Source organism: Ovis aries, chromosome 2 (genome assembly GCF_016772045.2).
Source record: "Ovis aries strain OAR_USU_Benz2616 breed Rambouillet chromosome 2, ARS-UI_Ramb_v3.0, whole genome shotgun sequence".
Classification (NCBI taxonomy): Eukaryota; Metazoa; Chordata; class Mammalia; order Artiodactyla; family Bovidae; genus Ovis; species Ovis aries.
The window spans coordinates 187,974,785-188,263,142 of NC_056055.1; positions in this window are offsets into that span (position 1 = coordinate 187,974,785).

The following is a 288,358-nucleotide window of genomic DNA, read 5'->3' on the forward strand; positions in this document are numbered from 1 at the left end:
GAAGTATTTTGGAAGGGATTATAAGAGACTTTACTATGCTGCTAAGTCACTTCAGTCGTGTCCGACTCTGTGCGACCCCATAGACAGCAGCCTACCAGGCTCCCCCTGTCCCTGGGATTCTCCAGGCAAGAATACTGGAGTGGGTTGCCATTTCCTCCTCCAATGCATGAAAGTGAAAAGTGAAAGTGAAGTTGCTCAGTCGTGTCTGACTCTTTTCGACCCCATGGACTGCAGCCTACCAGGCTCCTCTGCCCATGGGATTTTCCAGGCAAGAGCTGGAGTGGGGTGCCATTGCCTTCTCCAATGAGACTCTACTATGAGCAGGTGATAATTGTAAAAATGGCTGGAATGAAGAGGGAAGAGCATGTCAGTTTCTGTGGGAAGAGCCTGCCAACAGATGTTTTAAAGGCATGTTTCAAAGGCCTTGAGGCATTCTGATTTATGTTTGATTGGTTTTAAGAACAGAAAACAAGCAAGTTTGGACAGAGTGCCGAGAACTGGTAGGAAGGTTGCAAGATGAGGCAGATGAGGACGTTGAAGCTAGATTATGAAAAAGTTTAGAGGTCATAGTGAAGGACTTGAATCTGACTTGAAGTGAACTAAAACAATGATATATGATTTCCCTCAAATATTTTCCAGACTTCATTGTTTGCATGGGGAGTTGAAAGTAGAGGGCAGAGCAGAAGTAGAACATTCAGGGCACTTATTACAGTGGAGTAGATCAATGGTGATGGGTTACCAGAGCCAGGATGGTAGTGGTGGCATTGATAAGAAGTAGTTCGGGTTTAGATGTATTTGGAAGAAACATGCCATGCCAATGTATCAGACATAGTAAGGAAAGAGGAAAAAAAGAAAGAATGCCTGTAAAAATTTTCAAGCACTTGAGTAGGTGGTGGTACCATTTACAAAACTGAGAGAGACCTGAGGAGCAGCAGGTTTGAGAGGTAAACCAGGAATTTAAATTTTGGATGTGTGACATTTGAGAAGCACATTATGTCTCCAACCAGAGATTCATACAAGTAGTTAAGTAGATGACTTTAGAGTGCAAGGGTGAGATGAGAACTGAAATAAACATTTAGGAGTCATCAGTTTATATGAATGGTGCTCAATGGTGAATTTATATAGGGAGTGGTTGTAAGTTAAAGGTGTTTGAAGACTGAGCCCTGTGGAACTCCAACATTTAGGGGTTGAAAGGAAGAGAATTTAACAAATGAATCTTCTAGGAATGTAGAAGTAAAAGCAGGAATGATTGTATTTCAGAAACCAAGTACAGGAATTGTTTCCAAAAAAAGGGAGAAGTCTACAGTGTCAAATGCTGTGGAGGGTTAATTCAGTAAGATCAAGACTGGGGATTGACAACTGAATTAGCTCCCTGGACAAAAGTAGTTTAAGGGAATGATGGGAATAAAAACATAATTGAATAAGTTCAAGAGAGTTGCAGAATAATAAAGTGAAAACCATTAGTATAATCAACAACATTTGCTGTCAATTTTGACAAAAAGAGGAAGCAAAAAGTATGGTAACTGGAGAATATGATGCAAAAGCAAGGTAAAACATTATTTTTGACTTGGCGTGTATTAAGCATGATTTCAAGTTGAGAAAAACTATCTAATAGAGAAGGAATAATTGATTACCTAAAAGGAAACAGGGACAATTGTAGGCACAAAATAATTTAGAGAGAAGAATAAATGGTATTCAGATGTTACCAAGTCCAAGCTTACTCTGCTCACTGTAAAATAGGCCAATAAATCTTGGAGACAGGGTGTTGAGGCAAGCAATATAACTTTATTCAGAAATCTGGCTGACCAAAAAGATGGCAGACTAATGTCTCAAAATAACCATCTTGTTGGGGCCTGGGTGCCAGGTTCTTTCATGGGTCAGAGATGAGGGAGGTGAGGAAAAAAAGTAAAAAGACCATTTAATTCTTGCAAATATCTCCTAGAATGGCAAAACTCAGCCAGGGATATGTGTTAATTTCTTTCTTCCTGTAGTCTACAGGTGTACAGGGTTATGAACAAAGCTACTTTAGCTGAACAGTCAGGCAGAGGGGGTCTGTGTTCCCTAAGGTAGGCCTTTATATATGCTTATAAAAAGCAGCAAAAAAAGGGTTAAAGCAAGAGGAATGGATTCAGCATGGAGTCAAAACTGACTTTTTCTGGTTACAGGATGTAAGGAGAGGGATCTACTTATATAGGGTCTGAGTAGCTAATTCACTCTATGAGAAAATGGTTGGATATAAGAGTGCAGATGAAGTTAATTAACTTGGTATAATGAGACTGAAAACAGTCTTTTTCATCTAGTTTCTCAGAAAAGAGAAGTAAAGCCACCACCTGAAACTGAGAAAGAGGAAGGCATTTGGTATTTTAAAGAGTGCAGTTAAGGTGAGAAATAGTAATTTTGGAGAGTGGGAGAGACAATTGGCTGGTTTGGTCAGGAAGAAACAGTTAGAACTGGACATGAAACAACAGACTGGTTCCAAATAGAAAAAGGAGCACATCAAGGCTGTATATTGTCACCCTGCTTATTTAACTTCTATGCAGAGTACATCATGAGAAATGATGGGCTGGAGGAAGCACAAGCTGGAATCAAGATTGCTGGGAGAAATATCAATAACCTCAGATATGCAGATGACACCACCCTTATGGCAGAAAGTGAAGAGGAACTAAAAGCCTCTTGATGAAAGTGAAAGAGGAGAGTGAAAGAGTTGGCTTAAAGCTGAACATTCAGAAAACGAAGATCATGGCATCCGGTCCCATCACTTCATGGGAAATAGATGGGGAAACAGTGGAAAGAGTGTCAGACTATTTTGGGGGGCTCCAAAGTGACTGCAGATAGTGATTGTAGCCATGAAATTAAAAGACGCGTACTCCTTGGAAGAAAGGTTATGACCAACCTAGAGAGCATATTCAAAAGCAGAGACATTACTTTGCCAACAGAGGTCCATCTAGTCAATGCTATGGTTTTTCCAGTAGTCATGTATGGATGTGAGAGTTGGACTGTGAAGAAAGCTGAGTGCCGAAGAATTGATGCTTTTGATCTGTGGTGCTGGAGAAGACTCTGGTGAGTCCCTTGGACTGCAAGGAGATCCAACCAGTCCATTCTAAAGGAGATCAGTCCTGGGTGTTCATTGGAAGGACAGATGCTGAGGCTGAAACTCCAGTACTTTGGCCACTTCATGCGAAGAGTTGACTCATTGGAAAAGACTCTGATGCTGGGAGGGATTGGGGGCAGGGGGAGAAAAGGACGACACAGGATCAGATGGCTGGATGGCATCACTGATTCGATGGACGTGAGTTTGAGTGAACTCCTGGAGTTGGTGATGGACAGGGAGGACAGGGAGGCCTGGCGTGCTGCAATTCATGAGGACACAAAGAGTTGGACACAACTGAGTGACTGAACTGAACTGAACTGAAAGAGCTTTAATTCCAGAAGAAGTATTTTGAGGAGTCTGGTAGGAATTAGAGCTTGAATGCAATTAGGGAACTTACAGGCTAGTAGATGGAAGAACATTTCTTAAACTTTCTTCAGAAAGAGAGACTGCAGTGAAGTACACTAATGTTCTTTGAGGTAGGGGCAAATATCAGTTCAATGATCGTTTCCTTCTTGGAGAAGGTCACTTGGATCATTTGCAGTGGTATAGTAGGCAGTGTTGAAAGGAGGAAGGGTGACTCTGTGTGCTTCCCATAAGCCAGCTGTGAACATTGTTGACACCAGGAAATGAGACTGGAACAGCAAACTGAAGTCATGGAAAGAGGTTTAGACTTGGTGTTTGAAATTAGGGTGCTGCAGTGGGTTGAGTGGTGACTCATCCTCCCCAAATTATATGTTCATGCCCTAATCACAGATCCTGGGAACACGACCCCGTTTAGGGAAAAAAACAGATTCTTTACAGGTGTCATTAAGTTGAGGAACTTAAGTTGAGATCATGCTATATGTGTAGGCCTTACTCCAGTACTCTTGCCTGGAAAATCCCATGGACAGTGGAGCCTGGTAGGCTGCAGTCCATGGGGTCGCTAAGAGTCAGACACGACTGAGCGACTTCACTTTCACTTTCCACTTTCATGCATTGGAGAAGGAAATGGCAACCCACTTCAGTGTTCTTGCCTGGAGAATCCCAGGGACGGGGGAGACTGGTGGCCTGCTGTCTATGGGGTCGTACAGAGTCGAACACAACTGAAGTGACTTAGCAGTAGTAAGTCCAATAAGTCTGTATAGGAGAAGGGAAAATAGACACACACAGAAGGTTTTGTGAAGACAAGCAGAGAGTGGAGTGATTAATCTTCAGGCCAAGGCATAGCAAGGACTGCCAGCAGTCACCAAAAGTTAGGAAGTCATGAAATGGATTCTCTGGCAAAGTCTCTAGGGAGAACTAACCATCATTATTTGATATTCAACCTCCAGATGGTAAAATAATAAACTTCTGTTGCTTTAAGACACCAAATTTCTGGTAATTTGTTATGAAAGTCCTAGGAAACAAATACAAGTACCTAAGTAAAGGACAATGGGGTGACATACATGAACATACTTGGCTTTTTAGACTTTTAAATTAACTAATTTTCAAAGAGATTTGTCAGTAGCTTGGGATCTCTTCAGCCTAGAAGTGTTTTAGCTGAAATAAAAAGACCTTAATGTAATACTGAGTGCCATTAAAGTACGGTGTTAGAAATTATTTCATCTTAATGAATGAGGAAAGAGACTAGAATAGATGGAGTTAAACAAGGGGGTGGATAACAGTGTGTGAAATAGAACATGCCAACTGTTTCATTAGAAGATCTAACTCAAGGACAGGTCTTTAGCGGTGTAGGACTCTTCCCACATGAGATCAGCAAGAACTAACTAACTGAATGAGATGTCTTGAGGTGTTGAGGGACAAGGCATTTTGGTCTGACCTGACTTTGTGCCTTGATCTAGAACAGCTCCCCTCAAATATCACAGAGGACAAAATAATGGAAGTCTGTAGAAATCCTCCTGGATACTTTTTTGTTCTTTTAATAATCATTCTGGTAGTTTCCAGTGTTTTCCTCTAGGACACAAGAAGCTTCCTTAATTTTGATCCTCTAAGGCAGATGTCATTGCTCTCTGGATCTATGTGTTTCTGCTCCATCTGGTGTAGCACAAGTGTCAGCCTGGTCTTGCCCACCTGGCAGATACTTCCTCTGGCTTCTCCATGCTGGGTGATGGAGAGCTGTATTACTCATGCGTGTAGTCTTTTGACAAATATTGCACCTCTTACTCTAGATATAGAAAATGCTTCAGAAAAGGTATAGTCAGTGGATGAGAAAGACTGACAGGACATTTTCATGTCAACATTTGAAGAGCATGTGAATACATGAATGTAATTTTAGAAAATAAAGTTACTTAGGGAAAGAGACAAAAGGTTGAATGCTATTTCAATAGGGTAGTCAGGGACAAATTCTGAATGGGTGACATTAGAGCATAGACATACATTACAATGCATGTGGTGGAGAATATTCTAGACAGAAATAAGAGCAGGTGAAAATCCCTTAGACAGAATGAACTTGGCATGTCTGTGTGACAACAGGAAGATTAAGGAAGATGTTGTTTACTGAACCAGGAACAGAGACAATATTAGTGAGACAGGATTTTATTAAGTGGTATGGTTTTACATGGGGGTAGAACAGTGAGTAAGGCCACATAAACTGACTTCTGTTTTCAAAGTTTCACAATGGTTTTAGGGTAGAGAAGAGACAATAGGAAGACATGAGTGATTTCTGGGAAACAACTTGAGAGGGTTTCTCAGTATTTGAGATAAGAAATGAGGAAGAGAGTCTCGGATGATAATGAAGGAAGTGCTAGAAAACAAATTGATTCAAGATATATTTGAGGGTAGAGTCAACAGGATGTGTTGGTGAATTAAAAGTGGGATGCCAAAAAAAAAAAAGAAGAAGAAATGAAGGTAATCTCCAAGGCTTTTGATTGAATAATTGGGTGTACATTGATGACATTTGGACTGTGAATTAGGCTGAGCGCCAAAGAATTGATGCTTTTGAAGTGTGGTGTTGGAGAAGACTCTTGAGAGTCCCTTGGACTGCAAGGAGATCCAACCAGTCCATTCTGAAGGAGATCAGCCCTGGGATTTCTTTGGAAGAAATGATGCTGAAGCTGAAGCTCCAGTACTTTGGCCACCTCACGCGAAGAGTTGACTCATTGGAAAAGACTCTGATGCTGGGAGGGATTGGGGGCAGGAGGAGAAGGGGACAACAGGGGATGAGATAGCTGGATGGCATCACAGACTCGATGGACATGAGTCTGAGTGAACTCCTGGAGTTGGTGATGGACAGGGAGGCCTGGCGTGCTGCGATTCATGGGGTCGCAAAGAGTCGGACACGGCTGAGCAACTGAACTGAACTGAACTGATTGAGACAAGGAAGACTAGAAAATAATCATATTGAGAAAGAAGGTGGGAAACAAAGAGTTCTGTTTTAGATATTTAAATTTGCAATCTATCTCAGATGCTTAGGTGACACATTGCATAGGCAGAGAGAAATATGAATCTGATGCTTAGAATAGAGATTGAAGCTGGAATTTTGTGTTTATAAGCATAAATTAGAATGAGCTAAACTAGGCAGTGATTGAAAGATGAAATATCCATGCTGACATGCAGGGATGACAAAGGGGCCTGAAAAGTCTTCAAATCTATAAAATGAAAAAAGTGCTGCTGCAACACAAAGTATCCTTCCTTGCAAAAGGGATGGACACCTGTAAGATCGTATCAAAAGCCAATAAAAACTTTATCAATATTAGATTGAAACTGTCTTTTGGTTCCCTTCCAGTCACATTTGGACACTGGGTCGACTTACTACTCTCTAGTGACTTGTGTGGGTGTGTGTGTGTGTCTATGTACAGGAACTATCTGGATATGGATGACAGTTTTGATTAAAAATTGCATTTAAAATAGGTATTTTTTCTCATTGTAAAGTATTCTTCCTGAAGTTCTCTGCTAAGAAACATTGTGGCCACAAGTCTTTCAAAGAGATCTTGAGGCTATTGTGCCCTGGCATCAGGTCAGTATCTTAGAACAATTTAAGTTGGTATGACAGAAGAGCACCTTAATGGGAAAATTTTTCAAACTTTGAGATGAGTCAAAGTTTAAGAATAAAATCAGGAAATGTGAATTCATGTGTCTTACATATATAGTGAGCTTTAAAACCATGAGTGGTCATGTTTTCCAAGAGAGAAACATGTCCACAGCAGAGAGAGTCAGACACAAAGTTGGATTCTCTATAAAGTAAATTCCTTCTTATGTAACTGTTAAAAGGATAGATATAGAGAAATGTTTCAGTAGAATTAATGTCTGTCACGTGGCAGGTCTCCATAAATCTTTAACTAGGTAATGAAAGAATGGAATAAATGAAGATGTAGTTGAGAGGAAGAGAAACACACCTGAACAGAAATCCGAAAGAAACAGCTATTGGGGTAGAACCAAGACAGAGCAGCATCAAGGAAGCCAAAGAATAGAGAATTCTAAGAATTTGGAAATTGTTTACTACATCAAATGAGGAAGAGGACTTCAGTTCACAAGGAATCAACATCCCTGGTTCATTGCTGACCCTGATGAGAACAATTTTAGTATCAATAGCATATATAAGAATGCTAGGGAATACAGGGAGCAGGCTTCCTGGAAGAAGTGGTATTAGGCTTGAATCTTAAACAACCAGTAAGGGTTTTCCTGAAAAGTAAGAGAGGATTCAACATATTAGTTAATATTTTTTAAGCACTTTGTATCTTGTTCCTCAACTAATCCTTGACAATTCTATGGCCTGTGAACCTCATAAATAATACCTTACTTTAGTCACCTGCTGATAATGAAAAGACAACTTTTTGAACACATAAATGTGTCAGACCCTTTGTAAAGTACTACAGTTCACACAAAGGTGCTGGAAATACAGTCCAGTCTTCAGGATCCTTATGATGTATTTGCACATGGAAAATAAATCAAGTTGACTTAGAAATTATGTGTCTGGCCCTATATTCTGCTTTTAAGGGCCCAGAGATAAAACCCACAAAGCATGTCTGGGGAATTCATAGTTTCATGGTGCTTAACATACAGGTTATTAGACAATTACAGTTTCATATGATAAATGGTATGAGTACAAAGGGCTCGGGGTACAAGGAGGAAAGATACCTAACCTAGATCAGGAAGAGGTCATGGAAAGCACAGAAGCACTAGTCAACTTTGAGCTCAGTCTTATAGAAGACACTACCCATAAACTCATCTGAGTAAAGTATAATGTCCTACACGAGTTAATGCACACATTTGAAGGAGGAAGTTGCATTTGAGTATTTAGAATAAATGCCTGAAAAGTAAGATATGAGGGTGAAAGCAATGAGAAAAAAAGCCTAGAAAGGGTATATTTTGGCTGGAAATTGATGGCATTATATTATTCAGAAGACTGTGACTTTCTAACCTTTCAATGATGCCATATTTCTTAGTGAGCCTTCAGATAACATCATCTTTATTAACAGCTTCTACAAACCTACTAGTACGTTGTAGTTCTGCTTCAGCACTTCTGGATCCCAAATGGTCATCATCAGTCATTTCAAAGCCTTAGCTTATTTTATTTATGACTTGCTCCAATAAACGCAATATTCCTACATGGAATTTAATGTGAACTTCTGTCAGTGATTGCTATTCAACATGTGGCCTTTAATCTCCTCTGCACCCCATGGTACTTAATGAGCACTCATTCAACCAGAATTTATTGAGCACTTGCACATGAGCATTGGGCACATGAATGGAACTGGGCCAGGTGCTTTCGAGCAGTGTTTCTGAACGTATAGTTTCTTTGACTGAATATTAATATCATCCTTCCTTTAATATCAATTGAAATTTCAAAATTTTCTTAAAAACAATAGCATTTAATGGAATAAATATATTCATAGAACAAATTAATTTTGATCTAGAAAGGCATGAGGGCCTATCTTGGCTTATATAATGACTACAGAAAGACAAGAATGAATCCGCTTGCTTGTGAAAATTTTACCCTAAAATTAGGTATTCATTCAATGTATATTTATCCAACCTCAAGTGCATGCTGAGCACTGACCATATTTGGGATGTATCATTTAGAGCAACATGTTAAAAAAGAAAAACAAATCTGATGTAGAGTTTTTGTTCCAGGAGGTTCCAACAGATAGCAGACATATGTATCATAACCAAATGCATAATATATTTTAAGGTGAAAAGTACTATGGTAAAGAGTTAAGAGCTATGGGAGGGTTGGGTGGGCGTTGCTGTTTTAAAGGGGGAGTTAAAGACCAGATTTACTGAGGAGGTTACATTTGAGCAAAGAGTTGGGAGGATTCAAGGAGATACCTATGGAGGTATCAAGGGAGGAGCACTCCTAGTACAGAACACGGCCAACATGACAGCCTTACAGCAGGAGCGGGCCAGGTGAGTAGAGGAACAGCAAGATGGCCGGACACCCTGGAGATGGGGTGAGTGTCAGCCAGAGTGGAAGGAGTGACGGTCAGAGAAGATGCTGGGGGTGGGGAGAGATTCTATATGTGTGTGTGTGTGTGAGAGGAGACAGGAATCTTTAGTAAGTTACCTAAACAAAGATTACTTTTCTAATGAAGTCTGTGGTACACTTATTAGTGCAAATAATGGCCTCAAAAACACGTTTGGAAGGATGCAGGACAATGGAATCAAATCTTTCACAATGCTTCCCTTGAGTTCTTTTGCCACAGACCATGCAGTGGTTAATTCTAGAGATGCATATAGAGGGCCCTGGAGGGAGGCTACCTTTGCTCAAGCCCTGGCTCCATCATTTCTAGGCTAAGTTCTTTCCAGCCAGTTCCTTAACCTTTCTGTGTCTCATTTCCTCATGGAAAAAGAAACACTAGTCTTTCCATCATACTGATGCTGTGAGAATTAAGTGAGATAATATAGATAAGACACTTGGAGGTTTTGAAGCTCGAGGTGGTTGATGGCAAAAACCCCTGTCAGACACATACTAAATTTTCAGTCAATATCGCCTCTTATTATAGATGAGAAGAGGGTTTCCTTTATGTGTTTGGCAAAAACTTTTCACTCTGATGTCAGGAAAATATCTTCTGTGGACACAATAGATGAGATTTGGTACTTTCTTTCAAATCATTTTAAAGATCTGTGTCCTTGAGAGTCTCATCAGTCTGAGAAGATGAAGAGATTTTTTAGTACCAATTCTCAATGTTCATAGATATATTTTGGCTATAAATGGTTGAAGTATATAATAATGAACAAAAGTGTCAGTGTTTGTCCCCAAGGTTTTTATGTTCAGTGTATTCAAAGCTTCAAAAATATGCTTTTATTTGCTGAACATAGCTACAAAATATAACTCCAAGTAGTTAGAGCAAATGATTAAGTTTGCCTGAAATAGTTCAGTTCCCATTGACCACTAATTGCCATATAATAGAGAAACTTTGGAATCGGTTTTCAAATTTGCACAGAGGAGGGCAAACATTTTTATCTTTATTTGTTTTCAGTGTCACTGAATGACAGCTGTCACAGCAAGGCTGAAGGCCTCTTGTCAATTAGCAGGCAGAGTTTTGGTTGGCACCATGGGGTACAGAATAATGGGGGGACTTTTAAAAATTGAAGTACACCTGTAACTACACATTAATGTGTGTGTGTGTGTGTGTGTGTGTGTGTTTCTTTTTATCTTTCTTTTCCTTTTCTTTTGGAAATTCTCACCATCCTAGTAGGCAAGACTGGCTCATGGTCAGAACATGAACTATTCATTAATTTCAAACTCAACTTGTTCACTCCAGGACATTTGACACAACATTAAAGAAAAAAAAACAGCTTTTATAAAAGTAGTATCTTAGGTTACAGGAAGCATCAATTATTCTGCATACTGTTGAGCACAATTCCTGTTATCAGTGGAGGTATTAAATCTAAAACACATAAGAGAGTGATAGTCATATGTTTGAAAAATGTTGTTGATCTCTTTAGCTATATTACAAATTTGGCACTTAACTAAAATACCTTTTAAAATCTGTAATCTGAGCATTATTTTCCAAAGCAGTTAGTCTGTGAATTTTATAAGTTCACCAGTGTTAACGATTTAAATTTTTTAAATAGTCTTTTTTATAAAAACTATCTTAGCTCTGAAAGTGAAAGTCACTCAGTAGTGTCCAACTCTTTGCAAACCCATGGACTATAGTCCACAGAATTCTCCAGGCCAGAATATTGGAGTGGGTAGCCTTTCCCTTCTCTCCAGGGGATCTTCCCAAATCAGAGATGGAACCCAGGTCTCCCACACTGCAGGCAGATTCTTTACCAGCTGAGCCACAAGGGAAGCCCAAGAATAATGGAGTGGGTAGCCTATCACTTCTCCAGCAGATCTTCCCGACCCAGAAATTGAACCAGGGTCTCCTGTATTGCAGGTGGATTTTTTACCAACTGAGCTATCAGAGAAGCCCAAACTTGAAACTGAACTGCCTTAAGCAAGTGGGCTTGGATACCTGATATTATTTAGTTCAGTATTGCCTTCCTTCATGTGCAAGAAAAATGCTTTGTAAAAAAATGAATCAACCTACTAAATAAAAAAAAATATTTAAAATATATAATGTATACACATTTTTATTCAAATAATTTTAAGTTAAGAGCACTTTGGTCAGGTTTAAGATATACAATACAGAAGAATTTCTACATTATCTCTTGTAATGTATATAATACAAACTAAGAATCTACTGAAGCTTGGCATTGATCTTGATATTTTACCAAAATCAGGTATTTCAATTCTATTTTTGTCTTCAAAAGGCTGACCATCTACTTCAATGTAATTTTGATTATATAGTCAGATACGTTACCATCGATCTAAACACAATAAAGTCTTTAGTGCCATAAACAACATATACCATTTGGATGTGTTAATACCTAAATATTCTTTTTCAGATATAAGAAGGCTTCTACAGATAAGTTGAAGTGAACAATTTTCTGCCTACTTTACACATAAAAAATTTTTCACCTAGTTGAAGTATAAATGTATATTATCATTACAAGTTGATAAATTTAAATTTATTTTAAAAACCAATTAAACCTGTTAAATTTATGTTAAAAACCAATAAGGAATGCATTAGTGAGAACATTTTGTCCTGGGCACTTTTGGATTACAGATTCAATCTCCTTATGCATTACTGGTTTCTGTTCAGATATTATATTTATTCTTGATTCATTCTTGATAGGTTGTTTGTTTCCAAGAATTTATACATTTCTCTTTATTATCCAATAAACCAGTATATAATTGCTCACAGTTGTCTCTTGCAATAATATTTTTATGGTATCATTTATAGTCTTTCATTTCTAGTTTTGAATCTTCTTTCTTTTTGTCTTAGTTAATTTACCTTAATTTTGTCAATTTTGTTTATCTTTTCAAAAAAGCAACTTAATTTTGTTTACTTTTTTTCATATTGTTTTTCTATTCTATGCTCTATTTCCTTCCTTCTGCTAACTTCAGGTTTAGTTTTTTTTCCCCCTCTTCCTTTTCTTGAGGTATAAAATTTGTTATTTATTTAAAATCTTTCTTTTTTTATAACACTGGCATTTATAGCTGTAAACCTCCCTCTTGGTACTGCTTTTGCTGGATCGTACAAGTTTTAATGGGGCTTCCCTGGTGGCTCAGTGATAAAGAATCTGTCTGCCAATGTGGGAGATGTGGGTTTGATCCCCAAGTTTGGGAGATCCCCTGGAGAAGGAAATGGCAACCCACTCCAGTATTATCACCTGGGAAATCTCATGGACAGAGGGCTCTGGTGGGCTATTCTCCATGGAGTCTCAGGAGTTGGACATGACTTAGCAACTAAATAACAACACATAAATTTTGATATGTTGTGTTTTGATTTTCATTTGTCTCAAAGTATTTTCTAATTTCCCTATGATTTCTTTTTTGACTTGTTTATTCTTCAGAAGCCAGTTATTTAATTTTGACACATTTGTGAATTTTCCAGTTTCCCTCCTATTATTGATTTCTAGATTAATATTAATATAATTGTGATTGGAAAAAATACTTGGTATTATTTCTTATTACTTGGTATTAATTTAAAAAAATTTTTTTTTTAATTTTAAAATCTTTAATTCTTACATGCATTCCCAACCATGACCCCCCCCTCCCACCTCCCTCCCCACAACATCTCTCTGGGTCATCCCCATGCTCCAGCCCCAAGCATGCTGCACCCTACGTCAGACATGGACTGGCGATTCAATTCTTACATGATAGTATACATGTTAGAATTCCCATTCTCCCAAATCATCCCACCCTCTTCCTCTCCCTCTGAGTCCAAAAGTCCGTTATACACATCTGTGTCTTTTTTCCTGTCTTGCATACAGGGTCGTCATTGCCATCTTCCTAAATTCCATATATATGTGTTAGTATACTGTATTGGTGTTTTTCTTTCTGGCTTACTTCACTCTGTATAATTGGCTTCAGTTTCATCCATCTCATCAGAACTGATTCAAATGAATTCTTTTTAACGGCTGAGTAATACTCCATTGTGTATATGTACCACAGCTTTCTTATCCATTCATCTGCTGATGGACATCTAGGTTGTTTCCATGTCCTGGCTATTATAAACAGTGCTGCGATGAACATTGGGGTACATGTGTCTCTTTCAATTCTGATTTCCTCAGTGTGTATCCCCAGCAGTGGGATTGCTGGGTCATAAGGTTTTAAATTTTTTATGAATTACTTTGTGAACTAAAATGTCATCTACCCTAGAAAATGTACCACAGGCTCTTGAGAAAAATCTGTTTTCTGTTGTTGTTGGGTAGATAAAATACTCTGTATATCTGTAAATCCATTTGTTCTATATGTTATTCAAGAAGAATTGACACTAAACCTTTCCAAAAATTTGAGAAAGAGGGAACATTTTCAAGTTCATTTTGTGAGATGTGCTACTATCCTGATGCCAAAGCCAGACTAAGATCATACAAGAAAAGAAAACTACAGGCTAATCTCCTTGATGAACACAAATGCAAAAATCTTCAATAAGATATGATTCAGTAAACTGAATTCAACATCAGTTTTAATAGGTCATACATAATTACCATGTAGAATTTATCCCTGGGATGCAAAGATAATTCAAGATATACAAATCAATTAATGTGATACATCTCAATAGAATGAAAGATGAAAGTCAGATGACCATCTTAATTAATGTAGAAAAAGCATTTGACAAAAGTTAACATTCTCTAAGCATAAAAATACTCAGTAAATTATGTATATGAGAAATTTACCTCAACATAATGAAAACCTTTTATGAAAATCCCATAGCTATCATCATAAAGTTTGTTAAAAACTTTTCCTCTAGGATCAAGGATGACTACTCTTACCTCTCCAATTAAACATAGTACTAGAAATTTTACCCAGAGCAATCAGGCAAGAAAGAAATAAAAGGTGTCCAAATCAGAAAAGAAGATGTAACTTTATCTTTGTTTGGAGATGAAATGATCTTATTGCAGAAAATTCTAATTGCTGCACAAAAATGTGAGACAAATACATTCAGTAAAATAGCTGAACACGAAACTAACATATGAAAATCAGTTGCGTTTGTATACATTAAGGTCACACTAGCCAAAAAGAAAATCAAGACAATCTTATTTACAGTTAAAGCGAAAGTCACTCAGTCATGCCTGACTCTTTGTGACCCCATGGACTGTATAGTCTATGGAATTCTCCAGGCCAGAATACTGGAGTGGGTGGCCTTCCCCTTCTCCAGTGGATCTTCCCAACATAGGGATCGAACTCAGGTCTCCCACATTGTGCGCAGATTCTTTACCAGTTGAGCCATAGGGGAAGCTCAACAATACAGGTGCGGGTAGCCTATCCCTTCTTCAGCAGATCTTCCCAACCTAGAAATCGAACCAGGGTCTCCTGTATTGCAGAAGTATTCTTTACCAACTGAGCTATCAGGGCAGCCCTTATTTACAGTAACATAAAAATAAAATACTTAAGAATAAACTCAACTAAAGTGATAAAAATTTGTACACTGAAAACTACTGTCAACTGGTGAACAAAGCTAAAGACACAAATATTAGGTTAGTGCAAACATAATTGTGATTTTGAACCATGAATTCTAAATGATTATATTAATAATTAGGCTCAAATACATCTTTATTAATCAAAATAGGAACCATTACAAGCAACATAATTTTGCATTGAGAAAACAGTTCATTTATTCCTATAGCATTTAAATCTGCGCTTTGGGATTCAAAGAACTCTTGGAAAGCATTTTCTGCCTCCTGCTGGTTGTGGAAGCATTTTCCCTGCAAAAAGTAGTTGAGATGCTTGAAGAAGTGGTAGTTGGTTGGTAAGAGGCCAGGTGAATATGGTGGATGAGGCAAAACTTCCATCGTCCACTTCCTTCAGGTTTTGAAGTATTGGTTGTGCAACCCGTGGTTGGACAATAGTGTTGTGGAGAATAGTTAGACCCTTTCTATTGACCAATGCCAGCTGTAGGCTTTGAGGTTTTCAGTGCTTCTTATCTATTTGCTGCATCTTGGCCTGGAGATGGAGCCTGTTTACAAAGGAGCCTGGTTGGACATGAATGCATGACCAGCACTTTCACTTTCATCGAGTTGCTGAGCATACTTCTCAGGTATAATGGTTTCACCCAGGATTCAGAGAGCTGTAGTGGTCCAGAGGAGACCACCAAACAGTGACCATGATCTTTTTTGGGGTGAAAATTTGGCTTTGGGAAGTGCTTTGGAGCTTCTTCACAGTCCAACCACCAAGCTTGTTGTCCCCAGTTGTTGCATGATATATACTTTTTGTCACAAATCACAATCCAGTCATGAAGTGGTTCACTGTTGTTGCACAGGATAAGAGAAGACTGATGATTTCTTTTTGATTATTATTTTTTTTTAATCTTTGGTCAGCTCATGAGGCACCCACTGATTAAGATTTTTCACCTTTCCAATTTGCTTCAAATGCTGATTGGCCGTAAAATGGTCGACATTGAGTTCTTCAGCAATTTCTTGTATAGTTATAAGAGAGCAGCTTCAGTTACTTCTCTCAATTAGCTGACCACTACACTGTTCATCTTCAAGGCTCTCATCTCTTTTGCAAAACTTCTTGAAGCACCACTGCACTGTATGTTTGTTAGCAGTTCCTGGGCAAAATGTGTTGTTGTCTCCTCTGCTTTATGATCCATTTTGAACTCAAATAGGAAAACCGTTCAAATTTGTTTTTTGCCTAACATCATAGTATAAAAGAAATACAGTATAAAATATAAAATAAATATAAAATACACAGCAAGTAATAAGTCAGTAGCAAAATACCATAAGGCCAGAAATCTGCATTAAAGTGCATTAAAATGATGTATAACATAACCACATTTATTTAAGGATGTATTTCAATATCAAATAGCAAGTTCAACAATGCAAAATCACAATTACAATTACATTTGTACCAACCTTATACTAGGAAAGACACCCCCTGTTAATGGATTGGAAGACTTAATAATTAAAATGTGCACACCACCCAGATTGAAAGCAATTCCTTCAAAATCTGAATGACATCTTTTAATAGAAATAGAAAAATCCATCCTAAAGGTCACATGAAATCACAAAAGTCCCTGATAACCAAAGCAATCTTAAAAATGAACAAAGATGGAAGCATTGCACTTTCTAATTTCAAAGTATATATAAGCCCGCAGTAATTAAAACAGTATGATGCAGAGATAAAACTGAACAAATAGAGTAATAGTATAGAAAGGCCAGAAATAAGCCCATACACATATGGTCAACTAATTTTAACAAGGATGCTTAGAATACAAAAGAAAGTAATTTCTTCAGCAATGGTGTTCAGAACTGGTTATCCACATGAAAAAAAAAAAAAAAACTGGACCCTTATCTTACACCATAAAAAAACTAAATTAAAATAGACTAGAGATTTAAACATAAGACCTAAAACTGTAAAACTTTTAGAAGAAAACATAGAGGAAAAATCTTCATGATACCAGTCTAGAAATGGCTAATTGAATATGACACCAAAAACCCAAGCAACAAAAGTTAAATTAGGTAAGTGGGCTTATAGTAAGCTAAAAACCATGGGCACAGAAAAGGAAATAATCATCAGAGTAAAAAGGCAACTTATGGGTGAAAATATTTGCAAACCATGTATCTGATAAATGGTTGAAATCCATAATATATAAGGCACTTCTACAACTCCACAACAATAAAATAATCCAATTAAAAAATGAGCAAAGAAATTTACAGGTCATTAAAGAAAAAAGAATGGCTAACAAGTTCATGAAAAGATATTCTACATCATTAATCCTCAGAGAAAAGCAAGTCAAATCAAAATAAGATATCACCTCACACCTATTAGAATGACAATTGTGATTTTTTAAAATAAGAAGTACTGGTGATAATATGGAGAAATTGGAACTCTTAGGTACTGTTGGTGGTTATGGGAGATGGTGCAACCACTATGGAAAACAGCATGACGTATACCCTATGGAATATTATTCAACAATGACAAGGGAGGAAATCTTGCCATTCTTGACAACATAGACATACCTTGCGGGCATTGTGCTAAGTGAAGTAAGTCAGTCTGAGAAGGAGAAATGCTCTCTGGGAAGGAGAACTGCTCTATTATTCAACTTATATGATGTATCTAAAAGAGTCAAATTTGAGATTTCAGAGATTGAAACATTATTAAAATGTGCTATACAATATGTTAATAATATTTTTTAAAAGTTCCAGATAGATTATTCTCTTTCAGAAAATAATATACTGAGGTGAAATTCATACAACATAAAATTGACCCTTTTAAAGTGAAACTGACTCATTAGAAAAGACCCTGATGCTGGGAAAGATTGAAGGCAGGAGGAGAGGGGATGACAGAGAATAAGATGGTTTTATGGCGTCACCGACTTGATGGACATGAGTTTGAGCAAGCTCCTGGGGGTTGGTGATGGACAGGGAAGCCTGGTGTGCTGCAGTCCATGGGGTCTCAAAGTGAGAGTAAGTAGAATGGTGGTTACCAGGGACTTGTGCGAGGGGGAATGGGAAGTTTCAGTTCAGACATAAAGTTTCAGTTATACAAGATGATTAAGTTCTACAGATCTGCTATACAATATTGTGCCTATAGCTAACAATACTGTATTTGCACTTATACATTTGCTAAGATGGTGCAATTCATGTTAATGGTTCTTCTTCTTTTTTTAATAGAGAATGTTTAGCATTTCTGTGCTGAACAGAACACATTTCAAGCAGAGCAGAACACAGGTTGGGAGTACATATGGGAGGGGATGGAGGGCCCCCTGCCTCTTGAGAGAGGTGTTTTGTGAAGGGATGATTCCTGGTAAATAGTCCAGTGAATCTTCTCAGCAACGAAGTCTGGCCTGGGATGTCATAAGCATCGAGTACACTCAGTCCTTGCCCTTAAATTGGGGATGCCCTAGGGGATCTGTAACCCACTCCAGTGTTCTTGACTGGAGAATCCCAGGGACAGGGGAGCCTGGTGGGCTGCCATCTATGGGGTCGCACAGAGTCGGACACGACTGAAGCGACTTAGCAGCAGCAGCAGTAGGGGATCTGTGGAGGGGGCCCAGTGATGGGGGCCTTGGTCATTTTAACTGTTCTTAACACACTTAACAATAAAGAATAAATAAAAAATTAGAGAGTAATGAAGAATTCTCAGGTAATTAAATAGCAACATGAACTAATTGTACCATAAATATTAAGGAAGAGTATGTGAAGTAGTGAATTTAGATACAATGTAATGTTCTTTTGAATTAAAATTTAGAAAAGACTGAAACATTATTAAAATGTGCTATACAATATGTTATCAATACTTTTAAAAAGTTCCAGATGGATTATTCTTTTTCAGATTTTCCAGACAAGAGTACTGGAGTGGGTTGCCCATTGCCTTCTCCAAGAAAATAATATACTAAGGTGAAATTCATACAACATAAAATTGACCTTTTTAAAGTGAAAAATGGCCACCTGATGTGAAGAACTGACACATTAGAAAAGACCCTGATGCTGGGAAAGATTGAAGGCAGGAGAAGGGGATGACAGAGAATAAGATGGTTTTATGGCATCACCGACTTGATGGACATGAGTTTGAGCAAGCTCCTGGGGGTTGGTGATGGACAGGGAAGCCTGGTGTGCTGCAGTCCATGGGGTCGCAAAAGACATGACTGAGCAACTGAACTGAACTGAAAGTGAAAAATTCAGTGATACTGATACATTTACAAAATGTTTTACAGCCTCCACCTTTATGAAGTTCCAAAACATTTCCATTATGCTTATGCCAAAATAGAACTCACTAACATAGTTTTTCCCTATTCCTTCCTCCTCTCTGACCCTGGAAACCACCAACCTGCTTTTCTGTCTCTACAGATTTAACTATCCTTGGTATTTCATATACATGGAATTCTATGATATGTGAGGTCTTCCCAGGTGGCACTAGTGGTAATGAACCAACTTGCCAATGCAGGAGACATAAGAGATATGGGTTCTATTCCCAGGTTGGGAAGATCCCCTGGAGGAGGGCATGGCAACCCACCCCAGTATCCTAGCTTAGAGCAGCTCATGGACAAAGGAGCCTAACAGGCTATATAGTCCATAGGGTTGCAAAGAATCAGACATGACTGAAGTGACAGCACAGATACATGATATGTAACCTTTTGTATCTGGCTTCTTTCCCTTAGCATATGTTTTTGAAGTTTATTCACTTTGTAGCATGTATCAGTACTTCCTTTACTTTGATGACTGAATAATAGTCCATTGAACAATTTGCTGATGCATTCATTTTTGATGGACATTTGGTCAGTTTCCATCTTTTAGCTATTGTGAATATAACTGCCATAAACATACAAGTAGGTGTACTTGTTTGGGTACCTGTGGATATATAATAGTGTAATTATGGGTTCATGTGGTCTTTGGATGTTTAACTTCTTGAGGAACTGCCAAAATGTTTTCCACAATGTTGAACAATTTTACAGGGCTGCCTTCACTACATGAAGATTCTATGCTCCCACATCCCTGCCAAACTTACTATTTTCTGGTCTTCTGGTTTTTAGTCATCCTAGTGTGACTGAAGCAGTGTTTCCTTGTGATTTTTATATGCATTTTTGTAATAGTGAATAGCTTTTACTATTTTCTTTTCCTTGAGAACACTGCCCTTCCTCTGGCTCCAGTGACTTCATACTTATAGCACTGCTGCTGCTGCTGCTGCTGCTAAGTCGCTTCAGTCATGTCCGACTCTGTGCGACTCCATAGACAACAGCGCATCAGGCTCCCCCGTCCCTGGGATTCTCTAGGCAAGAATACTGGAGTGCACTAGGATCTCCCAATTCACTCCATCATGGAAGTGCTCCTGTGCATCCCCTTAGGATGGTGTCCTCTGACCTGGAATCCATGGAAGCCACAGGGCCTGCCTTTGTCTGTTTGTCCAGGTTTGTCTTGGGTGCCTGATGTCCCCCCACTGCCCTCAAATGGTATCATGTGACTCCAGACTTCACTCACAGGCCCCTCTGCTATCAGTTGGATGGTGAAGTTCTCATTTGCCTCTTTCTGATTACCTACAAATTGAACTTTCCAGAAGTTTCTATCCTTATAAACCTGGCTGGTATATGTGACTTTCTCCCTGATTTGCAGTGTCCACACCCAGAAGCACCTGGTGCCCCCAAGCAGGCTCCAAGCCACCTCAGCCTACCAGCCTGAGGAAGGTCACCACTGCTGCCATCTTGCAGGCTGACCTTTGACCTTGCATACTGACGCTTGGAGCACTCCAAGCTCCTATTCATGCTCACTGTGTTTTTTCATTGTGCTTTTCAGGCATTCCCATATTGCCTTTGGACAAATATATGCTCAAGTCTCTTTCTTCTTCTTAAATTGAGTAGTTTGTGTTTTTGTTGTTGACTAGTAAGATTTCTTTGTATGTTCTAGATACTGAAACCTTATCAGAAATGTAATTTGTATATAATTTCCTCCAGTTCTCTGTTTTCTTGCATCTTCTTGATAATGTTTTTTAACATATTAAAGTTTTTAATGTTTTATCTCTGTATTCTTTTGTTGCTTGGGCCTTCTTTGTCATTTCTAAAAAATCCATTACCAAGTCTGATGTCTTGAAGATTTGCATCTATATTTTCTCCTGTGTTTTATGGTTTTAGCTTGTTGTATCTAGCCCATTTATCCATTCTGAGATTATTTTTGTGCATGGTAAAATGTTGGATCTAATTTTATTCTTTTTAATGTTGATATCCAGTTTTCCCAACACCACTGGTAAAAGAGACTCTTCTTTCCCATATAGTCATCTTGGACCACGTCAGAAATCAACAGAGGGAATGGCAACCCACTCCAGTGTTCTTGCCTGGAAAATCCCATGCACAGAGGAACCTGGTGGGCTACCATCCATGTGGTCTCAAAGAGTCAGACACACCTGAGCAGCCATCGCTTCCACTTTCATAGATGTACAGGTTTACTTATGCACTCTCAATTCCAGTCCATTGACCTGTATGTTTATGTGCGTCATTGCCGCACTATTTTGGTTACTATAGCTTTGTAGAAAGTTTTGAGGTTGGGAAATTCGAAACCTCTGACTTTGTTCTCCGTTTTCAAGATTGTTGGCTACTTAGAGCCCTGTTAAATTTCATATAACTTTAAGCACTGGATTTTCCAATTTTTCAAAAAAGGCCGTTAGTGTTTGGACAAGGATTTCAATGAATCTGGAGATCATTTTGACGTCTTAACAATAGTAAGTCTTCCAATCTATGAAAAGGGGGTGCCATACTACTTATTTAAATCTTCTTTAATTTGTTTCAGCAGCATTTCAAAATGTTTAATATGGATATCTTGTATCTCCTTGGTTAAAGTATTTCCTAGGTATTTTATTCTTTCTTAAATTATGACAAAATATATGTAACACTTTAACCATATTTAGCATATAATTTAGTGGCATTAAATATAGACAATAACCACCACTGTCCATCTTCTGAATTTTTCATAACCTCAATCATATACTCTATACCATTAAACAATGTTTCTCCATTAGGCCATCCTCTCCTCACTGAATGGTCTTGGCACTTGAAGCGCTTTGCTAGGATTGCCATCCATTGTGAGGTCACTTTCCTTGACATTTTGATAACCTTTTTTTCCCCTGTGTCTTCACATGGTTTTCCCTCTGAACCTGTGTCCAAATTATCTTTTCTCATAAAAAACACCACTCATAGAAGGTTAGGGCCCACTTTAATGACCTAATATTAATTTAATTACCCTTCCATTATGTTTGCTATCTAACACACTGGGAGTTAGGAGTTCAGCTTTTGAATTCTGGGAAGATATAATTGGACCCATAAGTTGCAACCTAGTCAAAAATCATTTGATGACAAATGCAGATGTTTATTTGTTATTGTTTTTCAGTTGCTGCTGCTGCTGCTGCTGCTGCTGCTGAGTTGCTTCAGTCGTGTCTGACTCTGTGAGACCCCATAGATGGCAGCCCACCAGGTTCCAGTCATGTCAACTCTGTGACCCAAGGACTGCAGCATGTCAGGCTCACCTGTCCTTCACTATCACCTGGAGTTTGCTCAAACTCATGTCCATTGAGTCAGTAATGTTATCTAACCATCTCTTCTTCTGCTGCCTCCTTCTTGGCCTTCAATCTTTTCTTACATCAGGACAGGGTCTTTTCCAATGAATCAGTTCTTCACATCAGGTGGCCAAAGTATTGGAGCTTCAGTATCAGTCCTTTCAATGAATATTCAGGTTTGATTTCCTTTAGGATTGACTGATTTGATCTCCCTGCCGTTCAAGGGACTTTCACGAGTCTTCTCCAGCACCATAATTCAAAAGTGTCAGTTCTTTAGTCCTCAGTCTTCTCTATGGACCAACTCTCACACCTGTACATGACAACTGGAAGACCCATAGCTTTGACTACACATAATTTTGTCAACAAAGTGATGTCTCTGCTTTTTAATAAAATGTCTAAGTTTGTCTCTATTTTCTACCATTGTTCTACTTATCTGTTTTCATGTCAGAACCATATGGTTTTATTTACTGTATTTGTGTTAGAAGTTTTGAAATCAGGAAATGTGGGTTTTCCAAATTCTTCTCTGATTCTGGCTATTCAGGGTCCCCTGATATTCTGTATGAACTTTAGAATGAATTTTTCTACTTCTGGGAAAAAAAAAACACTTTACTTTCTTAGGATTTTGATAGATATTGTATTGAATCTGTAGATCACTTTGAGCAATATTGCCATCTTAAAATATTAAATTTTGCAGTCTATGAATATCTTTATTTTTGTCTCCATTTTTTTTCTTCAATGCTTTTAGATTTCAGTGTACAAGTCTTTCACTTCTTTGGTTGGATTTATTCCAAGGTATTTTATTCTTTGGATGCTGTTTTAAATGAAATAATTTTAATAATTTAGATTTTAATAATTTCTTTTTTAGATTGCTTGTTGTTAGTTGCTTTTTAAATAATTGATTTTGGCATGTGGATTGTGAATGCTGCAACTTTGCTGAATTAGTTATTAGCTCTAACAGTTGTTTTTTTTTTAAATTGTTGCTGAATCTTTTGAGTTTTCTACATATAAGACTATTACTTTTTTTGCAGAGATAATTTTACTTCTTTCTTTACAATTTGGATGACATTTTTTGTGCTTCCCTGGTAGCTCAGTTGGTAAAGAATCCACCTGCAATGCAGGAGACCCTGGTTAGATTCCTGGGTCAGGGAGATCTGCTGGAGAAGGGATAGGCCACCCATTCCATTATTCTTGGAGTTCCCTTGTGGCTCAGCTGGTAAAGAATCCACCTGCAATGTGGGAGACCTGGGTTCAATTCCTGGGTTGGGAAGATCCCCTGGAGAAGGGAAAGGCTAGCCACTTCAGTATGCTGGCCTGGAGAATTCCAAGGAGGTCCCAAAGAGTTGGACAGGGCTGAGTGAATTTCACTTTCACTTTATTACCTTTTGTAGCATAATTACTCTGGGTAGGGCTTCCAGTACTGTGCTGAATAGAAGTGGCAAAAGCAGGCATCCTTGCTTGTTCCTGATCTTAGGGAAAAACAGCTCTCTGTTTTTCACCTTTAAGTATGATATTAGCTTGTCTTATTCATTTATTTATTTTTTACCATATAGTCTTTATTAAGTTAAGGAAATTTCCATCTATCTCAGATATGTAGAATGTATTTATTATGAATGGATATTAGGTTTTATCAACTGTTTTTCCTACATCGGTTGAGGTCATCAGATTATTTCCCCCTTCATTTCACTGCTTTATTTCATTAAGTGTATAATAAATGTACATTACATCGGTTGATTTTCATGTATTGAACCTTCCTTACATTCCAAGAATAAATCTCGCCTGGATATACTATATAGTACTTGCAATATCCCATTTGCTTGTATTTTGTTGAGTTGTTTTTCATCTATATTTATGAGATATTGTTCTGTAATTACTTTTCTTGTGCTGTCTTTGGTTTTGATGTAAGGGTAATGCTGGCCTCATGGAATGATTTAGGAAGTGTTTTTGCCTTTCCTATTTTTGAAAGAGTTTGAGAAGTAATAGTGTGTGTGTGTGTTTTTATTGGAATATAACTGCTTTACAATGTTGTGTTGGTTTCTGTTCTATGACAGTGTGACTCAGTCATAAGTATACATATATCCCCTCCCTTTTGAGCCTCTCTTCCACCCCTGCCTTTCCACCCCTCCAAGTTATCAAAGAGTACCAGGCTGAGCTTCTTGTGTTATACAGCAAGAGAAGTATTAGTTTTAATTACTTTTTAAATTATGTTAAATGTCATCAATGCTGCCATTGGGTCAGGGTATCTTTGGAGGTTTTTGATTATGGACTTAATCTCTTTGTCAAAAGTTTATTTAGATTTTCTATTTGTTCTTAAGTCAGTTTTGGTGTTTTATATATTTCTACAAACTTTTCCATTTAATATATGTTTTTTAACTTGTTGGTATATAATTATTCATAGTATTCTCTAGTAATCCTTTTAATTTCTGTAAAGTTGGTAGTAATGTCCCAGTTTTCACATCTGACTTTAGGTACTTGTATCTTCTAATTTTTCTTAGTCTGTTTAGGTAATGGTTGGCTAGTATTATTGATCTTCCCAGAGGACCAACTTTTGATTTCAGTGACTATTGTTTTTATATTCTTCAGTTTGAACATAACTTTCTAAATGTAGCAATATACACAGATAATTTTGCATACCCTATTTTCCCAAATAAACTCCTAGACTTTCCTCCCAGAGTATTGGTTATCACCAGACTTAATTAGGACAGACAAACTCAGTAACTTTAAAATAAAGTCTATTCAAGTCCATCTGGAATCAAGAAACCGAGATCCCATATTGGAGATTTGAAGATAGCATCTTTAAGACCACTATCAAGCTGAGGAAGGTGGCCAGGGGCAAGTGAAAACACCACACAACTTTCCTATTATTTTTATTTTTTTTTCTTGATTCAGCATTCACTTGATTGCTATAAACTTTTATTTTCCAGAGTTCTGACCAAGTAGATTCTTATTATTTCTTATTTTTAAACTTTTTGTGAAGTAACAAGAGTTTGGATCTTCCTACTCCATCGGTTTGCTGAGCTCATACTTCCAGATTTATCTTTAATCTTGGAAGCTAATTCTATGAGAGTAATAATCAGTTTTGGCTTCAATGTTCAGCTAGTTTAAAAAACTAGGTTTTTTTTTTTTCAACATTTGGCAAAAATATGTATTCACTTTACCTTAATATGAACATTGTAAGCTGTTCATTCTTGCCATAGACTTTATTTATCCCTATTTTTCTGAAACATAAATATGAGGAGTATTAATAAGGTTATGTAGCTTACCTTTTGGAGAAATTAATGTTATTGTTCTTGACTATCTGCAATGTTTACTTATTTCTGAACCCTGAGAAGCAAACTTCCTTAAAAGTTTTATAACCAGGATCTGCCATTTAGCACACAGATCAATTTAATGATGTCCAAAGTCAGATTAAAATGCCCTTAATTTGACAATGTACTCATTTCCAGCATAGAGATTTTAAGAAGAATGTTTTAAAATGGAAAATGTTATAAAAATAATCTCCTTGAGTTCAAACCCAATATAGCTACTAAGACCTACAAGCAAGAAACAGTCTGTCTTTTAACTTAGTTATACTTACAGACAAAAAACCCCACCTTATTTGAATTTATAATATATAGCAGCATTCTAAAATTTTTTTGGGAATGCATGTAAGAATTAAAGATTTTAAAATTTTAAAAAATAAAAAACTAAAAAAAACAATAAATAAATAAAAATAAAAAATAAAAATAATTTTATTTATTAAAAAAAAAATAAATAAAATTAAACTGTAGCAGTACACCCATTCTTCAGAGTTAACAGACAGGTCCTGCCTCTTATTAAGTTGATTTGGACTTGAATAATTCCTTACTCATCTCTTCTACTTCTTCACTATCTTGCATGCATTTATATCAAGCAATAAGTATTTTTTTTATACAAGTATATATTTCAGTTCAGGTCAGTTCAGTTCAGTTTCTCAGTCATGTCCGACTCTTTGCGACCCCATGAATCGCAGCACGTCAGGCCTTCCTGTTTATCACCAACTCCTGGAGTTCACTCAGACTCACATCCATCAAGTCAGTGATGCCATCCAGCCATCTAGAGTATACTTGTTTCAACTGAAAATACCTTCTCCATCAAATAAACCGGATAGGTTTCTAGGCCATTGTACTGGTCCTCTGACTCTTTCCCATCTGCCACCATAGAAAAGCCTTGACTCTATAAGATGGGAACATAACATTATTACATCTCTTTCTACTTCAAAGACAACTTATATGCTTTTAAGATCCTGCAACTATAAAATATTAGTGCCCCTAATCCCTTAGGAAATGAATGATCATTTGCAACACCTTAACTTAAAGACTAAGAAACTGAGGACCTGTGAGGTGTGTTGACTTTTCCAGGGTCACATAATGAGTCAGCATAATGAGAACATGAGGATTAAGTGCTGAAATGAATACTGTAGATAACAGTTACACAAAAGGCAGAAATGGAAAGGATTTGAATTATTTGAAGGCTAGTGAATATTACATAGCACTTAAACTTTCACAGCACAGAAAAATATAGGAAAGCATTTAAAATAGGGACACCACAATCCATAAAAAGGTATGGGTAGCTTGTTTCCAACCAAGACCTACTTGGCCTAGAAAGTATGTTTTGGGAAAGGTAAGGAATTAACACCCATTAATATATAAATCTCTGTTTTGTACAACATCTGTTTTCTCATTGTTAAAATCAATCCAAGAATCTAGTGCCATTAAGTCTGTCTAACTCTGATTTCCATGTGACTTCCACCATTGCACACTGCTTTCCAAGAGGCCGAGAAACAGAGTTATTAAATCAGTCTATATTTGGGGAGGGGGGATTCAAAGACAGTGTTCAGCAGGTATTTTTAATGCTGAGGCCAGAGATAAGCTGTTCAGGACAACCATGCCACGGTTAACTTCTATGACATTTAAAAAATTTTGCTTTCATTATAAATAATTTCAGTCATATAAAAAAGGACAATGAAAATGTTAGTGAAAGTGAAAGTGTTAGTCGCTCAGTTGTGTCTGACACTTTGCAACCCCATGGACTGTAGCCCACCAGGCTCCTCTGACCATGGGATTTTCCAGGCAAGAATACTAGAGTGGATGGCTATTTCCTTCTCCAGAGGATCTTCCCAACCCAGGGATTGAACTCACATTTCTTGCATTGCAGACAGATTGTTTTACCATCTTCGTAGCGTAAATACTCTGAGTAGGACTTCCAGTACTATGTTGAATAGAAGTGGCAAAAGCAGGCATCCTTGCTTGTTCCCAATCTTAGGGAAAAGAAACTTTCTGTTTTTCACCTTTAAGTATAATATTAGCTTTTTTTTTTCTTAAACCTTATGATCTTTATTAAGTTTAGGAAGTTTCCATCTACCTCAGGCACGCCCATCCATAATAAATACATTCATATTCATAGTAAGCACACTCACATTCATAATTAAAAAAAGGACAGAGATTAATATAAAAATAACTCAAGTTCACCACTCTGACTTAGAAATGTTAATGTTTACTTGTATTTGTTTCATGTTATTTTTGTTTGTAGGAATAGAAGTTTCAGGTGCGGTTGAAGCTGTTCTTCCTCCATTTCTCCAGAAGTAACCATTTTACTGAGGTTGGTGTGTGCCCTTCTGTAGCTGTTTTATTCTTTGCAACATATATTTATGTCTATAAAAATGTCTATCCTCCTACAATGTGGGACACCTGGGTTCGATCTCTGGGTTGAGAAGATCCCTTGGAGAAGGGAAGGGCTACCCACTCCAGTATTCTGGCCCAGAGAATGGGCTACAGTCCATGGGGTTGCAGAGCTGGACATGACTGAGAGACTTTCGCTTTTATTTTTTTTTTAATCTGGTTCATTTTATGTGCTTCTTAAATGTTCTTGACTGACATTGTACAATATGCCCTTTTGCAGCTTTTCAAAGTGTTCTGTTTGTGACATATCAATGTTGATATAGTTATATATAATTTATTTATCTGTGGTTCATTTAACTTGTTATTTTAAACTGATGGGTTGAGAGAATAGCAACAACTTAATTATTTTTCCTCCACTGGTAGACATTTTAATTTCCTATAATTATTTCCTATTATCAAGAGTTCGAAAAAGAATGCTGTGTTACATGTCTCCTTGTGCAAATGTTTGAGAATCTAAGGTAGCTAACAGTGACATTATTGGATTATAAGCTGCTGCTGCTAAGTCGCATCAGTCATGTCCTACTCTGTGCGACCCCATAGACAGCAGCCCAACAGACTCCTCTGTCCCTGGGATTCTCCAGGCAAGAATACTGGAGTGGGTTGCCATTTCCTTCTCCAATGCGTGAAAGTGAAAAGTGAAAGTGAAGTTGCTCAGTCGCGTCCGACTCTTAGCTACCCCATGGGCTGTAGCCTACCAGGCTCCTCCGTCCCTTGGCTTCTCCAGGCAAGAGCACTGGAGTGGGTTGCCATTGCCTTCTCTGTGGATTATAAGGTATGTAATTAAAATTCATGAGATGTTGCTTCAAGTTTCTTCAAAATGGCTGTGCCTTTTGAGTGCCATGCTAAACAAATATTCATATGTACTTGTCAAATTTGTCAGCTACTTGCATTCCAGATCATCATTCAGAGCCTGGCAGAAGACAAGTCACATTTTCCAGCTGGAAAGGATACTATGTCCTCTGCCATCCTTTTTTTTTTTCCTGTCTGAACAGTGCAACTACTTAAGTCAGAGCACTCTTTTGTTGTCGCTGTTCAATAACATAGTCATGTCCGACTCTTCATGATCCCATGGACTACAGCATGTCAGGCTTGCCTGTCCCTCCCCATCTCCCAGAATTTGCCCAAGTTCATGTCCATTGCATCAGTGATGTCATCCAACCATCTCATCCTCTGCTGCTCTCTTCTCCTTCTGCCTTCAGTCTTTCCCAGCATCAGAGTCTTTTCCAATGAGTCAGCTGTTTCCATCAGGTAGGCAAAGTATTGGAGCTTCAACTTCAGCATCAGTCCTTCCAATGAGCATTCAGGGTTGATTTCCTCCAAAATTGACTGGTTTGATATCCTTGCTTTCTAAGGGACTCTCAAGAGTCTTCTCCAGCACCACCGTTTGAAAACATCAATTCTTTGTTGCTCTACCTTCTTCATGGTCCAGCTATCACAACCCTATGTGACTACTGGAAAGACCGACCACAGCCTCGACTATACTGACCTTTCTCAGTGATGTCTTTGATTTTTAACAAACTGTCTATGTTTGTCATGGCTTTCCTGCCAAGAAGCAATTGTTTTCTAATTTCAAGGCTACAGTCACCATTTGCAGTGATTTTAGAACCCAAGAAGAAGAAATTTGTCACTGCTTCCACCTTTCCCCCTTCTTTTTGCCATGAAGTGATGGGGCTGGATGCTACGATCTTAGTTTTTAAATATTTAGTTCTAAGCCAGCTTTTTACTCTCCTCCTTCACCCTCATCAAGAGGTTTCTTAGTTCTTCTTCACTTTCTGCCTTTAGAGTGGCATCATCCACACATCTAAGACTGCTGATATTTCTCTTGGCAATCTTGATTCCAGCTTGATTTGACCCAGCATTTCTTATAATGTGCTCTGTGTATATGTCAAATGAACAGGGTGACAATAAACAGCCTGTCTATTGTTCCTATTTGAATCTCTTTGCTTTTCCTGTTCCCAAAATAAGAGAACATGGCTGTGTTCCTTGAATAATTGCTACATATAGGTCCCATGAACACCTGTGATAATCTGCAATCAAATATTTAAATGTCTTTGAAAGACTGATAAAGAGTATTGGGCTATAGCCCTACTGTTTGAATTGACCAACAGGCAAAATGCAGGGGCTATTTGAGTGGACTGCTACTGCTGCTGCTGCTAAGTCGCTTCAGTTGTGTCTGACTCTGTGCGACCCCACAGATAGCAGCCCAGGGTCCTCTGTCCCTGGGATTCTCCAGGCAAGAACACTGGAGTGGGTTGCCATTTCCTTCTCCAATTGAGTGGACTAATTGGTATCAATTCGCATACTAAAGAGACTAAAATATGTGAATTGCACAAATATGCCAGGAGTCCTTTAGGCATTGGAGGTTCACTAACCAGAGGGCAAAATCCATTCTAACATCAAGTATCAGTGTCTCATTTCCCCAACTTTATCCTAGACAGAAGATGCAAAATGGGTCCTACTGATGGCTATTAGAGGCAAACTCTGTCACAACTAGTTAATTCTGATTGCATTCCTGCTCAATATATCATATCTTTACTCTTTCAACCAATTAAGCTCTTGCCTATTAAAGGAAAATGAATTGTGTTTGAGCCACATAATCTGGAAGAAGTAAACCTTCTTTTCCATTCCTGATCCATCAGCTCTTACTAGGTAGTATGAGAATTGAAGACATATAGTTGTGGTCACTCTCAGGAGAGCTAGAATCAGGCTCTGCCACACACAGTCACTTGTGTTAGTAAGAAGAATGAGTCTCCCCCAGGGAGGCTGCAACAGTGTTCAGGGTGAATGATTTAGTGAAAAGAAGCTGGTCTGAGTTTGGGCCCTTTTGTTCCCTTATCAGGACAGCCCACTGCAATGAACTCCCTGTCTGTCCATCAGCTGCCACTCTGATAACAGGTGGTTCCCTTTGATTACTGTTTTATTCCAGGGATGGCTTTGGGAAAGAATGGGGAGATAAGAACTCAAATTTCCAATTTAGAACACTCTCCAGTATGTCTGTATCTTTCCTATAGGTACTTTAAATCTACAGCAGATTAACATGCAAATAAAGTAACTGTATGTCCTATTTAATTTGGTTGTTTTGTATCACTTCCATCTTTCTTTTGCTGCACTGGATCTTTGTTTTGGTATATGGACTTTCTCTTGGCTCTGGAACACTTGCTCTGTAGTGTGGCTCATGGGCTTAGTTGCCTCAGAGGATGTTGGATCTTAGTTCCCCGACCAGGGATTGAACCAGAGTCTGCTGCATTGGAAGGTGAACTCTTAACCACTGTATCACCAGGGAAGTCCTCCTCAGTTCCATTTTTTTAAAAAGTAATTATAGTTTAATAAGTGCAAATTTTGCTGCCTATCTCATTGAATAATAGATATTCATCATAAGGCCTACAAATACTCTGCTTGTAAGACACTTGTTTCCAATGATTTTGTCTTGGCACATAGTTCAGTTCAGTTCAGTCGCTCAGTCATGTCCAACTCTTTGTGTGACCCCATGAATCGCAGCACGCCAGGCCTCCCTGTCCATCACCAACTCCCAGAGTTCACTCGGACTCGCGTCCATCGAGTCAGTGATACCATCCAGCCATCTCATCCTCTGTCATCCCCTTCTCCTCCTGCCCTCAATCCCTCCCAGCATCACAGTCTTTTCCAGTGAGTCAACTCTTTGCATGAGGTGGCCAAAGTACTGGAGCTTCAGCTTTAGTATCATTCCTTCCAAAGAAATCCCAGGGCTGATTTCCTTCAGAATGGGCTGGTTGGAGCTCCTTGCTGTCCAAGGGACTCTCAAGAGTCTTCTCCAACACCACACTTCAAAAGCATCAATTCTTCGGTGCCCAGCCTTCTTCACAGTCCAACTCTCACATCCATACATGACCACAGGAAAAGCCATAGCCTTGACTAGACAGACCTTAGTCGGCAAAGTAATGTCTCTGCTTTTCAATATGCTATCTAGATTGGTCATAACTTTTCTTCCAAGGAGTAAGCGTCTTTTAATTTCATGGCTGCAGTCACCATCTGCAGTGATTTTGGAGACCCCCAAAATAAAGTCTGATACTGTTTCTACTGTTTCCCCGTCTATTTCCCATGAAGTGATGGGACCGGATGCCATGATCTTTGTTTTCTGAGTGTTCAGCTTTAAGTAAACTTTTTCACTCTCCTCGTTCATGTTCATCAAGAGGCTTTTTAGTTCCTCTTCACTTTCTGCCATAAGGGTGGTGTCATCTGCATATCTGAGGTTATTGATATTTCTCCCGGCATCTTGATTCCAGCTTGTGTTTCTTCCAGTCCAGTGTTTCTCATGATGTACTCTGCATATAAGTTAAATAAGCAGGGTGACAATATACAGCCTTGACATACTCCTTTTCCTATTTAGAACCAGTCTGCTGTTCCATGTCCAGTTCTAACTATTGCTTCCTGACCTGCATACAGATTTCTCAAGAGGCAGGTTAGGTGGTCTGCTATTTCCATCTCTTTCAGAATTTTCCACAGTTTATTGTGATCCACACAGTCAAAGGCTTTGGCATAGTCAATAAAGCAGAAATAGATGTTTTTGTGGAATTCTCTTGCCTTTTCCATGATCCAGCGGATGTTGGCAATTTGATCTCTGGTCCCTCTGCCGTTTGGAAAACCAGCTTGAACATCACGGAGTTCGTGGTTCACGTATTGCTGAAGCCTGGCTTGGAGAATTTTGAGCATTATTTTAGTAGCATGTGAGATGAGTGCAATTGTGGGGTAGTTTGAGCATTCTTTGGCATTGCCTTTCTTTGGGATTGGAATGAAAACTGACCTTTTTCAGTCCTGTGGCCACTGCTGAGTTTCCAGATTTGCTGACATATTGAGTGCAGCACTTTCACAGCATCATCTTTCAGGATTTGAAACAGCTCCACTGGAATTCCATCACCCCCACTAGCTTTGTGTGTAGTGCTGCTTTCTAAGGCCCACTTTATTTCACATTCCAGGATGTCTGGCTCTAGATTAGTGATCACATCATCATGATTATCTTGGTCGTGAAGATCTTTTTCGTACAGTTCTTCTGTGTATTCTTGCCACCTCTTCTTAATATCTTCTGCTTCTGTTAGGTCCAGACCATTTCTGTCCTTTATCGAGCCCATCTTTGCATGAAATGTTTCCTTGGTATCTCTAATTTTCTTGAAGAGATCTCTAGTCTTTCCCATTCTGTTCTTTTCCTCTATTTCTTTTCATTCATCACTGAAGAAGGCATTTTTATCTCTTCTTGCCATTCTTTGGAACTCTGCATTCAGATGTTTATATCTTCCCTTTTCTCCTTTGCTTTTTGCCTCTCTTCTTTTCACAGCTATTTGTAAGGCCTCCCAGACAGCCATTTTGCTTTTTTACATTTGTTTCACATGGGGATGGTCTTGATCCCTGTCTCCTGTACAATATCACGAACCTCATTCCATAGTTCATTAGGTACTCTATCAGATCTAGGCCCTTAAATCTATTTCTCACTTCCACTGTATGATCATAAGGGATTTGATTTAGGTCATACCTGAATGGTCTAGCGGTTTTCCCTACTTTCTTCAATTTAAGTCTGAATTTTGTAATAAGGAGCTCATGATCTGAGCCACAGTCAGCTCCCGGTCTTGTTTTTATAGAGCTTGTTTTTATAGGTTTGGACTGTATAGAGCTTCTCCATCTTTGGCTGCAAAGAATATACTCAATCTGATTTCGGTGTTGACCATCTGGTGATGTCCACGTGTAGAGTCTTCTCTTGCGTTGTTGGAAGAGGGTGTTTGCTATGACCAGTGCATTTTCTTGGCAAAACTCTATTAGTCTTTTCCCTGCTTCATTCCGCATTCCAAGGCCAAATTTGCCTGTTACTCCAGGTGTTTCTTGACTTCCTACTTTTGCATTCCAGTCCCCTATAATGAAAAGGACATCTTTTTGGGTGTTACTTCTAAAAGATCTTGTAGATGTTCATAAAACCGTTCATCTCCAGTTTCTTCAGCATTACTGGTTGGGGCATAGACTGGGATAACTGTGATACTGAATGGTTTCATGCTCCAGTAAATATTTCATGCATAAATCTTGGTTTCTTTTCAGATTGCTTCTTCATTCATTATGTGTATATTGTATCTATTATGTGCCAGACTGTTCTTCAGTTCACTTCCGTTGCTCAGTCATGTCTGACTCCTTGCGACCCCATGAATCACAGCACGCCAGGCCTCCCTGTCCATCACCAACTCCCGGAGTTCACTCAGACTCACGTCCATCGAGTCCGTGATGCCATCCAGCCATCTCATCTTCTGTTGTCCCCTTCTTCTCCTGTCCACAATCCCTCCCAGCATCAAAGTCTTTGCCAGTGAGTCAACTCTTCACATGAGGTGGCCAAAGTACTGGAGTTTCAGCTTTAGCATCATTCCTTCCAAAGAAATCTCAGGGTTGATCTCCTTCAAAATGGACTGGTTGGATCTCCTTGCTGTCCAAGGCACTCTCAAGAGTCTTGTCCAACACCACAGTTTAAAAGCATCAATTGTTCAGCACTCAGCCTTCTTCACAGTCAATTCTCACATCCATACATGACTACAGGAAAAACCATAGCCTTGACTAGATGGACAAAGTAATGTCCCTGCTTTGGAATATAATATTTAGGTTGCTCATAACTTTTCTTCCAAGGAGTAAGTGTCTTTTAATTTCATGGCTGCAGTCACCATCTGCAGTGATTTTGGAGCCCCCAAAAATAAAGTCTGATACTGTTTCCACTGTTTACCCATCTATTTCCCATGAAGTGATGGGACCAGATGCCATGATCTTCGTTTTCTGAATGTTCAGCTTTAAGCCAACTTTTTCACTCTCCACTTTTACTTTCATCAAGAGGCTTTTAGTTCCTCTTCACTTTCTGCCATAAGGGTGGTGTCATCTGCATATCTCAGGTTATTGATATTTCTCCCGGCAATCTTGATTCCAGCTTGTGTTTCTTCCAGTCCAGTGTTTCTCATGATGTACTGTGCATATAAGTTAAATAAGCAGGGTGACAATATACAGCCTTGACGTACTCCCTTTCCTATTTAGAACCAGTCTGTTGTTCCATGTCCAGTTCTAACTGGTGCTTCCTGGCCCGCATACAGAGTTCTCAAGAGGTAGGTCAGATGGTCTGGTATTCCCATTTCTTTCAGAATTTTCCACAGTTGATTGTGATCCACACAGTCAAAGGCTTTGGCATAGTCAATAAAGCAGAAAGAGATGTTTTTTCTGGAACTCTCTTGCTTTTTCCATGATCCACCGGATGTTGCAATGTGATCTCTGGTTCCTCTGCCTTTTCTAAATTCAGCTTGAACATCTGGAAGTTCACGGTTCTTGTACTGTTGAAGCCTGGCTTGGAGAATTTTGAGCATTATTTTAGTAGCATGTGAGATGAGTGCAATTGTGCGGTAGTTTGAGCATTCTTTGGCATTGCCTTTCTTTGGGATTGGAATGAAAACTGACCTTTTCCAGTCCTGTGGCCACTGCTGAGTTTTCCAAATTTGTTGGCATATTGAGTGCAGCACTTTCACAGCATCATCTTTCAGGATTTAGTGCTTTCAATGTATTGGTAAGAAGTATTGAAAGGGGACGCTAGGATTTCAGAAATCCTAAATGTTTCAGTATTCTTCACAAATATTGGCAAATGTGTACCTATAGTTTAAAGTTACAGATGATCTTCAAGCACCAAACATTTTGAGGGTTGGTCTTTGATCTGTGGGAAACTGAGATATCAAACCTCATCATTTCTTTGCTCCAGAGTTCAAAATATTAGAAGATACTTAAAAAAAAAAAAACCTGATGGCCAAATAAAGCTTTATTGAGATAAAATGACTGCAGAGTATAACTGTAACCTGAGGTTCACACTGCCTATTTCTAGTCCCAACCCATTGAAAGAACATGCCCAAGAAGAGGCTTCTGAAGCGAGATGAGAAAGCAAGGATCCCTCCCGAGCCTAAGGATAGGCCAGAAGCTAAGAAGGACCATGGCAGTTCCACTTACCCATGAAACAGGTAACAGAAGATGGGGTGCAACTTGTGCCCAGAAATCCTGTGTATTCTTAAGTAGGGTCCTGGGCATGTCAGGCTCTCCCTGCCAGATTTCCTATACTACTTTCCAACTTTCTCCCCTCAGAGAAAGAGAATAAATGGGCTTATGTTCTAAAAGACATGTGATAGTGAGAATTTAATGGTACTTCTTTGCTGAATATTTTATGAGAGCTATGGAGAGTAGTATGTTTTCTCAGGAAGAGCAGGATATAGAAAGCTTTGATTCCTGGTCTCTTACTGACTATGTAACATTAGACATTAGACAAACTACTTAAATTATCTAAACCTCAAAGAGTAAGGACATACCATCTCATAGTATTATTGTATAAATTAAAGGAAGTATTATTGCTGAGTAACTTTTCCTCCCTATGGAGTTGTTAATTCACTGACAGGGAAAAAGTGTCAAACAGTTGTTTAATATAATATACTACTCACTGACTATTACAGCTATAGAGGTCATAGTGGTGAAATTAGAAGAAATTCTGTATAGACATTCTCATTATTAAGCCAGAATTTATTGAACATATGACTCTTCCAATCCCAATTTACATAAATCAGCCATACATAACTGTGCACATATGCTCTGTAGTCTTACACTAATATGAACTTGCTTATTTTAATTATAAGTAAGATTAACAGATTTCTTATTTGGTAGGATTTGGAGGTGAGTTTTAGCTGTTGATTTCAGTAGTTGTATCTGTTCTGGTATGCACGATCTTATATAGCCATCAGCAAGAAACAGAAGTTCTCATCCTTGACAATACTTGTTTTCCTTTGTTCTGACTCTGGCCACACTTTGTCATGGTTTTGATTTGTACTTACTTAAAAACTAAAAATTTTGAGACATTAGCACAACTTTTTTGGGAAAATGTCTGTCTCAGTCTTTTGCCAATATTAAAATTTGATTATCATTTTTTGTTGTTGTTGAGTGCTAGGAGTTCTTTATATATTCTGGATACTAGTCTCTTTATGAAGTATATAACTTGCGAACACATTCTCCCACAGTTTTGGTTGTCTTTTCAGTCTCCTATTAGTTTTTTCTGATGCACAAAAATTTTGAGTTTTTATAAGGCATACTTTTTTTTTCTATTGTTTATACTTTTGATGTTATATCTAAGAAATCACTGTCAAATTGAAGGTTATAAAGCTTTATAGATTCAGCTTTTATGTTTAGCTCTCTACTCAAATTTTTGCATATGATGTGAAGTAAGGGCCCAACTTTATTCTTTTTCAAGTGGATATCCAGTTATCCAAACATCATTTGTTGAAGAGGCTGTTCTTTACTGATTGTATCACTTTGGCACCCTCATTAAAAATATATATGTATATATATAATACAGTTGAGCCTTGAACAACTTAGTGAGTGGACACTGATCCTCTGCATAGCAGAAAATTTGCTTATAACTTTACAGTTGGCCCCATGTATCTGTGGTTTCACACCTGGGAATTCAAACAATCTCAGATTATGACAAACTATAGAAAGTAGTTATTGACAAAAATCCATGTGTAAGTGGATTAACACAGTTCAAACCCATATTATCAACTGTATGCTGCTGCGAAGTCGTGTCAGTAATGTCCGATTCTGTGTGACCCCATAGACAGCAGCCCAACAGGCTCCCCCATCCCTGGGATTCTCCAGGCAAGAATACTGGAGTGGGTTGCCATTTCCTTCTCCAATGCATGAAAGTGAAAAGTGAAAGTGAAGTCACTCAGTCGTGTCCGACTCTTAGCGACCCCATGGACTGCAGCCTGCCAGGCTCTTCCGTCCATGGGGTTTTCCTGGAAAGAGTGCTAGAGTGGGGTGCCATTGCCTTCTCCGTATCAACTCTATATAGAAGGGTAAGTTGGAAACTTCATTCCATTTCATTGGTCTATTCTTATGCCACTACTACACTTTTTGACTATTGTACATTAGTAGTAAGTTTAGAAATTAGGTAATGTGAGTCCCCTGATGTAGTTCTTATTTTCTGATAATGTTTTGACTGTTCAGATCAGAACCCCTTGGAATTTCATATAAATCCTACGACTGGGTTTCAGAGTTTTACAAAAGGCGTCATTGGAATTTTGATAGGAATTACATTGAATCTATAGATTGCTTTGGGAAACACTGAATCATAACAACCTTTTGTCTTCCAGTTCATAAACATGGGATGTATTTGTATTTGTTTTTATTTATTTCTTTTAGCAATGTTTGTAGTTTTCAGTGTACAAATCTTGAACCTTCTTGTTTGAATTTATTCCTGGCGTTTATTCTTTATGAAGCTATCACAAATGAAATTGCTTTATCAATTTCCTTATTGGAGTATTTATTTCTAGCATATAGTGACACAGCTCATTTTTAAGTGTTGATCCTATACTCTGCAATTTTCTGAATTCATTTACTAACCCTAACTTTTTGTGTGTATGTGAGAATTTTGGGCAATTTTATTTATAAAAGACCATGTTATCTACAAATAGAATTTTTTCTTATTCCTTTCCAATGTGGATAGCTTTTATTTCTTTTACTTGTTTAATTGTTGTATCTAGAATTTTCAGTAGAACATTGAATAGAATGGCAAAACAGACATTATTTTATTTTCCCTGATTTTAGGAAAAAAGTTTTCACTTTTCCACCATTGAGCATGACAGAAGCTCTGCATATTTGTGAATGTCCTTTATCATGTTGAGGAAGTTAACTTCTATTTTTCTTCATTTTTTAAATCATAAAAGGTAATGGACTTTGTCCAATGCATTGTATGCATTAATAAAAATTATCATGTGTTTTTCTTCATTCATTTCAACAGTTTGGTATGTAACATTGATTCATTTTCATATGTTGAAACCTTCTTTTATTCTTAGGATTAATCTCACATGCTCATGATATAATCCTTTTAATATGCTGCTAGACTCTGTTTTAATGACACCCCACTCCAGTATTCTTGCCTAGAAAATCCCATGGGCGGAGGAACCTGGTAGGCTGCAGTCCATGTGGTCGCTAAGAGTTGGATATGACTGGGCGACTTGACTTTCACTTTTCACTTTCATGCATTGGAGAAGGAAATGGCAACCCACTCCAGTGTTCTCGCCTGGATAATCCCAGGGACGGGGGAGCCTGGTGGGCTGTGGTCTATGGGATTGCACAGAGTTGGACACGACAGCAGCAGCAGCAGCAGCAGACTTTGTTTGCTAGTATATTTAAAGTATTTTATTGTCTATTTGCCAAAGGGACACTGGACTGAAATTTTGTTTTGTTATGATGCATTTGACTAGCTTTAGTATCAGAATTTTGTTGATATCATAGAATGAGTTAGAAATGGTAACCCTTATTCTATTTATGGAAGAGTTTTAAGGGATTGGTCTTAATTCTTCTTTAAATATTTGATAGACTGGTCCTGAACATTTTTAGAGGAGGTATTGAGTCAATCTTACTCTTCAGTCACATTGAATTGAAGAGGTTGTTGTGAGGTAAGGATGGTGTGATAGGGATCCAATTTCATTCTTTTGCAGGTAGATATCCAGTTATCCCTGAACCAATTCTTTAAGAGACTATTCTACCTTTTATGTAACATTTTATCCCATAAGAATGCCCAGCATTCAAGGCATCTTATCTGTACAACTGTGATTCCCAAACCAAGTGAGGAAAAGTCCCCCATCAGATAATTTTTTTCTGTCAAAGCCTTTTCCAACCTTTTCCTGAAGAGAGACTTCAGGCACATCTTTGGCCCTTCCTGCTGCTACAGGTGTCTTCAGAGAACTTGAGATGAGCAATGACCTTTGCCATGCTATTCTCCCCCAAACTGCAGAGAAGGCTAAGGTGTTTTCAAGCCACATACTGCCTCTACTTTTGTCACCTCTCAGACACACACAATGTTTCTTGTACCTTTGGTTTTGTTTTATCTTAAAATGATACTCACTCATTCATGACTGACTCTTTGTGACCCCCATGAATTGTAGCCTTCCAGGCTTCTCTGTCCACGGAATTCTCCAGGCAAGAAATCTGGAGTGGGTTGCCATTCCATTCTCCAGGGAATCTTCCTGACCCAAGGGTTGAACCTGGCTCTCCTGTATCACAGGCAGATTCTTTACCATCTGAGCCACCAGAGAAGCCTGATTTATCCTAACTATTCTACTAACATCATAAAAATTCTCTTTCCATCTTAAAATTTCATACTACAGTAGAATTTTCACTTGAGGCCCCTTAACACTGGCTGAGAGAATATAATATGGGGGGTAACCATGTTGCAGTGAAAAGGAAAAAAAGAAAAGAGGAATGAGTTTTTTTCTTTCCCTTTCCTGAGAACAAAGAAGATAAAGAGAACAGTGAGCAGGCCTGAGCAGTCCTGGTTTTTCTTTAACTACTCCTAGCTCTGCATGTCTGTAACTAAGTTTGCTTTTCTGCCCCCTAATTGTACAGGAGCTACACTTCACACCTATTTTTCTTTGACTTTGTGCTAAATACATCCTGTATCTAGTGTTTACCCTTACAACACCCACCCTTCCCTTGTAGTTGCATATCAGAATGTAGGCTACAGAGCCATGGAACGGCCAGTGTCAACTGCTGGGTTACTTACCCCAGCCTGATTGTCTTTGAAACAAAGCAAGAGGAAGAAATCAAGATCCTAACCCCTCTGTTCCTCATCACCAGCTCTTGACCAAGAGCTTTCATCTTGTATATGCCCCTAGATTCCTCCCAGAGTGGGGACAAGGTTCTTGAGACATGAGCCTACTGCATTCCCTTCTCTTCCAGCTGAGAATTAAAGCCACCTTACTATTTCCTCCAAATTCTGTCTCTGTATTTTTTATTCAGCCTCTGTGGGCAGAGAAGGCCACAATTTTGGCTAGCAACAGCCACATGTTTACTCCAAAGCTTCATCCTTTTGATTTGACGCCCTACTTTGGCTTCTGCACATGAGGCTCTAAGATATAAATAATTGTCTTGACCATCCAAAGTCTCCAAGAGCATCTTTCCTGTCTCCCCAGCAAATGCCTCTTCAAGCCAAGGCCAGAACATAGCTTGCTTTGTTTAGGATCATAAATAAGTCTTTCTCTCACCCATAGGTCAGTTCTCTTTGTTACTGACAGTACTAGTTAGAGCCACACTTGATAATTCAAACCATCAGTGAAAGATCAGACCAAATGGTCCTGGAACCTGGTGCCTGGGCTCCCTGATTCTTTTCAACTTGAGATTGAATACAGCTTTTCTAGAATTGTCATCTCTCTTTCTTTCTCTTCCTGGTCCCTTTGGCTTGGTAATAAGTGTATTCAGTATCTTTCTTGGCCTTGACTGGCTCTCTCCACAGACACAAAGGCAAAAGGGCAAGCTCTGCTTAGGGCTTAAATATAGGTTAACTCAATCTTAGCATTTTATCAGAGTTCTTCATAAAATTGTACAGATATCAATATTTTAGTAAAATTTTTCTATTTCTTTTGATAACTTCAAAATTGTAGAAGAATGTATGGGTAGTTTTTGAATGCATGAGCCACAAGTGCTTCCCTTGTGGCTCAGCTGGTAAAGAATCTGCCTGCAATGCAGGATACCGGGGTTCAATCCCTGGTTGGGAAGATCCCCTGGAGAAGGGAAAGGCTACCCACTCCAGTATTGTGGCCTAGAGAATTCCATGAACTACAGTCCACAGGGTTGCAAAGAGTCAGACACGACTGAGTGACTTTCACTTTCATGGGTAGTTTTAGGTTAAATCTGGGGAAATTATTGGTTATCTGGCTATAACATCATTGTAATATTCCTCAAATTAAGGGTTTTTAGATTTTCAGTGGAAATATTTTACAAGCCATTATTGGTGCTTTGGGGCTAGAGAAAATTGAAAAACAAAAATAAAGACAAAATAAAAACAGGCTTGACCAAGCATGATAATTATAATGCAAAAATATAAAAATGTGTATATATAAATATGGGTGTGTATCTGCGGATTTTAAATTTAATTCTGTTAAAGAAACCAATTCTCTAAAGATAGTCTTAATATTTATGAGATGTGATAGGAATTTAGCAAAAAGCAATCACCATTGAGGACATTTTTATCAGATGCCCTATATGACCTTGAAGCTTACCTAAAATATACTCAAAGAAATCTGATGAATAAGGAGTATAAAGACGTTCCTTTGGGAAATAAGAAATGAAGATTACATATGACTGAAGAAGGCAGAGTCAGCTACTATGGAAGCACCAAAGAAAGGGACACTGATCTAAAGAGAAGGCAATTTGAAGACAGTGGGGTTCTCATCACCTCCTGTGGAGATAAACCCCAGTTAGGAGCAATGATCTGGGAGGAGCAAAATAAACCTGAGTCAACAAATATGTAAGAACAAATATTGTAGCTTGGTAAAACAAATTGCATTTTTTAAGTTGAAATATAACTGTTTTACACTGTTACGTTACAACGTTTCTGCTGTGCCTGCATGTGCATGCTAAGGCCCTTCAGTCGTGTCTGACTCTTGTGATCCTGTGGACTGTAGCCTGCTAGGCTCCTCTGTCCATGGGATTTCCCAGGCAAGAATACTGGAGGGGGTTGTCATGCCCTCCTCCAGAGGATCTTCCAGACCCAGGGATCAAATCTGGGTCTCCTGCATTGACAGGCAGATTCTTGACCACTATAGCCACCTAAGAAGCCATTTCTGCTGTACAAAGAAGTGAATCAGCCATCTGCATATATATATATCCCTTCTCTCTTGAGCCACCCTCCTACCCACCATCCCAACCCCTCTAGGTCATCACAGAGAATTGAATGAGCTTCCTGTGCTTTATAGCAGCTCTTCCATTAGCTATCTGTCTTATACACAGTAGTGTATATATGTCAATCCCAATCTCCCAATTTGTACCCCCCTCATCTTCCCTCTATGTTCACATACTCATTCTCTAGGTTTGTGGCTCTATTCCTTCCTTGGAAATAGCTCATCTGCACCATTTTTCTAGATTTCAAATATATGCATCAATACATGACTTTTCTTTTTCTGATTTACTTCACTCTGCATGACAGCCTCCAGGTCCGTCTATGTCTTTGCAAATGGCACAGTTCTGTTCCTTTTTATGGCTGAGTAATTCTTCATGGTATATATGTACCACATCTTCTTTATCCATTTATCTTTTGGACATTTAGTTTGTTTCTGTGTCCTGGCTATTGTAAATAGTGCTGTAGTGAACATTAAGGGTAAGGAAACCATAAACAAGATGAAAAGACAATGCTCAGAATAGGAGAAAATATTTACAAATGAAGCAACTGACAAGGAATTAATTCAAAAAGTATACAAACAGTCCATGGAGCTCAAGAACAACAACAACAACAAAAGAAAATAATGAACAAATGGGCAGAAGATCTTAAGAGACATCTCTCCACAGAAGACATATAGATGGCCAAGAGGCACATGAAAAGATGATCAACATCACTATTTGTTAGGAAAATGAAAATCAAAACTACAATGAAGTATCACCCCACACCAGTCAGAAGGGCCATCATCAAAAAAGTCTACAAACAATATATGCTGGAGAGGGTATGAGGAAAAGGGAACCCTCTTGCCCTGTTAGTAGGGATGTAAATTGACAAAACCACTGTGGAGAACAGTGTAGAGATACCTTAAAAAACTAACTGTAAAACTACTGACCCAGAAGTCCTGCCCCAGGCCATATACCCAGAGAAAACCATAATTCAAAATGACAAGTTGCATTTTTAAAGTACATCATATTTGTGAAAACAAATGTTGCAATGTTAATAACATTTATGCCTTTTTTTCCTCTTGTGTTGTTCAATATGTTTTTGTTTCAAAGAAGGACAGTTTTTGATAATATGGTAGGGTTGAAAGTCAGAGAGAATGTACCCAGATCTAGAGGACCAGAGTTGAGATCTCTGGCTTCATTGAGGGGCCAGACTCCAGGGTAGATGATCAGTAGTTCTGTAAAGAGTATTATTCAAAGGTTGATAGTTGTTTTTCTTGTGATGTATGACCTTTTCATATATAAGGGGCTTCAAATCTATAGCAGACTCAGCATAAGAATAGTATGCACCTGGGCTTCCCAAGTGGCACTAGTGGTAAAGAATCTGCCTGCCAATTCAGGAAACACAGAGATGTAGGTTCAATCCCTAGTTCGGGGGTAAGATCCCCAGGAGTAGGAAATGGCAACCCACTTCAACCATTATTCTTGCCTGGAAAATCCCTTGGACAGAGGAACCTGGCAGGTTGCAGTCCATAGGGGTGCAAATAATCAGACATTACTGAAGTGACTGAGCATGCACTTTCACCATAGAACCATAATTCGTGTAAGTCAGGAGTGGGGCATCTCTGGTGGTAAGTACATCCCAGAATGTACTGAAACAAGTTCCAGGCATTTGAAAGGATACCTTGTTAGAATATGGCTTCCCTGGTGGTTCAGAGGGTAAAGCGTCTGCCTACAATGCGGGAGACCTGGGTTTGATCCCTGGGTCAGGAAGATCCCCTGGAGAAGGAAATGGCAAACCACTCCAGTACTCTTGCCTGGAAAATCTCATGGACGGAGGAGCTTGGTAGGCTACAGCCCATGGGGTCGCAAAGAGTCAGACATGACTGAGCGACTTCACTGTCAGTTTGTTCGAGTTAGAAACAGTGATGGGATTGGCCAACTATCTATTCCAGCAAGAATCTAAAGCCAGTAGGAGTGGATAAGTAGAAATCTGAAGTTTAAACCAAGGTTTACAGATTTGGTCCTATGGCAGAGTGTAATAAAAAGATCTATGATTCATGGGCATATGTGTGTCCAGAGCTCCCTCTAACCACAAGAGATAGTCTGTTCCACAGCCATTTTGAATGAAAAATGTTGCTTGCCAAATCAGTAAACGAAGGATATTGCAGCCATCAAGCCATCACATTACAGCCTCCACATATATGAGCCCTGAGAGAATTCAGGCTAGAACCAGGATACCTGCCATCAAGCCATCAGCCACTGAAGCCCCACTCCAAAGAAGCACCCTGAAGAGACTCAGGATGAGAAAGTACAAGACACTGGCCCCAGAGAGCTGAGGTGCATAGCAATTTCAGAGAGCCCAGACTCTTGCATCTTTCCATATATAGAAAATTTCTAAATTCATTAACTTGAGATATCTGTTAGCAGTAATTGTTTGATGTTACAACTATCTGGTCTTTGTTTCATAAACTCCTATATATCCTGGCTCCTCCCTTGTCTCTTCAGAGCCATTCCTTATAGCTATCTGAGAGGCTGTGTCCTGAGCTTAAGTCCTTGGTTTTGTTGCCGAATAAAACATAATTCTCAACTTTTAGGTTGGGCATTTTTGCAGTCAACACACAGTATCTACTCAGTTTTTTTCAGAGGCACCCAGCAAATTCCTGAAGTGACCAAAAAACAGGACAGATTTGAACTTTGCAGCTAATTTAGTACATCTTTAAGGCCAGGTTTTCTAAACTGATTTCCTAAGTTAGTTCTTATGGTCAAGCAAGCTTAAAAATGATATATGCAAAATTTCCATCTGATGGATTTGTTAAATATCTATAAGTTAAACAAACAAACATGCTTTGTTTATCCCAGCATTTAAAAAACTTTAAGAAAGAACTCCTTGTTATGGACTATGAAAAATCCTGCTTTCATCATCACAAGAGACCAGAAGTCTAACCCAGAGGGTTTCCAGCCCCTCACACTACTTGCTGAAAGTATTCACCACACTCTTTGCCTCCCTATTCAGCTCTGCACTTGGCCCCAAGAGCCTGTACACCAAGACTGTGGAAGTATTTTCTTTTTTTTTTTTTTCAAGTAATTTTTTTTTATTATTTTTTAAATTTTAAAATCTTTAATTCTTACATGCATTCCCAAACATGAACCCCCTCCCACCTCCCTCCCATAACATCTTTCTGGGTCATCCCATGCACCAGCCCCAAGCATGCTGCATCCTTCCCAGGGGAGTAGATGTCTACGTTCATTTATTTCTTGTTGACCATTGCTATATCATTCTCTCAGTCATCACTTACTACCAGATTAACTCATACTCTTTGTCTCTCTTTTTTTTAAAGACATCATTCCCTCTCAGGAAACTTCACATCTCCTTGCCACCCATTCACTACTAAATCTGCATACAATGTCCCTAATAGGTGCTCCCTAGTTCTCTTTTGTTAAGTAGGTATTTACTGAATATCTATTTTGGGCTGGGTTCTTGGGTTACATCAGTGATCAAAGCAAAGCATCTACCTTAGCATCTATCTCCCTAGATACCAAGCCATACACTTGAATCATTAGATTGTAAATTATCTACTTTCTTTATATATCTCTCATTCTTACTCTAGCTGTGTAGGAACAAGATTCGTCCAATTTCTTCAGTTTTGTTCCCAAACCCAGCATGACTTTTATGATGTTGTAGTCATTCGGGTGTTTGTCAATGGCTATGAAAAATAATCATATCATTTCTTATTCATTTTTCCTTTTGTTTGCTATAGTTTCAAATTTCAAAATCTTATCTGCAAAGATATCTCTAGGAAGTCAAAATAATTTATAGTGCAAATTTCTGTGTCAGATCTCAGCAATAATGGAGCAAAACTTCTAGATTTTGCCAAGTTCCCCTTGGCCACCCCTCTGGTTTTTGGCAGTAAAACCCCTCACCATTTCATACTCACATTTCCAAGAGTCAGGAGGTTGCAGTTTTATTAGCTTTTCTAACAACTTCCTTCATAATGTATAATTTTAGTGATTTAAATGAATGAATTTCTGTTGAGGTTTGTGTTGAACATGTTCAAATAGCTACTGTCAGCTTAAGCTGTCAGTCACCTTCGGCTGGCACACAATAAAGCAAGAACAGAGTCCAGATTTAGACCAATTTGAATTAAACCCTCCAATTGTCCACTGGTACTGTGACTTTGGGAAGCTCACTTAATATTCTTGAGCCTTGCTATCCCTATTTGCAAAACAGGAATAACTAAGCCCCTTGCTGACCTCATAGAATTATGTGAATGTTCAAAGAGCTAGGAAGGTAACAGACCTCACATAGTACTATTTGACAAATAGTAGAAATTCTGTAAATGTTGATTTCTTTTTCTTCCCAAGAGAGTGACTTTCCTTTTATGAATGGGATAGGGGAAAGAGATATGAGAATGCCAAATTTTGGTGAGAATGTTAAATGGAGGCATCTTCTTGTGAGGATATTAGGTCTCCCTTAGTTCAGCTTTAATTATTCAAAGGACTGAGCTGAAGGAACTGGAGGTAAATGCATCATTTTAAAAAATTACCTGCTTAATCTACAGAGGCTCTTTCACTTGCTCCAGGCCTGTAATTAAGACTTGTCTGAATAAGCACCAGTATTTTAATCGAGGTATAAGAGGAAGAAGATGAAATGAAGGGAAAATGGAGCTTCCAGCTTTCTTCTGAGTGAAAGATTGCTCACTTTGGAGAACAGAGTGAGCCGTCAAAAAGTGCTTACCAGGGGAAAATTTTAACATTTCCTTTTAACTACACAAGTGACATCAATGTGCTAATTATTCTAAAATGAGCTCAGAATTTGCTGTATGGTTCCGCTTTATGAAATACTCGAGCTCCATTACACCAAGAAATAAAATGCTACAAATTCATTTCTGTTAATTCATGCATAATTGAAGCAGGGGTTGGTGTGAAGCCTCCAGAATATGCACATTTTGGTTCCTTTGTTCTTACTGCATTTATAGTTAAAGGTTTACAACAATGAAAAGGGGTAAGTACATTGGACTCATAAGTTTTATGAACTGTTTAAGTGCATAATGAAGATGATTCATAAACATCTCTAATTGTATAAGCACATCACTAAATATGGATTGCAAAATATGTTGTTTACTTTTTATATAAACCCACCATAGATAAAAGAATATTGCAAGCATAGCATGCATTTTGTGTAGGATGGAGATTGCATCCAATTTTCAGAGAAGAGTGGCACTATGTCACTGGGACCTTTTTTTCCTTCCATTGTTTTTCTCATCAAAATTGGAAAAATCATTCTGTTAACATCTTGGTAGATATAAGTGAAGGCTTTAGTTAGCCGAATTTCTCAATGAAAGCTTTAGGCTGCTACTGCTGCTGCTAAGTTGCTTCAGTCGTGTCTGACTCTGTGCGACCCCATAGACAGCAGCCCACTGGGCTCGCCCTGGGATTCTCCAGGCAAGAATGCTGGAGTGGGTTGCCATTTCCTTCTGCAATGCATGAAAGTGAAAAGTTAAAGTGAAGTCGCTCAGTCGTGTCCGACTGCTAGCGACCCTGTGGACTGTAGCCTACCAAACTCCTCTGTCCATGGGATTTTCCAGGCAGGAGTACTGGAGTGGGGTGCTGTTGCCTTCTCTGCACCATGTTAAAAATAATTCCTCTCTTAAAATCTTGCTAAAATATTTAAATCAAGCCTCCATAACTCCACTGCCCTGCCTTATGGAGAAATGAAACAAAGCCCTTGTGATTACTAGATCTTTATTTGTCTCGCTAAGAATTATCTTTGATATGAAGGAAGTCATAGTAGCCATTATCTAATGATCAGTTGCTATATGCCAAATATATTTGCAGTTGCTTGTCCACCCCTTCTACCTCCCTTCGCTCAACCACCAGTAATCCAGTAATGAACTTCTGGAGGCATATGCCAGGCACCTAGGAGACACTCAGAATTAACTGAATGATTTTGTGAAGTCATTTGTCAATGAATGTTACCAAACTCAGGTTCAGCAGCTCACTCTCAAAAGCCAGTAATTCTGGAGGCAAGTGTCAATGGAAAGGAAAGATGGTTTAATCAGAAAAGCTGGAAATGTGGGGAGAAGGTGGACTCATGTCCTGAGACCAATTCCAAAGATTCTGCTCAGCCATGCCAGTTTTTCCTGAGAAAAAAGGGAGGGGGGAAATCTCAGTAAAACTTCCAGACAGGAGATTGGGTTATGTCTGCCTCATTCTTCATTGTGTGCAGATTAGCTGACTCTCCCTTCAGATGTTATCTTGTCCTTGTGATCTACCTACAGGATTGCTAAGGGGGCTGGTGGAGATAGAGAGCTAGTTATTCTCTAACTACTTCATTCGTCATTCCTATTTCTTTTTATCTAGGAAAAGAATCAACAGATTAGACAATGCATGGTATGGTCGGGAGAGCATAAGTTAGGAGATATGTTATAATGCCTTGAGATCTCCTTCCTATAATTAGGCTCTTTCAAGGCGAGAGGGGAACAGAAATGGGCAAATGGGAAAAGAGACAAACGAGCTGCTTTCCATATATTGTGTGAGGATTTTACAGTAAACATTTCCAACCCTCTGGCCACTGTTGGTGGCAGCATTAATGATCACTATATTTTACAGGTGAACAATTGAGACCCAAAGAACCTAAGTCATTTAGACCTTGTAATACTGAGACAAAATAAGGAAATATGGTGCCAAGACATGTTTAAAAAAATTTCAACCTGGGTTTGTTTCCAGTGCTCAAACCAGGATTTAGCTCCATCTGCCAGAACAGTCTCACTGGCCCAGATTGCAGGAAATTCAAGAACTAGAGGGGATTTCATGGGTTTGGGTCAATCTCTAAAAGGTGTGGCTGTTTCCACATTAGAATAACCTTTGTCTGCTTCTAAATTGCTTTTTAGCAAATACTTTAGGTTATAATTAGTTGTGTTCTCATTCAGTGGCATCGACTTAAAAAATAGTCACAACCTAAAGTGGAAAGTTATGTTTTATTCAGTGGGAATTTTTAGGGTTTCACGCCTGAGAGATAACATCTCAAGTAACACTGAGAGAACTGCTCCGAGGAGGTGGAGGTGGGGAGGAGAAGTCAGGTTATACAGAAGTTTGCAACAAAGGGCAAGTAGTTTGAACACTAAATGATTATTGTTAGTTAAGGAAAATCAGATATCTCAGGTTAAGGAATTTAGAGCTTTTCTGTGTATGGGAAGATGTGAGAGTCTGGGTGAACTGCTGCTGCTGCTAAGTCGCTTCAGTCGTGTCCGACTCTGTGCACCAGGCTCCGCCATCCCTGGGATTCTCCTGGCAAGAAGACTGGAGTGGGTTGCCATTTCTTTCTCCAATGCATGAAAGTGAAAATTGAAAGTGAAGTCGCTCAGTCGTGTCCGACTCTTCGCGATCCCATGGACTGCAGCCTACCAGGCTCCTCCATCCATGGGGTTTTCCAGGCAAGAGTACTGGAGTGGGATGCCATTGCCTTCTCCGAAATCATTCCTTTCATATGCCGTCTCAGCTGTCTGGGGCCAGTATCCTGTGTTTTTCACATCCCCTCATCTCCTTAGTGCACATAGTAGGGAGTGACTGTAGCCTGATAGCTACCAGATAGCAGGTATTATTCATCCCAGGTGTCCTCCTGGCTCAGAAATTCACATTTGGAGGGCCAGAATCTCTGATGGCTGTGACATCCTTGTTTACTATGTGGCAAGAAATACTCCATTTCCCATTGATGTTTTCCCAACAACAGCACCTGAGAGTTCAGATTCTATGGGTCAGGTTTGGAAACTCTAGGGCTTATATAGCTACATTGAAAGCAGCTCTTTTGCCTCTTTCCTGTTTGCCTATTTCTATTCTCTCTAACCTTAAAAGAACCTAATAATAGGAATGAATTCTCTAGGCAATTTAACTTAACTCCTGACTTATGGTCTCCTGAATGCATACCATGCCTTGTCTACCTTGATGATCCTTTTCTTAGATTAAAAGAAGTTAAGAATTAAGAATGAAGTACTTAAAGAATGACCAGCTCTTTACCCCAATGGCCCCCTGAGCAATCCTGTAGACAGCTCCTGTCAGCAAGATCAGCACAGGAAGAGAGTTAGTCAGTCTGCACATAATGGAGAAGGATGCAGACCCTAACCTCCTGCCTCAGTGATTCACTGAGATTCTTCCCCCTTTTTTTTCTCTTGAAAAACTGTTATGGCTGAGCAGAATCTTGGGAGTTGGGCTCTGGACATGAGTTCACTTTCTCCCCAGACTGCTGACCTTTCTGGTTAAAATAACTTTCCTTTCTACTGACGCTTGCCTCTTGACTTATTGGCTTTTGAGCAGTGAGTAGGTGAACCTAAGTTTGGTAGCAAAACCAGTGTAAAGAACACCCCAGCCTAAGTCAACTGGGACAGGTGCTACCTAATTAGTAACCACACAGATCCCTGAAATTAAAATAGGGGATTCTAAAAGAAATGCCTGGTGAGTGAAAAGGCAAATTTACTTACTTTCTTCACTAAATCCTAATGCTTTGGAAAGCAACACCTTCCAGGGGAACTATACGGGTTTTGGAGTCAGACAAACTTTGATTCTAATCCTGATTCTTATGAACTGTGTGACTTTGAGTGATTTGATCTTTCTCAGCCTCAACTTCCTCTATAATTGAGAACTTCTCTTGTCGGGATAAGGAATGAAAATAATACGTATGAAGTACCTAGATATAGGACTTTGTCTCTAAACTCTGCCTTTTTGTCCATATCATCTGATTCTTGGTTGAAGTGAAGAATTATCATCATTTGATAGTATAGTCATTAGAACTTTACATTAACTAAATGCGATTTATTTATCTAAAGATTTGTAGTCTGCTTTAATAGGGGCAGTTGCCAAGACTGTGAGAGATGAAGTGATGTATTAAGATATATTTCCATGTGAATGCTGAATGGGATTGATTTTCTCCCACCTCTGGAGTTATGGCTGAGCCTAAGTCACAGCTGCAGAAATAGGAAAACTGGGAACAGGGGCCAGCATTCTGGTGTGCTATTCCCAGGTTCTCTTCTCTGGAAGATGGGAGGTGGTGACACATTGCTTTAGACCACACTTGCATTGAAAAGAGGATATATAATGTTTCAATGCCAGAAGTACCTTATTATTCAATTTTTTTATGTTAATAATTTTATTTTTCCATACTATTTTCAAATACACAAGTGATTCTTTCTTATAGCACTGTGCTATAACTATTTTATTTTATTTTATTTTTTTTACACATTTTTTAAAATTATTTTTTATTATTTTTTTATTTTTTAAATTTTAATATCTTTAATTCTTACATGCGTTCCCAAACATGAACCCCCTCCCACCTCCCTCCCCATAACATCTCTCTGGGTCATCCCCATGCACCAGCCCCAAGCATGCTGCATCCTGCGTCAGACATAGACTGGCGATTCAATTCTTACATGATAGTATACATGTTAGAATGTCATTCTCCCAAATCATCCCACCCTCTCCCTTTCCCTCTGAGTCCAAAAGTCCGTTATACACATCTGTGTCTCTTTCCCTGTCTTGCATACAGGGTCGTCATTGCCATCTTCCTAAATTTTTTAAATAAAATATCCCTATTTTAGACCAAAGAATGAATTGGTTTACCATTTGGAAATATTAAAGACACACATATATAATAAGAAATCTCCAGAAACATTTCCTCCATGTTTTCATAGGTTTTAAGCATATCAGGAGATTTGTAAATGAGCCCTCATTGCCTCTCTCTACTTCAAAACTGCACTGAAGTAATGCTTACAATTCATAACTATAAAATATTATATGTATCTTTCTAGAAATGTATGTGAAGAAATATATACACACATATATACAGTGAGATGTCATTTTAGAAATATTGTTGTCACTTGAGTTTTGCTTAATAAAACATGGGGACAAACTAATACATAAAGACCTGTTTGTTCTTTTTATTGGTTGCGTAGGATTCTTCACATGGAAACGTCATGACACGTATGATAAGTCACTTCAGTCGTGTTCGTTGCCACCCCATGGACTGTAGCCCACCAGGCTCCTCTGTCCATGGGATTTTCCAGGCAAGAATCCTGGAGTGGCTTGCCATGCCCTCCTCCAGGGGATCTTCCCGACCCAGGGATTGAACCTGCATCTCTTATGTCTCCTGCATTGGCAGATGGGTTCTTTACCACTTGTGACACCTGGGAAGCCTGTGGGTGCATTATGAATTATTAAAACATTATTATATTATGTATATATAGATTTATTTGTGTTTTGGGGCTATGTCCAATTACCCTGCAATAGATATTTTTTGTAGATAGATTTTTATGCATTTCACATGAGAAGTTTTGCAGGAACAATTCTTTGGAGCAGTTACTGGTTGGAGTGTGCACAAATTGCCTTCCGGACTGCATTCTCAACAATAGCATGTGAAAGTGCAGTCTCCTTTCATCCTTGTCAGCTCTGGGTGTTTTTGTTTGTTTAGCTTTTGTTTTGTCATTTAATTTTCAGTCTTACAAGTAAAAATGGCATCTCATTTGGTTAAGATTTATATTTTCTTAATCACTAATGAGACTGAATATATTTTTAATACTTTTCTGGCTAGGACATGAACATATTACAGAGTGAACGTTTCTCTAAACATCCCTACACTTCTGATTTCAGCTGGACATGTGAAAATAGCCAGTATCTCTAATCACAGGGAACCAAGGGGTCATGTGCAAAGTCAGGTTTGTGTGTGTGTGTGCGTGTGTGTGTGCATGTGTGTGTGTGTGTGTGTGTTGTAACACCTGCTGTGGACCAGCAAGGCATGTGGCATCTTCTTGGTGTTTGCTTTGGTATTCATTTCTGCAAAAGCACACATTTGCCTAAATTAAGTTAATCCTAGGTATTATTTTCTTTTACTATTTAAGCAACTTTTATTTGAGAATTTCTAAAAATATCTCAATTTAGAGACACTCTCAAGAATATCAGAAAAGGGTTATGATAAAGTAAGAGCTTCGAGTCTCTGTTTTAGAGAATTTTTTCATAAGAAATCATATATAGTTCTGAATTCCTAAAATAGTCCAAGATCAATTGGTATTCAGTGCAGAGTCACTAAACAGTTTTGACATGCCATAACTAGGCTGGTATTGGGATATAGAAATGAAAGTTTCATTCCCTACTTTCCAGTAGCTTCTAGTCCACAGGACGAGGAGGAGGTGAAAAACAAAGATATAAACATCATACAGTGAGGTAAATATTTTAGAACCAGTAAATACTGAGTGCAGTGGGGATCCAGGGTATTAGGATGTTTGGAGTCTCTCTTCATAAGAGCTATGAAAACTCCCTGGAAAGAAATTTACTGTGTGTATGTATGTGTGTATGTGATTGTGTGCTCCTATGCACACTTGCAGGGATGCATACTCTATGTATGCCTTTATTGAATTCACTAGTCTACAAAATACAGGGACAACTCCTGCCCAATGATTTTAATACAATTGCATGCAATTACATGCTGAAAGCCAGAGAATGAAGAGACAGATTTCAGGCCAGGCTGTAATTCAATTACAGAACAACAGAAAAAGGGGAGAACTAATAAAGGCTGAAGCTGCATGTTTACAAATGAGTCGATGCAACTGATAAAAATATTCAGGCTCTTTCAGATGCCAGTGCCCACAGAGGTGAAGGTGCAGGAAACAGCCTGGAGGGGTTAGAACCAAAGCAAAAAAGCAGACCGAAGGACAGAATGAATCATCAAAACTGATAACACTTGAAGCCCTTGCTTCAATTCCAATGATTCCTGGCTTGGTTGAAAATAGTTGACATATTATTCCCCTATTATATTTGTGTTTTCATGCACCTTTGCTCTTTCAGTCACAGGGAGTACAGGATACAAACAGAAAAAGGAAAAGTGCCTTTTTGCAGCATTTTGCAAAAGCTATGATGTGAAAAGGGCAAATTTTGCAAAATTTTGTCCTTGATCAGTTTTGCGAACCCAAGGGTTACATATGATTTGCATAAACAAAGAGCACAATTTTTGCTAGATTTTCTAGTTCCTCTATTACCCTTTCTGGTCACATCCTGGCCCTTGCATTCCTGCAAATCTTCCCTGAAAACTACTGCTTATAGTTCTTACTGAGCTAATCTACTGGTTTATAAACTTCTTAAAGCAGCTTTGTACCCTTTAAAGGACTACCCAGTGCATCTCAGGGGAAGCATGTGGACTAAATTGACTCCTGAAGATGGTTTCTGCAGAAAAACAATGTTTGGAGAAGTAGATTGGGGTCTAGTATGAGGGCCTTGGATATTTGGCTATGAAGTTTGAAGATCATAAAATAGGCCCTGGGGCTCCATTTGAAAAACATGAAGCTTTGTATGGATTAATGACAGCAATCCAGGGGATGGATGGTGGAGAAGGGCAGGAAGAGATACTAAAAGCAGAAAGAGCATTACAGAAATATAACTGTGAGGTGTAAACTCATATGTGAACGAAGAGTGTTGACATGAAAGATTAGGTACATATATAGATTTATTCTTCATTCAATCACCATGTTTTTGTTGGACACTCTGTTGGATGTTTTATGAAGAGCCAAAGATGTATCAGGCATATTTTATGCCCTCACAGCTTCAACAACTAACTACTTCTATTGTTTTTAAGGATCATTTCAAGCTTGACCTGTTCAAGGATGTCTCCTTTGATCCCATCTGTCTTTCAGATCATTGCCCATGACCATGGTTTCCAAGATTAAGTGCTCTTCACACTGTTGAGATTATCTTTTTACATGCACATCATCCACTTTAAACTGTGAGACCCTTGAAGTTGGTAACCATGTCTCATTCAGCTTGGTGATGCCCAGAAAGCAGTGCAGTGCCGGCCACAGAGGAAGTATCAGCATGGGCCGATCATTGTTGCCAAACTCAGGTTTGTCTGTTTGCCGGTCAAAAGCCATCAATTCTAGAGCTGAGTGTTAGTAGAAAGGAAAGGTATTTTAATCAGAAAAGCCAACAGTCTTGTGAGAAGGTGTTCTCATGTCCAGAGACCAACTCTGAAGATGCTACTCAGCCATAAAAGTTATTAAAAAGAAAAATGGAGGAAGGAAGAATCTCAGTGAATCATCAAAGCAGGTGGTTGGGTTCTGCTTTCTCCTCCATTATGTGCAGCCTGGCTGACTGTCTTCAGATGTAATCTTGCCCATGATTAGCCTGTAGGATTGCTAAGGGGGCTGGTGGGAAGAGAGAGCTAATCATTCTTTAACTATTTCATCCTTCATTCCTACTTCTTTTTATCTAGGAAAGGAATCAACGTGTTAGACAGTGTGTTCCCTCCTGTGTGTTCAGGAGAGCATAAGTCAGGAGTTATGTTGAATTGCCTAGTGATCTCCTTCCTACAATTAGACTCTTTTAAGGTTCCAGGGGAACGGACATGGGCCAAGAGGAAAGGGTCAAAAGAAATGCTTTTAACATTTTGTGTGTGAGGCATATTTAGTGTCTAGAAGAGATATAAAGAATGTAGAGGCACAGTGCAATTGAGGAGAGAAAGCAATACTCAGATTTTAAAAAGGCAGCGAAGCTTTATATCTGAATAGAGAAGATAGGCCACAAATGAGGGATTGAAAGAGTAATATTCAAAATCAAAGAACTTGAAAATATGTAGGAAGTTAAATATAAATTGAGCTATACCGTTCATTCTGAAGAGGAAAGACAATCTGAGAGTTCTGGAGGCCAATTTGCATGTGGTGTTGGCACTATAGTGTGGGAAAACCAGGGCATGGGGCATCAAATAGAGCAGTGTGGAAAGAAGCTTGAGATGTCCACTTGCTCTTCAGTAAGTGGTCCTGGATGGATTTACAGATGCTTTCTGTTTACTCATTCATTGATGCAACACTGCTGAATGTTCAATAAGTAACTATCAAAGTGTGAGAAGGTGAGTTGGTCCTCAGTAAATGTTTGCTGAACCAATGCTAGATGTGTTGAGGACTGCTAAACTAATTGTTGTGTACTACAACAATTCTAATATTAAATTAAATTAGGAGCACTTAGAGAGACAGAGAGGACTAGGTAGAACCCCATTGGAACAACAGGCATCTGTTGATTTTTGCCTGGAAAGCTGATAATGCAGACAGAGAAGTGGAAATGTTGGGGAGGAATCTAGATGTCAGGAAAAGAGAAATAGACATTTATATCAGAAATCAGTAGATACGGCTAGGAAAATATTAGCAGCCCCATTTGGTAGAAGAGTAGGGATTGTGTGTAGCTACTGTTAAAATGAAGAATCTGTTGGTGAGATGCTTATACCGCATATAGAGAAAAAGGTAGATGTCATCCAAAACTGCACATCTGTATATAATTATGAAGCCTCAGTTCCTATTAATGAGACCATGCAGGAAGCTTTTTTTCTGAAAATATTCCCAGAGAATTCTCTCTTTACCATAGCTCATCAGCTCCTCTTCATGCTACTGCTGCTCACATATTTTTTCTTTTTTTTTTTCACAAAGATCATGGTAATAAACCACCAGAAAATAAAGCTGGAAAATAAAGCCAACCAGGAGCCAGTCCTCTTTACCATAGCTCATCATCTCTTCTTCATGCTGCTCACCTATTTTTTTTTTCTTCACAAAGATCATGGTAATAAACCACCAGGAAATAAAGCTGGAAAATAAAGCCAACCAGGAGCCAGTCAGGCTTTATGGGCTGCTTAACAATCTGACTTTGGGTGACTTGCTTCCCTTTTGAGTTTAAGTTTCTCTGTATGTCCTAAACAATGTTGAGCTCAATGGTATTTCAAATTCTTTCTGACTTTGAGAGCTTTAGGGTCATTTCTTTCTCATGTTTACACTAAGTCAAAACACAGTGAGAGAGAGAGAGCACATGATCTGGCCAGGGCAATAGCACCTGATGATTTAAATGACTACATAGTGGATGTTTTAAAAACTGAAATAAATCATCCACATTGTTGTACACTGAACAATGAACCAGTAACAAGCTCCCTAACACAGAACTGTGGTAGAAGCTCCTCTCCCTGGAAAAATTAAATCAACTCAAGTCATCAGACCTTCCATTTCTATTTTAAACTGAGAAAATACACAAGCAATCATCTAAAACTATAATTGCAAGGAGAAATGAATAAAGCAGTGTGTGTATGTGTGTGTGTCTCAAATGATCGTTTTCAAAATAAGTATTTCTGCAGAATGTGTTTTTCTACCATTGCAGAACTTTTCTCAAATATATTCAAATTTAGGTGAAAATAGTGAATAAAAACACATTTCTCAGTGCAAAGTAATTGACAGAAGGAAAGATAGATTTGAGCCATAATGTCCCTTGGATGCACATGCTAGTCAGAGAATGGAGATGCCTTTAGTTGTACTGTTATTGGTCATTATTTTAACTGAAAGCATAGACTACCTATTTTTTTAACCATGGATTTGAAAGTGCAGCCATGCCTTCTGTTACTATTCAAAAATTGCATAAAGTTCTCATTAATGATGTTGACCAGTGGGGAAGCAAGTTGGTAGGTGCCTTTCTACTGTTGGGAAAGAGGCAAGGCTCACCTAATATCTCTGCTTGGATATGTGGGCAAACATGTAGCAGGTGATGGCTGCTGTGGGCACTGTTGTATCCTTCTGTGAAAAAACAGGCTGCATAGCCATAACTCAGCTTCTTTTGAGGATGCCTTCTTGCATAGTGTGTGCAAAACAAAAGCAATGAATTCGCTGCAGCATCCTGTGTGCTCCTGCACTTCCCCACCATGTGGATTAGGAAAAAAGAAAGAGAAAGACAATGTTAAGGTGGTCCAGTGGCTAAGATTTTGAACTTCCACTGCAGGGGGCATAGGTTCTACCCCTTGTTGGGAAAGCTCCACATACCATGTGGTGCAACCAAAAAATAATAAATAATGTTTTTTAAAAGAGGGCCTGACAAATTATTTAAGAGAAATCTGTTCCTTTCTCTCTTGAACATTGACAGTCAAAGCTACAACATTGTATGTCAAAAATGTGGGGAACTTCTATAAGATTTGCCTTGAGGTCTCTGTTAGACCCACAGAGGGAAGAAGATTAAGGGGGGAGAGCTGGAGAGATTACCAGGTGGAGGATGTTGGTATTTCCCTCAGGCATTTTGAGCTACCAGTGTGATTCTGCAAGACAGCCTTAGCAATGTCAAATTCTTACATGTTTCTGGGATGTTTTAATGCAGACAGCCAGGAAACTATTTAAAATATATAGATTACACAGTTTATGAGAAATTTCTCTTTGGGTATAAATACACCAGTTCCAGAAATGTTTAACACAAATTATATGCATCCCAATATTCAAATAACAAATATTCATTCCTTCACTCCTTCATTCTATAAATATTTATTGAACACATGGTACAATAAAGATATCAACTCATAACATCCTGCTTTCATGAAGTTTATATTCTAATGTATCCTAATCATTTTAGCATTTTATAATTTTAATATTTATAAGGAGTTATTTGCCTATAGATACTGCAGAGTTCCAAAGAATAGTGAGGGATATAAGAAAGCCTTCCTCAGTGATCAGTGCAAAGAAATAGAGGAAAACAGTAGAATAAGAAAGACTACAGATCTCCTCAAGAAAATTAGAGATACCATGGGAAAATTTCATGCAAAGACAGGCACTATAAAGGATAGAAATCATATGGTCTAACAGAAGCAGAAGATATTACTAAAAGGTGATAAGAATACACAGAAGAACTATACAAAAAGATCTTCATGACCAAAATATCCATGATTGTGTGATCATTCACCTAGAGCTAGACATTCTGGAATGTGAGGTCAAGTGGGCCTTAGGAAGCATCACTATGAACAAAGCTAGTGGAGGAGATGGAATTCCAGTTGAGCTATTTCAAATCCTAAAAGATGATGCTGTTAAAATATTGTACTCAATATGCCAGCAAATTTGGAAAACTCAGCAGTGGCCACAAGACTAGAAAAGATCAGGTTTTTTTTTTTTAATTTTTATTTTTACTTTATTTTACTTTACAATACTGTATTGGTTTTGCCATACATTGACATGAATCCACCATGGGTGTACATGCGATCCCAAACATGAACCCCTCTCCCACCTCCCTCCCCACAACATCCCTCTGGGTCATCCCCGTGCACCAGCCCCAAGCATGCTGTATCCTGCATCGGACATAGACTGGTGATTCGATTCTTACATGATAGTATACATGTTTCAATGCCATTCTCCCAAATCATCCCACCCTCTCCCTCTCCCTCTGAGTCCAAAAGTCCGTTATACACATCTGTGTCTTTTTTCCTGTCTTGCATACAGGGTCGTCATTGCCATCTTTCTAAATTCCATATATGTGTGTTAGTATACTGTATTGGTGTTTTTCTTTCTGGCTTACTTCACTCCATATAATTGGCTCCAGTTTCATCCATCTCATCAGAACTGATTCAAACGTATTCTTTTTAATGGCTGAGTAATACTCCATTGTGTATATGTACCACAGCTTTCTTATCCATTCATCTGCAGATGGACATCTAGGTTGTTTCCATGTCCTGGCTATTATAAACAGTGCTGCGATGAACATTGGTGTACATATGTCTCTTTCAGTTCTGGTTTCCTTGGTGTGTATGCCCAGCAGTGGGATTGCTGGGTCATAAGGCAGTTCTATTTGCAATTTTTTAAGGAATCTCCACACTGCTTTCCATAGTGGTTGTACTAGTTTGCATTCCCACCAACAGTGTAGGAGGGTTCCCTTTTCTCCACAGCCTCTCCAGCATTTATTGCTTGTAGATTTTTGGATCTCAGACATTCTGACTGGTGTGAAGTGGTACCTCATTGTGGTTTTGATTTGCATTTCTCTAATAATGAGTGATGTTGAGCATCTTTTCATGTGTTTGTTAGCCATCCGTATGTCTTCTTTGGAGAAATGTCTATTTAGTTCTTTGGCCCATTTTTTGATTGGGTCGTTTATTTTTCTGGAATTGAGCTGCGTAAGTTGCTTGTATATTTTTGAGATTAGTTGTTTGTCAGTTGTTTCATTTGCTATTATTTTCTCCCACTCAGAAGGCTGTCTTTTCACCTTGCTTATAGTTTCCTTTGTTGTGCAGAAGCTTTTAATTTTAATTAGATCCCATTTGTTTATTTTTGCTTTTATTTCCAGAATTCTGGGAGGTGGATCATAGAAGATCCTGCTGTGATTTATGTCGGAGAGTGTTTTGCCTATGTTCTCCATGAAAAGATCAGTTTTTATTCCAATCCCAAAGACAGGTAATGCCAAAGAATGTTCAAACTACCGTACAACTTGACTCATCACAAACAATAGCAAAGTACTGCTCAAAAATTTCCAAGCGAGTCTTCAACAGTATATGAATGGGCAACATCCAGATGTTTAAGCTGGATTTAGAAAAGGCAGAGGAACCAGAGATCAAATTGCCAACATCCATTGGATCATAGAAAAAGCAAGAGAATTCTAGAAAAATATCTACTTCTGCTTTATTAACTATGCAAAGCCTTTGACTATGTGGATCACAACAAAGTGTACAAAATTCTTAAAGGGATGAGAATATCAGACCACCTTAATGTGCCTCCTAAGAAAACTGTATGCAGGTCAAGAAGCAACAGTTAGAAATTGACAAGGAACAATGGATTGGTTCCAAATTGGGACAGGAATATATCAAGGCTCTATATTGTCACCTTGCTTACTTAACTAATTATAGTGTAGATCATGTGAAATGCTGGACTGGATGACACACAAGCCAAAATCAAGATTGCCTTGAGAAATACCAATAACCTCAGATACGCAGGTGATGCCACCCCTTATGGCAGAAAAAGAAGAGGAACTAAAGAGCTTCTTGATGAAAGTGAAAGAGAAGAGTGAAAAAGCTGGCTTAAAACTCAGCATTCAAAAAATGAAAATCATGGCATCCAGTCCCATTACTTCATGGCATCCAGTCCTATTACTTCATGGCAAATAGATGGGGAAAGAATGGAAACAGTGAGAGACTTTATTTTCTTGTGTTCCAAAATCACTGTAGATGGTGACTGCAGCCATGAATTAAAATATGCTTTCTCCTTGGAAGAGAAGCTATGACCAGCCTCAGTTCAGTTTAGTTCAGTCGCTCAGTTGTGTCCAACTGTTTGCAACTCCATGAACCGCAGCAAGCCAGGCCTCCCTGTCCATCACCAACTCCCGGAGTCCACTCAAACCCATGTCCATTGAGTCAGTGATGCTGACTCATCCATCTCATCCTCTGTTGTCCCCTTCTCCTCCTGCCCTCAATCTTTCCCAGCATCAGGGTCTTTTCCAATGAGTAAGCTCTTTGCATCAGGTGGCCAAAGTATTGGAGTCTCAGCTTCAACATCAGTCCTCCAATGAACACCCTCCTTTAGGATGGACTGGTTGAATCTCCTTGAAGTCCAAGGGACTCTCAAGAGTCTTCTCCAACACCACAATTCAAAAGCATCAGTTCTTCTGTTCTCAGCTTTCTTCACAGTCCAACTCTCACATCCATACATGACCACTGGAAAAACCATAGCCTTGACTAGGCAGACCTTAGTTGGCAAAGTAATGTCTCTGCTTTTGAATATGCTATCTAGGTTGGTCATAATTTCACTTCCAAGGAGTCAGCATCTTTTAATTTCATGACTAGCCTAGAAAGCATATTAAAAAGCAGAAGCATTACTTTGCCAGCAGTGGTCTGTATAGTCAAAGCTATGGTTTTTCCAGTAATCATGTATGGATGTGAGAGTTGGACCATAAAGAAAGCTGAGCACCAAAGACCTGATCCTTTTTAATTTTGGTTTGGAGAAGACTCTTGATAGTCCCTTGGATAGCAAGGAAGTCAAAGCAGTCAATCCTAAAGGAAATCAGTCCTAAATATTCATTGTAATCACTGATGCTGAAGCTCCAATACTTTGGCCACCTGATGGGAAGAAGTGACTCATTGAGAAAGACCCTGATGCTGGGAAAAACTAAAGGCAGGAGGAGAGGAGGATGACAGAGGACAAGTTTGTTGGATGACATCACCAACTCAATGGACATGAGCTTGAGCAAGCTTGGAGTGTTGGTGATGGACAACGAATCCTGGCATGCTGCAGTCCATGGGGAAGCGGACATGACTGAGTGACTGAAATGAACCTATAGATGCACACATATTCACAGTATTTTCATCATATAGAATACTTCATAGAAAGAAACAAAAGAAAAGCAAACAATAGCAGAAACTGTCTACAGTTTGTTTAATCTGCAAATAAGTTGTTGAAACTATAGAAAATGTTAACTAGCCAGACTTAGAGGCTGTTTAGTTGCTAAATCATGTCTGACTCTTGTGACCCTATGGAGTGTAGCCCACGAAGCTCCTCTGTCCATGAGATTTCCCAGGCAAGAATAATGGAGTGAATTGCCATTTCCTTCTCCAGGAGATCTTAGACACAAGGCAGGAAAAGAGAATCAGGTCAACAGACACCACAGAAGGAGCATGGCAGGGATATGGCATAGCACCAAGGACTCAATGGAGATGGATTTTAGCAAACTCCAAGAGATGGTGGAGGACAGAGGAACCTGGCATGCTACAGTTCATGGGATGGCAAAGAAGCTGACATAACTTAGAGACTGAAAAACAGCAACAAATAGTGAGCAAACCTGTCAGAGCTTTCAGACCTGGAGACTGCAGTAAACCATGTATGGAGTGATAGCAGCTTGGTCCACGGCGGTGAAAAGTGAGCAGATTCTGGATATGTTTTGAAGGTAAAGATGAATGGATTTGAAAATAGATCAGATGTAAGATGTGGCTTCCCTGGAAGCTCTGTTGGTAAAGAATCCCCCTGCAATGCAAGAGACCAGGGTTTGATTCCTGGATCAGAAAGATCGCTTGGAGAAGGAATAGGCTAGCCCTTCAAGTATTCTTGGGCTTCCTTGGTGGTTCAGACAGTAAAGAATCTGCCTGTAACGCGGGCAACCTGGGTTTTATCCCTGGGTTGGGAAGATCCTCTGGAGGAGGGCATGGTAACCCACTCCAGTATTCTTGCCTGGACAGAGGAGCTTGATAGGCTACAGTCCATGGTGCCAGAAAGAGTCAAACGGCTGAGCAACTAAGCATGTGTGAGTGCGCGCGCACACACACACACACACACACAGATGTAGGATATGAGGGGAAAAAGAGTCTAGGGTGATTCTGAAGTTTTGGGCATGAGACAGGAAAGGTTTGCTGCCAACAATTGAAGTGGTAAATATCATCAGCCACGATATTTAGGAAATCTGGTTCTTGTTGCTGGTGATAGTGACTTCTTATCCCTCGATCTTCCATGCTGAGAAACCTTTATGAAAACAGTGCAATTACTAGAATAAAATGATCATTTAGGTTTTTATATGTTCTACTTAAACCAAACCACTGTATCATATCAGCTAGAATGATGTCCACATTGACTTTTATTGTACTTTGAGTTTTAAAGTCATGGAAGAATGATCCTAGAAATAAATAATTCATGGCAACTGAATTATGAAGTTAATTCTAACCAATAGTGTGCCATTAAAATATGAATGTGCAAATAGTTCAATTTTATTTTTTAATTAACTTTTCAGAAGTAATAGCTGACAATTGTCCTTGATCAGATCTAATGCTGTACTTAAATGCTTGACAGTTTTTAAGTCGTTAATGGAAATCAATGGAAACAACTTTCTGAAAAGTGTTATTTACTTTTATCTTCCTACTCGATTTTTAATAAGGACCAGGATTGAAATGTAACTTCCAAAAATCTCTCTAACTAGAGTTGTATATTCTTTCCCAAATAAATTCACAGCAGGTACTTACCCCTCTGGTATTAATATCTTCTACAAAATATCCAATCTCTGTTCATCAATACCCTTGCTATCTATGCACCACCCTATCTTTCAAGGGTCAACATAAATTCTACTTCTACTTACCCTGCCTAGAGCCCACACTGACCTATGACTTCACATACTTCAATGTGATATTTTATATTTTTCACATAGTAGGAAAATATGCTTTAAAAGTTATCATTTGGAAGCAAACATTCTAAGAAAATAATGATTTAGTTTTGGCATATTGTTTTTCCTCATTTGTCCCTTCTTTCCAGGGATTCTTTAAGTTAGCACCCTAGAGTGGAAACATGAAAAGTTCATGATTCTAGTGGGCCCTAGTTAGTCACTTGCTGGAATATTTAGAACCACTAGATCATCCAAATGCCTGATCCTGAAGTGCAGAGAAAAGGTGGAGTTGGAAAGCAAGCTGTTAGAGTTGGGTGCACAACCGGTATAGTCCTTGTGTGCTTAGGAAGGAAGAGGGTTTGAGGCCAGAGCTATCTTGCTGGTGTCTATGGGATCATTTTCTGCATGAAACTAACAAGAAGAAGTTGAGGTATGTGTGGGGAGATGTTAGATCTTTGCTAATGGACTGTCACAGAGAGGACAATAAAGACAAATGTATGAACCCCATGAGACAGTCAGCACTGTTGTAGAAAGGGAGAGGAGTTTGCCAACACCATGGGCAAGGAATAAGGATCTTTCTGCTCTTTCTGCTTGCCTCTGCTCTGTACCAGGATGCTGGGGGATGAGGAAAAGGAGGAGAGGTGAGGAAAACGGATCCTGCCTCCCTCCATATCAAGTTGCTAGAGCTACAGGTATGTAATATCTGAGGATTTTGAATGGGAAATGAGATGGAAGTTTGTAAGTGAGGTGGGAGGGGGGTTCATGTTTGGGAACTAATGTACACTCATGGCGGATTCATGTCAATGTATGGCAAAACCAATACAGTATTGTAAAGTAAAATAAAGTAAAAATAAAAATTAAAAAAAAAAGAAGCAACAATTTTGCTGATAATTGAAAAAACGCCCTAACTTTGTGAACTCTGAATGAAGCTTTCTAGGGAACACTGCTACCTATGATGATGACAGAAGAGTGGGAAAAAGCAGTAAATAGTATTTACTGGGGAAGATAAAAACATTTCATGCTTAAAGCCCAGTAAAGTTTACTCATTAAACTGGTGTCCCTTTCCTTCTTCAGAAATGGAAATAAGATTACCAACTTTCAGTGCTGCCCAAAATTACTAAGAGCCAGGGGCTATTGATAGTGATCAGAAAAAGCTGAATCCCCATACCTGGCAGCTTTAAGAACAAATGTGAGCAATGGTAAAAGTAGGGTTTTCTCTCTCTCTCAACGTTTATAATGTACAAATGTTTAATAAGTGAATATTATTTCATGGTTTGTCTTTTCCCATAGGTGGTGCTAGTGGTAAAGAATCTACCTGCCAATGCAGGAGACATAAAAGACATAAAAGATGTGGTTCCATACCTGGGTCTGAAAGATCCCCTAAAGGAGGGCATGGCCAACCACTCCAGTATTCTTGCCTAGAGAATTCTATGGACAGAGGAGCCTGACAGGTTACAGTCACAAAGAGTCCCAAAGAGGGTCAAGACATGAATGAAATGATTTAGCGATTGCACACACACACACACACACACACATTCCTATAAACTACCCCTATCCCACGAGGGTCCTACACCTGGTCTGATGTTAAAGGAAAATTGTACTTTGTTCTTTTCATTTATATTCTTTGTTTTGAATTGTAAACACATCATATCTCTGACTTGTATGACCTGTGCTCCCAACTTCCTAAATCATTATTGTTTCTCAAATTTCAGTCCTTGATCTTTTCCATCCTTCCATACTGATTTCCAGCATAAGGCTATGGCTTTTCAAAGGATGAAATGATGTCATTTGCAGCAACATGGATGAATTTAGAGAAGATCATACTAAGTGAAGTAAGTCAGAGACAAATATCATATGACACTGCCTATATGTGGAATCTTATGAAAGAATACAAACTAACTTATGGAGTTAGACAGAAATGGAGTTACAGATGTTAAAAATAAACTTGTGGTTATCAAGGAATAAGGGGAGGGGGGATAAATTGGGAGATTGGGTTTGACATATATCTACTACTATGTATAAAATATGTAATTAATAAGGAGCCACTTATAACACAGGGAACTATACTCAATACTTTATAATGGTCTATATGGGGAAACAATCTGGAAAAGAGGGGCTATATGTGTATGGGTAACTGATTCACTTTGCTGTACACTTGAAACTAACACAACATTGCAAATCAGTTATACTCTAATATCCCAGTCCTAGACATGTAACCAGAGAAAACAATAATTCAGAAAGATACATGCATCCTAGTGTTCATTGCAACACTATTCACAAAGTCCAGGATATGGAAGGAACCTAAATGTCCATCAATAGAATGGATAAAGAAGATGTGATATACAATGGAATATTCGTTAGACATCAGAAGGGCGAAGGGAATGGCGAACCACTTAAGTTTTCTTGCCTTGAGAACCCCATGTATGGTATGAAAAGGCAAAAAGATAGGACACTGAAAAATGAACTCCCCAGGTCAGTAGGTGCCCAATAGGCTACTGGAGAAGAGTGGAGAAACAGCTCCAGAAAGAATGGAGAGGCTGAGCCAAAGCAAAAACAACACCCAGTTGTGGATGGGACTGGTGATAGAAGTAAGTCTGATGCTTTAAAAAACAATATTGCATAGGAACCTGGACTGTTAGGTCCATGAATCAAGATAAACTGGAAGTGGTCAAACAGGAGATGGCAAGATTGAACATCGGCATTTTAGGAATCAGTGAACTAAAATGGACCAGAATGGATGAATTTAACTCAGATGACCATTATATCTACTACTGTGGGCAAGAATCCTTAGAAGAAATGGAGCAGCCATCACAGTCAATGAAAGAGTCCAAAATACAGTACTTGAGTGCAATCTCAGAAATGACAGAATGACCTCTGTTCATTTCCAAGACAAACCATTCAAAATCATGCTAATCCAAGTCTATGCCCAATCAGTAATGCCAAAGAAGCTGAAGTTGAATGATTCTATGAAAACCTATGAGACCTTCTAGAATTAACATCAAAAAAAGATGTCCTTTTTTTCACAGGGGACTGGAATGCAAAGGTAGGAAGTCAAGAGATAGCTGGAGTAACAGGCAAGTCTGGCCATGGAGTACAAAATGAAGCAAGGAAAATGCTAGTAGAGTTTTGCCAACAGAATGCACTGGTCATAACCAACACCCTCTTCCAACAATACAAGAGACAGCTCTACACAAGGTCATCACCAGATGGTCAATACCGAAATCAGATTGATTATATTCCTTGAAGCCAAAGATGGAGAAGCTCTATACAGTAAGCAAAAGTAAGACCAGGAGCTGACTGTGGCTCAGATCATGAACTGCTTATTGCAAAATTCAGAGTTAAATTGAATAAAGTAGGGAAAACCACTAGATCATTCAGGTATGACCTAAAACAAATCTTTTATGATTATACCATGGAAATGACAAATAGATTGAAGGGATTAAATCTGATAGACAGAGTGCCTGAAGAACTATGGATGGAGGTTCATAACACCATACAGGAGGCAGTAATCAAAACCATCATCAAGAAGAAGAAATGCAAAAAGGGAAAATGGTTGTGTGAGGAGGCCTTAAAAATAGCTGAGGAAAGAAGAGAAGTGGAAGGCAAAGGAGAAAAGGAAAGATATATCCACCTGAATGCAGAATTCCAAAGAACAGTGCAGAGAGATAAGAAAGCCTTCCTCAGTGATCAATGCAAAGAACTAGAGAAAAACAATAGAATGGGAAAGACTAGATATCTCTTTAAGAAAATTAGAGATACCAAGAAACATCATGCAAAGATGGATGCAAAAAAGGACAGAAATTGTATGGATCTAACAGAAGCAGAAGATATTAAGAAGATGAGGCAAGGACCCGCAGAAGAACCATACAAAAGGGATCTTTGTGACCCAGTTAACCATGTTGGTGTGATCACTTACCTAAAGCCAGACATCCTGGAATGTGAAGTCAAGTGGGCCTTAGGAAATATCACTATGAACAAAGCTAGTGAAGGTGATGGAATTTCAGTTGAGCTATTTCAAATCCTAAAAGATGATGCTATGATAGTGCTGTACTCAATATGCCAACAAATTTGGAAAATTCAGCAGTGGCCACAGGACCGGGAAAAGTCAGTTTTCATTCCAATCCCAAAGAAAGGCAATGCCAAAGAATGTTCAAACTACCACACAATTGTACTTATTTCACACACTAGCCAAGTAGTGCTCAAATTTCTCCAAGTTGACTTCAATAGTACATAAACCAAAACTTCCAGATGTTCAAGCTAGATTTAGAACAGACAGAGGAATCAGAGATCAAATTGCCAACTTCACTTCAATCGTAGAAAAAGCGAGAGAATTCCAGAAAAATACCTACTTCTGCTTCATTGACTACGCTAAAGCCTTTGACTCTGTAGATCACAACAAACTGTGGAAAATTCTTCAAAAGAAGGGAATGCCAGACCACCTTAACTGCCTCTGGAGAAATCTGTATGCAGGTCAAGAAGCAACAGTTAGAACTGGACATGGAAAAATGGACTGGTTCCAAATTGGGAAAGGTGTACATCAAGTCTATATATTGTTATCTTGCTTATTTAAATTATATGCAGAATGAGTGAAAGTCTCTCAGTAGTGTCCTACTCTTTGAAATCCCAGGGACTATACAATCCATGGAATGCTCCAGGCCAGAATACTGGAGTGGATTGCTGTTCCCTTCTCCAGGGTATCTTCCCAACTCAGGGATCGAACCCAGATTTCCAGCATTGTGGGCAAATTCTTTACCAGCTGAGGCACCAGGGAAGCTGTATGCAGAGTACATCATGTGAAATGCCAGAATGGATGAAGCACAAGATGGTATCAAGATTTCAGGGAGGCAACGTTCATCACAACACTGCTAACAATAGCTAGGACATGGAGGCAACCTAAATGTCCATCAGTAGATGAATGGGTAAGAAAGTTGTGTACATATACACAATGGAATATTACTCAGCTATTAAAATAAACACATATGACTCAGTTCTGATGTGGTAGATGTAACTGGTAACTGGAGCTTATTATACAGAGTGAAGTAAGTCAGAAAGAAAAATACCAATACAGTATATTAATGCATATATATGGGATTTTGAAAGATGGTGATGATGATCCTATATGCAAGATAGCCAAAGAGACACAGATATAAAGAAAAAACTTTTGGACTCTGTGGGAGAAGGTGGGATGATTTGAGAGAATAGCACTGAAACATGTATATTACCATATGTGAAATAGATGACTAGTCCAAATTCAATGCATGAAACAGGGCACTCAAAGCGGTGCAATGGGACAACCCAGAGGGATGGGATGGGGAAGAAGGTGGTGGGGTGGGGTTTGGGTGGGGGGACACATGAACACCTGTGGCTGATTCATGTCAATGTATGACAAAAACCTCCACAATACTGTAAAGTAATTAGCCTTCAATGAAAATAAATAAATAAAATTAAAAAAAAAAAGACTTCAGGGAGAAATACCAGAATCCTCAGATATGCAGATGACACCACCATTATGGCAGAAAGCAAAGAGGAACTAGAGATTCTCTTAGTGAAAGTGAAAGAGGAGAGTGAAAAAGCTGGGTTAAGACTTAACATTATGGAATTTAGAAAGATGGCAATGATGACCCTGTATGCAAGACAGCAAAAGAGACACAGATGTGTAGAGTGGACTTTTGGACTCAGAGGGAGAGGGAGATTGTGGGATGATTTGGGAGAATGGCATTGAAACGTGTATACTATCATGTAAGAAACGAATCGCCAGTCTATGTCTGATGCAGGATACAGGATGCTTGGGGCTGGTCCATGGGGATGAACCAGAGAGATGTTATGGGGAGGGAAGTGGGAGGGGGTTCATGTTTGGGAATGCATGTACACCCGTGGTGGATTCATGTCAATGTATGGCAAAACAGATACAGTATTGTAAAGTAAAATAAAGTAAAAATAAAAATAAAAAAAAACACCTAACATCATAACATCTGGTCCCATCACGTCATGCAAATAGGTGGGGAAACAATGGAAGAAGTGACAGATTTTATTTTCTTGGATTCCAAAATCACTGCAGATGGTGACTGAAGTCATGAAATTAAAAGACACTTGCTCTTTGGAAGAAAAGCTGTGACCAAGCTAGGCAGCATATGATAAAGCAGAGACATTACTTTACCAACAAAGATCTGTCTAGTCAAAACTATGGTGCTTCCCGTAGTCATACATGGATGTGAGAGTTGGACTTTAAAGAAAGCTGAGTGCTGAAGAATTGATGTTTTAGAACTGTGATGTTGGAGAAGACTCTTGAGAGTCCCTTGGATTGCAAGGATATCAAAGCAGTCAATCCTAAAGCAAATCAGTTCTGAATATTCATTGGAAGGACTGATGCTGAAGGTGAAGCTCCAATACTATGGCCACCTGATGCGAAAAAATAACTCTTTAGAAAAACCTTGATGCTGGAAAAGATTGAAGGCAGGAGCAGAAGGGGATGACAGAGGATGAGATGGTTGGATGGCATCACTGACTCAATGGACGTGAGTTTGAGCAAGCTCTTGGAGTTGGTGATAGACAGGGAATCCTGTTGTGCTGCAGTCCATGAGGTCCCAAAGAGTCAGACACGATTGCATGACTGAATTGAGACTGTTTACTTAGTCATAGAAAAGAACAAAATTGTGCAATTTTCAGAGACATGGATAAACCTAGAGTGCCATACATACTCTGTCATCCAGATTGAAGTAAGTCAGACAGAGAAAAACAAATATCGTATAGTATTGCTTGTATGTTAAAACTAGAAAAATAATAGATATGAACTTATTTGTAAAGCTGAAACAGAGACACAGGTGTGAGAAGAAACCTATGGATATCAAGGTGGAAAGAAAGGTGGGACGAATTGGGATATTGGAATTGACATATATATTGTTGTTGTTCAGTCGCTCAGTTATGTCCAACTCTGCGACCCCATGGACATCAGCATGCCAGGCTTCTGTGTCCTTCACCATCTCCCAGCACTTGTTGATACTCCTATCCATCAAGTGGGTGATATCATCCAACTATCTTTCCTCTGTTGTTCCCTTCTCCTCCTGCCTTCAATCTTTCCTGGCATGAGGGTCTTCTCTAATGAGTCAGCTCGTCCCATCAGGTGGCCAAAGTATTGGAGTTTCAGCTTCAGCATCAGTCCGTCCAATGAATATTCAGGACTGATTTCTTTTAGGATTGACTGGTTTGATCTCCTTTCAGTCCAAGGAACTCTCAAGAGTCTTCTCCAACACCATAGTTAAAAAGTATCAGTTCTTTGGCCCTCAGTTTTCTATATGGTCCAACTCTCACATTCATACATGACTACTGGAAGACCATAGCTTTGACTAGATGGAACTTTGTTGGCAAAATAATGTCTCTGCTTTTTAATATGTTTCTAGGTTTATCATAGCTCTTCTTCCAGGGGGAAACATGTTTCATTTTCATGACTGTAGTCACCATCTACAGTGATTTTGGAGCCAAAGAAAATAAAATCTCTTTTATATAGTTCTTCTGTGTATTCTTGCCACCTCTTCTTACTGTCTTCTACTTCTGGTAGGTAGATACTATTTCTGTCCTTTTTTGTGCTCAATATTGCATGAAATGTTCCCTTGGTATCTCTAATTTTCATTTTTTTTCTTTTGAAGTATTTATTTTTATTTTATTTTATTTTTGTTTCAAAGCTTTAATTTTTTAATTTAAATTTATTTGTTTTAATTGGAGGCTAATTACTTTACAATATTGTATTGGTTCTGCCAATATATATACAATATTATATTGGTTCTGCAAATATATATACTATAGGGCTTCCCTGGTGGCTCAGAGGTTAAAGCGTCTGCCTCCAATGCGGGAGACCTGGGTTTGATCCCTGGGTCTGGAAGATCCCCTGCAGAAGGAAATGGCAACCCACTCCAGTATTCTTGCCTGGAGAATCCCATGGACTGAGGAGCCTGGTGGGCTGCAGTCCACGGGGTCACAAAGAGTTGGACATGACTGAGTGACTTTACTTACCTAATATATATATACTATATATTTATATATATATAGTATAAAATAGGTAGCTAATTAAGAACCTAATGTATAATAGGGATCTCTGTGCTCTGTGTTTACCTAAATGAGAAGGAAATCTGAAAAAGGGAAGATACATGTAGACATGTAACTGATTCACTTTGCTGTAGCAGAAATTAACACAACATTTTAAAATATCTATACCCCAGTAAACTTTTTTTTTTTTAAAAAAAGGGGAAAAAACCACTTTGGCTTTTCTTCAATCAGTCTATAGGCTTTCTGAGTCTCAGTTCATCTTGTGTTCAGCCTTGTTCGGTTCTAATCAGGAAGGCACTTCTTTATGCCTACTCACGCTTGACAGAATTTTAATGGTCACAAATGAATTTTCTATAGGTTTATCAGTGCCAAATTCTCTCTTAACCATTGTTGAGAAAAGACTATATTCTCAACACCAAAGGTAAATATTGCTCACACTTCTTATCCACTTTTGATTATGTTCAGAAACTTTCATATAGATTTTAAACATGTTAACATAAGGAGTAACACCAATTTTCTAACACTATTAATAGAATAAAAAAGTAGGACATTCATTCTTGTCATAAGAAATTTAAAAAAATAAGAAAAGTATTGTTCTTCATAATTTTTAGAATTAGCAATGACCACTGATTATTTTAATCTAAGTGGATTTTATATCTTTCTCTTGTTTTAAGTGGTTATTTTTTAGGTATGAACATCAGGATTCATTAAGCAATTTATCATCTAATCATTCATTGATGGCTGAAACCATAAACCAAAATTATTAAATGTGGGTACTCTGAATATATACTTTGACTATTGCTTTTTCAATTTCGCCTTCTAAAAAAAAAAACAAAAAAACTTTTATACCTGCATTTATTTTGTTCCACAATTTTAGTTAAAAATCTTATAAATAAAAAAGTATTTAATGGAGGTAAAATGTAGTTCATTTGGCACAGGGACATTTCTCATATAAATCAATAGAAATAAATCTAATCAGAATTTACAAACAACATTGTTTTGGTTGATTCTCTGAGATTATTTCACCCACAAGGCTAGCAAATAAATTTCGTTTTGTCTTCTACCTGATATTAGATTAATACTTGTCTCGGTGTGGAATGAGGTAGATAAGACATGCTTAAGATGTTTTCAGAGGCAGCATGGCTGGCCAAAAATTGCAGTCTTTGGTGTTGGCAAAATCCGCATTTAATTTCATATTTTATCAGTTCACAGTTGAATGTTTTTCTGGCACATATTACTGGACCTCTCTGAGTCTGTTTCCTGTTGTTCAAATGGAGCTAATAATGACTACTCTTCAATAGACATTGTCTGCTAAGTGAATAGCCTAGGGTATTTACATGGTATGGAATCCTTTAGGACAAATTTTCAAGTATATTATTGAGTAAACATATTGGTTATATCATATTTTGTATTTACTATTTTGTAGGAGCTGATTTGACAGGAGATGTTTCAGTGCAACTGAAATAAACCAGCCATTAATCATTAACCCTGATGGACGAGGCAACTAAAACTTAGAGAGATAACTGACTTGGTCAAGGTCAATACTAGCAGGACAAATGTGAAGCCTGAATTTTGGTCTCCTAGGCTAATATTTTGTTTATCTTGATCTAAATGACCTTTAGTATAAGCTATGCTAAACATAATACAGAATTTAGGGGGTAGTAAGTCTTGGTTACAGTGAATGTTTGACTATGTGGATCAGCTCTTTGCATGTGTTCATGTATGGATGTGAGAGCTGGACTGTGAAGAAGGCTGAGCACCGAAGAATTGATGCTTTTGAACTGTGGTGTTGGAGAAGACTCTTGAGAGTCCCTTGGACTGCAAGGAGATCCAACTAGTCCATTCTGAAGGAGATCAGCCCTGGAATTTCTTTGGAAGGAATGATGCTAAAGCTGAAACTCCAGTACTTTGGCCACCTCATGCGAAGAGTTGACTCATTGGAAAAGACTCTGATGCTGGGAAGGATCGGGGCAGGAGGAGAAGGGGACGACCGAGGATGAGATGGCTGGATGGCATCACTGACTGGATGGACGTGAGTCTGAGTGAACTGTGGGAGTTGGTGATGGACAGGGAGGCCTGGCATGCTGTGATTCATGGGGTCGCAAAGAGTCAGACATGACTGAGTGACTGAACTGAACTGAACTGAACTGAACTGAATGACTATCTTTCCAAAGTAAAACATTGAAAAACAAACTCAGGAAACCAAGTTGTGTGAGTAGACTGGAGTTTATGATTATACTCACAACCTATGTAGTATATTTTATACTTCATTTAATCTTTAAGTAATACACATAAAGTGAAAGAAGTAATTAAATTGATTTTGGATCTCCTGATAGAGAACCTGCCTGCCAATGCAGAAGATGCAAGAGACATGTGTTCCATCCCTGGATCAGGAAGATCCCTGGAGTATGAAATGGCAACTGACTCCAGTATCCTTGCCTGGAAACTTCCATGGACAGAGGATCCTGATGGGCTATAGTCCAAGGGGCTGTAAAGAGTCAAAAAAGACTGAGTACGCATAAATATATACATCTATAAACACATAGCTATTTCTTTAGCAGGTCATTTTTCCTAAATGTAAAAGAAAAGTTTGGCTATTTTATCTTTAAGTTTGCTTTTAAGTTTGTCCCTCATGATCAAAATATGTTAGGGAGGGGGAACCTATCTATCATTGACTGCCCAATTATGTCCTTCTTTAAGCATTTTTTTACCTCACATATTCTTGGAGGCTTTCTATATCTGTATCATATAAACTCAGTCCATTAGTCATGATTTCTTGCCTGAGGATAGAAGCCTTAACAGAAAGTGAAAATATCCCATAGCAGGCCCTGAGTCTTTTAAACAATCTTATTTAGGAAGTTCAGTTGGATCTATTTGTTGGATGGCAACATCATATAGAAACAAAGATACAGTTGACACGAATTAAGGGTGCCAATATAGGCAGGCTCAGGAGGGTGGCTCTGAGACTTGGGAAGCGTCCTTCTGAGGAATTGAGATTGAGCAGATGCGACAAGTAATGTGCAAGTCAGGAGGAAACTTGTACCTCTAGGGAGGAAAGAGTGACGTGGAAGGGGAAGAGAGACAGGAAGCTTCCAATTCTTACTAGACACAACTGAAATTTCTGCCCCATATTATCTTGATATTTCAGTAAATCTTTTCAATAAATCCTCAGTTTAGTTCAGTTCAGTTCAGTTCATTCGCTCAGTTGTGTCCGACTCTTTGCGACCCCATGAATTGGAGCACGCCACGCCTCCCTGTCCATCACCAACTCCCACAGTTCACTCAAACTCACGGCCATCCAGTCAGTGATGCCATCCAGCCATCTCATCCTCGGTCGTCCCCTTCTCCTCCTGCCCCCTATCCCTCCCAGCATCAGAGTCTTTTCCAATGAGTCAACTCTTCGCATGAGGTGGCCAAAGTACTGGAGTTTCAGCTTTAGCATCATTCCTTCCAAATAAACCCCAGGGCTGATCTCCTTCAGAATGGACTGGTTGGATCTCCTTGCAGTCCAAGGGACTCACAAGAGTCTTCTCCAACACCACAATTCAAAAGCATAAATTCTTCTGTGCTCAGCCTTCTCCACAGTCCAACTCTCACATCCATACATGACCACAGGAAAAACCATAGCCTTGACTAGATGGACCTCAGTCGGCAAAGTAATGTCTGCTTTTCAATATGCTGTCTAGGTTGGTCATAACTTTTCTTCCAAGGAGTAAGCGTCTTTTAATTTCATGGCTGCAGTCACCATCTGCAGTGATTTTAGAGCCCCCCAAAATAAAGTCTGACACTGCCTCCACTGTTTCCCCATCTATTTCCCATGAAGTGATGGGACCGGATGCCATGATCTTTGTTTTCTGAATATTGAGCTTTAAGCCAACTTTTTCACTCTCCTCTTTCACTTTCATAAATCCTCACTTGTAGGTAAATCTGAATCGCTTTTGGTCTTTGCTAGTAAAGGATCATGATGCTCAGAGAGCCTTTTGGTTGACAAACTTATGGCTGTTTTGTAGATTCAGTGATGCAGAGAAAGTGCCGCATACTTGTAAAAGTTCCTCCACTTTTGTCATAGAACCTTGAACTCAGTATATTTCCAACAAATATTTGATTTGAATCCTCAACATTGTGAAAAAAATCTGTTCTTTGTTAATAGGTATTTATTTATTTATCATTTGACTGTGCTGCACAACATGTGGGATCTTAATTCTCTGACCAGGGATTGAACACCTGCCTCCTGCATTGGTTTGGAGTCTAAAACCACCAGACCAGCGAGGAAGTCCTATGAAATGATTTAGACTAAACTTTAATGTAGCAGCCATCTTTCCAAATCAATTTCTTTGTGATACACACTGAGGGTATTTTCCAATTACATCAGTTCATAAAAATCATTATCACTGTTGGCAAAGAAAATGTACAATCAGAGGAAGATGAGGTTTTTGTTTGTTTTGAGCAAGAGTAGTTTATTAAGAAAAGTGTTTAAATTTGAAAAATATCTAGTAGACACTAAAACATCTGGTTGAAAACTGAAGTCTTCAGTGACACATCTGGATGTTTGCTCCATATGATGTCAAACATGAGGATAATTAAAAATATAGAGCTAAATTACTTAAATGTTAAGCTTTCATCCAGATGTTTTATGCTATATTAGACAAAAATAAAATCTTTATGTCAGACATTAAAGTAATCAGGAATATCTAAATGTCACTATGAATAAAATAACATTTCTAATATGTTTCACTGGAGAGAAAGTATTAACTGATAATTAGAGACTATATAAGAAGTTTGTTAAAAGCTTTTTAAATCTGATCGGTAGTAACTGGTAAAATGTGGGAATGTGGAATGAACATTCCTGGATGAATATTGTCCATACTGACTGATGAATAAACAAGCATATTTTAATTTCCAAGCTGTTTTGTTTTGTTCATTTTTTGTTTTTATACATAGAAGTATCTATGAGCTAGTGTTTTGGATTATTTATTAAAAAACACATGTTTATTTTTGCTAATGCATTAGAAAAATGGGGCAAATTTTTGAACTGAAATTCCTTGGCAGTGTTTATTTGTGAGAAATAGTCAGAATAGGTATAACTTGCAGCTCTAATTCAGCTTCAGAGGGTACCAGATGATAAAGCCAGGGTTAGCTCACAAATTGTATCCTATGATAATATGGGAAGAGTGAGACCTAGAGAGTTGAGGATAGCAGAAGACAGTTGGCTGACCCAGTAGGCTTAGACAAACAAAATGTTAAATCCAGGCAGGAGAATAAATGCAGAGAAGGAAGGACTGTACTTTTGCGTGGTACAGACAGGAAACAAGGTTTACCATCTAAGGAATCAGAGGAGGTTAACGGTGCTGCCAAGTCATGCTAGTGGACAGAATCAAATACTCCTCATGGGAAAATACATTTTTATATATATATATATATATATATATATATATATATAAATCATGTGTGTGCATACATGCTGCTTCAGTTGTTTCCGACTTTGAGACCCAGTGAACTGTGGCCTGCCAGGTTCCTCTGTCCATGGGATTCTCCAGGCAACAATACTGGAGTGAGTTGCTGGGCCCTCCTCCAGGGGATCTTCCCAACCCATGGACTGAACCCAGGTCTCTTACATCTCCTGTACTGGCAGACGTGTTCTTTACCACTGGTGCCACCTGATAATGCGTATAAACAAAATCTAGAAAACTGGTACAGATAAACCTATTTCCAGGGCAAGAACAGAAGTGCAGATGTAGGAAACTGACATGTGGATAGACCTGAGGGCTGGGGGTGAAGAGCACAGTAGGACAGATTGGGAGATTAGGACTGACATATGAATGCTACAATGTGTAAAATACACGACTATTGGAAGCTGCTGTATAGCACAAGGAGCTCAGCTCGGTTCTCTGTGATGACCTCAGTGGGTGGGATGAGGATAGGTGGGAGGGAGGTCCATGAGGAATGGGTTATAGGTATACATAAGCTGATTCACGTCAGCAGAAACTAACACAGTACTGTGCAGCAATTTTACTACAATAAAAATTATATTATAAACATATAATGTAAACATATCTTTGAATACTTTTAATAGTTTTCATATTTAATAGCTAAAAAAATAAACAAGTAAAACTTCCATGTTCATGGATCAGTTTTTTTTAATTGGCTTTATTTATTTAGGTTGAATTAAAATGTCTCACATCAAAAATGGCTCCATCAAAATCTTGGTAAGAAATCATAATATATCCATGTGAGTATTTACCCACAATGAAGAATAAGCATTTTAAATCCCATTTACATGAGAGAAAATAAGCTCAGAGAAGCCCAGTGACATTCAAGGAGACACTCAGTTATGAAGTAGCAGACTATAAGCACAAATCCAGGTTTGGCATCTCCAAAGACCACATTTTTCCCCACTTATATTGTCTTTGAAAACATCAAAACATTGGTCCCCTTTTTATTCACTGAGATGAGAATTGCTACACTGAACCATTTTATAGACTAACATGGATATACAGACTAAAGAGTGTATCACAGACTAACTTGAGAAACAAATCTGATTATGGAAAAGATTGAACATTTTCTACAAACTAGTGTATGTATGAAACATGAAAAGTGTAGAACAGTGAAAAGATGGTAGACTTTATGGTCAGATGGGTAAAACTCTGAGTTTCCAATTTGCCATCCAATTTTGAGTGGAAAACATAAACACTGACTTGAAATGAATGTAAAAAATGAAGGTAACACTAAAGCGACCTTTTATCTAAATTGTCATCCAGTTAAAATAAAGCTTCTCAAACATATAACTTCATAAACCTGATTCAATGTTTGGTGCACAGAACACAATAAATATGGAAAGTAAACACTTAAGGAAGTTATTTCATATCTGTACCTATAGATATATGTATCTATGTCCTTGCCAATATTTACCAATGTTTCTCTCAAAGGTCAGGACCATGTGTAGTACATTAGGACCCACATATGTCTTTTCAGTCAGGAAATCATTTCAGGCTTAGGTCAAGAGTTTAACATCTGGCCAGACAAAGCATGGTTTTGCTCATGCTAGACTCGCCTTCCTAGCTCGTAAATCTTTGGGAGGTGTCCAGACAGTGGCCTTAGAGGCCTGAATCAAGGGCATTAAGGTCAAGAGCAAGTGTGTGTGTGTGTGCTCACTAAGTCGTGTATGACTCTGTGACCCCATGGATTGTAGCCTGCCAGGCTCCTCTGTCCATGAAACTTTCCAGGCAAGAATACTGGATTGGGTTGCCAAGTCCTCCTTCTAAGGATCTTCCCAACCCAGGGATTGAACTCACTTCTCCTGTGTCTCCTGCAATGCAAAAACCAGGTCAAGAGCATAGACAGTTTAAATTATGTATAGGTGGGTCAGATTCAGGACAGCATAACCCAGATAACTTCTGGAATCTCTGAACCCTTGAAAGCATGATTAAAATATTTTAATATTCAATAGTTATTGATATTTCCCTTGTTTTGTGTTCCTATTCCATGTTTTTTCAACATGTTTTACACGGAAGAAGTGTACAAAAAAGGTCTTCACAACCCAGATAATCATGATGATGTGATCACTAATCTAGAGCCAGACATCCTGGAATGTGAAGTCAAGTGGGCCTTAGAAAGCATCACTACAAACAAAGCTAGTGGAGGTGATGGAATTCCAGTTGAGCTATTTCAAATCCTGAAAGATGATGCTGTGAAAGTGCTGCACTCAATATGCCAGCAAATTTGGAAAACTCAGCAGTGGCCACAGGACTGGAAAAGGTCAGTTTTCATTCCAATCCCAAAGAAAGGCAATGCCAAAGAATGCTCAAACTACCGCACAATTGCACTCATCTCACATGCTAGTAAAGTAATGCTCAAAATTCTCCAAGTCAGGCTTCAGCAATATGTGAACTGTGAACTTCCAGATGTTCAAGCTGGTTTTAGAAAAGGCAGAGGAACCAGAGATCAAATTGCCAACATCCGCTGGATCATGGAAAAAGCAAGAGAGTTCCAGAAAAACATCTATTTCTGCTTTATTGACTATGCCAAAGCCTTTGACTGTGTGGATCACAGCAAACTGTGGAAAATTCTGAAAGAGATGGGAATACCAGACCACCTAACCTGCCTCTTGAGAAATCTGTATGCAGGTCAGGAAGCAACAGTTAGAACTGGACATGGCACAACATACTGGTTCCAAATAGGAAAAGGTGTACGTCAAGACTGTATATTGTCACCCTGCTTATTTAACTTATACGTAGAGTACATCATGAGAAATGCTGGACTGGAAGAAAAACAAGCTGGAATCAAGATTGCCGGGAGAAATATCAATAACCTCAGATATGCAGATGACACCACCCTTATGGCAGAAAGTGAAGAGGAACTAAAAGCCTCTTGATTAAAGTGAAAGAGGAGAGTGAAAACGTTGGCTTAAAGCTCAACATTCAGCAAACGAAGATTATGGCATCCAGTCCCATCACTTCATGGGAAATAGATGGGGAAACAGTGGAGGCAGTGTCGGACTTTATTTTTGGGGGCTCCAAAATCACTGCAGATGGTGACTGCAGCCATGAAATTAAAAGACGCTTACTCCTTGGAAAAAAAAGTTATGACCAACCTAGATAGTATATTCAAAAGTAGAGATATTACTTTGCCAACTAAGGTGTGTCTAGTCAGGGCTATGGTTTTTCCAGTGGTCATGTATGGATGTGAGAGTTGGACTTGAAGAAGGCTGAGTGCCAAAGAATTGATGCTTTTGAACTGTGGTGTTGGAGAAGACTCTTGAGAGTCCCTTGGACTGCAAGGAGATCCAACCAGTCCATTCTGAAGAGATCAGCCCTGGGATTTCTTTGGAAGGAATGATGCTAAACCTGAAACTCCAGTACTTTGGGCACCTCATGCAAAGACTTGACTCATTGGAAAAGACTGTGACGCTGGGAGGGATTGGGGGCAGGAGGAGAAGGGGACGACTGAGGATGAGATGGCTGGATGGCATCACAGACTCGATGGACGTGAGTCTGAGTGAACTCCGGGAGTTGGTGATGGACAGGGAGGCGTGGCGTGCTGCGATTCACGGCGTCACAAAGAGTAGGACACGACTGAGCGACTGGACTGAACTGAACTGAACTGAAAGTATGTGTGGGAGGTGAGAAGAGGGAATTTTGTTTTTATGGTGAACTTTGGATCAGAATCTGGCTTTTGCAAAGTTTAGTTCATTGATTAATTTTCCCCTCTTTTTGTGATGCCTGAGTTTTGTGCTAGTAAACCGAGACGTAAAATTCAGCTTTTTAAAAACTATTGGCAAAAGCTTTGTATTCACAGGTGTTTGTATTTTGCCCCTTTTACAGAAATATGGTCAGAGGAAAGAATGAAAGAGGTGGTGTTCTCACAGAAGATAACTGAAAGCCCTTTAATTTGTTGATAGACCCTGTTCTCTAGAGTTCCAGTGACCATCCATCCCACTGGGGAAGCTTTTTGCGTGTCATTTTATCTACAGTTTCAGAATATGTCCTGGACTCTGCTTCCTTCCTTTTTCCTTCTTCATCTCTCATTTTAAAAATATTTTACTTTCTTATTTATTTAGTGGCATCTGGTGTTAGTTACAGCATGCGGTATCTCCCCTGCATCATGAGGGATCTTTCCTCATGGTGTAGTGCCCAGACTCTCTAGTTGTGGCCCACAGTCTCAGTGGTTGTGGCACATGCCTTTAGGTGCTCTGCAGCATGGGGAATCTTAGTTCCCCAACCAGGGATCCAGCCCAGGTCCCCTGCATTGCAAGGGAAATTTTTAACCACTGGACCACCAGAGAAATCCCTCCATCCCTCCATCCCTCTTTCTCTTTTATTTTTCTGTTCTCATTTTCTCATGCAGCATTATCTATCCAGCTATTGTCTTCTCTAGGTTGTTGGTGGGTTTTTAACTTCTAATGCAAGGTGAGAATCATTGTCTTAAAGAAAGATCTTTCAGATAGACTGTTGGTAAAGCTATTATTTAGTTATTCTGTCCTGTTTCAATGTAAACAATCTCTTGCTTGATATTCATCTAGGTAATTTTCAAATATTTAACACATCAAACCAGTGACTTTTTAAAATATTCTTATTTATTTATTTGGCTGCACCAGGTCTTGGTTGTGGCACACAGGATCTTTGATCTTTTTTGCAGCCTGTGGGATCTTTAGTTGTGGCATGCGAACTCTTTTAAGTTTCAGCATGTGGAATCTAGTTACCTGACGAGGGGTCCAACCTGGGTCCTATACAATGGAAGTGTGAAGTCTTAGGCACTGAATCACCAGGGAATTCCCCCAACCCAGTGACTTTTAGATTATTTCAAGTGGTTTAATAAGTACTGATACAATCTGAATAGTTAATAACACCTAGACTAAATTGTTTCAGTAAAGGCAATATAGTGATTTGTGTCATTCCATTATAATCTTATTCTATTTCTAATGGTTAAATATTCTCATAAAAGAAGTTACCTATGGATGAGCATGCTGCTTTGTTTTCATTCTTGTTTGAAGTAAAATTGTTAAAGTCCCAGCTAGATTCAGTAATTGGCTGTCATATGCTTTTTTCAATCCTGCTTTGAAGAGACTGCTTCTTTCTCTACCGTTCTCTGTTTGCACCACAAAGTATTCAAAATGGATAGATCAAAGTGGAATGTTTATTTTTATTGCTCTTCTCTTATTTCTGGTACATATTCCAATTTTCTCTGCAGTAAAGACCAAAGATTTGGGTCAAAATAGAATTTGAACAGTTATGGATTGGATCTATTAGTTGACCAGGAGATGCAAACAAAGGAGAATCAGAGCTGAAATGCTTGTAAATACTTGGAAAACCTGTAACATTGTCTTCATATAGATGAAAGCATGAGTTTATCATATGAGAGAAGGAAGCATGAGGTCGAGGAAGGGAAAAGGAGAGAAAGAGAGTCTTCTAACTTTGTTTCCTGAGTGTTTGGTGAAGTTATTGATTGCATGCCTACTGTCAAAATGGAATTCCACCTGTAAGAGATTGCCTTCACTTGACTTCTGTACACAACTGTCTCTTGAAGGCGGGAAAGCATCTGTAAAGAGATTAGATTTACTTTGCAGGTGCCAGAAAGGATTTGTTTACATCATATTTATTCTCCTTGAGCTAACATTTCAAACACACACTTATTTAAGGATTAGCTCACTTTGTATGGCAAAAATAAGGCTTTGTTTTGGCCACTCTCATGGAACAGGAACGCTTGGTAGAAAGTCTCCTCTTCTCTGTCTCTGTCTCTCTGTCACTTTTTCTGCCTCTCTCTTTTTCTCCATCCTGGCCCTCTTCTCTCTTAATACAATTTCCCATTCTGCAGGAACATCGTTACCTGTATCTTCCTTCAAAATGGCTCAACATAAATACATGCTTAATTTTGTCTTTCTTCTTTAATTAAAACCATGGATGTAGCTAATATTTCTTCTCCCTAATATGTGACTCCCAGTTGGCCCTGCTAGCAGGGGTTGGACTCTGACTCACCTTTTCTGAACTGACCTCTCTTTTGTCTTAAATGGAATCATCGTTAACACATCTGGTACATCTCCTGGAACACATAGCTCACTTGAAGTATCAGGAGGTTCCAGCAATAAGACAGCTTTCAGAGTTCTGAGCTGACTGGCCTAGAGGCCCATCTGATGATATTCAAGGTTATCAGAGTTGTCAAATCTGACAGGCTAGAATCAGATTCTACTTCTTACCTTAGGAATGAATGTTTCATGAACTGAGATGCCAGGATGGAAATTATGTGGAGAATATTTCTGAGCAATTGTCTGGTAAAGGGGCAGCTGTCTCCAACTGTTCTTTTGATTCCTCTCTTTCCACTTGTTAACCTTCAAAGTTCTGCCCTATGTCCCAGTCTAGTCTGATGCAAAAATTAACTTGATTGCCCCATTCAGGTTGGTCCAAGGAAGAATCAGATGAAGTGGGTCTGGAAATGTTCATCTCACATTTCATATCATGACCTGGTTATATGGATGTCCCCATTCTCACCTTGATCCCAGTCTTGCCTGTTCAGCCCTGGGCCCTCACTGACACCATAGTTCCTGATATCAAGATTCTTAATACCTATCTATTGCATGAATGGAAAATAGCACATATATAGCAAATAATAAATAGGTTTCAAACTCTGTTCTGTGCTTTGGAGATTCAATAATATAGATCACAAACTTGCTTCAAAAGATAATTGTACTTTAAGAGCTACATTGTCTGGTACAGGAATGGTATTGGTGGTACCTAAGGGGCCTACTGAATGTTTGGAAGTCAGGGACCTTCTTTCTGAAATCAGGAAGGTGCTGTGCAGTCTATTATCTAATAGAAAGAGTGGAGTCTAATGGCATCCAGAGACAATAACATAGAAGCGATTAGAAAGCATTACACCAATCTGGAAGAGGAGAGAAACTTACATTCTCATTTAATTTTTTAAAAATAAAGATCATGAAATCTGAAATGTGAATTCAACGAGTTGTGCCACCCACCTCCCAAGCGGAGTCAGGCCTGGGACTCGTGCTAACTGACAAGTCTCATGGCCACCACATATACCAACTTCTCCTCTCTCAGTGAGTCGTGATTTGGCATGGCATCGCTATACTTAGGGACTCAGACCATAACTTCAAATGACAACCTGAAAAAATTGATATGAATATTGTTTATTGTGTGCTTCTCCATTGATGGGCATGAATGAACATTTAAATATTCTGAATATCTCCAATTCCTCCTTGGGGGCTAAGCTTATACCTTCATAAAATAATGAGAAGATGTTCCTGCGAAGACACGAGAATTTACTAATAAAAAAATGAGTTAATTAAAGTCCAACATGAATTTAGATGAAATATGTAACCTAGAAAATTCTCAGATTCGCTGTCTAGACAGTAGGAAAAGAAAATATACAAAATTGTTGATAAGATTACATAAGATAATGTGTAAAATGTTAATATATTGTATAAAAGTTTAATAAATATTAGTACTCCTAAATTTCTATTTTCTTTCATTATGTAACTGTGTATAAGACCATGCCAGAGTGCCTTTATAGATATACAGCATTGGAATAATCAGAATAATTTGAAGTACTGGAATAAAAGGATTGTTTCCTTATCTCCCTTTACTAGCTGCATCTATTTCTGCTGGTTCACATTATTTAAAGCATTTCTGAGAAAACATTCTGCAAAAAAAATCACATGAGTGAAGCTGAATATGATGAATAAAAATGAAGATATTGAGGGTATAATTAGTTGTTCTCAGGAATTAGTGTACCCTTGAATCATTGCAGAAGTTTGCTATAATTTTATTTATACGAATCTTTGGATTCCACTTTCCCAAAATTCACAGTCAGTGGGTTCCAGTGACAGAGCTTGAAAAACCCAGCTCTCAAGATTAACAGGTAAAAAGAAAATGATGTGCACCTTAAAACTGTGAATTGAATGGTAGAAGCTTATAGTTTGAGAACATACTGTGAAATAGATTTCTTGTAGGTGAAGAGTGTTCTGGAGAGACTCATATAACTGTACAGACTACTAGGTCACTGAAAACCCAAGAATGGCATTTGCTAGTTGTATAGAATTGCCCTTTTTAAGGTTGCAAAAATATAAATATTTATTAACAGTATTCTGAAGATCAAGGCTATGGTTTTTCCAGTAGTCATGTATGGATGTGAGAGTTGGACTATGAATAAGGCTGAGCACCGAAGAATTGAAGCTTTTGAACCGTGGTGTTGGAGAAGACTCTTGAGAGTCCCTTGGACTGCAAGGAGATCCAACCAGTCCATTCTGAAGGAGATCAGCCCTGGGATTTCTTTGGAAGGAATGATGCTCAAGCTGAAACTCCAGTACTTTGGCCACCTCATGCGAAGAGCTGACTCATTGGAAAAGCCTCTGATGCTGGAAGGGATTGGGGGCAGGAGGAGAAGGGGACGACAGAGGATGAGATGGTTGGATGGCATCACTGACTCGATGGACATGAATCTGAGTGAACTCCAGTTGGTGATGGACAGGGAGGCCTGGAGTGCTGCGACTCATGGGGTTGAAAAGAGTTGGACATGACTGAATGACTGAACTGAAATGAACCGAACTGAACTGAAGAATTACTCTTAACTCTTTCAAAATTAATTAGATTTTTGAAGAAAGGGATGGGATAGATTTTGAGTGATGTACTACATCTTATAACATTGATATTAAAATCTTTTAAAAGATAAATCCTCCAAAATAAAATGTTTCAGCAGATCAATGTAAATCTTCTCCTTAGAAATATAATTCTTGTCCTTCTAATACTGCAGACATGAAATGAAAAGATGCTTGCTCCTTTGAAGAAAAGCTATGACAAATCTAGACAGTGTATTAAAAAGCAGAGACACCACTTTATTGACAGAGGTCCATACAGTCAAAGCTATGGTTTTTCCACTAATCATGTATGGATGTGAGAATTGGGCCATAAAGAAGGTTAAAAGAAAGTGAAAGTGTTAGTCACTCAGTTGTGTCTGACTCTTTGTGATCCCACTGACTATAGCCCATCAGACTCCTCCGTCCATGGTATTCTCCAGGCAAGAATACGGGAGTGGCTTGCCATGCCCTCCTCCAGGGGATCTTCCCGACCCAGGGCTCGAGCCCAGGTTTCCTGTATTGCAGGCAGATTCTGCACTTGAGCCACCAGGGAAGTCCCCTAAAGAAGGCTGAACACCAAAGAATTGATGCTTTCGAACTGTGGTACTGGAGAAGACTCTTGAGAACCTCTTGGACAGCAAGGAGATCAAACCAGTCAATCCTGAAGGAAATCAGTCCTAAATATTAATTGGAAGGACTGATGCTGAAGCTAGAACTTCAATATCTTGGCCACATGTTGTGAAGTGCTGATTCACTGGAAAAGACCCTGATGCTGGGAAAGATCAAAGGCAGGAAGAGAAGGAGGTGGCACAGGATGGGATGGTTGGATTGGCATCACTGACTCAATGGACATGAGTTTGAACAAACTCAAAGAGATAATGAAGGACAGGGAAGCCTGGCATACTGCAGTCCATGGATTCACAGTTAGACACAACTTGGCAAAAGAATGACAGCAAATGCTGCTGAATAAGAAGAAAGTGGGTTGTCTTCCATCTTCCAGTTTTCTTTTCTTCATTTCCTCCAGTTTCTTCTTCATGATAACGCATCTGTTTATAGCTTGTAGACCACTACTGATGCATTTTTAATCTTTGATGGGCCACAGCAAACTCAGAGATGAGTAGAAATTTCAAAAGAACAGTTTTTCATAAACTTCACCGAAGTACCATTTTTCCTCTTTATCATTTGTTTTCTTTGGCAAACAAAATTTCTCACTCCTCTTTGCCACCTCCTTCCAATGTGTTCTTGTTCTGTGTCATTAGCCAACAGTCAGCTGCGTAAATGTTGGCTCACATCCAAGGTGATGATTGCTTCTCATATACACTGTCTTTGGTGTTGGCTCTCAGACTAATAGCTTCTGTTTTTAATAGATGAAATTTAGCATGATTAACTTTCAGGTGATTAATAGAGGGTGTTTTTGAGAGCTAAATAATGAAGAAGCAATTAAATAAATATGATATGGTGTCTTGACCACAAATCAAGTCACACTTTTTCTTACTGCTCCTTGGATTGTGGTTTGGAGGTCAGAAGGCCACCATAAATTAGGGAGGAGAGCCCCTGGCAACAGTTCTGGGAAAAATAAGAACCAGAAACATGGTAGGGCACAATTCGGCACCATTCATCTGAGTTTGAGCTCTTATAGTGTGGTATTTATAAAACAGGCAAGTTACTTAATTCATGAGCTCCAGCTTCTTCATCTCCAAAGCAGGAAAGATTAATACATAATTTGTAGGTTTAAATGAAGATTAATGAAGATTAAATGACATAATTTATGCAAAACATCTTGCAAAATGCCAGGTACATAATGTTCAGTGAATATGTTAGTTTTAAATCCTTTTTCTTCTCCCAGTCTTAACTCTCAACATTTTCCTGGGAGTGTTAGAAGGGATTGTGTATAGGATTGTAGTCTGTTCTAATTTTCAGTAATCTAGAAAAGAAAGAAATTGATTCCCCAACTCCTTATCCCTTAGTATAAAAAACTGTCATTTACAGCTATGGTCATCATAAGTTATTATTTTTTAAAAAGCATAAGCCTTTGGATATCATATTTCCAGCTTCTAATATCAATTTCCACACTTCCTGACAGTTGGCCTCCCCTATGTAGAATTTTATAGTTTCTCTAGAAGGAATAATATAGTATACAGAAAGTTTAAAAGAGAAATGTTACAGATGATTGATAGGTTTTGCATTTTAAACATTTATAGATGATGAGATCTAAAAGTGGCAGAAATAGGAAGACAATTTGCCTTAGAACAAATATGACTTGATTGATTTATTAATGACCTTTTCCTCAGTTATGCCTTGCTGCTGCTGCTGCTGCTAAGTTGCTTCAGTCATGTCAGACTCTGTGCAACCCTACAGATGGCAGCCCATGAGGCTCCCCTGTCACTGGGATTCTCCAGGCAAGAACACTGGAGTAGGTTGCTATTTCCTTCTCCAATGCATGAAAGTGAAAGGGAAGTTGCTCAGTTGTGCCTGACTCTTCACGACCCCATGGACTGCAGCCTACCAGGCTCCTCCACCCATGGGATTTTCCAGGCAAGAGTACTGGAGTGGGGTGCCATTGCCTTCTCCACGGTTATGCCTTAGGAGCAAACAATTTCAAAATATCATTGGTTTACAACATTAAAGATTGATTCTTGCTCATATCATAATGCAGCTCAAAGTAGTGTTCCATTTTGTTTTTTATCATTTGGAGATAAGAAATAATTGAACTTATCAACAATATTATAAAATTAGCTAATTCTTATCCAAATATCTTTTTAATTCATTTTCATTGAGGTATAATTGACATATCTCATTATGAATATTTAGCGTTTAGGTTAATGAATTTTTACAATAGCATACCATGTTACCACCACCTAAAATAATGTCGAGAATATTTCCCATCATCCCCAGACATGAAGATGGCCTTTTGTCTCTTTCCAGTCGGTCCCTGCCAGGCAAACCCTTCTATCAGTTAGTTTTGCCTAGTCTAGAATCCATTTTTAAATAAGATGATAAAATATGAGCTTTCCTGTGTTGGCCTCTTTTCAATCAGCATAATATCTGCATCGTGTATATTCATGTTTTTGCATGTATATTGCATGTCTTGCAAGAGTACTGGAGTGGATTGCCATTGCCTTCTCCAATTCGGGTTGGTAAATAATCTTCTTATGAAGAGGAAGGATGATGCCAGAAGATATGAAATGGCATCTCACTGGAGTTATAAATTGTATTTCTTTGGTAATTACTGATAGTCTGGACCTTTTTATGTACTTATTGTCTATTCATATATCTTCTTTTGTGAGATGTTCAAGTATTTTTGGTCACTTTTATTGGGATGTTCATCATTTTATTGTATATAAGGATGACTTTGTATATTCTAGATATTAATGATTTGGAAGATATATGTACTTGAAACTATTTTCTGAATATGTGTATCATTATCTTAATGGTTGCTTTTGATAAGCAGAAGGGTCTATGAAAATCATTTACCTTTTTTTAAAAGTTAGGTTTGTTCCTTTCTGATATTTCTAGATGTAAGTTCTTTATCAGCTGTATGAATATTGTCCACCAGTATTTAAGTCATCTTTTCATTAATTCATCTATCTTTCAAAAAGTGTAAGTTTTTAATTTTGATAAATTCCAGTTTATCAATTTTTTCTTTTCTGGAATAAGCTTTTGATATCATATGTAAAAAAGTTTGCTTAACACAAGTCCACAAATATTTTTTTCTCAAATTTTCTTCTAGTGGCTTTTTATTTTGGAAAGATCTATGATGAACTTTGAATTAATTTTTATATTTGGTACAAAGAATGGATGAGATTTATTTTATATATTTTTTTGCTTTTTACTCATGTTTTGTTTTGCATGTTAGTTAGTTGCTCAGTTGCGTCTGACTCTTTGCAACCCCATGGACTATAGCCATCCAGTCTCCTCTGTCCAAGGAATTTTTCAGGCAAGAATACTGAAGTGGGTTGCCATTTCCTTTGCCAGGGATCTTCTCGACCCAGGGATTGAACTTGGGTCTCCTGCATTGCAGGCATGTTCTTTAGCATCTGAGACATCCGGGCTATTTTTACTGTGGTTATTTATATTTGAATTCTACAATTACATATTGCATATTACATTGTTATTGTTTTTGCGTGTACAGTCCCTTGTATCTTCCACATATATTGCCCCTCCACCCTCTCTATTGGTAACCACTAGTTTGTTCTCTCAGAGAAGGCAATGGCACCCCACTCCAGTACTCTTGCCTGGAGAATCCCAAGGATGAGGGACCCTGGTGGGCTGCTGTCTATGGGGTCACACAGAGTTGGAAGCGACTGAAGTGATTTAGCAACTTAGCAGCAGTTTGTTCTCTGTATCTCTGTGTGCTTCTTTTTGTTATATTCACTAGTTTGTTGGTTTTTTTTTTTTTTTTTTTTTTGGTTCCACATTGAAGTGACAGCATGCAGCATTTGTCTTTCTCTATCTGACTTACTTCACTTAGCATAATGCCCTGCAAGTCCATCCATGTTCTTGCAAATGGAAAAAATTCATTCTTTTTTTTAACAGCTGAGTAGTATTTCATTGTGAAAATGGAGACAGATATACTACATATTTATCTATTCATCCAGTGATGGATACTTAAGTTGCTTCCAAATCTTGGCAGTCATAAATAATCCTACTATGAACACTGATGTGTATGTATCTTTTCAAATTAGTGGGGTTTTTTTTTCTTTTAAGTTATATACTTGGGAATAGAATTGCTCAGTCATATGGTAGTTTCAGTTTTTGAGAGGAAAGGCAAAAGGCGAATAGGCGTATGAAAAGATGCTAAACATCACCAATCATTGCAGAAATGGAAAACAAAACAAAATCATAAGAGATAACCTAACACTTGTCAGAATTGCTATGATCAAAAAGACAAGAAATAACGATGTTAGTGAAGTTGTGGAGAAAAAGGAACACTCATACACTGTTGGTGGACATGTACCTGATGCAGCCGCTGTAGAGAAAATTATATAAGTCTCTCATCTTTATTCTTCATAAAGTTGAAGGTAAAAGATGCAGGAATAAAGGAAGACAATAGAATGGGAAAGACTAGAGTTCTCAAGAAAATTAGAAATACCAAAGGAACATTTCATGCAAAGATGGGTACAATAAAAGGCAGAACCAGTATAGACATAACAGAGGCAAAAAATATTTAGAAGAGGTAGCAAGAATGCACAGAAGAATTACACAAAAAAGATTTTCATGACCTAGATAACCATGATGATGTGATTACTCACCTAGAACCAGACATCCTGGAATGAGAAGTCAAGTAGGCCTTAGGAAGCATCACTACAAACAAAGCTAGTGGAAATGATGGAATTCCAGCTGAGTTATTTCAAATCCTAAATGATGATGCTGTGAAAGTACTGCACTCAATACGCCAGCAAATTTGGAAAACTCAGCCATGGCCACAGGACCATAAAATGTCCATTTTCATTCCGATCCCAAAGAAAGGCAATGCCAAAGAATGTTCAAACTACCATACAATTTAACTCATCTCACATGCTAGCAAAGTAATGCTCAAAATTCTCCAAGTCAGGCTTCAACTGTATGTGAACTATGAAATTCCAGATGTTCAAGCTAGATTTAGAAAAGGCAGAGGAACCAGAGATCAAATTGCCAACATCAACTGGATCATAGAAAAATCAAGAGAATTCCAGAAAAACATCTACTTCTGCTTTATTGATTATGCCAAAGACCTTGACTGTTAGGATCACAGCAAACTGTGGAAAATTCTGAAAGAGATGGGAATACCAGACCACCTTACCTGCCTCCTGAGAAATCTGTATGTAGGTCAGGAAGTGGCAGTTAGAAATGGACATGGAACAACAGACTGGTTCCAAATTGGGAAAAGAGTACGTCAAAGCTGTATATTGTCACCCTGCTTATTTAACTTATATGCAGACTACATCATGAGAAAAGCTGGGCTGGATGAAGCATAGCTGGAATCAAGATTGCTGGGAGAAATATCAATAACCTCAGATATGCGATGACACCACCCTTACAACAGAAAGTGAAGAGGAACTAACAAGCCTCTTGATGAAAGGGAAAGAGGAGAGTGAAAAAGCTGGGTTAAAATTCAACATTGAAAAAAATGAAGATCATGGCATCCAGTCCCATCATTTCATGGCAAATAGATGGGGAAATAATGGAAACAGTGTCAGACTTTATTTTTCTGGGCTCCAAAATCACTGCAGATGGTGACTGAAGCCAAGAAATTAAAAGATACTTGCTCCTTGGAAGAAAAGCTATGACCAATCTATACAGCATATTAAAAAGCAGAGACGTTACTTTGCCAACAAAGGTCTGTCTAGTCAAAACTTTGGAAGACAGAGGATGAGATTGTTGGATGACATCACCGACTTGATGGACATGAGTTCGAGCGATCTCTGGGTGTTAGCGACGATCAGGGAAGCCTGGTGTGCTGCAGTCTATGGGGTTGCAAAGAGGCGGACGTGACTGAGCTAATGAACTGAACTGAAGAGGATGCAGCATGAGGTTAGATGAAATAGGGTGGGTAGGTGAATTAATTTAGCAGCCACTTCCTCCTTCCATACTGGGCAATACCAGTTAGAAAAATGGGTGGAAAGATTGCTGGATAGACCTTCTCAGGCATGGTCTCTACCCTACCCCTTTAGTTACACCAACATTGAGCAGAAAAAAACTGTGGAGGCATCTGTTTCCCAAAGGAAAAATGAAATGGCCGATTGAGCAATCCCAGTTTACCTTTTTATTATTAACATGGATGGCACTGTTTTCTTAACTGTGGTAAATATATATAATCTTAAGTTGGCTATTCTAAACATTTTTTTACATGCACATTTCCCAGCCATTAATTACTTCATAATTTTGTATATGGTATTCACTATTTGTTTCCAAAACTATTCACCCCCTTATATGGAAACTTGATAAGCATGAAACAATATCCCCTTTCCCCCTCAATTTTTCCAAGTCTTAAGTCCCTGGTCACCTTTAATCTACTTTCCACCCCTATAAATTTGATGATTCTTAGGTTTCACATGAGTGAAATCATACAATACTTGTCCTTTTGTGTGTGGCTTTTTCATTTAGCATGTTTCCAAGTTTCATCTGTGTTTCAGCATGTGTCAGAATCTCATTACTTTTTATAGCTGAAAAATATTTCATTGTGTATACATATCACATTTTGTTTATCCATTCATTTGTTGATTCTTGAATTGTTTCTCCCTTTGGGCTACTGTGAATAATACTGCAGTGAATACTGGTATACAGTATTTGTGCTTTTGTTTTTAATCCATTAGGTTATATCACTAGGACTACAATTGCTGTCATTTGATAATTCTATACTTATCATTTTGAGGAACCACTGAACGTTTTTCACAATGGCTGCACCATTTTACATTCTCACCAGCAATGCGTAAGTGTCCCAATTTATCTACATCCTTGCCAACACTTCTTATTTTCAATTCTTTCCTTTTTTCCTTCAATTGCAATCATCCTAGTAGATGTAAACTAATATCTCATTGTGGTTTTGATTTGCATTTCCATAAAAATTAATGACAGGCTTCCCTGATGTCTCAGATGCTAAAGAATTGGCCTACAATGCAGGAGACCTAAGTTCGATCCCTGCAAGGAGGAAACGGCAACCCACTCCACTACTCTTGCTAGGAAAATCTCATGAACTGAGGAGCTTTGTGGGCTACAGTCCCTGAAGTCACAAAGAGTCAGACATGACTGAAGCAACTGAACAGCAGCAGCATGCATGTGTTTATAAGCCATTTGTATATCATCTTCAGGGAAACAGTTATTCAAATACTATTCCTGTTTTTACTTGGATTCATTGTCTTTTTGTTGTTGACCTTATAGGACATTTTTATATTCTGGATATTTATTTGTTATAGATATATAATTTGTAAATATTTTCTTGTATTCTATTCAACTTCCATAGGTTGTCTTTTTTATTTTCTTGATAATATCCTTTGAAACATAATGAAAAATTGTGATAATGCTCAATTTATCTATATTTTATTTTTTATTGCTCATAGTTTGATGTCATATCTAAGAATCCATTGCCAAACCCAAACTCATGAAGATTTAGCCTTATGTCTTCTAAGATTTTCATAGTTTTAGCTCTTATGTTTGGGTCATTGATCCAATTTAAGTTAAATTTAGGGACAGTTTGAGGAAAGGATACAACTTCATTCTTTTTTATTTTTTCACGTGCAAGCACTGTTTATTGAAGAGACTTTTCTTGTTGAATGAATTTAATAACTTTGTTAAAGTGACTAATTGGTTTTAGATACATGGGTTTATTTCTGCACTATAAATTCTATTCTGTAGGTCTACATGTTCATCCTTATGTCAGTACTATACTCTTGAGTACTGGAGACATAGGAAGTTTTGAGATTGGAGAGTGTGAACCTCAAATTTTGTTCTTTTTACAAAATTGTTTTAGCTATTTCAGGGCCCCTTGTAATTCCCCTTGCAAATAAATTTGAGGATTAAGTATGCCCCTGCTTTTTAATATGCTGTCTAGGTTTGTCATAAGTTTTCTTCCAAGAAGCAAGTGTCTTTTAATTTTATGGTTGCAGTTATCATCTGCAGTGGTTTAGGAGCCCAAGAAAATAAATTCTATTACTGTTTCCATTGTTTTCCCATCTATTTGCCATGAAATGATAGAACCAGATGCCGTGATCTTAGTTTTTTGAATGTTAAGTTTTAACTCAACTTTTTCATTCTTCTTTTTCACCTTCATCAAGAGGCTCTTTAGCTCCTCTTCACTTTCTACCACTAGAGTGGTGTTATCTGTATAGCTGAGGTTATTAATATTTCTCCTGGAAATGTGCGTGTTGGATGTTTACTTAACTTCTATGCAGAGTACATCATGAGAAACACTGGACTGGAAGAAACACAAGCTGAAATCAAGATTGCCGGGAGAAATATCAATAACCTCAGATATGCAGATGACACCACCCTTATGGCAGAAAGTGAAAAGGAACTAAAAAGCCTCTTAATGAAAGTGAAAGAGGAGAGTGAAAAAGTTGGCTTAAAGCTCAACATTCAGAAAACTAAGATCATGGCATCTGGTCCCATCACTTCATGGGAAATAGATGGGGAAACAGTAAACAGTGTCAGACTTTATTTTTGGGGGCTCCAAAATCACTGCAGATGGTGACTGCAGCCATGAAATTAAAAGACGCTTACTCCTTGGAAGACAAGCTATGACCAACCTAGACAGCATATTCAAAAGCAGAGGCATTACTTTGCCAACTAAGGTCCGTCTAGTCAAGGCTATGGTTTTTCCTGTGGTCATGTATGGATGTGAGAGTTGGACTGTGAAGAAGGCTGAATGCTGAAGAACTGATGCTTTTGAGCTGTGGTGTTGGAGAAGACTCTTGAGAGTCTCTTGGAGATCCAACCAGTCCATTCTGAAGAGATCAGCCCTGGGATTTCTTTGGAAGGAATGATGCTAAAGCTGAAACTCCAGTACTTTGGCCACCTCATGCGAAGAGTTGACTCATTGGAAAAGACTCTGATGCTGGGAGAGATTGGGGGCAGGAGGAGAAGGGGACGACAGAGGATGGGATGGCTGGATGGCATCACTGACTGGATGGACGTGAGTCTGAGTGAACTCCAGGAGTTGGTGATGGACAGGGCGGCCTGGTGTGCTGCAATTCATGGGGTCGCAAAGAGTCGGACACGACTGAGTGACTGAACTGAACTGAACTGAATATCTCAACAATGGTTAACTTTCTTATTTACCAATATGGGATATCTTTCTTTTTTTTTTTTTTTTAGCTAATTTTAAATTACAATAATATTTTTAAAGCTTTTAGTATATATATCTTTCATCTCCTTGATTAAATTTATTCTTAGCTATTTTAGTGCTATTGTAAATAAAAAGGCTTCCTTAATTTTTTTTAAATGTCAGATTGCTCATTGTAGATATGTAGAAACACCACTGAATTTTGTGTGTTTATCTTATACCTTGCAAGTTTTCTTAATTTATTAACTATAGTAGCTTCCTTGGTGATTTTTTAAAAAATTTTCTATGTATGGGATCATATCATTTGTTAATAGAGATATTTTCAGCTCTTTCTTTTCAATTGAAATACCTTTCACTTTTTCCTACCTAATTGCTCTGGCCAGAACTTGTACTATATTGAATAGCAGTGATGAAAATGTGCATCCTTGTCTTATTCCTCATATTAGGGAAAAAGTTTTGTGTCTTTAATTATTTAATACAATGTTAGCTGTGTTTTTTCATAAATACCCTTTATCAAGTTGAGGGATTTACCATCTATTCATGCATTTCTAAATGTTTTTATTATGAAAGGTTTTGGATTTTTCAAATATGTTTTCTGTATAAATTAAAATAATAATATGGGTTTTTTCTTTGTACTATTAATATGGAGTATTAAACTGATTGATTTTATTATGTTGAACCACTGCTGCTTTTCTGAGATGAATCTCATTTGGTTTTTTAATATGCTGTTGGATTCAAGTTGCTAGTATTTTGCTGAGAAGTTTTGCATTTATATTCATAAAGGATGGGCTGTAATTTTCTTGCCATATCTTTATCTGGTTTTGTTATCAGTTTGTTTCATACAAGAATAAGAATGAGTTATCCTCTTTTTCTATGAATTAGAAGAGGATTTTTGTTAATTATTCCTTAAATATTTGACAAAACTCAATAGTAAAGCCACATACTCTTAGACTTTCTTAGTTGGGAGATTTTTAGTTACTGATTCAGTCTCTTTATTTGAGATTTTCTACTTTTTCTTGAGACAGTTTACCTCCTTCATGTGTTTATAGAAATTTGTCCATTATATCTACGTTATAAAATCCATTGGTATACAATTTTTCACATCACTTATTTATTATCTTTTTTATTTCTTTGAGGTTAGTAATAATGCCCTTACGTTTATTTCTAATTTTACTTATTTGTGTCTTCTCTCCTCTCTTCTTTGTAAGATTTGCCAACTTTTTAAGTCTTTTCAAAATATTTATTTATGGTTCTAAAAGATTCTAAAAGAACAAAAAATAAAAAAGCAAGCAGATGAACAAACAAAACAGCAAAAAATAAAATGAGAAAGAGATAGAAAACCAATCTCTCCAAGCCTGAAGACTGAATTTATGCTGGTGCTCTCCTGAGCACTTAGGTTTGTACTGACTCCAGGGATCAGTGCCAGGTGAAAGCTCACACTTCTCAGCCTGCCTGCATCTTGCCCTGGGCATACATGTAGCTTTCTAAAATCCCAGCATACATTGCTACTTCTGAAGGTCTTAGTTCTCTGAAAAACTCTCCGGAGCTTTTTCTCTGGACTTCATGCATTCTAGTTTATTCTTTGACTGCAGTCTTTTGTCACAGGTGTCTCAAAGACTGTTAGTTTGCTTTGCAGTATTTTCAACCAAAGTTCATTGCTTTTCTAGCATGAGTTCTGAGTTAATGAAACAAAGATGATCACTTTGCATTAGTTTTTCAGGTAACACCAGACAGATTAGAACTGATCTACATGATATTTGTCAATTATATCTTCTCTTTTCCCTCCAGAGATATAGAAAGAGTGCCATATTCTGATTCTGGCCGGCATTGCTTCAAGAACAAGTCCATCCCTACACGAGGGGTTGGTGGTGGGGAAGAAGAAATTCATAGGGCCTGGACTCCATCTTAGGCCTGTTTATGGTGACCATACTCGGCCATTTTTCCAATGGACTCCAAACTCTGTGTTTAGTGACTGTGAAAACAACAACAGAAGGATAAGGCCCCCTACAGACAGGGGAACCTTGAAGATTGTATCTAGGTTCAATTCAGTTCAGTTGCTCAGTCGTGTCCGACTCTTTGCGACCCCATGAATTGCAGCACGCCAGGCCTCCCTGTCCATCACCAACTCCCGGAGTTCACTCAGACTCACGTCCATCGAGTCAGTGATGCCATCCAGCCATCTCATCCTCGGTTGTCCCCTTCTCCTCCTGCCCCCATCCCTCCCAGCATCAGAGTCTTTTCCAATGAGTCGACTCTTCACATAAGGTGGCCAAGGTACTGGAGTTTCAGCTTTAGCATCATTCCTTCCAAAGAAATCCCAGGGCTGATCTCCTTCAGAATGGACTGGTTGGATCTCCTTGCAGTCCAAGGGACTCTCAAGAGTCTTCTCCAACACCACAGTTCAAAAGCATCAATTCTTCAGCACTCAGCCTTCTTCACATTCCAACTCTCACATCCATACATGACCACAGGAAAAACCATAGCCTTGACTAGACGGACCTTAGTTGGCAAAGTAATGCCTCTGCTTTTGAATATGCTGTCTAGGTTGGTCATAGCTTTCCTTCCAAGGAGTAACTGTCTTTTAATTTCATGGCTGCAGTCACCATCTGCAGTGATTTTGGAGCCCAACAAAATAAAGTCTGACACTGCACTGTTTCCCCATCTATTTCCTATGAAGTGATAGGGTCGGATGCCATGATCTTCATTTTCTGAATGTTGAGCTTTAAGCCAACTTTTTCACTCTCCTCTTTCACTTTCATCAAGAGGCTCTTTAGTTCCTTTTCACTTTCTGCCATAAGGGTGGTGTCATCTGCATATCTGAGGTTATTGATATTTCTCCCGGCAATCTTGATTCCAGCTTGTGTTTCTTCCAGTCCAGCGTTTCTCATGATGTACTCTGCATAGAAGTTAAATAAGCAGGGTGACAATATACAGCCTTGACGTACTCCTTTTCCTATTTGGAACCAGTCTGTTGTTCCATGTCCACTTCTAACTGTTGCTTCCTGACCTGCAGACAGATTTCCCAAGAGGCAAGTCAGGTGGTCTGGTATTCCCATCTCTCTCAGAATTTTCCACAGTTTATAGAGATCCACACAGTCAAAGGCTTTGGCATTGTCAATAAGGCAGAAATAGATGTTTTCTGAAACTCTCTTGCTTTTTCCATGATCCAGCAGATGTTGGCAATTTGATCTCTGGTTCCTCTACCTTTTCTAAAACCAGCTTGAACATCTGAAAGTTCACGGTTCACATATTGCTGAAGCCTGGCTTGGAGAATTTTGAGCATTACTTTACTACCGTGTGAGATGAGTGCAATTGTGCGGTAGTTTGAGCATTCTTTGGCATTGCCTTTCTTTGGGATAGGAATGAAAACTGACCTTTTCCAGTCCTGTGGCCACTGCTGAGTTTTCCAAATTTGCTGGCATATTGAGTGCAGCACTTTCACAGCATCATCTGCCAGGATTTGCAATAGCTCCACTGGAATTCCATCACCTCCACTAGCTTTGTTCATAGTGATGCTTTCTAAGGTCCACTTGACTTCACATTCCAAGATGTCTGGCTCTAGATGAGTGATCACACCATCATGATTATCTAGGTTATGTTCTTCCGTGTATTCTTGCCACCTCTTCTTAATATCTTCTGCTTCTGTTAGGTCCAGACCATTTCTGTCCTTTATCGAGCCCATCTTTGCATGAAATGTTCCCTTGGTATCTCTAATTTTCTTGAAGAGATCTCTAGTCTTTCCCATTCTGTTCTTTTCCTCTATTTCTTTGCATTGATCGCTGAAGAAGGCTTTCCTATCTCTTCTTGCTATTCTTTGGAACTCTGCATTCAGATGCTTATATCTTTCCTTTTCTCCTTTGCTTTTCGCCTCTCTTCTTTTCACAGCTATTTGTAAGGCCTCCCCAGACCGCCATTTTGCTTTTTTGCATTTCTTTTCCATGGGGATGGTCTTGATCACTGTCTCCTGTACAATGTCACGAACCTCATTCCATGGTTCATCAGGCACTCTATCTATCAGATCTAGGCCCTTAAATCTATTTCTCACTTCCACTGTTTAATCATAAGGGATTTGATTTAGGTCATACCTGAATGGTCTAGCAGTTTTCCCTACTTTCTTCAATTTAAGTCTGAATTTGGCAATAAGGAATTCCTGACCTGAGCCACAGTCAGCTCCCGGTCTTATTTTTGCTGACTGTATAGAGCTTCTCCATCTTTGGCTGCAAAGTCTATAATCAGTCTGATTTCGGTATTGACCATCTGGTGATGTCCATGTGTAGAGTCTTCTCTTGTGTTGTTGGAAGAGGCTTTTTTTTTTTTTTATAACCAGTGCATTTTCTTGGCAAATCTCTATTAGTCTTTGCCCTGTTTCTCATCGCCTAAGAGAAAACATACACTAATCACCCCTTCCTCCATACAGGCCCTAAATTTTTCTGTATCAATCGGAGTGTAACCTCGGGTTCATTGATTATTGGCTAATTGTTTGACTGTTTGAGCACATGAGCACATAGCACGTGAATGATGGGGTTATTGGGATTGTATTTTCCTTGGTTTATGTAAGTCTCAAGGAATTTGGAGTGGTGGGTTCAGACACATACACATACACATACACAAAGATTTTCACAAATGTTGGTCGGGGTCCTTGGCTAAGAGGAGACTCTGCCTTGGGCCCGCCGGTGTAGTAAACTGCACTCCACTACCTGCATTGTCCTTCTGAGTGAGTTTGTTTCCCAGAACACATGGCTATAACACTGGGGAGGGGTGCATTGGGGATGTAAAGGCAAATAAAATTATCACAAGACATACCTACCATTTTGAGGCAGCTTCCTGATCATTAAGTATTTGTTTGGTTAGTGCAAACTTTGTTTTTCAGGATTCTGACAGTTTCTACTTTTTCTTCAGTGTTTTGGTGGGGAGAAGAGAGGTTGAAGCTACCTGGTTTACCATCTTGCTCATGTTTATATAAGAACGTTCTTGGTTATTATCTCTTCAAATATTTGTTCTGCCTTATTCTCCCCCTTCCCTCCTTATGAAACTCCAGTGACACATATATTTCATATTTGATGTTATATGTCAGATCTCCAATAGTGTGTCTATTGTTTCACTCTTTTTTATACTTGTGTTTTAGTTTTGATAGTTTCTATAGATGTATTTTCAAGTTCACGGATCTTTTTCCCTGCTCTGTTTAGTCTGCTGCTTACTCCAGCAAATGGATTCTTCAGTAACTGTATTTTTCACTTCTAATATTTTCATCTGTCCTTTTTTTTTATTATTATTGTTTCCATCTGTCTGCTGAAATGCCCTATTTCTTTCATTATGCTTTCCATACTTTTTATCAGCCTTTTAGTATTTTCATTATAGTTGTTTCATTATAGTGATTTCTGATGGAATGTTTTTCTTCTAGATTTATATCTGCTCTTTGACTTTGATGACTGAACTTTGTTTCCCTGATTTTGATCTCTGGTGTTGTAAGCACTTGGTTTTAACTTGCTGTTAGGCTCTTGGCTTCAGGTTGCTTTTTATGACTGCTAGGTTAGTGTTCCCAAGTTTGGGCCTGAGACCCACGCTTAGTCAGTGATATTCTTTTTGTGCAGCATTAGAGGTGAGCACAGTAACCCCTTCTGGTTTATATCTCCACCCACCTTCCAACCAACAAACACACTCTCTTTTATTGGTTGGTATAGTTTTTCCCACCATAGTAAGACACTTAATTATGATGTTGCTCGACTGAAACATCACAGCTAAGACTATAAACTGAAGAACAGATGCACTGATTTTTAAATCTCATTTTCACACTTTCCAAGGTGTTTGATTTGGACAAAATCGCTTCAGATATTGAAGCCTCAGTTTCTTCATTTGTAGTGTAGACATAAGATAATCCACCTTGTAGAATATTTGTAAAAAGTTAAAGAATAAAGGAACACAGTGCCTGGATATTTATTAAGCAATTATTAAACTGTACTTCTTAAATTTATTTTGTGAATATAACCTCACTGAGTTTTAATTTCTTTATCTGAAAAATGAGTATTATATTGTATAATAATAACACTGCATCATGTGCTTTTCCATATAAAATAACATGATAATTTTAACAACTTAAATTCATAGCACAATTGACAAATTATAAGTTATCTTACACAGATAGCATTCCCATAGAAACCTGAAAGCTGGCTATATATACATATTTTTATTTTTAATTGTAGCACTTTTTTTCAGTGTGCTGAGCCTTCATTGCAGTGCACAGGTTTCTCTAGTTGCAGAATGTGAGCTTAGTTGCCCTGCATCATGTGGGACCTTCATTCCCTGATCAGGGAACAAACCAGGGTCCCCTGCATAGGAAGACAGATTCTTAACCACTGGGTCACCAGGCAAGTCCCTGAAAGGTGGGTATAGATTTCCTATTCTATAGATGAGGAAACCTCTGCCTGGAGAGAAATGTCATTATTCACAAGTGATCAAAGACAGGTCATAAGCCAGCATCTATGTCTCTTTAATCATCCCACACACTTTATACTGTAAGTATTTATACTAAATACTAGAAGAGCAGGCTTAAAGGAACTCAACCATCTCTATTCTTTGGGCCAAAATGCACAAATGGTCTCATGATTTCCTTTCATTTCCTTAATGCATTATAAAAATTGCTGATTTGCTGTTTTATGTTCTTTTCTGTAGAGTTTCTGAGCATTTTTTCATGCTGCATTTCATTTCATCATCTCTTGCTTCTATTTCCAAATGTTGCTATTTGTTCAGCCTGGTTTTGCTCTGTGAGCCGTTATTTACAATACATACTAATTTAATCCTTGTTCAGGGAAAAATGAGAACCAATTTGCATACTTTTACAGATCATTGAAAATCAAGCTTGGAAGAACTCACCTAGGACTGGAATCCTTTTTATTTAATCAGTGACATGTCTATATGTAGTGCCTGACCATAATACAAAAATAGGTAAATGTCATTCACAAAATTGTGATTGATTGCAAGCATTATCTATCACCCATCTACTATAAAACATATTTCCTACACACAAATTTTGAATACAAACTCAGAAACTGATAATGTGTAAATCTTAGGATTTGAGAATTCTTAAGTTGAAAGGGAAATCATCCATCATCCCAAGCAGATGAAACCAACACAAGTGACTGCAGAGTCATTCAACACAGATGAAACCAGCATAGGGGGCCGCAGAGTCACACAACACACAGAGCGCATGGAGCCAAATGTCTATTCCACTAATCCCCACACCTTCCGGGATGGCATCCTTGTCGTAGTTCTTAACTTCATTCCATTATTATTTACCTACCTGGGCCTTCATCTCTGTGCATTCAACCTCTTTATTAAAGAGAAACCCACTCTCAATATTAAATTTAACTGTTTTCTCAGTTTATAATGCATCCTTTAGATCCAGTTTCCTTTAAGAGAAACTCTGAATTGATGAAGTATCTCAAGTAGGTCTTGGAATTTAACATTTAGTTCAAATACGTATTTAATTACAAATAGCATACATTTAGGAGAAGGCAATGGCAACCCACTCCAGTACTCTTGCCTGGAAAATCCCATGGACGGAGGAGCCTGGTAGGCTGCGGTCCATGGGATCACTGAGTCGGACACGACTGAGTGACTTCACTTTCTTTATTCACTTTCATGCATTGGAGAAGGCAATGGCAACCCACTCCAGCGCTCTTGCCTGGAGAATCCCAGGGATGGCAGAGGCTGGTGGGCTGCTGTCTATGGGTTCACACAGAGCTGGACACGACTGAAGCGACTTAGCAGCAGCACACATTTATAGGAAGATTCCAGCCTTTAGAAGTGTTTTGCATTTCTGATTTCTAGTGTGGCCTACTATTGATATTAAATATTTCAACAGTTGCCACCATCCCTCTCAATATCAGGCCCTCTGCTAAAAATTCTATATGAATTAAATCAGTGAATTGTCAGAACAAGCCTATAACTTGTTTTAGAAAAGTCATCTTATATATCTCTGCTCTCAGTTGCCTCCTCAGAAAAGTATGGATATTAATGCTTGCCTTTAGTAGGCACTGAAGAGGAGAAAATGAAATTATTTCTGTATAAGACAATTAAATGATGTTTGAGTATTCAGATATTGAAGGTTTTTTTTTTCCTTTTTTTATACTGACAAGTTTATTCAGTATATACTGTTCATTTTACAAGTTATCCACTTTTCATAACTTTTGATCATGTTAGATTTTTCCACCAAGAATATTCATCTACTTTACTATCCAGATGTCTGTAAATCTATTCAGTGCTTCAAAGCCCAATTCAATGCCCTCTGTTCTTGAAGATTTTCTAAACAAGATAATTTCTTTCTCCTCTGAACATTCAGAGTTTTTAAATCTCTGCTGTGGTGATTGTTTCCTATTAATACTTTAATTGTGCTCTTTATGTGTCTCTTCTCTTTGTTCTTGTATCCTGTGAGCCCTCAAGGCCTGAACCTCTGCCATGTGATTAGAAAACTGTATATTAAGATTCTCAATAAATGCTGAATTAATTTCAACTCCAACTAGTATTAGTTACAGTTACAGAAAAGCAAGGGTTACTGGTTATGAGACAAAATGAAATGGATGAGGAGCTCATTAAGACTATATCTCATGTTGTTGAAGCTCTGTCATTGGCGGCTGCCTAGGGGACACAGTGGTATTTGTCTTTGGAAAGTATCTACCTTTGGTCCAGAAAAAAGGCCACATTAAGGAGTTATTTTGGTTATGCAAATGAATGAGACAACTACTTGAAACCAAGAGGTTAAGTATTTTCTTTAGTCATGCAAATTGGGGGTATTAGCAACATGGTGTCCCTGCAGGGTCAGGTAAATTTATTGTGTGTATTTTGTGTTCTTACCTAAATGTGGATTTTGAGTTCAATCTCTAAAAACTGGTTTTGCTTCTTTTGGGAAAATGTTTCTCCTCTGTTCAAAAATTACTCAAGTCAGTTACAGAGCAAAATTTTGAAAGATGGCAGATAAAGATGTAGACTCATTTTTGCTTTGGACTCTGAGTTAAGCATGCCATTCCCACCCTGGTTTGGTCTGCCAGTGACCCAAATGGGATACTTTTCTGTGAAAAACCCCTGACTGTGAGATAGGAAACAAACAAAAACCTAAAAAACAAACAAACAAAAAACACACAAATATTCTGTTTGCCTTATTTGTGCCAGAAGGGCCTGCCAGGGTAGCACTTGCCTCCTGGGGTGAGAAATTGACTATTTCCTTAGCTGTTTATTGAAAAGAAGCATTTTCCCTGCAGACAGAGGCATCTGGGTGGAGGAAAATGATAGCAAGAATTTAAACTTAAGGCTTTCCTGTAAGGTGAATGCAGAGAAAAAGAGAGTGAGCCAGGCAGTCAGTCAGAAAAGGGAAATTTATTAGAGGGAAAAGAGAACGTGACTGGCCCTTAAGGAGAACCAGAGCCCTCTCTTTCTGACAGAGTCCTTCATATACCCCACCAATGAAAAATTCTCTGAAGGGAAAGTCATGTAGCTGGAGGTCTGGAATCTGGTGGTCTCGCAGCTTTGAAAAGATAGGCACCAGTGAGATAACAGGATGCCCTTTGGGCAATTTGGTCAGTCTCAAGGATCACTGTGATTTAATTCTTTGTTTGTGAGGTCGACATAATTAGCTAGCCATCTTATCAGTGAGACCCATGTGGACACTTTCATTTCCCAGAGAATAAATAAAATAGAACATCAAGTCCTTTAAAGCGGGGGACAGATATATTAAAGGACCAGGGAACTTAGGAATTTTCTAGGAATGGAAAAACCAGTCTTTGAAATATTAACGTCCTTGGGCAATTTGGGAAATCATCAGAGCAGGTTGAGTTTTGATGTATGGCTGATGTTTTCTCCACTGGAATCCTGGGAGGATGGTGCCCACAGGACAGACTAGAAAAGCCAGAGAGCAGAATTCCAGAAGATGTGTGGCTTCCAGCAACTGGCAACCAGAGGCATGGCTGCCAGTGCCTTTGGATATTTGCTCTTGCAACAACAGTTATCTATATATTTTCTGTTACTGTGATTCTTACTTGTTTCAAGAGTTCCTCAGCAGAGCCTAAAATGCAAGCCAAAGTGAGTGAAATGTTAAATCTTACTATTTTAGGATAGATAAACCTTTTATAGGGCTTCTCTCATAGCTCAGTTGGTAAAGAATCTGCCTGCAATGCAGGAGACCCTGGTTCAATTCCTGGGTCAGGAAGATCCACTGGAGAAGGGATAGGATACCCACTCCAGTGTTCTTTGGTTTCCCTTATGATTCAGCTGGTAAAGAATCCATCTGCAATGTGGGAGACCTGGGTTCGATCCCTGGGTTGGGAAGATCTCCTGGAGAAGGGAAAGGCTACCTACTCTAGTGGGTGAATTCCATGGACTATACAGTCCATGGGATTGCAAAGAGTTGGACATGACTGAGCAACTTTCACTCACACTCATTCAAACCTTTTATAGAGCAGAACAAAACAAACCAGAAAACCCCAATAAGCAAATAAACAAAAAACCCTTCACCACCACCACCAAAAAAAAAAAGAAAAAAAAAAAGAAAAGAAATCCACCACAAGGATCATGATCTTACGAGGAAAAATTAGCTGTTTTTTATATTCATGCTAATGTCTGTATTAAGATTTATCTTCTACTTAGCTTTTGTTAAATATCTACTATTAAAAAAAAAAAACCTATCATTTTTTTTCTGGAAAAATGCTGGACCACATTCCCTCTTATGCTAATCCTATCACTTGTGGAATGAGTATTATCTTCCAGAAAAGAGATCAAATTTCTAGCCCCATCTCTGCTATTGTGCTAAGCACTTTATATCCTGTGAAGCAACAATCCTGTGAGGCTGGTGGCATTAGTTTCATTTTATGTTTGAGACAACTGAAGCTTAACTTCGTTAGGTTAAGTCCACCAGTGACTGAGCTGGGCCCTTCATCAGAGAAAGTTCATTAATGAATGACCCAAGCCCAAGCCAACCCTATTGGCTTGTAGAGTGCATATTCTTTAACACCTATGTTAGTACCTTCTACGCAGGATTGCTTCACATAACACTCTCTGTGGTTCTCAATGATACGAATGTCAAGGCACTGAAGGATTTTCTGCTATTGACCCAAACTGTGTTTCATGTTCTTGGATCTTCCTTTAATCAATTATGAATGTCTTGATTGATAAAAATAACTCATCCTCTTGGCTTTCTTTTTTTAAAACAAATTTGTATTTTGGGTAGATACTTCTTGAGATCAATGATTGTTACCTGACTAGATCTAAGAAATTAAAATATCTGTCTTTGTATGCTTTAAAAAGTACAGAACTATCTCCAGGAGGCTGAACTCATGTGTTTGGGAAAATTCATATACATCATTAAAGTTTTTCTTTATACCCAGGTATTTATTATTATGCAAACTTTGTTTTTCCATAATTATATGAGAAGTAACTTTGAGAAATTTAATAGTGTTTGGAACAAACAGTATTTTGACCAAAAGGCATTAATCCAAGTTTCTCATTATTTACCTAATGTACCAAAAAAAAAAAAGAAATCCACTTTTAAAATCTCTGCCAGATTTTTTAAAGATATAATTGCTTATCCAACACACACTTTGTAGTATTTAATGATAAAAATAGAATAATAACAATTAAGTAATAATAATAATGGCAATAAACATTTTTGAAGGCTTCTGTCAAGCTTTATATTAAATGTTTCGCATTATTTAATTTCATTTTATAGTATCTCCAAGAGATAAGAGCTATTAGAACATTTTACAGTTAGACAAAATTTTGAAAGATTATTGACTTGTCCAAAATCACACAGCTTTTAAGTTAACAGTTCTGGTCTCCCCCAGACCCCCAAATTTTAGCCACTAAGTTTATTGCCTTCTAGAGAGATAGTGAAAACACTGTGATAGTGAAAACTCAAAAGATTGAGTTATTCCATGTGATTCAGCTGCTATCTTAAAATTCTAAATAAAAGCTTTGTACTTGGACATATTTTCATTATTTAAAATACGTGTGAAACAAATAAGAAATGTGTTACCATCATTGGTCATATATATAGAGAATCATAAATATTTATCAATTGAATTATGAGAAAATGGGAAATAACTTTTTCTGTCATTTTGAAAAGTGAAGCAAAAGAATAAAAGAAGGAAGGACGAGGATAGAGAGAGAAAATATACATTCGTTACATTATATATTGTGTGCAATGACATCCATATATCTATATTCCGTTTTACAAGGTTTACATTTCATCCTTGGTTTATACTGTATTGTGATCATGTTAAATGCTTGTTTATGTTGCTTGAAATTAAAACATAAATCATGCCCTCCTAAGCTGACATCAACTAAAGAAATGGTAGTAGTGGTGGTTTAGTTGCTAAGTCATATCCGACTCTTGCGACCCCATGGACTGTAGCCAGCCGGTCTCCTCTGTCCATGGGTTTTCTAGGCAAGAATACTGGAGTGGGTTGCCATTTCCTGTAGTTGGTAGGAAATAATAATTTTGTGGTTATTATTTGTTACCTTGCAAACATCGTTTCCAATGGTTCAAACTCTTTGTAGGGAGCTATACCTGTTTTCTGGAGAAGACAATGGCACGCTACTCCAGTACTCTTGCCTGGAAAATCCCATGGACGGAGGAGCCTGCAGTCCATGGGGTTGCTAGGAGTTGGACACGACTGAGCGACTTCACTTTCACTTTTCACTTTCATCTATTGGAGAAGGAAATGGCAACCCACTCCAGTGTTCTTGCCTGGAGAATCCCAGGGACAGTGGAGGCTGGTGGGCTGCCGTCTATGGGGTCACACAGAGTCGGACACGACTGAAGCGACTTAGCGGCAGCAGCAGCAGTACCTGTTTTCAGATGAGGTTTAGTATTTTGCAGAAGTACTCAGCACAACTGTAGCAGCACTGAACTAAGACTGAACATAGCTCTAAGGCAAGCCTAGCCTCACTCTATGGCACAATGTCCCTTCCAGGGGAAAGACTAGTATCACCCCTAGGAAGGGAAAGAAATCTGAGAGCACTGCTGGGAGGGCAATGGAATCTTCCGAGAGCTCTTTTGGAGAGTTGTGTTAATAATCCAGCAATTTATACTTTATCAAATTGTCAGACTCTACTTGGAAGCTCTCAAAGCTTTCAGAAGAGTGAAAGCCATGGCTGCCTGCTCTTTGCTGCTGATTCCAGAGCTTCAGCCTCCTGGGCTCAGTTCATCCATGGAGCTTCAGGCTCCTGCCCACCCTGGGCCAGTAGGCAGCCTACCAGCCAATTGCTACCTCTCTGTGTTTATCAGCTTTCCTACTGGATCCCACACTGAGATCCCACTTATGTTTTTGAAATTTTGGTGGAGGATGATCATTTTTTAGTACAACAAAATGTGTAGAATTGGCATTCTTTTGGAAAGTTTTTAAAAATCTCATTTTTTAATCCCTCAAAGAAAATGACCCTTTGAGAGAGTCAAGGGAGCTTCTTCCACTGGTTAGACTTTAAGGTGACCCCAAGTGAGGGGGGCAAGGAAGAATACCAATCAAATTCTGGGAAATCCAGGCATATATTCAATATGTATTTATTATGTGCCAAGCATTAAGTGCTAGAAGCATAATGACTAATAAAGCAGATGGAACCTTGATCTCTACGGAGAGTGATCTAATGAGAGACAAGTACAATAAACACATAACTAAATAAAGTCACAACCTAATGTCAGATACCAGTAAGAACTGTAAAGTAAAATGTGTTATTGTTAAGTGGATAGAGTGATGGCTGATTGTTATGTAGCATATACTTTTTTTTTTTTGATTGGCTGCTTTAGCAATCAAGAATTATATTTCAATGACTGTTTTCCAAATGTTAGGGTAAGTCTAATATAAAATGAGGGAAGAGAGAATATTCACATTTTGTGAACATCTTCATTTCTGACACGATTCTACGGGCCTTGCCTCATCAGCACCCAACCTGTCTTCCTACTGCTTCAGCCAGAAGAGCTTGAGCTTGCTCCACATATAGTGCTTTCCTCTCAATTTTCTTCAGATTGGGGGTTCATGTCTAAATATGCTTCCTTAGATCAAACATGCATTTAACACAGTCGGAAATTGATACCAAAGGAGAGAAGTAACTGGGTCAAGGATGCCTGTGCTCCTTAGTGGCCAAGGAAGACCCAGGCTCTCTCTTCACCATCTGTGGTAGAACCCCTGGTCCTGGGTAGGACCCCGGCCCTGAAATGGTCACAGTGCACCTGATAAGTGATCTAGCTTTTCCTGACTGGGTAAGGCTGAGCCCCCAGTCTCAGTCAAAATTAGCCAGCAGTTTCAGCAAAACTTTCATCTCAGGGACTTAGAATTCTGTTCACCCCTGGCTGCAGTTCAGACAGAAACTTTGCGCCTCCAGCTGGAACAGAAGCACCAACTCCACAAATGTCTAAAGTAGAACGAAGCCAAGGTTCGAGGGAAACCAGCTTGGGGTCTGGTGGACTTTTCATTTCTCTAATTCTGCAAAGTTCTTAGGCTGGTCCCACGCAGCACACAAAGCATTGCTTCTCAAAGAGGCAAGGGAAGGACCGGATGCTGGCTGTGCTGGGGGGACAGGCGGTCTCTGCGGGGTGAATTGCTATTCATCCCTTCTTTTTGTGGCAGCTGTTATATTGTCACTGCCTTGCTATTTGGTTGAATTGTCAGTGAATTCCTTCCTGATTCCTTTTCTCCTTCTGAAGACAGAAGAAAAGAAAGGGGGTAGTGGGAGACTCCACTAGGCATCCTTCCGTCCCCCCTCCCTCCCAGGAAGACTGCCTGCATCTCACAGCCAGAGCCAAGATTCGTTAGTACCTACAATAGGCAAGCAATGAATGATTTTCTTAACAAGGAGCTCTGGAGAATAAGTAAAGAAAATGAAGGCGATAGTAACGCATTCAAAGCTGCAGGCAGGAGTGGGAATTTTCCCGGCTCTTCTGCCACTTTCTGTTTCCAATCATCTTTTCTGTTTCCCCAGTGAGCATGCTAATAAGGGTGAATCCCTGGGTGTTGAGGGAGAAGAATCAGTGGAGATTTCTGTAAAAGGAAATGTAACCTGGGGTGAAAAATAGCTTCTATTTCACTGGCTTGTGTGTGTGTGTCTCTCTCTGTGTGTGTCTCTGTGCATGTATGTGATGCTTTGCCATCTGTATAGGGCAGTATATTATCCTGTATATCCAAGCTCAGGATAAATGCTGACCTTGGAAAACAATCGATTTGATAAAAAAAAATCTTACCTGAGCCCCTAGCTTTATGTGTGAGTCATGAGTAATTCAGCACCATCCTGGGGGCTTTGGGTCGTTCTTTATAAATAAAGGCCTTGGCTATTATCTCTAGGACGCTTACAGTTTTATAATCCCACTATCAATTATTCTTAAGAAAAAAGCACGTTTCAAGATAATAGCCAGAAAGTTACTCATAGTAATGTGGTGTGATTTGAAAAACACTGAAATCATTTCATTCTTCATGTATTTATATCTACATGTGCGTATACATGTGCATACACAAATATACACACACAGTCTTTTTCAATCACCTGGAATCCTGTCATTAAAGCTGATTGTGAATACCAATTTTAATAGCTTTAATTGTAGCCTTCTTGCTATTGTCTAATCCCTGCAAAACTTTATTTTTTCTTTCCTTTCTTCTTCATAAGGGGAATAAATATTATCTAATTTATAACTTTATTATGAAATTTAAATGAGAAAAGGTATATAATGCTTGATCTTCTAGCCTGAAAGATAAGACCACATGGGTGTCATCATCGAATCTCAAAATCACTGGAATTTGAGAATAAACAGTGTGAAGGGTAATTATGCTATTTCCCCAAAGTCATTAGAAACTTGAAGTTATTTTCTAACTTCTCACACACTTGTGTGGGCTATATCACAGCCATGGGCTCATCCTCACAGAGAATGTAATATATGTCACTGTTTTTGTCACCTTGCAAATGTAGGTAATTTCCTAGCCTGAAAGGGCCCCATTGACTTGACATTTTCTGGAAAATCTTTCTTCTACAGTGGACTTCTAACCTTACTGAAACTTACAGATGTCAATCTGGGGTGTAGGGCTTCCCAGGTGGTGCTAGTGGTAAAGAACCCACCTGTCAATGCCAGAGACATAAGAGATGCAGGTTCTATCCTTGGGTCAGGAAGATGCCTTGGAGGAGGGCATGCCAACCCATTCCAGTGTTCTTGCCTGGAGAGTCCCACTGGACAGAGGAGCCTGGTGGGGTCCACAGAGGGGCATAGAGTCCAACACGATGGAAGGAACTTAGCATGCACACACAGTGGGATTGTGATTGATGACAGTATATACACCTGGAAAACATACAGGTTTCTTGTTTGTTTCTTCAAAATTAATTTTTTAGATTGAAAGTCAGCAACTCGAGTGTTTTGACTTTCAAGAATTCAGAAGGCAGGAAGAATTTCAGGTCCTCTCCATCACAGGTGGGAATTTTTCCAATCTTTCTGATGCAGTCTTCAATGTCTTACTACATGTCTTAATTCATAACTATTAATAATCAGCCTTTAATTTTCAGACAAATGCCTCAGAGCAGAGGTGCTGTGGGCTGTCAGTTCTTAACAAGATGGAGCTGGTAACAGGAACATATGGATTCATGTTGGAAAGAATATAGGCTGTGCAGTTAAATGCCCTTGAGTCTATTCCTATCATTTCCTTTCTGTATAACTACTAACAAGTTGGATAATCAAACTCACACTGAGTTTTTCCTGTGTTGTCTAGAGATAATATTACTAATATTTGCTTTATATTGTTATTGTATTAAAAATAGTGCAGCAATGAACATGGGGTGCATGGATCTTTTCAAATTTTGGTTTTCTTTGGATGTATGCCCAGGAGTGGGATTGCTAGATTGTATGGTAGCTCTAGCTTTAGTTTTTTAAGGAAATCCTATACTATTCTCCATAGTGGCTGTGCCAATTTATATTCCCACCAACAGTGTAGGAGGGTTCTCTATTCTCCACACCCTCTCCAGCATTTACTGTTTTTAGATGTTTTTACGACGGTCATTTGAAGGGTTATACACACTATTATATATAAAATGCTTCCCAAGTGGCTCTCACAGCTTCCCTGGTGGCTCAGATGGTAAAGAAAGAAAGGGAAGTCGCTCAGTCGTGTCTGACTGTTTGCGACCCCATGGACTGTAGCCTACCAGGCTTCTCTGTCCATGGGATTTTCCAGGCAACAGTACTGGAGTGGGGTGCCATTTCCTTCTCCAGGGGAGCTTCCTGACCCAGTGATTTAACCCAGGTCTCCCGCGTTGCAGACAGAGGCTTTACCCTCTGAGCCACCAGGGAAAGCCTAGATGGTAAAGAATCTGCCTGTAATGCAGGAGATCTAGGTTCAGTCCTGGAGTCAGGAAGATCCCCTGGCAACTACTCCAGTAGGCAAATACTCCAGCATTCTTGCCTGAAGAATCCCATGGGCAGAGGAGCCTGGCAGGCTACAGTCCACAACTGAGCGACTAACACTTTCACTTTTCCCGGGTGGCAAGGTGTTAAAGAATCTGCCTGCCATTTCAGGAGACACAGGAGATGACAAGTTTGATCCCAGATTGGGAAAATCCATCCCTTGGGGGAGGAAATGGTAACCTATTCCAATATTCTTGCCTGGAGAATCCCATGGACAGAAGAGCCTGGCAGGCTACAGTCCATAGGGTTGCAAGGAGTCAGACACAACTTAGGGACTGAGTAAACACACACACGCATATAAAAAATAGATAACTAATAAGGACCTACTCTATAGCACTGGGAACTATACTCAATACTTTGTAATGGCTTGTATAGGAAAAGAATCTAAAAAAGTGGATATATGTATATGTATAACTAGCTCACTGTGTTGTATACCTGAACCTAACACAACACTGTAAATCAACTAAAACCCCAATGAATTTTAATTTAAATTTTAAAAAATAACATACCTGGCACAGTGTCAGTATGATAAGTATGAGTTGCCTACTTTCAGTGTACTTTCTGCTTTCTCGTGAATGAAACATAACTACACACCAGAATGTAACGTCTATCAAAGTACTGGAATCTTCCCTGTAATTTAGAAATCAGAGTGAAGGAAAATGAACACTGTAGGATTTTTTTTTCTTTTTCCTTCTTTCTTTTGAGGAAGACAACATTTGTTTGTGGTTCAGTTGCAGTAATGGTGTGGGTCATGCTGTCATGCCATCTAACCTCTAAGATCTTATCTGAAAAGAGAAAAAATCAGTTAAACAAGTGTCTTTATTGACCAGATCAGCCAAAATTGAAACAGGGAAAGTTGTCTTTCTCCTAATGAACTGTTCCCTGGACATGAGCAGTGTCATAGAAGTTCAGGAATGTTTGCTGTCTGCAGCAATTCTAGGAGTTACCCTCTTCATTAAACTCACCATGGTGCTCAGGGGGAGGCTGCTGCTGCTAAGTCACTTCAGTCATGTCCGACTTTGTGTGACCCCATGGATTGCAGCCTACCAGGCTCCTCTGTCCATGGGGTTTTCCAGGCAAGAGTACTGGAGTGGGCTGCAATTGCCCTCTCTGCAGGGGGAGGCTGGTGAGTCATCAATTCACTGTGATGATTTGTCCTCATTATTCTAATTAGCGCCTTGTCTCTGCAGACCAGCTGTTCCCTGAAAGCAGAGGTTGAGTCGCCAGTCATGAGGTCTGCAATGGTGCAGAATCCTGGGCACCAGACCTGCAAGATTCACAGATGTAGTGTCAGCAGGTCCTCATTCTGTTGCCGCTTGTCCTGACTTGTCTGTGCTGCTGCCATGGCCCAAGCAGGGTCTCCAGGGATCTATGCATCCTTTCCCACTGTGATTCTTTAAGTTCTGGGGAAGAAGATCCCTGATAAATGGCCCTCTTCCATCTTCTCAGGTCGCTGTCCTGCTAGTTCCAAGTCACATCTGTTGTGTATTCTTTGTACTTCTTCTTGTTCACCTACCCTGCCTGAATGGCTCCTAATCTTGCCCTGGTCTTTCAAAAACTGTTGATAACAAATAGATCTATTACTTAGTGCATGCTGCCAAGTGCCAACCGGGGTGCTGCCCGCCTTATCTGTATTGCCTGTAAGGGTCCGAGGGATCCATTAGCTTGAAACTGGAAGAGTTACAGGGCAGCTGTAATCACACATACACATCATGGGTATTCCCAGTTTCACTATTTTGATGGTGTTTGGCTGAACTGGCTGGTCAGGTTGAGCAGAGAACTAGAGCCTGATCTGTTTATCTAAAGACTTTTGGTAGCACCTGGACTGTTTATATTTTAAAGATGTTAGGAGATTCACTTCATGGCAAATAGATGGGGAAACAGTGGAAACAGTGTCAGACTTTATTTTTCTGGGCTCCAAAATCACTGCAGATGGTGATTGCAGCCATGAAATTAAATGACACTTACTCCTTGAAAGAAAAGTTATGAGCAACCTAGATAGCATATTCAAAAGCAGAGATATTACTTTGCCAACAAAGGTCTATCTAGTCAAGGCTATGGTTTTCCAGTGGTCATGTATAAATGTGAGACATGAACTGTGAAGAAAGCTGAATGCCGAAGAATTGATGCTGTTGAACTGTGGTGTTGGAGAAGACTCTTGAGAGTCCCTTGGACTGCAAGAGGATCCAACCAGTCCATTCTAAAGGAGATCAGTCCAGGGTGTTCATTGGTAGGACTGATGCTGAGGCTGAAACTCCAATACTTTGGTCACCTGATGTGAAGAGTTGACTCATTGGAAAAGACCCTGATGCTGGGAGGGATTGGGGGCAGAAGGAGAAGGGGACGACAGAGGATGAGATGGCTGGATGGCATCACCAATTCAATGGACATGAGTTTAGGTGAACTCTGGTAGTTGGTGATGGACAGGGAGGCCTGGTGTGCTGCGATTCATGGGGTTGTAAAGGTTCGGACACGACTGAGTGACTGAACTGACTGACTGACTGAGGAGACTCAAGGGCTTCCCTTGTGGCTCAACTGGTAAAGAACCTACTTGCCAATGCAGGAGACTCAGAGACTGTGGATTCAGTCCCTCGGTTGGGAGGATCTGCTGGACAAGGAAATGGCAACCAGCTCCAGTATTCTTGTCTGGAAAATTCCATGAACGGAGGAGCCTGGGGGTCTATAGTCCATAGGGTCGCAAAGAATTAGACATGACCGAGGACACACACACACATACACAAGAGACTCAAATAAGCACAAAATACATGAAGAGCTAGTCCAAATGTAAGAAGCTGCGTATTTAGTTATACTTCAGTTTGCTGATTGAACCATTTCTCATGGTCACTGTTTGCTATGTACATCCAAGAACCTGATGTGAATAAGACCCACGATCTCTTGTGCAACTTGTAACCTTCCTCCTGGACCAATCCACATGCTGTTTTGTACACACAAGGAACAGATGGTCTCAGTTTAAATTCAAAATTTAAAGGAAACACAATGACGAAAGGAAACTCTTTGAGTACTTGATAAAAAAGATATTTATTAATAATGAAGCAAAACAATGAAATTCATTTGAACTCTTAAACTGCACAGTTATAAAAATTAATGTCAGTTCTTTGATCTTTTTATATCATTACAGGGGTGATTCAGACCTTACTGGATGGTAGCTTTGGAGAGAAATACTGATAGAAAAAATAAAACAAACTTCATGACATCACTCAGCATGATGTCTGAGAAAGTAATACTTTTGGTAGCAATCTGAAGCTTTGTAACTGCAGAGGTGGCAGTAACCACTCCTGGCGGTTCTCCTCTCTCTGCTCTGCAGCAGCAGATGTGGTTCTGGCTGAGGCTCCTAATTTCTTGAAGGAGCAGACATATCTAACCCCAGCTGGGTGCAGCAGAATAGGCATGAGACAGTGACTCAAGGATTGCTTTCTTGCTAGGGTGACTGGAATAAATCCAATTTACTTTGGAGATGATAGAGATTGTTCCATGATTATTCTGAGTCCACATGTGTTAACTGGAACTCTTTGGCAAATCAAAACCCCAGCTGTAGCTTAAAGCCAGTCACTGCATAATTCTCTGATCTCATAAAAGTCTCTCACCTTCCTGGGTCTCAGTTTCCTCATCTGTTCCAATCCCTTGTATCAGTTCAGTTCAGTCTCTCAGTCGTGTCTGACTCTGCAACCCCATGAATCGCAGCATGCCAGGCCTCCCTGTCCATTGCCAACTCCTGGAGTTCACTCAGACTCACGTCCATCCAGTCAGTGATGTCATCCAGCCATCTCATCCTCTGTCATCCCCTTCTCCTCCTGCCCTCAATCCCTCCCAGCATCAGAGTCTTTTCCAATGAGTCAACTCTTCGCATGAGGTGGCCAAAGTACTGGAGTTTCAGCTTTAGCATCGTTCCTTCCAAAGAAATCCCAGGGCTGATCTCTTTCAGAGTGGATTGGTTGGATCTCCTTGCAGTCCAAGGGACTCTCAAGAGTCTTCTCCAACACCACAGTTCAAAAGCATCAATTCTTTGGCACTCAGCCTTCTTCACAGTCCAACTCTCACATCCATACATGACCACAGGAAAAACCATAGCCTTGACTAGACGGATCTTAGTAGGCAAAGTAATGTCTCTGCTTTTGAATAAGCTATCTAGGTTGGTCATAACTTTTCTTCCAAGGAGTAAGCGTCTTTTAATTTCATGGCTGCAATCACCATCTGCAGTGATTTTGGAGCCCCTAAAAAATAAAGTCTGACACTGTTTGCACTGTTTCCCCATCTATTTCCCATGAAGTGATGGGACCGGATGCCATGATCTTCATTTTCTGAATGTTGAACTTTAAGCCATCTTTTTCACTCTCCACTTTCACTTTCACCAAGAGGCTTTTTAGCTCCTCTTCACTTTCTGCCATAAGGGTGGTGTCATCTGCATATCTGAGGTTGTTGAGATTTCTCCCAGGAATCTTGATTCCAGCTTGTGCTTCTTGCAGCCCAGCATTTCTCATGATGTACTCTGCATAGAAGTTAAATAAGCAGGGTGACAATATACAGCCTTGACGTACTCTTTTCCTATTTGAAACCAGTCTGTTGTTCCATGTCCAGTTCTAACTGTTGCTTCCTGACCTGCATACAAATTTCTCAAGAGGCAGGTCAGGTGGTCTGTATTCCCATCTCTTTCAGAATTTTCCACAGTTTATTGTGATCCAAATAGCCAAAGGCTTTGTCATAGTCAATAAAGTAGAATTAGATGCTATCCCTTGTGTAGGAGCCCTTCATTGTTTTGTGAGAATCCAGTGAGATATTAGAGATAGAAAACAGATTTGTGTTTGCCAAGAGGAGGTCAGGGAGGGATGGATTGGGAGTTTGGGGTTAGCAGATGAAAAGTATCATATATATGATGGGTAAACAAGGTTCTAGTGTATAACACAGGGAACTGTATTCAATATTTTATGATAAGCCCTAATGGAAATAAATATGAAAAAGAATGTATATACATGTATAACTGAATCATTTTGCTGTACACCAGAAATTAACACAACATTGTAAATCAACTATACTTCAATAAAATAAATAAACAAAAAAGAATCAGTGAGACACTGTGTCTGAGAAATTTGAAATAGCAGATAATAGTATTTGGTAGCACTGTCCTTTTGATGTGGATAGAGATAGCTCTCTTATAAATCATTTATTTTTTTCTCTATTGATGAGAAGGAGAAGTAATTGGAATACAAATCGAAATGATTAAGTTTAACCTATGGGTTCAGGTCAGTAGTTTATATTTTAGCATGAAGTTTCCTCTTTATTATTTCCTTTGCAAGATTTTCACTATGTAGGCATAGTGATAGCTTTCAAACATAATACAACTTTATTTATCAAAGCGCATATGACTACTAGCCCTGAACTTCTGGTTTTAATTGAAATATTGGTGAGAACACCTTTAGTACCTGTAATTCTGGGTGAACGGAAAGACAACTAATTAACTTATACAGTATTATTTAGTGACAAATTATTTCTTTGGGGTTATTGTTGAATACTGAGAGAAGAGACCAAAGAATCCCTCCCCACCCTCAAATAAACATATATTAGGGTCTTCTCTCTTGTTTTCCCAAGGGCCACACGTCAGGGCTGGCTCCCATACTTTGTGACCCACTAAACCTCAGAGCCAGCTGTTAGAGGCATCTGTTCTCAGGGAAAATCTTTGCTGCACCCAAAGTCAAAGAGCCAACAAGGAAAGGAGCAGAGATGTGAACCCTCTATTCTTTATTCAGTCACTAAACCCCATTTCCATCAGGAATCTCAGAATAAGATCAATGATCAAAAACTCTTAAAATTGATGTGAGACAGGAGTTTTCTAAAATGTTAAGATACTGTGAATAAGTATTGAAAATTTATAAACATTTAATATGCTGAAGTGTGCTTGAAATCAGAACAAAATGCAGCTTGGAGGCAAGAAAATCAATTTCATCAAAGGATTGATTGACTATTAGAGTGTTAGCAGTAAAACCTGCTGTCTGCAATTTAGCCAGACTCCTCCAAATTGGTTTAGCTTAAAAAATTAAATAGCTGAACCTGTCTTTTTGTTTTAATCATCTTGACTTTAAAATAAAACATATTCAATATATTCCAGTGTATTGTCTGACTTTGAACAGATTTCACATGCTGATTCTATCTCAATTATGAATATATAAGTAACATATATTCCATTTGAGAATGCACACCAAAGAGAAAAATATCAGTATTATATTTCAAGTCATATTCTTTTAACTTTAAAATATGATCCTCACTATTCGTTTAAAGCTGAAATGAGCCAATTCATCTCATATATGCAAATCACAGAATGATTAAGCGTGAAGCTTCAACTTGAAAATGACTATGAAGATAGCCATCACCTAGCAAAGACCCAAAAGCCTAGAAGCACCTGGCTGTTCTTGCCTGGAGTGAAGATACTTGGTGGGAGGATACATCTATCCTTCTGTCACTAGAAAAACAGTTTGTCCATCCAGGAGGAATGGAAGGAAACATATGTTAGCGGATTGAGACAAAAGCACTCTGCCTTAAAAAGGGGGGCATTAGCCAAACCTACCGTTGTCCATAGGTGGTGACCAGCACACTGCCAGGAAGAGGCTTGTGAGGGAGACAGAGCAAAGGTCGAGATGCTTCAGGTACCATACAATAATGTGGGGAACAGGGAGGGCTTGCTGAGGACTTGCTGAGGACTTGCTAAAAACCATGCACTGAGATCTTTCCTATATTTCTTCTTGTACTCTTTACTATAACAACAATGGAGTATGCATTATTTTATAAATGAGGAATTCACACATTCCTGAAATAGTGTGATTAAATTTTTCACCCAAGATTACAGTTATAAGTGATAAAGGCAAGATTTATCCTCTAGCATATATGACTACAGGGCTTTCCACGTGGCACTAGCTGTTAAGAATCTGCCTGCCAAGATTCTTTGGCAGGAGAAGGACACTCAGGTTCCCTCCCTGAGTCAGGAAGATAGATCCCCTGGAGGAGGGCATGACAACCCACTCCAGAATTCTTGCCTGGAGAATGCCATGGACAGAGGAGTCTGGTGGGCTACAGTACATGGGGTCACAAAGAGTCAGACATGACTGAGCAACTGAGCATGCATGCACATATATGACTGCATATTCTGAGCTTTTAACTACTAAAAGATAAATATTTTACAACTTAGATGATTTGGGGAAGAAAGGAAGATGGGGAAGTAGGGGAATCATTTTTGAGCACTCATTATATTCTGGGGAAATGTTTAAATCTTCTTAGTTCATTTAATCAATGGCTACCTGTTTTTCTGAAATAATGACACAGAGGCTCAGAAATATGAAACAACTTTTCAGTATCTTTCAGCTGATACAGTGATGAAAGGAATTTTGCCTCTCTTATTGCCAAGTTGATATACTTTACGTTACTTCATGCTCTCAAGTTATGGCACTCTGCAAATAATGGAGAAGAAATGCTGATCCCATACCCTCCTTGAGGTGTTTAGGGTACTGGCTGGTGCATCACCCACTTTCCATCCTGGTTCTCTGAATACTAACTCCGAGGACCCTTGTTTCAATATTCCTCTGGCATCTTTTCTAAAGAGACTTTGAATCCACTCTTCCTTTGACTGTCAAAACGTATTCATGCTAGACTTATGTGACTTGTTACCTAACATTATAGACACATTAATTTAATATGATGTGTGCATCTGGGGGAAATTGGATTTAAATGTTGCCTCCCTGAGACTCAATGAATTATGTATTCAAAATATTGCTTGATATGTCAGACAATGTGTACCTTACGTGTGGGCATTTTGGATACTGTGGGCATTCAGTGGAACATTCAGGGTGAAGTTTCCCATTCCAATATTTGAGAAGATGGATGAGATAGTTCTTTTTGACACAGAATCACCTCTCTTTACTTCACAACTTGCCAGTCAGGTTCCCCCAATCCACCTTCTTGATTTATGATTCTTGCCTTTGAAGGATAATGGGGAAAGGAAAAGTCTGGTTCCACTAAAGAGCATAAGGTCACTTCCATAAACCCTTGACTTATAGTTTCTTCATTAATAGAACATATTTAAAGCGTCTACGTTTCTGCGTTCTTGTTTTCCATGAAGATTAAAGACAGTAGATGAGAAAGCACTATACATACAGAAAGGTATTGCAACATTTTTAGCATTATTGTTTAATGGAATAAATCAATAAATCATTCCCGAAAACTGTTTTAGAACCTACATATCTGTCAGAGCTGTTTAATGTATGTAGGTCAGAAATATACCATTTCCTCTAGATAATAAATAGACAAGAGAATAAATATCTTGTTGATGACTTTTTTGCCCCAGACTGTAAACTGGTCCTGGTAGCCAACTTCCTGCTCATCTATCTTTTTTACATCTGAATTTTCAGTAATCAATAAGGAAAGTCCAGTAATGGTACAACTGGTGTGGTAGAGAAATTATTGTAGCAAAACTTTCAGGATGAAGCTAATGAGAGCATGTGAGAAAGGGAGGAGGAATTGAATTGATGGTGAAACTAATTTGTTTCATTAGCTAGCACTAGACATAAATTGCAGTGTAATGGAATTAATCATTTAAAATGGATTGTTCACTTAGAAGTTATAAAAATACCAACATACCACTCTATACTATTTCATCCTCTCTGCTGAATCAATTTGATTCTAAAGGATTTGCTTGCATTTAAAGTATAAAGAGAACCAGGAAGTTCACATATCTCTGCTTGAGAACAGGAATGAGACACAGGAACTGACTGACTGGTGCAGGAGGATGTCAATAAATGAAAAGACTGAGCATATTTTTTAAGGGGTAGTCAATGATTTTTACCTGGAGCAAGTAAATATAGCAGGATAAATGCTTTTTTTTTTTTTTTTTTTGGTCACCCAGCTTGCAGGATCATAGCATGCAGGGATCTTAGTTCCCTTACCAAGGATTAAACACTCAACCCCTGCTGTATGAGCATAGAGGTTTAACCACTGGACTGCCAGGGAAATCCCCATTGTCTTAAAAAAAGTCACCTAAAGACTTAATTCATTCAGGGTCAAGCTGAAAATTGTGATTGTTAACCCTGGAGATATACATATATATATATATATATATATATTATGACCTGAAATACCAATACCTGGAACTCATCCTAATTTAATTAAGTCAGAATTGTTAGGAACAAGTGCTGTATAGTGAATATAATACCACTTTATTTTAAAAACTCAGATGTGGTTTAAGCAAAAGTATGTTAATCAAAGGAATAAATATTTGTATGTTCCCTGAGCTGCATAAAGTCATGAGTTAGGAACTATGGATTGAATGAGGACCAGATTCTCTTAAACAAGGCAATTGTTATGTGATTGGGGATATAAAAATACATGCATGCACTTTGAGGTATTAACTGTCAATTAGCTAATCAAGGCTATGGTTTTCCCAGTAGTCATGTATGGATGTGAGAGTTGGACTATAAAAAATGCTGAGCACCAAATAATTGATGCTTTTGAACTGTGATGTTGGAGAAGACTCTTGAGAGTCCCTTGGACTGCAAGGAAATACAACCAGTCAATCCTAAAGAAAATTAATCTTGAATACTCATTGGAAGGACTGATGTTGAAGCTGAAGCTCCAATACTTTGGCCACCTGATGAGAAGAGCTGACTCATTTGCAAAGACCCTGATGCTGTGAAAGATTGAAGGTGGGAGGAGAAGGGGATGACAGAGGATGAGATGGTTGGATGGCATCACTGACTCAATGGACATGAGTTTGAGTTAAACTCTAGGAGTTGGTGACAGACAGGGAGGCCTGGTGTGTTGCAGTTCATGGGGTCACAAAGAGTCAGACAGGACTGAGCGACTGAACTGAAAACTGAGTGGAGGAAATGTTGTATGCCACAGACATTCAGAAAAAGATGAAATTATTTTAGACCAGGAGAATTAGGGAACTTGCAGGGAATCAGTAGGAAATGGACCAGAGTTTAAAATACACATGTATCAGTAAGCTATTGTGTAACAAATGGTTTCAGTCTTAAAGACATAGCAACAGGTGTTTACTAATTTTTAAGAATTTAAATCCACACTGTTAACTTTACTCTTCTAGGTTGATCTTGATTGGTCTTGGCTTAGGTTCTGTTGCTAATGATCACAAATAGCTGCGGTCAACTATCTAGTTTAAAAAAAAAATGAAAAGATACTGAAAAATACCTGTACAAATGTGACACAAAGTCATTTCACAAATGTTATAATACTACATTGAGTTTCAAAGAGTTTTTTCAGTGGCTTTGACTACATGAAATATTTATGAGGAAATGAGTTTCTTATATGTACATTTTTGCAAACAATGAAGCTAGTTCAGAGCAGTTAAATGACTCCATCTGAGATACTGTTTGCTCCATTTAAGACTCAAACTCAGGATATTTGAATTCAAGTCTAGTACTCCTTCTCCTTTGCAATTACAGATGGTTTTTGAAAAAGACTTTATGTACTATCTTTTTCATATAGAAAATTAAATTTAATTAGCCTCAAATGCAGGAAGAAGTTATTGCCAGGACAGAAGAGGTCAGAGAACCAATATCTCTTAAGAACTCACTAGGTGTCAGCTAATTATATATCATTAACTTTTAAATCTTCATAAACTCTTTTAAGTAAATATCTAGCCATTTTAGACACAAAGAAATTGAATCAAAGAAATGAATCCATCAATGTAGGATCATACAGGGTGGTGACAGAATTGACATTGGAGTCTGCATCTCTGTTCTTTCTAATTATGCTTCTGTACACTGTGATTTCAAAATGGGATATGTTATATCTGATTTACTTTTAACCAAAAAGAATAAGTGAATGCTAGATGGGGGATCAATGTTGATGTTTAGAAGCTCTAAGATCAAGCTACAGCATTTTGCTGGTTGATAAATGAGATGTCACCCTTCTTTGAATTAATCTAAACCTCTTTCCAGTAATAATATGAAATAAATTTCAAAGCATAATCATTGTATCTATGCCTCCTAGAGTTTGTAGGGGACTATATATGAGTTAAAGTATAAAATGCTGAGCACTGGACCTGGGATATAGTAAGTGCTCAGTAAATTTCAACCACCATGAAAGTGTACATCAGTGTTCTTGGTAGCAAATGATGGTAGTGCATGATGAATGGCACACCATGAGAATCTAAGTAACACCCTATAATGGTTCATCCTAATTTATTTCCTACTGGAAGCTCAGAATCCATCCCAGTTTATTTGGGACACAATGAAAACAAAGTGGCATACCAAGAAGTTCCATTACAGTTGTGTGGAAATGTGATTTTTTTTTTTTTTTTGAGGTGAAGCAGTAAAGCCTTGCAGGTAGCATTTGTGCCTTTGACAAATGGGGGGCTGACAACACTTGGATATGGTTGACAAGCACAATATAGCATTCAGTAGGCAGGCACCAGAAGGGAAAAACAGCATTTGTGTCTGTGTTGAGGCAGATTTTCAAGGACTGAAAAACTCTCTCTATATGAATTAAGAACATGAAGATCCTTCAGTAAAATCTGTTATTCTTTCCAAGATAGATTGTCTTTTAAAGCTTTTTCTTTTTTGCCCACTGTGTGAAGATTGTATTGGAAAGATATTCCTGGAAAACATAATTCAGCAGATTTTGATGGAAAACATTTCCCTTCAGTTATAAACACCTAAATAATCTTTTGTGAACATCAGAAGTTATTGAAATCTCCAATGTGACTGTAATATATTCTATCCTGTAGAATATAGGCATGTTTTCTGAAGCTTTATTGAAAAATGAAAGTCTCATATAAAATGTATTTCAGATCATTTAACTTTTCTATCTTCTTTTATGATCCAATGAATTTTATTCATTTTAGCAACTCTTGCTGAACCTAAGTACTTCAGGATTAAGATTAAGATACTGAATATATGAATTAGGGTTAATAAAAAATCCAATATATTTTTCTTATGCAGCTACTGTTACTTAAATGAAGTGACACAGCTTAGAGGTAGAGTTTGAGTAAACAAGCTGAGTTTCTTTTTAATTTGATATCCACAGAAATCAACCCCAGATGATTCTATTGTTTAAATTAAGTTTGATCAACGTGACATTGCTCTCTAGGGAAACTTTTCTCCAAACATTAAATCAAGTGTCCATAATTGCATTACCCCTGTTCTATCCTTGGGTGTAAAAGACTAGTCTCTAGACAATACCAAATATCTCTCAAATATATTTCAACTTCAATTGGTGGGATTAGCTAGAGAATATAAATACAAAGATGAAATATCTCTGAAATGAGCTATGAACAATTTACCTCAACTGTAGTGAAATTCCACAAGCAGGGTAGATAACAATCCAAAGGAAAATTCAGGATATTTGTCAAACTAACTATGTTATCTGAACTAAGACACTGTGTGGATACAGATGTGAATATAAATCCTGCATGTGCCCCAGGGGAACTCCTCTGTTTGTCTCCAACAGATAATGAAATCACATGGAAGGAATACTGTGATTTGTGTCACTGTTCCTCATAGCCTTAAGATTGGGAACAGCTTGGATAAACACAGCATGGTTTGAAAAGTAACCCTGAGGTTAGAAAGAAGAAGCAATAAGGAGAAGACCAAAGGTAGCAAGGCTGCTAGGGGAGTCACTAAAATAATCTAGCAAGAAAAAAAATCTATTATCTTTGTCTGTATGGTTTACTTCACTTGGTGTGATAATTTCTAGGTCCATTCATGTTGTTGCAAATAGCAATATTTCATTCTTTTTTTTATGGCTGAGTAAGATTCCATTGTCTGTCACATGATATCACCTACACGTGGAATCTAAAAGAAAAAAATACAAGAGTATTTATGACAAATATAAACTTTCCAAGTGGTGCAGTGGTAAAGAATCTGCCTGCCAGTGCAGGAGATGCAAGGGATGCAGTTTTGATCTCTGAATTGGGAAGATCCCCTAGAGAAGGAAATGACAACTCACTTCAGTATCCTTGCCTGGAAAAATCCCATGAATGGAGAAGCCTGGTGGGCTACAGTCCATGAGATCACAGATTTGGACACCATTAAGCACTCAGTACTATACAATACATATAGACCCAAAGACGTAGAAAAGAAGCTTATTTGTGGTGACCAAAGAGGAAAGCTATGGGAAGGATAAACTAGGAGTTGGGATTAACAGATCCACAACACTATATATAAAATAGATAACCAACAAAGATGTACTGTATAGCACATGAAACTCTGCTCAATATTCTGTAATAACCTAAACTGGAAAAGAATTTGAGAAAGAATAGGTATATATATATGTATGACAGAATTGCTTTTCTATACACCTGAAACTAACATAACATTGTTAATCAGCTATACTCCAATATAAAATGAAATTGAAAAAAGAATTTGAAAAAGGTAAAGATAAAGAAAAATGTGTAACTGAATTACATTGCTGTATCCCTGAAACTAACATAACATTGTAAATCAACTGTATTTCTCTAAAAAAAAGAAAGAAGTTTCAATACTCGGACTGTAATAGTCACGTCTGAAGTGGAGAGAAGTGAAGAAAGTTGAGAAGCATGAGGGAAGTGGAGTAACAGGATTTCCTGATGATTAGCCATGGAGAGAGAGGGTGGAATTCAAAGATTCTGTGTGACCAGTTCTTTGAAGATAAGGAAGACAGAAGGAAAAAAGGGTGATGAGAAGGACCATAACCTCAGCTTTTCATCAGCTAGACATGAGGTACCTGTAAGACATACTACTCATAAATCCTAGCTGATTTGGGATATGGGTTTCAGTGTTGATACTTATGCATAATCAGATTTTTGGAGGTCAGAGAAATATTGGGAGAGGCAATGGATTGGATGTGAGACACATGTGTGCAAAATCCACCTTATCTCTAGTTTGAAATGGTTCTAAGCATTAACTGTTTAGAGCTGAGAAACGCACAATGTGATACAGAAGGGAAGCACAGTGGTGTCCTGGGCTGAGGGCTGATTGTGCAGGAATTTGGTGATCTTGTTGTTATACACAGCTAGTATTAGATGTTGAGTTATATACATTTAAAATTAAGCAAACTGTATTAAAAATAAGGGTTGCTGCTGCTGCTAAGTCACATCAGTCGTGTCCGACTCTGTGCGACCCCATAGACGGCAGCCCACCAGGCTCCTCCGTCCATGGGATTCTCCAGGCAAGAGTACTGGAGTGGGGTGCCATTGCCTTCTCCGAAATAAGGGTAAATGATCTTAATTACTTTCTACAATTTACTAATATCTGTGTTCTTGAGAGTAGTTACAGCTATTGTGACTATAATTATGGAACAGCTACGATAGTGTGCTGCTGTGTAACTCCTTCCAACTCCGCTTTCAACTGTATCCGACCGGTAGTCAAAATGATACTGAGGCGATCAGCCAGCACTACTACAAATCAGGGCTTTCTTGTCCAGAGATCTGGCTGTTAATCATTTACTAGCACATCACTGATTAAGTAGGACATTTCAGGGCCAAGGAATGAGCATTGGAATAAAAGTGTTCCACTGACTGTTGCTAAATAAATACATCATCCCCAAACTTAGTGGCTTAAAGCAACAACTATGATTTTATTAGTATAACTCAAATTTCTGTCAGTAAAGAGTTTCAGGAGTTTATGGTGAGGAGTTCCTGCTAAGGGTCTCTCAGTCAGTTGTAGCTGGATGATGGCTACAGCCAGAACAGTGATAGGCTGTGATCGCAGGGCAGGCATGCTTTTCTCTCTTTTCATCTCTCAGGGTGTTCTTCCTGTGTCAACTCATTTGCACTTCCTTACAAGGTGGTCTCCTGGCAGTTGTTTTTCTTACGTGGTGTCTCAGGGCTTCAGATGTAAGAATCTTAGGGAAAAAGGTAGAAATAACATCACCTTGTATTTCCTTGTCTCAAAAGCACAGAGTCACTCCCATTCCATTCCACTGATTACAAATAAGTCACAAGTTTTCCCAGACCCAAGTGCAGATCTATCTCAATAAAGACAGGGCAAATTTTAAAAATATATGAACTGGAAGATATCTGGGGACCATCTTTAGACAGTACAATCTACCATGGAGACCAGTCCACAAACAAGTTGGAGAAAAACAATTATAGGCAGCTATCCCTGTGGTATATCCTCTGGAAGACACTTGAGAATTGTTGCTTTCATCAGTTTGAGACAAAATTTACACACAGGAGTTAGGATGCCATTTTCAAGTAACACATGAGAATGTTTAAAGCACTGTAGTTGACTTCAACATGTGGTCAAATTTGAGAACCACTGTCCTAGAAGATCTCAGTGGTAAAGATATGTCTGTCAACTCAGATGTAATTTGCTGCTGCTGCTGCTGCTAAGTCGCTTCAGACGTGTCCAACTCTGTGTGACCTCATAGACGGCAGCCCACCAAGCTCTCCCATCCCTGTGATTCTCCAGGCAAGAACACTGGAGTGGGTGGCCATTGCCTCCTTCACAGATGCAATTTAAATGTGGGGAAATTCTTAACAGAGAGTGCAAACATCAATAGCTTCAGGTGGCAAGCAGTTAAAATGATGAGGGAAGTAGATCAAGGTGAACTGGCCAGAGCATGATCCTCTGTTTCCTACAATAGAAGCCACATGGAACAAAGGACCAGTTTGCTCCATGAACCTCTTCTTCAGAAGAAGTCAGAAATATGGATTGCATTATTGTGTGAAATCTGTCAATTTTTAAATTTTGGCAACTAATTCACTTTATTTAAAATTTTAAATAAGCTGAAGAAAACTTGTCCGTGAGCTGAATTCAGCCCAAAGTTTGGCCCATTTGTGACTTCTTTTAAATTTGTATTTAATTTTTATTGGAATATACTTGCTTTATAATGAGTTTTTACTATACCCCAAAGTGAATCAGCTATATGTATACATATATTTCCTCCTCTTTGGATTTTCTTCCCATTTAGGTCACCACAGAGCAATGAGTAGAGTTCCCTATTCTACTATAGGTGACTTTTCTTTTAGAAAGGGGTCCTTCACTTGGGTATATTATGTTCTTTTCCAGCTTTTCTGGTTTTTCTTTTTCCTCAGCAGCTGCTTTTTAAATTTGCTCCCATGAAAATGTGCCAAAACTGTATCCCAGCCACTTACAAACAATTGAAGGAACTTTTCCTTTGTATTCTGAATTATTATGCCCAGTACAAATACAAAGGCTAGTATCAGTAGTCATTCCACCTCTATATCAACACATGAAGGAATGAGCATTAGTTCATCAATACTGTAGACAAAACACCCAAACCAGATTTTCCAGTACTTGTGGATTCACAATGAGATAATTAGCAATTTCTTTACTTACCACTGAGCAGAATGAGTTGAGGATTTGCTTCTCTCGATAGATTGCACATTAGAGAGAAAAATGTCAAATAGCTAAGCAAAATAGGATGCTAAGTCTTCCAACACAAGCATGTATAGAGCACTAATGAGACAGCTTTCCTGTCACATTCACAACTAGAAGGGGCTGACCTAAGAATAAGTCAGATTAGCTTTCTGTTGGAGAAATGTTAACTCTAACTCTATAGTAAAAAAATGGGTCAACTAGTACTTACAGAAGCTAGTTTAGTTCAACTTGAGACAGTTAACTGAATTTGGAAATATACTTTAGAAATGTAGTCTCCCTCATTTTGCATGAAAATTAAAAAAATCTCAATTTGAAATAAACATTTTTTTTTTTTAAAATTGGAGAAATCTGTTTTTGCTGTCCTCACTCCAGTTATCATCTCCAAGTCGTGAGGCCTTTGCTCCATGACCTCAACTACTTTTTCTCTGACTATGAAACTATGACAGCTTTTCTTCTCTTTTTGTCCCACTTGTAGCTCACATCCTAAGTTTGGAATCAGACATTTACAGCAGCAGGTACATGAAGCAGGGAGGAAGCACCTGGGAGTGGTCAGTGTACTGTCCTGTGCTTTATAGGGCAGGCTCACTCTAGATGGCTGTGACAAAAGAGAGTAAGAAGTGTGAAGGGATGAATTTGTACATAATTGCTATCTTCCGGTTCCTATTGATCAAGATCTATTAAAGGGAAGCCCCCTCTTTCCCTCTTCATGGATCTGGACTGCATCACCTGGCTGCACTGACAGTCATCCAGATAACCAGATCATGTGCAGTGTGGTTCTTCATTCAAGTCTACTGATGGCAGGAGGAACCAGGACTTCTGGGGCCCCATGTTCTCCATGACTACTGAGAGCTACTCAAGCAACAAGAAGACCAGGCATTGAAACAAAAGAGTGCAAATCCAAAAGGATCTGAGGGAGGTAGGTAAGATGTGATGTCTGATGTAGAGGGGGCAAACAGTCATTTTAAGAAAGTGTATAGATGCATGACTTTAGAAATGAAGAAAATACTTGACATTCATTTCCTGTTATGAGGCCATAATCCTATAGATGATCAATCTTGAATAAAAACAATAACATTTGCTTTTGCTAGTGTAATTGACTTAGGGCAACTGTTTCCTTTTTCATGATAGTTTTCTTGACTGCAATAACATAGAATGATCATTTTTTTCAGTAAATTATTTTCAATGGTCTGCACAATTCACTTTATTACTATACTTTTTATCTCAGAACTCTTGATACTTGCTTTCTGCAGCAGGCTTCACAATGAAATGGGAGATGTTTCAAAAGACAAGTGTAATATTCTAGGCTACTGTGCTCAACAGGGAATAAAATTGAACAAAAATGTCAAAGTCACTTATAAACTTAAAAATTTTTATTAGGCACATTGCAAAATGTCAAAGGTAAAATAGTAAAATGAATTTTAATAATATCCTTTATTTAATTCAGTATATCAAAACTCCATTATTAAAAAAAATCATTTAAATATGTAATCAGGTGAGTAAATCTTATTGATTAAGACAATAAGAAGAGAGGTCACAGACCTGGGAAAATATTTGCATAAGAAATCTGTTACAGGACTGTTATCCAAAATAAAAAATAATTCATAAAGCTCAACAATAAGAAAATGAACAACCTGGTTAAAAGTAGACCAAAGAGCTGAGAGACACTGCAACCAAAGGTGGCAATTAAGCATATGAAAAGATGCTCCCCATTTTATGTCACTGCTGCTGCTGCTACTAAGTCACTTCAGTCGTGTCTGACTCTGTGTGACCCCATAGATGGCAGCCCACCAGGCTCCCCCGTCCCTGGGATTCTCCAGGCAAGAACACTGGAGTGGGTTGCCATTTCCTTCTCTAATGCATGAACGTGAAAAGTGAAGGTAAAATCGCTTAGTCTTGTCTGACTGTTTGCAACCCTATGGACTGTAGCCCACCAGGCTCCTCCATCCGTGTCACTAGAGAACTGCAAATAAAAACAATAGTGAGGTAGCACTTAAACTACCCCAAATCCCAAACACTAACAACAACAAATCCTGGTTGGGGATGTGGAGTAACAGGAGCTCTCATTCATTGTGGGTTGAAACGAAAAATGGTACAGCTACTTTGGAAGACAGTATGACAGTTCCTTCCAAAATGCAACACACTCTTGCCATGTAAGTATGCACATGCTCAGTCATGTCCAACTCTTTTGCAGCCCCATGGACTATAATCCACCAGACTCTTCTGTCCATGGAATCTTCCAGGCAAGAATATTGGAGTGGGTTGCCATTTCCTCCTCCAGGGATTCAACCTGCATCTCTTTCATCTCCTGCATTGCTCAATTGTGTCTGACTCTTTGCAACCCCATGGACAGTAGCCCACCAGGTTCCTCTGTCCATGGAATTCTTCAAGTAAGAATACTGGAGTGGGTAGTCATTCTTCTTCCAGTGGATCTTCCCAACCCAGGGATTAAACCCATGTCTGCTCTATCTCCTGCATTTGCAGGTGAATTATTTACCATCTGAGCTACCAGGGAAGCCCAAGAATACTGGAGTGGGTAGCCTATCCCTTCTCTCGGGCCTCTTCTTGACCCGGAAATTGAACTGCAGTCTCTTGCATTCCAGGCAGATTCTTTACCAGCAGAGCTACCAGAAATCACAGTCCTTGGTATTTACCCAAATGGACTGAAAACTTTGTCTAAACAAAAGTCTGCACATGGATGTTTATGGCACCCTCATAGTTAATTGCCAAAACTTCGAAGCAACTAATATATCCCTCAGTAGCTGAATGGGTAAATAAACTGTGGTCTAGACAAAGGAATGCTATTCAGTACTAAAAATAAGTGCACTATCAAGCCATGAAAACACATGGAGGAATCATTAATACATATTCTAAGTGAAAAAAGTAAATCTGAAAAGACAATCTACTATATGATTCCAATTTATAGACATTCTGGAAAAAGAAAACTGTGGAGATAGTAAACAGATCAGTGGTTGCCAGCAGTTAGTGGGGAGGAAAGAATGACAAAGTAGAGTACAGAGGACTTTTTAAGTCAATGGGATTATTTTCTATGACATTGTCATGGTGGATAAATGTCATTTTACACTGGTTCAATTCCATAGAATGAATAACAGTAAAAGTCAACCTAATGTACCCTGTGAATTGTGGGTGATAATAATGTGTCAGTACAGGTTAATCACTTTTAACACAGGGATGATATGAAAGGTGGATATATGTAAGGGCAGGGATGTTGTGAACCCAAAACTTCTTTAAACAATAAAGTTTACTTAGGGAGACAGTGAAGGACAAGGAAGACTGGTGCGCTGCAGTTCATGAAGTTGTAAAGAGTAGGACATGACTTAGCGATTGAACAGCAACTAATCAAAACATACTATTTAAATATTTTACATTTGTTTTAACAAAGTCTTCATTAGAAATTCATACTATTTTTACCCTTATAGCACATTTCAGTTTGGACTAGTCACATTTGGAATGACTGACAGCCATATTCACTGCTAACTACCAAGTGGGACTGTGCAACTCTAGGAAATATGAATAAGCTTGCAACCAATCTGGGAGGAGTACTTTGTTTAATTTTAGCTTAATTTTATAATTTTTTAAACATTTTATTAGAGAATAGTTGGTTTACAATGTTGTGCTAGTTTCAGGTGTACAGCAGGGTGAATCAGCTATGCATACACACATATCCACTCTTTAAAAGATTCTTTTCCTATATAAGCCATTAGAGAATGTGGAGTAGAATTTCCTGTTCTATACAGTAGATCCTTGTTATCTATTTTATATATAGTAGGGTGTATATGTCAATTCCCATTTATCCTCCCCTTTACACACTGGTAACCATAAACATCCCAATGTTCATTTGCAGCACAATGTCCTATGGAGCAAGGACATGAAAACAATTGAATTGTCCGTGAACAGAGGAAGAGTAAAGAAGATGTGGTACATATATACAATGAAATATTAAACATAAAAAGAATAAAATAATGCCTTTTACAACAACATAGATGGACCTAGAGATATCATAGTGAGTGAAGTAAGTCAGACAGAGGAAGAAAAATATGTGATATCACTTATATGTGGAATCTAGAAAAAGGGTACAGATGAACTTACATACAAAATAGAAAGAGAGTTATAAATGTAGATAACAAACTGAGGAATGTGCTTTGGATTGAAATTATGATTCCCAAACTTGAGTATGCTTCAGAATCACTTGCAAACTTATTAAAATACAAATTACTGGACCTTACACCAAGAGGTTCAGATTCCAATAGGTCTAGAGTGAGGTCCCAAATTTCTGTTTCTAACAATGTTCCCAAGTGGTGCTGGTACTGCAAGGCTGGAAACCACTCTGGGAGTCACTGGTAAAGATGGAGCTTTGGGAAATCAGCTTTGTAGTTTTAAAATGATGGAAGGGACAATAGTTCTAAATATGATGCAGATCCTCTATACCACTAACTTCAGTCCTATAGTAGGAAAGACAGGTCATCAAATTGTGCTTAAGATTACAATTATATTCCTCAGTGAAATGTCACAGAATAATCCTTTTGGTCTTGTTAAACATTTGTAAGTGAAGTTTCAGGTATTTAGATCTTATATACACAAATGTGACATATTTAATTTATATAATTAGTAGTCTTGGATGGATGTGAGAGTTGGACTATAACAAAAGCTGAGCATCGAAGAATTAATGCCTTTGAACTGTGGTATTGGAGAAGAATCTTGAGAATCCATTGGACTGCAAGGAGATCAAATCAGTCAATCCTAAAGGAAATCAGTCCTGAATATTCATTGGAAGGACAAATGCTGAAGCTGAAACTCCAGTACTTTGGCCACCTGATGTGAAGAACTGACTCATTTGAAAAGACCCTGATGCTGGGAAAGACTGAAGGAGGAGGAGAAGAGGATAACAGAAGATGAGATGGCTGATGGCATCACTGACGCAATGGACATGAGTTTGAGTAGGCTTCAGGAGTTGGTGATGGACGAGGAGGCCTGGTGTGCTGCAGTCAATGGGGTTGCAAAGAGTGGGACATGACTGAGTGACTGAACTGAACTAAATTAGTGCATCACAGCCAGAATGGAGTCTTGTTTACATTTCCATTCACTAAAGGAAACATCTAGACTTAGTTTGAATAAACAATAATTTTGAGAATAGAAAATGATACCATAAGCACAATTCAATTCCTGTTACCTTGACTGTAAACCCACACCGGGCTTCCTAGGTGGTTCAGGAAATAAAGAATCTGCCTGCCAATGCAGGAGACACAGGTTTGATCCCTGGGTTGGGAAGATCCCCCAGAGAAGGAAATAGCAACGCACTTCGATATTCCTACCTGGAAAATCTCATGGACAGAAGAGCTTGGCAGGTTATGATCAATGGGGGTCACAAAAGAGTCAGATACAACTTAGTTTTGACTAAACAACAACAACAAAACTCCCATTAGTCTGATAGTTCCTCTGAAGGAGAAATATTTCTCATATTTACAGTTGTATTCCCAGTTTTTAAAAATTTTTGTACACAGTTGGTATCTAATAAATGGATGAGTGAATTGTTTTATTTGTTTCGTATATTTTTGGAAATTTGTGTTTTCACTCTTCTGAATTTTCAAATATAAAGCGAGCTTGTGAAGGTCAGGAGGATGAGTGTGATGCAAAGACAGACAACTCTCTTAGTCCTATGTTCATTTCTGTAAGTACTAGGAATACATTATAGTTCAGAATGAAAATATAAGTGCCAACAAACTGTTTTTCACCTTGTCATTCTGGATGGCCTGATTATAAATAGTCCATTTCCAGACTTCCTCTCACTCCATAGGAGCCTAGAACTGAATTGCAAATTACCTGATGCTTTAGATTCGCATTTCACAGTGTGATATCATAACATATTGTACGAAGGGCTGCTTCACATGAATCTTTAAATGATAAAAATATATATCTCTAGTGATGTAAAAAAGGAACTTATGAATCCAATGTTTTCTCAGAATTGGGCTTACAAATAGAGATCAAAAAACTTTAGTCAAGTGGAAATAAATTAAGAATTGTTACTGCCTAGGATCTGTACATTGTTTCAAGTAATCTAATGTCCTTGCTAACACTAGATTCTAGGATTCTAACTTTTATAAGTCAGCTGTGGAATTCACTGGATTATTATGTCATATATGCAATTAATCCTCATGGGATAGTTTCCTAATATTGTTGTTTGGAGGATGGCATTAAGAATGCTCATATCGACTGAAATACAAATCTGTGACAGGCACTATTTATTTATTTTTCTAGCTTTATTAAAATATAACTGACATTTAATATTGTGTAAATTTAAGATATATATGTTGATTTGATTGGCTTATATGTTACAAATTATTACCCCCACAGAATTAGACAAAACCTGAATCACTTCATGTTATTACCATTTAATTTTTGTGGTGAGAAAATTCACTGTTTACTCCTTTAGCAACTTTCAAGTATATAATATGGTATTGTCAGCTATAGTCAACATACGGAACATTAGATTCCCAGAACTTACTCATTTTGTAACTGGAAGCTTGTACTCTTTGATCAATATATCTTCATGTCTCTCAATTTCCAGCTCCTGGTAACTACCACTCTACTATGATTCTATATTTGACCTTTGTCTGGAGTCCACATATAAGTAGTATCATAGGAGTGCAGTTACCTTTTCAAGATCCTGTTTTCATTTTCTTTAGACATATACTCAGAAGTGAAATTTCTGGATCATATAGTAATTCTATTTTTAATTTGTTGAGGACCCTCCATACTGTTTTCCATAGTGACTGTGCAAATTTACATTCCCACCAACACAGAATTGTCTTTTTCTTCTCTCTTTTTGAATTTATTAACTAATTTTTATTGCAATATAATTGCTAACAGTGTTGTTAGCTTGTACTACACAGCAAAATTAATCAGTCATACACATACATATAACCCCTCCCTTTTGGATTTCTCTTCCATTTAGGACACCACAGGGCATTCAGTAGAGTTCTCTGTGCTATACAGTATATTCCCATCAGCTGTCTATTCTATACATAGTATCAATAGTGTGTTTGTACCAATTTCAATCTCTCAATTCCTCCCACCCTATCCCTTCTCCTTTTGGTATCCATACATTTATTCTGTTCATGTGTATCTCTACATCTCTATCATTTTTCTAAATATCACAGTTCAGTTCAGTTCAGTTCAGTCACTCAGTCGTATCCGACTCTTTGCAACCCCATGAATTGCAGCACCCCAGGCCTCTCTGTCCATCACCAAATCCCGGAGTTCACTCAAACTCACGTCCATCGAGTCAGTGATGCCATCCAGCCATCTCATCCTCTGTCACATTAATATGTGATATTTGTTTTTCTCTCTCTGACTTCTTTCCCTCTGTATGACACTCTCTAGGTCCATCCACATCTCTACAAAAAGTCCTAATTTCATTCCTTTTTATGACTGAGCAGTATTCTATTAGGGCTTTCCAGGTGTCTCAGCCGGTAAAGAATCAGCCTGCAATGCAGGAGACCCCAATTTGATTCCTAGGTTGGGAAGATCCCCTGGAGAAAGGCATGGCAACCCACTCTAGTTTTCTTGCCTGGAGAATCCTTATAGACAGAGGTGCCTGGCAAGCTATAGTCCATGGGGTTGCAAAGAGTCCGACATGACTGAGCAACTAAGCACACATACAGTATTCCATTGTGTATATGTATCAAATTTCTCCATTCTTTCTCCATTCTTTTTTATCCATTCCTCAGTTGATAGATATTTAGGTTTCTTAATAAACTACAAATAAATCTACTGTATTACCCAGCAATTCCACTACTAAGCGTCTACTCAGAGAAAGTAATAATTCAAAAAGATACATGTGGTTCTTGCTGAGAGTTTCAGGCCACTTGCAGGGCTGCACGGATGATGTACCAAAGTAGTCTGCGTTCATGGTTCTATTTATCACTTTGCTCACTCTTTTATCTTACCAGGAGTTGGACCAGAGCCCTCTCCAGATCCCTGGAAAATGAAACTTAAATGTCACCCAGTTGTGATCCTTCTTTTCTTTCAAAGTACTGATAGCTTTCTCCAAGGCCATGTGGGTGTTCTGGTTGTACAACCAGTTTGTGTTGATAAATGAGGCTGGGTTTGTGGAAGTTTTGATAAATAAATTCATAAAAGGCACCTCAAGTGTTGTCTTTTTCCACATGCATGCCAACACTTATCTCTTGTCTTTTTCATGACAGCCATTCCAACAGATGTCTCATTGTAGCTTTCATTTGTGTTTCTCTGGTAACTGGTAATGTACCTGTTGCCATTTGTATGTATTATTTATTTATTCATTTACTTTTGATTATTGACCACACCCTTTGGCATGTGGAACAATAGCACCCCTACAAGGGATTGATCTAATACCCTCTGCATTGGAAGATGGAGTCTTAAACACTGGACTGCCAGGGAAGTCTCTGTATGCCCTTTTTAAAAAGAATATCTATTCAATTCCAAGTCCATTTTTAAAGCAGATTGTTTTCGTGTTTCGTATCTTTGTTTTTGCTATTGATCTGTATATATATTTTTATGTTAACCACCTGATGTAAAGAATTGACTCATTGGAAAAGACCCTGATGCTGGGAAAGATTGAAGGCAGGAGGAGAAGGGGAAGACAGAAGATAAGATGGTTGGATGGCATCACTGACTCAATGGGTGTGAGTTTGAGCAAGCTCTGGGATTTAGTGATGGACAGGGAAGCCTGGTGTGCTGCAGTCCATGAGGTCACAAAAAGTCAGACACGAATGAGTGACTGAACTAAATGTATACAACTAAATGGACCCTAAAATGAGCAAAACTTTAACAACAGCACCACAACACCTTTTTTCCCTTAACCTTTCTTCTTCGTTTAAGTGAAAAGAATATTTTAATTTTTTATCTTTAAACATGCTAGAAATAAGTATTAACACAAGAATGGCATTTAAACCCAAGTGTGCTAGTCTTTGGCTTGTGCTCCTTCCAGGGTTCCACTGTCACTGGAAGCAAACTAAATGTCCATCAACAGATGAGTGCATAAAGATGTGGCACATATATACAATGAAGGATTACTCAGCCATTAAAAAAGAATGAAATGATGCCATGTGCAGCAACATGGATAGACCTGGAGACTATTATCCAAAGTGAAGCAAGTCAGACAGAGAAAGACAAAAATATAATGGTAAACTGGGGATTTGGGATTGACATGTGCACACTAATATATATAAAACAGATAACCAACAAGATCCTACTGTATAGCACAGGGAACTCTACTCCATATTCTGTAATAACCTAAATGCAGAAAGAATTTAGAAAAGAATAGATGTTATATGTATAACTGAATCACGTTGATGTCTGTACACCTGAAACTAACACAGCATTGTAAGTCAACTATGTTGTGCTGTGTTTCATTGCTCAGTTGTGTCCAACACTGTGATACCATGGACTGTAGCCTGCCAGGCTCCTCTGTCCATGGGGATTCTCCAGGCAAGAATACTGGAGTGGGTTCTCATGCCCTCCTCCAGGGGATCGTCCCAACTCAGGGGTTAAACCCAGGTGTCCTGCATTGCAGGCAGATTCTTTACCATCTGAACCACCAAGGAAGCCTAAGAAAACTGGAGTAGGTAGTCTATCTCTTCCCCAGGGGATCTTCCTTACCCAGGAATCAAACTGGGGTCTCCTGCATTGCAGGTGGGTTCTTCATCAGCTGAGCTACAAGGGAAGCCCAAACCAACTATAATCCAGTATAAAATTAAAAATTAATAAATGAATAATTGCAGTGGGGCTTTGAGAGGTGGATCCTTCCTGAACAAGCTGATACATCAGAGATTTGTGCTGATAAAGGTGAATTCAATGCTTGTAACATTTAGATGTTCATAGTGGCTTAACAGCCAATTCTTTCAAAAATATCTATTGGAAGTGATTTTTATGACAGTGCTTATTATTCTAGAGAATGAGGAATCTCAGTTTCTCTCATTCTACAGTTTTGGGAATAAGAGCACAATCTCTCCTTTCTTCATCTTAAGGCTCTGGAAAGGGATTTATCATGAGTTTTAAAACACTAGGCTGAAAGAAGCACAAGCCGGAATCGAGATTGCCAGAAGAAATACTAATATCCTCATATATGCAGATGATACCACCCTTATGGCAAAAAGTGAAGAAGAACTAAAAAGCCTCTTGATGAAAGTGAAAGAGGAGAGTGAAAAAGTTGGCTTAAAGCTCAACATTCAGAAAACTAAGATCATGACATCTCGTCCCATCACTTCATGGCAAATAGATGGGGAAACGATGAAAACAATGTCAGACTTAATTTTTCTGGGCTCCAAAATCACTTCAGATGGTGATTGCAGCCATGAAATTAAAAGATGCTTACTCTTTGGAAGGAAAGTTATGACCAACCTAGATAGCATATTCAAAAGCAGAGACATTACTTTGTCAACAAAGGTCTGTCTAGTCAAGGCTATGGTTTTTCCAGTAGTCATGTATGGATGTGAGAGTTGGGCAATAAAGAAAGCTGAGCACTGAGGAATTAATGCTTTTGAACTGTGGTGTTGGAGGAGTCTTGAGAGTCCCTTGGATTGGAAGAATATCCAACCAGTCCATCCTAAAGGAGATCAGTCCTGAGTGTTCATTGGAAGGACTGATGTTGAAGCTGAAACTCCAATACTTTGGCCACCTGATGCGAAGACCTGACTCATTTGAAAAGATCCTGATGCTGGGAAAGATTGAGGGCAAGAGGAGAAGGAGATGACAGAGGATGAGATGGTTGCATGGCATCACTGACTCAATGGACATGAGTTTGGGTAAACTCCAGGAGTTGGTGATGGACAGGGAGGCCTGGGCCTGGTGTGCTGCAGTTCATGGGGTCACAGAGAGTCAGACATGGTTAAGTGACTGAACTGAACTGAACTGAATGAATTACACCAATTAGGTTATCTTAGTTCAGATAAGATAAAAGACAAAGGCATAGAAATATATTCTAAGGGAATTAAGTTACTATTTTTCCTTTCCTGCCTTTGAAATGAAACCTACACAATGATCTTTGCCCAGGATAAAACACTCTCAAAGCATATGTTCTATAGCATTTGGGCCCCAGGGAGCAGTGGCTACTCCTTGCATCATTAAATGCTTATTATTTCTTCATCTAAAAACCACAGCTAGCTTTTTTTGAAATGTTATCACCAGTAAACTATATTTCTTAAAAAACATTCACCAAAGTTCCCTGAGAAAATCATTTATTCAGTTTAGAAATTATGCATCAAGACCTTGCCAAGTCCTTATCTGGTTAATCTCTGCCATTAAGACAATTTTTATACAGGCTTCATGTCAGGTCACAAATTTATGAGGCCAACTGAGATATGGCTCACAAACCTGGACTTTATTTTGCTTGGTGAGAAGATGATATGAAACCATGTTAAGCTGAAATGTTTTGAACACTAAGGGACTCATCTGAAATCATCATCTGTAGAGAACTTAAAAGACATCATGAGACATTTCCACCCAACTGTTTAATTTACACTCTTGGTCAAGTTGAGAGTTTGACATTATCTTTCCTTTGTACTTAGTAAAGCAAGCTCATGCTCAGAATGAGATTAAAAGCCAAAGGAGTTGCACTCCTACAATCCTTGTCTTTTTGTGCTGTTATTATGGAAATTAGTGAAAACCACTTTCCTCACTCTGAGGCTCCAGGAGAGGCATTAGGTTAAAATGAATGCAAAGCATTACATCAATATAATTTGAAGATTGATATGGATGGCCAATGACACCCTACAGTTTCAAATTGCTTCAGAGAATTTTACCATAATAACTACATTGCAATTTTGATAAGGTATAGAAAAATGTCAAAAGTTCATGCCTGACAGAAATCTTTTTTATAAGTTAAATTATTTTATTCAACACAATCTTAGTAATTAACAATGTAATTTGGTCATAATATAAAAGTCCATTTATTAATTTATCCTCTCTCTATTATTTATAGAACACTGTATAAAGTACTAGAAAATTTAATTTATTCAAAGCATAACTGTTGAGTGCTTTCTGTACATGATACAGTTTTGGAGCTGGAGAAACAGCAGTAAAACTCACATCCAAAATTTCTCTTCTCATGGAACTTACATTCTAATGGATAAGAAGCAAAGTGGTTAGGATAAACAAATATACAATGTGCTTAAAGGAGCCAAGTACTAAAGAGAAAGGAGATCAGTCCTGGGTGTTCATTGGAAGGACTGATGTTGAAGGTGAAACTCCAATATTTGGCCACCTCATGCAAAGAGCTGACTCATTTGAAAAGGCCCTGATGTTGGGAAAGATTGAAGGCAGGAGGAGAAGGGGATGGCAGAGGATGAGTTGGTTGGATGGCATCACCGACTCAATGGATGTGGGTTTGGTTAGACTCTGGTAGTTGGTGATGGACAGGAAGGCCTGGCATGCTGCAGTTCATGGGGTCACAAAGAGTTGGACACAAATGAACGACTGAATGAACTAAAAAAAAAAATTAAAAGGGAAATGGGATAGATACTATTGTGATGGGATGCTGAGGGGGGTAACATTTCAGGCCAAAAAATAGGGAAGAACTCTCAGAAAAGGTGACATTTGAATGAAGACTAAGAAGGAGCCAAAAAATTAAGCAAAAAGATGTCTAGGGAGAGCTTACACAACATCTATTTCTGCTTTATTGACTATGCCAAAGCCTTTGACTGTGTGGATCACAATAAACTGTGGAAAATTCTGAAAGAGATGGGAATACCAGACAACCTGACCTGCCTCTTGAGAAATCTGTATGCAGGTCAGAAAGCAACGGTTAGAACTGGACATGGAACAACAGACTGGTTCCAAATAGGAAAAGGAGTATGTCACGGCTGTATATTGTCACCCTGCTTATTTAACTTCTATGCAGAGTACATCATGAGAAACGCTGGATTGGAAGACACACAAGCTGGAATCAAGATTGCCAGGAGAAATATCAGTAACCTCAGATATGCAGATGATACCACCATTATGGCAGAAAGTGAAGAGGAACTAAAAAGCCTCTTGATTAAAGTGAAAGAAGAGAGTGAAAAAGTTGGCTTAAAGCTCAACATTCAGAAAACGAAGATTATGGTATCCGGTCTCATCACTTCATGGGAAATAGATGGGGAGACAGTGGAAATAGTGTCACACTTTATTTTTGGGGGGCTCCAAAATCACTGCAGATGGTGATCGCAGCCATGAAATTAAAAGACACTTACTCCTTGGAGGAAAAGTTATGACCAACCTAGATAGCATATTGAAAGGCAGAGCCATTATTTTGCTGACTAATGTCCGTCTAGTCAAGGCTATGGTTTTTCCTGTGGTCATGTATGGATGTGAGAGTTGGACTGTGGAGAAGGCTGAGCGCTGAAGAATTGATGCTTTTGAACTGTGGTGTTGGAGAAGACTCTTGAGAGTCCCTTGGACTGCAAGGAGATCCAACCAGTCTATTCTGAAGAGATCAGCCCTGGGATTTCTTTGGAAGGAATGATGCTAAAGCTGAAACTCCAATACTTTGGCCACCTCATGCGAAGAGTTGACTCATTGGAAAAGACTCTGATACTGGAAGGGATTGGGGGCAGGAGGAGAAGGGGACGACAGAGGATGAGATGGCTGGATGGCATCACTGACTCAATGGATGTGAGTCTGAGTGAACTCCGGGAGTTGGTGATGGACAGGGAGGCCTGGCGTGTTGTGATTCATGGGGTCGCAAAAAGCTGGACATGACTGAGGGACTGAACTGAACTGAACTGAGTCTTTCAATTCAGTTTGATTCTGTTTACCTCAGTAATATTCATCACATATGTGGCTTCAAATAAGAATATTTTACAAATTTATTTCTTCATCCCAGGATGCTTTGCTGTGTAATACACTCCTATCAGTAGACTGCTTGCCACTCTCAAATGAGTGATTCAAATTATACTTCAAATTGTTATGGCCCAAGGGGAACTCAAGGACTTCCATTAATACCTGATCCTCTTCCAGTGTTCCTTAGCTAATGGATGCCACTTCTACCCTTCCTACTCTGCAAGCCAGAAACCTTTGATGCCTCAACTTCAGGACCCTCAAATCCAATCCATTATCCAATCAACTGACTTGTTTCCCCAAGCCATCACCTTAGTCCAACATACCTTCATCTCCTGTATTTTCTTCCTCCAGGAATCCTATTCTGTACCACCACAGGGAAAGAAAACCTTCAAAATGCTAACTGAATCCTGTCACCAACTGCGTACCTGTCTAAAATACTGTAAAGAATTTCCATTTTTCATCGAAAAAAAATGACCTTAAAATTTTCAGATGTTCTAAATTAAAAGGCGGTTACTCGTTGGAAGGAAAGTTATGACCAACCTAGATATCATGTTCAAAAGCAGAGACATTACTTTAGGTCCATCTAGTCAAGGCTATGGTTTTTCCAATGGTCATGTATGAATGAGAGCGTTGGACTGTGAAGAAAGCTGAGCGCAGAAGAACCTTTATCTACCTCTGCAAGTTCATTTTGCTCAGATGTTCCCTTTTCCCACTTTGAACTCAAGATGCAACTGGTTTTTAAAAATTTATTTGAACAGGAGGGGAGAACAAGATGATGGAGGTGTAGGTGGACATGGAGTTTATCTCTCTCCACACTTATATCAAGAATACACCTTCAGACACAGAAGTGTGTGGAGAACACCAGCTGAGAGCAGAGAGGAGTACCAGGCCAGCAGAATAGAATATATGGAACCATGCAAAACTCAGTAGGATGAAGGAACTGGAGGGGAAACCGGAGTGTTAGCAGGACTGGACTTGCCCTTAGTGGGTGGGGGAACTGAAGCAGGGGTCCAACCCCCACATCAGGGCAATTGTCTGAGTCAGAGGAGAAACATTTAAGGCCGAGAGTGAAACAGCTGATCTGTGGCAGCCTAAATGGAATCAGAATCAGACAGTCCTTGCTGCAGTCATACATACCCTGGACAGGGACACAGGTCCCCTGGAAGGCACAGTGGCTGGGAGCTGGAGTTGAGGGATTGTGGAGCTGCTGACTGCAGAGAGACGCATCGAGGGGATGTGAGGGAGGGCATTGTGGTGGGAAATGCCTGTGGAGGAAAGCCAGGTATCCATGGGAGCAAGGTGATACTGCTGAGTCATGCATAGGGGGTGGAGCCATCATCATAGCCTCTTTCACCCCACACGCCAGCATTGGCAGCTGAACAATAGAGAGGCTGGTCCACCAAATGCCTGATGAACAGAATTACTGAGTAGGACCCCACCCAGGGTGCTCCTTTAAGAGACATATGCACCTATCTACAGAGTAGACCCCAGCCAGTGGGGCCCCTCTGTGTGCCTGACATGCAGAACAACAGAGAAGGACCCCTGGCAAGGGAGCCCTCTAAGTACCTGAATGGGCAGAGATACAGAGAAAGACTGGCCAAAGAGGCATTTTGATTGCCAGCTACAAGAGGCTCGAAAAAAGATTGATAGGGTCATAACTCTTGTGGGGGAGGCAATCCGTGTCCCTACACACTTGGAACCTCCAGGGTCCCTGCAAGCCAAGCTGCTGAGCCACCTTCATGCTTAACTTTCACAGGGGCAGAGCTGCCACAGGCAAAAAAAGACCATGCATCTATGCGTGCAGGGTCATTTTGGTCATGTCCAACTTTTTGTGACCCTGTAGAGTGTGGCTTGCCAGGCTTCTCTGTCAGGAGGGTTCTCCATGCAAGAATACTGGAACGTATTGGCCAATACTGGTTGCCATACCCTTCTAGGGCACTATAATCCCTGCTGCTCTAGCTGCCAACTCCCCTGAGTACCTAATGCTGTCAGAACCCCTGAAACCCAAGCAGCTGCACCACCTCCACACCTGGCCCTTACGGGGGCAAACCCCAGTCCTCCAGGGTACTCTCAGGAGCAAACCCCAGTGGAGGACCCACATGCGGAGGTGGAAATAAAACCACAGTTGAAACCCAGCAGCTGAGTGGCTAAGGAAGAAGACCCAAAATCTTCCCACCATTTGTACAAGCTGCAGATTAAATCCACATGATCAACTACGCAGATTCTATGTCTACAGAGTATATAAAAGGACATTGAGAGCTCCCGGGGGGGGGGGGGGGGAATCACTAGTTCTGACAGCCATGGACACTGGAGGCAAGAACACATAGGAGTAGGACCAGTTTAGAATCTGAGCTGCCCCCACAACAGGTCCAGAGATCATTGGAGGGCATCCTAGGGCGGTGAGGTGGACTATGACTTCCAGTGAGGGAAAGGACTCCGACAGCAGTGACTCAAGAAAAACATCTGTTATTCTTGTGTTTGACTTGTTCTGTAGATTCTTTCGGATTTTTTCCCCTGTTTTGTCCCCTCTGTTGTCAATTTTATTGCCACTATGAAATCTAATTAAGCTTTTGAGCTTTTTTGTTTTCCCCCAGTCACATTTTGTATTGTTGTTATAAACCTCTGCCTCTACATGGGGCTTTTGCAGTTCTGTGGAGTTTCCTTTTCTTCTTTTCTCAATTTTAACTTTTTAAACCTATTATTATTTTTTCTGCATTCGTTCATTTGTTTGCCTTTCTTACTGTTCTTTTCCCCTTCCAGTTAATCTTTAATGTATATAAATCTTCATCTACCTCTATTTAATTTTTTATATCTATTCTTTCTTTCTTTTCTTTCCACTCAACATATTTGTTAGTTTCATTTTCATTGCTTTCTTCCCCAGTTGGCATCTTGCATTAGTTTGTTTTCCAGTTTGTGTTTTAGCTAGTTTTATTCCTAACTGGTAGATATAATTTTTGTTTGCTTGTTTGCCAGGTCAATCTACTGTACTTTGTTTTTGTTGGACTGTTTTGACTTCGCTTATGGGTGTATATGTATATGTGTATATTCAGTCACACTCTTTATTGTTGTTATAAACTTCTGTGTCTACATTGGGCTTTGGCAGTTCTGTGGAATTTTCCTTTTTTGTTTTCTTTTCTCTTTTAATTTTTTAAACCTATTATTTTTTCCTACATTTATTCCTTTGTTGGCTTTTCCTACTGTTCTTTTCCCCTTGCAGTTAGTCTCTAATGTATTTAAATCTTCTCTATCTACCTCTATTTAACTTTCCATATCTATTCTTTCTTTCTTTTCCTCTCAACGTATTTATTAGTCTTATTTTCATTGCTTTATTCCCCAGTTGGCACCTTGTTTTAGTTTTGTTTTCCAGTTTGTGCTTTAGCTAGTTTTGCTCTTAACTGGTATATATAATTTTTGGTTTCCTTTGTTCACCAGGTCAATTTATTGTACTTTATTTTTGCTGGACAGTTTTGATTTTGCTTTTGGGTATATATGTATATGTGTATATTCAGTCACACTTTTCACTGTTGTTATAAACCTCTGCCTCTATGTTGGGCTTTTGCAGTTCTGCGGAGTTTTCCTTCCCCCTCTCTCTTTTTTTCTTCCTTTTTTCCTTCTTTTTAATATTTTAAAATCTATTATAGTTTTTCTATGTTTATTTTTTGTTTGTCTTTCCTCCTGTTCTTTTCTCTTTGTAGTTAATTTTTAATGTATATGTCTTCTTCATCTACCTCTATTTAAGTTTGCATATCTATTCTTTCTTTCCTTTCTTCTCAACATATTTGTTAGTATTGTTTTCAGTTCTTTATTCCCCATTTGGCACCTTGATTTAGTTTTGTTTTCCAGTTTGTGGTTTGGTTAGTTTTGTTCTTAACTGGTAGATATAATTTTTGATTTCCTTTGTTTGTTGGGTCAATCTACTGTACTTTATTTTAGTTGGGATGTTTTTACTTTGCTTATGGAGGAAAATGTATATGTGTATATTATTAATTTAATCGTTATTTACCTGATTTTGTAACTGTCATTTGTCTGGGATTCATCTTTGGTTTCTCATTTTTGGGTAATTGTTTTAAGCTTACTTAATGCTATAACAAACCACTTGTGGAATCTTCATTCCTGACCAGAGTTCAAGCCCTGAGCCTTGGTAGTGGGAGCACTGAATCCAAAACCCTAGACTACCAGAGAACTAACCCTAGAGATGATCAAATAGTGAGGACTCACACAAAGGAAACCACTGAAATACAAGACTCAGCATCACCCAATCACCAGTAGCACCCTGTGCAGGATGCCTCATCTAAACAACAAGCAAAACAAAACTACAAACCCAGCCACCAGCAGACAGGACTACCACCTCACTCAGCCATGTTCCTCAGGGTGAAAACAAACAAACGAAAAAAGACTCAGCACAAATCCCGTGCTGTGTGACGCTTACACAAACCACTGGACCAACCTTAGAGGGCAGAAACCAAAATGAAGAAAGAATTCAACCCTGAAGCTTGGGAAAAGGAGACCTAAAACACAAGAAGTTAAAAAAAAAAAGCCAGAGAGATACTACATAAATGGAGGAACAAACTAGCAACACAGAAGTCCAAATAAATGAAGAGGAAGTAGGAAAACTATCCAAAAAATAATTCAAAATCATAATAGTAAAGATGATCAAAAACCTTGAAAGGAAATGGAGAAAATGCAAAATCAATTAAAAAGACCTAGAAGAATTAAAGAATAAACATACAGGGACAAACAAAACAATTACTGACATTAAAAATGCTCTAGAAGGAATCAATAGCAGAATATCTGAAGCAGAAGAAAGAATCAGTGAGCTGGAAGATAAAATGGTGAAAATAACTTCTGAAGAGCAGAATAAAGCAAAAAGCATGAAAAGAACTGAGGATAGTCTCAGAGACCCCTCGAACAATATCAAATGCACCAGGATTTGAATTATAGGGGTCCCAGAAGAAGAAGAGAAAGGGTATGAGAAAAATTTTGAAAGATTTTAGTTGAAAATTTCCCCAACATGGAAAAGGAAACAGTCAATCAAGCCCAAGAAGCACAACGAGTCCCATACAGGATAAACCCAAGGAGAAACATGCCAAGACACATACTAATCAAGCTAACAAAGACTAAACACAAAAAAAGAATATTAAAAGCAGCAAGGGGGAAGCAACAAGCAACATACAAGGGAAACCTCATACAATTAACAACTGATCTTTCAGGAGAAACTCTGCAGGCCAGAAGGGAATGGCAGGAAATATTTAAACTATTGAAAGGGAAAAATCTACAACCAAGATTACAGCACCGAAGAAGGATCTCATTGAAAATTTATGGAGAAAAAAGCTTTTCAGACAAGCAAAAGTTAAGAGAATTCAGTACCACCAAACCAGCTTTAAAACAAATGTTAAAGGGACTTATACAGTCAAGAAATACAAGAGACAAAAATCAAACCCAAACAATTAAGAAAATGGCAATAGCAATATATATATATATATATATATATATATATATATATATATATATATATATAAAATTACATTAAATGTAAATGGATTAAATGCCCCAACCAAAAGACATAGACTGGCTGGGTGGATACAAAAGCAATACCCATATATATGCTGTCTACAAGAAACCCACTTCAGACCTAAAGACACATATAGACTAAAACTGAGAGGATAGAAAAATATATTCCATGTAAATGGAAGCAAAAGAAGGCTGGAATAGCAATCCTCAAAGCAAATAATATAGACCTTAAAATAAACAAGATTATGAGAGATAAGGAAGGACACTACATAATGATCAAGGGATCAATCCAAGAGGAAGACAGTTCTAAATATCTATGCACCCAACATAGGAGCACCTCAATACATAAGACAAACACTAACAGACATAAAAGGAGAAGTTGACACTAACACAATAATAGTAGGAGACTTTAACACTCCACTCACACCAATGGACAGATCATCAAAACAGAAAATTAATAAGGAAACACAAGTCTTAAATAATACATTAGATGAGATGGATCTCATTGATCTCTTCAGGACATTCCATCCAAATGCAGAAGAATACACCTTCTCCTCAAGTGCACATGGAACATTCCCCAGGATAGACCACATCTTGGGTCACAAATCAAATCTCAGTAGATTTAAGAAAATTGAAATCATATCAAGTGTCTTCTCCAACCACAATGCTATGAGACTAGATATTAATTACAAGGAAAAAAACTAAGAAACACAAACACATGGAGATTAAACAACACATTTCTAAATAACCAACAGGTTACTGAAGAAATCAAAAGGGAAGTAAAAAAATTTCGAGAAACAAATGACGATGAAAACATGACAACTCAAAACCTTTGGGATGCAGCAAAAGCAGCTCTAAGAGGAAAGTTTATAGCAATAGAATCCTACCTCAAGAAACAAGAAAAAACATCAAATAGATACCTAATTTTACACCTAAAACAACTGGAAAAAGAAGAACAAAAAACCCCAAAATTAGTAGAAGGAAGGAAATCATAAAGATTCGAGCAGAAATAAATGAAAAGAAATGAAAGAAACAGTAGTAAAGATTAATAAAACTAAAAGCTGGTTCTTTGAGAAGATAAACAAAATTGACAAACCTTTAGCCAGACTTATCAAGAAAAAAGAGAGAAGAATCAAACAAAAAAATTAGAAATGAAAAGGGAGAGGTTACAACAGACAATGCAGAAATAAAAAGGATTATAAGAGACTATTATGAACAACTATTTGGCAATAAAATGGATAACATGGAAGAAATGGACAGATGTTTAGAAAAGTGCAATCTTCCAAAACAACCAGGAAGAAATAGAAATTATAAATTTACAAGCACTGAAATTGAAGCTGTCATCACAAATCTCCCCAAAAACAAAAGCCCAGGACCAGATGGCTTCATAGAATTCTATCATACATTTAGAGAAGAGCTAATGCTTATCCTTTTAAAACTCTTTCAGAAAATTGCAGAGATAGGAATACTTCCAAACTCATTTTACTAGGCCACCATCACCCTGAACCAAAACTACATAAAGACAACACAGAAAAGAAAACTACAGGCCAATATCACTGATGAACATAGAAGCAAAAATTCTCAACAAAATTTTAGCAAACAGAATTCACCAAGACATCAAAAAACTCACACACCATGATCAAGTTGGGTTTATTTCAGGAATGCAAGGATTCTTCAATATATGCAAATCAATCAATGTGATATGCTATATTAACAAATTGAAACATAAATACCACTTGATAATCTCAATAGATGCAGGTAAAAACCTTTGACAAAATTCAGCACCCATTTATGATTAAAACTCTTCAAAAAATGGGCATAGAAGGAACCTACCTTAATATAGTAAAGGCCATATATGATAAGCCTATGGCAAACATTATCCTCAATGGTGAGAAATTGAAAACATTTCCCCTAAGATCAGGAACAAGACAAGGGTGCCCACTTCCACCACTATTATTCAACATAGTTCTGGAAATCCTAGCTACAGCAATCAGAGAAGAAAAAGAAATAAAAGGAATCCAGATCAAGAATTCATAAAGCTCTCACTGTTTGCAGATGACATGATACTGTATATAGAAAACCCTAACGATAGTATCAGAAAATTACTAGAGCTAATTAATCAGTGAATTAAGAAAAGTTGCAGGACACAAAATCAAAACAGAAATCACTTGCGATTTCTATATACTAACAATGAAAAATCAGAAAGAAAAATTAAGGAATCAATCCCATTCACCACTGCAACAAAAATAATTAAATATCTAGGCATAAACTTACCTAAGGAGACAAAAGAACTGTATACAGAAAATTATAAGACACTAAAGAAAGAAATTAAAGATGACATAAACAAATGGAGAGATATTCCATGTTCCTGGGTTGGAAGAATCAATATTGTGAAAAAGACTGTACTACTAAATGCAATCTATGGATTCAATGCAATCTATAGATTCAATGCGATCCCCATCAAATTACCAATGGCATTTTTCACAGAACTAGAGCAAAAAAGCTCACAATTCATATGGAAGCACAAAAGACCACGAATAGCCAAAGCAGTCTTGAAAAAGAAGAATGGAGTTGGAGGAATCAACCTTCCTGACTTCAGATTATACTACAAAGCTACAGTCATCAAGATAGTATGGTACTGGCACAAAAACAGAAATATAGACCAATGAACAAGACAGAGAGTTCAGAAATAAACTCAGGTACCTATGGATACCTTATTTTTGACATAGGAGGCAAGAATATACAATGGGGAAAGACAGCCTCTTCAATAAATAGTCCTTTGAAAACTGGACAGCTACATGTAAAAGAATGGAATTAGAACACTTCCTAACACCATACACAAAGATAAAGATAAATTCAAAATGAATTAAAGACCTGAATGTAAGACCAGAAGCTATAAAACTCTTACAGAAAAACACAGGCAGAATACTCCATGATATAAATCAAAGCAAGATCCTCTATGAGCTACCTCTGAGTAATAGAAATAAAAACAAATGTAAACAAGTGGGATCTGATTAAACTTAAAAGGTTTTGCACAGCAAAGGAAACTATTAGCAAGGTGAAAAGACAACTTTCAGAATGGGAGAAAAAAATAGCAAATGAAACAACTGACAAAGGATTAATTTCCAAAATATACAAGCAGTTCAAACAACTCAATGCTAGAAAAACAAACAACCCAATCAAAAAGTGGGAAAAAGACCTAAACAGACATTTCTCCAAAGAAGACATACAAAGGGTGAAAAAACACATGAAGAGATGCTCAATATCACTCACTTATTATTCAGTTCAGTTCAGTTCAGTTCAGTTGCTCAGTCGTGTCCGACTCTTTGCGACCCCATGAATTGCAGCACTCCAGGCCTCCCTGTCCATCACCAGCTCCTGGAGTTCACTCAGACTCACGTCCATTAAGTCAGTGATGCTATCCAGCTATCTCATCCTCTGCCTTCCCCTTCTCCTCCTGCCCCCAATCCGTCCCAGCATCAGAGTCTTTTCCAATGAGTCAACACTTCACATGAGGTGGCCAAAGTACTGGAGTTTCAGCTTTAGCATCATTCCTTCCAAAGAAATCCCAGGGCTGATCTCCTTCAGAATGGACTGGTTGGATCTCCTTGCAGTCCAAGGGACTCTCAAGAGTCTTCTCCAACACCACAGTTCAAAAGCATCAATTCTTTGGCGCTCAGCCTTCTCCACAGTCCAACTCTCACATCCATACATGACCACAGGAAAAACCATAGCCTTGACTAGATGGACCTTAGTCAGCAATGTATAATGTCTCAGCTTTTGAATATGCTATCTAGGTTGGTCATAACTTTTCTTCCAAGGAGTAAGCGTCTTTTAATTTCGTGGCTGCAATCACCATCTGCAGTGATTTTGAAGCCCCCCAAAATAAAGTCTGACACTGTTTCCACTGTTTCCCCATCTATTTCCCATGAAGTGATGGGACTGGATGCCATGATCTTCGTTTTCTGAATGTTGAGCTTTAAGCCAACTTTTCACTCTCCAATTTCACTTATTATTAGAGAAATGAAAATCAAAACAACAACGAAATATCATATCATACCTGTCAGAATGGCCATCATCAAAAAGCCTATAAACAATAAATGCTGGAGAGAGTGTGGAGAAAAGGGAACGCCCTTGCACTGTTGGTGTGAATGTAAATTGATACAGCCACTATGGAATACGGTATGGAGATAAGATCTAGAAATCCCACTCATAGGCATAAACCCTTAGGAAACCAGGGTTGAAAAAGACACATGTAACCTATTGTACATTGCAGCACTATTTACAATAACTAGAACATGGAAGCAACCTAGATGTCCATCGACAGATGAATGGATAAAGAAGTGTGGTACATATACACAATGGAATATTACTCAGCCATAAAAAGGAACACAATTGAGTCTGTTTTGATGAATGGATGAACCTAGAACCTATTATACAGAGTGAAGTGAGTCAGAAAGAGAAAGATAAATATTGTTTCTAATGCATATATGGAAAACAGCCTTGTCTAACTCAATGAAACTCTAAGAAGCTATACTGTGTGGGGCCACCCAAGATGGCTGGGTCATGGTGGAGAGGTCTGACAGAATGTGGTCCACTGGAGAAGGGAATGGCAAACCACTTCAATATTCTTGCTTTTAGAACCCCATGAACAGTATGAAAAGGCAAAAAGATAGGACACTGAAAGAGGAACTCCTCAGGTCTGTAGGTGCCCAATATGCTACTGGAGATCAGTGGAGAAATAACTCCAGAAAGAATGAAGGGATGGAGTCAAAGCAAAAACAATACCCAATTGTGAATTGGACTGGTGATAGAAGCAGGGTTCAATGCTATAAAGAGCAATATTGCATAGGAACCTGGAATGTTAGGTCCATGAATCAAGGCAAGTTGGAAATGGTCAAACAGGAGATGGCAAGAGTGAACATCAACATTCTAGGAATGAGTGAACTAAAATGGACTGGAATGGGTGAATTTAACTCAGATGACCATCATATCTACTATCAAGGGCAGGAATCCCTTAGAAGAAATGGGATAGCCATCATAGTCAACAAAAGAGTCCAAAATGCAGTACTTGGATGCAATCTCAAAAACAACAGAATGATCTCTGTCCGTTTCCAAGGCAAACAATTCAATATCATGGTAATCCAAATCTATGCCCCAACCAGTAACATTGAAGAAGCTGAAGCTGAACAGTTCTGTGAAGACCTACAAGACCTTTTAGAACTAACACCCCCAAAAGATGTCCTTGTCATTATAGTGGACTGGAATACAAAAGTAGGAAGTCAAGAAACACCTGGAGTAACAGGCAAATTTGGCATTGGAATACGGAATGAAGCAGGGCAAAGGCTAATAGAGTTTTGCTAAGAGAATGCACTGGTCATAGCAAACACCCTCTTCCAACAACATAAGAGAAGACTCTACACATGACATCACCAGATTGTCAACACCGAAATCAGATTGATTATATTCTTTTCAGCCAGATGGAGAAGCTCTATACAGTCAGCAAAAATAAGACTGGGAGCTGACTATAGCTTGGATCACTCCTTATTGCCAAATTAGGACTGAAATTGAAGAAAGCGGAGAAAACCACTAGACCATTCAGGTATGACCTAAAACAAATCCCTTATGACTATACAGTGGAAGTGAGAAATTGATTTAAGGGACTAGATCTGATAGATAGAGTGCCTGATGAACTATGGATGGAGTTTCATGACATTGCACAGGAGACAGGAATCAAAACCATTGCCAAGAAAAAGAAGTGCAAAAAAGCAAAATGGGTGTTTGAGGAGGCCTTAGCAATAGCTGTGAAAAGAAGGGAAGTGAAAGGAAAAGGAGAAAAGGAAAGATATACCCATTTGAATGCAGAGTTCCAAAGAATAGCTAGGAGAGATAAGAAATCCTTCCTCATTCATCAATGCAAAGAAATAGAGGGAAACAGTAGAATGGGAAAGACTAGAAATATCTTCAAGAAAGTTAGAGATACCGAGGGAACATTTCATGCAAAGATGGGCTCGATAAACAACAGAAATGGTATGGAAAAATGGTACTGAAGAATTTATTTACAGTGCAACAGTGGAGAAACAGATTTAGGGAATAGACTTATGGACATGAGGAGATGCAAGGAGAGGGTGAGATGTATTGAAAGAGTAACATGGAAACTTACATTACCATATGTAAAATAGATAGCCAATGGGAATTTGCTGTATGGCTCAGGAAACTCAAATACTTGCTCTGTATCAACCTAGAGGGGTGAGATGGGGAGGGAGATGGGAGGCAGGTTCAAAAGGAAGGGGATAAATGTATACCTATGGCGGGATTCATGTTGAGGTTTGACAGAAAACAACAAAATTCTGTGAAGCAATTATCCTTCAAATAAAAAAATTATTTAAACAGATGAGTTACACACATGAGCCTCTTTACCTAAGATGCTGTGGGGGATGTCATCCCTCCCTTACAAATTTTTCTGCAACAAATAATCACTGAAACACCAGTTATCTAGAAATATATGGATATTGGCATTTCAGGCAAACATATTATTACATAGAGTTTATTTGGATCATTCAAAATTTTAATCAGATTTGAAAATATTATAGACAAAAATTAGAATTTGATCCTTTTAGGGAGTTGTATGGAATGCCTATGGGCTTCCCAAGTGGTGGTTGTGGTAAAGAAACCATCTGTCAATGCAGGAGACACAAGAGATGTGGATTTGATTCCTACACTGGGAAGATCCCCTGCAGGAGGGCACAGCAGCCCACTCCAGTATTCGTGCCTGAAGAATCCCATTGACAGAGGAGTCTGGCAGGCTACAGTTCATGGGGTTGCAAAGAATCAGATAGGACTGAAGCAACTTGGCACACACACACTCATGGAATGTCTATAAAAATTGTTTGGGTTCTATTTTAGAATGGCCATATTCTAAGTGTCTGATTCTGGACAACTCACACTAGTTCTGTATGCTTCATTTCCTTCTGTAAAGAAAGTTTCAGTGAACATTAATAAATTAAAATAAATAGATAAATAACCGACATCTATCAGGTTAGCTGTCATCACTGTAGTTCTTGAGTCCTAAAAACTGATTTAAATTCTCTTTCATCTTATTTCCTCTCTGGTTAATAGAGTGTTTCTTGGTTTTAGGTATGGGATAATGGTTTTTTGTGTGTGCCTGTGTCTGTAAAACCTTTTTTTTTTCCTGCCTGAATCTGATGAGTTTAAATTAAAGAAGCCCATGACATCAATCAAATAGAAATAACTAGATGAGACTCTCCTTCCTAATGATGAAGCAAGGAAGCATAACACCATCACTTGCAATTAGGAATGTTGTCTGAGCTATTATGAGGCATTTCGGAACCTACCACAACATTTTGGCATCTGTAGGAATACCTCTTACTGTAAATGAAAGGTTAATCGCTGTGCTTTTCCAGCTGTTTCACATGGACCAGATGTCTGAGTTGCCCAAACTACTTAGCTGCATATTAGTGCCACATAAACTACTGGCTGCTGCTTGTGGGAGAGCTGTTAATTTCTGTAGAATGCTGCACTGAATGTCATTAAGGTTTGAATTAAAATAAATTTGCAAGCGAGTTGTATGTAAATGCTGGTACAAGAATTAGTTTAAAGGAAGCAAACATTCTGCACGGTTTCAGTGACACCCTAAGGCTTAGTCACACCACCCTTTCTCCAGGATCTGTATTTCCTTTGTGGTTTTCACAGTTTCTGTAACTTGCCAGACAGATGCATTATGTATAGCCAATCCATTCAATCAAACCTGAATCTTCATGCTGTATACCTGAAACTAATTTAATACTGTACATCAACTAGACTTCAATTAAACAAAAAACTGAACCTTATATATATAAAAAATTCTTATAAAACATGATAGGTATTGAGAATATTATGATAATGCACAATTATAATATAGTGTTCTACATATAAATAATAGCATTATATATTTTGTATATAACATAGCATAGTGTTATAAATAATAGCATTCAATGCACGTACTTGATTTGGGCTGTTTCAAGTTTAGTGCTCAGTTCAGTTCAGTTTAGTTGCTCAGTCATGTCCAACTCTTTGTGACCCCATGGACTGCAGCACACCAGGCCTCCCTGCCCATCACCAGCTCCCTAAGTTTGCTCAGACTCATGTCCATCGAGACAGTGATGCCATGCAACCATCTCATCCTCTGTCATCCCCTTTTCCTCCTGCCTTCAATCTTTCCCAGAATCGGGACTTTTCCAATGAGTTGGCTCTTTGCATCAGGAGGCCAAAATACTGGACCTTCAGCTTCAGGACTGATTTCCTTTAGGATGGACTGGTTTGATCTCCTTGCAGTCCAAGGGACTCTCATGAGTCTTCTTCAACACCACAGTTCAAAAGCATCATTTCTTTGGCACTCAGCTTTATGGTCCAACTCTCATATCCATACATGACTGCTGGAAAAACCATAGCTTTGACTAGACCGGCTTCTGTTGGCAAAGCAATGTCTCTGTCTTTTATTATGCTGTCTAGGCTGGTCATAGATTTTCTTCCAAGGAGCAAGAGTCTTTTAATTTAATGGTTGCAGTCACCATCTGCAGTGATTTTAGTTTAGGGTCTGCATGCTTTATCTGCACCACATTTGACATGTGGTTCATTTTCACAAACCACAATTATTGCAAAAGACAATATTCCTGTATTCATTTTCTATCCTCATTTTCTTGAAACAGAATTAAGATCTAGGTGAGTTTACTGGTTGACAGTGACACTAGGATTTTAACTGCAAGGCTATAACTCTACAGGTCATGATTTTTGTATTGTTTCTTTTTGAATTAGTACAGATTGTTTTCTCTGTGGCAGCTACTGACATTAGGCAACGACATATATGATTATTTTGGTGATGGGGTTGGCAAAGAGAAAGGGAAGTATTTCAAAGCTCAGAGTCCAGCTGAGTGAGATCATCTCAAGACCTGAGGAAGCAGCTGGATTTGAGGACTGGATCATTTGAAGATGATCAGCATCTTCTCCTTTTCCAATGTGCTTACATTTTTCTATAGTAAGCAGTTTCTGTCATTTTTGATATCTTTGAACTAGCCTCAGAAGCTATCAATATGTATTGATGCTATATACCTAGTCACTCTTAAAAAGAGAATGATACAAAACACATAATTCTGAAACAAAATTATTTTTTAGTGCCATATCATTTATTTTTAAAAAGAAAATTTGCATTTTTCTCAAGAAAGGAAAAACTATCATGTGTGTATTTGCATACATACATACATAGAAATTCTGCTAAATACATAAAATTATTTCTACTTGCTTACTTCATTCAATTATCAAAATAATCATATCATTTTGGTACAAAGATATAGGCATTATCTATATTTCACAGAAAATTCAGACAAATACCACCATTTTTTTCCCTCCATCTTCACCATTTTCTCCTTAAAAGATAATAAGATAACATCAACTTCTTTCTTAAGATTCATTTGTGAAATAAAATAAGCTAAGGACTCTGCTTCTGTCTACATAATTTAAAGAAATGTACTAAAATGGTTAGACAGAAGTTTAACACATATTTTAGCTGTAAATTGAGGTATTCAGAGCCTTTAGAAAAAGTGGTAAAGAGGAAAAATAAGATTAGGACAGAATAGATATACTGAGACATTTGAAACAATGCAAATGAGGTAATTACCAGTCCTAAGAAAGCACAAATTTATTAAAATTAATAATATATGTTTTAATTCTGTGTCATATCATAAGAAGTCTTACCACAGCTATTCTATTTCTTATTTAAACATCTATAAACCTCTTCTAGGTCCACATGACTGAGGGAAAATAAATGAAACCTTTCTTATCTCTTCCAAACAAAAATGAAGGATAGATAAAATGTATTTTATTTTAAATAAAATACATAGACTTGCCTTTAAAAAGGAAAAGGTGAATCTTCACTAATACAAAGAATAAATAGAAAATTATTTTCAATGTCTACCAGAGGGAGAAGGCAAATTTTTACAGAGCAATAGTTGTTAGATTGACAACAGACTTTTTATCATGGAAAATAGACAAGGTTGATAAACCATTATGTTTAAGGTATTCAACTTAGAATGCTTACACTAGTTTTAATATTACACTAATGATGAGTATCCGAGTAAAGATGTTTAAGAAATATAAAGACTTACTACTTTATGAAAGCTTACTATTCATCACCAAGCAAGACTAATCTAGGAAAAAAAAATGTATAATGCACATCACCCATATCAGAACTCACATACATGAAAACTTAGTAAAATTATATCACAAACAACTTTATGTGAATCAATTTGAAAAAAAAAAAAGATACAGGAACAATTCTAGAAAAATAGAATTTAATAAAATACATCCAAAGAAAAATAGAAATTTTGAATAGTCCTATACCTGTTAAAGAAATTGGATTCAGAATTAATGGGAGAAAATTATTCAGTTCTTCTTGTGAGGCCAGACTAATCTTGAAATCTCAAAATATTATAAGAAATAGTAATAACCAATTCTTCTATGAGTCTATTTGCAAACATTTCTGCACATGGTATTAGCAGTTTAAATTCAGAGGTATATTAATAGGATAATAGGGTAATGAATCATAAATACAGTTTTTATTCCAGTAATAAAAGTTTCTTCAACATTTGAAAATCAAGCAATGTAATTCACCATATTAGCAAAATAAATGAAAACATTTGTTTGATCACCTCAATAGTTACAGAAAGTTTATTTGATATAATTTATCACCCATTCATGGTTTAACTTAGAAAATCCAAAAGAATCTATAGGTAAATTTTTAGAATTATTGAGTTAATTTAGTAAGATTGTTGGATCATGGTCAAAAAATACAAATAATTTTTATATGTGTATTGCCACAAATAATTAGAAGATAAAATTTTGAAAAAGGGATATAATTTATAATACTGCAAAATAAATCTAGAAATGAATTTAGAAAATATTTTCAAGGGACTGACACAGAGAACTGCAAAATATTGTTCAGATAAAATATAGAGGATCTAAATAAAAGGAATGATATTCCTCATTAATTGATGAAAGAGTCAATGAAATAAATTTATCAGTGCTTCTTACATCAACCTGCTGATTCATTATGGTCTTAACTAAAATCTAAACTACTTTTTATTTCTTTTGGTGAAATATTTTACATTTATTTAGAAATGAATATGGAAATGCAAAAGCCCTAGGTTAGCCAAATTAATCTTCTAAAAGAAAGAGTTAGTTAATTTACACTTGTAAGCATCAAAATCTATTATAATACTATAGTAACGAAGACAGTGTGCTGCTAATGTACAAAGACACAAATAGAATATAGAAGAGAAAAATGATAGATTTAATAAATATGCTGTATCAAATATCTAAATAGAAAAAAATGAGTCCTAGTCTCTATTCCCCATCATACATAGAAATCAAAGTGGGTAGATTATAGGTTGACTGTGAATAGTAAAACAATAAAGTTTATGAAAGTGAGGTGTGAGTCACTCACTTGGATCGAACGCTTTGTGACCCCATGGACTGTAACCTGCCAAGCTCCTCTGTCTGTGGAATTCTCCAGGCAAGAATATTGGAGTGGGTAACCATTCCCTTCTCCAAGGGATCTTCCAGACCCAGGAAGTGAACCCAAGTCTCCCATTTTAAAGGCAGATTTTTTACCATTTGAGCCACGAGGGAAGATCAATAAAGTTTATAGAAGATTATATGGCAATAAGTTTATAATCTTGAGGTAGGCAAAATTTTCTTAAACAGGCCATAAAAAATCCTAATAAAGAAAATAATTGAAAATAAAAAGGAAATAACTCTGGAAATAAATATTTCATGAATCAGCCAAAAAAAGAAAAATATTTGGTAGATTGGATTACACTAAAATTAAGACTTTCAGTTCAATATATTATTATGGATGTCAGAATGAAAACACTATAGAGAGACTTCTGAATTTTTAACAATTACTAAGAAAAAGGTAGAAAACAAAGTTTTCAAACTGAGGAAGAAATTTAAAATGTACTTCATTAAAGTCTATCAGAATGATAGACTTCTAAATAATAGCCAATAAATATGAAAATATGCTTTATATGATTATTACAAAAATGAAAATTATAGTACTACTTATCAGAATGACTAGAATTGAAAACAAAAGTGCAACAATAATAATTCTTTAATACTAAAATTCTAATACACAACTAAAGTGAGATGTTAGATGGTCAGTTGTGGCCAACTCTTTCTGATCTGATGGACTGTAGCCTGCCAGACTCCCCTGTTCATGGAATTCTCCAGGAAAGAATACTGGAGTGGGTAGCCATTCCCTTCTCCAGGGGATCTTCCCAACCCAGGGATAGAACTTGGATCTCTTGCATTGCAGGGAGATTCTTTACCATCTGAGCCATCAGGGAAGCTGAAAGTTTAAATTGGTACAGTCCCTTGGAAATCTGTTTTTACCTAAAAGCATATACCCCAAACAACAACATGCATATATTCATGAAAAGATATATACATACAAAATATCCAAATTTGCACTGTTTCAGTCCAAAGTGGCAACAACCCAAATGCTTATCAACATTAGGGTGCTGTGCTGTGCAGTGCTTAGTCACTTAGTCGTTTCTCACCCTTTGTGACACTATGGACTGTAGTCTGCCAGGCTTATCTGTCCATGGTGATTCTCCAGGGAAAAATACTGGAGTGGGTTGCCATGCTCTCCTCCAGGGGATCTTCTCAACCCAGGGATTGAACCGAGATCTACCACATTGAAGGTGGATTCATTACTGTCTGAGCCACCAGAAAAGCACAAGAATACTGGAGTGAGTAGCTTATCCCTTCTCCAGGGGATCTTTAAACCTAGGAAAAAAACTGGGGTCTCCTGCATTGCAGAAAGGTTCTTGACCATCTGAGCCATCAGGGAACCTGGAAGTGTACGTTGGTGCAGTCCCTTGGAAATGTGTTTTACCCAAAAACATGTACCCCAAAGAACAACTTGTATAAGTTGATATATGAAAATATATCTACATATAAAGTGCCCAAAGCTGCACTGTTTCAGTCCAAAGAGGAAACAACCCAAATCCTCATCAACATTAGGCTAGATAAATACATTTTCATATGTTCATGCAATCAGTTCAGTTCAGTTGCCCAGTCGCTTCCTACTCTTTGCAACCCCATGAACTGCAACATGCCAGGCCTTCCTGTCCCTCACCAACTACCAGACTCCACCCAAACCCATGTCCATTAAGTCGGTGATGCCATCCACCCATCTCATCCTGTCGCTCCCTCTCCTCCTGCCCTCAATCTTTCCCAGCATCAGGGTCTTTTCAAATGAGTCAGCTCTTCACATCAGGTGGCCAAAGTATTGGAGTCTCAGCTTCAATATCAGTCCTACCAATGAGCACCCAGGACTGATATCCTTTAGGATGGACTGGTTGGATGTGCTTGCAGTCCAAGGGACTCTCAAGAGTCTTCTCCAACACCACAGTTCAAAAGCATCAATTCTTCGGCGTTCAGCTTTCTTCACAGTCCAGGTCTCACATCCATACATGACCACTGGAAAAACCATAGTCTTGACTAGACGGACCTTTGTTGGCAAAGTAATGTCTCTGCTTTTGAATATGCTATCTAGGTTGGTCATAGCTTTCCTTCCAAGGAGTAAGCATCTTTTAATTTCATGCAATGCTATACTGTAATTCAGACTTAAATTGAAGAGAGTGGGGGAAATCACTAGATCATTCAGGTATGACCTAAATCAAATTTCTTATGACTATAGAGTGCAAGTGAGAAATAGATTTAAGGGACTAGATCTAATAGACAGAGTGCCTGATGAACTATGGATGGAGGTTCATGAGATTTTACAGGAGACAGGGATTAAGACCACCCCCAAGAATAAGAAATGCAAAAAAGCAAAATGGCTGTCTGGGGAGGCCTTACAAATAGCTGTGAAAAGAAGAGAGGTGAAAGGCAAAGGAGAAAAGAAAGATATAAGCATCTGAATGCAGAGTTCCAAAGAATAGCAAGGAGAGATAAGACAGCCTTCCTGATTGATCAATGCAAATAAATAGAGGAAAACAACAGAATGGGAAAGACTAGAGTTCTCTTCAAGAAAATTAGAGATACCAAGGGAACATTTCATGCAAAGATGGGCTCAAAAAATGACAGAAATGGTCTGGACCTAACAGAAGCAGAGGATATTAAGAAGAGGTGGCTAGAATACAAAGAACTGTACAAAAAGATCTTCAAAATCCAAATAATCACAAAGGTGTGGCCACTCACACTCACCTAGAGCTGGACAACCTGGAATCTGAAGTCAGGTGGGCCTTAGGAAGCATCACTACAAACAAAGCTAGTGGAGCCGATGGAATTCCAGTTGAGCTAATTTAAATCCTAAAAGATGATGCTGTGAAAGTGCTGAACTCGCAAATTTGGAAAACTCAGCAGTGGACACAGGACTGGAAAAGATCAGTTTTCATTCCAATCCCAAAGAAAGGCAATGTCAAAGAATGCTCAAACTACCACACAATTGCATTCATCTCACACGCTAGTAAAGTAATGCTCAAAATTCAAGCCAGGCTTCAGCAATACATGAACCGTGAACTTCCAGATGTTCAAGCTGATTTTAGAAAAGGCAGAGGAACCATAGATCAAATTGCCAACATCTGCTGGATCATGGAAAAAGCAAGAGAGTTAAACAACAACAACAACAACAACAACAACAACAACAAAACCATCTACTTCTCCTTTATTATGCCAAAGCCTTTGACTGTGGATCACAATAAACCTTCAAAAATTTTGAAAGAGGTGGGAATACCAGACCACCTGACCTGCCCTTGAGAAACCTATATGCAAGTCAGGAAGCAACAGTTAGAACTGGACATGGAACAACAGACTCGTTCCAAATAGGAAAAGGACTACGTCAAGGCTGCATATTGTCACCCTGCTTATTTAACTTATATGCAGAGTACATCATGTGAAACGCTGGGCTGGAGGAAGCACAAGCTGAAATTAAACTGCCAGGAGAAATATCAATAACCTCAGATATGCAGATGACATCACCCTTATGGCAGAAAGTGTAGAAGAACTAAAGAGCCTATAGATGAAAGTGAAGGAGGAGAGTGAAAAAGTTGGCTTAAAGCTCAACATTCAGAAAACTAACATCAGGGTATCTGGTCCCATCACTTGATGGCAAATAGATGGGGAAACAGTGGGAACAGTGGCTGGCTTTATTTTTCTGGGTTCCAAAATTACTGCAGATGGTGACTGCAGCCATGACATTAAGACATGTGCTCCTTGGAAGGAAAGTTATGACCAACTTAGACAGCATATTAAAAAACAGAGACATTAATTTGCCAACAAAGGTCCATCCAGTCAAGGCTCTGGTTTCTCCAGTAGTCATGCAGGAATGTGAGATTTGGACTATAAAGAAAGCTGAGCACTGAAGAATTGATGCTTTTGAACTGTGGTGTTGGAGAAGACTCTTGAGATTCCCTTGGACTGCAAGCAGATCCAACTAGTCCACCCTAAAGAAGGTCAGTCCCGGGTGTTCATTGGAAAGACTGATGTTGAAGCTGACACTCCAATACTTTGGCCGTCTCATGAGAAGAGCTGGCTGACTCATTTGAAAAGACCCTGATGTTGGGAAGGATTGAGGGCAGGAGGAGAAGGGGACGACAGAGGATGAGATGGTTGGATGGCCTCACTGACACAATGGACGTGAGTTTGGGTGGAGTCTGGTGATGGACAGGGAGGCCTGGCATGCTGCAGTTCATAGGATTGCAAAAAGTATGACACGACTGAGCGACTGAACTGAACCGAACTGAACTGAATACAATAAAAATACTCATGCATCACTCTATCCAAAAGCATGAACAAAAGAAGGCATATATGAATGAATAATACTGCATGACCCATTTATAGAAATTTTGTATTAAATATATCTAATTAGTGGTTCAATAATTTATGTTTTTATCATTTCTATTTCTTATATACAGATTATTAAATCAGTTTCATTTTGATTAGAATATACCTGCTTTTTCTTTTTAATAACCTTTCATGCTATTTATTATCTTCAGTATATGTAATTAAAGCATCATATAGCTAAACATTTTATTTTATTTTTCACAATCTGAGAATCTTTCTAATAATCATGTTTGGCTTATATAATGAACTGTGATTATAGGTATATTTAGTGTTGTTAAGTTAAGAAGTGTTTACTTTTTGGGTATAATCACTTTGAGAATTTTTAATGAAGACCTCTGTATTTCTATACTCTTCTATTTCTTTATTGGACAGGCGGTAAAAAATTATCAAACTCTACACTTAACATTATATACCTTTTGGAACACATATATCAAGAAAATGTTTATTTAAAAATATATATGAAGTAAATGTATTTTAATGAGGATTCAAGGAATTAAGGACATTTCCCCCATACATATATAACGTGTAACAGATGTGATATTATAATTTTAAATGAAAATATTTACTCAATATATACTATAAGGAGAAAATTAAAGATGTATTTAAAAGCAAAATATAAGAAAGATAGATTCAAAATTATAAATACATATATTTATGGCATTAGTATAAGAAATATATTCCTGAAGAACAAAGGAAGCAAAGAAATTTCTAATCAAAGTAAAAAAAATAGTATAATTTTACTTCACTTAAAATATCAGCTATATTTAAGTATCAGCTATATTTAAGTATCAGCTATATTTAAGCAGAAAAATGGCAACAAAAACCATAGGCAAAGTTACAGGATATTTAATCAATCAGGAAAATAAATTTAGAATATATGTAATAATGTTTAGAAATTTAGTGAGTATGTAAATTAGAAGATTGAGTGCAAGAGGAGAAGGGAGCGACAGAGGATGAGACGGTTAGATAGCATCTCTGACTCAATGCACATGGGTTTGAGCAAAGTCAGGGAGATAGCAGAAGACATGGAGGGCCGGCGTGCTGGAGCTGCAGTCCATGAGGTCTCAAAGACTCGGACACGACTTAGGGACTGAACAACAACAATGGAAATTAGTATACAACATGAAGAACAAAAGTTTAAATCTGTTAAAATAGAAAATGAACCAGGAAAGAATGTAAAATAAAAATATAAATACATATATATATAAAGAATATAAGGACATTGGGTTCCCTGGTGGCTCAGACGGTAAACCGTCTGTCTACAATGTGTGAGACCCTGGTTTGAGCCCTGGGTTGGGAAGATCCCCTGGAGAAGGAAACGGCAACCCACTCCGGGACTATTGCCTGGAAAACCCCATGGACAGAGGAGCCTGGTAGACTACAGTCCACAGGGTCGCAAAGAGTTGGACATGACTGAGTGACTTCACTTTCACTTTCATACATACATATGGGATTTCTAGGTGGTTCAGAGGTGAATAATCTGCCGGCAATGTAGGAGATGCAGGTTTGGTCCCTGCATCAAGAAGATTCCTTGGAGTAGGGCACATCAACCCACTCCAGTATTCTTGCCTGGGGAATCCCATGGTCAGAGGAGCCTGGTGGGCTACATTCCAAAGGATCTCAGAGTAGGAGAAAACTGAAGCGACTGAGCATGCAGGTATGCATGCATGCATACATACATATATATAAGTATATGTGAGTATATAAAAATCCATATATATATATATATATACACACATTTTTTATATATAAACTCTGGCACAGGTGCTCTGGAATGTTAATTGTCCATCCATCTTGTTTCAGCATAAGATTCGTGGGAGGGGAACAGAGAGGGGAGGTCCATGATAATCATCCTTTTATTAATCTGTTTATACATTCTTAAAGTATTACTGTCAGTTCACATGTGGAAGTTTCATCCTGTCTCAGTGAAAAGTCCTCTAGTGATAAATGCAAATTGCTACTATAGCACAGAAAAAAACTCTATTTGTGGGAACTGGGGAAGATCTCACATTTTAGAGTGTTCTAGGAAAGATGAGGTTTGTGGGAAGATGGAAGGGAACTGCACACTGCTTCATGGAAGAGCAGACATATGATTCACTAAAATTATCTTGTCCTACTGATGCAGAGATGGTCTTGTAGAACTGTTAGCATAAAGGCTGAAAGTCAGGATAAGCCTGAGCCCTTTAAACTATCCCTCATTTTATGGGTCATAGGAAGCTATCTAGGCATTTCCAGACTGAAAATAACACAAAAATTTACTGTTTTGAAAACAGAATCCAGTTAGCTGGACAGAGGAAATTCTCAAAGAAAGAGAGACCAGGGACAGAAAGTTAAATTAAGCTACTAAAGAGAAACAGAGATCAATAAGGTAGATGCAGTGTGGATGGAAAAAGGGGAGAATTTAAAAATGGAAGTAATATGGTATGGCACACTATGATGGCTATTTGTAGATGAGAAGGCAGGGAGTGGAGAGGTGTCATAATGACTGAATTATCAGAGCTTCAAATGAACACTTGTGGGTCATTCAGTGATGTCCAGTTGGCAGGTGGAAACAAGAAAAATAATTATGGGTCTTTCATTTACTAATTTTAGGAAGCTTATATTAAGACTGATTCCCCTTTCCTTTGAGAATCCCATTTGAACTAATAAACTTCATAACCACAACTTACTTCATGTCCTGGCTTTGATTGTGGAGGGAAAATAATTTATTGAATCAGAAGTTACTCTCCCAAAGTGTAGTCACTCCTGGTGCATATCTGAGAAAAAAACTTCTTCTTTTGACAGCATGTCAAGAAATGAAAATTTCCACAGAGAACAGGAGAAATATTACCACATGAAGACTCTAAGAATACTGGTCGTGTTACTGAATGATCTGATTCAAATGAATTCTTAATACATTTGAATGGACAGTCTCAAAAATAATCAACTTCTCTACTCTTAGTATCATGATATTAAAATATTCCATGATCATTCAGATGGCAATCATTTGAACACTGAAGTTTTTTTTAAAGGGAAAAGGAAAACCTGAACTTTAGCTACTGGACACGATTTTAAATAGTGGAGGGAATTATCAATTTAAGTTGGAAAAACGAATGGAAAGTAGGTGCTGAGTCACAAATCTCTCCCATTTTGGGAAATCAGAAGGTCTCACTGCATATCTTTGGTAATTTGTTCTTGTCAAGAAATAGGTTACTTTTTCCCAAAGTGAAAGTGTTTGAAGAGACTTTGACAAAATCTGGATGTTTTGAAAACAGTAATAATTATGATCTCAGAAGTGCTTTAATACATATTCATTGGTCATGTTCTCACTCAGAGCCAGGGCATAGATTTTAAACAATAAAATCCAAATACCAATTTTAAAAATGCACCTGCAAGTCCTTAAACTGCCAATTAAATTGATAACTCCTTAGTTATGCTTTCCCTAGGAAACAAGGACTCTCATTTCCTGAATCCCCATGACATTTTCTTTATTCACTTGTTAAGATCCCTTATTTAGAAGAACACAATGTGAACTTAGATATCAGTCTATTTCATAATGGCTCACAGGGCTAGGTCACTTTGCTCTGGGTGAGGATGGAATTGGTAAGTAGGAAATGAATATTTCCAGTGTCAATCATTATAAAAAGAAATTTTACTTAAGAACAAAATTGAAGGATGGTAGAGTAGCCATGCTTAGAAGGAGTCCAAGCAGAAGGACTCACGGATAATCTCCATCTCTGCCAAACCCACTGACTTAATCCTGATGCCATCACGGCAGCACTGGATAGGTGCCCAATGTCAGAGGCTGGCTGATGTCAACCAGCTAAGAAATTTTGTCACTTAGTGGTTTAGTGCCTTTTCCATATGATGCTCCTTGTTGGGCATTAACATGTGATACAAAAATCTTCAAAATTTGTGTTCACTTTCTTGTGTCTCCATCTTAGAACTCTTGTCTACAGGTTTCCAACTTCCCTCTTTTCAGGTCGTTGGCCAGATGACAGGTCAGTCCATTGGCCACTGTTCACGAATTCACATATAGGATCATTCCAGGCAATTCTCTTTTCACACGGAATGTATGACCCGTTATACTGCTTGAGGCCCTGTCCACTGAGAGGACTTTCTTTTAACTTTATGTTGAGGTCATCCTTGAGTGAAACCATAATACAATTGCACTCTATTTTTATCTGGCACTCACATACTTGATCAAACAATCCATAAATCAAGCTGTTTTATCCCCTTCTCTGTTCTTTGGTTATAAGGACTCTCTCATAAGGCCAGTTGTGCTGGGGCAACAGTGGTGACTGGCATATGGAGATGCTTCCTTGTGCCCTCTCATCTCGCTCATGCTTAGGTACTGGTATATTACATTCATCATGCATCATGAGCTGCACCTCATCTGCTCCATTTAGTACTCAGTCTGTACAAAACCCAGATCATGATGGTTCCAGATTCATGATCACTTGGTGTCCCATGGCTAGATTCTCAGTGTCCACCAAGTTCCAATAGCACAAAAGAAGTATTTTTCAAAAAGTACGTAATTTTCCACTGACTGTGATATGGTCTTTTTCCAGTAGACCAGAGGCTTGAGTCGTGATTCTCCAATGGGTGTGTGACAGAAAGCCTGTACAGCATCTTTCATAACCAACCACATTTTAAGGACCAAGTGGCAGGATCTCTTGTACCCACTATACACCGCTGTGGGGCTCTTTCCCATTCTGGGCCAATATTAATCTTTTGTGTGACCTGGTTCTAGCTGAGAGCAATGTTCTAAGGTGTGAAAAATACATCCTCCAGATCATTGAGAGGCTCATTAGATATGTTTATGAAATAAAAATACTTGTGGTTACCTCCCCACCCATCTCTCTCCACCCCCCCCCCCCACCCCCCAACTCAGTTTGTTTGTTGAAACTCTAACCACCATCATGGTGGTATTTGGAGACTGGGACCTTTGGAAGTTGATCAGGGTTAGATGAAGTCATGAGGGTGGGACCATCATGAGACCATTGTAAGAAAAGAGATGCTTTTGCCTCCCTCTCCCTCCTTCTTCCCCTCTGGCTACCTCTCTTCTTTCCCTCCCCTTCCTCCACCTCCCCCCCAACCTCCCTCTCTTTCTTCTTGCAGACACAGAAAGAGATCTTGTGAGCATATGGCAAAAAAGTGGCCACATACAACCCAGGTGGAGGACCCTCACCAGAAACTGACCACACTGATGCCTTAATCTCAGATTTCTAGCCTCCAGATTTGTGAAAAATAAATTTCTGTTGTTTAAGCCATTCAAGTCTATGTTTTTTTGTTCAGGCAGCCTGAGCAAACTGAGACAGGTATTATTATTCCTTCTCCATGGAAGTGGGGGGAGATGCCATAACTAGTCTTTCATGTTGGATAAGATGTCCCAGCATATCTCCAGCTTCTGAACCCCTGAAAACTTTACCAATATGAAAGGCCCTTAAATCTTTGTGGGATTTTTCTCCTGCATACTCAGAAACAAACATTATGCTAAGGTTTCTGATATGCTAACTGTTTCTTCCTCAGTCTTGATAATTCACATGATGTCATTAATGTTGGGGGGTCATGTGATGTTGAATGGGATGTAGAGATGATCCAGAACTCTTTGGAGTACATTACAACAGAAATTAGAATAGTGAATATAGTGAATACAGTCCTGTTACAAAGCTTGAAACTTTACCAATGCTCATTCCTTGCCTGTATAAATTGTGTCTGAACTTCTTTTCTGATGTTGACTAAAAAATTATTCACAGCCTAAAGGTTGAGTTATGTTCAATTCAGCAGAAAATTTTAGGACTCCAAGTATAGATAACAGCATCTCAAGTAACCCTGAAAGAAATGCTTCAAGGAGGCAAGGGGGGAGCTAGGATATATAGAAGTTTTGCAACCAAGGGCAGATATTAGGATTACTGCTAATTAAAGAAAACTAGAAATCTCAAGGTAAGGAATTTAGTGCTTGTCTTTGTATGAGAAGATGCAAGAATCTGGGCTCATTTTTACCTTTGAAGTGTACCTCTGATATCTGGGGCCAGTATCCTGTGATTTCATATCCTGAACTTCCTCAGTGCTTCCTCTTGGCAATCTTTGTTATGCTGTGACATACTTTGTTATGCTGATATGGCAGGCAATATTCCATTTATCACCAGTAAACAATAAAAAGAAGCATATTGACCCAATTAATGGCCATATATATTTACCTGAAGCCATGCTGATATGCTCTTGCAAAGATGAGCATTTGGCATTGTGGCTGTAACTGGGGCTACTACTTGCTTGAGTTTGTAGTTTAGTTTGTAGTGATAGCTTAATGTGTTTCTATGGGATCTGTCAGGTTTGTACAGAAACTAAACTGAAAAAATTAAATGCTGTTTGTTGGGACTACCAGTTTAGAGAGCTTTAAGGTGCTACTTTCAAGCCATTCAAAAACTACTTCCACCCCTACCCGCAATGCAATGTTTTATCATCCAGGCGATATATCTCTATGACCATCACACAAGGCTTGTACTAATAATCAACATTTTTGCTTTTGTCTTTTCCCAATCCATTATCCACACTTTCAGCCAAAATAAAAGACTTTTTTAATCTTTTATTTTGGTGTGTGTTTTTAAATATACATATTTTAATCACTTTTAGTGGTAGTTTCTGTGGTAATTTGCACATTCGTGTTTTTCTCTAACTATCACTGCCATCCACCTAGAGTTTTTCATCATCTGAAGATGAAACTCCCAATTTCTTGATTCCCTAGACCCTGACAAAAAAGTTATATTTACTTTTTGTATAAATGTCACTATACTACACTGGACCTTTGTTGGCAAAGTAATGTCTCTGCTTTTGAATATGCTATCTAGGTAGGTCATAACTTTCCTTCCAAGGAGTAAGCGCTATTAATTTCATGGCTGCAGTCACCATCTGCAGTGATTTTGGAGCCCCTAAAAATAAAGTCTGACACTGTTTCCACTGTTTTCCCATCTATTTCCCATGAAGTGATCTGACCAGATGCCATGATCTTCATTTTCTGAATGTTGAGCTTTAAGTCAACATTTTTACTCTCTTCTTTCACTTTTATCAAGAGGCTTTTAGTTCCTCTTCACTTTCTGCCATAAATGTGATGTCATCTGCATATCTGAGGTTATTGATATTTCTCCTGGCAATCTTGATTCCAGCTTGTGCTTCTTCCAGCCCATCGTTTCTCATGATGTATGAAAAGGCAAAATGATAGGATACTGAAAGAAGAACTCCCCAGGTCAGTAGGTGCTCAATATGCTACTGGAAATACCTCCAGAAAGAATGAAGGGATGGAGCCAAAGCAAAACCGATAACAATTGTGGGTGTGACTGGTGATAGAAGCAAGGTCCGATGCTGTAAAGAGCAATATTGCCTAGGAACCTGGAATGTTAGGTCCATGAATCAAGGCAAATTGGAAGTAGTCAAACAGAAGATGGCAAGAGTGAATGTCGACATTCTAGGAATCAGTGAACTATGATGGCCTGGAATGGATGAATTTAACTCAGATGACCGTTATATCTACTACTGCAGGCAGGAATCCCTTAGAAGAAATGGAGTTGCCATCATGGTCAACAAGAGTTTGAAATGCAGTATTTGGATGCAATCTCAAAAACGACAGAAAGATCTCTGTTCATTTCCAAGGCAAACCATTCAATATCACAGTAATCCAAGTCTATGACCCAACCAAACATGTGGAAAAAGCTGAAGTTGAATGGTTCTATGAAGACCTACCAGACCTTTTAGAACTAACACCCCCAAAAGATGTCCTTTTCATTATAGGGGACTGGAATGCAAAAGTAGGAAGTCAAGAAACACATGGAGTAACAGGCAAATTTGGCCTTGGAATACGGAATGAAGCAGGGTGAAGGCTAATAGAGTTTTGCCAAGAGAACATACAGGTCATACCAAACACCCTCTTCCAACAACACAAGAGAAGACTTTACACATGGACCTCACTAGATGGCAACACAGAAATCAGACTGATTACATTCTTTGCAGCCAAAGATGGAGAAACTCTATACAGTCAGCAAAAACAAGACCAGGAGCTGACTGTGGCTCAGATCATGAACTCATTGCCAAATTCAGACTTAAATTCAAGAAAGTAGGGAAACCACTAGACCATTTAGGTATGAGCTAAATCAAATCCCTTATGATTATACAGTGGAAGTGAGAAATAGATTTAAGGGCCTAGATCTGATAGACAGAGTGTCTGATGAACTATGGATGGAGGTTTGTGGCATTGTGCAGGAGACAGTGATCAAGACCATCCCCATAGAAAAGAAATGCAAAAAAGCAAAATGGCTGTCTGGGGAGGCCTTACAAATAGCTGTGAAAAGAAGAGAGGCAAAAGCAAAGGAGAAAAGGAAAGATATAAGCATCTGAATGCAGAGTTCCAAAGAATAGCAAAGAGAGATAAGAAAGCCTTCCTCACCAATCAATGCAAAGAAATAGAGGAAAAGAACAGAATGGGAAAGACTAGAGATCTCTTCAAGAAAATTAGAGATACCAAGGGAACAATTCATGCAAAGATGGGAAAGGACAGAAATGGTCTGGACCTAACAGAAGCAGAAGATATTAAGAAGAGGTGGCAAGAATACACAGAAGAACTGTACAAAAAAGATCTTCACAACCCAGATAATCACAATGGTGTGATCACTCACCTAGAGCCAGACATCCTGGAATGTGAAGTCAAGTGGGCCTTAGAAAGCATCACTATGAACAAAGCTAGTGGAAGTGATGGAATTTCAGTTGAGCTATTTCAAATCCTGAAAGATGATGCTGTGAAAGTGTTGCACTCAATATGCCAGCAAATTTGGAAAACTCATCAGTGGCCACAGGACTGGAAAAGGCCAGTTTTCATTCCAATCCCAAAGAAAGGCAATGCCAAAGAATACTAAAACTACCACACAATTGCACTCATCTCACATGCTAGTAAGTGAAGTCGCTCAGTCCTGTCTGACTCCTTGCAACCCCATGGAGTGTAGCCTACCAGGCTTCTCCATCCATGGAATTCTCCAGGCAAGAATACTGGAATGGGTTGCCACTGTCTTCTCCATGCTAGTAAAGTAATGCTCAAAATTCTCCAAGCCAGGCTTCAAGAATACGTGAACTGTGAACTTCCAGATGTTCAAGCTGGTTTTAGAAAAGGCAGAGGAACCAGCGATCAAATTGCCAACATCTGCTGGATCATGGAAAAAGCAAGAGAGTTCCAGAAAACATCTATTTCTGCTTTATTGACTATGCCAAAGCCTTTGTGTGGATCACAATAAACTGTGAAAAATTCTGAAAGAGATGGGGATACCAGACAATCTGACCTGCCTCTTGAGAAACCTATATACAGGTCAGGAAGCAACAGTTAGAACTGGACATGGAACAACAAACTGGTTCCAAATAGGAAAAGGAGTATGTCAAGGCTGTATTTGTCACCCTGCTTATTTAACTTATATGCAGAGTGCAAAGTACCCTCTTCATATAAGTGTATGGAATTATATAATATTTGTGTTTTTGTGATGGGGTTGTTTCACTTAACATAATACCATCACAAGTTATTCATTTTATACCATGTATCAGAATTTCCTTCCTTATTAAGGCTGAGTAATATTCCATTGTAAGTATATGCCACATTTTGCTTATCCATACATTGGGATTTGAGTTGCTTCTATCTTTTGGCTATTATAAATAATATTACCATGTATACGGGAGTGCAGATATATCTGAAACCCTGCTTTTAATTCTTTTGGGAATAAGGTTAGAAGTATAATTGCTGAATTACATAATTCTATTTTTTAAATTTACTCAGGAAATATTGTTCTGATTTTCACAGTGGCTGTGCCATTTTACACCCTCACTGACAGTGTACAGGATTCCACTTTTGCTCATCCCTTGTTCAGTTCAGTTCAGTTCAGTTCAGTCACTCAGTCGTGTCTGACTCTTTGAGACCCCATGAGCTTCAGCACTCCAGGCCTCCCTGTCCATCACCAACTCCCAGAGTTAACCCAAACTTATGTTCATTGAGACGGTGATGACATCAAACCATCTCATCCTCTGTCGTCCCCTTCTCCTCCTGTCCTCAACTTTTCCCAGCATCAGGGTCTTTTCAAATAAATCAGCTCTTTGCATCAGGTGGCCAAAGTATTGGAGTTTCAGCTTCAAAATCAGTCCTACCAATGAACACCCAGGACTGATCTCCTTTAGGTTGGACTGGTTGGATCTGCTTGCAGTCCAAGGGACTCTCAAGAATCTTCTCCAACACTACAGTTCAACAGCATCAATTCTTCGGCGCTCAGCTTTCTTTATAGCCCAACTCTCTCATCCATACATGACCACTGGAAAAATCATAGCCTTGACTAGACGGACTTTTGTTGACAAAATAATGTCTCTGCTCTTGAATATGCTATCTAGGTTGGTCATAACTTTCCTTCCAAGGAGTAAGCATCTTTTAATTTCATGGCTGCAGTCACCATCTGCAGCGATTTTGGAGCCCCCCAAAATAAAGTCAGCCACTGTTTCCACAATTTCTCCTTCTATTTGCCATGAAGTGATGGGACCAGATACCATAATCTTCGTTTTCTGAATGTTGAGCTTTAAGCCAACTTTTTCACTCTCCTCTTTCACTTTCATCAAGGGGCTCTTTAGTTTTTCTTCACTTTCTGCCATAAGGGTGATGTCATCTGCATAGCTGAGGTTGTTGTTAACCCATATTTTTTCCATTGTTTTTAATGGTAGTCACTTTTCTAATCATTCAGTTATTTGATTACAAGGAGAAAAAATGATGACTGCAAATAACATTACAACATGACACAGCTCCTATAATCAAAATAAAAAGAAATCAGAATTAATGTTACTTGAAAATCTAGTAGCTAAGGCTAAGATTCCTTCTACCTTATTCAGATTGTTATAGTACTACACCAAATGCATATCACTAAGTAGATGATATAAATTAACGGTAATGAGATAAACTGACGGATTTGAGATGGTATCTCATTGTACTTTGTATTTGCATTCCCCTAGTGATTAGTGATGTTGAACACCTTCCCATTGTGCTTATTGCCCATATATACATATATCATCTTTGGAAAAATGTCTATTAAAATTTTTTTCTCAACATTCATTATTCAGTGTTTTTGTTTTGTTTTGTTATTGAGTTTTAGAAGCACTTTCTATGTTCTGAATATTAATCCTTTATCAAAAATGCATTTTCAAATATAATTTTCAAATAACCATTCAGTGGTGTTTTTTTTCTCTTATTATGACCTTTGATGTACAAAAGTTTTAAATTTTGATATAACCCTGTTTATCTTTTTCTTTTGTTGCCTAAGATTTTGATGTCATATTAAATAAATCATTGCCAAATCCAAAGTTGTGAAGTTTCCCCCTATGTTCTCTTCTAAGCATTTTATAGTTTTAGCTCTTCCACTTATCTCTTTAATCCATTTTATGGTACTTTTGGTGTATGCTGTGCTGGGCTTAGTTGCTCAGTTTTGTCTGACTTTTTGCAACCCCATGGGCTGCATCCCACCAGGCTCCTCTGTCCATGGAATTCTCCAGGCAAGAATACTGGAGAGAGTTGCCATTTCCTTTTGGGGATCTTCCTGACTCAGGGATTGAATCTGGGTCCCCTGCATTGCAGTAAGTCTCCTGCATTAAAGGCAGATTGTTTACAACTGAGCCACCTAATTGGCGACGTGCTTTTCTTAGTCTCTCAGTCATGTCCAACTCTTTTCAATCCAATGGACTGCATCCCATCAAGCTTCTCTGTCCATAGGGATTCTTCAGGCAAGAATACTGGAATGGGTTGCCATGCTCTCCTCCAGGGGATCTTCCCAGCTCAGGGAAGGAACCCAGGTCTCCCACATTGCAGGTGGATTCTTTAATGACTGAGCCACTAGGGAATCAACTTCATTTTTATGCGTGTGGAGATCCAGTTTTCCAGCACCATTTGTTGAAAAGGCTATCTTAGTTTCACTGAATGATCCTAGCACTCATGTTGAAAATTATTTGACTACATATGTGGGGGTTTATTTCAGGGTGCTCTATTATCTTCCAGTGATTCAGATGTCTATCTTGACGCCAGCACAGTACTATTTCAATTACTATGTTGTAATAAGTTTTGAAATCAGGAACTGTAAGACCACATTTGCTCTTCTTTTCCAAGATTGCTTTCACTATTTAATGTCTATGTTAATCTAAGGGTAGATTTTTCTATTAAAAAATAGCAACATCGTTTTCATTTTGACAGGGTTTGTATTAAATCTGTAGATCATTTGGGGGTAATATTAGCAACTTAAGTCTTTCATTTCATGAATACATGAGGTCGTTCCATTTATTTATGTCTTCTTTAGTTTCCCTCAGCAACATGTTGCAATTATAGCATCAAAGTCTTTGCTTCCTTAAGTTTATTCCTAAATATTTTATCCCTTTGATAATATTATAATTGTTTTATTAATTTCCTTTTCAGATTTTTCATTGTTAATATATAGAAAGGCAACTGATTTTTATGTTGATTTTTCACCCTGTTAATTTGCTATGTCACTTACTAGATTTAGCAGTTTTTTTGTTGTGAAATCTTTAGGGTTTTTATACATATAAAATCATGTAATCTGCAATCAGATAATTTCTTTCTTTCTAATTTGAATAACTTTTTTTTTCCCAGCTTAATTACTCTGGCTGGAATTTTAAATACTGTGTTACAGAAGTGAAAAAGCGAACACCCTTTTGTTTTCCAATCTTAGATAACACCTTTTCAATCCTTTATTATGATTATGACATTCATTGACAGTTTTTCATATTTGGCTTTTATTATGTCAAAGTCGGAGAAGGCAATGGCACCCCACTCCAGTACTCTTGCCTGGAAAATCCCATGGACGGAGGAGCCTGATAGGCTGCAGTCCATGGGGTCGCTAGGAGCGACTTCACTTTCACTTTTCACTTTCATGCATTGGAGAAGGAAATGGCAACCCACTCCAGTGTTCTTGCCTGAAGAATCCCAGGGATGGTAGAACCTGGTGGGCTGCCATCTGTCGGGTCGCACAGAGTCAGACACAACTGATGCGACTTAATAGCAGCAGCAGCAGCAACAGCAGCATGTCAAAGTAGTTTTCTTCTATTCCTTGTTTCTTGGATATTTTTATCATGAAAGTGTGTTGAAATTTGTCAAATAGTTTGTCTTTATGAATTGAGATCATCTTGTGTTTTTCCTCCTTCATTCTCTTAAAATGATGTATTACACTGATCCATTTTTATTTGTTGAACCATTTGTATTCCAAGAATAAATTCCATTTTGTCAAAGTGTAAGATCATTTTAATATGCTGCTGAATTTAGTTTGGCATATTTTGCAAGGATTTTAACATCAAAACTCATCAGGGATATTGTCCTATATTATTCTTTTTATATACTAGTTTTGGCTTTGGTGTCATGTTAATGCTGGTTTCATAGAATGAGTTTGAAATATTTCCTCTTGAATATTTGGAAGTGTTTTAGGAGGATTAGCATTAATTCTTATTTAAATGTTTGGTAGAATTTATGTATGAAGCCATCTGGTCCTGAGCTTTTCCTTTTTGAGAGGCTTTTGATCACCAATTCAATCTCCATACTAGTCATACATATGTTCAGATTTTCTATTTATTCATGATTCAGTCTTGGTAGGTTTTATATTTCTAGGAATTTTTCCATTCTGTCAAGTTACTCAATTTGTTAATGTACAATTGTTCATAGTGTCTCATAATCTTTTTCATTTATGTAAAAATTGTAGTAATGATTCCTCTCCCCACCTCATCCCCCACTTCATTTCTGATTTGAGTTATTTGGACTTCTCTCTCTATTCTTTTCAATCTAGCTATGGTTTGTCATCTTTTTGTTGTTGTCTTCTCACAGAATCTACTCTTGGCTTTGTTGATTTTCTCTTCATTTTTAAGTTTCATTTATATCTGCTGTAATATTTCTTTCTGCTAGTTTTGGGGTTAGTTTTTCATCCTTTTGCAGCTCTATAACATATAAAATCAATCAATTGATTGCTTATAAACCTTTCTTCTTCTTTAATGTAAGAGTTTATATGCATAAAAATTACCTCTTTGCCTTGTTTTCACTGTATCTAATAAATTTAGAAATGTTGTATCTTTATTTTTATCTCCTTCAAGATATTTTTAAATTTTCATCTTGATTCCTTACCTGAGTCACCAGTTGTTTAAGAGTGTTTTGTTTAATCTCTGCATGTTTTTGAATTTTTGAATTTTTCATTTGGTTTTGACTCCTAGTTTAAAAAATTATATTTAGAAGAAATTATATTATGTACAATTTTGATATTTTAAAACATATTAAGTCTTGTTTTGTGGCCTGACATATGATCTGTCCTGGAAAATGATCCATGACTACTTGCTGCTAAGTCACTTCATTTGTGTCCAACTCTGTGCAACCCCATAGACGGCAGCCCACCAGGCTCCCCATCCCTAGGATTCTCCAGGCAAGAACACTGGAGTGGGTTGCCATTTCCTTCTCCAATGCATGAAAGTGAAGTTGCTCAGTCATGTCCGACTCCTAGTGACCCCATGGACGGCAAGCCCACCAGGCTCCTCTGTCCATGGGATTTTCCAGGCAAGAATACTAGAGTGGGGTGCCATTGCCTTCTCCAATGGCTACTTGAGAAAAGGACTATTTGCTATCTTTTGTACAGTGTTCAGTTTGTGTCTCTTAGCTCCAACTGGTCTATAGTGTTGTTCATGTCATCTCTTTCCCATCTTTTACTCTAGTAGAGTATTACAGGCTGATTACTACTATTATTATAAAGCTATCTATTTGTTCTTCAATCTTGTAAAAGTTTGTTTCAGTTTTATAAAAATGTTTTATGATTTCTGAGCACTGATATTTGTTACAAAGTATCTATAATTATTATACCTCCTTGGTAAATTGACATTTTTATTACTTCAAAATGTTATTCTTTGTCTATCAGCAGTTTCTGACTTACATCTATTTTGGCTGATACTAAAATTGTTCCTGCTTTATTTTGGTTAGTAATTATGTTTTATCCATTCTTGCTTTTTCAATCTATGTGTGTCCTTAGATGTAAAGTGAGTCACTTGTACACAGGATATAGTTAGATCTTGTTTGGTTTATTTTTTAATTCATTCTGCTATTCTGTGACTTTTGTTTGAAGAGTACAGTTCATTAACATTTAAAACATTAGCTAATATAAAGCATTTACTACTGTCATTTTTGTTATTTTCCCCATGCCTTGTAACTTTTTTTTTTTCTAATTATCTTCTCTAATGATTTCTTTTTTGTTCAGTTGACATTTTTATGGTGACTTAAAAAAAAATTTCTCATTTCCTTTTGTGTAGTCTGTAGATATTTTTTTTGTGGTTACTATGGTGATAAGCAGAGTCATTAATTTGCCGACTAAGATCCTTCTAGTCAAGGCTATGGTTTTTCCAGTGGTCATGTATGGATGTGAGAGTTGGACTGTGAAGAAGGCTGAGCGCAGAAGAATTGATGCTTTTGAACTGTGGTGTTGGAGAAGACTCTTGAGAGTCCCTTGGACTGCAAGGATATCCAACCAGTCCATTCTGAAGGAGATCAGCCCTGGGATTTCCTTGGAAGGAATGATGCTAAAGCTGAAACTCCAGTACTTTGGCCACCTCATGCGAAGAGTTGACTCATTGGAAAATATTTTGATGCTGGGAGGGATTGGGGGCAGGAGGAGAAGGGGACAACAGAGGATGAGATGTCTGGATGGCATCACGGACTTGATGGACGTGAGTCTGAGTGAACTCCAGGAGATGGTGAGGGACAGGGAGGCCTGGCGTGCTGCAATTCATTGGGTCGCAAAGAGTCGGACACGACTGAGTGACTGAACTGAACTGAATGGTGATTACATTATGCATCTTATAGCTGCAACAATCTATTTTAAACTCTTAACAATGTACTTCAGCCACATACAAAACCTCTAATCCTTTTCAGCCTGACCTCCTATTTCTGGTACTGCTATCATATATTGCTTATTAAATATGGTTTACCTATTAACTTAGATGTATAGTTATTTTTACACTTCTTTTAATCTATAAAATAATTAAAAGTGGAGTTACAAACCAAAATAAAATGATACTTATTTACATTTGTCCATGTGTTTACCTCTACCATAGAAGTTTATTTTTTCATATGGCTTTGAGTTACAGTCTTTGGGTCTTTTTTTTTTTTTTTTTTTCTATTGGAAGAAATTCCTTTGGCATTTATTGTGGAAAAGTCTGGTAGTAATGAACTTCTTCTACTTTTGTTTGTTTGAAAATGTCTTAATTTTTTACCTTGTTTCTGAAGGGTAGTTTACCAGATACAGTACTCTCTGTTGACGGATATTTTTTTTGTCAGCACTTTAATAGGTCATCCTACTGCCTTATGGCATATATTTCTTGGTTTAAGCTGAAAAATTCACTCATAATCTTACTGAGAATCTCTTTTATGTGAAGAGTCAACTTTGTTGCTTTCGAAATTCTCTTTGTCTTTACCCACTGTTTGTTTATAATGTGTATGGTGTTGACCTTTATGGATTTACCAAAATTTGAGTTATTGAGCTGCTTGGACTTGTATATCCACATATTCCCTAACATTTGGGGGCGTTTTCAACCATTATTTCTTTAGATAAGCTCTCTGACTCTTTCTTCTCCTCTGAGACTCTGAGAATGTGCATATTGATCTTAAAGCCATTCCTTAGGTTTTGTTCATATTCTATCATTATTCCTTTTTGCTTCTCAGATTTATGATTTTAAACAATGTCTTTGAATTTGTTGATTATTTTTACCTGTTGAATTATGTTGTTGAACCCCTCTAGTAAAATTTTCAATTCAGTTAACATGTTTTTTAGCTCCAAATTTTTTTTTTATCTTTTTCACAGCTTCTCTTTGTTGGTATTGTTTTTGTTGTTAATATGACATTTTCCTTGATTTTTTAAATTTCTTTTTCTGTTTTGCTTGGCTTTTAAGTGTACTGGAGACAATTGCTTTAAAAAATGTTTGTTTTAAATATTAAACCCAATTTAATGAATGCATGTGTTCCTTCAGGAATGGTTTCAGGAGATTAATTTTTTTTTCTTTGAGTAGGCCATATTTCCCTTTTCTTTTTATGACTTGTCATCATTTGCTGAAAATTGAACATTTGAAAAAATCAGCTACCTCGTAAAATGGAGTAGAAGACTTGACTAAAAAATAGGCTAAGGTAGTCTTTGATTTTTTTCTGGGCATGTATGCTGTCTGGGTCTATGGGTGTGCTGTTTTGTTTCTTTGTTTGTCTTGTTTTATTTTGTTTTTGATACGTTAGCCTTTATTTTCACACTTACATGTATTGAGCTAAAACAAAACCAAGAAACCAAGTTTTCCTAAATATAGGGACATAGTGAAACAGAGATGAATATTAGGTTTTCCTTTACTTTCCAGCTTTTCTTAATAAATATCTACTAATATTCTCCCAATCTGCATGATTTCATTAGTACTATACTTTGTATATTATTACAAAGTTTGTATAAACCATTATTTTTAGTTTTTCTCATATTTCCACAGATACAAATACCATATATTTTATTTATTTTTTATAGAAATGTAGGTATTTTATTTTATTTCTCTTCTGTGTGTTTTTTTAAAAATAATTTCTTAAATAGATTAAAGCAAACATCTTTTTTGGATTATTTTAAGTAATAAAATTGATTTATTAAAATAAGTAGATTTAAGAAATTTCTATAGGATATATTGTCATTGCTTTCTCTAAACTTGTATTTAAAAGAAAGATATTATTATTACAATTGCTTTACAACACAAAATAAGCTCAATGAGAACAGAAAAAAATTTAATTGAGGCATAGTTGACATACAACATTAGTGTGAGGTATACAAATAATTATTCAATATTTGTATGTATTGAAAAATGTTCATCATAGTAAGTCTAGTAAGCATCTGCCACCATTCAGTAACAACTATTTTCTTGTAATAAGAACCTTGAAGATCTACTATTTTCAACTTTTAAACATGCAATATAGTGTTATTCATTATAGTCACCATGCTGTACATTAAATTTCCATGATTTATTTATTTTATAACTGTAAGTTCTCTGTATGTCCTACCATACACACATCTTGGTAAATGTCTTAATTTTCCAAAGAATCTCACCCCAGCCTTTTCTTGGAGACCATAGAGGTTCTATTATATTTATCTGTCCATAGTCTCTTGCTACCATGTATCTATTGGTTTACGGTCTCCCTGAAATGTTCATAAACCAGGATACCCTCTTTATCTTCCACAATTTGCACTGTTTGCTGTCTGGCTTCCAAGTCAGGTAAGACATAAACCAGTAACTCAGGCATCCCACATGGAGGCTGCATGTGGGTCCTAAGTCACTTCAATATTATCTGACTCTTTGTGATCCCACAGACTATATATAGCCTTCAAGGCTCCTCTGTCCATGGGATTCTCCAGGCAAGAATACTGGGGTGTGTTGCCATGCTCTCCTCCTGGGGATCTTCCCTACCCAAGGATCAAGCCTGCATCTCTTATGTCTCCTGCATTGGCAAGTGGGTTCTTTACCACTAGTGCCACCTGGGAAGCCCACAGAGAGGCGAGAGCATTATAAAAAAGTTTCATTCTGCTCCTTTCATCCCGAGGGAGGGAATCAAGAATTGAACCATTTCTTCCTGAACAGAAAGAGGATTTGACAAGGTGGGTAAAATCATCTGTATTTCTACCATTTTTAATGTGTTGTTCTCTTGATTATTAACAATAGATTGGGAAAGACTAGAGATCTCTTCAAGAAAATTAGAGATACCAAGGGAACAATTCATGCAAAAATGGGCTCAATAAAGGACAGAAATGTTAGGGACCTGAAAGAAGCAGAAGATATTAAGAAGAGGTGTTCTTTGGAGAAATGTCTATTTAGTTCTTTGGCCCATTTTTTGATTGGGTCGTTTATTTTCTGGAGTTGAGCTGCAGAAGTTGCTTGTATATTTTTGAGATTAGTTGTTTGTCAGTTGCTTCATTTGCTATGATTTTCTCCCATTCAGAAGGCTGTCTTTTCACCTTGCTTATAGTTTCCTTTGTTGTGCAGAAGCTTTTAATTTTAATTAGATCCCATTTGTTTATTTTTGCTTTTATTTCCAGAATTCTGGGAGGTGGATCATAGAGGATCCTGCTGTGATTTATGTCTGAGAGTGTTTTGCCTATGTTCTCCTCTAGGAGTTTTATAGTTTCTGATCTTACATTTAGATCTTTAATCCATTTTGAGTTTATTTTTGTGTGCGGTGTTAGAAAGTGATCTAGTTTCATTCTTTTACAAGTGGTTGACATACGGATGGCTAACAAACACATGAAAAGATGCTCAACATCACTCATTATTAGAGAAATGCAAATCAAAACCACAATGAGGTACCACTTCACACCAGTCAGAATGGCTGCGATCCAAAAATCTGCAAGCAATAAATGCTGGAGGGTGTGGAGAAAGGGAACCCTCCTACACTGTTGGTGGGAATGCAAACTAGTACAGCCATTATGGAGAACAGTGTGGAGATTCCTTAAAAATTGCAAATAGAACTACCTTATGACCCAGCAATCCCACTTCTGGGCATACACACCGAGGAAACCAGAATTGAAAGAGACACATGTACCCCAATGTTCATCGCAGCACTGTTTATAATAGCCAGGACATGGAAACAACCTAGATGTCCATCAGCAGATGAATGGATAAGAAAGCTGTGGTACATATACACAATGGAGTATTACTCAGCAGTTAAAAAGAATTCATTTGAATCAGTTCTGATGAGATGGATGAAACTGGAGCCGATTATACAGAGTGAAGTAAGCCAGAAAGAAAAACACCAATACAGTATACTAACACATATATATGGAATTTAGGAAGATGGCAATGACGACCCTGTATGCAAGACAGGGAAAGAGACACAGATGTGTATAACGGACTTTTGGACTCAGAGGGAGAGGGAGAGGTGGGATGATTTGGGAGAATGACATTCTAACATGTATACTATCATGTGAATTGAATCGCCAGTCTATGTCTGACGCAGGATGCAGCATGCTTGGGGCTGGTGCATGGGGATGACCCAGAAAGATGTTATGGGGAGGGAGGTGGGAGGGGGTTCATGTTTGGGAATGCATGTAAGAATTAAAGATTTTAAAATTTAAAAAAAAAAAAGAAAAAGAAAAAAAAAAAAAAAGAAGAGGTGGCAAGAATACACAGAACTGTACAAAAAAGATCTTCATGATCCAGATAATCATGATGGTGTGATCACTCACCTAGAGCCAGACATCCTGGAATGTGAAGTTAAGTGGGCCTTAGAAAGCATCACTATGAACAAAGCTAGTGGAGGTGATGGAATTCCAGTTGAGCTATTTCAAAGCCTCAAAGATGATGCTGTGAAAGTGCTGCACTCAATATGCCAACAAATTTGGAAAACTCAGCAGTGGCACAGGGCCAGAAAAGTTCAGTTTTCATTCCAATCCTAAAGAAAGACAATGACAAAGAATGCTCAAACTACTGCACAATTGCTCTCATCTCACCTGCTAGTAAAGTAAGTAATGCTCAAAATTCTGTAAGCCAAGCTTCAGCAATACATGAACCATGAACTTCCAGATGTTCAAGCTGGTTTTAGAAAAGGCAGAGGAACCAGAGATCGAATTGTCAATATCTGCTGGATCATCAAAAAAGCGAGAGTTAAAAAAAAAAAACAAAACACATCTATTTCTGCTTTATTGACTATGCCAAAGCCTTTGACTGTGTGGATAACAAGAAACTGGAAAATTCTGAAAGAGATGGGAATACAGACCACCTGACCTGCCTCTTGAGAAATCTGTATGCAGGTCAGGAAGCAACAGTTAGAACTGGACACGGAACAACAGACTGGTTCCAAATTGGAAAAGGAGTACGTCAAGGCTGTATATTGTCACCCTGCTTATTTAACTTCTATGCAGAGTACATCATGAGAAACGCTGGACTGGAAGAAGCACAAGCTGGAATCCAGGTTGCTGGGAGAAATATCAATAACCTCAGACATGCAGATGACACCACCCTTATGGCAGAAAGTGAAGAGGAACTAAAAGCCTCTTGATGAAAGTGAAAGTGGAGAGTTAAAAAGTTGGCTTGAAGCTCAACATTCAGGAGGAGAAGGGGATGACAGAGGATGAGATGGTTGGATGGCATCATTGACTCAATGGACATGTGTTTGAGTTAAACTCCTGGAGCTGGTGATGGACAGGGAGGCCTGGTGTGCTGAGGCTCATGGGGTCGCAAAGAGTCGGACATGACTGAGTGACTAAACTAAACTGAACTGACTGATGTAATCTTTGGTATAAACTTATTTGTCTTTCCATAGTTTATTTCATATTTCTTATGGAGATACAAAAGCCTGAAATTTTCTATCCTACCATCTTCCAAAGGGAGGCTTTTAAAATGAAACTTAGGTTTCTTAATGCCTCTTTTAAATTCCTCAAGGTTTCCTATTGTCCTTAAAATAATATCAACATTTATGATAAAGAGCTACCATTTCTGACATGATTTTAATGCTCTTGGGAGTTTTGAACTCAGTATACAATCATCCACATTTTTCTAAACCTCTAAGTCATATGTGTCTTCTTTTTGCTTCCTGACAATCTCAGCTCCTTTCTTATCATTATCCTTGCCTTTCTCTCTGCCAAAACACTTTCCCCAGAATGTGGAAAAACTACATATCCCTCATCTTTTAGCTCTCAACTCAAATGATCTTCACAAGCTCTTTCCTGACCATTGCAATTAAAGTAGCTGTCATTTTTTTATTTCCTTCAGGTATCTTATCTTCTTACCCAATGGTCTTTTGTTTGTTTGTTTGTTTTAAATCTCTCTTTTACTAGAATACTACGGGAACAACAGCAGCTCTTAGGAGTGGATGCTCCAACTGAGCAGTGCTCATCTAAATTTAAATTCTACTTGAAATTGACAGAACAGTAGATAGACTGGCATTAATGGGATTTGGGATTGTATACTTTGAAACAGAGAAGTCAGGGAGGTTATTTTTATCCCATATGGGTTTAATACTTTTTGGTATATATCATTCTTATTTAAGATTAAATTAGATGTTAATTATTTAAAATTAAATTAATTTGAAATAATGAAATATGCTTGACAAGCACCTGCCAACTAGAATTACATGTTATATCTATAGTTTCCAAATTTTCTTATACAATCCTTTACATATTTATTGACTTTTATAGGAAAGTATTTCAGGAAGATTTTTTTTGATCCATCTCCTAGAGTAATAAAAAAAATAATCTAATGGGACTTAATTTAACTTAACAGCTTTTGCACAGCAAAGGAAAGCATGAACAAAATGAAAGACAGTACATAGAATGGGAGAAAATGTTTGCCAACAATGCAGTCAACAAGAGATTAATTTCCATAATACACAAACAGCTCATGCAACTCAATACCAAAAAAAAAAAACGAGCAACCCAATCTATTGACAGAGAAATGGATAAAAAATATATGCTACATATATACAATGGAATATACAGTTCAGTTCAGTTCAGTTCAGCTGTTCAGTCATGTCCGACTCTTTGCGACCCAATGAATCACAGCACACCAGGCCTCCCTGTCCATCACCATCTCCCAGAGTTCATTCAGACTCACGTCCATAGAGTCAGTGATGCCATCCAGCCATCTCATCCTCTGTCGTCCCCTTCTCCTCCTGCCCCCAATCCCTCCCAGCATCAGAGTCTTTTCCAATGAGTCAACTCTTCACGTGAGGCGGCCAAAGTACTGGAGTTTCAGCTTTAGCATCATTCCTGCCAAAGAAATCCCAGGGCTGATCTCCTTCAGAATGGACTGGTTGGATCTCCTTGCAGTCCAAGGGACTCTCAAGAGCCTTCTCCAACACCACAGTTCAAAAGCATCAATTCTTCGGCGCTCAGCCTTCTTCACTGTCCAACTCTCACATCCATACATGACCATAGGAATAACCATAGCCTTGACTAGAAGGACCTTAATCAGAAAAGTAATGTCTCTGCTTTTGAATATACTATCTAGGTTGGTCACAACTTTTCTTCCAAGGAGTAAGCATCTTTTAATTTCATGGCTGCAATCACCATCTGCAGTGATTTTGGAGCCCCCCAAAATAAAGTCTGACACTGTTTGCACTGTTTCCCCATCTATTTCCCATGAAGTGATGGGACCGGATGCCATGATCTTCGTTTTCTGAATGTTGAGCTTTAAGCCAACTTTTTTGCTCTCCTCTTTCACTTTCATCAAGAGGCTTTTTAGCTCCTCTTCACTTTCTGCCATAAGGGTGGTGTCATCTGCATATTACTCAGCCATAAAAAGAACAAGAAAATGCCATTTACAGAAACATGCATGAACCTAGAGATTGTCATACTGACTAAGGTAAGTCAGACAGAGAAAACAATATATGATATCACTTATATGTGGGAACAAAAAAAAAGGTGCAAATGAACCTATTTACAAAACAGAAATATAGTCACAGATGTAGAAAGCAAGTGCATGGCTACTGAGGGGGAAAGGTGGGGAGGGATAAAATGAGAGACTGGGATTGACATAAAATAGATACCTAATGAAAACCACTGCATAGCACAGGGAACTCATTGATACTCTGTGATGCTCTGCATTAGAATAAAAAAGAGTGGATGTATGTACATGTATAACTGATTCAGGCTTCCCTAGTGGCATTAGTGGTAAAGAACCCTCCTACCAATGCCAGAGATGTAAAACACTTGAGTTTGATTCCAGAGTTGGGAAGATCCCCTGGAGAAGGGCATGGCAACCCACTCCTGTATTCTTGCCTAGAGAATCCCATGGACAGAGAAACCTGGTGGGTTACAGTGTGCAGAGTCACAAAGAGTCAGACACAAGTGAAGCAACTTAGCACACACACATAGCTGATTCACTTTGCTGTACAACAGAAACTAACACAACATTGTAAATCAACTATACCATAATAAAAATTAATTTAAAAAACAAATAATTACAGGCATATTTAGAATTACTCTTTCTTATGTCTCACAGCTCCCTTCTTCCCTATACTCAATAGCTATCATAGCATTATTTTTAATATATATTCCATAGATCAGTGTTTTTTAATTTTTACTGTGTATGTGAATTCACCTCTTGCCATGTGGCTTTCTTCTTCAAAGTCAGCAACAGAAAATCTTTTTCATGCTGAATTCATCCTGTGCTTCACATTTTTCCCTTGAAAATCCTGTCCATGTTAAGGACTCACCGGATTGTGTTAAGTTTATTGGAGGATAATCTCTATATCTTAAAGTCATCTGGTTTGGGTTATTAATCACATGTGTAAAGTTCCTTACAGCACCTGGATTAGTGTTCAGTTTGATAACCAAGAAAAGGTATATATACATCAGGGGCGAAGAATATGGGATAGTCACTTAGAATTCTGCTTAACACACCTTCTTAGTCAAGGGCAAATTCTCAGTTAAAGTGGAAATCAGCACAACATAACATAAGAAATTTCTCTACACTAAAACTAGGAGTTGCCTACACAAGTGCAATTGCCAAGTATTTGCATTTAGTCTTTAGTTCACCAAATGGTTATGGTACACATTATATTTGTTAAGTACAATCCTATTCATGAGATGCAATGTGCTGAATAAGATAATTAAATTCTAGAACTTCAGAGAGTTTAGTCTTTAGTGAATAGCAAGGGTATAAGATTAGTAGCCTCATGGAATGCATGTTTTAATAAGGCCGACATGATTAAAGAAATATCTATTAAAATCTTGACATCTTTTCATTGCTCTTAGCATTAATTTGATTACATATTTGATTTATATTCATACCTATATCATATATATTTGTATATAACTTAAAAGGGCTATGAAGAGAAAGAAAGATACAGAAAAGACTAATGGGTAAGTTGTTTAGAGAAAACCTCTTGAGGAGGCAATATCAGAGCAGGGACCTGAAAGAAGTAAGGGGATAGAGCAGAAATTGATCTCAATACTTATAAAGTCCAAGGGTATAACAAACTTTATCTTTTGGAAAACAACAAGGAGGTCAATGCAAATGACATAAATGAGTAAAAGGTGAGTACTGTGAAATGACAGAGGAGAGGGAAGGTCAGATGTAGAGGGAGGGAGCTGTAGGAAAGTACATCTCAGTGTGACCTGCAGCATCAGCATCACTTGGACGCCTAGACAGAATCCAGAATTTCGGGCCCCGCCTCAGACATGTTGAGTTAGAATCAGTGGTTTTACAATGTCCTCAGGTGCTGTTTAGGTGATTCAATTAACACTTTGAAGTTTCAGAAACACTGACTACAAATAAAAAACATTGTAAAGCACTTGAGTTTTGTTGTCATCAATGAAAAGCCATTGGTTTGGTAAAAACTAAGTTTTTAAAAGTGTTCTGGCTGTATGTAGAATGGACCATGAAAAGGTGTATAGAGTTAAGAGGTTACTGCTGTGGTGCAGGTGAGAGATGGCGATAGTTTCATGATACTCTTAGTCTTACCTGGAATGTTGGGGTAGGTATATTATTGTTTGGAATCTGTATATGAAGATGAATTATGTGGAACAGAACCTGTGCACCCCAGCCTTCAAATCAAGTAATGGCTATCTTTCTTCAGCTCACAAATTTACTGATGAACATTTATTCTTTATGTTAAAAAATTTGGCACCTGATCTTCTGTGCTAATTAGAATTTTAATATTGAGAGAGCCACTAATGACACATTCAAGAAGATAAATGAAAGTGATGGAACCATTTCAAAATGGCTTTAAAATGGTATTTATGAAATTTTCAAATAGTAAGAAAGAAATAATATCTGCAAATATAATTAAGAAATCATGAGAGATGGAGATAAAAAAGATCTAATTGGAAATTCTAACAATAAAAAAGAATTATTGAAATTAGAAAGACTTCAGTACATGGAATAAACTCTTGACTAGACAGAAATAGCAAACTAGGGAGCTGGACAATGGTAGTGAAAGTTTATCTGGAATACATCACAGCTGATAAAAACATGACATTAATCAAAGAGAAGGTAAGGGCCATGGAGTATCCATTTCAAAGAACTAGTACATACCTGGAGAAAAAGAGACTCTGCTACACTCTTGGTGGGAAAAAAAATTGGTACAGCTACTGTAGAGAAGAGTATGGAGGTTCCTTAAAAACTAAAAATAGAGCTACCATATGATCCAACAGTCTCATTTCTGGGCATTTATCTAGAGGAAACATAATTCAAAAGAGTGCATGCACCCCAATGTTCACTGCAGCACTATTTACAATAATCAAGATATGAAAGCAACCTAAATTTCCATTGGCAGATAAGTGGATAAAGATGATGCAGTTACATATATGCAGTGAAGTATTACTCAGCCATAAAAAATAATGAAATAATGCCATTTTCAGCAACATGGATGGACCTAGAGATTAGCATACTAAGTGAAGTAAGTCAGATAAAAACAAATATCATATGATTTTGCATATACATGGAATCGAAAATATGATCAAATGATCTTATTTACAAAACAGAAATAGACACATAGACATATATGTGTTACCAATGCGGAAAGGGGCAGAGGAGGGATACATTAGGCTGTTGAGATTAACATGTAACATTCCTAGGTATAAAATAGATAACCAACAGGGACCTACTATATAGCACAGGGAACTATATTCAACATTTTGTAATAACCTATAATGGAAAAGAATCCGAAAAAGAAAAATTATAACTGAATCACTTTGTTGTACACCTGAAACTAATACAGCATTGTAAATCAATTATACCTCAATTAAAAACAAATAATGGAAAAATACACCTGTGACATAAGTTCCAGAGGGAAAGAGTGAAATAGCACAGAGGCAATATTCAAATTGGTAGCAACCAAGAATCTCTTAAAATTGAAAGACAAGTATCTGCAGATGGAAACTGCTCTCTGAGTGCTAAGCAATAAAAAAAAAAAAAATTTCCCTCACTTATGTATATCATAGAAAAACTGATGAACATTAAAAGTAAACAGAGCATTAGAGAGAGATATAAACTTATTTCTCATCAATGGAAAGAACTAGGGCAACAAAATGTGCATGGGAAATTTTCCTTTGGTTTACTTTGGTGTGGCAGTACCAGCTGTCAGATGTTAAAGCACCACTAACCAGTTGGTAAACTGCTCCAACTTGAGCCTCAGGTTATCTTTACCAGTGCCCTTTGTGACTTGCCAACTCCTCCTTTAGAACACATTGGATCTCCCCATGACATAAGCCCCAAGAGAGGATCCCCACACAGCAGCCTGAGACTCCAGCATTGGAGCTGCTGAGCATTCTGACTTCTATTGCCTGGGACATAAGCAAAGAAACACGAAAATATCACCTAAGAGTGCTTGCAAAGCATCACTATCAATGGATGCTCAGTCATGACTCAAGCAGAATAAAGACATTTCCAAATATTCATAAATAAATAGAATTTATCAGTAACTTCTGAAACTTACTAAAAATACTAACAAACACAGTTACTTCATTGGGAATAAAAATGAATCCAAAGATAAGAAGCAAGGATAAATGAAGAATGTGGTAAACTTTAATAAAAATGGTGAGAAAAATTAAAGAAACATAGCTATTTAGAGGAATAAGATATTTGAACTAAAACAGGCAAAAATGACAGAGAAGATTTTATAGAAAAAAAAGAAACTATAATGTTATTTAAACTCTTCTATGTTCTTCCTCTCATTTAGGAAAAAATCAAAATATGTAATAAATTTAGACATTATTAGAATAAATAAGAGGCATATGTGTATAAATGAAATATGGTAACTATCCTAAAAAGAAAACCTGGACAAAAGCTGCGTGTTTCACAGAAGCATGAGCAGTAAAAAGACACAGGTAAAACTCCACCCTCTCTTTCATTGTTGTTGTTGTTCAGCTTCTCAGTCGTGTCCAACTCTTTGTGACCACCTGACTGCAGCACATCAGGCTTCTCCTGCCTTCACTATCTCCTGGAGCTTGCTCAAACTCATGTCTATTGAATCAGCGATGCCATCCCACCATCTCGTCCTCTGTCGCCCCCTTCTCCTTCATTAGCTGGGTGATACAAACCAAGACCACAATGAGAAGCATTTTTATGCCCATCAAAAGGGCAACATTTAAGAATCCTGACTAATGGGAATATTAATATTTTTATAACTTTCCTTATGTTATTTAGCATGAGAAAAATTAACATGTTGCTGAACATGTGACATAGATTCACACAATGTTTTACTGTATCAGTCTCCCAAAAGTGAACATAAATACTCATACATAACATCAGTTCCACTCTCCAGACAAACTTATCCGAATATGAACCAGGATAAATGTTTAAGGACTATTTGTAGCACCATTGTTTATGATCACAAAGAGTGGGAAACAGCTTGAACGCCCATCACAGGTAATGGATAAATAACTTCTATATGCTAATGTAATGGAATACTTTTTGTTGTTGTTGTTTAGTCGATAAATCATGTCTGACTCTGAGCAACCTCATAGACTGTAGCACACCGTCTTCCACTATCTATTGGAATTTGTTCAAATCCATGTCTGTTGAGTCTGTGATGCCACTTAACCATCTCATCCTCTGCTGCCCCCTTTTCCTTTTGCTTTCAATCTTTCCCAGAATCAGGGGCTTTTCCAATGGGTCCATTCTTTGCATCAGGTGGCCAAAGTATTGGAGCTTCAGCTTCAGCAACAGTCCTTCGAATGAATATTCATGGTTGATTTCATTTAGGATTGACTGGTTTAATCTCCTTACAGCCCAAGGGACTCTCAAGAGTCTTTTTCAGCACCACAGTTCATAAACATCAATTTGTTTGTGCTCAGCCTTCTTTATGATCTAGCTCTCATATATGTACATGACTATTGGTAAAAACATAGCTTGGCTACATGGATCTTTGCAAAGCTATGTCTCAGATTTATAATATGCTGTCTAGATTTGTCATAGCTTTCCTAACAAGGAACAAGCATCTTTTACTTTCATGGCTGCAGTGACCATCTGCAGTGATTTTGGAGCTCAAGAAAATAAAGTCTAAGACTGATTCCACTTTTTCTCCTTCTATTTGCAATGAAGTGATGAGAACAGATGCTGTGATGTTGACTTTCAACATGTTGAAACATATTGAGTTTCAACCCAGCTTTTTCACTGCTCTTTCACCCTCATCAATAGGTTCTTTAGTTTCTCTTCACTTTCTGCCATTAAAGCAGTATCATCTGCATATATGAGGTTGTTGATATTTCAGCCTACAATCTTGATTCCAGCTTGTGATTCATCCAGTCTGGCATTTCTCATGATATGTTCTGCAAAGAAGTTGAATAAGTAGGGTGACAATATATAGCCTTGTTGTACTCCTTCCCCAATTTTGAAGCAGTATGTTTTTCCCTGTCTAGTTCTGTTACTTCTTTTCCTGCGTATAGACTTCTCAGAAAATAGGTAAAGTGGTCTGTATTCCCATAATTTAAGAATTTTCCACAATTTGTTTTAATTCACACAGTCAAAGTTTCTAGCATAATCAATGAAGCAGAAGTAGACGCTTTTCTGGAGCTTTCTCCATGATCCAGTGAATATTGGCAATTTGATCTCTGGTTTCTCTGCCTCTCAGAAGACCAGCCTAAATGGGGAAGTTCTCAGTTCACTTACTGCTGAAGTCTTGCTTGAAGGATTTTGAGATAACCTCAATAGCATATGAAATGAGCACAACTGTATGGAGTTTTGAATATTCATTGGCACTGTCCTTCTTTTGAATTGGAATGAAACTGATCATTCTCAGTCCTGTAGCCACTGCTGGGTTTTTCAAATTTGCTCACATATTGAGTGATGCACTTTAACAGCATCATCTTTTAGGATTATAAATAACTCAGCTAGAATTCTGTCACCTCCATTAGCTTTGCTTTGTTAGTATAGTAATGCTTCTTAAGCCCCACTTGACTTCACACTGCAAGATGTCTGACTCTAGGTGAGTGACCACACCATACTGGTTATCTGGGTCATTAAGATTTTTTTTTTTGGTATAGTTCTTCTATGTATTCTTGCCACCTCTTACCTCTTATGCTTCTGTTATGTCCTTACTGTTTCTGTCCTTTCTCATGCCCATCCTTGCATGAAATGTTTCCTTAGTTTCTTGAAGAAATCTCTAGTCTTTCCCATTCTAATGTTTTCCTCTATTTCTTTGCATTGTTCATTTAAGAAGGCCTTCTTATCTCCTTTCTATTCTCTGCAACTCTGAATTCAGTTGGGTATATTTTTCTATTTCTTCCTTGCCTTTCACTTCTCTTCTTTCCTCGGCTATTTGTAAAGCTTCCCCAGAAAACTACTTTGCCTTATTCCACCTCTTTTTCTCAGGGATGGTTTTGGTCACTGCCTCCTGTACAATATTATGAACTGCTGTCCATATTTCTTCAGGAAATCTGTCTAACAGATCTAATTCCTCACATCTATTCATTATCTCCATTGTATAATCTTAAGTGATTTTATGTAAGTACTATCCACGTGATTTTCTAGGAAAGAATACTGGAGTGGGTTGCCATTTCCTCCTCCAGTGGTCCACGTTTTGTTAGAACTTTTCACTGTGACCTTTCCATCTTGATCATCCTTCTAGACAGGGCTCATAGCTTCACTGAGTTATGCAAGCCCCTTTGCCACAACAAAGCTGTGATCCATGAAGTGAAATGGAATACTATACATGAGTAAAAACGAATAAAATATAGCTTTGTCAGTCAACATGGCTCATTTTTAGAAGTATAAATAAGATCTGGATGTCTGTAAACCAAAGTATAACATTTGTATAAATTACAGCAAGAAGCAAAACAACATGCTGTATGCTTTGAAATGCAAAGCATAAGCAGTACATAAGCAGCATAGCTTGAGGATAGCAAAAACAAAAAGCGGGAGAAGCAACAACAAATTTTCAGCAATGGGGAATTGACTAAATGTAGACTGTGATACATCAGTGAGATATATTTTAAGATGCGGTTGATGTATTGATAAGATATAGAATTGCAGTCAAAGAGGTGAAGATATTTCAATATTATAAACAAGTTGCTAAAATGAAATTTTGAGTGAGTAACCATGTGCACATAAAATAATACACTGCATGATGCCATTTATGTAAACTCTATTCAAAAGTCAGTTCATGTAGTTTATTGACTTACACGTATGTAGTAAAAACATGTATCTGTGTGCTCAGTCATGTCTAACTCTTTGGTACCCCATGGGCTGTAGCCCACCAGGCTCCTCTGTCCATTGAATTTTCCAAGCACAAATACTAGAGTGGGTTGCCATTTCCTACTCCAGGGCATCTTCCTGGCTCAAGGATCCAAAGCACGTCTCTTACATCTCCTGCATTGGCAGGCAGATTCTTTACCACTGTACCACCTGGGAAGCCCTACAAAATGTACTAAACACACACCTACATTCTTGACAGCAGCTATATCTGGAGAAGACACTAGCACAGGAAAAAGGATTGGTAACACTGGGGATGGTGGATACATATGTGCTTTTGTATTCTCCTTGTACTTTTCTGATTTTTTAATAGGCAAAAATATGAATATAAAACAGAATTAAGAGCCTAAGTCTGAAGGTCTGGAGGATCTATTCTCAGTTCAAGCTCTGGGCTAAGTTTCTTGGGACCATCTCTCCACTGCTGCAGCACTGAAAACTTGTACTTGTAAATACAACTTGTGAAACAATTTCTTAAGGTCTCATCTGCCTCTGACAGCCTGTAATCCTATGTAGTCCTGTAGTCCAGTGACTTACAATTTCACTATTTTGGGGACAGTGCTGTTGGCCAGTCTGTTCTAGTAAATTGTCCATTAGACCAGATAATCCTTAAGAAACTCTAATAATTTTTTTTTTTCAGTTTGACATGCTAAGACTATTCTCTAACTTTTACTGACCTTGAGTAACCCTCGGTACAGGTTTTCACTTATCAGGTTACTGATTAGGTTCATAAGAGGGAGATGTGGATGAAAGGAAATGGCACCTATGGTTGAGAAAAGGAAACTTCATTTTTGTATAGTTTCCCTCAGGTGATAGCGAAATGCCAAGAGGGTCAAAAAATCAAAATGTCAAAGCTGTGAGCAGAGAGTTATTGATTCTGGTTCAATTCTCAGCACATGAGGGAGGAACTCTGCAGCTATCTGCCAAGCAAAAGGAATTTCAGATATGGATAAGCCTGGATTTAAACTCTCTGCACTGTACAGCTTGTAGATGTGTGATTATGAGTACATTACTTCACCATTTTAAACCTCAGCATCCAATCTTTTAGGGTTACTGAGAGAAAGGAATGAAGTGAGATGAGGCAGATAGAATATCTAACCTCCTGACACATAAAATATTGGCAATAGATGGTAGCTAGTATTATTTTAACTGTGTTCTCATGTAAATCACTAGCAAAACTTTATTAGCAATAATTCCTAATTTTTAGTGGTTTATGTGTGCATTCACAGAGAAGGCAATGACAACCCACTCCAGTACTCTTGCTTGGAAAATTCCATGGGCAGAGGAGTCTGGCAGGCACCAGTCCATGGAGTCGCTAAGAGTCAGACACAACTTCACTTTCGCTTTTCACTTTCATGCATCGGAGAAGGAAATGGCAACCCAGTCCAGTGTTCTTGCCTGGAGAATCCCAGGAATGGGGGAGCTTGGTGGGCTGCTGTCTATGGGGTTGCACAGTGTCGGACACGACTGAAGTGACTTAGCAGCAGCAGCAGCAGCAGAAGCATTAACTCACTACAAAGTCACAAATCTAGGTGAATATGTAGCTGTGTTATTCTGGAAACAAAGGCAGGTGATTGCATCGCGTTATCAACAGCAAGAGTTTTCTAAAAATTTAACACAGTGTAAATCATGCACATAGGCCTTGAATATTTTGTATAAAAACTTCAAAGCAATCAGCTTTGAAGTGTTCATACCTCATAGCCCTCCTCACAATGAGAGATCCATATTATTTTCTTTCACTAGCAACATAAATTTGAGATCATTGTGTAAATAAAAATATTCTTTAAACAAAGACCATTAGACCTTAAAAAGAATAATAATGCCTATATTTTAATAGGGTTATAAACTTTCCAAAATATTTTTAGACATATTCTTTCACCAGGTAAAGGGAATCTAAACCAATGTGTCATAAAAGGAAGAAAACCTCATGCAGAATGTTACTATAAATGTCTTAGAAAAATAGAACTGCAAGATTTCTTCTTCAGCAGTACCCTATGATGTCTATAATTTGTAGGAAATCAGGCTGATATCTTTGAAGGTATTGGTAAGGGGGTTTGCCAAACTTGAGTTTGGTATGACTTTGGACAAGCTATTAACTTCTTTTTTTTAAATTAATTTTTATTGGAATACAGTTGTTTTACAATGTTGTGTTAATTTCTACTGTACAGTAAAATGAATCAGATATACATATACATTCAGTTCAGTTCAGTCGCTCTGTCGTGTCCGACTCTTTGTGACCCCATGAATCGCAGCATGCCAGGCCTCCCTGTCCATCACCAACTCCCGGAGTTCACTCAAATTCACGTCCATCGAGTCAAGTGATGCCATTCAGCCATCTCATCCTCTGTCATCCCCTTCTCCTCCTGCCCACAATCCCTCCCAGCATCAGAGTCTTTTCCAAGGAGTCAACTCTTCGCATGAGGTGGCCAATGTACTGGAGTTTCAGCTTCAGCATCATTCCTTCCAAAAGAACACCCAGGGCTGATCTCCTTCAAAATGGACTGGTTGGATCTCCTTGCAGTCCAAGAGACTCTCAAGAGTCTTCTCCAACACCACACTTCAAAAGCATCAATTCTTCGGCACTCAGCCTTCTTCACAGTCCAACTCTCACCTCCATACCTGACTACTGGAAAAACCATAGCCTTGACTAGATGGACCTTAGTCGGCAAAGTAATGTCTCTGCTTTTGAATATGCTATCTAGGTTGGTCATAACTTTTCTTCCAAGGAGTAAGCGCCTTTTAATTTCATGGCTGCAGTCACCATCTGCAGTGATTTTGGAGCCCCCAAAAATAAAGTCTGACACTGTTTGCACTGTTTCCCATCTATTTCCCATGAAGTGATGGGACCAGATGCACATACATACACTCCCTCTTTTTTTAGATTTCCTTCCCATTCAGGTCAGCACAATGCATTAAGCATTGTTCCCTGTGCCATGCAGTATGTTCTCATTAGTTATTTATTTTATGCATATTATCAATAATGTGTATGTCAATCCCAATCTCCAAATTCTGCTCAACCTCAGTATCTATATATTGTTTCTCTACTTCTCTGTCTTTATTTCTGTTTTGCAACTAAAATCATCTATATCATTTTTCTAGATTCCACATATGTGCATTAATATACAATACTTATTTTTCTCTTCCTGGCTTACTTCACTCTGTATGACAGTCTCTAGGTCCATCCATGTCTCTACAAATGACCCAATCTTGTTCCTTTTTATGGCTGAGTAATATTCCATTGTATATATGTACCACATTTTTATCCATTCATCTGTTGATGGACACTGAGGTTGCTTCCATCTTCTGGCTATAGGATTTAATTAAATTTCAGTTTGATGTTACTTTGGACAAGATATCAACTTGCTATAGTTTCCCATCTTTTCAATGAAGGATAATGATAGCCATTCTTCAGGTATTAATAAAGCATAAATTGCCTCTCTATGGAACCATACCCATATCTAGTATATTATATAAATGTTGAATAAGTGGTAAATTCATATTTTATTTTAATTTCTCATCTCCTTACTAGATTGGAGTTCTATAATATAGAGGATCTGGGGAGAAGGTGCCTGTGAACTGTGGAAGCAGCCTGGGGTGAGGCAGAGGGATACCAAATAAGACCATGAACAGCTCTTGCTCTTGGCAGTGGAATAAATTATTCTCTGAGTAGAAGGTGATGCACGATAGCTATGACAGTTTTCAGAGTCCTTAACCTGATGTCAGTTATCTGCAGGGACTCAGGATGAAAGATCTACCTATGCTAGGGTAAAACATGATGTGGAGAAAGTGGTGTCCCATCTCTAATTTGTAGAGTAGTGGCAACTGTGTGGTCCTCACTGGGGGAGAGTTCTGTCCAGTGAAGTCTTGCTAGTGCTATCAGCTAGAAAGCCAGTACTACAGTGGCAGTGCAGACAGAAGGGAGTGGGCATGAAACTGTGTACAAGTCCTTGTGTCCTAGCCTTTTGAAGTGAAGTGCTGACTCAAGAATTAATGATTGGGGCATGTGAAGATGTAGAAACAAAGAATAGTTGTTGAGTCAGGAACTGGTAACAATTTAGATTATAAATCTACTAAATAGCCGAATCACCAAACCCATAGTTCCCCGAAAAACACGAATAAAGGCCACATCCTTGGGTTGTTTTTACAGGAAGCTGACCGCCACCAGATGAAAACTGCTGACCACAAGAACATAGACCCTAGACTAGCTGAAATCAGGTTGAAGCTTGAAACTTCATTTTGTTGCCAAGCAATCCAAGAGCAGTCAATAAACTGCTCATGCCCTGCTTATTGAACACTAAAAATCCTCACTACCCTCTCCAGGTGGGTCAGATGGTCTTGAGGACATTAGCCTGCTGTGGTCCCTTTTGCCTGGCAAAGCAATAAAAGCTCCTCTTTTCTACTTCACCGAAAACTCTGCCTTTGTGTTTCTGTTCAACGCTGGGAAACAGAGGCTGAGTTTTGGCAACAGAGTTACTGTGAGGAAACTGTTACATTTCAGGAAAATGTAGGAACACTTTCAAGGGAAAACCAATTGCTGAAAATAACATCAAACACTTGCACCAACCTAGTTGAGTTAAAATGTGAGGTGACTGACAAAAGGCCTGGCACATAGACTGCTCCATGCCACATCTTCCTCCTCTTCTTTTTACAGCAATATGTTCACCCAAATAAGAAGGTAAACAGATAGGTCATGTGCAAGTTTGTATCCTGTATTCAGCTATAAACTCTACTTTTGACTGGTCTGTTAGATTGATGACACAACTTGAGTATAGCTATAGAGTATTGGTCATAAAGAATAAATTATCAAAGATAGAGAACTGTGGGACTGTGGGCTGGTGGTTTGCTGACTTACTGTTCTACAAACCAATGAAATGTCTGTTTTGTCATCCAAATACTTATTAAAATGCCTTACAAAGAGAAGGCTCACTGCCACTTGAATCACAAAGTTTTTTTGAAATAATTTCCCCTTGCTTTCAAGTAAGTGTGTTTTCCTCCCAGATTGAAAGGCACAAGAATAAAAAGACAAAAACCCTACAAAAATTAGTCAAGACCCCAGGAAGTTTTTTTCAACGTTGCCAGCAATGACTGAAGGAAATGATAACTCTGGGAGTATTTCTCATTTGACTAGCTTATATTTTATCACTCAGCACTCCTGTAACAGGCAAGTATGTGGTGATTAAAATGAAATGTTTTGCATTGTTTAAAGATCTGTTGTTTAAGGCATTACATTGAAAAACACTTACTTGCAAAAGAGAATTAATATTCTGTTAGCAGTGGAGAGTGGGACTAATTTCCATTTGCTCTGTGTGTGTCACTAGAAAGGTTCTAAATTATAAACAGCTCAGTGTCCATTTATGAGGTTTACGAATGCAATTTCAGAACCGTTTGTCTTTGTGAATGGAACTCCAGATTATCCTTACACTTGTTCAACACTTTTTCTTATCTCCATCAAGTAGGAGGGAACCTTTGAGAATGAAAATATCTTCTAGGTGTGCTATTTCACTGGAAAAAATATGAAGTGATTTTCCAACTCGAGAGTTTGTAAAAACAAGATGAATTTTTTCATTGGCTGAGCAAATAGTATTTCTAAAATTTTTCCCTATATATTACATATTGCACAATATAAATATCCAGGGAAAGACCATGAGATTTATAGTGAGATCTAACAGTGCTTTCTCCTTCTCTGCTGCTTACTGGCCAGTAATGTAGGATAAATTAATTAAACTCTGAACTAAGTTTCCTCATACGTAAAATGAAAATGAAAATATTTTTCATGAGTTCTGCTTCCAGAGACTGTGACCCACTAAGCTGAAAGCTGAGATACATGATGCAAAGGGAAAATATAAAAAGAGATGAAAGAAAGAAATTGAAATCTCTGAGGAAATATTATGGAGACAGAGGTGACTGAGTGTCAGTGAGGGAACAGTAGCAGCTTTGAGTGGAAAAGATCCAGATGTATGGTCATAGATTGTGTTGGGGTACCTTTTAATTGTGAGGATACCCCCTTTCTCCCAAATATTTCCAGGAATTGACTGTTGCTCATTCCTTGACACAACATGATTGGTCAGGAATGGAAGGACTGTCCACATGCTGTTCAGAGATGCTGGGGATATCAATAAAGAAGTCCTTGAGAATAGATGATGAAAAAAATAATTTGCAGTGAGTTTAGGTAAGATTGCTGGTATAGGAGAAATCCCTTGCCTACCCACCTACGACATAGCTCCAAGGGATAGGTGATCACACAAAAAAATCACAAGCCAGGAAAAAGAGATAAGTAAGTCCCTCAAGGACTAGTGTTGCCGGGGGGAATGTGGCAAACTATTAGTAGGTCTGCACCTTGCTGTTACTGATCAGTTGTCAAGTCAGGTCCCACTACTTGTGACCTCATGGACTGCTTATCTGTCCTTCAGTGTCTCCCAGAGTTTGCTCAGATTCATGTACATTGAGTCGATGATGCCATCCAACCATCTCCCTTTGTCACCCACTTCTGCTCCTGCCCTCAATCTTTCTCAGCATCAGGGTCTTTTCCAGTGAGTTGGCTCTTCATATCAGGTGGCCGAATACAGACATACTCCCTCTGTCCCAACCATTCTCACCCTCCAAATATAGCATATTTTCAAGCTTAAGGGTTTGCTTTTTCTCCCTAGAATATAGGAATATACTAGGAGAAAAAGCAAGTAGCTGAAAGACTCAATAAATTATGAGATTACAGTGGAAAATAACAGACACTTAAGGATCACAACACTTGAAGAGAAAGAGAATAAACTAAATAACCTCTATACAATGAGCTGTTGAGAATGAGAATTTTAAATGATATTCAAAGATGGGGGGGTAATATTGGTAGTGAGTAAAAAGAAAGCCCAATAGTTACATCAAAAATAATTAAATTAAAATATTGAATATGAATATTATAATATTTGAAATAAGAGAATTGATATAGGGGTGAATAATAAAAAAGAAAAAGTGATTTGGAAAGCCCTTTCTGAGAAGGTATCAGATATAACTATAGAAGATAAATAGAAGAAGGAAAAAATAAATAGAAGAAGGAAAAAACTGACTAATGAAGTAATAGGTTCAGAAGAAAACTAAAAGAAATGGAGGGAAAATAGTAAGTATTTGAATATATTATGTGGAAATATTTCTCATAATTAACGAAAGGTAATGACTTCAAATTGATGGTGATCACAGGAACTGCAAGGGAAATAGAAAAAATTCCTTGACATCATAGTGAAACTTAGGTCATTCAAATGACAAAGGAGGATTCTGAAAGGCTACTGGAGGTAAAAATTAAATTTATGTCAGCTATCTCAAGAGCAACAATGGCTGAAAGATGATGATTGAGTATTGTTTTCAACATATTCTACCCAGAGAATTTTCAAAATTTTATATCAGTAAAGATAGAAACAAAGTTTAGAAACATCATAAGACATAATAAGGAAAAAAAGTTCAAGAAGGTATGGCAGTCATGAATATACACAAGCCTATATTTATAAATTTGAAATGTATGAAGCAATAACTGACAATGTTGAGGAACAAATAGATAAGGCAATAATTAGTTGGATAATTTAACATACTTCTTTCAAAAACAGGTCAAGCGAAATTACAGAAAATATACATAACCCAATCAATGAATTATAAATACATATAATGCATGTGTAGACAGGTGGATAATGTAAAAAATAAATATTTTGAATTCATAAGTAAAACTGACAAGTATAACCACATGCAGGCCATAAATGATGCTGAATAAATTTCAAAAATACAAACTCATGTAGACAAAAGTCTTCAGTGAGAATGTAATGTAATTGGAAATCAATAATAAAAGGGCCACTTCAAAATTCTAGTTTGGAAATTAAATAAGACACCAAAGGGATTTTGAAATTATTGAGAATGTTACTGTGCTGTGCTTAGTCACTTAGTCGTGTCTGACTCTTTGCAACCTCATGGATTATAGCCCGCCAGGCTCCTCTGTGCATGGGGATTCTCCAGGCAAGAATACTGGAGTGGGTTGCCATGCCCTCTTCCAGGGGATCTTCCCAACCCAGGTATCCAACCAGGGTCTCCTGCATTACAGGCAGATTCTTTACCAGCTGAGCCACCAGGGAAGTCCCAATAAGAATGTTATGAGCTATTATACGCTACTAAAAAAGGGTAAATTTCTACAAAGACATGAAATGTGAAAAATTGTCAATGAAATAGAGTATGAGCCATTTGATAAGTGCTAAAGCAATTCAACTGGTCAGCAAAGGATTAACCAATAAATTCTACAAACTTTCAAGGAACCATTATTTATTAACTTAAAAATATTTTTATGGGAAGTAAAATAAAACTGTCCTAGCTCATTTTATAAAGCTAGAGTAATCTTTATTCAATATATACAGAGTTTCTAAAAATCTATCAAGGGTATATGTGGCCAATATGCCGCTGATTCAAAACTGACTGAGAGTTTAGGATTAAAAGTTCAGAACCAAACATGTATTTATACCCAGTGTGATATATGACAAAACAGGCATGCCAGAATAATAGGAAAATGTTAAAGGATATAAGCCCAATAAATTGAAAAAAGTGGAGTTGGATCCTTCTCATTAAATATATAAATGTAAAACTCAGAATGCTTCTAATCTTAAATACTATAAAACTAAAGGAAGAAAATCTAGGAGAATTACCCAGGGCCCTTGAAAAAGGACAGTGGAGGAAAATGTATCCCAGATCCTCAAACCAAAAACCGTAAGGAAGAAAGAGTTAATGGATTTGATTACATAAGAATTCAGAAATCTATCAAAGAAGAAAATATAGATAATTAGAAAATCTATGACTGATTGGAAAGAGATATTTTCAACAACTGAAACCAATTAACAACTAGTATCTTGAATATAGAAGGACTCCTATGGATCGGCAAGAACAATACAGGGAAATCTAGAAAAAAAGAAAAATATATAGAAGTGTATGAAAAGGTCCTGGAGAAGGGAATGGCAACTCACCCTGGTATTATTGCTGGGAGAATTCAATGGACAGAGGAGCCTGGAGAGCTACCTACAGTCCATGGGGTCACAAAGAGTGAGACACCACTGAGCAACTAACACTTTCATTTTCATATGGAAAGGTATTCAACTTGAGCAATAACAAATTGGTATATAATTTTACTATTATTAGTATATATCTTTTAGAAAATAATTGAAGTTTGCATCAGAATAATTGTTGGTGAGGGTGGAGGTATGTGTGGATGCAGGCAATGTGGAAAAATATGCAAAGAAAGATAGAATAAATTAGTCTATATTTATAATTCAAAAGATATGTAGTAAACCTGTGACAAACAATCTGTAAAGTATTTAAAACTAGTGTCTATCCTAGAACAATTCTCCAGAGAAACACTGATCCATAGATTTGCCTTATAACAAATTTTTAAATACTATACAAATTTCTTATAGAGTTCCATCTTCTGAAATTATACCAAGGACAAAAATTGAAATGCTGTAACTATAAATTTAGTGACATGCATGTGCATGTATATGCTCATTTGCTCAGTTATGTCTGACTCTTTGCCAACCCGGAGACTGTATCCTGCCAGGGCTCTCTGTCCATGGAATTTTCCAGGCAAGAATACTGGAGTGGATTGCCGTTTCCTACTCCAGGTAGTGACCTAGTTACATGGTTTTTAACAATAGCATAAGACATAATTAGCAGTTTATTGTTGAAAAAACAGGTCAAGGATTCTTTTCCTGGATATTTAAGAGTTTTAGTGTTTAAGAATCAAAATAATTACAGCACAAAGTTTTCAGTGTGTGAAGTTTAAAAAACTGAATCTACTGATTTGTTCTCAAAGACATTTGCATAAGCAGAATAATAAATTCAACATCATTTTAACCTTTAAAAAAATGCTTGTTTGGTTGATATGGAGGGCAACTGGCAGTAGTTGCATAGTATATGTATGTTTCCTATTACCCAGGAACCCTATTCAAAGACATTCACAAAAGAACATGATGAAGCTAACTCTTTTCAACATTGTTTCTGGTAGCTATTGTTTGCAGCTATCTTATGTGTTCATCTCTAAATAAATAAAATTGGATGAATACATTCACTGTAACAAGCCTTTAGAAGCAGTGAATTAGGCATACATAAAATAGCACGAAGACAAACAACAGCATTATACACAGTCTCCATAGCACAATACCATTTATATAACCTGAAAAGGACCACTATATTTTGCTAAGGTTATATACATATCTAAGGAAACGTAATACACATACATTAGACTGAGTGTCTATGTGAGAATACAGAATAGGGTCAGGAATAGTGAAAAAGTAAACCTGAACAAGATCTTCCATAAACTGATGAGAATGGCCTGCCATACTGAAAATTATACTTTCAACTCTAAACCTGAGGCCAAAGAAAAAGAAGAAAAGGCCCAGGAACCAGAAGGTGTTTCAGTTAATAATGCTTAATATATTTGTGTCTCCACGCAGTTTAGAACATTGGAATTCTAAAAGGATTGGTTAATTCCATATTTCTTATGCTCTTCGTTTGGTCACTATTGCCATTCCTCCTCAAGCAGAAGAATTTTTCCTTAACGTGAATTCTTTATGTAGTCTTTTGGAAAAATCTTCACGTGGTTTAATAATCATGTAATTTTTCTTTACTATTCAAATAATGTTGTTTTGTCAGTTTCTTGTGTTCTGTTCCATGTTCTATCTAGCAGACACCACAGTAAAAGTATGATCTTTAGTTGATACAAGGATATAAAGTGAAGTCGCTCAGTCGTGTCCGACTCTTTGCGACCCCATGAACTGTAGCCTATCAGGCTCCTCCGTCCATGGGATTTTCCAGGCAAGAGCGCTGGAGTGGATTGCCATTTCCTTCTCCAGGGGATCTTCCCGACCCAGGAATCGAACCGGGGTCTCCCACATTTCAGGCAGACGCTTTACCGTCTGAGACACCAGGGAAGCCCACAAGGATATAAGTATGATACAAAACGCATACTTATAACAGAAACTGATCACACGTTGGCTTGTGAAGCATTCCCTACACGCTGTCTTGCTGTGATGTGCTAGTAGACAGATACCAGTCTAAATGAGTCAGAGTAAAGCAACCCAGAAGAAACCTATGTGGTCGGTAAAGTGATAGAAACAGCTTTAATAATGGAGAATATAAATAATATGAGTGGAAAGAGCACCAAGACAACAAAATTCCGTGGACAGTGTTTGTAATAAAGATATGTTTGAAAGTGTTTGCAACACTTAATAGTGATTTTTGTGTGTGTGAGAGAGGAAAACTGGCCTTGGCTATAACATACACAGCACCCCCACCTCCACAACCCTCCGACCGTTCAGAATGCTCTGACAAATTTCAGTGGCCAGTATCTGAACCTTTGTGCCTTAGGACTGTTCTCTTGGAAGAGTGGAAAGTTGCCCTATTGATGTGTCCATATACCAAGGAACTGACATGTCCTGGGGAGCTGTGGAGGGGATTAGTTCCTAGCAAATGCACTTAAGAGTTGGTGTATAACACTAACAGGAAAAATAATGCAACATGAACATTGCTTTATGACAAATTAATCTCATTGGCATAATGGCTGCTAATCTGAAAATGATGTCTATAATAAAACTTTCTGACTTCCTTGGACTCTACTTATATCTAATAATAATAATAAGCAGTGTGTGTGTATAACTTTCTTTATAGCCTTGTGAGAAAAAAAAAATAGATGAAAAAAACCTACCTTCCCACTTAAAAAGAGGAAAAATAGAAGTTCTGAAAAAAGACTAAATTTTTGTAAGAGCACTGCTGATATGACTCTTGGACTGATCAAATACCCAGTGCCAAGAGGTTAAGCCAAGGTGAATTTAAGCTATATTTTGCTTTTCCATTTATTAAATAGTTTTAGCATTCTAATTTCTTGTGTTTATAACTATTATGCTAAAGAGGCAAGTCAGCTTTTGTCTCCACAGAAAAGTCGTGCTTACAGACTAACTGATCTTAGACAATACTTGGTATTCTTTCAGGTGAGCCTCATCTAAACAAACTGACAATAGCCCTACCCTTTCCCATCCAAAGATTTAGGATGCCTGCTAAAGGAGACTCTGAATCTCCTGTAAGCTCATTTCTTGATGTACGCCAGGATAATTTTGCTGGCTGTCACACGAAAACTACCAAACTTGTCTCTCTCAAATACACAGCTAAATAATTTAAAGTCAAATATTTCTCTTTAAAAAATAATTGCTAAGTAGTTTTCATAATAAATCTTAACAAACCATGTCACATTAAAACAAACACACGTACACATGCATGTGCTCACACAGGCAAACATGGATAAAACAAAAAAATATGTGTTGAATCTAAGACAACATCTTTTAATTCATTCCATTAAAAACAGTCACTCCACTGAATCAAAAAAAAAAATCCTTCACAGTTTAATATTTTAGTTAAAGGAAATTCCAATCAAAATGTTTTGCTGAAGTCTAAAAAGTTATTCTCAAATGTATCCATAAGAAAAACATATTAGAATAGCTGATATCTTTCCTTTTATAGAAGCAGGGGATTAGCTTTGCCTTGCATGGAATGGACCCAAGTACTTCAGAACATAGTGGGTGCCCTGCCTCCTGTGCCCAAGCCAAAGGAGGATTTCTTCCAGTTCCCCGAATAGGAACATTCAGCCCATCTTAGGACTTTTAAACAGGGTATTATATTTTCTCTAAATTATCTTTCTACCCACATACCCATGCAAGGTTTGCTCTATTTAATCTTTATCCAGTCTCCAAACTGAGGCTCTTCTCCATGGTTTATTATAAATATTTTAATAAGAATTTGCTCAATACTTGTTTCCCTTACTGCAATATAAGCTGTATGAGAAAAGTAATTTTGTCCCTTTTTTTTTCATTATTGTGTTCTCAGTGCCTGGCTATGGGCTGTTCAATGAAGAATCTCAATTCTGCACACACACACACACACAATGAAATAAATACTTTATGATGGAATAATGAGTTAATTTAAAAAAAAATTAACTGGGGCATGCTATCTTACACAACTCCAAAATAATGCCATATGTCCTAAGAATTTGAATGTAAATTGCAAGATTACAAAATATTTTGGCAATATAGCTATAATTTGGGTGTCTGGAGAAAACATTAAAAAACCAAAACTAGAATAGAAACCATGAGGAGAAATATTCATAGTTTCAATTGTATAAAATTTAAATGAGTTTGAATAAAGCAAAAAATGATTTAAAATGTAAAAAAATCAATACTGAGAAATATATGTAAACATTATTATCAACAGATTAAAAAAGAAAACATTTCATTGAAAATGGACATAGAATTTATCATAAGAAAACACTTTAAAACATAATTCATATGATTTATGATGTCAGTTCAGTCTCAGTCACGTCCTACTCTCTGTGACCCCATGGACTCCAGCATGCCAGGCTTCCCTGTCCATCACCAACTGCCGGAGCTTGCTCAAACTCAGGTCTATCAAGTCAGTGATGCCATCCAACCATCTCATCCTCTGTTGGCCCTGTCTCCTCCTGCCTTCAATCTTTCCCAGCATCAGGGTCTTTTCCAACGAGTTAGCTCTTTGCATTAGGTGGTCAAATTATTGGAGTTTCAGCTTCAGTATCACTCCTTTCAGTGGGTATTCAGGACTGATTTCCTTTCAGATGGACTGGCTTGATCTCCTTGCAGTCCAAGGGACTCTCAAGAGTCTTCTCCAACACCACAGATCAAAAGCATCAATTCTTCAGCGCTCAGCTTTCTTTATGGTCTAACTTTCACATCCATACATGACTATGGAAAAACCATAGCTTTGGCTAGATGGATCTTTGTTGGCAAAGTGATATCCCCACTTTTTAATGTTATCTAGTTTGATCATAGCTTTTCTTCCAAGGAGCAAGCATCTTTTAATTTCATGGTTGCAGTGACCATCTGCAGTGATTTTGGAGCCCAAGATAAGTCTGTCACTGTTTCCATGGTTTCCCAATCTATTTGCCATGAAGTGATGGGACCAGGTGCCATGATCTTAGTTTTTTGAATGTTGAGTTTTAAGCCAGCTTTTTCACTCTCCTCTTTCACTTTCATCAAGAGGCTCTTTAGTTCCTCTTCACTTTCTGCCATAAGGAGGTGTAATTTGTGTATCTGAGGTTATTGAGATTTCTCCTGGCAGTATTGATTCCAGCAGCTTGTGCTTCATCCTACCTGGCCTTTCACATGATATACTCTGCATATAAGTTAAATAAGTAGGGTGACAATAAACACCCTTGATGTACACCTTTCCCAATTTGGAACTAGTCCTTTTCTCCATGTCCAGATCTAACTATTGCTTCTTGACCTGCATACAGATCTTTCAGGAGGCAGGTATGGTGGTCTGGTATTCCCATCTCTTTCAGAATTTTCCACAGTTTGTTGTGATCCACACAGTCAAAGGCTTTGTCATAGTCAATAAAGCAGAAATAGATGTTTTTCTGGAACTCTCTTGCTTTTTCGGTGATCCAACAGATTTGGTAATTCGATCTCTGTTTCCTCTGCCTTTTCTAAATCCATCTTGAACATCTGGAAGTTCTTGGTTCACGTACATTGAAGCCTACCTTTGAGAATTTTGATTATTACTTTGCTGGTGTATGAGATGAGTGCAGTTGTGTGGTACTTTGAACATTCTTTGGCATTGTCTTTCTTTGGGATTGGAATGAAAATTGACCTTTTCCAGTTCTGTGGCCACTGCTGAGTTTTCCAAATTTGCTGACATATTGAGTGAAGCACTTTCACAGCATCATCTTTTAGGACTTGAAATAGCTCAGCTGGAATTCCATCACCTCCACTAGCTTTGTTCATAGTGATGCTTCCTAAAGCCCACTTGACTTCACACTCCAGGATGTCTGGCTCTGGATGAGTGATCACACCATTGTGGTTAACTGGATCATGAAGATCATTTTGTCTATTCTTCTGTGTATTCTTGCCACCTCTTCTTAATATCTTTTGCTTCTGTTAGGTCCATACCATTTCTGTCCTTTATTGTGCCCATCTTTGCATGAAATGTTCCCTTGGTATCTCTAATTTTCTTGAAGAGATCCTTAGTCTTTCCCATTCTATTGTTTTCCTCTATTTCTTTGCATTGATCTCTTAGCAGGGCTTTCTTATCTCTCTTTGCTATTCTTTGGAACTCTGCATTCAGATGAGTATGTCTTTCCTTTTCTCCTTTGAGTTATGGTTTACAAAGATATAAAAATGATAATTCATATTTGAAAATAAATAACTTTATATCATATAGCATTGATATACCACTTTTTTCCTGTCAGATATAAATAAAACATAATAAAAGTACTCAGTGTTTCTATGTGTGCAAAAATAAACACTCATCTATACTTTGGCACACAAGAAAAATTTTAAATAAAATAATTTGAAATATGCATACCTATTGGTATGTTCATTGTGGCAGTTATAATAGTAAATTAGAAAAAAAATGTGTACAACAATCAAGGTTTGGAAAATGCATCTTAGTGCATCCAAGAAAAAAATGAGCCATGAATGATGATGCTACAAAGAATTGTTATTAATGGGAAAATACATAAGTATTTCCCTACATATGTGAGTGATGTCACAAAAACATTGAAAAAACTTTGGGAATAAACTTAATGGCAGTTGTAGTTTCTTTAGAAATGATTTATTTTTATTTTTCTATTGTTTTCTCAATACACAATGAAGAGACATTTGGAATAAGTTAAAAAATGTATTCTTTGGTATCCAGGCAAAACTTGAGATTCAATGAGATTTATGAGAGAGATGAAACCAAAAACGTTTTTTAAATTTTTTTTTCTGATTTCTCTGATTCAACCTGGTTTGTCCTACCTTTAGTTTCTTGCAAATCAGAAGTATCTCACTTCTAATCCTTTTTTTTTTTTCTGTTTTTTATTATAATGAAGACTTCCCTTGTGGCTCAGATGGTAAATAATCTGCCTGCAATGCAGGAGACCTGGGTTCAATCCTTGTGTTTTAAGTATCTCACTTATAATCCTTTAATTCTTTTTTATTATTATAAGGAAAACAGAGGGTGGTTTGCCTATTCTTATGTAAACTCTATTTGTCAGAAGACTTTATATGCATTATATTTATGTCTCTTCACACATGATAATTTCATGGTTTATGAATACACTATTCTTTTGCTGTATGCTGATTAATTTAATTATCTCCTCCAGTGCTGAAATTAAGTATGTGTTTGTACACGAAGTGAAGTGAATTTTGCTCAGTCATGTCCAAGTCTTTGCAATCCCATGGATATAGTCCATGGAATATGTTAGGCCAGAATACTGGAGAGGGTAGCCTTTCCCTTCTCCAGGGGATCTTCCCAACCCAGGGGTCCAACCCAGGTCTCTCACATTGCAGGCAGATTCTTTACCAGCTGAGCCACAGGGGGAGCCCAAGAATACTGGAGTGGGTAGCCTCTCCCTTCTCCAGTGGCTCTTTCTGATCAGGAATCGAACTGGGGTCCCTTACATTGCAGACGATGGATTCTTTACCAACTGAGCTATCAGGGAAGCTACATATGAAAAGAAAGTGAAAGTGAAGTCACTCAGTCGTGTCCGACTCTTTGCGACCCCATGGACTAGTACCCTACCAGGCTCCTCTCTCCATGAGATTCTCCAGGCAAGAGTACTGGAGTGGGTTGCCATTTTCTTCTCCAGGGGATCTTCCCAACCCAGGGATCGAACCCAGGTCTCCCACATCCCAGGCAGACGCTTTAACCTCTGAGCCACCAGGGAAAGTATCTTAGATTATTAATATATTTGAGGCAATAAATGAATATTTCTTTTAAAAAAACATTTAAAATTTTATTTAAATGCATTTATTTCTAATTAGAAGATAACTGTTTTATGATATTGTGTTGGTTTCTGCCATATATCAACATGAATCAGCCATAGGTATATGTGCATCTGCTCACTCTTGAAACTCTCTCCCACCTCCCACCTCAGAGTAATGTTGAAACATATACATTACTTTATGTAAAATTAGATAGCCAGTGGAAATTGCTGTATAATTCAGGAAGCTCAAATCCTGTGCTCTGTGAACTTTTTCTTTGCCTACATTTTTTCATTTAATATGGAGCCTGAAATGTGTTTCTCTTTTTTGAGTGTATATATTCTTTCACTTAAGTTCTCTCCTTTCTCTGTTAGAGCCACTTTCAGGTGTGTGTGTGTGTGTGTGTGTGTGTGTGTGTGTGTGTGTGTTTAGAGAATATATCTTCAGTGGCTAAGATATACAGTGAGTGAAAATCACTCAGTAATGTCTGATTCTTTGTAACGCCATGGACTGTGTGTAGCCTGCCAGGCTCCTCTGTCCATGGAATTCTCCAGGCAAGAAGACTGGAGTGGGTTGCCATTTCCTTCATTAGGGGATCTTCCTGACTCAGCGATCAAAAGATACTACCAGATTCTGGCAAAGGGACGTCTTTTCTCTTGTCTTCAATCTCTTCCTGAGCCCTTAGAAAAAGAAATATGAAGAAGAACTCCCTGCCCCATTATTTACTCTCTTAACCATCTCACCCAAAGAAAGTAAGAACTGCTAGTCTGAATGAGCAGAGTCTGAGACACTAGGCAATTGTGCAACAGTCTAGGCTTCCCTGATAGCTCAGTTGGTAAAAAATCCGCCGCAGTGCAGGAGACCCCGGTCCGATTCCTGGGTTGTGAAGATCCACAGGAGAAGGGATAGGCTACCCACTCCAGTATTCTTGGGGTCCCCTTGTGGTTCAGCTGGGAAAGAATCTGCCTGCGATGCAAGAGACCTGGGTTTGATCCCTGGGTTGGGAAGATCCCTTGGAGAAGGTAAAGTTGTTTGTTTTTTTCTTTTTCATTTTTAATTTTTTCCAGTTTAATTTGGCTATCCTGTGTATATTATGTCTGAGGAAATCTAGTTTCCTCCCTATGAAGTCTGAAGAGAATGAGTTGGTAGGAGAATTTGTGCACCAAAACCCTTGCCTTATACTCTTAACATTAACCTTGTACTGTCAGCTCCTTCCTGTGTTAGGCGTGTACTGAGAGGCATTCACTTAGCTGATTCATGTAGAAAGAAGCATTAGGTGGCCTCATAGAAATTTCTGAGCTTGAAATAACCAAAAGGAAAATCTTCGTGGAAGGTAAAGACCTGACCCTGCCTCCTTCTTCAAACACATGTTCACAGCTCAGGTTCTATCCAGAATGCCCTCTGCCCTCCCTCCCCCCAACTTTATTCTGCGCCCCTTGTCATGGTACCATGTCCTTCTTGCGACCATGTTTTGATGTAGTGTGTTCTTTCAGTGGAAAGCAGAAATATTCCCTCTATAAAGTCCTTACTCCTGGGATCCACATTCATTTGTTAACTATCTCACTGCATTTTGTTTTGTCTCACTGCATTGCATTTTATGTTGGGGCAGAAATCCATTTTAAGTCTGTTCTTGAAAGCTGGAGGTGAACAGCTTACTTGGGAAAATAGGAGTGAAAATGAGACAGGTTGGGGACTGGGACCTGAGGCACATTGCTACAGTGCTTGCTGCATTCCTCATTGAGCAGCAGATAGGAAGAAACAATCAGTTCATACAGTTCAGTTGCTCAGTTGTGTCCAACTCTTTGCAACCCCATGAATTGCAGCACGCCAGGCCTCCCTGTCCATCACCATCTCCCGGAGTTCACTCAGACTCGCATCCATAGAGTCAGTGATGCCATCCAGCCATCTCATCCGCGGTCGTCCCCTTCTCCTCCTGGCCCCAATCCCTCCCAGTATCACAGTCTTTTCCAATGAGTCAACTCTTCACATGAAGTGGCCAAAGTACTGGAGTTTCAGCTGCAGCATCACTCCCTCCACAGAAATCCCAGGGCTGTTCTGCTTAAGAATGGACTGGTTGGATCTCCTTGCAGTTCAAGGGACTCTCAAGAGTCTTCTCCAACACCATAGTTCAAAAGCATCAATTCTTTGGGGCTCAGCTTTCTTCACAGTCCAACTCTCACATCCATACATGACCACTGGAAAAAACAGCCTTGACTAGATGGACCTTTGTTGGCAAAGTAATGTCTCTGCTTTTGAATATGCTATCTAGGTTGGTCATAACTTTTCTTCCAAGGAATAAGCGCCTTTTAATTTCATGGCTGCAGTCACCATCTGCAGTGATTTTAGAGCCCCCCAAAAATAAAGTCTGACACTGTTTGCACTGTTTCCCCATCTATTTCCCATGAAGTGATAGGACCGGATGCCATGATCTTCGTTTTCTGAATGTTCAGCTTTAAGCCAACTTTTTCACTCTCATCTTTCACTTTCATCAAGAGGCTTTTTAGTTCCTCTTCACTTCTGCCATGGGGGGGTGTCATCTGCATATCTCAGGTGATAGAGATTTCTCCCGGCAATCTTGACTCCAGCTTGTGCTTCTTCCATCCCAGCGTTTTTCATGATGTACTCTGCATAGAAGTTAAGTAAGCAGGGTGACAATATACAGCCTTGACGTACTCCTTTTCCTATTTGGAACCAGTCTGCTGTTCCATGTCCAGTTTTAACTGTTGCTTCCTGACCCGCATTTAGGTTTCTCAGGAGGCAGGTCAGGTGGTCTGGTATCCCCATCTCTTTCAGAAGTTTCTACCATTTATTGTGATCCACACAGTCAAAGGCTTTGGCATAGTCAATAAAGCGGAAATAGATGTTTTTCTGGAACTCTCTTGCTTTTTCCATGATCCAGCGGATGTTGGCAATTTGATCTCTGGTTCCTCTGCCTTTTCTAAAACCAGCTTGAACATCAGGGAGTTCACGGTTCACGTATTGCTGAAGCCTGGCTTGGAGAATTCTGAGCATTACTTTACTAGCATGTGAGATAAGTGCAATTGTGTGGTAGTTTGAACATTCTTTGGCATGCCTTTCTTTGGGATTGGAATGAAAACTGACCTTTTCCAGTCCTGTGGCCACTGATGAGTTTTCCAAATTTGCTGACATATTGAGTGCAGCACTTTCACAGCATCATCTTTCAGGATTTGAAACAGCCTAACTGGAATTCCATCACCTCCACTAGCTTTGTTCATAATGATGCTTTCTAAGGCCCACTTGACTTCACATTCTAAGATGTCTGGCTCTAGGTGAGTGATCACACCATTGTGATTATCTTGGTTGTGAAGATCTTTTTTGAATAGTTCTTCTGTGTATTCTTTCCACCTCTTCTTAATATCTCCTGCTTCTGTTAGGTCCATACCATTTCTGTCCTTTATCGAGGCCATCTTTGCATGAAATATTCCCTTGGTATCTCTAATTTTCTTGAAGAGATCTCTAGTCTGGACTAAAAATAACTGGGTGGGCAGTTGGGGCAAATTATGGGGGCAAACAAAATACAAAAAAAAATTAAAAAAAAAATCCAATTGCCACTTTTGAAAATCTGAGAACAAAAGCAATGTACTGTGAGTGCCCTCTGCACTTGACACCATCAATAGGGTGGGCAGACCACCTAAGCCATCCCTCAAGCCCAATCTCTGAACCTTCTCTTACCCTCACCCTATGTAAGGAACCAGTTTACTCCACTCTGGGGAGTAAGAAAAGGAATCTGCATCAGGGGTCCCAATGAAGCCTTGCCTGAATTTCTTGTCTGGCTTCTTAACAATTTCTATTGATTAAGGAGGTCAAGAACCCTGGTTGGTAATGAAGATAAGGGGAGAGAAACCTTCCCTGACACTGGGTGAAAATGAGCCCATGGTAAAGCTGAGTTCCTTTATCAAGTTCATGATTGATCTCTGTCTAAAACTATTCTCTTGCTTGTCTCCTCTATGTTTAATCCTGGGTTAACTGAACACTAATCAACCAAAATCAGGTGACTAAGACTTCTTTTATCAAAAATGGCTTTAACATGCTAAAATTGCTTGTATATACGGTAACATTAACATACAATTTTTTTTTTTTAATCTCCAAGGCAAGATGAGCTCACAGATTCTGGGCCATAGACCACCCAGACAGAGAATCATAGACCAGAGTTATGCTGGCTATGACTAAGAAATGTCACAGTAATGTCACAAGACGAGGATTAACCTCAGCCTTCTCGTGCTCCCCTGTTAAAAAATTGACAACTCAAAGACCAAGTTGGAGTGAATCTGAGACTTCTCCCTGACTCCCTTGCTGGGGTCCCTGCAAATAAACACTTACTTGGCTGCAAACACCCATTGTCAGGGTTTGGCTTTCTGTGCTGGGAGTGAAAAGCCCTTGCTCAGTTATAAGGGTGGGATGCTCACAGAGATTGTCATATTGCATTCTGCTTACTCTGTCACCTCTGTCTATGCTATTAAGGTGTGATTTCCTTAACTATCTTTTCCTTTATTCCTTTGACATGTATTATTTTAAGCTTGTCCCCAAGACTAGCTCCCAAGGTAACAAGAAACAAAACAAAGAAATAAATAAGATACAGGTACAGTCACTTGCCCATAGGTCACTCACAATAACCTAGACAGGTAAACATGCACTCTAGTGACAGTTTGAAGGGTTAGCTGATGCCTGTGATTCCTCGAAAGAGATGCACTTCATCTGGCTGAGATATGAGGAGGCTCTGGCTGAAGTTGTGATGTGTGCTTAGTTGTTCAGTTGTGTCCAACTCTTTGTGACCCCATGGACTGTAGCCTGCCAGGCTCCTCGTCCATGGGGATTCTCCAGGCAAGAATACTGGAGTGGGTTCCAATGCCTTCCTCCAGGGGGTCTTCCCAACCCAGGGACTGAAACCAGATCTCTTGCATTGCAGATGGATTCTTTACCATATGAGCTACAAGGCTGAAGTAGATAATTTTAAATAGAGCCCTGAAAGATTAGCAGTCACTCAAGGCAACGAGCACAGCTGGGGGTGAGGGACAAGGATTTTCCAGCACTGAAGATGAAGCAGTGGCTGTGCAGTCTTCCTAGCAAAAACATAGGTTGGCTCAGGAAATTGGGTTGTTCAGTGCAGCTGGGGAGGAGGTGAGAAGAGGTGTGGATTGGACAGAGGCTTGGAGGCAGTTATTCATCATTACCATTAATCTATGACTCCATGAAGAGTGAGTGCCTGGGTAGCTTAGTTGGTAGAGCTTCAGACGTTTAATCTGAGGGTCCAGGGTTCAAGTTCCACATGGTCTAGTGGTTAGGATTCCTGGTTTTCACCCGGGCAGCCTGGGTTCGACTCCCTTTGGGCTTCCATGGTAGCTCAGATGAAAAAGAATCCGCCTGCAATGCAGGAGACCTGGATCTGATCCCTAGGTTGGGAAGATTCCCTGGAGGAGGTCATGGCAACCCATTCCAGTATTCTTGCCTGGAGAATCCCCATGGACAAAGGAGCCTGGCATGTGGTCTCAAAGAGTCAGACACGACTGAGCGACTAAGCACACACCACAAAGAGTAGACTCTATGTGTCTGTTTGTCTCTTATTTCTGTCTCTGTGCTCTCATTTAATTTTTTAAAATTTTGTTGAAGAATAGCTGATTTTAAGTGCAGTATTAATTTCTGCTGTATAGCAGAGTGATTCAGTGGTATATATGTATGCATGTGTGTGTGTGTGTGTGTGTATATATACTTTAAATTTTTCTTTTCCATTATGATTTATAACATTATATTGAATATAGTTCCCTGAGCTATATAGCAGGATCTTGCTCTTTATCCATTCCTTATGCAATAGTTTGCTTCCACTAATTCCAGATTCCCAATCCATCCCTCCTCCACCCATATCCCCCTTGGCAACAACAAGTCTGTTCTCTGTGTCTGTGAGTCTGTTTCTGTTTCATAAATATGTTCATTTGTGTCATAATTTACATTTCACATATAATTGATATCATATGGTATTTGGCTTTCTCTGCTCTCATTTTCTAATGAATAAATGAAGGAAGAACAAAGCAGACATCCCAAGGCTATCTCCCAAATGTTATATAAATATGTATGAATCATGGCTGTTGAAATCTCCTGAAAAAAAGAACATTACTATTTAAGTCTAATTATTCCTTAAGTGCCTGTTTATGTGTTTGCTTAATTACTTTAAATGGAAACATACCTTAGAATTGCTGTGATTTCTCCTGAGGAAGAAATAAGCTATAGGGTACAGGAAAGACTCCAAATGTGGACCACAAATTGCCTTTTTATCATGTGAAGGTATTCATATCAACCTTGTTTATTGATTATTTGGGGGATTTATTTTCATTTGGCCCACTTCACCACAGATATTTTAGTCCCGGCTAACAGCTCCAGGAAGGCACACCTGTCTGGGCCATGTGGTATGATGCCCTGTTCTCTGAACTCACAAGCACAGAAAAGATTGTGGAGAAACTGTGGGAAGCAGCAAGGTGAGGCTGCACACAGGGTAGAGAGCGTGCAATAGAACAAGAACAGCTGAGAAGCACTTGAGTGTGTTTGCCATTGAGTAGATTAAAGTTTTATATGAATTACATCAGATAGTCAAAATGGAATAAAAAAAATTAGGGGAGAACCTACCCTGTTGTTAGCCCTGGTTAAACAAAGACACTTTTAGATCAAAGAATTGTTCCTGGAATTGGAGATCTGTATTATGTACTTAATTAAATTGCTATTCATTTTTTCACATATCATAATGACTCTCAGGGAGAAAACAATGTTTTTCAGTGAAAATAAATGAACTAAGGTTAGATGGGGAGGAAGTAGAATTCTATGAACAGTTGGAATAACCTTTCCCAGCCAGCTGAGTGGAAAGACTATGGGATTTGTAGTTGGCCTCTTTTGTGTGTATTTCTGGGTCAGTAACTGAATAATACAAAATGGGGAGAATGATGCATAATTTTTATGGTTGCCGCTAATATTAACTAGATAATGCGTGCAAAGTGACAGGCAAATTGTAGCTACTGTTATTTCAACCAATACAGCCATTATTATTATTATTACTATGATTATCATGATTATTTTTAATTTGATTCATGCCTCACAATGAAGAGAGAGAAAACTGAGTTCTTGTGAAAGGTCACATAGTAACTAGTGAGAGATCTAGAGTCACTTCCTCTGATTTATAATCAAACTCTTTTATATGTGAGCTCAGTTCATCCTCTTAGGTTCCTTTTACCTCCTCATCGCTAGGTAGAAAATCTCTTTGCTTGGATACGAGAAGAAAAGCCCCAGCCCTTAGTGGAATGATTTGAAGTGTGTAGGAAAGGTTGCCTCCCTAAACATGTTCACTAGTGATGACTGAAATCTCACCACTGATAACTCCATGCTCTTTTTATTTGGAGCTGAAGACAGATACTCAATTTTATTTTTTTATACCTATATTCTCAAATAAGGTATCTATTTCTGTTTTCCTGGGTTTTGTTGCATGTGGATCCAGAGTTGCATGTAATGAAACATCAGACTTTCCTTTGTTTTCTAAATCAATATTGTGTTTAAAATTTAATCCATATTCTGTTTAAATATTAATTTTTCCTCTGTATCTTCAAAGTTGCTACCAGCCATCCATAGGAGCATTAGTGACTTCATCAACACTTTGAAACAATGACTTTTGAATCTGTTCAAGTGTTCGAGTAATTGAGCCATTGGTAGTTCTTCCACCCTGTGGGGGAATACTTGGGTATTTTCACAGATTTACCTAAAGTCAGTAAATAGACCAGACTATTTCAGATGCAAGTGTGGAAAAAGTTTTCACTGAAAGGAACAACAGGAAAATGACTTCTCCCAACTTTTTACCGGTAGATCTAGCTCAGGCAGGTACGAGGCTGATTTTATCACCATGCTCCTCCCTTCCAGAATGGGTATGACAGGAATACCTAATGACCTCACTGAAATAAAAATAAAAAGGGGAGGTATTGGCACATGGTAGTAGTTATTGATTGAAAAAATATTGGTAACAAATGTGACTTGAGTAACTTTGAGTTAGTGACTCAGATCTCAGGTTAAGGCCATGGAGTCACACATACTTTCATTCAAATGATAGCACAGCATATCTGTGGGAAGCTGTGAAAGTTCCTTACTCCTCAGGGTTTCCCAATTTCTTTATCTGAAAAACAGAAATAATATCTGCCTCTTGGGTTGCTATTAGGATTAAATTAGTTACAGATACCACTCCTAGGCATATACACAGAGAAAAATTAATTCAAGAGGATACATGCACCCCAATGTTAATAGCAACACTATTTACAATAGCCACGACATGGAACCAACCTAACTGTCCATAAACAGAGGAATGGATAAAGAAGATGTGGTATATATTTATAATGGAATATTACTCAGCCATGAAAAGGAGTGAAATTGGGCCATTTGCAGAAAAGCAGATGGACCTAGTGACTGTCATACAGAGTGAAGTGAGTCATAAAGAGAAAAACAAATATATGTTATCACACATATGTGGAATCTAGAAAAGAATAGTATAGATGATCTAACTTGCAAAGCAGAAATAAATTAGATAAGGAGCATTCTATTATGTCTACGGGCTTTCCTGGTGACCCAGATGATAAAGAATCTGCCTGCAATGTAGTAGACCCATGTTCAATCCCTGGATTGGGAAGATCCCCTGTAGAAGGGAATGGTAACCCACTCCAGGATTCTTGCCTGGAGAATCCCACAGACAGAGGAGCCTGGTGGGCTACAATGAGTCGGACATGACTGCACAACTAACACTTTAACATTCAAAGTAGTTTTTTAGAAGATGATAGCTTTTTTTAAAGATTTATATAAAGCAGATTTAATTTTCTGCCTTATGAGAAACATTTTATTGCCTCAATGGAATGGCTTATAACTCTGCCCTAATGTTTAGGATGACTCGACCCTCACTGCCAACTTAAGATGTTCAAGGAAGCCCAATATTCCAGCCATACCAGGGGAGGTGGGCCAAAAGTGGTATTGTATTTGCATAGTATTTCTTTAAATTAAAATCACCCCACAACATTATTATTATTATTATTTTAATTTTATTTTTTTACTTTACAATACTTGGACCCCACAAAATTTTTAAATAATTTGATTTCATATGAAAAACCAAGATGGTGTGGCTCTATTGAAAAACTGGAAAAGTCTGAAAACTAGGCTTCCTGCTGGTGAGGCAAAGGTGAGCCAATCAACTGCTTCTTCAGTAAGGGCTGTTCCAGCTCACACCCTGCTCCTCATTCATTTGTCTGGTTGATCTCTCAGTTCAACTCAGAAATGTAATAGTTCTCCAAAGTTGTCGGTCTTTACTGACTCATATTTAAATTATTTCTTTCGTTCAAATTGAGTCATTGTTATTTGATGTAGATATTCTTTCAGTCTTAGAGCCGCCTTATAGCTTTCATCCTGTATCTTGAAATTTTCTGTTCAATAGTCAAGAGTGGCAACTGTCTAGAAGCATTTGGTGTTCCAAAGTCCACTGTTGCAGAGGGAGGAAGAGAGGTGGGGGTGTCAGGTCTGAGAGTGATGACTGAGCTACCTCAGCTTTATCATCTTCATCCCAGATTAAGAAAAAGAGATGAATCAACTTGTCCTCTGAATCTCTCTCCAAAAACTGTTTGGGTTTTTTTTGCCCCTACTAAGGTATATTATCACCCTACTTATTTAACTTCTATGCAGAGTACATCATGAGAAACGCTGGACTGGAAGAAACACAAGCTGGAATCAAGATTGCTGGGAGAAATATCAATAACCTCAGATATGCAGATGACACCACCCTTATGGCAGAAAGTGAAGAGGAACTAAAAAGCCTCTTGATGAAAGTGAAAGAGGAGAGTGAAAAAGTTGGCCTAAAGCTCAACATTCAGAAAACAAAGATCATGGCATCCGGTCCCATCACTTCATGGGAAATAGATGGGGAAACAGTGCAAACAGTGTCAGACTTTATTTTTTTGGGCTCCAGAATCACTGCAGATGATGACTGCAGCCATGAAATTAAAAGAGGCTTATTCCTTGGAAGAAAAGTTATGACCAACCTAGATAGCATATTCAAAAGCAAAGACATTACTTTGCCGACTAAGGTCCATCTAGTCAAGGCTATGGTTTTTCCTGTGGTCATATATGGATGTGAGAGTTGGACAGTGAAGAAGGCTGAGCACCAAAGAATTGATGCTTTTGAACTGTGGTGTTGGAGAAGACTCTTGAGAGTCCCTTGGACTGCAAGGAGCTCCAACCAGTCCATTCTGAAGGAGATCAACCCTGGGATTTCTTTGGAAGGAATGATGCTAAAGCTGGAACTCCAGTACTTTGGCCACCTTATGTGAAGAGTTGACTCATTGGAAAAATCTCTGATGCCGGGAGGGATTGGGGACAGGAGGAGAAAGGGACAACTGAGGATGAGATGGCTGGATGGCATCACTGACTCGATGGACGTGAGTCTGAGTGAACTCCGGGAGATGGTGATGAACAGGGAGGCCTGGTGTGCTGTGATACATGGGGTCGTAGAGAGTCGGACACGACTGAGTGAGTGAACTGAACTGAACTGAACTGAACTGAACTGAACTGAAGGTAGTGACCTGGCTGAAGTTTGGGGTTTCATCTTTCTGACAGGACAAGAAAGCATAGACCTTTGGCATATAGTGTGTGTCCCATAGTTCGGAGTGAGCAACAGAGGCTGGGAGAAAGCAGGGCCAGGAAGGTCCAGAAATCCTTCAGCACTGTTGCTCCAGGCCCAGAGCCACTGGCTGGTACAAGCAGGGGAGACTGTGGAGTGATGAGGTCAGTATTGTGGAAACACAACTGTACTTCAGGTCAGGACAGAGGATAATGGCAAAGGCAAGACAGAGAAAAACCAAGTCGGTGCTCACAAGCTGAAGGAAGGGGTGAGTCAGTAAGATCATTTGTAGTCAGTTCAGTTCAGTTCATTCGCTCAGTTGTGTCTGACTGTGACCCCATGAACTGTAGCATGCCAAAAGTGAATATCATCCTGTTGCATGCTAGTGTTAATCAGTTAAATCTAAATGTGTCAGAAAGATCTGCCCACTTTTAATCTGAAACCCCAGACTTCATGGGTGGCTGCTACAAATATTTGGTTTCCTTTCTCACCAAATAATGTCAGAAGGAAAGTGTTGGAGTCAATCTCTTGTGTCTGACTCTTTGTAGCCCCATGGACTGTAGTCCATCAGCCTCCTCTGTCCATGGGATTCCTTAGGTAAAAATACTGGAGTGGGATGCCATTTCCTACTCCAGGGGATCTTCCTGACCCTTGGATCGAACTTGGGTATCTTGCATTGCAGGTGGATTCTATACTATCTGAGCCACCAGGGAAGCTATGCTAATTCCCTGGGAAGGTTGATGGATGTTAGGAAGGTTGTTGATTAGGAATAGGGAGGGCTAGAAATGTGCTTCCATTGGAGCACTTCTGCTAAAAACTAAGATAATAGCATCCAGTCCCATCATTTCGTGGCAAATAGATGGGGAAACAATGGAAACAGTGACAGACTTTATTTTCTTGGGCTCCAAAATCACTGCAGATGGTGACTGTAGCCATGAAATTAAAAGATGCTTGCTCCTTGGAAGAAAAGCTATGACCAACTCTGACAGAGTATTAAAAAGCAAAGACATCACTTTACCAACAAAGATCCTTATAGTCAAGGCTATAATTTTTCCAGCAGTCACATATGGATGTGAGAGTTGGACCATTAAGAACACTGAGCACTGAAGAATTGATGCTAGAAACTGATGCTTTTGAACTTTGGTGCTAGAGAAGACTCTTGAGAATCCCTTGGATAGCAAGGAGATCAAACCAGTCAGTCCTAAAAGAAATTAAGCCTGAATATTCATTGGAAGGACTGATGCTGAAGTTGAACCTCCAATACCTGATGTGAAGACCTGACTGATTGGAAAAGAACTTGATGCTGGGAAGGATTGAGGACATGAGGAAAAGGGGATGAAAGAGGATGAGATGGTTGGATGGCATCATCAGCTCAATGAACATGAGTAGGAGCAAACTCTGGGAAATAGTGAAGGACAAGAAAAGCTGGCATGCTTCAGTCCACAGGGTTGTTAAGAATTGGACATGATGGGACCCCTGAACAATGACAACAGGCAGATAAGGTAAAAGAGCTTGAACACAGTCTCTGCTGTTTAAGGAACAAGGCATTAAAATCTAGTGTCTCTTTCACTGTATACTCTTATACACTGTATATCGTTATAAGATAACTTGGAAGGTTTATTCATAAATGAGCTAGTGCCTTGCTGCTAGTTTAGAATAGTGTTGGTCATAGTGTGGAGGAGATGATTCACTGAAATATGCAACTAGAATATTGTACCATTTGTTTTCAAAGACCCTTCTGTGTAAGACTCTTCCAGAGCCTCAAGAGTGGTGTTTCCTTGAGGATGAATGATTGCTTATCTTTTTATATGTGACAGCATTTGGTCTGGGACTTGATTTCATAATTTTTTAGTAGGTGGGTTATGGGGAAGTGATAATTCGTACTTATATCCCATTAGTGAGGTCATCAGAAAGTACCTAGTAACTTGTTTATGGCCACCATGCTTTGTAAGATGGACAAGAATGTGAATGACCCCCAAAGATTAAAAGGAGAAACTTCATATGATATCACTTATATGTAGAATCTAAAAAATTATACAAATGAATTTATTTACAAAACAGAAATAGACACACAGATGTAGAAAACAAACTTGCGGTTATCAAAGGGGAAAGGTGGAGGGAAAGATAAATTATGACTTTGGGATGTAGAGAAAGATAAATTATGAGTTTGGGATTAACAGATGCACACTTCTATATATAAAACAGATAGTCAACAAGTACTTACTGTACAGCACAGGGAACCATATTTAATATCGTAATAATATTCAGTCTAAAAGAATCTGAAAATTATGACATATATAAATATATACCTACATGTATATGCATAATTGAGCAACCTTGTTGTACACCTGAAATAAAACATTGTAAATCAACTATATCTCAATAACTTAAAAAAATATTGAAGTATGAAATTATTGAGATATAGTTGCCCTGGTAGCTCAGACAGTAAAGCGTCTGCCTACAACGCTGGAGAACCAGGTTCAATCCCTGGGTCGGGAAGATCCCCTGGAGAAGGCAATGGCACCCCAGTCCAGGATTCTTGCCTGGAAAATCCCATAGACCGAGGAGCCTGGTAGGCTACAGTCCATGGGGTCGCAAAGAGTCGGACATGACTGAGCAACTTCATTTCACTTTTGGTTTACAATGGTATGTTACTTTCATGTGTATGGTAGAGTTATTTAGTTATACATATACATATATATATATATATATATATATATGTCAATATCCTCTTCCATTTTATGTTACTACCATATATTGAATATATTCCCTGTACTATACAGTAGGTCCTTGTTGGTTATCTATTTTATATATAGTTGTGTGTATGTCTTAGTGAGCCTTTTATTAGTGTTTTTGAATGTGCTATATTTTATTTCAGTCCTACTCGAAAATTATACAGATAATAGAAAAAATAATCTCAAAGGCCAAGGTGAAAATAAATATCTTTAGTATTTAATAATTCAATGTATTTAAGACCTGTAAGTTTTAAAGTCACTGTTGTTGTTTTCAGAGAGCTAATTCTTAGGTAGGTTGATTAGGAATCTGGGGCTTTCAAGGAGGAAGGGATCCAGGGCTCTCAAGAAGGAGAAAGAAGTCCAAGGCTCCAGAGGAGGAGAAACAGACAAACAGTTTTCTTTTCTACATTCCTTGTCTTAGTCACATAAAATGTTTTTCTCTTTAAGGCCAGAGCTAATACTTTGCCGACTAAGGTCTGTCTAGTCAAAGCTATGGTTTTTTCCAGTAGTCATGTATGGATGTGAGAGTTGGACTGTGAAGAAGGCAGAGCACCAAAGAATTGATGCTTTTGAAGTGTGGTGTTGGAAAAGGCTCTTGAGAGTCCCTTGGACTGAGATCCAACCAGTCCATTCTGAGGGAGGTCAGCCCTGGGATTTCTTTGGAAGGAATGATGTCAAAGCTGAAACTCCAGTACTTTGGCCACCTCATGCGAAGAATTGACTCATGGAAAAGATTCTGATGCTGGGAGGGACTGGGGACAGGAGGAGAAGGGGACGACCGAAGATGAGATGGCAGGATGGCATCACTGACTCAATGGATGTGAGTCTGAGTGAACTCCGGGAGCTGGTGATGCACAGGGAAGCCTGGCATGCTGCAATTCATGGGGTCGCAAAGAGTCAGACATGACTGAGTGACTGAACTAACTAACTGAAGGCTCAAGGGTATGTTTTTCCTTAAGCTCTGTATTATATAACAACAATGTATCTTGCTTGAAGATGTGTTTCTCCTTCTTAACAGGAACCTTCTGATTAATCCTGTTATCTTAAAATGTATGTTGTGGGAATGGATCTGGTTCAGTTCAGTTCAGTTCAGTCACTCAGTCATGTCCAACTCTTTGTGACCCCATGAATCGCAGCATACCAGGCCTCCCTGTCCATCACCATCTCCTGGAGTTCACTCAGACTCACGTCCATCGAGTCAGTGATGCCATCCAGCAATCTCATCCTTGGTCGTCCCTTTCTCCTCCTGCCCCCAGTCCTGCCCAGCATCAGAGTCTTTTCCAATGAGTCAACTCTTCCCATGAGGTGGCCAAAGTATTGGAGTTTCAGCTTTAGCATCATTCCTTCCAAAGAAATCCCAGGGCTGATCTCCTTCAGAATGGACTGGTTGGAGCTCCTTGCAGTCCAAGGGACTCTCAAGAGTCTTCTCCAACACTACAGTTCAAAAGCATCATTTCTTCTGCGCTCAGCCTTCTTCACAGTCCAACTCTCACATCCATACATGACCACAGGAAAAACCATAGCCTTGACTAGGCGGACCTTAGTCAGCAAAGTAATGTCTCTGCTATTGAATATACTATCTAGTTTGGTCATAAATTTTCTTCCAAGGAGTAAGCGTCTTTCAATTTCATGGCTGCAGTCACCATCTGCAGTGATTTTGGAGCCCAAAAAAATAAAGTCTGACACTGTTTGCACTGTTTCCCCATCTATTTCCCATGAAGTGATGGGACCGGATGCCATGATCTTCGTTTTCTGAATGTTGAGCTTTAGGCCAACTTTTTCGCTTTCCTCTTTCACTTTCATCAAGAGGCTTTTTAGCTCCTCTTCACTTTCTGCCATAAGGGTGGTGTCATCTGCATATCTGAGGTTATTGATATTTCTCCCAGCAATCTTGATTCCAGCTTGTGCTTCTTCCAGTCCAGCGTTTCTCATGATGTACTCTGCATAGAAGTTAAATAAGCAAGGTGACAATATACAGCCTTGACGTACTCCTTTTCCTATTTGGAACCAGTCTGCCGTTCCATGTCCAGTTCTAACTGTTGCTTCCTAACCTGCATACAGATTTCTCAAGAGGCAAGTTAGGTGGTCTGGTATTCCCATCTCTTTCAGAATTTTCCATAGTTTAATGTGATCCACACAGTCAAAGGCTTTGGCATAGTCAATAAAGCAGAAATAGATGTTTTTCTGGAACTCTCTTGCTTTTCCATGATCCAGCGGATGTTGGCAATTTGATCTTTGGTTCCTCTGCCTTTTCTAAAACCAGCTTGAACATCAGGGAGTTCACAGTTCACGTATTGCTGAAGCCTGGCTTGGAGAATTTTGAACATTACTTTACTAGCATGCGAGATGAGTGCAATTGTCTGGTAGTTTGAGCATTCTTTGGCATTGCCTTTCTTTGGAATTGGGATGAAAACTGACCTTTTCCAGTCCTGTGACTACTGCTCAGTTTTCCAAATTTGTTGGCATATTGAGTGCAGCACTTTCACAGCATCATCTTTCAGGATTTGAAAGAGCTCAACTGGATTGCCATCACCTCCACTAGCTTTGTTCATATTGCTGCTTTCTAAGGCCCACTTGACTTCACTTTCCAAGATGTCTGGCTCTAGATTAGCAATCACATCATCAGGATTATCTTGGTTGTGAAGATCTTTTTCGTACAGTTCTTCCATGTATTCTTGCCACGTCTTCTTAATATCTTCTGCTTCTGTTAGGTCCAGACCATTTCTGTCCTTTATTGAGGCCATCTTTGCATGAAATGTTCCCTTGGTATCTCTAATTTTCTTGAAGAGATCTCTAGTCTTTCCCATTCTGTTGTTTTCCTCTATTTCTTTTCATTGATCGCTGAAGAAGGCTTTCTTATCTCTTCTTTTTATTCTTTGGAACTCTGCATTCAGATGCTTATATAGTTCCTTTTCTCCTTTGCTTTTCACCTCTCTTCTTTTCACAGCTATTTGTAAGGCCTCCCCAGACAGCCATTTTGCTTTTTGCATTTCTTTTCCATGGAAATGATCTTGATCCCTGTCTCCTGTACAATGTCACGAACCTCATTCCATAGTTCATCAGGCAGTCTATCTATCAGATCTACACCCTTAAATCTATTTCTCACTTCCACTATATAATCATAAGGGATTTGATTTAGGTCATATCTGAATGGTGTAGCAGTTTTCCCTACTTTCCTCAATTTAAGTCTGGATTTGGTAATAAGGAGTTCATGATCTGAGACACAGTCAGCTCCCTGTCTTGTTTTTGTTGACTGTATAGAGCTTCTCCATCTTTGGCTGCAAAGAATATAATCAATCTGATTTCGGTGTTGACCATCTGCTGATGTCCATGTGTAGAGTCTTCTCTTGTGTTGTTGGAAGAGGGTGTTTGCTATGACCAGTGCACTTTCTTGGCAAAACTCTGTTAGTCTTTACCCTGCTTCATTCCGCATTCCAAGGCCACTTTGCCTATTACTCCAGGTGTTTCTTGACTTCCTACTTATTGCATTCCAGTCCCCTATAATGAAAAGGACATCTTTTTTGGGTGTTAGTTCTAAAAGGTCTTGTAGGTCTTCATAAAACCATTCAACTTCAGCTTCTTCAGCATTACTGGTTGGGGCATAGACTTGGATTACTGTGATATTGAATGGTTTGCCTTGGAGATGAACAGAGATCATTCTGTCGTTTTGAGATTGCATCCAAGTACTGCATTTTGGACTCTTGCTGACCATGATGGCTACTCCATTTCTTCTGAGGGATTTCTGCCCTCAGTAGTAGATATAATGGTCATCTGAGTTAAATTCACCCATTCCAGTCCATTTTAGTTCGCTGATTCCTAGAATGTTGACATTCACCCTTGCCATCTCTTATTTGACCACTTCCAATTTGCCTTGATTCATGGACCTGACATTACAGGTTCCTATGCAATATTGCTCTTTACAGCATCGGATCTTGCTTCTATCACCAGTCACATCCACAACTGGGTATTGTTTTTGCTTTGGCAAATCATTCTTTTGGATCTGGTAAGACCTTTCTATTGTTTGTTCTAATCTTGATAATTTAAGATGTATGTTGTGGGAGTGGGTCTGGTAAAAGTATATAAGGGCTTGATAAGAAGGGGAGGCTCTCCATCCCCCTTCTGATGTCTATGTCAGAAGTTTTCTCTGTCCCTTTTTATACTTGAATGAAACTCTGCTACACAAAGCTCTTGAGTGATCAAACCTGGTCCCTGGTCCCAAAGCTAAATCTTCTTGAGAGATCATGAATCCGACATCATTCACCGTAAGCTATCAGTTTAGTCACTCATCGTGTCCAACTCTTTGTGACCCCATAGACTATAGCCTGCCAGGCTCCTCTGTCTATGTGATTTCCCAGGCAAGAATACGGGAATGGGTTGTCATTCTTTCTCCAAAGGAAAGAAACGTAGGACAAAGAAAGTTAGAGATAGGAAGGAAAAATCTTCACATGTGTGTTGTATCTTATTTCTGCACTATTTTAGGAGATGTCAAGGTCCCATTTAGGCTCCATGAAGCCTCGATTACTGTGAAATCAACCACCACCCCAGGTATAAGCTACTGTTTCTTCTCTTCAGCTTTTCTCTAGGAATCTTGCTCTCTGTCTTGGATATATATTTAGCCCTGCATGATAGGCCCATAGCATGAAAGCTGAGACATTAAAACCTTTTGAGTTAAATAGTGTTAAGAGATTATTTTCACAGGAGTCCTTAAAAATAGATGTATCCAATTACTGTAATTCTAATTTTTCAAATGTTAGTACTTTTGACGCGTTTCAGCTCTGTTTACCTGTTCTTGTAGAAGTCTCGATTTCCCCCAAAAGAGCAGCATGGAACTGGAATTTTCAGTTTATCAAAGAAAATTGCATGCATTTTCCAGAAGTAAATTGCAGACCAAAGGCATTTGTAGATGAATAGAAAACTATGTGAAAAAGAACATTCTGCTGTGTTTGGCTACTTGTGACTTTAACCCAAATTACCTTTTGAAACACTCTTTGGAAATCTAAAAAATTTTCAAAAGGCACATCAATGGGTGTGTTATCTAAAAAATTTTCAAAAGGCACATTAATGGGTATGTTGAAAATAGAACCCAACTTTCTCCACTCCAGATCCAGAGCTATTCAACAGATTAACCTTAGTGGAGTCTTTTCCCTAAGTTTCCTGGTGTATGCCCAAGTGTCAGTTCACAAAGTTCACAGACTCGCAACACACCAAAGTGTACATTGTACTTTCTGATCACTCATATGGCCGCTAGGTAGTCCTGGCTTCACACCATGTCCTGCTCCAAAGAAATATGGCTTATTGCAACTCTTCCCACATATATCTGAACACACTCTTTTATTAAAAAAAAAAAAAGTCAGTAAAAGAACTTTCCTAGTGGTACAGTGGCTAAGGGTCTGTGCTTCCAAATGCAGGTGGCCTGGGTTGAATCCCCAGCCAGGGAACCAGATCCAACATGCTGCAACAAAGACCCAGCACAGTCAAAGAAATAAATAAGAGAAAGGATATGTGTATATATATATACACACATAGACGAAGTGTTAGTCGCTCAGTCTTGCCCAACTCTTTGCAACCCCATGGACTGCAGTGCGCCAGGCTCCTCTGTCCATGGGATTTTCCAGGCAAGGATATTGGAGTGGGTTGCCATTTCCTTCTCCAGGAAATCTTCCTGACCCAGGGTTAGAACCCTGGTCTCTTGCACTGCAGGCAGATTCTTTACCAACTGAGCTATGAGGGAAGCCCCAAAATCAAAGTTACTCAGTTGTGTCCAACTCTTTGCAACCTAGAATTCTTCAGGCCAGAATACTGGAGTGGGTAGCATTTCTCTTCTCCAGGGGATTGTCCCAATCCAGGGATCAAACCCAGGACTCCTGCATTGCAGGCGGATTCTTTACCAGCTGAGCCATGAGGGAAGCCCTATAATTATATAATATATAATTATGATGGATTCAAGCTATTGTACAGCAGAATCAATACATTGTAAAGCAATTATCTTCCAATTAAAAAATAAAAATAAATAAATAAATAATTTTTGAAAGGTCAGTAAAGTTATAGAAAACAAATTTTGTTTTCCTTGGGCAAGAATATGGGCTTTCCAGGTGGCTCAAATAGTAAAGAATCAGCCTGCAATGCAGGAGACCTGAGTTTGATCCCTGGGTTGAGGAGATTCTCTGGAGAAGGGAATGGCAAGAATAAGGAGAAGAGATAGTAAGAGAATTTGGGATAGACATGTACACACTGATATATTTAAAATGGATAACCAATAAGGGCCTACTATGTAACATATGGAACTCTTCTCAATGTTATGTGGCAACCTGGATGGGAGGGGAGTTTGGGGCAGAATAGATATGTATATATGTATGGCTGAGTCCCTTTGCTGTTCGCTTGAAACTATCCCAACATTGTTAATCAGATATGAGTGTATGCTCAGTTGTTTTTTATTTCCAATCCTTTGTGACTATATAGACTGTAGCCCACCAGGTTCCTTTGTCCAAGGGATTCTCTGGGCAAGAACACTAAAGTGGTCTGCCATGTCCTCCTCCAGGGGATCTTCTTGATCCAGAAGTGACATCTCCTTCATTGCAGGCAGTTTCTTTACCCACAGAGCCACATGGAAAGACCATTAATCAGTTATGCCCTGGTACAAAACAAAAAGCTAAAAAAATAGATAGGTCAGTAAAAATAGTGCTCATATTGAGGCACTGAGGATTTAAGAGACAGTTTCAAAGGCTCTCAACAAACTAAGGGCAGACTTGGGACATGAATTCAGGTCTTAACTCATCTTTCAGCAGGAAAATGCTGCTGTAAGGGTTACTTAGGTTCTCTTCATAATATTTAATTAGATAAAGATATCATCCCTGTGGTGGTGTTTTCTCAGCATTGACTTTTTATTTCCATTCTCCAACTCACTCTCTCCTGTTCTGTGTCTCCTGGAGGCTGATGCAGGAGATATCAAATGGGTGCCCTTGCTCTTCTGCTTCAATTCTACAAGGCTAATAGAAACCATGGGAAAGAGATGAGAGGGTGGGAAATAGGATACCAGAGCACTTAGCTCTCCCATATTGTCCTTGCTTCAGTTCAGGCCTGGCAATGTCTGCAGCAGTAGGATTATAGCTAGTTCCCTACATACGAACAAGTTCAATTCTGAGAGTGTGTTCATAAATCCAATTTATTAGTAAGTCCAACATATTAGGTACCCAACTGATATGATCAGCTATATAATGCTATACAATAATAGGTTTATAATCTTTTCACACAAATTATACATAAAAAAAACAAACAAAAAATAAAGAAAACATTTTTAAATTTACAGTGCAGTACTTTGAAAAGTAGCAGCACTGTATAACATTTGGGGCTTCTTAGTGACAGCTACAACACCAGCTCCTTTTACACTTGCTTCCAGACATCCTGGGCTTGAAATGAAGATACTATACTACTGTACTCATACTGTAATCTATGTAATGTAATACTGTATACTGTACAGTAAATTACTCAAAAATCACAACCACTTATAGAAGATGCCTGCACGTGACCACATGCACCAGACATGTGAACTAACTTATGTGATTGGACATGTGAATACATGTTCACGTCTTTAAAAGTTTACAACTTGAAGGTTCATATGTAAGGAACTTACTGTATAGCAATGAGGGCAGATGTTAACCAGGCTCCAATAACACCATTTCCTTTCTCTGTTCCATCAGGTCTAGGTGTGGAAAAGCTTCTTGTTACTGCTGGTCTTCAGTTAGGGACTTGTGGGTTCCCTAACTCTGCCCACACTTTGGGAAATAGTCACCTCATTAAGATGTTTCTTTGACAAATCCCTTCTTAAGGTAGCATGTTTAAAGCTGGAGTCCTGGCAAGTCTTGACACTTTATGTACATAATTTTTAAAAAGTGTATTTTACTATCTGTTCCTTCCTACAATTATAGAGTGTATCTTGCCTCTGGGTAGAGATAAGCAAATTTTGCCAGTGAAAGGGAGGTGCATACTTAATGTCTGCATAAGTAGAAATGTTCTTTTAGCAAGAGCTCCTTATCATGTGGATATCCCTCTCTGCTATGGTTTTCATGTCATGTTCAAGGGTTTTAGTTACCTCACTCATAATATCTCCCATGGAAAATTTCTAGGAAGGTCAATGTTCAAAGAAAGACAGCTGACAATGCAGAGCCCATTTTGTTCCTGACTGCAAAAGGGGAGTTCTGGTATCCAGAAAAGAAGATAATTCTTTATTTTTGTTCTTGGGATATATTTTGCATTTCTTGACTAATATGGATGTGAAATGTCCCCTGAGAACTCTGAACATGTATTTAAGGGTTTAATTTCTTTATTGTGTGCAATGCCCTTCTGCTCCTTCAACCTAACTTTGTTGAGTTATGATGCTTTTGAGCAATGCAGGGTTTAGGAGTGCTATTTCCCCTCAGTTGAAAAACTGCATATGAGTTTACATTCTGCCCTCTGGATCCAAAGTTCTGCATCTTGGAATTCAACCAACCTCATATCATGTGGTACTACAATATGTATTTCATGAAAAATAATCTATGTACGAGTGGACTATTACAGTTCAAACTTATGCTATTCATGCGACAACTGTATTCTACTCTATTCTGGAAATGGCCAGCTTTCTGCAAGAGTCAAAATATAGCTCCTTCTTACACGCACCCTTTCAATGTTATTTCTACCACTTGAATTATTTTTTTTTTAACTTTATTTACTGGCTCATTAAATCAAAGACTCAATTTACTATTTTGCTTTGAAATTTTTCCCTTAAAATGTAAGCCACATTCCATAGAATGCATGAGAGAGAAGAAAATTTTAGAGGAATAAACAATAGTTTGAACTTGAGCTTATTGATAGTAAACAAACAACTGAAACTTTCCTAGGAAGCTTTTTATTTATAAATTACTATACTAAGCTCAAAATAATAAAAATAAGCTTTGAAATGAAAGCATGCAAAAAATGTCCATAAAATTCTAACTATGGAGCCTTGGGGTAATTGATGATTGCTTATATTTATATGCTTTGTCATCTATCAATTATTTGCTTAGTCAACAAATACTTTCTACCACTGCTCCTCTAGCGTACAAAGCAATTTGGGTTAATATCAAAAACAAAATCTTTTGTCTACTCTAAAAAACTGAAAATTGATTTTGGAAGAAAACACTGGTATTTATAAATGAAATACAAAGATAGTGGCAAACAAGCATTTCAAGCTTATTTGTGTGAAGCAATGCAATGGCGCCTCTCCTCTGAGGTGGAGACTGGGGTCTGTTGTCTCAGCTGAATCAATAACAAATACCATTGACAGGAATCATGAAGCCTAGACAATTAGGTGACTGTATATACTTCTACTTACTGATTCAATCCTCAAATAAGATGAGATAAATGTAGGCTAACTGAAGAACAGATTGTGTGTATGTTAGAATATGTTGGTGTTTTGCTCTGTGAACACAGATTGAGAACACTTTCATTCCTCCCTTCAGTAAAGAAAGAGGAAACTTGAAAGCAGAAAAGTGAGGAAATAGACCTGTTAATCAATTTCTAGGATTTATTCCCTCAGTTTGATGGGTTAAAGTGAGGCTTCAAGTCTAAAGGAAATAGCATGAAACTGATAAAATAAAATTCTAGATTTTCTATCAGTTGCTAAGCCGTTACTAACAGGTGGTTGGTAATTCAACAGGTGGCACATTCAGTCAGGCTAAAGTACAAATAGGTTGAAGATTACCAAAAGAGAGTCCTGTGAAAAGATTAAGAAGTGAAAGATTGTTCAGACACTTCCATATAAGATTGCTAGATTGGAAGACATCAAGATTTTCCTTCTATCTTTATGTGCCTTCAATAGAGTGAACCTCTAGGAGACTCGGTCAGGTCATGAGAGAGAGATCCAGGAAAGCATCAACCAAGAGTCTTCATGCATGTTTGTGTTGGTTGGAAAGGTAAAAGAAAGTTCTGGAGAGCAATGACAAGTGTTAGAAAAAGCATAGAATATGGTCTATCATTTGATGCTGTGATAGCAGGGAACTCATAAAGGCCAGAATCCTGTCCTAAATCATAACCAACCCTTTTCCAGGCGAGGCATCTATAGAAGACACACACAGGATCCACCCTGCTGATCTCAGGTAAACTGAGCTCAAGCATGTGGGGAGGCCAAAGACCTAATCTGTCCAGTCTCACAAACCTGTAGGAGCCCACTGCCAAACTCTGTCACAGTGGAAATACCTTTTACTACGGAAGAGACAGAGACAAATACAGAGACAGAGATGAAGAAATAAGCGAAAGGAGAAGAGCTGGGCTCTGAAGTGCGTTTCTCTCATAATTAGTGATGTTAAGCATCTTTTCATCTGCCTTTTGGCCAAACAACACTGAAGTATCACCTAAGCTGGTGAGAATGGCCAGCATCCAAAAACCTACAAACAATAAATGCTGGAGAGGACGTGGAGTAAAGAGAACCTCTTACGCTACTGGTGGAAATGCAAATTGGTTCAACTGCTATGGAGGATACTAAGAAGGTTTCTTAAAAAACTAAAAATAGGGCAGCCATATGATCCAGCAATTCCACTCCTGGGCATGTAACTGGAGCAAACTAGAATTTGAACAAATGCATGCACCCCTATGTTTACTGTAGCACTATTTTCAATAGCCAAGTTATGGAAGAAACCCAAATGCCCATTGACAGGTGAATGGATAAAAAAAAATGTGTGTATATATTATACAATTAAATATTACTCAGCCATGAAAAATAATCAAATAACTCCACTGGTAGCAACATGGATGGACCTAGAGATTATCATACCATGTTAAGTTAAAAACAGAAAGACAAATACCACAAGACATCACTTACCTGTGGAATCTAAGATATGATACAAATGAACTTATTTACAGAACTTTGGCAAACTCATTGAATATCCAGTCCATGGAATTCTCCAGGTCATCATACTGAAGTGGATAGCCTTTCCCTTCTCCATGGGATCTTTTCAACCCAGGCATCAAACTGGAGTCTCCTGTACTGCAGGCAGATACTTTACCAATTGAACTATCAGTTCAGTTCAGTTCAGTCACTCAGTCCTGTCCGGCTCTTTGCGACCCCATGCATCACAGCACGCCAGGCCTCCCTGTCCATCACCATCTCCCGGAGTTCACTCAGACTCACTTCCATCGAGTCCATGATGCCATCCAGCCATCTCATCCTTGGTCGTCCCCTTCTCCTCCTGCCCTCAATCCCTCCCAGCATCAGAGTCTTTTCCAATGAGTCCACCTTCGCATGAGGTGTTTGAAGTACTGGAGCTTCAGCGTTAGCATCATTCCTTCCAAAGAAATCCCAGGGTTTATCTCCTTCAGAATGGACTGGTTGGATCTCCTTGCAGTCCAAGGGACTCTCAAGAGTCTTCTCCAACACCACAATTCAAAAGCATCAATTCTTCGGCACTCAGCCTTCTTCACAGTCCAACTCTCACATCCATACATGACCACAGGAAAAACCATAGCCTGGACTAGACGGACCTTAGTCAGCAAAGTATTGTCTCTGCTTTTGAATATACTATCTAGGTTGGTCAGAACTTTTCTTCCAAGGAGTAAGCATCTTTTAATTTCATGGCTGCAGTCACCATCTGCAGTGATTTTGGAGCCCCAAAAAATAAAGTCTGACACTGTTTGCACTGTTTCCCATCTATTTCCCATGAAGTGGTGGGACCGGATGCCATGATCTTCATTTTCTGAATGTGGAGCTTTAGGCCAACTTTTTCACTCTCCTCTTTCACTTTCATCAAGAGGCTTTTTAGTTCCTCTTCACTTTCTGCCATAAGGGTGGTGTCATCGCATATCTGAGGTTATTGATATTTCTCCTGGCAATCTTGATTCCAGCTTGTATTTCTTCCAGTCCAGCGTTTCTCATGATGTACTCTGCATATAAGTTAAATAAACAGGGTGACAATATACAGCCTTGATATACTCCTTTTCCTATTTGGAACCAGTCCGTTGTTCCATGTCCAGTTCTAACTGTTTCTTCCTGACCTGCATATAGATTTCTCAAGAGGCAGGTCAGGTGGTCTGGTATTCCCATCTCTTTCAGAATTTTCCGCAGTTTATTGTGATCCACACAGTCAAAGGCTTTGGCATAGTCAATAAAGCAGAAATAGATGTTTTTCTGGAACTCTCTTGCTTTTTCCATGATCCAGCGGATGTTGGCAATTTGATCTCTGGTTCCTCTGCCTTTTCTAAAACCAGCTTGAACATCCAGAAGTTCACGGTTCACATATTGCTGAAGCCTGGCTTGGAGAATTTTGAGCATTACTTTACTAGGGTGTGAGATGAGTGCAATTGTCTGGTAGTTTGAGCATTCTTTGGCATTGCCTTTCTTTGGGATTGGAATGAAAACTGACCTTTTCCAGTCCTGTGGCCACAGCAGGCAAACCCATTATTTACAGAACAGACAGACTCATAGACGTAGAGAACTGACTTATTACCAATGAAGAAACATGTAGAGAGAAATAAAATAGGATGTAGGAATGAACACATACACACTACTATCTATAAACAAAGACCCCTGTATACCACAGGGAATGATACTCAATATTCTATAGACATACATGGGAAAGGAATCTGAAAAAGAATGAATGTATGTATATGCAAACTCAATCACTATGTTGTATACTTGAAACTAACCTTACATTGTAAATCAGCTATGTCCCAATAAAATTAATTTTTTTAAGAAGTGAAAAAAGCTGGGCTTACTCTGAAAGTAGGATTGCCAGTTAAAATATATGTTAAGACACCTGCTTAAATTTTGCTAGTGTGACATCAGATATCCAACGAGAGGCCTGTCATTCATCACATTTTATTAAGAATTTGTAACAGTGAGGACAAGGGGAAACTTTTTTTCTCCCTTTATTTCCTTTATTTTGCTTCACTTTTTGATTCCCTAAGTCCATCTGTGGCCAGCACAGGTTGTGACCTGCCCTTCAGGACAGCCATCTACACAGTATTAATAACTAGCCCCTTCATGTGGCCACTTCTTTTTACCCTTTGACATAGTATAATGTTTATATTCATCCCTGGATATTACTCTCAACAGTGTCATTGTCAACCATAAGGAAATTCTATCTCGAAATAATTTTATCTCCATATTTGGAAATTCTATTAGCAGCCCTGTTATAGGGGTTATAAAAATTACAACTATACTTTTCAGCAGCTTAAATGATTTCACCAAGGAGATACATTTACTTATAACAGCTCCTCCTGTCACACATGTGTATACACACACACACACACACACACACATATACATTAGTTTATACACAATAGATGTTTCATGCAAGAACTGATGACTATCACATACACTTTATTTATTTAAAAGTTTTATGGGATATAATTGACTTACAACATTGTGTTAGTTTCATTTATGCTTTAGATATAATTGGAGCAAAAGAAGAACATTTATGGAATATTTTTCCAAATAAAGTTTATAACAAAATCTGACTTTATGTTTTCACTATTACAAATATTATTTTGTTCTCTTTACTTGCCCATAGGTCATTTGTCCTCTATCATCTATTTCAAGGGTCTGTTCCCTTCTTACCCTATTCAGAAATGATTAACTCCCCAAACCAAGCCTGCTGCTCCATCTTCCCCTGAATAATTACATATCAACACCCTCAGTCAAAAAGCCTGACCAAGTAATGAATGAATCCCCCCATGCCAGCAAGTAAAGAAATAGTTAAAAAAAAAATCAACTTTGTTAATATTTCTATTAGACTCAAGGAGAAATGCACGATTTGAATGGAAGCATTTAATTGTCATTATCTGCAGCAGCTACTTCAGTTAAACTTCTCCTTTATGTAAAATAAACACCCCAATGCTCAAACATCTTCTTGAGACATTTTTAGCAATAACTGTTGGTTGTCACTGACAACAATCATATTTAATTGTTCCTCTTGTGATGTTCCAGCTCTTTATTAAACACAGATTACTCCAGATTGAATAAATGAATAGCAAAGATGCTGGCCAAGAGTGGTAATGGTGAGTTACATTACCTCTCATGAAAATACAGCCCAGGATGTTGTTAACAGTTCCAGGTCATCTAATTCTATCTGAATTTTCAAAGTCAAGTGCATTATCGATTTTATCTTGTGACAGTGAAGAATATGAAAGTCAGATTTCTTGATTGGATATGATTTAGCTATTTTAGTATATCAACCAAAGTCATATTTCTAGAAGAGAATGAAATATATTTTATTCCTTATATTAATTTTGAATGATACACAGTTTTATTAGCTAAATTTTAGTTCCACTTATATTTCATTTTGATATTATATTATTATTATTTTATCAAAGGCAATAACAAATTATTACCTTTTCACTAGTTATTATAGCACTTTTGTGATATAAATGGAATTACCTTGACAAATGTCAGAACAAAATGATAGAATCCTCTTTTCATTCACACACAGTTTTAAAAACATGCCTTTCCTTTGGTTCAGTCCAATCTTGAATTCTTCTGAAAATTCTGAAAAGAATAAACTTTTCTGACTATTTTAAAGTCATTTTTAGGTTACAGTATAACTATTTTCCCTTTAAACGATGAAGATGAAAACTGTGAATGAAAATTAAACTGTGACTCTTTAATTAGTCACATCGCTGAACCCAGATATATAGGGATAACCTTGGTGCTTTGTAGCATATCACAAGTCCAGGTATCATGCTCTGATATTTTGCTAAGCACTAGTTACAAAATCATTACACAGAATTATTATTATTACTATTTTATGACAAATAGGTGTTAACATCTGAGTATGTTGTCTATTAAAAAATCCACTCTTTTTAAAAAACATGTGCCATGAATATTTTCTCTGCACATAATAAATACATCAATAAATGATTTTATTTGCTATAAAATGGTCAATTTAATGACACTAACCTCTCATCACTTATTCAATAATTATTTTGTTAGTTATTTCATTTTCATGGTTTTGATATTTTAAAACTGCCTATGTAAGCACCCTGGTATATCTCTACACAGGGAAAGCAGAGAATGGACAGACTTTGTGTGGTATTTCCAAACTGTTCTTTAGAAAGCTTATTATAATGCATATGGTCTAATAATAGACAATGGCATCTTTCTATTGATCATACTGAATATTTTGTGGCAAAATTATCAGAAATGTATCTGATTATTTAATTTTTATTAAAAACAAAATGTATTTTTACACTTTTCTTGAATATTTGAAGTTCTATTATAAATTTCTTAGCCTTTTTAGTCTTAATTAGACTTTGTGTGCAATTCATGTTGCAAATATTTTTTGGTTGATCATTTCCTTTTTTTTATTATATTTGATATGAAAATTCAATGTAATTATTATGGTGAGAAAACAAAGTGTCTCTAGCACCAGAATAATGATGCATACAAATAGAGAATAAACATGGTGTGATCTTAAAGTCCATACTTTGGATGGAGACTTAGGGAAAATCTGTCTTCACTATCAGAGCATGGTTTTATGAAGGCTGCTCCTCTCAGCCTTGCCTAATTTTATCTAGATTTTTGAGGATGTCAGAAATTTTGTCTCTGGAAAGTTGGGTGTTGTTCCATGGTGCCAAATTTTTTTTTAGGTATTTTAGATTGCAAAAACTGTTTCTTGAAAATTACATGACGAGAGTTGGTTTCCTTCCATGTTGCTTTGACTTAGATGAGGGTTTTGTTTTCACACACATTATGGTCTATAATCCTACATAATGATATCCACTGACAACGATTAACCAAATATTCTGAAATGTCAGCCTGAGAAGTTTAAATATAGTTTTTGTAGAAAATAAGAGCAAGCTTGTCCTACTGATATTGACTGCCCTGGAGGGCACTGTACTTTGATAAAGCTAATAAAATGTCTTTTTCCTGAGTCATTATTTTCTTATAGTTGACATTCATTGACTATTCTATATCAAGTCCTGTATTCAGTGCTTGTGGATTAAAGATTATCTATCTGTCTATCAACCGACCCACCTATATCAACTTATCTATTATCTGTCTGCCTATATAGTTGTCTGTCTATGTATCCGGGCTTCCCTAGTGGCTCACTGGTAAAGAAGTCATCTGCCAGAGCAGGAGATACTGGTTTGATCCCTGGGTCAAGAAGATCCCCTAGAGAAGAAATGGCAACCCAATTCAGTATTTTTGCCTTGGAGGAGTCTGGTGGGCCACAGTCCATAGGGGTCACAAACTAGTTGGACACAGCTAAGTGACTAAACAAAACTATATATATATATATATATATATATATATATATACACAAAAAAAGTGAAAGTGAAGTCGCTCAGTCGTGTCCAACTCTTTGCGACCCGTGGACTGTAGCCCACCAAGCTCCTCCGTCCACAGGAATCTCCAGGCAAGAATACTGGAGTGGGTTGCCATTTCCTTCTCCAGGGGATCTTCCCGACCCAGGGATCGAACCCAGGACTCCCACATTGCAGGCAGATGCTTTTAACCTCTGCATAATATGTGCATGTATACATTCACCAAGTCTTAGTATTTGGACTATTCTCCTATATCCACACACTGAGCTCTAACTATGACCTGTATTCTGATGACCCTAATTTATATCTCTAGCATGAAACTTTCCACTTAATTCTAAACTCAACAACTATTCAACAGATCCATTTAGATGTGTACCTGATACCTCTCACACAATCAACAAATTCTTATAACACTACCAGTGATATATATTTTTTATATATCTATAACACACACATACACACAACAAATGGCTATTTAGACTTTCAAACATTATTCCTTATTTTCCACCAAATTTGTCACAGTGTGGGTTTCCACTTTTTAATCTGTTTTTATTCAGACAACACTAACTGTTGTACTGTATATTTAGTGTATAATGTTAGTCACTCAGTCATGTCCGACCTTTTGAGATCCCTGGACTGTAGCCCACCAGGCTCCTCTGTCCCTGGGATTCTCCAGACAAGAATATAGGAATGGGTTGCCATTCCCTTAGTTATAAAGTTTACCTTTATGGGTTTATTATTATGAGAAGCAATTTGAAACTCTGTGCCTCAGAGCTACTTATTAAATTGTGGGAAAACTATTCACTTTCAAAGTGATTGGCTCATATTCATGGGCATGTTTTAACTAACAATATTTACACATAGTCTTACCTATTGGAAAGAAACAAGGGAAATCTGGAGGAAAAAATTACCTGATATTAATGGTCCATATTCTATTGCAAATGCTTCTACACAAATAAGCAAGTATAAAAGTGATGATGTAATGCCTCCTAACTCTTGTGTAATGGCATATTGTGAAATAGCATGCCTCAATTCCCAGTCTAACTAGTTATCTCAAATATTATTTCATCAAAATTACATGTATATGAAAAACTTACGTCTCACCCCATGTTTCTTGATATTTGTGTTTGAGGTGGAAAGCACACCTCATCATGTCTGTAATTTGTGTATGACTAGTACAACACAACCTGAGCTAGAAAAATAAAAAGAGAGAACTTACAGGGGATACAGAATCATCTGAGATTGCCCAAGGCTGAGACGTAGCAGTCTCAGAAATGAACGTGAAGCAAGTGCTAGATACCAAACAGATTTGTCTGATTTCACTCATCTTTGTTTTGATCCACAAATCTTCATTCTTCTCTATGCCTCATTCTGCTTTCTTCTAATTCTTTTGTTCATGAAGTAAAGTTTACTAGTTCTCGAGCATATGTGTTGCTATTTCCATCATGAGGCATAATAACTTTCTCCTAGTATCATTGTCTAATTCTTACGGAAGATTCTTTATCTTATGTTATCAAATATTCCCAAATAACTGATATTCTGCTCCACTGAATGCTTCATTGTCCTTAGCTGTAGATTGAGGGAGTGGGAAGTTAATGGAAATGATCTTAAGAAATTCCAAAATATTCTATTATTGTACATTTAATGATTTAAATCATACGGCGCTGTTTTCTCTTTTTGGTTAAACACACAGCAAACAAACCAACCAAAAGTCCTATCCTAGACATATGATGCCTTGAATTTGTGAAAAAAAATATTTTTTTTTAAATAATGAAAGATGGAAAGAAAGAGAAACCCCAGTCACAAATCCCATCAGACTTTGCTAACAGAACCACAGTAAGCAAACTTTATTTGCCAAAACTTGCTACTCAACACATATCTTCTGTGGAGGGTATCTTGGCTTCCACACTCACTCTCACCCTTTTGAATTAATCAAACTATATATATATATATGTTTTTTTTTTTTAAATCCCTGAGATGCCCTCTCTCTGGCCTTCTTTTACCCATTCTTCAAGGCTCTCTCCCAGTCTGTTTTTATTAAACTTTCGTTATTTTGATGCACAATATCCAGCATTCAAAATTTGCAAGAATAATAAGATTAATTTTCAGTTTCAAGGGATTTACAGTAAACTAATTGAGGAGGTAGACTTTAAGCAAATGCTACAGTCTTATACATGCAAAACTTGGAAGTGACTAGGTATCTTGAGATTTGAAGAGAGGAATAATCAGCTATTTTGGAGGAAGGGAACGTAGGAGATGGAGAAGTGGAGTTTAGAGGAATTCATGGAACTCCAGTGAGCTTCCCTTGTGCTTGTGTCGGCCCTACAGTGGCTGTCGGGAATGCCATGTCCATTGGACGGGCCACTTCCTCTGTGTAAAATTTCTGATGAGATTGTAACTTCATGTGAGGAGAGGACATGAGTTACCTCTCTTCATTTCACAAAGCACTCCGCAGGATCCTCATTGTGCTCCTGTCTTTCAATAAAGAGTTACTAATTATTTTTCACTTTTCTAAGTTTTAACATTTTCTGAAAGCCGGGGAATTTGCAGTCATTAATTTCCATCAATAGCAAAAAAAAAGATGATGCTGGGTAGGAAATACACATTATCAGCCAAAGTGTTCTTCCTCTAAAGTGCTAGAAAATGATGAAGAGTGAATTTGCTCAGTCGTGTTCTACTCTTTGAGACCCCTGCCAGGCTTCTTGATCCATGGGATTTTCTAGGTAAGAATCCTGGAATGGATTGCCATTTCCTTCTCCACGGTATCTTCCCGACCCAGATATCAGAACATGGGTCTACTGCACTGCAGGCAGACTCTTTACTATCTGAGCCACCAAGAAATGATAAGGACAGAGAGTACTCTTAAAAACATGTATAAGGTGATTGTGTGTCATTGGAATGATCTGTCTCGTTTTTACTTCAAATAAAGCTAAACTCTTCATTGTGTTTTCCAAGTAACAGATTCTATAACACCATCTTTCTTCTATTTGTTGATAAAAAAATTTCCCAGCCATATTTCTTAAACTATAAGTGATATTAAAATTAAAAACTTTATTATGCATGCTATTTTTAAAGCAATTTCAATCTTGTTGAGCCATTTGCTTTGAGTGTGTTTTGTAAATAACATATTCCCAATTCTGTTTTCTATTATATTAAAAAATGTGACAGTTTCTATATTACAGAGTGGAGGACAGGGTTTTAACTGAGTCACTTTTATTGTGATTATAGCCTATTTGGATTTATTCTAGATACCTTATCACATGATTTATATGCAATTGACTTTGAAATTTATGCCATTTATTTTTCTTTTTGCAGTCTTTTTCTTCTTTCCTGACATTTATTAGAGTGATAACATTATGCTTTGTTTCATTTTTGTCTTTATCAATTTTTGCAACTATTTTGCTCTAATTTTTAAGTCAATTTTTAGAGCAGTTTTAGGTTTACAACAGAATCAAGAGGAAGAAAAAAGATTGCTCATATACCACCAGCTCCACACATTCTTAGCCTTCCATATTATCAACATCACTTATCAGATTGATTTATTTTTTTTAACCAAGGATACACCTATATTGACACAGCATAATCACCCTAATTCTACTGTTTACCTTAGGGTTCACTTTTGGTATTGGAGATTCTATGGATTTGACAGATGAATAATGACATGTATCTATCATTATAATATTATAGAGTATTTTCACTGAGCTAAAAACTCTCTGTGCTTTGCCTATTTATCTTTCCCACCCACTCATGTCAACAACTGATATTTTAATTGCCTCCATAGTTTTGTATTTTCTAGAATGTGATATATTTAGAATCATCCAATATGTAGCCTTTGAATTGGCTTATTTCACTTAATAATGTGCATTTAAGATTCTTCCATGTCTTTTTAAGGCTTGAGATCTCAATGAATAATATTTTATTGTCTAGAGGTACCACTATTTATTTATGTATTCACTTACTGAAGGACATCTTGGTTGCTTCTAAATTTTGAGAGTTAGGAACAATGCTTCCATGAATATCTGTGTGCAAGTTTTTGTGTAAGCATGCAGTTTCAAATGCTTTGGTTAAAAAGCAAGGAGTGTGATTGATTCATTGTATGGTATGATGTGTTTAGTTTTGTAAGAAAGCTCCTAAGTGCTTGGTTAAAAAGGATTTACCATTTTGCATTCCCAGCAACAAATTATAAGAGTTTCTGTTGTTCCACATCCTCACCAGAATTTGATGTCATTGTGTATGGAGGAGTATTACGTGTGGAGGGTATGGACAGAATGCTGTTTCCCTCCCTCTCTCCCTCTCTGAAGGTAATTAAGGTTAAATGAGGTCATAATGGGACTTCTCAGGTGGCCATAGTGGTAAAGAACCCGCCTATCAATGCAGGAGATGTAAGAGTCCTGGGATGTAAGATCCCTGGGTCAGGAAGATCCCATGGAGGAGGACATGGCAACCCCTTCCAGTATTCTTGCCTGAAGAATCCCATGGGCAGAGAAGTCTGGGGGGCTACACTACAGTCCATGGGGTTGCAAAGAATCAGTCGGACACGACTGAACACACGCACATGTGCACACACATACATACACACACACATAGATACACAGACTTTAGTAATGATGGGGAAATTAGCATGGTAAAATACAAGGATTACTTCAGAAACAGTTACTTACACAATAGTAAATGGACATAAAGGAAATAATGAATTCAAAGACCAGTGAATCACAACACATATAGGATATCTTCCTTTATACACATGCATTAGCAAAATTGAGATTATTCAGTATATAAATTTTTATGTACTGGTTCTACTTCAGTTAAAAAAATCAGGTCATAAAATAATTTTCAAAAACATGACTTTTTATGATTGCATAATTTTACATACTTGATATGCACTGTAATTTATTTACCCATTCCTATATTTTTGGATATTTATATTATTTTCCCAATTTTGCTATTATAAATAATACTGAGATGACTATCATTGCATATAAATCTTAATGTGTATTTCTGATTATTTGCTGGGAATAAATCTGTAGAAGTGGGATTCCCAAGTTAAAAGGGAGACTATTTTGATAGCTTTTTGATGAATATTGCAGAACTGTGATTCATAAGTGTAAAATATGCATTCCTTCCAAGCTTTCAATCAGTGTGTGTTTACTGAGTCATACAATGAAATGGGAACTTTTTTTTAGATGATAAGCAGAAAAGTCAGATAGGATCTTATTCTCAAGTTTCTTATATTTTCGTGGGAAAACAATAACTAGTAGCAAAAAAAAAGATGCCAGGTGGTGATCAGCCCTATGAAGGAAAGAAAGCAGTGTGGGAGAGAGAGGGCAAACATTGGTTAGGCAGTCAGAGGACTCTAAGAGGAAGTGACCTTGAAAGTTCTAAATGACGCCTGAGAGCTAGTTATGCAAGGAAATAATTGCCTGACTTCTCATAGCACTATCAAACAGTACTCATTAAAAAAAAAAAAAAAGTTCTGAGGACTTCCTTAGTAGTTCAGTGGTTAAGAATCCACCTTGCAATGCAGGGACATGGGCTCGATCCTTTGTTGGGAAAATGAGACCCCACGTGCCATGGAACAACTAAGTCTGCACACCATACCTAGAGAGTCCTTGCATCACAATGAAAGATCCCATGTGCTGCAACTAAAACCTTATACAGCCAAATGAATAAATAAATCATCAAAAAATATGCCTTTTTAGGTAGAAATGAAATCCAAGTATTATTTTTAATTTAATCATTTTATTATTTCAGATAACTCTGTTTCAAATTCTATGGATCATTCCATTGCTTGCCTTGTGATTAACCTATCCTGTCATTTGTCAGTTTATCACTCAGAGTAGTAATGGTTTTCTTATAATTGTCAAGGACTCTTCATGTGTTGAAAATAATGTCTTTAAAGGTCAGTATTTCCTACAAATATTTACTCCCAATTTTCCATTTGCCCTTTACTTTTGTTTTGACTGTGTCTACAGAACATTTTTTCTCTTCAAATTTTTACATAGTCAAATATGTTCACTTTTACTTTTGTGATTCTCCTTTTTCAAAATAGCTTTACTTTCAAATGATCACTTTTGTCATTTAGAAGTGAAAGTTTTCCTAGATTTTGAATTTGAATCTAGATAGCTCTAATTCCCCAAAGCCTCTTTACTTTCCACAGTACTTTTATTAAGAATTAGAAACTATAAATGAAGCTTGTGATTTTAGGTTTTGAACAAATATTTTCTATCTAGCCAGCTAGATAAAATCTTGCCAATATCTAGAATAAATAGAATACAAGACAAAATGAGCTCTAGTGTCTTGAGCTTGTGAAATCTGGGGCAAGACCTTGTTTAGCCACAATTAGTATAACCCAAGTCAGGAGAGCCACAGTAGAAAAAAGAAAGTGACTTATTTTCAGAATGGTATCATATGTCAAGTTCCAGGGTTAAGAAACAAAGAGATGGAATGTTATGATGCGAACAGCAGACTCATTGGAAAAGACCCTCATGCTGGGAAAGATTGAAGGCAGAAGGAGAAGAGGGTGATGGAGGATGAGATAGTTGGATAGGATTACCAATTCAATGGACATGAACTTGGGCAAGCTCCAGGAAGTGGTGAGGGATGGGGAAGCCTGGTGTGCTGCTGTACACAGGGTCACGAAAAGTCAGACATGACTTGGTGACTGAACATCAAAGAAGATCTGGTGCATATATATGATGGAATGCTATTTAGTCACAAAAAAGAATAAAATAATGCCATTTGCAGCAACATAGATGGACCTAGGGGTTATCATACCAAGTGAAGTCAGATAGAGAAAGGTTATATAATATAATATTACCTATATATAGAATCTAAAATGTGACACAAATGAGCTTATCTACAAAACAGAAACAGACTCACGGACATAGAGAACAGATGGGTTGTTATCAAGGGTGAGAAGCCCAAGGGTGCGATGCCTCCCTGTTGGGGAATTGAATCCCAGTCTCCCACATGATAGACAGATATAGTCAACACTATACTGGCGAAGATGGTGGAGTATATAGAACTTAAAATATGACACAAATGAACCTATCTACAAAACAGAAGCAGACTCGTGGACATAGAGAACATGTGGGTGGTTACCAAAGGGGAAGGAACAGGGGAGAGGTGGGGTGAGAATTTGTGATTAACAGACGTAAGCTAGTACACAGGGAATGGATACATAACAAGGTGCTACAATGAAGTTCAGAAAACTATATTTATTATCCTATGATAAACTGTAATAGAAAAAATGTGGAAAAGAATATATATATATATATATTTATAACTGAATCACTTTGCTATGCAGCAGAAATTAACACATTATAAATCAACTATACTTCAGCAAAAAAATTTAAAAAAGAAAAGCTATCAAGAAATAGAGCTAAATACATATGTAGAGGTAGGATTAGAGCTGAAACTTCAAGAAATGTGGTTTGGTGCTTGATTTTTGCTGAATCATGGTGGAGGCTAGGAACAGGGACTTGGTGGAGTCTGTGTCAGGGTGGAAAGAGACCCTACAGTGAGTGGTCTGTGGAGCCCTTCCATTCGATGGGATTAAAGAATAGGCACACTACAATATGGGATGCCCAGGTGGCTCAGTGGTAAAGAATATGCCTGCTGGGCAGGAGACATGTGTTCGATCTCTGTATTGGGAAGATCTCCTGGAGAAGGAAATGGCAACCCACACCACTATCCTTGCCTGGGAAATCCCATGGACAGAATAGCCTAGTAGGTCATGGTGTTGCAAAGAGTCAGAAACAGCTTAGAGACTAAACAGCAGCAAACAATAACCCTACAATATAATACAATACAATATACTAATATATATATATATATATATAGCTATATAGCTATGTGCAATTTTATATATGAATCTTCATTAGATTAGCAGTTGTATCAGGCAGTATTTAAAGTATTTTCATGTCCACTTTTTTGGTATGCCCCAAACAAACAAATTTAAGAGACGATGTCTCATTTTCTTAGAAAGTAAAGACAGTATATTTCTTGTAAGCATTTTCCTTTGCTCTGATGAAAACACAGAAGATGTGCTGTTGTTGACCTTTCTTCCCTATATTTTTTAGTTACTTTTTATTTTACATTCTGCAGTAATACTTTGTAGACTTCAGTATCAGTTTATATCCAACTACATCTCAAACTTCAAATCCTTATACTTCCTCCAGAATCTTCTCACAAATCCCTTTCCTGTTCCTGTAATTTATATGTACTCTTCAGGTTTTCACCTCATGAAAGGGTAAAGAAAAAAGAAACACCTTTTGTTTTTACAGTGTAGGGAGCTGAGCTCCAGGCATTCTTCTGCCAGCAGAGCTGTTGATGAATGCTGGCAGCCCTTATAAAACAAGACACAAAAAGAACCAAGACTCTCCTGCAAATATTGTATGTGATTCCTCTCTTAATTTGTACCCAAGAAAGGGCACCATTGTACCAGTCGTTTCCACCATCAATGCTATTGTTACCATCAATACATTGGCATCCCTGCCATCACTGAATGCTCTGGGTCATCCCTCCTGTGAATAATGACATGTAAAGTGATCTACTTTTTCTATAAAGCCTGGAACACTATACCTGAGGCTCATACCATAGGAGTAAAATCCAAATGTCCCTCTTTCCTGATACTCCCGTTTTCATGGGGCAATAAAGGAAAAGGAAGGAATGAAGATGCACACAAAAGCATAACAGTGATGCCAATTTATGAGAAAATCTATCATTTACAGGCAGGTGGAATATAAATGGTATTAGTTTTGGATACTTTCAGCCCTGAATAAAACCTCAGCTCTGCAAATAAGTTGCTGTGACAGTTTATTAGACCTCTCTGACTTCTGTTTTCTCCTCTGTAAAATGCACACAAGATTTTTGTGAAATTAATTTATATTATGCATATGCCACTTCTAGATTATGCCTAGCCTATGGTAGTTGTTCATTAAAAAGTTACAATGATATTGAAATCTATTTAGATTTTCTGTTTAGTAAGTAAGCTTACTAAAAGTACTTTGATTTTTATGGCGATTACATTTTTCTCTGTAAAAAAATCTGGAAAAAAACTGCTAGTATTCCAGTATATTCTTGTTGCTACTCATGACCCTTTGGAATATGAGTGGTCAATATTCTCTAGGAAGAATCTGAGTTTTTGTCAATTTGACAACTGTACATTTTGTGGGCAGGCTGCATGTCAGTAGTGTTTTCTAAAATAAGTAGTAATGGTGTTAGCTGTATTATAGGTACACACTTTCATATAGTTTTTTGTTACTGTATTTTTCCAGAGACAGAATAAAGGATTAGAAAATTACTAAATTAAAACATGTGACCCTGTATAGCTAATTAAAAGACTCCAAATCAAAAGCTAGTTTCTGCCTCTTTTTCAGAAGTTATAACTAAAATCCCAAACTGAATGGCAAGCATTCCATCAAGACAAAGAGCTGGAGCCAGTTAGTGGAAGTAAGCTAATTTGATGAAGGTTGAAGAGACCTGGGCCCCAGTTTAGATTCTGTCTACTTGAAACTTTAGGAAAACATGCTAAACTTTTTTAGATCTCACTGCCCTTACTTGTCAAGTTCAGATGACAATGATCTTTCCAATGCACAACACTATTATGAGGATGAACTTGTACAACGGGTAGAAGTCTGCTGTCACAAAAGACTTAAATGACATACAGAATCAGGCTCTCCTATGGAACCTGTTGCCACTGAAGACTTTTGCTGAATCTCTGAATCCAAGGTGAAGGCCTAGGGTTCCAATCACTGAATAGAGGGACTATCTGGGAACTACAAGTGGAGAAAAGGCAGGTCTAAGGGGGAAAATAGATGAAAAGCTGAATAATATTCCATTGTGTATATGTACCACATCTCCTTTATTCATTCAACTGTCAATGGGCATTTTTAGGTTGTTTCCACATCTTGAATCTTGAAAATAGTGCTGCTGTGAATATAGGACTGCATCTATCTTTTCAAACTAGAGTTTTGTCTGGATCTTTTCCTCAGAGTATGATTGCAGGATCTTATGATAATTCTGTTTTTAATTTTAAGCAATCTCCATACTATTTTCCATAGTTGTTGCACCAATTTATATTCCCACCAACAGTGTAGGAGGGGTCCTCATAAAAAAAGAATGGAATAATTCTTTTTGCAGGAACATAGATGGACCTAGAGATTACCATATTTAGTGATATTTAGTGAGATAAGTCAGACAGAGAAAGATATCCTATAATATTGCTTATATGTGAAATCTAAAAATAGATACAAATGAATTTATTAAAAAATAGAAATAGATCCATAAATATAGAAAAGAAGCTTATGATTACCAAAGGGGAAAGGGGAGGATAAATTCAGAGTTTGGGGTTAAATTATATACACTACTATGTATAAAATAGATAACCAAAAAGGACTTACTCTATAGCACAGAGAACTAACTTTATATAATATTGTATACAAACTTAAAGGAAAATAATCTGGAAAATGATGTATATATTTGTGTATATATATATATATACACACATACATTATATATATATATATATATCTGAATCACTTAGCTATATACCTGAAACTAACATAACATTGTAGATCAACTACATATCAAAAAAAAAAATGAGAAGCAAGAAAATAAGTCTGTAGTAAGAAAATCTAAATATTAAGCAGAGAGCAGAGAGCTGTGCATGCTGTTTTCAAAGGTCCACTGTGTTAAAAGAGTGAAGGGTGGGCAGAAGTAGCTGGACTGGCCTCACTGCAGCCATCATTCATGGATTCTCTTCTCATCATTGTCACTCTTTCTCCAGATGCCCAGCATTGGCACTTCAGAAGGGTGTAAGTGCATGTGCCCATGAGTTACCTCTCTTTGACATATGGCAGAATAGTGCTTGACTTCCAAAAAATAAGATATATTTGAGTATTTGGGGGAAGGCTGGAAAAGTCCCTGATGCTGGGAAAGATTGAGGGGAAAAGGAGAAGAGGGTTATAGAGAATGAGATGGCTGGATGGCATCACCGATGCAATAGACATGAACTTGGGCAAACCTTGGGTGATGGTGAGGCAAAGGGAGGCCTGGCACACTGCAGTCTATGGGGTCACAAAGAATCAGACATGACTGGACAACTGAATGACAGCAGCAACAACAACACGAGAAAGTAAGAAAGTATGTGTTTATTTCTGAGGTAGATATAATTTGAGGCATTAGTTGGCATTCAAGAAAGAAATATCAAAGATAAACATCTACCTTCAATTATTAGACCCATCATTTGGCTCTTTGGGAAAATATCCTATATGTTCTAAATTTCATCTCTAAATTAAAAATATGGATACTTTAAATCAGAGCTCCCTAGAGAGGGAGACCATGAGAGAGACAATCAGAAAAAAATACATAGACACAGACTGATTTTAAAGAACTGGCTAACAAGATTATGAGAGCTGATAAATCTGTAATGTATAGGTAGAAATTTAGATTAGAGTTGTAGTTTTGAGTCTGAAGTTTGTAGGGCAGACCAGCAGGCTGGAAATTCAGATCAGATTTCTATTTTATTGTCTTCAGGCAGACTGACTTCTTGCAGAAGCCTCAGTCTTTACTCTTAAGTCTGCTGTACTGATTGGATGAGACACACTCACATCTGTTTCACTTAAAGTCAGCTGATTGGAAATGCTAATGACATCCACAAATACCTTAACAGGTCATATCTATACTGTTTGACGAAACAACTGGGTACCAAATTGACCTCAAAAAATTAACTGTCACAGATCCTTACCACACAGGGTAGATGTAATAACATACACAACATTTAATTAGGAGGCTGAAACAATTTCCATTATCAGCATTAGTAAGGCATATTGAGGCCATACTTTTCAAATATATCAGTTCAGTTAAGTTCAGCTCAGTCACTCAGTCATGTCTGACTCTTTGTGACCCCATGAACCGCAGTACGCCAGGCCTCTCTCTCGATCACCAACTCCTGGACTCCACCCAAACCCATGTCCATTTAGTCTGTGATGCCATCCAACCATCGTATCCTCTGTTGTCCCCTTCTCCTACTGCTCTCAATCTTTCCCAGCATCAGGGTCTTTTCAAATGAGTCAGCTCTCGGCGTCAGGTGGCCTTTAAGTTTCAGATTCAACATCAGTCCTTCCAACAAACACCCAGGACTGATCTCCTTGCAGTCCAAGGGACTCACAAGAGTCTTCTCAACACCACCATTCAAAAGCAGCAATTCATGTGTTTGTTAGCCATCCATATGTCTTCTTTGGAGAGATGTCTATTTAGTTCTTTGGCCCATTTTTTGATTGGGTGGTTTATTTTTGTGGAATTGAGCTGCATAAGTTGCTTGTATATTTTTGAGATTAGTTGTTTGTCAGTTGCTTCATTTGCTATTATCTTCTCCCATTCAGAAGGCTGTCTTTTCACCTTGCTTATAGTTTCCTTTGTTGTGCAGAAGCTTTTAATTTTAATTAGATCCCATTTGTTTATTTTTGCTTTTATTTCCAGAATTCTGGGAGATGGATCATAGAGGATCCTGCTGTGATTTATGTTGGAGAGTGTTTTGCCTATGTTCTCCTCTAGGAGTTTTATAGTTTCTGGTCTTACATTTAGATCTTTAATCCATTTTGAGTTTATTTTTGTGTGCAGTGTTAGAAAGTGATCTAGTTTCATTCTTTTACAAGTGAAAAGATGTTCAACATCACTCATTATTAGAGAAATGCAAATCAAAACCACAGAGAGGTACCACTTCACACCAGTCAGAATGTCTGCAATACAAAAATCTGCAAGCAATAAATGCTGGAGAGGGTGTGGAGAAAAGGGAACCCTCCTACACTGTTGGTGGGAATGCAAACTAGTACAGCCACTATGGAGAACAGTGTGGAGATTCCTTAAAAAATTGCAAATAGAACTGCCTTATGACCCAGCAATCCCACTGCTGGGCATGCACACCGAGGAAACCAGAATTGAAAGAGACACATGTACCCCAATGTTCATTGCAGCACTGTTTATAATAGCCAGGACATGGAAACAACCTAGATGTCCATCAGCAGATGAATGGATAAGAAAGCTGTGGTACATATACACAGTGGAGTATTACTCAGCCATTAAAAAGAATTCATTTGAATCAGTTCTGATGAGATGGATGAAACTGGAGCCGATTATACAGAGTGAAATAAGTCAGAAAGAAAAACACCAATACAGTATACTAACACATATATATGGAATTTAGAAAGATGGCAATAATGACCCTGTATGCAAGACAGCAAAAAAGACACAGATGTGTATAGCGGACTTTTGGACTCAAGAGGGAGAGGGAGAGGGTGGGATGATTTGGGAGAATGGCATTGAAACATGTATACTATCACGTAAGAATCAAATCGCCAGTCTATGTCCGACGCAGGATACAGCATGCTTGGGGCTGGTGCATGGGGATGACCCAGAGAGATGTTATGGGGAGGGAAGTGGGAGGGGGGTTCATGTTTGGGAACGTATGTACACCCGTGGTGGATTCATGTCAATGTATGGCAAAACCAATAAAGTATTGTAAAGTAAAATAAAGTAAAAATAAAAATTTAAAAAAAAAAAAGCAAAGGAAAAAACAAACAAACAAACAAAAAAACAAAAGCAGCAATTCTTCGGCACTCAGCTTTCTTCACAGTCTAACTCTCACATCCTTACATGACTATTGGAAAAACCATAGCCTAACAGTGGCTGATTTTATTTTCCTGGGCTCCAAAATCACTGCAGATGGTGATTGCAGCCATGAAATTAAAAGACGCTTGCTCCTTGGAAGGAAAGTTATGACCAACCTAGACAGCATATTCGGAGAAGGCAAATCCACTCCAATGCTCTTGCTTGGAAAATCCCATGGATGGAGGTGCCTGGTAGGCTGCAGTCCATGGGGTCATGAAGAGTCAGACATGACTGAATGACTTCACTTTCACTTTTCACATTCATGCATTGGAGAAGGAAATGGCAACCCACTCCAGTATTCTTGCCTGGAGAATCCCAGGGATGGGGGAGCCTGGTGGGCTGCTATCTATGGGGTCGCACAGTGTCGGACATGATTGAAGTGACTTAGCAACAGCAGACAGCATATTAAAAAGCAGAGACATTACTTTGCCAACAAAGGTCCGTCTAGTCAAGGCTATGGTTTTTTCATTAGTCATGTATGGATGTGAAAGTTGGACTATAAAGAAAGCTAAGCACAGAAGAACTGATGCTTTTGAACTGTGGTGTTGGAGAAGACTCTTGAGAGTCCCTTGGACTGCAAGGAGATCCAACCAATCCATCCTAAAGGAGATCAGTCCTGGGTGTTCATTGGAGGGACTGATGTTGAAGCTGAAACTCCAATACTTTGGCCATCTGATGCAGAGAGCTGACTCATTTGAAAAGACCCTGATGCTGGGAAAGATTGAGGGCAGAAGGAGAAGGGGATGACAGAGGATAAAATGGTTAGATGGCATCACCAACACAATGGATACGCATTTGGGTGGACTCCGGGAGTTGATGATGGACAGAGAGGCCTGGCATGCTGCGGTTCATGGGGTTGCAAAGAGTTGGACATGACTGAGTGACTGAACTGAACTGAACTGACTAGACAGACTTTTGTTGACAATGTAATGTCTCTGCTTTTTAATATGTAGTCGAGGTTGGTCATAACTTTCCTTCCAAGGAATTGAACCTAAAACCATTTCCAGTTGACTGTATGCTTTATCTTAATATTTTTATGTTAAAGAAATCAATGTGGCTTGGATCAAAGAAACCAGAGTAATACATTGCAGTGTATTGAACAAAGCACAGGATTTGAGAGTGTCAGTACCAAATTTGAATCTAAATTATGCTCTGTGTCACTTTGGGCAAGGTGTTCTCATCCTCAGTTTCTTTATCCGCAAAATTGATATAATAATGCCATTTTTTAGGGTTTGGAGGATATGTGAAACAGAACATGGTGTTTTACAGAAAAATATATTCTAATATATAAATTTTTTCTTCTCAGTTCACTGTTTTCAACTAGCTAAATAGAAGCTCATTTTCCCGTCTCAAGATGCAATTATGCAATTTCATAATTTTTTGCTTATTTATGATTATTAAACTCAGTCCAGGATAGTTTATAAATCCAAAATCATTGAGAATTTCAAGCCTTTGTTTCCTTCATCACTGACTTGAACTGAGGATGAAAAATATTTGAGTGAAAATTGAACATGGCTTGTTTTATCACTTGTAGCCATTCCTCTTCTGGACCTCTTGTGAAGAGCTCTGATGAAATAGTTATGGTCATAGGTACTGGGGTATGGTAGGTGCTGGAATGATTCAGAATGGCTCCTGGCCATCCCCTGATGTGTGGGGTATTTGAAGACATAGCAGTATGTATAAGAAGTGTTTGATTTTCTTGGAGAGATATCCAGATTTCTCCAGGCTTTGTTTCACTGAAGGCCACTTTTTGAGGTGTAATTGACATACAACATTATACTAGCTTTATTCGTTCAGCATGATTAGTTTATGTTTATACATACTGCAAAACGATCACCACAATAAATCTTGTTGGCATCTATCACTAACAGGTGATTAGGGCTTCCCAGGTGGAGCCAGGGCTAAAGAACTCACCTGCCAATGCAGGAGACATGAGAAACATGGGTTCGATCCCTGGTTTGGGAAGATCCTCTGGAATTGGAAATGGCAACCCACTCCAATGTTCTTGCCTGGAGAATCCCATGGACAGAGGAGCTTTGCAGGCTACAGTTCAGAGGGTCCCAAAAAGTCAGATACCTCTGAAGCAACATAGCATGCATCAGCAAACATAGCTACAGATTTTTTTCTTGTGCTGAGAGTTTTACAAATCTACTCTTAGCAACTTTCAAATATGTAATGCAGTGTTATTAACGTAGAACCATGCTGTACTGGGACTTATTTATCTTATAACTGATAGTTTGTAACTTTTTATTTCCTCAACCATTTCACTCATCCCCTAGCCTTTGCCAATGGAAGTGTGGAAGTCACCAATCACTTCTTTGTATCTATGAGCTTGTTTTCTGCTTTGTTTTTGTTTTTTATATTCACCATATAAGTGAGATCATGCAGTATTTTTCTTTTTCTATGTGATTTATTTCACTTAGCATAAGTGCCCTCAAGGTCTATCTTTGTTGAAAAAGGCAAGATTTCATTTTTATGACTTAATAATGCATACATATATATATATATAATTTATCACATTACATATCTATCTCACATTTTATATCGATATATCACATTCTTTTTATCCATTCATCTGTTAATGGGCACTTAGGTTGTTTTTGTAATTCAGTTCAGTTAAGTCGCTCAGTCGTGTCCGACTCTTTGTGACCCCATGAATCCCAGTACGCTAGGCCTCCCAGTCTGTCACCAACTCCTGGAGTTCAACAGACTCATGTCCATGGAGTCCGTCATGCCATCCAGCCATCTCATCCTCTGTCATCCCCTTCTCCTCCTGCCCCCAATCCCTCCCAGCATCAGAGTCTTTTCCATGAGTCAGCTCTTCGCATGAGGTGTCCAAAGTACTGGAGTTTCAGCTTTAGCATCATTCCTTCCAAAGAAATCCCAGGGCTGATCTCCTTCAGAATGGACTGTTTGGATCTCCTTGCAGTCCAAGGGACTCTCAAGAGTCTTCTCCAACACCACAGTTCAAAAGCATCAATTCTTCGGTGCTCAGCTTTCTTCACAGTCCAACTCTCACATCCATTCATGACCACAAGAAAAACCATAGCCTTGACTAGATGGACCTTCGACTTCCCTGATGGCTCAGACAGTAAAGCGTCTGTCTACAATGCGGGAGACCCGGGTTCGATCCCAGGGTGGGCAAGACCCTCTGGAGAAGGAAATGGCAATCCACCCCAGTACTATTGCCTGGAAAATCCCATGGACAGAGGAGCCTGGTAGGCTACAGTCCATGGGGTGGCAAAGAGTCGGACACGACTGTGTGAATAATCACATCAAAGACGGACCTTATTCGGCAAAGTAATGTTTCTAATTTTGAATATGCTATCTAGGTTGGTTATAACTTTCCTTTCAAGGAGCAAGCGTCTTTTAATTTCACGGCTGTAATCACCATCTGCAGTGATTTTGGAGCCCCCAAAATAAAGTCTGATACTGTTTTCACTGTTTCCCCATCTGTTTCCCATGAAGTGAAGGCACCAGATGCCATGATCTTCATTTTCTGAATATTGAGCTTTAAGCTGGCTTGGAGAATTTTGAGCATTACTTTACTAGCATGCGAGATGAGTGCAATTGTGCAGTAGTTTGAGCATGCCTTGGCATTGCCTTTCTTTGGGATTGGAATGAAAACTGACCTTTTCCAGTCCTGTGGCCAGTGCTGAGTTTTCCAAATGTGCTGGCATATTGACTGCAGCACTTTCACAGCATCATCTTTCAGGATTTGAAATAGCTCAACTGGAATGCCATCACCTCCACTAGCTTTGTTCGTAGTGATGCTTTCTGAGGCCCACTTGACTTCACATTCCAGGATGTCTGGCTCTAGATGAGTGATCAGACCATCGTGATTATCTTGGTCTTGAAGATCTTTTTTGTACAGTTCTTCCGTGTATTCTTGCCACCTCTTCTTAATATCTTCTGCTTCTGTTAGGTCCAGACCATTTCTGTCCTTTATCAAGCCCATCTTTGCATGAAATGTTCCCTTGGTATCTCTAATTTTCTTGAAGAGATCTCTAGTCTTTCCCATTCTGTTCTTTTCCTCTATTTCTTTGCATTGATTGCTGAAGAAGGCTTTCTTATACCTTCTTTTTATTCTTTGGAACTCTGCATTCAGATACTTATATCTTTCCTTTGCTCCTTTGCTTTTCACTTCTCTTCTTTTCACAGCTATTTGTAAGGCCTCCCCAGACAGCCATTTTGCTTTTTTGCATTTCTTTTCCATGGGGATGGTCTTGATCCCTGTCTCCTGTACAATGTCACAAACCTCATTTCATAGATCATCGGGCACTCTATCTATCAGATCTAGGCCCTTAAATCTATTTCTCACTTCCACTGTATAATCATAAGGGATTTGATTTAGGTCATACCTGAATGGTCTAGCGGTTTTCCTTACTTTCCTCAATTTAAGTCTGAATTTGGTAATAAGGAGTTCATGATCTGAGCCACAGCAGCTCCTGGTCTTGTTTTTGCTGACTATATAGAGCTTCTCCATCTTTGGCTGCAAAGAATATAATCAATCTGATTTTGGTGTTGACCATCTGGTGATGTCCATGTGTAGAGTCTTCTCTTGTGTTGTTGGAAGAGGGTGTTTGCTATGACCAGTGCATTTTCTTGGCAAAACTTTATTAGTCTTTTCCCTGCTTCATTCCGCATTCCAAGGCCAAATTTGCCTGTTACTTCAGGTGTTTCTTGACTTCCTACTTTTGTATATAGTTATTATAAATAATGCTACAATGAATATGAGAGTGAATATATCTTTTTTTTTTCTCTCACATTTTTGAATCTTCACACTCTATTGTTTTGATGAGTCAGGTGATACAGTTGGAAACAAAAGAGTGTATTACCTAACCAGTAGTCAATCAGCTTACTTCACAATTCCAGCTTCAGTCAATACTGCAGTCAGAATAAAGAGAAAACACAGTCAAGTCAGGAAAGATAGATGGTTCTTGGGTGGATGCAGATCTGTTGAGGGTAGTTCAGTCCAGTTTGGTCGCTCAGTCGTGTCTGACTCTTTGCAACCCCATGGACTGCAGCATGCTAGGCTTCCCTATCCACCGACTCTCAGAGCTTGCTCAAACTCATGTCCATTGACTTGATGATGCCATCCAGCCATCACATCCTCTGTTGTCCCCTTTTCCTCCTGCCTTTGATCTTTCCCAGCACCAGGGTCTCTGAGTCAGTTCTTCACATCAGGTCATCAAAGCATTGGAGTTTCACCCTCAACATCAGTCCTTCCAATGAATATTCAGGACTGATTCCCTTTAGGATTCACTAGTTTGATCTCCTTGCAATTCTCAAGAGTCTTCTCCAACCGCACAGTTCAAAAGCATCAATTCTTCAGCTCTTAGCCTTCTTTATAGTCCAACTCTCACATCCGTACATGACAACTGGAAAAACCATAGTTTTGATTAGATAGACCTTTGTCAGCAAAGTAATGTCTTCTGCTTTTAAATATGCTGTCTAGGTTCATCATAGTTTTTCTTCTGAGGAACAAGTGTCTTTTAATTTCATGGCTGCAGTGATTTTGGAGCCCAAGAAAATAAAGTCTGTCACTGTTTCCATTGTTTCCCCCTCTATTTGCCATGAAGTGATGGGACCGGATGCCATTATCTTAGTTTTTTGAATGATGAGTTTTAAGCCAGCTGTTTCATTCTCCTCTTTCACTTTCATCAACATGCTCTTTAGTTCCTCTTCACTTTCTGCCATGAAGGTCATATCATCTGCATTGATATTTCTCCTGGCAATCTTGATTGCAGCTTGAGCTTCATCTAGCCCAGCATGTACTCTGCATACAAGTTAAATAAGCAAGGTGACAATATACAGCCTTGATGTACTCCTTTCCCAATTTGGAACCAGTCTATTGTTCCATGTTCAGTTCTAACTGTTTCTTCTTGACCTGTATACAGATTTTTCAGGAGGCAGGTAAGGTGGTGTGGTATTCCCATCTCTTGAAGAATTTTCCACAGTTTGCTGTGATCCACACAGTCAAAGGTTTTGACCTAATCAATAAAGCAGAAGTAGCTGTTTTCCTGGATTTCTCTTGCTTTTTCTATGATCCAATGGATGTTGGCAATTTGATCTCTGGTTCTTCTGCCTTTTCTAAATCCAGCTTTAACATCTAGAAGCTCACAGTTGACATACTGTTGAAGCCTGGCTTGGAGAATTTTGAGCGTTACTTTGCTAGAGTGTGAGATTAGTACAATTGTGCAGTAGTTTGAATATTTTTTTGCATTCCCTTCTTTGGGATTGGAATGAAACTGACATTTTCCAGTCCTGTGGCCACTGCTGAGTTTTCCAAAGTTGCTGATATAGTGAGTGCAGCACTTTCACAGCATCACCTTTTAGGATTTGAAACAGCTCAACTGGAATTCTATCACCTTCACTAGCTTTGTTCGTAGTGATGCTTCCTAAGGCCCACTTAACTTCACATTCTAGGAGGTCTGGCTTTAAGTGAGTGATCACACCATTGTGGTTATCTAGGGCAACAAGATCTTTTTTGTATAGTTCTTCTGTGTATTCTTGTCACCTCTTCTTAATATCTTTTGCTTCTGTTAGGTCCATACCATTTCTGTCCTTTTTCAAGGCCATCTTTGCATGAAATGTTCCCTTGGTATCTCTAATTTTCTTTAAGAGGTCTCTGCTGCTGCTTCTGCTGCTAAGTCGCTTCAGTCGTGTCCGACTCTCTGTGACCCCATAGATGGCAGCCCACCAGGCTCCCCGGTCCCTGGGATTCTCCAGGCAAGAACACTGGAGTGGGTTGCCATTTCCTTCTCCAATGCATGAAAGTGAAAAGTGAAAGTGAAGTCACTCAGTCATGTCCGATCCTCAGCGACCCCATGAACTGCAGCCTTCCAGGCTCCAATGTCCATGGGATTTTCCAGGCAAGAGTACTCTAGTCTTTCCCATTCTGTTTTTTCCCTCTATTTCTTTGCATTGATCACTGAGGAAGGCTTTCTTATCTCTCCTTTCTGTTCTTTGGAACTCTGCATTCAAATGGATATATCTTTCCTTCTCTTTTGCCTTTTGCTTCTCTTCTCAGCTATTTGTAAGGCCTCCTCAAACAACCGTTTCACTTTTTTGCATTTCTTTTATATTGGGGACGGTCTTGATCACTGCCACCTGGTCAGTATCACACTGCCCATTGAGGGTGGTGGTCAGCAGCAATTCCAACACCACCAGAGCTGCCATTGGAAGTCAGCCTCCACTAATGTGGGACAATTTCTTCCGCCATTCCTTGATAACAGTGCTGTAAGCTCTAGAGCAGCTGGTATGCTATCCACCAGAGATTTGAACCAAACTCCTCCTTTGCTTCTCAGCAGAACTGACTACCCTGAAATCAAGCCTTCATAAATACAGGTCATTTGCCAGTCCCTGTTTTCCTCAAGCTTTGCCTCTACAGATGCACTGCATGCCCTGAAATCACCAGACTTACCACGCAGACCAGAGACTGGTGAAAATAACAGACGTCATCTTCCATACAGCTTGTTGAGTTAGTGCTTTTGTTTTCCTTGGATAAATAAATACCTAGAAGTGGAATACAGTAGTTTGCTGGGGAATATAGTAGTTCTATTGTGTTGAGGAGCCTCCATACTGTGTTTCACTATGGCTGCATCAGTTTACATTCCTACCGACAGTGTACAAGGTTTCCTTTTCTCTATATTCTTCCCAAAACTTTTTGTTTTTTTGTCATATATATATATATATATATAAAATAGCCATTTTAACAGATGTGGGGTAATATTTCATTGTGGTTTTGATTTACATCTCCCTGATGAGTATTGATGCTGAATATATTTTCATGTACCTGTTAGTCATCTGTATAACTTCTTTTTTTAATTTATTTTTTTAATTTTAAAATCTTTAATTCTTACATGCATTACCAAACATGAACCCCCCTCCCACCTCCCTCCCTATAACATATATGTGGGTCATCCCCATGCACCAGCCCCAAGCATGCTGTATCCTACGTCAGACATAGACTGGCGATTCAATTCTTACATGATAGTATACATGTTTCAATGCCATTCTCCCAAATCATCCCACCCTCTCCCTCTCCCTCTGAGTCCAAAAGTCCGTTATACACATCTGTGTCTTTTTTCCTGTCTTGCATACAGGGTCGTCATTGCCATCTTTCTAAATTCCATATATATGTGTTAGTATACTGTATTGGTGTTTTTCTTTCTAGCTTACTTCACTCTGTATAATCGGCTCCAGTTTCATCCATCTCATCACAACTGATTCAAATGAATTCTTTTTAATGGCTGAGTAATACTCCATTGTGTATATGTACCACAGCTTTCTTATCCATTCATCTTCTGATGGACATCTAGGTTGTTTCCATGTCCTGGCTATTATAAACAGTGCTGCGATGACATGATCCTCTACATGGAAAACCCTAAAGACTCCACCAGAAAATTACTAGAGCTCATCAATGAATATAGTAAAGTTGCAGGATATAAAATCAACACACAGAAATCCCTTGCATTCCTATACACTAATAATGAGAAAGTAGAAAAAGAAATTAAGGAAACAATTCCATTCACCATTGCAACAAAAAGAATAAAGTACTTAGGAATATATCTACCTAAAGAAACTAAAGACCTATATATAGAAAATTATAAAACACTGATGAAAGAAATCAAAGAGGGAATGCAAACTGGTACAGCCACTATGGAGAACAGTGTGGAGATTCCTGTATAACTTCTTTGAAAAAAATTTATGTTCAAATCTTCTGCTCATTTAAAAGATCAATTTCTTTTCTATTGAGTTGTCTAAGTTCTTTATATATTTTGGATATTAGCTCTTTATCACTTGTACGATTTGCAAACATTTTCTACCATTCAGTTAGCTACCTTATCACTTTGTTGAGGATCTTCTTTGCTGTGCAGAAGTTTTTAAATTTGAAGACCACTTTTAGAGGGGCATACATGTCCCTTTCAGACTTCCCTGCTGGCTCAGATGGTCAAGAATCTGCAGGAGACCCAAGTTTGATCCCTGGGTTGGAAAGATCCCCTGGAGAAGAGAATGGCTACCCACTCCAGTATTCTTGCCCAGAAAATTCCATGGACAGAGAAACCTGGTGGGCTACAGAGGACTATAGTCCATGGGGTCACAAAGAGTTGGACATGGCTGAGTGACACACATGTCCCTTCATTTGTTGCCACCATCAAGAACCCTCACCTTCAACATTCTCTCTTCAAAAGGAGCTACTGGAACTACTGGGTTCCATATCCTTCTGTGTCTTCTGGGGTTCTTTAGGATCTGGTATAGGGAATGGCATACTTTTTCCTGTTGTTTAGGGTTATTCTTGTAAAACTTCTGTGTTCAAATATCATCTTGCCTGGCAACAGTTAAATATATTTAACTGTTTATATTCCCAAAGGCACACATGTCAAGCTCCTCAGAACTCTCTCACAATGCACTATTCTCAGCACTAAGATAGTGCTACAGATTTTCAGTGCTGTGAATATCAGCTGATGAGTGAAATGCCAATCACTCTTTCCTGCAGACATACACAACCTCTGAGGGTGATTGCTTGAAGGTCCCCTATCCACCATTTCTTAGTTCTGGGAAGGGAATCACAGGGCAAGCAGAGAGCAATTTCTCTTGTATCATGAGCGTTTTATTCTCTGAAGAAGAAGTATTTTTAGAAATGACCCTCTGGGTTTCTCCACAGCTCCCCTTCAGTCATACATTGCATATCCTGAGTTGATGAGTTATCCAGTGTTGTTTCAGAAAAATTTCAATTCCATCTTTGTAAGCCTGAGGTGAGGGGGGATCTGTACCTGAGTGCTTTTGTTGATCACCGTCTTTTGAATATAGACCTTAATTGCCAATTAGAGGGCAACTGGAAAATTTCATTCTGTATTCTATTATAGCAGCTATTATTACTATCAGCAGGAACAGTGGCTGCTTTGTTCACACCAAACAGGTAGCTTTCTGTTTTCTTCCTTTATGGCCGTTGTATAATGTATAGTTTCTGGATGGTGGTATTTGGGGGCATAAATGCTATAACTTTCTCCTACACAGATTTCCAATTGAGGCTCCTTTACAATCATTTTATGGTTTTAAAAATAGCTCCATATCTTCAAATTCTTGTTTCCTGTTTCAGAAAGAGTTATTGGTCTTCCTCAAGCTGAGAAAAATACATCTGAAGAGCAGAATAGAGCCTGTTCCTCAAGAGGATTGTTCTCTATAGAATTACCATGTGGGAGACCAACCAAAGCTTGTGCCATTTTTCTGCAAATCCTGGTCATGTCTCTCTTTAGACTCCTTCTTCTAATATTTACTCTCTAATTCTCAGCTTAGTGAATTATCTTATAGGAAAACCCAAAGCCAACAAAATCCCCAGTAAGCTGGAAAATTTCATTTTTAGGAGGTGAAATATCATGCTGTGTTGCCCTGGGGTGCTGTTTAAATCATGGCTCATACTATTCTGATTTAGTTAATCACAGCTGTGGGTATCTCTTAATTAGTACGTGGAAAGGACTGACAGTGATGTCTTTTGAATACGTCTCTGGTAAGTAAGGGGCTTCCCAGATGATGAACCTGCCAATGCAGAAGACATGAAAGTTGTGGGTTTGATCAGAGTCAGGAAGATGCCCTGGAGGAGGGCATGGCAACCCACTCCAGTATTCTTCCCTGGAGAACCCCGTGGACAGAGGAGCTTGGAGGGCTAAATTCCATAGGGTAATAAAGAGTTAGATGCGACTTAAGCGACTTAGCACACACACACACACATACACACACACACACACACACACACACACACTGGTAAATAAACTAAGTTGAATCTGCCTGAGGCCAAGCAGAACATTAGGATGCTCTTGGTAAGCTCATATCTGCTCCCCTTTAACTCAACATTCTATTAAATTCAAAACAGAGATAAACTAAATTTCAAATAAATTGAAATTGAATACCTTATTATTTATGTTTATTATTCACATATAAGAAGCCCTCTGTTCATAATTTTCAGACTTCCCCCCAAAACTGCACTTGTCTAGGAAATTTGGAGAAAAGTAGAATTTACTGAAGATTCTGTAAGTGAGGTGGAGGTGAGTCCTCATGGCCCAGCATTGAGCTCTGGAAGAGTATCCATTCTTCACTGCCTCAGCAGCTATGTCTCTGTTTTCTGTCTCCTGCTAAGGTGTTCTAGCTCTTGACTACTTTTCTGATATCTCTTTCTGACTTCTTCCCACAGGCTTTTGGGTTTCTCTCCCAGTCATTTCATTCTGCCCCAGCTATGTTATTTTCTGTTCCTTAAAACTGTTTCCAAGAGTGGCAAATACCTTTGTTTTTGAGATTATCATGTATACCCACTAAAAGAAAGGTTACTAGGCTGCTTCCTCCCCAGCAGCAGTAGTTTACAATAAATGATGAATAATTTCTTCCTGTTCTACGCAAATGTTCAAAACAAGAGCTTTATTATATCTACTGAATGCAAGATAAAACAATTTATAATTTGCCATTTGTTTGAATTATGTGAAGTAACTCGTGTTAACTGGCTCTATATTTTCTATTTATTTCACTGATAGTTTAGCATCCCTTATAGATCAATATATCCACAGATGGTCACACGGCTGGCCCATTAACAGGTGTCCAAGTGACCCTGATCCTGGGCTCTACCAAGCCTATTCATCCATACTCAATATTAAGAGCAAATAACACTAAACTGAGAGTTAAGTTCTACAGGATTTTTTTTTGTTTGTTTCAACTTTCTGTTGTAGTAAAATATATAACATAAGGTTTGCAATTTTAAACATTATTAAAGTATAGTTCAGTGGTATTAAATACATGCATAATATTGTAAAACCATTGCCAGCATCCATCTTCAGAAATCTTTTCATCTTGAAAAACTGAAGCTCTGTATCCTCTAAATAGTAACCCTCTTTTCCCCCCTGACTCCAACTTAATAGCCACAATTATAATTTTAATCCCTATAATTTTGACTACTTAAAGTGCCTCATATATATGGAATCATACAATATTTGTTTTTTTGTGACTGACTTATTTCACTTAACAAAATATTGTTTTATGCATGTTGTAATATATTGCAGAATTTCTTTATCACTTAAAGCTGAATAATATTCCATTGTATGTATACACATTTTGTTTATCCATTTACCTGTCCATGGGTACTTGGGGAGCCTCCACATTTTAGCTATTGTGAATAATGTTACTATGAAAATGGGCATACAGTTTTTCTTTTATGATCTTCCTTTCAATTATTTAGGGTATATGCAAGAAGTAGATTTGCTGGATTATACAGAAATTCTATTTTTAGGAATTACCATAGTTTTCCGTAGCAATTTTCACTAGTAATACACAAGGATCCTAAATTCTCCAAATTCTCACTAACATTTGTTTTCTTTTCTTTACTTGAATAGTAGCCTCCTAATGGCTGTGAGCTGGTATCTCACTGTAGTTTTGATTTGCATTTCACTTATGATTACTGATATTGAGCATCTTTTCATGTGAATATTGGACATTTGCATGTACTGTGTGGAGAAATATCCACTCAAGTCCTTTGCATATTTTTGAATTAGGTACTCTATATTTTTGTTGTTGAGTTTTAGGATTTCTCTATATATTCTGGATGTATAATTCAGATATAATTTTTTCAAATATTTTCTCTGATACTGTGGGTTACTTTTTTATTCTAATGATAGTGTTGCTGGTATACACATGTTTTAATATCATGAAGTCCAATATGTTTATTTTTTTATTGTGTTACCTACATCTTTGGAGTCTTATCCAAGAAATTATTGCCAAATTCAATGACATGAAGTTTTTGTCCTAGGTTTCCTTCTGAGAGATGTATGATTTTAGATGTTATGTGTAGACCTTTCATCCATTTGAATTAATTTTTGTGTATAATGTTAAGTAAGAGTTCTTCTTCATCATTTTGCATATGGTCATCCAGTTGTCCCAGGATAATTCATTGAAAAGACTGTCTTCTCATTGAATGGCTTTTGTCCATTCACTGATGGACATTTACTGTCAGTCCATTGACTGATCTTGTCAAGCTTGTCAAAAACGTTTAGCTGCATTTATGTGGGTTTGCTTATGAGCCTTCTTTTCCGTTTCACTGGTCTGTATGTCTGGGGTTTTTTGTTTGCTTGCGTTTTGTTTATTTGTTTGTTTCTTTGTTTCAACTGTAACACACTGTCTTGATTCAGTTCAGTTCAGTCGCTTAGTCTTGTCCGACTCTTTGCGACCCCCTGAATCACAGCCAGGCCTCCCTGTCCATCACCAACTCCCAGAGTTCACTCAGACTTACATCCATCGAGTCTGTCATGCCATCCAGCCATCTCATCCTCTGTTGTCCCCTTCTCTTCCTGCCCCCAATCTCTCCCAATATCAGAGTCTTTTCCAATGAGTCAACTCTTCACATGAGGTGGCCAAAGTACTGTAGTTTCAGCTTCAGCATCATTCCCTCCAAAGAAATCCCAGGGCTGATCTGTTTCAGAATGGACTGGTTGGATCTCCTTGCAGTCCAAGGGACTCTCAAGAGTCTTCTCCAACACCACAGTTCAGAAGCATCAATTCTTTGGCACTCAGCTTTCTTCATAGTCCAACCCTCACATCCATACATGACCACTGGAAAAACCATAGCCTTGACTAGATGGACCTTTGTTGACAAAGTAATGTCTCTACTTTTCAATATGCTATCTAGGTTGGTCATAACTTTTCTTCCAAGGAGTAAGCATCTTTTAATTTCATGGCTGCAGTCTGTCTTGACTACTATAGGTTTATTGTAAGGCTTGAAATCAGAAATTGAGTCCTGCATGTTTGTTATTTCTCAAAATTGCTTTGGCTATTCAAGGTCCCTTGAGATTCCATATGAATTTTAGGATGGATTTTTCTATTTATGCAAACAACATCATTGGGATTTTGATGGAATTGGCAATGAGTCTGTAGATTGCTTTGAATTTTATAGACATTTCAACAACATCGTCTTCCAATCCATGAACACGGTATCTGTTTCCTTATGACTCCCTCATTTCCTTAGAGAATGTATTTAAATTTTGATTGTGCAAGTCTTTCACTTTCTGAGTTAACGCCTAAGTATTTTATTATTTTTGAGGATACTGTAATTTTATTTTTTTAGCTGGGAATCCCTCTTCACTTTTGAAAGATAGTTATGCCAGACATAGAATTCTTCTTGACAGCTCTTTTCTATTTTTAACACTTTGAATATCTGGACCCACTAACTTCTGGCTTTCAGTGCCCCTGATGAGAAATCTGATCATTTTCTTTTGGGGCATCGCTTGTATGCTTTGACTCATTTGTTTGTTGTTGCTTTCAAGCTCCTGTCTTTTGCTTTTGAAAGTTTAATTATCCCATAACTTTTTGTGGTCTCTGAGCTCATTCCACTTGGAATTTGCTGAGCAGTTTGGATGTTAAAGTTCATGTAGTTTATCATCTTTCTATTCATGTATGTTATCATATTCATTTGGGAAGTGTTTAGCTATTATTTTTTAAATATCCTCTTTGCCTCCCCCCCCCCACCCCATTTTGGACCACCACAAGGTCTATATTTGTCCATTTGATTGAGTCCCACAACTTCCTTATGAAATGTTGCTGCTATGAGCTGTGAATGACACCAGGATTTGTGGCCTCCAGAGGAGAGGAATTTGATATGGGGCCAGAGAAAAGGTGAAGAATCTAAGCTACTCCATTTTGTAAGGTTCCGGGAAAAGAGCCTTTGGAAATCCCCTGACCTCACCCTACCACCTGCGAACCAATCAGAACCCTTGGCCAGCCCGGGAAATTCGAGTCAAGCCCGGGAAATGAGAACCAATCAGAACTCAACACCTAACCCTTCACCAGAAGGTGACACATCAGACCTGGAGACTCCCGTTTTTTCAGTTTTTCACGCGAGAATACTCTATATAAGTAATGTAACCCAGAGCTCAGGGCTCCTCCCTATAGCTGCTGCCTCAGTATAGGTGGGAGCCCCCGCTCGAGCTTGGTAATAAAAACTCTCTTGCTTTTGCATTGGATATCAGCTCCCTGGTGGTCATTGGGAGATTTCGCGACTTGGGCATAACAAAGGCTTAATCACTCAGAACTTTTTGTGTAGCAAAGTTTTATTAAAGTATAAAAGAGACAATGAAAGCTTCTGATATAGACATCAGAAGGGGACAGAAGACTCCCCCCTTGCTAGCTTTTATCAAGGAGCTATATACCTGCTGCTGCTAAACTGCTAAGTCGCTTCAGTCGTGTTTAACTCTGTGCGACAGCAGCCCACCAGGCTCCCCCATCCCTGGGATTCTCAAGGCAAGAACACTGGAGTGGGTTGCCATTTCCTTCTCCAATATACCTGCTAGCAAGCTGCTAATTAGAGAACCGAAATGCCTCAAAACTGAGAGAGTTGCACAAGGCCCCTCACCCACAACATGCATTTTGAAATAGCATTGGCGCAAGGTGAGTCATCCTCAGCCATAAAACAATTTACATGAATCGTGAAGAAAGGAGGATTTCCAAGCAAATACATAGTCATTAACATATCTTAAGAAAGACATTTCCATGAGAAAAACACATTGTTAGCTCAAGGTTTGAGATAAAGTTAAGTTCAGGCAAACCAGGTGTAGCCATGACAACACAGGATTAGAAGAGAAAAGAAAAAAAGGCATTTGCTGTTTACAGTTTATTTCCTCCTGCCCCTTGGGGACCTCTGACCTCCCTACTGAGGCTGTTAACACTCTCACTTATGCCTTTTTTAATTTTCTCAATTTTTGTTTACTGTTCTTTATAGTTGATATTTTCCATTAGCTTATTTTCAGTTTACTGATTCTCCAGTCTGCTCAAATTTGCCTTTGAATTCCTTTAGTAAACGTTTCACTTCTGTTACTGTACTTTTCAGTTCCCAAATTTATTTTTTGTTTCTTTTTAGGTTTTCTATGTCTTAGTAGACATTTTTGTTTTGTTTATACATTATTGTCTTGATTTTATTCACATTTTTCTTTAGTTCTTTGAGTACTTTTAAGAAGTTGTTTTCATCTTTGTCTACTATATGTTCTATAAGATTCCCGCCCCCCACCCCCAGCCCAGGGAATGTTTCTTTTGACTTAAATTTTTTTTTTTTTAATGGTCTGTCTGTACTTCCCTGTTTCTTTGTAAACTTTGTGATTTTTGTTGTTTTGTTGTTGAAAGTTAGACATTTGAAACCAATAATGTGGTAATTCTGGAAATCAGATTTTCCCCTTCCCTGGGGTTTTCAGGATTTTGTGATTGCTTTTCTTATTTTTAAAATTATTTCAGGCTATTTCTTGCTGAGGATAAGCCTGAGATTCAACTTAAGATCTTCTCAGGTCTTTACTAGAGCTTTCCCTGGGCACACATGGTCTATATTTCCCCACAAATACAGTTGTTTTTAAATGTCCTAGCCTTTAATTGTTTTTTTTTTTTTTTTTTTTTTCCACAAAGGGGAGAAAGAGAAAACTGAAAGGAGATAAAAGAGTGCCAGTCCTTTAAATTCCTTGAAAGTGACTTCAGTCTGGGGAAGAGGATTCTGCAACATAGGGGTTGATGCAAATACAGTGACTGCCCACCTCTGGTCTGCACCTCTGTGATCAGAAGCAGGAACCAGCAATCAGAGGACAGATGCCCAGTATTTGTAGGACAGCATCGTTTTTGCCCATCCTTTTGGCTTCTGCTTCAAGGATACTTGCATGGATGCTTGACACATGGTTGGGGTATCAGATGGGTTGCTGCTAGTAAACTAGGAGCTAAAATTGTCAGAATTAAACCACAACTTGCTGTTTAAGTCTTCATCTGGAAGTTGCAAGCTTACCATAAACTCTAGAGATCCAAAATAGTTGCATCAGACAGATTTTCCATTGCAACTTTTATCTAGGTGAAGAGATAGATCTTGGTGTTTTTTACTTCCCTATCAATTTGTGACTCTAAGAACTACAGAATTTTTAGAACAGTATTCAAGCATGGTGTTTGGCTTAAGGCTTTTATATTTACCACGTTTACTTGGTTTTTACCCTTGATTTTATATCACTTAATCTCAAAGTTGCTCTTCAGATTTCAGGAAATAACTTAGCATCCTGGTTTGGGTCTTCACAATTCCCTAAGACATTCAGTATAGAACGGTAATGAAGTCCATGAGGGCAGAAATCCTAGATTGGAATCATAGGACAGCCACCTTCCAACTTTGTGATGTTAACAGATTCATCTGACATATCAGAGTTTTATTCTTCTCATTCATAAAACTGAGTTAGGTTACAGAGGCTTGTCGTAAAGATTAACTTAGAAAAGTAGTTAATGGCTTTAGCCTAGGATAACAAACATGAAAAACTTCATTGCATACTATTTGAAAGTATAATTTCATCAGTTGCATTGTATGGCAATGTCTGACTATTTTCATCTCTGCTGCTGCTACTGCTAAGTTGCTTCAGTCGTGTTCGACTCTGTGCAACTCCATAGACAGCAGCCCACCAGGCTCCACCGTCCCTGGGATTCTCCAGGCAAGAACACTGGAGTGGGTTGCCATTTCCTTCTCCAATGCATGAAAGTGAAAAGTGAAAGTGAAGTCACTGAGTCCTGTCCAACTCTCAGCGACCCCATGGACTGCAGCCTACCAGGCTCCTCCATCCATGGGATTTTCCAGGCAAGAGTACTGGAGTGGGGTGCCATTGCCTTCTCTGATTTTCATCTCTAGCAAGTGCCTAAACTTTCCCGATACTGTGAAGACACTCACTGAGGCATCAGCGCTGCTGGAATCACATATGAGAACTCATCTCATATGACAATGTGCACACTCAGCAGTTAACTCCCAGTATATGATCACTGGTAGACTGAAGGCGTTATTCTCCTCCTCATTAAAATAAGATCAGATTGATGTCTGTTGTTACTAGCCTTAAATTTCCACTTAACACAGAATTCACTATATCAAGGTAAAATTATGTTTGAAAGAATTGACTTCATTTAAGGAAAATCAGGTGTCTTTCTTCTAACAGTAACTCCTGAATTTGGCCCTATTAACAATAACAAAAATGAGCTAAGGCATAGTTTTCATAAACAATACACTTTTTAGAATGTTTTTATGAGAATATATGTATTTGAAGAAGAAAAAGCAGTCCTTTTTCGTTTCTGACATGATGTAAATATGTCACTCTCAACTTGTGCACTTGGATCCAATTTCTGAGAAGCGTTTTGTTCTTTTGTATTGGTTACATAAAAATGAAAGACTTTTGTTTATGCCTAGTTTAAATAAAGAGAACATGAAGGTGGCAGATTGTCAAGGACAGAATGTTTTTGGAGGAGATGCCACTTAACAGTGAGGGGCTGACCAAGAGAGGCAGGTGCCACCATGGAGAGTGAACCACAAGCTCAGTTCTAAGTGGTTCACTTTTTATCTGAATAAAAATAAAAATATGTCATGTTGTTAGGGATTCTCTGGGCTCTGAGCATTGGGAGTAAGATGAGCTTGGATGCAACTTACCAAGTGCCCTCAAAGCCTCTCTTTACTGTAGTGCCTTGGGCACACACAACTCTCTTTTGACTTAGAGCCTTGATCTTTCAGCTGAGTCTTCTGTCTCCTTTTCCCTCCAGTATAACCTCTATGTTTCTCATTGCTGTATGTGACTGCTGAAATAATGTCAGAGCCAATGTGCTTCTTTTCTTCTTCTTTGTTTTTTTTCAGGCAAGGCTTTATCAGGGCTCCTGCTGCAGCAGGAGAGAGCAAGAACAAGTATTAGGTTCCCTTACTTGCTTTCTCCTCAAGGGGGTCCAAGGTGGTTCTTCATATGAGTTGAGGGTAGGGCTATGCCCAAGGGTTGGATCAGAGGACTGGTTCAGGTGTTTTGCCCACCCCTTTGTGCTGCTATGTGCAGGGGGCATGCACAGTATCCTCCTTTTGCTCCCAACCCAATGCTTTTGCTCCAGGTGGTTCAGAAATGGGAGCAGGATTTTTTAGTCTCCTTGTATCTTTTGTCCAAATTCTCAATTATTCCACTTCTAAACTGCATAAACTTGGATGAGTCAACACTCTAAGCTTAAATTTGCCACATCAGTAAATTGGGCATAATAATAATGACCAATTCATGTTAAAATACTTAAAAGTATTTTACCTCTCTTTCTCTACTATATTCAGGTCTAGTAAGGACCTGAGAAGACCTGAAGTTTACTCAGAGTCAGTGCATTAAAATACTTACAAGTCTTCATTCATTGAAATAATTGAACTAATGGTATTTCTGATGACAAGCACTATGACATTTGCCACAGTCCAAGTGCAGACTAAAACCCTCTGCTGGGTGCTGTGCTGTTGGGAAAAATTACACAAACATTCTCAGTGGCTTCACTTCAAAGCTATAGTACAAGTCAAATGGGCACTCAATACTATCATTGATATCCTCTGTTTTTCTAGAAGAATCATTTTCACCCTAGGAATAAGTTTCATATAACATCTATCCCCATAATATTTCCAACCCATTCCTTCTACCTCCTGTTTCAAATATGAGGTTGCTCAAATGACATTGGGATAAAAAGAAATCAATAAAGACAAACTACATCATGTTCCTATCATCAACTGGTGGTCTCACTCTATTCAGCTTTACATTCTTAATCTGAATACAAAGGAAGAGTTATTCCTTCCCCTACCAAAGGTCAATTCCCACACATCTAGGGCCAGTGTCTCATCCCCTCTCTTTGGTTATACTGCTTCTCCTGAAGCATAAGCATCCATATTTCTGTAGAATCATTTCCACTAGCACATAGACATATGCTGGCAAACTTCATATTTAAAATGAAAAATAAAGAATTTTATTCCTTTCTGTTTGGCTATTTATATAACTGTCTGCCTCAAATTCACAGAAATAGTCTCAAGTGTGATTTATCTTTGAACTCTCCACTTCCTATTCAACCTACTCTAGTAGGCGTCTTCCTCTACCATCCCATACATTCATTTAAGTGATAAATATATAGGACAAATCTACACTAGGCTTGGGAGTTGCAGTAGTGAGTCAGAGAGACAGTAATTCCCTCTTCACAGCACCTACATTATGTAGCATTAAAAAGGATAAAAAGCAAGTAACCACAGTAATTATAGAAGATACTAATGGGAAAGAAACAGATCATCAATATAGATAATAATTGAGGTTCATCTGAGACTCTTGGGTTAGATTCTAGATGTTCTTGGAAGGTACAGATAGAACAAACACTAGATAGTGTGGGTCTTTCCAAAAGTAGAGGATATTCATTTCACAGTTTAATGATGAATAGGACTTAGTCAAGAATTGAGGAAAGAGCATTCAAGTTACAGCAAAGGAGCACATGTTAAAGTCTGGTGTAGGAAAGAGTTTGAGTTTTTCCAGAACTGAAAGAAAATCTGTAAGTATGGAGTGTGGTGAACAAGGTGGGGAAGGACCCAAGCTGGGCATGGAGGGTGTATAAGCACCAGAATATGAAAAATCCAGAAGGCCACTGTCAGTAGTTGGGAAATTTATCCCTTACACAAGGATAATGAATAAAGGTTATGTAGTAATTAATGGCATTTTTGTTGATTTTGGAGATAATCTTGAAATACTGCATATGTGAAAAAGAGGAGGCCAACTAGCAGATTATTCTGCTGGGCCTGGAGGAGGACAGTGATGGTCTAGCTAGTAATTAATCTTCTCTAGAAATTATAATCTTAGTTAGCTGAGCACCCTATGGGCCTCATCCCAAATAGCATATTTTGGTGCCTGAGATTTTCTGATAATAAAAACAAAAGCCCAAGTCTATTGTTCTATTATTATTGGATTTTGTGGCCCTAAGATTGTGAGTTTTACTAATTTTATTGAATTTCCAAAATATTTAGTTATGATACTAGGGGTTTTTAGTTATAATTTCACAAATAAAACTTACAATAACTTCATGGAGTTGGAGGCTCTGAAAGCCTGTTGACTTGTCCAACGTCTCATATTCATTAGTAGATCCAATATTTTACTTTAAAAACTATTTACTATTATTATTATTTTTGCTGCACCAGGCACCACATACAAGATCTTTCAGTGGTGACAATGTTTAGTTGCAGCATGTGAGGTCTAGTTCCCTGACCAGGGATTGAACCTGGGCCCCCTGCATCAGGAGTACAGAGACATAGCCACTGGACCGTCAGGGAAGAACCAAGATTCTACCTTTTCAGAAAAGTTCTCTCTAGCTTTTGGGTGATAAGGAAGTGGTAGACTAGCCGTAAAATAAAGATGTTACTTAAGTATCACGTGATGTAATGGTTTTTCTCACTGTATTCAAGTTTGCTTCTCTTTTCACCTTCAGAGGACCTCTAATCTTGAGTCAGGTGAGAGGATTCATGTCTGGAATATCATATCATTGACTTCCCTTCCTAACTGCTTCCTATTCTATTGGAAGAAATGAGAGATAAAGTAATGGAATAAGATGATTTAGTGTTTTATGTGTGTTTGTATGTGTGTGTGTGTGTGTGTGCACCTGCAGTCCACCAGGCTCCTCCATCCATGGAATTTTCCAGGCAAGAATACTAGAGAAGGTTACCATTTCCAGTTCCAGGGGATCTCCCAACCCAAGGGTCAAACCTGCGTCTCTGGTCTCTGGTGTCTCCTTGTTTGGCAGGTGAATTCTTTACCACTGTGTCACCTGGGATATTATATATATGTATACATACATATATATTATAACCTCTGGACAATTTTAGGAAATTGAAACATAGGGTTTATGATCAGAATAAGATATAGTATTTGGAAGGTGAAATGAATCAAAACAATTCTGTAGAAAGTGACAGTTGAAAACTCAAATTTTGCCGAATCAAATCTTTCCTTCACGATGGCAAATGGATAAGTTCCACCTCAAATTTCTCTCTACTGCCCCAAAAAACAACATGGTCTTTCTATTGCCTAAAATTAAAGAATTCACTCTAGGGAAACTTCAAATGCTTTTAAATAAATAATCTTTTATATGTTTAGCATTATATTCCTCCGTGGTAGGAAAAGGAGTGCTCTTTTAGTGTGATTAAGGCTGTAGGAAACAGGTCATACTATTTTAAGATTTCTGAAGGAGAGAGGTTGGAAGTGTTAGTGTCATCAGAGTATGTTCTGTTGTTATAAAGTGGAATTCACATGCAGAGAGAGGTGATTGATTGACTTATAAACATGTGGGTACTTTTATTAGATCATGAAAATAAGAGTCACAGGCCAACTCACTGTATCATTTTTCATAATAGTGAAACTGCCAAAGGAGGAAGGAATAGGAAGATTTAACAAAAGCTGCTTCTAAAATGAAGGGCATGTTAAAATTAAGCTAATTTGGACTGTATCTTAAACCCACTGTTTTGTCTATGTCTGCCTCATTCTGTGCATGTGCTGTAGAATGCCTGTTGTCTATCCCTGCTAACCTGGGAAACTTTGCTCAACATGTGGGATTTATCCTAGAAATCCAGGAAAATCCAAGTTCCTTCATATACCAGTATTCTAAAAACTGAAACTCAAAGAAGGGAATTGACATGCTCAGAGCAACATTTTCCTCACCCAGAGCATACATTCCTAAAATTATCATAAAAAAACTGCCACAAACTGAGTATCTTAACAGGAATTTAGTCTCAGTTTTGGAGGTTAGGAGCTTAAAATTGAGATATGGGCAGGGCCACCTTCAGAAAATTCCAGAAAAGATTTCTTCCTGGTTTGTTTCAGCTTCTGGCATCTCCTGACACCCCTTGGCTTGTAGCATACTTATAATCTCTGCCTCTATCTTCTGTGAAATGAAAATATCCCCTGCCATATTAATAAAAAGAAATGTCACAGCCATCAGTGATTTCTGGCCCCCAGCTGTGAATGAGAGCTCCCAAACAGTGATACTGCTGCCACCCTCTGCAGTGATTGCAGAGGCGCTGAGGGAATGCAGGGTAAGGCGGCCAAGGAAACAGGATTGACCCCAGATAGCTGTGGTACGTGTGAATGAAATGAATTCAGTAAGCCCAGGGGCTTGCATCTTCCCACATGTAAAATGCTAAATTCCTTAGTGTGATACTTGATCTTTGTTGTTCAGACTCCTTGCTCCCTTTGTTTCAAACTTTTATATAGGCTGACTTCTACTCCAGCCTTCTTGGAGCAGTTTTCTCAGAGCTACTAAGATGTTGTCTTTCAGGCTTGGAGTTCTAAACATACCCATCAAATAAAATAACTCTCCGGTTCGGGTTGTGAATATACTTAGTCCACACTTCACATGGCCTTCTTACCTGTATCTCTGTGTCTACTTCACTTCGTATAAGGATACACTTCTTTGGGCTTACCTGATGGCTTAGATGGTAAAGAATCTGCCTGCAAAGCAGGAGATTTGGGTTCAATCCCTGAATCAGGAAGATCCCTTGGAGATGGGAATGGCTACCCACTTCAGTATCCTGGCCTGGAGAATTCATGGACAGAGGAGCCTTGTGGGCTATAGTCCATGGGATCTCAGAGAGTCGAACACTACTAATGCTTTCTTTTTCTTTATTTTTCCATTGGATTTTAAGGGTTATCCTAAATCAAAAGTGAATTCATCTCAAGATACTTAACTAATTCATCTGCAAAGAGCCTATGTCCAAATAAGGTCATATTCTTATGTTCTGAGCATGCATTTTGGCGGGGACATTATTTAAACTGCAATATCTAGAAATAGAACTGTCAATGTCTAACTTGAATCATTGTCATGACTGAATAAATTTCATGCAAAATATTTGGTACATTTTAGGTGAGAAATTTTCTTTTGTTTGTTTGTTTTTAGTGATACTGTTGTAGCCACATGTTGTGGGAAACAAACTTACTCAGAAGGACAATGCAGACAGTGGAGTGCAGTTTATTACACCGGCAGGCCCAAGACAGAGTCTCCTGTTAGCCAAGGACCCCGACCAGTTTTTGTGAAAACCTTATATACCCTAAATGTACGTGCGCAAACCCACCTCCACAAATTCCCTGAAACTAGTCTGAAAAAAGGAAAATAAAGATACAGTCAAAGATAACCAGTGATTCATATTCCTTAGGCCTAGGTAGTTAGCAGTGGACAATTATCAATAGGCCTGTGGTCTTATCCCAATAAGCATAATATAATTTATGACTCTATTTGATTACACAGATAATTAGGGTATTCTCTTAGGTGACAGAGAGTCTAGGTATGAGGCCTGGGGCTCTTCCATCTAGGGGGGTCTGGATTTCCAGTTGTTATGTTGTTTCCATAGATATGGGGCATATAGATCAAAGTCCATAGTCCAGCCCAAGATAGAGTCCTTCTTTCAAGACGGAGCCTGTTCTGTCTGTTTCCTCCTTCAATACCAGCATAATTATCTTTATTCCTGACTAAGATTGGTTTGAATATTCTCATTTTCTTTTTTTTTCAATTAATTTTTATTCCAATATAGTTGCTTTACAATGTTGCGTAAGTTTCTACTGTATAATAAAGTGAATCAACTGTACATATACATATGTCTTCTTCTTTTTGGACTTCCTTTCCATTCAGGTTACCATGATCATTAAGCAGAGTTCCCTGTGCTATACAGTATGTTCTCATTAGTTATCTATTTTATACATAGTAACAATAGTATATTTGTATCAATTCCAATTTCTCAATTACTCCCACCAGCCCCTTTCCCCCTTGGTAGTCATACAGTTATTTCTACATCTGTGTCTTCATTTCTGCTTTGCAAATAAGCTCATCTATGCCAAGTAATGCTTAAAATTCTCCAAGCCAGGCTTCAGCAATATGTGAACCATGAACTTCCAGATGTTCAGGCTGGTTTTAGAAAAGGCAGAGGAACCAGAGATCAAATTACCAATATCTGCTGGATCATGGAAAAAGCAAGAGAGTTCCAGAAAAACATCTATTTCTGCTTTATTGACAATGCCAAAGCCTTTGACTGTGTGGATTGCAATAAACTGTGGAAAATTCTGAAAGAGATGGGAATACCAAACCACCTGACCTGCCTCTTGAGAAACCTGTGTGCAGGTCAGGAAGCAATAGTTAGAACTGGACATGGAACAACAGACTGGTTCCAAATAGGAAAAGGAGTACGTCAAGGCTGTATATTGTCACCCTGCTTATTTAACTTATATGCAGAGTACATCATGAGAAACTTTGGGCTGGAAGAAGCACAAGCTGGAATCAAGATTGCTGGGAGAAATATCAATAACCTCAGATATGCAGATGACAGCACCCTTATGGCACAAAGTGAAGAGGAACTAAAAAGCCTCTTGATGAAAGTGAAAGTGGAGAGTGAAAAGTTGACTTAAAGCTCAACATTCAGAAAACGAAGATCATGGCATATGATCTCATCACTTCATGGGAAATAGATGGGGAAACAGTGCAAACAGTGTCAGGCTTTACTTTTTTGGGCTCCGAAATCACTGCAGATGGTGATTGCAGCCATGAAATTAAAAGATGCTTACTCCTAGGAAGGAAAGTTATGACCAACCTAGATAGCATATTAAAAAGTAAAGACATTAATTTGCCAAAAAATTAGTCTAGTCAAGGCTATGGTTTTCCAGTGGTCATGTATGGCTGTGAGAGTTGGACTGTGAAGAAAGCTGAGCGCTGAAGAATTGATGCTTTTGAACTGTGGTGTTGGAGAAGACTCTTGAGAGTCCCTTGGACTGCAAGGATATCCAACCAGTCCTTTCTAAAGGAGATCAGTCCTGGGTGTTCTTTGGAAGGACTGATGCTAAAGCTGAAACTCTAATACTTTGGCCACCTCATGCGAAGAGTTGACTCATTGGAAAAGACTCTGTTGCTGGGAGGGATTGAGGGCAGGAGGATAAGGGGACAACAGAGGATGAGATGGCTGGATGGCATCACTGACTTGATGGACATGAGTTTGAGTGAACTCCAGGAGTTGGTGTTGGACAGAGAGGCCTGGCGTGCTGTGGTTCATGGGGTCGCAAAGAATTGGACACGACTGAGCGACTTCCCTTTCACTTCTCACTTTCATGCATTGGAAAAGGAAATGGCAACCCACTCCAGTATTCTTGCCGGGAGAATCCCAGGGACAGAGGATCCTAGTGGGCTGCCGTCTGTGGGGTCGTACAGAGTCGGACACGACTGAAGCAACTTAGCAGCAGCAGTAGAGCCACTGAACTGAGTTAAACTGATAGCTTTTTCTAGATTCCAGTTATATACACTAATATACAATATTTATTTTTCTCTTTCTGCTGACTACTCTATATGACACTTTCTAGGTCCATCCACATCTTAAAAAATGACCCAATTTTTTCCTTAAATGTATTTTCAAGGTCTACTCTGTTTCAGGAGTTGAGTATACAAGGAAGTTGCAATATACAAATAGGAATGATTATTATCCTGTTTAGTAGGCTGTATGTTATAAATGCTTCCCTGAAGCATGGGCATTGTGCAGAAAAGGGAATGGTAGATTTTGGAAGAATGCAGCTGATAACTTTCCCATAAGCCCTTGCGGGAAGGATCACATGGTATTTTAAGTGAGCGGTGAACTAAACTAGAAAGCAGGTCTGGGATGGATTTAATTGGCTCCGAGGTGAGGTTCTTATCAACCATGCTATTCTCTCCAACATTAAAAAGATAATGGGAAATAAACTTATTCTTTGAAATGAAATCCTTAATAGCTCAACTGGTAAAGAATCTGCCCGCAAAGCAGGAAACCTGGGTTCAATCCCTGGGTTGGGCAGATTCACTGGAGAAGGGAGAGGCTACCCACTCCAGTATTCTAGCCTGGAGAATTCATGGACTGTACAGTCCATGGGGTCGCAAACAGTCAGACACGAATGAGCAACTTTCACTTCCATTTTGAAATGAGTACTGGTTAATTAAAATGCGCACTCCATGAAAACAAAATTTTAAAGAATTTTGAGCATCCTACCTCTCTCATGACAGTAATGAATACTTATTGGAAATCAATTTAAAAATATATACTCAAGAAATATTTAAGAGCTTGTGCTTTTTGACCAATATTAATTCCTTACTTGAGGATAATCTAACTGTGGAAACTATACTTGATTTTTTAAGACTTTTTATAAGAAGATATTCATTTATTCATTCTGGCAGTGTTTTTAATATTGAAATGGGGAAACAATGTAATGCACAACAGTGGAATATTAGTAAAAAAATATCATATACCCTTCAATTGAATACTGTGTGGTCATTATAATGTGTATTTCAAAAGAGTGCAATTAAAAAAAAAAAACAACCTTTGATAATATGTATCAGATTGAATTTTCCTGGAAATAAACTCTGAGTTAAGGATTTGTCCAAGTTGTTTGAGGAATGATTATAGGAAATACAGTAAAAGGAGCAAAGAAATGAAATAAATAGACAAGGAGATAAGCTACTAAAAATATATATAGTTTGTAAACAGCTTGTCACTATAGGTAACTGGGGTTCAGTCCTACTGGAGACTTCATGAGACACACAAGGTGTACTTCAGTGTTGTTCCACCCAAGGGACCAGGAAACTGGTGTCTTTATTTGCCCTTGGCCCTGTCATTGGTGGAGGACTGTTCATAGAGACAGTATCTCTACAGCACTTACGGCTCACTGGGTGCATGACGTATGTTCTAGAGGTTATAGACAGACCCAGGACATGAGAATTACAGATGTCTTCAATGGAAAGTTTCTGGGCTTGGTGTGCACAAAACAATGATGACTGGCAGCATCTTCTACATTATATGAAAAAAAAAAATGTGCTCAAATTCTAATAAGACTTTTTTAAAAATTTCAATAGTAACATAACTTTTCTTGTACCAGAATACTTAAATATAAGAACATTTATGTGAACATGTCTTAAAAAAAACCCACAGTAATGATAACTATTATTGTGAGTGTGGTTATTCATTATGCACTTACTATCCAGGAATTATTATAATTTCTGTTTGGTAATAGCAGAGCCACTCTTCAAAGTTAAGCAACCTGGAATCCACAAGGTAATTTTAACAAACATTTTATAATAGATAATCCTTCTATCATGTATGTAGTACAAATTTCCACAAATTAAAAAAATAATAAAGAGAAGCAACAAGTGTGAAGCTCAATAAATGATACCCGCATAATGAAATAATAAAAGAAATATGTTATAAAATACAAAACTTGTTTGTGTGGTGGAAGTTATCAAGACTTTGCTTCCTTTCTTCTTTTCTGATTAATTTAAAGGTCATGTGTTTGTTTATGAAAAAAATGTAGACTTTTTAAAATGTTTGATGAGGAGTCATGACATAATTCTTGAGGATCTGAAAATACTGAGTTCTGATTCTGCTGTTGAGAAACTCTTGCAGTGTTTAGACTTTATCAATCATCACAAGACAGAGACAGACAAGAGAAATGTTGGAGTTTCTGGGTGCTGTGTTTTTTGAGGTCATTTGCCTTTATAAGAAAGATTGATTCTGGCTCACAGGCAGTTACAATCACACTGTCTGATATCAAAATAGTCCTTCCTTCCTGCTCTACCCGCAGCACCCTATTGATCCTGGGCCTCTCTGGGTGGTCTTAGACTCCTCCCAGCATCTGCTCAGCCTCTGAGCCATTCCAGTCCTCACTTTGCTTCCATGGGCCACATTAAATCCAAATTAAGAATTCCTTAAGGCAGAACTTTTTGAAAGAGTTGAAGCCAAAATAAAAGTTAATGAGTTCCGGCAAAGGCAAAATACCTCTAGATGGATGTTTTGCCCTTTTTGTTCATTGAACTCATGCAGTTTTTATTTTCTTAATTTTCTCTCTGTAAAACTCTCTTCTACCAATGTTTTCAAAATTAATTTTGACCTTCCAGCAACATTTTAATTTCACATGCCCCAGTAGATTCTCTTTGTTCAACAACTTATTCTATATATTCATTATTCTTTTCAGAAAATAGCGTTATCTTGCTCAACATAAGTATTCATTATATGCCTAATTGCACTGAAAGCTGCACATAGAACCAGGTACAAGGAAAGCAGTGCTGGTCTCTAGGGGAACAGACTGGGCTCAGGAACGACCCTGTTATTTTGCACTGCATCACTCCAGTATGGGACTGATCCAGCTGGAGTTCTGCACTCACCAGAAATTTGGTGAGTCACCTGCCTGAGTCTCATTTTCATGGATCTATAAGACGATAGTGACTTCTAGGATTTTGTAAGAATTTGGGAATGGTATCACTAGGGTACATAAAAGGTGATGATCCAGAATATATAATGAGTAGTTATTATTATTATTGATGATGGGATTCCCTTGACACTTACAAGAAATAAAACATTCCTCCTTATTCAGAATCATTCATGTGCTCTGTCTTCAAGAAAGTTTAAGACTAGAAGAGGCAATAACTTTTCTTCACCTTCAGGAACAAAATCCAAACTCCTCTCCAGAGTTAAGGCACTGGGCAATCTGGCTCCAGGGCAGTTTTCTGGCTTGCTCCCATTCCTTGTGGGCTGAACTTCTGTCTCCCTGCCCTGAATACTATTCTGTACATAGCAAACCTTTCCATACTTCTCTGATTGTACACTGGCTTTTCACTCACTTTGGGCAGCTCCACATATTCCAATGTCCCTATCATTGTATGTCAGACACCTTCCTAACTTCCATGTGTCACCTCTACCCTTGCTCCCTGTGACAGCTTTTCTCTGATGAGACTATTGAGATGTCCCTTCATTTCTGGGCACCTTGTTTCATAATGTCATGATCTATCTATAGCACTTGTCTCTATCTGAAATTCCTTTTCCAATTATTTCTTGATTTTTTTTAATCTTTCTTCCAACTAGAATAAAAGTTCCACAAAGGCATTAATCTTCCTGGACTTCCTTTCCACTATAGCTGCAACTTCTTTAAAAAGTGTGTTGCTTGATCTTAATGGAATAGATGAGAATTGGATAAGAATGAATGGACAAATTAATGTAATTGATTCTGGTTTAAATAAGTTTTATTTTTTTTTTCCTATATAAGTGGTAAGTATAAAGAATGTCTTCTAGAAGAAAAATTTTTGAGCTGGGATTTGATGGATAAATGATTGGAGAAAAGAAAAAAGAGACGAAAGATAGAGAATTGGGTAGATCGAGAGAATATGAGCCCTGAGGACAAAGGACTCCCTTACAAGGATGCCTTATGATTGTCAAAATCTCAGTGTATCCAAACTGTTCCTTCTGCAGCCTCTCCTAACTCAGCAGATGCATGCTCTAATTCTCAAGCTAAATACCTTAGAGACATAATTTTTCTTCTTCTGACAGCCCGTGTCCAGCTTATCAGGGATCCAATTGTCTCTACCCCAAAATACTTTCAGACCAAACCACCCCAGACATCATTGACTTTGATTGCTGCAGTAGTCTTTTAAGAAATCTGATTCTAACCTTGCCTCTTCTACAGTCTATCCTTAACAGGAAAGCTGGATGGAGACTTTTCATGTTTTAAATTTTTTGTTTTATATTATTCATTTCAGTTCAGTCACTCAGTCATGTCCGACTCTTTGTGAACCCATGGACTGCAGCACACCAGGCCTCCCTGTCCACTGCCAACTCCTGGAGTTTACTCAAACTCATGTCCATTGAGTCAGTGATGCCATCCAACCATCTCATCCTCTGTCATACCCTTCTCCTCCTGCCTTCAATCTTTCCCAGCATCAGGGCCTTTTCAAATGAGTTAGTTCTTTGCATCTGGTGGCTATATATTTGATTGAAAATGTTGTGTTAGTTTCCGGAGAAGGCAATGGCACCCCACTCCAGTACTCTTGCCTGGAGAATCCCAGGGACAGAGGAGCCTGGTAGGAGGCTGTCTATGGGGTCGCACAGAGTCAGACATGACTGAAGTGACTTAGCAGCAGCAGCAGCAGCAGCAGCAGCAGTTGTACAGCAAAGTGACTGAGTTATACATGCACATGTATCTACTCTTTTTAAAATTCTTTTCCCATTTAGATTATTACAGAGTATTAAGCAAAATTCCTTGTGCTATATAGTCATGAAAAAGAATGAAATAATGCCACTTTCAGCAGCATGGATAGACCTGAACATGATCATACTAAGTGAAGAAAGAGAAACACAAATATTATATGATATCACTTATATGTGTAATAAAAAAAAATGGTACATATTAACTTAATTACAAAACAGAAAAAGACTCACAGACTTGGAGAGTAAACTTGGTTACCATGAGGAAGGGAAGGGGTAGGGATAGATTGGGAATGTGGGATTAACATGAATTGAGCCATTAAAACCAAAGTCATTTTTTAAATGTATTCACAGATACGCTTTATTCCAATATTTACATAAAAATAAGTTGATGTTGAACAAGAAAGATTTTTACAAAGGGTTAAAATTTATCAAAGAACAGAACTTGGTCCTTCCCTTTAGTGTGAATTCAGTTGCCTGATGCATCATTACTCTCTGCCCTCTCTAATCATTTTCGTCACATGCAATAAAAACAAACAAACAAACAAACAGCAAAATCATATCCTGTGCTCCATCTACCACCCCTCCTCTGGCTCTCCATTCACTC